Source organism: Peromyscus maniculatus, chromosome 5, assembly GCF_049852395.1.
Source record: "Peromyscus maniculatus bairdii isolate BWxNUB_F1_BW_parent chromosome 5, HU_Pman_BW_mat_3.1, whole genome shotgun sequence".
Lineage (NCBI taxonomy): Eukaryota > Metazoa > Chordata > Mammalia > Rodentia > Cricetidae > Peromyscus > Peromyscus maniculatus.
The window spans coordinates 136,917,297-137,205,654 of record NC_134856.1 but is presented as its reverse complement, the minus strand read 5'-3'; the positions used below and the strand labels follow the sequence as shown (position 1 = coordinate 137,205,654).

At 48.8% G+C, this 288,358-nt stretch overlaps 3 protein-coding genes and 1 long non-coding RNA gene across 9 annotated transcripts; 3 read left to right on the top strand and 1 right to left on the bottom strand.

Annotated features, from left to right (window-relative positions):
* The first annotated feature begins 4,354 nt into the window (after positions 1 to 4,354).
* Neurog1 (neurogenin 1) lies at positions 4,355 to 5,080 on the top strand. The gene has a single exon (XM_006976762.1). The coding sequence runs from the start codon at positions 4,355 to 4,357 to the stop codon at positions 5,078 to 5,080; it is 726 nt and encodes a 241-aa protein (XP_006976824.1).
* A 74,710-nt stretch (positions 5,081 to 79,790) lies between these two features.
* On the top strand, positions 79,791 to 87,238 carry Tifab (TIFA inhibitor). Its single transcript, XM_015995680.3, has 3 exons — positions 79,791 to 79,942; positions 81,360 to 81,523; positions 81,799 to 87,238. Exon 3 carries the CDS (start codon positions 81,809 to 81,811, stop codon positions 82,382 to 82,384), a length of 576 nt encoding a protein of 191 aa, XP_015851166.1. The 5' UTR covers positions 79,791 to 79,942; positions 81,360 to 81,523; positions 81,799 to 81,808; the 3' UTR covers positions 82,385 to 87,238.
* Positions 87,239 to 121,470: 34,232 nt separating this feature from the next.
* Positions 121,471 to 185,464, top strand: Macroh2a1 (macroH2A.1 histone). 4 transcript variants are annotated; one of them, XM_006976765.4, is made up of 9 exons: positions 121,471 to 121,643; positions 130,160 to 130,364; positions 154,285 to 154,391; positions 154,804 to 155,001; positions 161,608 to 161,718; positions 169,713 to 169,803; positions 174,043 to 174,132; positions 176,169 to 176,343; positions 184,715 to 185,464. In XM_006976765.4, the coding sequence occupies exons 2-9, from the start codon at positions 130,193 to 130,195 to the stop codon at positions 184,878 to 184,880; spliced, it is 1,110 nt and encodes a 369-aa protein (XP_006976827.1). In that variant the 5' UTR covers positions 121,471 to 121,643; positions 130,160 to 130,192; the 3' UTR covers positions 184,881 to 185,464. The 4 variants fall into 4 exon arrangements, with proteins under 4 accessions (XP_006976827.1, XP_006976828.1, XP_006976825.1 ...); XM_006976766.4 differs by having other exon boundaries at positions 121,472 to 121,643; positions 161,611 to 161,718; XM_006976763.4 differs by lacking the exon at positions 169,713 to 169,803 and adding an exon at positions 168,026 to 168,125 and having other exon boundaries at positions 121,472 to 121,643.
* Positions 159,710 to 254,458, bottom strand: LOC121829636 (uncharacterized). 3 transcript variants are annotated; one of them, XR_006072682.2, is made up of 5 exons: positions 254,360 to 254,458; positions 251,757 to 251,859; positions 244,628 to 244,784; positions 160,198 to 160,653; positions 159,710 to 159,917 (listed from the first exon to the last, which is right to left on the bottom strand). It is a non-coding gene; the product is annotated as an uncharacterized LOC121829636 (long non-coding RNA). The 3 variants fall into 3 exon arrangements; XR_006072683.2 differs by having other exon boundaries at positions 160,277 to 160,653; XR_013051672.1 differs by lacking the exon at positions 254,360 to 254,458 and adding an exon at positions 254,109 to 254,240.
* Positions 254,459 to 288,358: the final 33,900 nt, after the last annotated feature.

Sequence of the window (288,358 nt, the reverse complement as noted above, 5' to 3'; positions counted from 1 at the left end):
GCAAAAGACTATTTTGTTTATGCATGAAGCACATTCATTTTTATATATAAATGTTTATAATTTACCACCACCTACCCCCTAATCTGGTCTTTCTCCAAATAAATAAATAAATAAATAAATAAATAAATAAATAAATAAAACCAAAGCCCTCTAGAGACCCTGGAATTCTGCACCAACCTGGCAGCCCCTCCTCTCCTTCTCGGATTGTAGAAATCCTATTTCATCATCACTTGAGCTGATCCCAGGAAGGTCTTCTCCATACGGAAGTAAAACTGCCTCCCTGCCTCCCCTTGGAGCCCTGAGTCACGTGTCTAAGGATGCCTAGACTTAGGTGTTCCTGTGGTCCTCCCCTCACCTCCCACCCCAGCAACCCTGGCACAGCCCTTAGTCCTTTAAGACTTGGGCCTCACCTACTCTACCCTCTCAGCAGATTGGCAGCTGGATGCTTCACACATGAGGTAGCCTGAACACCTGGTACAGCATCGCTACCTCAACACCTGCTGTGGTTGGGCCTATTACGTGCCCAGATCACATCCTATTGTCCTCTGGGAATGGGAGTGTCCACAGATGTGCTCCTGGGTTAGCGGGCTGAGATTTAGGTGGCAGGAGAAACTGACACCTCCCTAGCAGGAATACATCCCCTCACAGCAGCAGCAAGCCCTTTAGTCCTGTGGTCACCTGTCATTCTCAGGGCCAGCTCTATCCTGGGAGGATCTTATAGGAGGGGCCCTCAAGCCTCATATACTAATAAAAAGTACCCAGTGGGCATCACTCCTGTCCAGGAAGTGGATGCTACAAGAGCAGGAAGAGCAAGCTGGAGGTGCCCACCTGGTCAAGCCACTCATGGTCAGAGAGGAAAGGTGGGCAACGGAGGGAGAAAGCCTAGATCCGCTTGTGTACATGTGAAAAGTTATCTTCTCTGGTCAGATAGAGCCCAGATCGGGCAGGGCACGTGGCTTTGTGGGTAGCAAACAGGCTGTGGCACTTACATGGCCACAATCATATTGCTCCTTGTCTCCTCTGCCAATGTCCTTGCTCAGTGAACACGGAACAAATGTAAGCATTATCCCTGCTCAGAGAGAAGACAAGAGGAGGAGACACGAAAGCCAGTATAGCCATTCAGGGTCCACCACAACTGCCTGTCATCTCTACAGTCATTCCACCCCAGTCCCTTAGACGGTCTGTTTACATCTGAGCCTTCTTTCAAGGCCTCTCAAGTCTGACTCTGCCAAGAAGCCATGCCTGACCACTGCTTTCCTTTGGGAAAGTGTTCTTTGGATCTGCTCCTTAAGGACCCCCCACCCCACACACACCATGAGATAGATGCTCACAACTGCCCTTCACAGCTATGTCTCCCCTCTCTCAAGACCATAGGCTTGACGGACACTCTTCAGAGAACTGACCCAGGCTAGCCCACAGTGGATGCTTGGAGCAGATCTGCTTGTGAACTGTGACAGAAAGCACAAGGTGGAATTGAAAAGCACTAGTCAGGCCACATGAGGTGGCCTGGGGGAAAGACCCCCTCATCTCATCATGCCTCAGTTTCCCGTGTATGAGGTACAGGGGCTGAAAGAATAATCTCCGTGGGTTCTATTAGCACTGGGCCCCCCACTGAACAATAATCAGAAGTCAGGGCCTCCCTCAGCCAGTCACCCCAATGTCCTGCACCCAGGATGATACAACACCCAACCTGGAGCAAGCCATCCACTTTGTCTCTAGGTTGCCCCCAAACGAAGTGAGCCAAGATTTCTAGGCTTTGGCAGCATGGCCCTGCTCTGTTTGCCAAGTCACAGACACTAACGTGGCAAATGGGAGCAGGGAAATCCCACAAAGAGAGTGCTTTGGACAGTCCATGGGGAGGTTGGAGAGCAAGCTTGGAAGACAAGTGGGGGAAATGCCACAGGGCAAGTCGGGCCTGGTCAGGACTCCTGCTAGCTCCTGGCCACCTCTTTTACCGCTGGCCAATGGCTCTTCCAGGTTGTTGCCATGATTCAAGTGACCTTTAAAATGTCACCAGCCCAGAGCCCAATTTCAGTTTGAGGGACTGAACTTTAAATCACATGGCCTAATTGTCAAACAGAGCAGGAAAGCACATCCTTGTGTCCTCACATCCTCCAGCAGAGCAGGAAAGTGCATTCTTGTGTCCTCACATCCTCCAGCAGAGCAGGAAAGTGCATCCTTGTGTCCTCACATCCTCCAGCAGAGCAGGAAAGTGCATCCTTGTGTCCTCACATCCTCCAGCAGGTAGGCACCTTGGCTTTGGACTTTTGGCCTTCTGAGCTCCAGAACAACCTTCTTCAGATTTAACACACTCACTTTGTGGTAATCTCCATGGAAGCCCAAAGAAACAAATGCAGGGCCCAGAAGTGTCACAAGATCAGGCTGGTGCTGGTATCCTGGGACCACCAAAAGCAGGCACAGGGACAGAAAGAGGCAAGAAGCAGGGTCTGTCCCTGGGCTATGGTTGCTTGCAAGACTCCCAGTAGCCCTTAGGCTCCTGAGATGCCCCAGGATCTGTCAACAATTACTCTTTCTCGAATAATCTGATCACAGCCACTTCCTGCCCCTTCTCACCAAACTCCTCAAGCTCTTATCTGTAACTGTGTTCTAGCCTTTTGCATTGGTTGCATCTACATTGGCTGCTACGGAGGGAAGGAGCTAGCCAGCCAGCAAAGAGACCATGCCTTCACCACCAAGGTGCTGGTGTCCCAGGCAGAGTGCCTTTGAGGACAGCAGGCCAGGAACACTGCCTGTGAGGCCACCACTCAGATATCATGGAGGAGGAGGAGGAGGAGGAGGAGGAGGAGGAGGAGGAGGAGGAGGAGGAGGAAGAGGAAGACCTTCAGAGTGTTACTTTTGTTTTTAATATCTGACACCACAATCCAGGGTTATTCCTTAGTGAATATTTCCTCTCAAGTGCAGTTGAGAGACTGCCTGGGCCTCTATCGCTCTCTGGCAAACAGGAAACTTGACCTGTAGAACGGGGACCCTCTGTTGGAATAGGCAAGTTTATAGCCGAATGGGCAGAATGTGTGGGGATGGAATTATACTGTGTGCTTCTGCTTTCTGTGGGACAGCTCTCTCCTGCCCAGAAGCTAAGTCCCTTAGCCAGCTGGTACTGGTGTGGGCCCCTGAGGCTGGCACAGTTCCAAAACGTGAGGCACAAGAGGATTCTTGGAAATGGAGAGAGCAAGGTTTCCGGAGAAGAGGAGAGACACACCCCTGTTACTTAGTGAGTCTTTGAGGGGGGAGGATGCACGGGGTGGGGGTGGGGATGGGAGGGGAGTGGGTCCGCCAAGGACCAGCCCAGCCTGGGAACCCACTGGACCTTTACTTTAGGTTTGCTTCCCGTCTTGCACTTTTCTTCACTAACTTTGGCAGAGCAGGGACACCTATCTCCCCTCCCTGAGCCTTGTGGCTCTTTGCTGGTCCTCTCTCCAGTCTGTTTGGACACAGTCACTCAGAGGGAGCTGCAGGGTTTAAAAAGCGCCCGACCAGGGACCTACTAAAATGGTCTAACATCATCGTCCAACGCTACACTTCTGTCACTCCGTTTAAATAAAGGTGTGACGTGCGACGGCTGGGAGAGGGGAAACTACTAGCTCAAATTCACGAGAGCCCTCAACAGCAGGAGAAGGGATGCGAACCCAGACTCCAGCCTCAACCCCAGTTCTCCAACACCCGCCGCGCAGCTCACGCTTTCTGCCAGGGCCCCGCCTCCCCATCCCACCCCGGCTACCAGCGCCGGCGCTGCCCTGGGAGGAGCGTGCCTCCGCCGGCCGCTAATCGCCTCCGGCCCCCGCCCGGGTTTCCCTGCCAGAGACGCCCGGGCCCCCCTCGCTTGATCTGGCTCCCGAAGCAGGCAGGGCCACCGATTGGCCCGCAGTAATTACGGGCACGCTCCAGGAGGGGGGCTGGGCGGGGGGCGGCCTCCAGCGAGCATAAATTATGCAAATAGCCGGCGCCGCACGGGGCTGACCTGCCGCCTCTCTCCATTCACCCGCGCCGCCTCGGGGGCGGAGGTGGCCAGGGAGGGGGGCGTCCATTGTTGTGCGCCGTACTTAAGGGGTCCTGAGGCCGGTCGTGTGCCACACTCGGTGCTCACACGAGCTGATCTGATCGCCGGCGACATCACTCGGGAGACCAGTCGGGCGCGTGGCCCCTGCAGGCGAGGCTAGGAGGCCAAGCCCATTTCCCCCGGAGTCCCTGCGATCTTCCCTGGCCCTCCCGCCTGCAGCAGGCACAGACTAGCCCCTGGTCCTACCGAAAGTAAGTGCGCCTCGACGGCTGTGCCATCGGCTCACACTCAAGCCTTCTAAACTTCCTCCTGTCCGTGGTCCTGCGCACTGCCAGGATGCCTGCCCCTTTGGAGACCTGCCTCTCCGACCTCGACTGTGCCAGCAGCAACAGCAACAGCGACCTGTCCAGCTTCCTTACGGACGAAGACGACTGTGCCAGGCTCCAGCCCCTAGCCTCAACCTCGGGGCTGTCCGTGCCAGCCCGCAGGAGTGCGCCCACCATCTCGAATGTTCCCAGTGCACCGGACGAAGAGCAGGAACGCCGGCGCCGGCGAGGTCGCGCGCGGGTGCGGTCCGAGGCGCTACTGCACTCCCTGAGAAGGAGCCGTCGGGTCAAGGCCAACGATCGCGAGCGCAACCGCATGCACAACCTCAATGCTGCTCTGGACGCACTGCGCAGTGTGCTGCCCTCGTTCCCCGACGACACTAAGCTCACCAAGATTGAGACGCTGCGCTTCGCCTACAACTACATCTGGGCCCTGGCTGAGACACTGCGCCTGGCAGATCAAGGGCTCCCCGGGGGCGGTGCCCGGGAGCGCCTCCTGCCTCCGCAGTGTACCCCCTGCCTGCCTGGGCCCCCAAGTCCCACCAGCGACGCGGAGTCCTGGGGCTCGGGAGCCGCTGCCTCCCCCTGCGCCACCGTAGCTTCGCCGCTCTCTGACCCCAGCAGTCCCTCTGCCTCAGAAGACTTCACCTACGGTCCCGGCGACCCCCTTTTCTCCTTCCCTGGCCTGCCCAAAGACCTACTCCACACGACGCCCTGTTTCATTCCGTACCACTAGGCCTGTGTGGGCAACGTTATTACCCTCTTCTTCCCCCAGTCAATAAGCAATAGATGGGGAACTGGCTGAGGCCTCAGGGACCACCCTCAGGACCACCCTCACCCCTCCCAGGTGGACACTGGGAACTTAAAAGAGTTGAGGATACCTGACTACTTGTTAGGTCGCTGCAGCCTTGCTGAGCCCCCCACCCCACCCCACCCCCGTCTCTAGCCCCCAGCACCGGCCCCTCCTGCTCGCCCTCAGCCGGCCCTTCGTTTTGCACTTTCTGAACTCCACAAAACCTCCTTTGTGACTGGCTCAGACCTGACCCCAGCCACCACTTCAGTGTGATTTGGAAAAGGGACAGATGAGCCCCTGAAGACGAGGTGAAAAGTCAATTTTACAATTTGTAGAACTCTAATGAAGAAAAACGAGCATGAAAATTCGGTTTGAGCCGGCTGACAATACAATGAAAAGGCTTAAAAGGGAGACACAAGGAGTGGACTTCATGCATTATGGATCCCGACCCCCACCACTGGGGGCTTGCTCCAGGAAGAACCTGCGCACTGCATAGCTATTCAGGCCCTGGGCAGGAGGGTGCTCTAATTTATTCAGGATGCTTCATTCATATGAAAATGTATTTTTGTACATAAAGAGTTTATTCTATTATTATGAGCTATCAAAGTTTACATTTTTGTACTGCAGATGCTTCATGTAAATAAAAAATAAGAAAGCAATAAGTCACCAGCTTCTTTGCCTAATATTAGTGTCTCTGGGGCTTTTTTTTTTTCCTTCCCCTTGGCGGCTCCACCTGTAAAGTGAAACATTATCCCACTCTCTCCAAACCCTCCAATCCCATTTCAAAAACAACTTAAAAATAAAAACGCACCTGACTTCCACCAAGCCTGAGACAGATCAGGGCATTTTGAGCCATCATTTCTTTTCACCTTGTAAACAAGGGGGATCTTTCAGGCACCCCATAAGCCAATTAAGACTTTTTAGTAGGGAATTAGCCCCGGATCTGCAGCTACCTGTAGAGGTAGGGGCCAAGGGAGTCTTTTAGGAACTCCACATCAGCTGGCTCTGTGTTTCAAAGGGAGGGGATTAAAGAGATCAATACAGTGTGGTCACTGGCTAGGAAGCCCCAGTGACAGGTGGGCCTGGGCCGGGCTAGCAGAAGGGTCTACTCCTGGAGCAGCCTATTTAGAAGGGGAAATTGATTTGTAAACAATGCCTTTAAAGTATTGTCTATTGAGGCTGAGGTCACCCTGGCTGTGAGGAGTGGGGTGAATTGTGCTGCTGTGAAGTCCCTGAGTGGGGTCCACAGCTGCCTTAAAATTGTGGGCGAGGGTGCCCGTAGCCCACCACACACAGGCATTTATACTCACTGTAGCTCCGAGTGTGGGGGAGGGGCTCCCACAGAGAAGGGCTTTTGCCCAGCCAGTCCTCAGGGGCCATCGCCAGGGCTTTCATTTGTTGCCAGAGAAATCCCACTGGGGACTTTTCTGGCTGCCGTGTTCGGTCTGACAATCAGCTAACAGCAGCGGCCGGCCGGCCAGAAACAACTGCTTTAGATTTCAGAACGGGGATGATTACAAGAAGCCCCTTCCTGTAGTGGCGTCGTTCCCGTAGCCCCATCTCACAAGTTGTGGGGTAGGACAACATCCCCCTACCCCACACATCAGGCAGCCCCTTTTGATGAACGCAGTTATTGGGGGAAGGGGGCTTGCAGAACTTTAAGTAAACACCTCTGATGGAAATCCTCTCTTCTCCTGCTCTGCCCTGGTGGTTTGGATCCACAAATTCATATGTCGGGCCAAGCCAGCAGTGCTAAGTCCTGCCACAGGCAAGATGCCCGTGTCAGATAAGAAGGCTACCTTCCAGAAGGGTTTGGAAAATTGGATACCTTCTCTAATTGCCCCAGAGCAGGGAACAAATACTTTAAGACATCTGAGGAAGTTGTGAAGCCTGAGAGTAGAATCAATCGTTCCTTCTAGAAGCTGCCTCTAGGATAGCCCAGCCTGGGGCCTGCTGGATGATCCTCCTCATCTATACCACCAGCTTTGAGCTTCCCAGAGCCAAATGTCTGCATCAGGTGTTAGGCTCTCCCTCACAGAGGATACTGGGAAACGACTCAGGCCTCAGGAACACAAGGTTAGTCCTTGGAGAGACTCTTCAGCTATGAAGTAGTTGCATATGAAGAAGGAAAGAGCAGAGCGGGCTTTTCAGCCTCTCGGATCTTTGGGAAGGCTGCCAGATGATGTTAGGAGGGCTGGAGTTGGCTGACGCTTGGCTGCCTTCAGCAGCAGCACAAAAAGAGGGAAACATCCTTCCCAAGACCCAAGAGCAGCAGCACCCGGTCTTCTCTATTCGGTTACCACAACAGACTTACAACGCCAAGGTGTAGGACCCAGAGCCCCTTTCCATAAGGAGCATCTTTAAAGACATCCGTAGTGGAGGGCATCGCTACCCATGACAATTTCTACAGTTCTTCCTAGGAAACACACGCCAACTAAGTACAGATACAGTAGCTCTCAAGCAAGAAAAAAAAGGGGGGGGGCAGGTAATTTAAAATGCTTCTCTCCTGCTCAGGGCCCTTGCTATTCCTACAGCAGAGCCTCATTCATCTCCTCAAATGGGGGGGGGGGGCTAACTACCCCCTCTGTCTGTCTTTGTATAACATTTTCATACACTTCTCCCCAGCCAGCTGGAAATCGGGGGAAGAAGACTAGGATGAAGGGGTAAAAAGGAGATAAAATGCAGAGGCAGCTGCATCTCCGGGAGTTCAAAGCCAGCCTGGTTTACAGAGTGAGTTCTGGGATTGTCAGGGCTCTATAGAGAGGAGGGAGAGGGGGGGCTTTACCCCCCTCTTTAACGTTCCTTTAACGACTGTTCCTCAAGTCCCTGCCGTCACTCAGCACTGAAGTGAGCATGGCAAAGGCCTTGCTCAAAGAGCCGGTAGGCAGATAAAATGAATCTATGAGTGACTGTAAAGTGCCCAGGAGGGAAAAAGAATGAAATAAGAGGAATCTGAAATGCCAGTGAGAGAAAGGGCTTTGAAAAGCATGGTCGGAAGAAGCCTTTGATGATGAGTCACTTGGGCAAAGGCCCGAAGGAAGAGCCAGTGTGATAGTTCCACTGTGAGTAGCGTGCTTCGGGTATGTGTGATCGGAGAGGGTACCTTTAGGGGTGAAGCTTTAGGGAAGGTCTCAGTCTTAGGCATCACCCTCATCAGAGGCCCAAGTCTGCGGGGCCACCCAGGGTTGGACTTGATCCTCTCGGCTTCAATACTGTGCCATGAAGCCAGCCCAGGGAGAAGACCAGCTATGCAGACATATGAGGGCAGCACCCCGGGGGAGGCGGAGAAAGTCCTGGCCAGCAACAGCATGCTTTCAGGGAACAGTAAGAAGGCTGGCATGGCTGAAGCAGAGGGCACAAGGTGAGTGGGGGAGAAGGGGCCAGGAAGGACCGTTCAGATCCTGTTGAGCCTTGGAAACTGCTATGTGGACATGAGGGTTCCCATCTAGGGCTTTGAGGGTTTGGAAGGTTTAGGTCAGAGGGGAAATGTAAAGGACTCATAGTCTTAAAAGCCACTGTGGTTATGACACAGAAAACAGCTGGAGGAGCCAGAGTGGAGTCTGGGGCTAAACTGAGCACACAGGAGTTGTTCCTAAGAGATGAAACCACCGTCTTGTTCCTAAGACGGTGGAAGTGGTGAAGACTGGTCAGAACCAGATACAGTTTGAAGGCGGGAACTCCAAGATTTGTTGCAGCACTTGAAGAGAGAGGGATCAAAGATGACTTCACAGATTTGAATCAAGAACCAGGAGACATGTAACTCTCACCCCAAACGATTCCGAAAGCTGGAGAATGCTTAACTCCGCCAGAAACAGCCCATTTTAGATTCCAAAGCGAAGACACAAACTTGGGCTACAGGGCCCATAAAATGGGGACAGGCTTGTTCCAGAAAGAATAACAATGCTGTCTAGGCTAAAGCCTAAGGCAAACACCTCAGAGAGAAAGCACAATGGGGGTGAGAGAGGGAACTTGTGAGGTCCAGGGCAATGCCTTCTTAACACCAGCAGCAGCCACCACACCATCATCGGGCCATGCTAGGTGTCTTTCGGCACACTCACTCTGGGTTCTGAACCCCACACCAAATAAATTACATATGCTGGTTACTTAATTAATTCTTATAACTGATGAAGTTGGAAATATTATGAGCCATATGTGATGGCATACATCATTAATCCCAACACCCAGGAGGCAGAGGAAGGCAAATCTCTATGAGTTCAAAGCCACTCTGGTCTACAAGTAGCAAGTTCCAGGACAGCCAGGACTTTATAAGGGACCCCTGTCTCAAAAGGAAAAAAAGAAGAAGAAAGACAATATCGTTATCAAATATCACTATCTCTATGTCACAGAGGAGGGGAGAGAGGGGTGAAGCACAGCCCAGCAAACTGCCCAACCCGCATAGCTGGTGGCTGTGAAACTGAGATTCGAACCCCAGCATTCCTGTGTTCTTAGTTTCCTAAGGAATAGAGACTGCCATCATGGGCAGTACAGCCAAACCAACCACAAGCCATTGTGAGCCACACAGTGAGCCTTCAAGACCTAGCCTGACCCATACGGCGAATGATCTATCATACTTTTGGGTTCTAATGAGTGAGTTTTTAAAGTACACAGTAAGGACAGATAGAAGAAAAAAATGACAAGAATCAGCTAGAAAGAAGCGGCAGGCAGACAGCAACACATCATCAAACTGGCTGCTCACAGCAGCTCCCAGAGACGGCTAGGGCAACCCCCTGGAGCGATCATGCTAGGACCCTGGCTGAGAGAGTTCTGGGCAGAATGTCTTCTTCGTGGATGAGCATGTAGCTTCCCATTCCCACAACAGGCATTTTCGTAGCATCGGATAAACAATAGTAACCTCTGTTGGAAACAGTGTAGCTTCTCAGCTGTTCTCTGCAATGTTTTTAATACCCTTAGCTGGTTCCTGTTCCCTTTCTCCTCATCATAAAGGGGCCCGGGGCAGGGGTGCAGCCCGAGCCCAGGAAAGGGAGTTTTGGAGGGTACTTGAGATAAATATGCTTGAGTCTGGGGAAAGAGATTCCTCTTGTCTTCCAGAATCCACTCTCAACAAGCACAAACAGCTCATTATGATTTATCAATACAGTTTATATTATACCCAGGGGTAAGCTTGGTCATAGCTAGAGGTAGGGCCACAGCTGCTGAATGGAACTTTAGGCCGAATGAGTGAAAGAGCGCCTTGGTTCCTCCAGCTGAGGGAGAAGAGAAATAGCCCACAGAGGGCTTGACAGTTAGTTCTCTAGCAAAGACCTGGGGCGGAAGCTTGCCCGAGCAGCCGAGGAAAATCAGCCTCTTTGCTATTCACAGCTGAAGGACCGCAGCCTACAGCTTACTGAGACTCGGGTGTCCTTTATAAAACAGGTCTAGGGTTACTCTGACCTCAGCCAAGTAAAGAATAAAGGCCTCACTCGATGTTAATGCTGAAGAGTCTGTCTGATAGTGAGAATTTTAGCCTAGAAGACCCATCACCTACAACGACCACAAACCAGTACTATGGTCAGGACACACCTTCACTTAGAAGCTGCTACTTCCTGGAGATTGTTTGGGATAAGCACTCTGCTCAGACACTGAATTACTTGCTATTTGCTGGGCTGATGTGACCTGGATAGGTGCTAGGTCACACGGGAGGCAGGGTGCCGTGAGGACATAGTGATTTCAGATGGCCCGGCTTATGTTATCTTTTCTAACAAGAACTGGATGCCACTACTGCTTGCCTTCTGAGGTCACTCTGTTGCCCAGGTAATGGCCCTGTGTTACTGAGAAATGTGTCTTCACCAACATGATGCATGGTGGTGCGTGCAAGGCTTATAGTCTCCAGAACCTGGAAGGTAGAGGCAAGGGGATCAGGAGTTTGGGGCTAGCATGTGCTATATGAGACCTTCCTTACCTCAAACCAGAGGAAGAGGAGGAAAAAATTTATATTTTTTTTTAAGTCTTGGGAATAAGGGACAATATACACCAACATTTTGCAAGGTGGTCTCGTCATTGAGATATAAGCAGAGGACAAGGGGCAGTATACACTGTTCATTTATCAACTCAAATTTGATGCTCACGTGTCCTAATAAGCCGTACCATTAGCCCTCAACACCATGCTACTTGGATCTATGAGACTAACCTCCCCATATAACCCGAACACCTAAAGGCTCCCAGTACATGAGCTTGGTAGATGCTTTTACTGTTCAGCTACATCAGTTCCCTCCATGCAGGACCACGGCTTTCTCTGTTAGTTGGTGGTCCTTTTCTTCTCATAAACTTTGGGTTTTTCTGTGTTTAGGATCTGTTTGCAGTGTGTTTCACAAAGGTCAAAGTGAGTGTCAGTGCAACCTTGGTGGAATCCAGCATCCTCTAGGAGACAGGCCTATGCCTGTGAGGGCTTATGTAGGCCAGGTTAGACTCTGAGCAGGCCTTATCTTGATTAGGTTGATTGAGGTTGGGAAATCCTGCCCATTATGGGTGGCACCACTTTCTGGGCTAGGATCATGAACTGTAGGAAAAGAGAAAATGAGCTAAGCATGAGCTTCCATCACTGTCCGTTCCCTGAGTGTGTGCAGAAAACAGGAGCAGCCAATCCTTTGTCCCTACATTATGTCTTCCCCACATAATGGACTGTATCTCTCTGGTACCATAAACCAAAATAAGTCCTTAAGTTTCTTTTGCAAGATATTTTCTCACTGCAAGGAGAAAGGAACTCAAATGGTGGATGGTGTGCTGTGGGATGGTCTGTATGTCAAATTACTCTGATTGTTCAATAAATAAAACACTGATTGGCCAGTGGCTAGGCAGGAAGTATAGGTGGGACAAACAGAGAGGAGAAAAGAAAGAACAGGAAAGCAGAAGGAGTCACTGCCAGCTGCTGCCATGACAAGCAGCTTGTGAAGATGCCGGTAAGCCATGAGCCATGTGGCAAGATTTATGGAAATGGATTAATTTAAGCTATAAGAACAGTTAGCAAGAAGCCTGCCACGGCCATACAGTTTGTAAGCAATATAAGTCTCTGTGTTTACTTGGTTGGGTCTGAGTGGCTGTGAGACTGGCGGGTGACAAAGATTTGTCCTGACTGTGGGCAAGGCAGGAAAACTCTAGCTACAATGGTGAGGTACCAAGAGGGAGAAACTTGATCCAAGTATAGTGTTTAGAGACGGGGACTTTAGGAAGTGATTAGTGTTGGCAAGGACATCATCGTGGAACCCCTAAGATTGAATCCTGATGGCTTTACACAAAGAAGGAAAAACAAAAGACAGAACACACACCTGTATGCCCTCTGTCACTGTCCTGTCCTCTGCTGCCTTGAGACTCGGCCAGCAAGAGGCCATTGCTGGATACTAAGCTATCAATGGATGAGAACTGTGAAACTTCATAATGAAATTGCTGACAATTAGCATTTCTCTTAAGATTATTGCATTCTATTTATTGGCGGGGATCACAAGTGTGAGAAAGCACATTTGTGCAAGTCAGCTTTGGAAGTGAGTTCTCTTCTTCCACCATCCGGAGCCCAGGATTAAACTCAGGCCATCACGCTTGGCAGCCAGCTTCTTCATCCACCGAGCCACCCCACAAATGCAGCACCACTTTTCATTAAGACTTCATTGTGAACTTAAGAACTTACAAATAAAAAGAATCACACAGCAAGATCACCACACCAAAGTCTATACATCGCAATGAACATCTATATGGTTAGAAGACATAGAACTTTACTTTGGGATTTTATGCCTTTCACTATCAATTATATTTTCATTCACTTATAAAGGATTTCTTGGTGCTAGTGAAAAGGAGACTTCCAGGCTTGGTCATGGAACTTCCTCGAATGTGAGAACACGTGAATAGCGTGTCCAGTCAAGAGCTCTCTCTACACTTGCAGACTGTCTCTCTCTCCAAAGTCTATTTCTCACGTAAGGTAGGTCACTGGGAAAGTGCCACCCCTCCAGCTTGAGTCCTCAGGTGAGAACTATTTGCTCAAATCTTAATCTCGGAGTTGCTTCTAGGATAACCCAATAAAAAAGATGGGCCATGCCGGGCGGTGGTGGCGCACGCCTTTAATCCCAGCACTTGGGAGGCAGAGACAGGCGGATCTCTGTGAGTTCGAGGCCAGCCTGGACTACCAAGTGAGTTCCAGGACAGGCGCAAAGCTACACAGAGAAACCCTGTCTCGAAAAACCAAAAAAAAAAAAAAAAAAAAAAAAAAAATGGGCCACATCTTTTAAATTTCTGTAGACACTTTTCCTCAGAGAAGTCTAGTACAATAACCAAAACCTAAAACAAAAACAACAACAAAAGCAAACAACTAGCTCTTCCTATAACTAAAAGAGATGTCTTAGGTGCTTACACCCCACCCCAAGTATCACCTAAGCTTGAAAAACAAGAATGATCTCACCATTCTACAAACCCTGCAGGGCCTTTCTCGAGTGGCCTTTCTCGTGGTATTAAGGATGTGGTCAGTAAGCCTCATTGTTGAACGGTGATTTTCAATGGCTCTATCCTCAGAATTCCTTTAGATTTCATTTAAGCTGTTTATGACAATTTTCTTCTCTTTTTCATGGGCCCATGATAGGACTACATTCCCATAATCCTTTGCAGGCGAGCATCACCACATAATGGGCTGTTTTCCCTGAGTTGTCAACGGAAATCTTAGCTTTGTTTGTTTGTTTGGCTTTTACTTTTCTGAGACTTTCACAAAAGCTACAAGAAACAACAGTCCTACCACCAGAATGAGAAAATCTACATAATTTGCAAATTCATGAGATTTCTCTAGCAAACCAGAGAACCAAGGTTACCAGGTAATTAAGTTAGAATGGAAGAAAGCTTTTCTAAGAAGACACTAGGTCCTTGACTGTTTAGCTTTGGGAGAAGCACTGGAAAGGAGAGGGAGAGGGGAGAGGGAGGGAGATAAAGTGGGAGAGAAAATTAGAGTAGACAAGAAGAAATCAGGCAATTAAAAGTATATTTGTTTATTTTTGTTTTATGTGTATGAGTGCCCACATGAACATATGTGCACTACGTGCATGCAGTGCTCACAGAAGACAGAAGAGGGAGTCAATTCCCCTGGAACTGGAGTTATAAACAGTTGTGAGCTGGGAATTGAACTCGGGTCCTCTGTAAGGAGAGTCAGTGCTCTTAACCACCGTCTCCAGTCTCTGAAGTGTTTATATTAACTTTATTCATGCTTGTAAGTGAGCTTAAGTGCCCATCAACAGAATGGATAGCTTGTTTCCAGTAAAGGGCAATTGATACATGCAAGAACATGAATTAATTCTACAAGCATTTTGCTAGGTTTAAAAAAAAAAAAAAAAAAAAGCCAGATTCAGACATCTAAATACCGTCTGATTGCACTTACACAGTACTAACAAAACACTAGGCAACAGGGCCGTAATGAGATTAGTCATTCCCAGGGGCAAGAGTGAGAGATTAATTTTAGAGAGAGTATGCGAGAACAGGGCAGGGCTTTAACTACTGTATCATTGTCTCCCCACTTTAGAAGACAAGCAGATCTCCTCTGCACGTGCTGCCTCCCTATGTGGGGCTAGAGCTTTAGCCTTGGGAAAGGTGGAACCAGATCTTCTTAAACAAAGTGCAGCCTCAAGATGTGTGGGAAAGGCAAACAGGTAGAGCATCACTTCCACGCCGCAGAGGGTGTCTTTGTTTCGGAAGACAGGAGGTGAGAGCAACCATTCTGTTTGAGCAGGTACCTTACCAGATACTGAAGGCAAAGTCATTTAAACAGCCTGCAAGTCCTTGATTTGGCTGGAGGGGATTTCATTGGCCAGTACCATAGCAACAGTCAGAGAGGAGGCTCTTGGGACTCCCATTTTCAGGACAAAGTGAGGATGGGTAACTGTCTTTTTCCTTTTCTTTCTTTTGTTTTTGTAAGGCAGGGCCTCACTATGTAGTCCTGGTTGCCCTGGAACTTACTATGTAGACCAGCTGGCCTTGAACTCATAGAGATCCACCTGCCTCTGCCAGCTGGATCAAAGGCATGTGTCATCAGAACTGGTGGGTAACTATCTTCTATTGAGGGTGCCTAGGCATCATAATCTACCAGTCCAGTTCTGTCTATTCCTGCTCATTAACTTCATCCCATATCTGTCTCTTCTAAAATTGAAGATAATGATGGTGCCCACCTGTATTTTAGGGTTTGTCAAGGTTTCATTCATTAAAAAAGCTAAAGCTAGGTGTGGGTCATTGAAAGAGCTTGATAAATGTTAGCTATTGACTGATTCAGCTGTGAACACTTTGTAATGAGATGATCTTTCTTTGGTCTCCAGATGGTCCCCTCAGTGCCCGAAGGTTGGAGGTCTCAGACAGAACCTGACTGGTGTAACTCGATTCTCATGCAGCAATTTGAGTGCAGAAGCCAATGCTATACTTTAAATGTTAACCTGACTGGTGGACAGGAGAGGGATATTAAGTTATACCTGGAGATAGGCTGGCTCAGGCCCAGACTCATGCCTCATTGCATCCAAGAATTCTTCAGGCTGAGCCTAAGTACTTGTATACAGTGCCTTCCTGTTTGCAAAGCATTGTCACATCCATCATGTGACATTAGCCTCACGGTGCCCAGTGAGGTAGAAGGGATTATTGTATCTGTGGTACAGATGAGGCAAGGGGCTTAGAGGTTAAGTGGCTCACCCAAGGTCACAGGGTTAATGAGAGGAGAAGGTGGGACCGGGAGCCGCATCTGGCTCCAAGTCCATTCCTTTTTCTCAGATGCTTTCTTGTCCCTTCAGGCTGGCCTCCTCTGACCCAGAGCACACACCTCCACAGCACAGTCACTCTGAACATCATGACTCGGAACCAAGCAAGAGACAAGAGTAGTGGATGTAACATCAGGGTGAACCGTATTAAATTGCTGATATTTCAGTTACACAAACGGCAATTCCATCTACTGCAACCTACTAGCTAACACCTCCTTGGATACTTAGCAGGGATTAGGCACCAAGCCAGGCATTCTAAATTGTACTGGCTTATGCAGTCACAACAGCCCTTGTCTCTATGTTAGGAATGAGGAAGCCAAAGCCAGGGTTGCAAAGCTAAGTGACTGGGGCAGGATTTAAATCCAGGCAGAAGGGTACAAGCACTTGCTAATTGCGTTACCTTGCCAATTCATTCCCCAGCAAGAAGACGTGAACTTCTGACGACAGAAAACCACAGTGTATTTAACCATAAGGTGCTGGGAGACAATCCTGCGTAGGTCTCAAACATTTGTACAGGTCTTGAGCAAACACTGACTCTCTTTGGTCTGAATTATCTTTTCAAAAATATCTGTATATTCAACATCTTTAGAAGCTAGAGATGGTGTCCCTTGCCAGAGTAAGGGACAGGTAGACTATGGGTATAGAATCAGAGTCCCCAAGCTCAGAGCCTGTCTCCCCGTACCTCACTAAGTGTGCGGGTATCATCTGGTTAGTTTTGGGTCTCACTGTGGAGACCAGGTCTTGGGGGATTGTTATAAAGATGCTAACTTAATACTGCCACTTCTGCTGGGTGCTAACCCACCTTCTCTGACCCAAGGGTCTCCTATCTTCTTTTAGTATGAAACTGTGCTAGACTAATTTGTTAGCTTGCAAATAGGTTAACATTTCAGACCCAAAGTTCTTAGCAGTACAATGTAAGTACTGGCCCACAACTAAAACAAACATATGCCCATTATGAGCATTCCTGTTAGCAATGTGCTGCATGCTAACCATCCTCACAGTACCCCCCTGTGGTGCTATGACTGCCACTTACAGAGAGTGATGGAAGAAAATAACCAGGAGAGTGAGTCTGGTCTCCCCGGCCTGGCCATTGCTCTGGGAGACAACCACATTGACACCAGGGTTTATTAAAACCTACTGTGTCTCTGACTTCAATTTTCTAAATTTCCCAGGTGCACTTGTAAAAGAGGTGAGTGGAAGAGGTGATCTATTAAAGTATTAAAAGATGTGTTCTGAGTGCCGGCCTTGTACCTAGCTCCTAGGATTCAGGAGAGAAAGACAAACAGGACTGAGGGAGTTATCAACTGAAGGAAACAGTCAATACCGAAGCAGCAATCTAGGGGAATAAGAGAATACCAAAGAGGAAGGAAACAACAACAACAAAGATCCTTTGCCAAGATTAAAGATGAAAGTGTGCTAATGAAATGTCCTGGTGGTCAGAAGTCAGACACCAGAGTGGTAAGAAGAGCATGCTGTAGTCAGGCCCACAGGCCGAGAGAATAAGATTGGCACGCTTGAGGAGCAGAGCGGTGGTGTGGATGGGGGCGGGGAGGTGAGGACGGAGTCTAAGTCACATGGCGCTGACCAAGTGCCAAGGCTGATGCTGTCAGAACGACAGTGGGGGTGACTTAGTGAGCTGTGCAGAACAAGAGCCCTCCCAGCAACACTGGCAGGATCGCCGTGCCGCGGGCAGCGCTCAGCTCCGCACCACAGGGCACGTGTGCATTGTCTACAGGGCAAGCACTTGCCAACAATAACTTAAGAGTGGGCACCTAACAAAATTCTCCATGTGGAATTTTTGCGTGTTTTGGCAGCCTTCCTGTGACAGACAGCTGAGTTCAGCCCGTGTGGGTTCCCATACAAATAAATCATTGAACAAAAGAAGAAGTCATTTGTGATTATGGGCTCCCCAAGGCCAATAACACATGTTGTATGGGCACCATGAGACCTCAGAAGTATGAGCTGTTCACAGAAGGGCGAGGAGCGGAGGACAGAATCCTTACAAATAGCCGGGATGCCCACAACCTCTTTAATTTGAACAGCTCTTGCCTCAAGTTTACTTGTATTTGTAAAAACAGGATAGGGCACTGGCCACCTGCAAATAGTGTGCAGGTGTGTCTGTCACAGTGGTCCGTCTGCTGTCACATTGGCAGATAGAAGCCTTCGCTATGGGGCCTTCACAGGACCCTGGGCAGAGCCTACAACCCTTGGCCACATAGCTTCTAATCTGCTTCCCAAGCGTGGGTGAGCAATGAAAACAAGATGGCTGAGCTTGTGGCTGGGGCCCTTTGCGTCTTGGGCTTAACCACCTTGGGCTTCACAAGGGCCTTGAAGGCCTCTGCATGTACATTCATTGCCTTCACATTGTTTGCCTACATCTTCTTCAGGCCTTTCCTGTGGTGTTTCTTGGCAAAGTCCATGCTCAATCCCCTCACAATCTCTTTAGATGTAGCTAAGTGAAATGTTGAGGAAGAAGGAGAAGAAGAAAGAGGAGGAAGAGGAATAAGAGAGGAGAAACAAGAGGAAGAGGAGGATGAGAGAAAGAGAGAAACAAAAGGAAAGAGACCAAAAAACAAAGACCCAGGTGGTCCTTTTATACAGACAATTCTAACACACAAACTCACGGGTGTAACCCAACAGAGAAGAACACAGTGATGCCACCAAGAAGCAGGACCCACTAAAGAGGGGCCATTAGAAAGATGTAAGGACCCAGAGCTTGAATCAAAGATGAGGGAGAAATGGATTGCATATTTCATATGCAGTTATCAGAACAGTGTAAAACTTAGCTATGTGCGAAACATCAAGAAGCGGAGTGTCAGAAATGTCAACAGTACCTCATAAATGGTGACAAGGTAAAGCAGAGGCTCTTAGAGAGTTGCTTAACCACACTCTTCAAGGGTTTCTCCTGATTTCAAACTGTAATGTAAATTATGAGAGGGAAAAAGAATGACATGTTTTTCACAATCAACACCACCAAGGTATCGGTCATCTGCATGTAGAAGCAGGACTCCTGGCTGGGCGACTCACTTGTGACCGTATTTATTAAATAAAGACTGTCCTATTAGCCCTTGGCTGTCTCTTAAATCGTAGCCTCCCTGCTATAGGCAGTACTTTTAATAAGTTCCCTGTCCAGATTCCTCTAATGATATGCTTTTTACTACATAAAAAGGGGCTTGTGAAACCTAATTCCTCTGACAGAAGCAAGCCCGGGTCTCTGAAGCAGCGGAGATTTCAGATTTCCACCAGGTTTGCTTGCACCTGCCCTTGTGAGGCATGAGGTTTTGTGTGCAGAAGCCTCCAGGGGTTGAAATTTAGCCCTGTCCATGTAGCAGGAGGTCAGCTGAAGTCACTGGGTCCCAAGACACTGGACTTCAATCTCCAATCAAAAACAAAACATCAAAACACTTCCATTCATGGGGACGTGCTCAGCGGGGCGCTGGCATTACAAATGTAAGGCAGCTAGGCTCGGAGAAGGGGTCTGCTTAGACAGTCAATTGTTCTTGGAGATCTGGCCACCTCCAGATCTGTGTCAGCCAGGCTCCCTCCCATACACTGAGAAAAAGCCAGCCTCCTTGAGGCTGGGCCCTGGCTGCCACCTGATACCTGAATGAAGAGCAGAGCCAGCAAAATCCAATCTCATTTTGGGATGTCTGCCTCTGTGAGAAACAGTTTTGGCTTTCTTAAAAATCATTAATGTGAAAGAAAATTAATTTTTGGTTGGTTTTCAAAGATGAGTGTTGCATACCCACTATTCAGACTGGCAGTCTTGAGGGAGGCCATGCTGGCCCATTTACCAGTGTCTTGCTTACTTCCCCACCTGAGGCTAGTGTCCCAATTCTATTATCATCTGGTATAAGGATGATAATTCCAGCAGCAGTCAGTGTCAAGTGAACACTTGCCAAGGGCCACGCGCTGAGCTACTGCAGTTGTATAACAAACAGGGAAACACTGATACCCACTTTCTACAAGGGGACACATGCTCAGAAGTCCAAAGGGCTTGCTAGAGTACACGGGTAGTACATGGATAGGACTTAGATTTGAAGCCAAGTTTTTAACTGTCATGCTTCAGACTCCATGCTTGGCCCAACCCTTCTACTGCTAGGAACCTATGGGGCAAGGACTGATGCAGGGTGCGATAAGACAGGATTCAAATGACTTAGCAGTGCACCAACAGGTGGGCATCTAGATCAGAAAGATCCATCAACACAAACAGAGGTACCCCTAAATCTTCCGAAGGAAAGAGGGTCTGAGAAACTTTCAAGATGAAGAGAACATTTTTGCAATGGAAGCGGCATCAAAGAAGGAAGGAAGGAAGGAAGGAAGGAAGGAAGGGAGGGAGGGAGGGAGGGAGGGAGGGAGGGAGGGAGGAAGGAAGGAAGGAAGGAAGGAAGGAAGGAAGGAAGGAAGGAAGGAAGGAAGGAAGGAAGGAAGGAAGGAAGGAGAGAGATTCTGGTAGCAAATTTAGATAACAGAGAAGAAAAAGAAATAAAAATTATCTTTATTTCTATTACTCCAAACCAACCACACTTCCCTTTTATCAAAGTAACTGTTGAAGCACAATTTATAGCCAACAAAATGCACACATTCTAAGTTTAGGTTTGTTGAATATTGACAAATAAATCTTTAGTCACCTTGCCTTCTGGTCCAGAAAATTCCTGGTGTCCCCTTCCGTTCATTCCCCAGCTCCCACTGCAGATAGATACCCACTGGTTTGCTTTCTGCTTCCTTAGTTTTATCTGTTCTAAATTTTCATCTAAATGGAATTATACTACACATACCCTTTTATAAGAGAGGTTTAGTTACTCAGCATTATTATCTTCCTAAGATCTAATCTTTACATAAGTGATAGATGATAGATAGATAGATAGATAGAGATAAATGATAGATACCCCAAACTCTTATTCACAGAGTAATATTCTATTGTATGTATGTATATATGTATGTTATGTATGTATATATGTATGTTATGTATGTATATATACATATATGTATACACATATGCCATACATATGTGTGTATATATACATATACATATACATACATACATACATACATACATACATACCATCACTTATCATCACCTGTCAGTATACAGCTGGGTTATTTATTTCTGGGTTAGTGCCGTTATGAAGAAGGCTCTTCTGCATGGACATGTTTTCTGATTTTTCTTGAGCATGTAATTACTGAACACATAATAAGAGTATGTAGCTAGAGTTTTCCTGCCTTGCCCACAGTCAGGACAAATCTTTGTCACCTGCCAGTCCCACAACCACTCAGACCCAACCAAGTAAACACAGAGACTTATATTGCTTACAAACTGTATGGCCGTGGCAGGCTTCTTGCTAACTGTTCTTATAGCTTAAATTAATCCATTTCCATAAATCTATACCTTGCCATGTGGCTTGTGGCTTACCGGCATTTTCACATGCTGCTTGTCCTGGCAGTGGCTGGCAGTGACTCCTTCTGCCTTCCTGTTCTTTTTTTTCTCCTCTCTGTTAGTCCCACCTATACTTCCTGCCTAGCCACTGGCCAATCAGTGTTTTATTTATTGACCAATCAGAGCAACACATTTGCCATACAGAACATCCCACAGCAAGAATATATTTAAATTAAACTTTATAAGAAACTTCCAAAGTAGATATACAGTTTTGCACTCTGACAGTGATGTGTGAGTGTCCCAACTACTTTGAATACTTACTCAGACTTGGTGCTCTTATTCTTTTTAATACTAGTCTTGTGAATGTGTGTGGGGAGTATCCTAGCATCCCATTATATTTTTATTTATATATCTACTGATCATGGTATGCATAAGTAGATATATAAGTTTTTTATTACATGCACCCATGGAGGTCAGAGAGCATCAGGTTTCTGGAACTGGGGTTACAGGAAGTCATGAGTCACTTGATGTGGATGCCAGGAACCAGGTCCACAGCAAGAACAGTAAGTACTCTTTTAAAAAAAATAATGTTATGGGCATTGGTGTTTTGCCTGCATGTATGTTTGTGTGAGGGTGTCAGGTCTTGGAGTCACAGACAGTTGTGAGCTGCCATGTGGGTGCTGGGAATTGAACCCAGGTCCTCTGGGAGAACAGCCAGTGCTCTTAACCTCTGAGCCATCTCTCCAGCTCCACAGTCAGCACTCTTAATTACTGATCCATCTCTTCAGGCCCCTGTGATTTTATTTTATATTCTCCTGATGACTAAGTGAAGATCTTTTGATGTAATTATTGATTATTCATATGGCTCCTCTTTGGTGAAGTGACTAAGTCCTTCCCTCATTATCATAACCTGTCATTTTATGTATAATCAGATTAATGTATCATATGTGGGTCTCAGTTATTCTCTGTGCTACTGGGAAAGGATAACAGGAGAGAATAACACCAACTAAGAGCAAAAGGCATTCCTGAAACAAAGTCCACGTTACCCACTTAAGAGCATAAACCAGAATCAAGTCCTGCACTTATCATCTGACTGTTCTCAGTTGAGTTACCTCTCTTCTTAAGCTAGGTTACAGGAAGGCTCTTCATGCCTTCTGGACAAGGGCCGTTTCCGGAGCTCTGCATCTCGGCTCTTCATGTCTTCTCTGTTGCTTCCCTTTTCATTTTCCTCAGTTTCTGTTAGAGAGCTGGTGTGGGTTTTTATGAAGTCTAATCCACCTTGTCTTCCCTCACTAAATCACAGCTTCTCAATTAAACCATGGAATGGTGTCCATCATGAGCTCCCCTATGCCGCAGTGCAGGCTCTACGGATCAGCTCTGAACGCATACATATGCATTTTGCACTGTGCATGCTGTCAAGCTGCACAGTGTCAACCAACAATGCCCCCAGGACCTCTGCCTGGATTAGAGACTACTCTTCTTTATGAGTTGCAAGGGATACATACAACTGCTCTTCTAGCCATGCAACGGTAAGCCGGGCATGATGGCACATGCCTGTGATCCCAGCACTTGGGAGGCGCAGCCACGATGACCTGGAATTCAAGCCCAGCCTTGGCTACATAGTGAAGCCGAAGCCAGATTGGGCTACGCAAGATCTTATTTCAAATTATGAGCAATAATGATAATAATGGTTTATTAAATAGTGGTTTAATTGTGGGTAACAAAGACAACATTTTCTTGGCATTGTTCCACAGTATATGCATACCAAATTAGTACATTTAGGAATGGTATTATGCTAAAATGTTTGATTTAGAAATTGGCGTTTGAGTTACTAACTTGAGTCTCCTAAAACTTACTAAATGGAATTTGGCTTGGTACAAAGTTCTAAAACTGCCATTTTATACTACATATTTATGCAAAGTAGTGTCCTTCAGTATTGACAATGATAAAATAAAAATTCAGACAAACACTGAAAGTGCTGTATCTGCAGTGTCAAGTCTTCAGCTGACTTAATTTTATGTAAAAATAAACACACATTTATGCCATTAATGTGCAAATTTGCCTCTTGCTTTTAATGTTAAAATGATATCTATACCAAACAACCATTTTGAAATAAATTTCTTATTTACTGTCAGTAAATGTTTGATTTGTGTAGTTATTGTATAGACAGACCTATGTACCTGGATTGGCACAAAAATTTCTCAGGTGATAAGGATTCCAAAGTGGACAAAGTTCAAAAAGCTTTGCCCTAAAAGACTTGCTCAAGCATCCAGGCTCTGCTTTCGCAGCTCAGACGGCTGGCAGGCTTCTGCAGCAGGGCTGCATCACGAGCAGCAGCCAGTCTATCCCGTCTCCTGTCTGGCCTCAGCCTCCCCATCAGTCAAGGGGTGTTATCGGGATTCTCGGACATACTCATATTTCCTCACCTGCAGTGATGACCCTGTGATCTAACTTTGACAGATAATGCCTTGTCTCCCCCCACACACACACACACACACTCTGCAGAGAAAGGCCCCAGAACACACCTTCCTGATACACCGGCTTTTGTGAGGGCATGGCACGTCTTCCATTCTGTTAGCTTGATATATATTATTTCAACCAATAATGGGCAATGTCTGTGGCAGTGCTCTTAGGTGAGTGGTCCTCTGTGCTTAGGGTAAGCAACTTGCTCTACTTAGTGTTGATATACAGAGGGAAACAACTCCTGGATGCATCACGCCACAATGGGCTTCATTTGGGCGTCTAGAAAACACAGCCTTCAATTGTAAGCCCATGAAATGCTATACCATAATTACAGTTTCTAGGCACCTCTAATGACCCATTAAGATGGATTTGTAGAGCAGGTAGACTATACAGCCAGAAGCAGGTGAGACTGGGGGCTCCAGGGCTCTCTCCTCTCTCCGAGGGGCAGAGACCCACTAGAAATAATCTACCATAGAGAAAAATCATAGAGGAAGGTGAGAGCTTATCACAGAGTGCCATCACCACAGAGACGATCACTCCTGAAATGTTTGCCTTTCCTGGACTAGAAAGAAAATCATTGTGAGAATAGAGAACACCACATACTTGGCTAAATCATGGCAAGCAATCTGGCATTATCTTGTAAGTGGTGGTTTGCGTATTACCTTGGTCCTGGCAACATTTATCCTAGAGAATACAACTGAGTGCACCAGGAAATAGGTATAAGAGCACTGTCTATGCCCTCAAAGTGGGGCTAGAGAGATGCCTCAGTGGTTAAGAGCACTTGTTGCTCTTGCAGAGGACCCAGGTTTGACTCCCAGCACCCACGTGGTAGCTCACAACCATCTGTAGCCCCAGTTTCAGAAGACCTTCTTCTGACTTTCAAGAGCATGATGTACATACACTCATGCAGCAAAAACATGTATATACATGCAATAAATCAATCTAAGAAAAAAATAACATCCTCAAAGTGTAAATAACTGGAATGTTTGTTTTCGGGAATATAAATACATTGTGGTACCAGCCCATGATGGGGCTTCTGGCCAAAGCTACCCGCAGCAATTAACATCGGTATGGAAGGATTTAGGAATGCAGTCTTGAGCCGGTGTAGAGCATGTCTGCAACCCCAGCACTGGAGAAGTAAACGCAGAAGGACTGCATGTTCAAGAGAGCCTGGGCTGCACAGAGAGACCCTGACTATGGGGGGGGGGGGTGAGTAAGGGGCAGGGCAGCAGAAGGATGGAGGAAGAGAAGCCAGGGAGGCTGAGAAACACTGTGACTTGGAATCAAGGGGAGGGTGGGAAGAACAGGATCATAAAGGAAGATTGTGGGGAGACCTACCAGGAAATAGTGGTCATCGTGGTTTTGTTTTATGGTGGCCCTCATTAGGTGACATCAAAGTCCTTTAGCCCAGCACTATAAACCTGACCTTGTTTGGAAATGGGATCTTTGAGAACTAAATCAAGGATCTGAGGCAGAGAGCATCCCGAATTGAGCCCTAGATCTAATGATTGGTGAAAGGTAATGAAGTAGTGGTTTGAGACACAGACATAGGGTGGTGACTGTGTGGAAACTGAGGCAGATGGTGGAGTAATGCTACCGCCCGCCAAAGATTCCCAAGGAATTCCTAGCAGCAGGGAGAATCAAGGAGGGAATCTCCCATAAGGCTTTGGGAGGAAGCTCAGTCCTGCGTACACCTTGATTCTGGACTTTCAGCCCGCAGAAGTACCAGGGAGAGAGAGACTGAAAATGGAATTTGGGCTGTCCCATGTGTGGCAACCTCTCGTGGTAGCTGTAGGAAGTGAATGATCTGGAGCTTGGGCTAAATGAACCACTTGTTTGCTTGCTTGAGACAGGGTTTCTCTGTGTAGCCCTGGCTGTCCTAGGACTCACTCTGTAGACCAGGCTGGCCTCGAACTCACAGAGATCTATCTTTCTCTGCCTCTCAAGTGCTAGGATTAAAGGTGTGTGCCACCATGCCTAGCTAAGCGATCCAATTTTGAGTGCTCATTTGATGTCAAATTTTACATATACTCTATATGTGTTCTATTACATTGTCATGGTGTACATGTGGAATATCCCTCATGGACTCATGTGTTTACATACTTGGTCCCCAGCTGGTGGTGCTGTTTGAGGGGACTGTGAAACCTTTCGGACATGGGTCCTAGTTGACAGACATAGAGGCATAGGGCAGGTCGCAGTCTACTCTCTCTGATCTGCAGAGATGTGAGGAAGGAAGCCCTGTTGCAGGTGTCATCAGCCTAGATGAGCCAGATTCCAACTGCCACACCTTCCTCACCATGATGGGCCAGACAGTGTGTAAGGATTCTGTCTTTAATTATGTCATCAGCCTGCGATGGCGTCCCAGCCTAAAAAGCAGGTGGGCCCTCTGTACATCCCTCTCTTTCCTTTCTGCTCCTTCCTTCCTTCTGTCTGTCTGTCTTCTTCTCTCCCTTTCTCTCTCTCCCCTTCCCTTCCTCCCTCTCTCTCCCTCTCTTTCTCCCCCCCATAAAGCTCTAAAAAGGTAACCATGGCCTGTGATTCCTCCTCCAGCACTCTCCTCCATCGGCATGCAGCAGCGCCGATTTAACCAACACAGTGTGCTCTCAAACCAGGGCTGTGACGGGCCAGACAGTGTGCTCTCAAACCAGAAGATACACTCTTCCTTCCATCAGTTGGTCCTGTCAGCTATGTCAAAAACAACTTAAAGAAAATATCAGAAAACATGATAAGAAAAAATTACAGCTTTAAAAACACCTTTAAAAGCAAGATTTCCTAGGCCTATTTAAGGTTCTGAACTCGGAAGAATTTTATGGTGCTGAGTGGCTTCCGTGTCCAGCGGTCATGCCAAGCATGTTCTACAGAGTGTGATATTATTCCTCAAAGGAAACTTAATTTTGCAGACAAGAAAACAGAGGTAAAGAGTATCGAAATGTTTGCCTCAGGTACTAGAGCAAATATGTGGGAAAGCAAGGGGTCGAATGAGCTTCAATAAACAAAACCCAAATTTTTCCCTCATAACAGAGACCTCAGGTCATATTTGGTTACCTCAACGTGTTAATCTCAAATGCCCCATGTCACCAGTGGCAGGCAGCTCCTGCAGCATAGTAAGCGCATACCTGTTTACCTGGTATGATAACATAAACACTTGAGTTGTGTATTAGCCAGGCCTCAAGCCTTCCAATGCCCATGCTTCCATGACCATTGTAAGTCACCGTTGGTTAACTGAAGGGCACAGTTCATCCATCCCTCACTCTTTGATACCACACAGTGCTGGCCTACACTGAATAGGAAGAAAGCTTCCTTGTCTGGTCGGCTAGAGGAGAGGCGGGGTGCCTCCAGCAAATGAAGGGCATATTGGAGCAATCAAGCCAAAAGGAACCAACCCTGTGGGTAACCTGCAGGTCCCACACCCCAAGAGTCCTCTAGGTCCTAAAGGATTAGACCTAGTTACCCTTGGGGCGTCTCCTCTTCTTCCTTGTTCAGAAGGGTTTACAAAGGGGTGGGAGAGAGAAGGCCAGACCATCTGATTCAACTTCGGGCTTGTCTTCCTTCTGGGGCTCAGCTTGAAGCCATGTTCCCTCCCCACCCCTTTTCTGCTATGAGAAAAGACATTTGTCGGGCCCTGAGGCCAAGCCAGGATGCTGGGCTTGGGGGCGGGCCACAGTCATCTCACTGCAGCAGGTGCTGGCTCCCTTCCTTCCCTCCCCCACCCCCTTCAGCAATCAGTGGCATGAAATTAATTGAGAACCAGAGGTCAGCTTCCAAAGCTGCGTCTCAGCTTCCCTGTCACCAATTCTTGTGACATAAATCTAAAAGGAAGAAAGTGGCCTTGTATGGGGAATAGGTAGGTGACTGAGAGGCAGCTCCCTGCAACCCCATGATGACATTTTGTGCAAACCCACAGCATCAGGATGGCTTGTCTTAATCTATTGCTGGCTCTCTTCAGGTCCTCCTTCCCCATCATCAACAAATGGTAGCTACAGCTCACTCTGCAGCTTACAGAGCCTTCTGTGTACGCACAAGGCCTGCCGAGTCCCCCAGTAAATGGCATGAGCATTACTTTTTGATAGACACAGACCAAAGGACAGGGTAGAAAGAGTGGTAGAGCCCTATTCGAATCCAGGCCCAGCTCCATGCCATGTACCACCTGATGATGCCACGTCCCTCTCTGAGGAGCCCAGGAGCATCCGAAGTCACCTCCATTCCCCACTCTCCCACTTCCTCTTGAATGTGTTGTGAGCCTGGAAGACACACTCAGCAGATGGTTGGTTCAGGAATAAATCCAGGGCTGCCGGATTTTCTTTACCACAAAAATCTAATATTCTCTTCTACTGCTACTACACACACAGGGTGAGAAGTGAATACCCCAATGAAGAGAGCCCAGTACCATGAAGGGGCCCAGCAACCGGGGGGCCTGCTCCTCCCTGCATGGCCAGCTGCAGGGTTCCCTTCCTTCCCTCAGAAGGAGTCAGCTGGAGAAAGACACTTGGAGGCTAGTCCAAGTCCTACCCCCAAATCCTTGGTGTAAGTGTGCCCAATGTGTCTCCCTCAAACTGAGATCTGAGTCACTTGGTTCAAAAGAAACGCTCAGGGCTCATCTTTAGCTTCTCTGGCTATAGAGGCAGGGTAGATAGGGAATGGAGTGGAAACTAATCTAGGTCCCATTCTGAAAGTCAGTGTGTGTGTGTGTGTGTGTGTGTGTGTGTGTGTGTGTGTGTGTCTGTGTGTGTGTCTGTGAGTGTGTGTCTGTGTGTGTGTGTCTGTGTGTGTGTCTGTGAGTGTGTGTCTGTGTGTGTGTGTCTGTGTGTGTCTGTCTCTGTGTGTGTGTCTGTGTGTGTGTCTGTATGTGTCTGTGTGTGTGTCTGTGTGTGAGTCTGTATGTGTGTGTCTGTATGTGTGTGTGTGTGTGTGTGTCTGTGTGTCTGTGTGTCTGTGTGTCTGTGTGTCTGTGTCTTCTTTGCAGGAAAACTTCAAATGTAGTATTTTAGTCTAATTGCCAGCACTATCTCCTCCCTGGGCCCAGTTTAAAGAGCTAGTTGTAATATGCAGAGTGGCTTTGTCCTGAACTCGGGAATCCAGGGGAACCAATCATACAGCCACTGTGTTTATCCCAGGTAAGCCAGAAATAGAGAAAACCCTAGAAGAAGCTCGTAGGCAAGTCCAGCCTGTGGCCCACGGGCTGTATCCACACTGGGACAGCTGTGAATGCTGCCCAAGGCAAAAATCAGAAACTGACTTAAAACCTTATGTTTGGAGATTTTGTTTTTGTAATTTAGTTGCGTCATTCACCAATAGAAACTTTATAGAGGACAAGTTTGTGTCGCATTGTCCGAAGGTTAGACACACCTGCAGGGCATGGTAGGATTCTCTTCTGTGACCTGTCTTTTCCTTTTCAGCAGGAGTGCAGCCGCGACATCATCAGACCAAATCTCTACTGCCTTTGTTTGTTTCTGTGGCATGAAAGCGTTGTCCCCAAGACCACTCTGTACCAGGGAGCAGCAGGCTGGCCCAAGGAAGGGATTTTACTCTCCTCTTGGGTCAGCCTGGGAGGGCCCCTGGGTCGTTCCAAATGAAACACTGAAGCCCATCAATCATTTCCACCCTGTGGGTCAGGGGTCCCTACAACAGTTCCTCTCATTCCATCCCCCTGCCTCAGGTCTTCACCTGCTCTTTGTTCTCCAAACACCACACATAGGTATTAAAATGCACATCTTTAGTATTTAAACTTTTCCACTGGCCCAAGAATAAAATTCCAGAGTCTGTCTTCCCTCTCTCGCTGTAGTCTGTCTGTTCCACCTCTGTATTAGGCTCTCAGTAACTTGGGCTTTTGCCTGAAGCCTTCCAGAGCTGGCTCTCCGGTGTTTCTAGCCAGGGGCCTGCGGGGAGAGAGCTCCCCAGCAGCTCAGGTCAGGCAAGGAAAATGCCTGCTGCTGCCCCAGCTCTCAATCCGCAGATCTGAAGCAGGCCTCCTGGGTCCCTACAGGACAGAGCAGCTGTCCCAGCCCTGCCTCCTTCAGGGCTGAGGATGAGAGGGCTGAACTAGTGCCCAGGTCAAGCACAGGGAGCTGGAGGTCAGTGACTTGTGCTCTGCTGCCCCACACAAAGGGAGTTTCCCTGCCTAATCCCCAGGGCTGCAGGGTAAACATTTAGAAAGAGAAGCTCGTCCACAGAGGACCAGCCTTTGTCTTCTTATCCCCACTAAGAGATGGTCCAATGGAGGACTGTCACAATGGGATGGAGCACAGGAAACAGCCACAGACCACTGCAGTGGCCCAAATGATGGAGGTGACCCGGCATTGTGGTGGGCTGAACCAACGGTCAGAATGAGGCGCCCCATGCAGGGACCCCTTGTCCATGGCATGTGAAGGCCTTAGTTCGGCTCTCAGGCAGGGCTGGGAATTGTGCCCAGAACAATTTCCATGCCTTTATTTCTAAAAGCAAATATCCCCCAGGCTCCAGAGGACAGAGAGGGCTCTGTGCCTGTGCCCCAGTTCTTTCCCAGCCCCCCCCCCTCAGGCCTGCTTCTCTCTCTGGTTCCCAAACAAGCTGCAGGGCCCTTCCCTCACTGTGGGCCCCAACTCTTCTCCCTCCAGAGTGCAGCATCTCAGAGTCCAGATCTGCTTCTATCTTTTAAGCTCTCTCTGGGCAGGAGACCATTACAATCTCTCCAGGGACACAGGGAGTGCTGTGGGGGGGGCTGAGGCACCACAGTCCCATGGCTCTGTGGTTAAGAGCATTGGCTGCTCTTGCAGAGGACCTGGGTTCAGGTCCCAGAACCCACGTGGTGGCTCACACTGTTTGTAACTCCAGTTCTAGGGGATTTGACACCCTCTTCCAGTCTCCTCGGGCACCTGACACACACATGGTATACATACATACATGCAGGCAAAAATACTCATACACATAAAAATAAAAATAAATAAATCTTTTAAAGGAGGTTGGATTTCCGAGACAGGGTTTCTCTGTGTAGCTTAGGAGCCTGTCCTGGAACTCCCTTTGTAGACCAGGCTGGCCTCGAACTCACAGAGATCTGCCTGCCTCTGCCTCCTCCTGAATGCTGGGATTAGAAGCATGCACCACCATTGCCAGGTGCAAGCTCTGATTTTTAACAGGCTGGCCTGACTCACCAGCAAGAAACAGGATTGCTGAGGGGTCCCCACCACCACCACCACCCACACCTCCCTGCGGACCTCCAGGCAGCAAAGGTCCTATCTGGAAAGAAGCAAGCCTGAGTCAAAGACAATTTATGTTAGAAGCATTTAGTAAAACCTCACAACACCCTTAGGCTACCTTGTTGCTGCCGTGTGAAATCTGATTTTGTGTAGTCCAAGATCTGTTTGTTGCCTGGTCTTTTTGTTTGTTTTTCTTTGCCTTAAAACTTTTTTTTTTCTTTTCTTGAGACAAGGTCTCATGGAACCCAGGCTGGCCTAGAACTTCTTAAGGATCTGAGGCTGGCCTTGAACTTCTAAGCCTCCGGTCACTCCAGACCACCACTGCAAGGGAAAGCCGCTGACTATGGCAGGTGTACTCACCAGCCCTAAACATCAGGAGCGGAGAGGACCCTTGACTCTACCTCCCAAGCGCTGGGATCTCAGGTCCCCAGGTCCAGCTTGTTTTGTTTGTTTCAGACAGGATCTCACTGTATAACCCCGGGTAGCTTCCAACTCACCCCCCACCCCCACTGTGCTGTTTCCTGATAGGTGTACCTGGCCTCCTAATTGATAAAGCAAGGACACTAACAGCATGCATAGCATTTGTGGACCACCCGACAGCCTGGAGACCTGTGCAGAGACACAAGAGCCTCGGGAGCTCCTGCACCAGACCTGTTTCCCCTCCAGAACCCACTTGTCGGCTCTCTGTAACAATCCACTGGCCCATTTGTGCGTCGTGAACTATTGGACCACCAAAACAGCCCTTCAATTTCCTTTGGCATAATTACCAAATTACCTTGTAGGTAATGTCAATATCTCCTCAGTGACGATTCAGTGTCATCTTGTAGCCTTTTGGGACCTTAGGAAGTGATGTAAGCAAGGTATACATTGTCTAGTGTCCTGTGTCCTGTCGGTCCAGACTCCACACTACCACTGCCAGGAATAGGCATTGATTGTGGTGGGTGTACTCACCGGTTCTCAGCATCAGGAGCACAGAGAACACCCAATCACCCCTCTCGGAAGTGGACTGGGAAGTGAGAATGGAGAAACCAGTGCTAGGTGAAGTGAATGCATAGGATGAAAGCTTTAGAGGGATATGTCACATCTGCAAGGCAAAGTTACCATCATGTGCTAACAACCAATGTCATAAATTAGGCAAAAACAAACACCGAGTGCAGAGAAAGGGATGACCCTGAAAGATGAGCATCCGAATGACTTTTCCCATGGTGTCAGTTGCCTTTTAAACACACCTCAGGCTGGTAATTCCTGCCTCCTCTGGGAGGGCAATGAGTCCCACTCATTGTTTCCTGAGCTCCCACTCCTGTTCGTGCACTTAGCACCATGGGATCCCTGACACACCAGGTGACTACGACAAGGCCAGAAAGGAGCATGGAGAAACCACCGCCTGGTTTTCCACAGTCTCTTGAGGTGGCTGTACTAGTGGCCTCATAGCATGCTCCTTTCACAACTATTTAGCTGCGCTAGGCTCCCCCAAGCACTGAAGAGCAGAGGGCACTTCTGAAGGCCTTTCTTGGGCTTCCCTAGGCTGCTTCCCTTAGGAAATGACTTGTTAGGGTTCCATCCATCTTTTCACTGGTTTGTGCCCTGCCCCCCCTCCCTGTCGGTGACCCTAACTGTAATGTCTCTGCCTCAGCTAAGTGGTCCCTAATTGCCACAACGAAAGACCTGGGAGGCACCTGGCCGCTGGCAAGCTCACCTGCAGCGCTCTAGGATCTGGGTGGGCGGTGGACAGCTGAGCAGCCCCCACCCAGATGAAGGAGAGGCGGGAGGCCCAGCTTCCCACCTGTCAATCACTGCCCAGCAGCTGCGCTCTGTGTAGCCACTGCGCACTGCTCCTCCAAGGGAGATAAACATCATCGGGAAATCCAATCCAGCGCGGCTTCAAAGATAAACAGATGTGCAGGGCGCCAAGGCTCAGGAGATAACGCCCCCACCCCGCCCCACGAGCCGGCCCAGCCCTGCACCTGCCCCAGGCGACAGGGATGAGCCTCCTGGGAGGCAGGCTGCATCCCTCCGAGAAAGGATCCCAAGCTCTGCGGGTGGAGCTGGAATTAGAGTAGAAAGAAGCTGGGTTTGTAACAAGCTCAGTAGACTGCACAGGGCCTTTGACATGAATAACCTAGGCTGGAATCCAGACTCTGCATGGTTGGCCGAGCGACAGCAACTCAAGGAGGCATGCTCATCACACTGTCATGGCCACTCAAAACTCCCTCTCTGGCAATAGAATCTGGATTGGTGTTGAGATCTGCCGCTTGCCTCTAATTGGGCTAGATAAAACGGGTTCAGGGCGACAAAAGCTATTGATGACACTGGAAAGTGAAACCGTTTTGGGAAAGGGAGGCAGATAACAGAAAGTGTGGGCATGAGCAGTAATATCTGGGAAGGATTCTTCCCTGCTCAAAATATCCGCCCAACACATTCATTTATTCCCTGACACCGAGAAATACTTCCTAGCAAAGTGGAAAAGGCCCCCAGTGAGGTTTGTGGAATCCCTAACCCTCCCTGGAGCCTGAACACCCTTCCTTGGGGAGACCACTGTGTTTTCCCTAGCCCCACTGAACTGAACGGACTTTTACTTAAGTGTGAAGAGTTGATGGGTCTCTGGGGCTGTGCCTTCGGTGCAGTCAGATTCCTGTCCCGAGGCCAGAAGTCTCCTTGCATGAGGCGGACTGGAAAGAAGGGCCAGGCTCTGCTCTGGAAATGCTGACCACTCGGCCATACTTGGGGCACATCAGCTGAATCTCCATCTGTTCTCGTTCTCTCTCTCTCTCTCTCTCTCTCTCTCTCTCTCTCTCTCTCTCTCTCTCTCTCTCTCTCTCTCTCTCTCTCTCTCTCTCTCTCTCCCTCTCTCTCTCTGTCCCCATCCCGTCCGTCTCCTCCCACCCCCGCCATGGCTTTCTTCTCTGCTCCGGAGTTCTGAGGTTCCCACATCGCTTTCCATAGGACCAAGACGTCAGGAGTCCCTCGTGAGTCTCCGGTGCCTTGGAGACTATGGCAGCAAGCCCCAGGATTCTCTGCTGGTGAGGTTAGAAGATGCCTGATCCTAAACAGCATTTACCCCTGGATGTACCGAGGACTCTAGCCCAGGTCTGGGTCTGCTAAGTGGCCCAGCAGGGAGCACGCTGGCCTGCTCTCCTCTCCGGAGGTTTGCAAGAGGAGCCGCTACACCTGTTGCGCTCCCCAGTTGAAAGTTTACCACCCCCTTTTCTTGCAGCAGTGTGATCCCACTTTGTTCCGGTGTGGCCGGAGCTAGCCCTTTCGGTGCTGTTGTGACCATTACATTAGCTCGGCTTTTGTGGACCTGAAAGCATCCACGGCCTCTCGGGACGCGCTTTCCCGTTGCACCAGCTTGAGTCGCGCCGCGGTCTTTGCCTGGCCAGGAGTGTGGGCCAATGAGTCATTGCACCCTCCGGCTGGTTCTCAACTCGAGGCCTTGGTACAAGCCACTGAACCAGCGCAGCCCCCAGCCCTTGCAATCTCAGGCCCTGTGTGCCTCCGCCCTCTCCCAGCCAAAGTGAAAAAATGCGTGCGGACCCTTTTCCTCCACTCGGAGGACACTGGACTGGGAATAAAGTGCTATTGAGGCCCGAAGAGGCCGCCTCTGTCTGCAGAGCTTTGTGCGGTGTTTTCGGAGACATTTGCATCTGTTTGCGCTTGGGTAAACGGCGCTGAAAGCTCTGCGGGCCGCGGAAAGCCAGAAGATTGTTCAGTGTCTCCCTCCCCCTCCGGGCGCTGGCCGGTCTGTGCCGCGCGCCACCGGCGCTGAGCGAGGCCTGCCAAACCCGTCCGGTTCAAAGATTGGGTGCCCTCGCTCTCGGCCCACTTTTAAACAATTGCCTTTAACAATGCAATTTTAAGCAGAAAATCGTCTAACTAGATTAAACCCACATGGCATGAAAGGGGGAGGGGGAGTTGGAGCAGTCCGCGTCGACGGAGGAGTGCGGTGCCTAACAGGATAGAAAGTGTGAAATGCATGCAGAGGTGGAGGGACCGGCAGGTGCCAGGCCTCCGGCCAGCCGGACCAAGCTGGCCAGCTCGCCTCGACCAAGTCCCAAGGGCCGGACGCAGCTCCCTAGGGAGAAGGCGTGTGGGGCTGGGAGCCCATCCTAGCGACTCTCGGGGGTGATGTGATCGGCTCGCTAGAGCTGCAGACCCAGCTCTCCCGGTGCTGCCGCATCCTGCCCACCCCAAATGGGGAGGGTACAGGGGAAGGCTGGTGAAGACGGAACGCCCTCTCCACTCGCGAGACTGAGCAGACGAGCTCTTTTAATGGGATCGAAATCAAAGTCAGGCCTTAGAAAGCTCTATTGCTATGGTAGCAAAGTTCCCCTGAAAGCGACAAAGCCCGGAGTCGCCCCCACCCCTTCCCAGGCCCTGCCCTCCATCCCCTCCCTACCCCCACTCCCACCCCGCGCTGCCTGGAGCCACGCTCGGGGCGCGCTTGGACGGGTTAATCACTGCAAAAACAAAGACTTGAAAGGCTCTCCAATTGGAGAGCCCTCCACTGCCTCCTCTCGGGCCAGGGGGAGGGGAAGGCCGCGCTGGTGGAGTTTCCTCAGCCAGCCCGAGAAGGCGCCGCGGCCCTCAGTCGGGTGGGAGCCCCATCCCACCATCCCCAGGCGACGCCGCCCACACAATCTGGTACCTCCCGAAGGACTGCTGGAGGTCGGCAGAGGGGGATCAGGCTGTCCCCCATCCAACCCCACCCACAGCCACAACCCCACAAAACAGAAACACAAAGCCCCAGGATTTTTCTTGGGGGCCTTAGGGAAGTATTTTGAAACTTGGAAGAAAATTTCTGGCTCTACAAACTTAAAAAAAAAAAAAAACTGCATAATTTGAATTGATGAACGTTTAAGTAAATAATTGTAATATGATTATGTAATAGACAGATGCAAACCTACCTACTTCTAGAGTGCTATATAAATTCAATTTAACGTGGAATCTAGAATATATATGTATACACATATTTTAATAGGACGTGAAATTTCAAGACTTAAATTACCTTAAAGATTTCCTTAAAATCTCCCCTGGGACTCAAGAGCCTGGCTCCAACTATGGTGGGTTTATTCTGTGACTAGTCTTGGGCTCCTGGCCTGCCTTCCATTTGTCCCCTTCCAAGCCCTCTGAGAAACCCCACAGGGCACTCTGTCCGTTTCCCTCTACTGGAGCCGGAGACTTTGATGGGAGCCGGCAAGGACTTGTCTGCTCACATACCATGAAGGGCCTGTCTTTGGCTAGTGGTCCTTCCCCTTAGTTTCTGCCTTCAGAGAGAACTGGGCAGTAGGAGGAGAAGCAGCCAAGTGGTGGTAGCTGCCGAGCACACCTTTAATCCCAGCCCTTGGGAGGCAGAAGCAGGTGGATCTCTGTGAGTTCAAGGCTAACCTGTTCTAAAGAGCAAGTTCCAGGACAGCCAGGGATACAGGAGAAACCCTGTCTCAAAAATCCAAAAAGGAGTGGGGGGAGGTGGAGAGTTCCTGAAGGTGTATATTGAAGTCTGAAGAGACTTTAGCAAGCAGGGAGAGACTGCTGGCTTCTGGTCCTTGAGTTTGGGCACAGCTTCACCAATTCACAGGGCAAGTGAACGTCGCTTTTTTTTTTTAAACTTTCTTTCATTTTTTTAAGCCTATAGGGTCAGAACCATCCTAGTATCCAGAACTATCCAAATCCAAGTTGGGCATTATCCAAGCCATTCTCTTATTGTTACTCTCCATCTCAAGCAGAGCCTCTCTCTCTCTCTCTCTCTCTCTCTCTCTCTCTCTCTCTCTCTCTCTCTCCAGATCCTTCTGAAAGTTCCTAATTTAGAGTCTAGACCCCTTACTAGGTATGGTGGCATCTTTAATTCCAACACTCAAGAGTCAGAGGCAGGCAGAACTCTGAGCTCAAGGCCAGCTTGGTCTATGGAACGAGTTCCAGGACAGTCAGGACTACACAGAGAAATCCTGTCTTGAAATTTCCCTCCCCACCCCTCACAAAAAGAATACTGGACTTGAGTCAAGGTGACTTGGGTTCTAAGGTCTCAGAGACTAGAGCCCTCAATTATTCCCATGGTCAAGAATAATAGACAGTGTGAGTGGAGAGGCGGCTCAGCAGTAAAGAGCTGTTGTTGGTCTTGTGGAGGACCCTGGTTTGATTCCAGCACCCACATGGTGGCTCACAGCCTGATTGTTTTATGTATTCATATATGCAGGCAAAACACTCATAGACAAAAAATAAATCTTTTAAATTAAAGAATTAGTTAACTCTTTTCCTTTCCAAGGCTCAGCATCCTTGCATGATATTAAGGCATTCCCGAGAAGCTCAGAGAGGGCTAAGTAGAAGGGAGACATGAGCAAGGAACCCCCTCTGCTGGCTTGGCTGATCTGGGCAAGGAACCCCCTCTGTTGGCCTGGCTGACCCCTGTTGGGTGTCCTGGGTCTGAATATGCCTGCATCGGGCACTGCCATCTGCCTTATTTCCCAGTTGGGATGCTGGCAGAGAGAGAGAGAGAGAGAGAGAGAGAGAGAGAGAGAGAGAGAGAGAGAGGGAGAGAGAGGAGAGAGAGAGAGAGAGAGAGAGAGAGAGAGAGAGAGAGAGAGAGAGAGAGAGAGAGTCTCTAGGGTCACCCAGGATAAGGCAGCCCTGCTGGGACAGTGGCATCTTCACTGGGGCCCCCAGGCTGACCTAGGAGAAAACAAAGACAAGGTCCCCAGGGACAGCACACCCATGAAGGGATCATCTCTTGGTGAGCTTTGACCCCACCTGACCCGATTCTCTTCCTATTTGCCTCCTAGGAGACTGTCATCTACTCCATCGCCACATCCATCCCTGCTATGAGAGGTAACCTCATATAGCCACACCTCCTCCCACTTAGTATCAAGTCCTCATGAAGGAGACTGTCCCACCAAGCCAAGACCCAGGCCTCTCTGTTCAGGCTGGATGAGCAGGCAAAGCATCAGCTCCTATGGCCTCCAAGGGCTTCTGTCACTTCCACATCCCTCCAGTTCTTTCTCCCCTACAAAACATAGGCACAATCTTCTGATCTCTTGTGGGTATTAGGCCCAGGCCCAAGATAAAGGTGATTCGATTCCAAGGCTCTGATTCCAAAACATGATGCAAGACCAGCCCTGCCTGCGAGCCTAGGTAGGGTTCATTTGTAAAACTGGAGTAGGAGCACCCCCGCTTTGTGAGACTATTGATAGGCTCAAATGCCGCAAATTATAAAACTTCTGACCCTTGCATTTGAGAAACTCCTCGAAAAAGTCAGGATTACTACAGTTTATCAGTAGAATCCTCATTCCCCAGGGCAGGGAGAACAGCAGAGTTCTCCATCAAACTCATGGTCAACGTTTCTTCTTGCTGATTGTACAGTATCTGTCAAGATTTTCATTTTTGAGACAAGATTTCACTATGTAGTCTAGGCTGGCCAGGGATTCACTGTATAGCACAGAATGCCTCAACTCATGGCAATCCTCCTGCCTCAACACCGTGAGTACTGAGATTACAGGCATGTGCCCCATGCCCTGCTTGTTAAGCGTTTGCCCTGTTCCAGATACTCCACTGAGTAGGTGTATCTCATTGGATGCATCCTTGTCACAGGCTTTCTCTCAACAGTGCATCATCAGTGCAAGCCCAGGGTACAAACGGAGGACCCTAGACAGGCGAAGGGACACTAAGCCACCCGCACAAGTCAGTGCTCACAGCAGAGTCTGGGACTGTTCCTTACTCCTCCCTATTCCTGAATCAGGCTTCCAGATGCCAGGGAGTCCTTGGCCATGACAGTGTGATATCTGGTATCCTTTCCTCAGCCAGCTGCCTCCCTCTGACTTTCTTAGATAGGAAAAAGCAATCCTGAGGAGCCTGTGGCCTCAAGCCAGGCACCTGGGAGAGGAGGTTTGAGTGTCCCTCTGCATGGGGACAAAGTCCCCTGATGGAGGGAGGTGGTCATCTACTTTCCTTCTCCACCAAACCTTTTTCCTCCGATGCTCATCAAAGTGCGGTCACCCACAGGTTCCATGTATCCATTCTGTGTAAGCGACACATCTAGCTAATACTGGGAAGCTGACTGGCACATGTGGGCACTGCCCTTTCCATAGGCCAAGGGCAGGGAGGCGGAAGAATGTCCTCTGTGTTAGTTTGCTTTCTATTGCTGTGATAAAGACCATGACCCAAAGCAAATTGAAGATGAGGGAAGGGTTATTGCATCTTACAGGTCACAGTCCTTCATTGAGGGAGGTCAGGCCCAGAACTCAAGGCAGGAGCAGAAGCAGAGACCATGGAGGAATTCTGCTCACTCACTTGCTTTCTTATATAGCCCAAAACTACCTGCTCAGGGGACTGGGCCCTTCCACATCAATCCTTAATCAAGAAAATGCCCCAACAGACTGTCTACAGGCCAATCTGATGGCATTTTCTCAGTTGAGATTCCTTCGTCCCAGGTGAGGCTAGCCTTTGTCAAGTTGACAAAAAACCCAACCAACATATGCTCCTGTGAATTATCTGCCACACGTTGTCAGACCCAAGCTTGTTGAAAACGAGGTGAAACTGCAGCTCTGAGAGGCAGTGAGTGCTCCAAAGCAGAGGCAGTCAGTCCACAAAGGGAGAAGCTGGGGTACGGACCTCCTCCGGTCCAGGACAGGGTGTCCTCAGAAAATGGTCGAACGTGGCTTGCAGGTGTCTCTAGCTCTCAGGATGGAGCTTATGAGATACTCGTCTTGAGGCTGACAGGTGACCTTCAGAGGTGAAAGCTTAACCCCTCTTAACCTCTGGCCTCTCACCGCTGCTCCTCTCTCGGCTTCTTCTCTGAGCAAAGTAAGTGTACAAATCCTGTCTCATTCTGCCCAGAAGGCACCGCGGCCAAGAGGCCCAGGACAGCCCTCACATGCTGATCGGTCTTGCGCAAGAGAAAGGAACCTCAGAAGAGAGCTACCAGCCACCGTCACCTCACACAGGACAGCTGCTGCAGGAGGTAAAAGCTGGGCCAGGTTGGGGCTTCCACAAGGGTCTCTTCTGTCCACAGTCTCTGGACCCACGCCATCGACTGCTAATGTACAAAATGTTCCCCAAACCAAGACACATCACCCACAGGCAAAGCGGATTCCTTCAGGGTCAGCATCACCCTGCTCTGCGGGAGCGGGCAGCCTCCTGCAGCAGCAGCTCAAAGCCAGCAAGCAGGCTCTCAGAGCTGGGGCCTTTCCCACTTGAAAGAACAACAGCTCTCAAGTGCAGAGTGGAGCAGCTACTTCAATGGACCCCTTGTTATGCTAATGAAAGAATCTTCTCTGCGATGCAGCAGGTCACTAAAAGAGCTCCTTGTCACTAGACTGTCCTCCACATGCCTTGGTATTCGAGTGTGTAAGGTCCTCATGTCTGTGTGTGTGAGTGTGTAAGGGTCAACAGGGCTCTTGGAAACAGACAGCTTGGGCCCCTGGGCTTCCTACAGGACAGGTACGCAGAATGAGACCTGCTGGGAAAGAGGATGCTGCTGACCTCTCCCTGAGTTAGACGCTCTTCCAAGGGGCACACGCCCTTTCAGAATGGCCCCGAGGAAAGGGATGCCAGCCGGGCAAAAATTGTCCCCACTTTACAGGATGTGTCGCTGGAATGGCATCGTGGACCTTGGTGAATAAAGCAAATCCCTCAAGTCAGATTCGAGATGCCAGCCTCACCCATTTGTCCGATGCAGAGAAGCAAGGAGGCCACTGTGGGGAGCACGTGGTAGAAGACCTGCCACAGAGCAAAGGACCTCTCTGCCGAAGCTGCTCGGTGCTCAGCACACGCAGGGTGGGCAGGCTTGTAACAGAGGCCTCTGGGTAGCCACTGAATGCAAAGCCAGCTGTTGGTGGTCTTATATGGCTAGGTGCCTAATGTAGACTGCCTCCTTTTGTTAGTCAGTCCTGGGGTTCTCCACCTGAGCCAAGGCCCCTCATGTCGCTCTTTCCCACTTATCACAGGTTCTTTAGTGACCTGGCTTCTCCACACTCCAGTCTCATCTGTCAAATGGACATAGCAATCTTCTTCACAGCAGCTACACAAACATCATCGGGAAGGTTAACCCAGCTCTAGGTTCCACGGTAAAGGCTCGGTCAGTGCCAACGATCACCTGCATGGCCATCCTCTGTTGCTGTTTGTCCAACCGGCTGAGAATCCCAGCAGGACTAGAGAATTAGAACCTCTCTGGCACCCTCCTGAGATAGAAGAGCATTGAGAAACCGTTCTCCCCAGTTTTTTCCCACCTCACCTCCACCCTCCCCCCCAGCCCCACAACTGCCTTCTCACAGGAGAATGGGGTGATGATGGTTCCTCTCTTAGTAGCTACACTCAGTTGAGAGGAAACCTGTGTCAGCTGGTGTTCACCTGTGGCCCCAATCCCACCGCTTACCTTTGGGGCCACACAGGGGCAGGATGCTCACACAGAGCCAAGAGATGCCTGTTGCCGTGGGGAAGAGAAAGCTCTCAAGAGCAGGCCACTGATCTCAAAGGGAAATAATGGGATTTTCTGGGATTCACACTGATCCCCAAAGGAGAAAGGCCTCTGTTTGCCTTTTTTAAGCCGCCAACAAGGAACTAAAGCCCCTTTCAGCCCAGAATCCTTTCTGAAGTCCTTATTATCCCCGGGGGCACCGGGAGAGCAGCCCTGGTGCCCGGCCCACCATGCGGAGGGCTTTCCTTCAGGCACAGGCCTCCCCGGTCTCCTAGTGACCCACAGTTCTTGACTGTGGTCTGAGAGGCCTGTGCTCTTCACCTGCCTGGAGATGTGCTTCCCAGCCACAGGCTAGACCAGGGACGATGCCTATGAGGTGACAGCAGGAACAGTAGTCACCCCGGACAGCCACAGACCACAACGCCTGCTTGTCCTGGAGCAGAACAAAGATGGAGACTCGGCTTTCCTCTCCACCAGGCCTCGGTTCTGGGGATCTGGGGATCTGGTGGCAGAATCAGGCCTGTCCCTGAAGAGCTGACCACACCTCCAGGCCCGAGTGACTGCACCTTGCCTGTCACTACTTGATCTGTCCTGCTCAGAGCCACACCACAGATCTAACTGTCATCCATTACTGCCCCACTTCCAAAATCTCTCACACACACCAGTACTCACACATGTATCTAAGCTTAGGCCCAGCCTTCCATCTGGTCCAGTTCCTCAGTCCCTTTCTGTTCCCACTGCTCTCTCCACCCCGACCAACTCCCTGACATCAGGCTGGCCCCACCCTCCCCTACCTCCCACCTCCCTCCCCACCTGTGTCTTCAGCCCAGCAACCCAAGAGGCTTCCTTCTCCTTCCCCTCCTTTCCCCACTCGCCTGTGGCTTTAGATTTAGCTTCCTAATATGTGAAGGGCTCCCCTGCCGCTGAGGATAGAGCAGAATTCTTTCCTGAGATGTACTAGGCAAAGAACTGTGACTTATGGGTCCTCCATGAAGTAGCTCAGCAGTACCCCATATAGGGCAGACACTCACATGAGTGCACACATGCAGACATGCTTCTGTACCCCACACATAGAGTAGACACTCACATGAGTGCACACATGCATGCTTCTGTACCTCACACATAGAGTAGACACTTACACGAGTGTATACACATGCAGACATGCTTCTGTACCCCACACATACAGCAGACACTCACATGAGTGCACACACATGCAGACATGCTTCTGTACCCCACACATAGAGTAGACACTCACATGAGTGCACACACACGCAGACATACTTCTGTACCCACACACACAGCAGACACTCACATGAGTGCACACACACACAGACATGCTTCTGTACCCACACATACAGCAGACACTCACATGAGTGCACACACACGCAGACATGCTTCTGTACCCACACATACAGCACTCACATGAGTGCACACACACGCAGACATGCTTCTGTACCCACACATAGAGCAGACACTCACATGAGTGCACACATGCATGCTTCTGTACTGCAGCCCTGTGTTCCCCTTACAGCCCCTCAGACTGGTCTTTCTCTTCTGTATGAATGGCCAGCTCCTACCCAGTCTTTTTAAATATATTTTTACATTTATTTAATCTATTTTATGTGTACATATGTTTTGCTTGCACATATGTATGTGTACCATGTGTGTGCCTGGTACCCAAGAAGGCCAGAAGAGGGTGTCAAATACCCTGGAACTGGAGTTATGCATAGTCGTGGGCCACCCTGTGGGTGCTGGGAACTGAACCTGGGTCCTCTGCAAGAGCAACAAGTGCTCTTAACCTTTGATCTCTCATAGCCCCATCCATCTTTTTTTTTTTTAGATTTATTCATTTTATTTTATGTGTGAGTGTTTTGCCTGCCAGCAATACGCATGGTTAGTGCCTTTGAAGGTCAGACATTGTATCCCATGGAACTGGAGTTAAGAATGCCTGTGAACCACTGTGTGGGTGCTGGGAGTTGAGTCCAGGTCCTCTTCAAGAATAGCAAGGGCTCTTGAACCACTGACCCATCTTTCCAGTCCCACCCTTCCATCTTTTAAGACATGTAGGGTAGCTGGATGTTATGGTGCACGCCTTTAATCTCAGCACTCAGGAGGCAGATGTAGGCAGATCTTTGTGAATTTGAGTCATCTTGGTTTGCATAGTGAGTTCCAAAGCCAGCCAGGGCTACACAATGAGACCCTGTCTCAAAACAAACAACCAACAAAAATTCCACAAAACCACCACCACACCATACCAATAGCACCACCACCACCAGCACCTCACCACCACCACCACACCACCATCAGCAGCACTACCACCACTCCCAGAGAGCCATATCCTCCAGGAAACTTCCCCAGTTACCACCGCGTGTTGTGAGTCTGTGGCAGAGGCTGCTGGCTGTCTCTTCTCAAGGTGACATAATTGCCAGCCAGGTAAATGGTCAAGAGAAGAAGTGCACTGCCAGCTCTCTGCTGCAGCTCCCGTCTAACCAGTGCAGTATACATAAAAGGGTCAACTTATTGCAGCCTTCCAGGATCCTCTTCAGAGGACCATAGTGTGTCCGCTGCCTCTTTCCCATCCCTTCTTCCACCAAGCCATGTGGAGTGGTGCCACCAGCTTAGTTGATGAGGAAAAAGCCACAGACTAGGGATGGGGGAAACATGGTTCCTATGGGTCTCATGAAAAAGAAAGGCCATGTTTCTCATGAAATCCTGCAGAAAACAATCAAATTTTATCCCAAACTATGCTCCTTTGGGGATCTTTGTTGTTGCTCCAAATAGTGTTGTTCTCTGGTAGTCTCTCTGTACGCTAGGTATAATTCTATGACTGAGCCTGTCTGTCACATTGTGTCATGTTACTTTTAGTGGGTCTGCTTGTCTGGGAGACTGACAGCTACCCAGGGAGTGTCTAAGTCATCACTGTATCCAAAGAGCCTGGAGAAGGGGATGTATTTAATAATGGATGGAGGAATGATGAATATATGGAGATTTTAACAGGCAAATAAAAGACTGATGTATGATGGGAATTCCGAGTACAATTCTTGGACATTAATGTACCAACCAGGACCTGCACACTGGTCTTGCTTTTTAGCATGCATAGATACTATTTCTAGTATCTTCTGTCACAAATAGCATTCCTTGCCCAAGACCATCCCACACATGCCCAGCACCTAGCTCATTCCATTAGGACTGGGGGACTTGGGCCGTTCACAGGGCACGTTGGTTCTCCCAGTATACCTTGCCTTGGTTGCAGATGCTGCTAAGGATGGCTTGGGAGCTGCTTCCTGGTGACATCTCAAGGCCAAGAGGAACTACTAAGAAGGACAGGGACATTGACACAGTGTGGGGATGACCTGCAAGCACGGAAAGACAGAGTCAGATGGTGCATTCTTCTCCTTTCCTCGTCTGGACTGTGAAGCTCTCGCAGCCTCTGCCAAAGCCTTGCAGAGTGGGCAGCCAGCTGAGCTGGTGACCATGCAGGACACTCCTGATGTCCCTTCTCCCTCCTCGCCTGTCGTCACTCTCTCCTCCATTCCTGGGACTGGACACTCAGGACAATATTAGCGCTTTCATCTCTGTACCTCTCTTTCCTAAGGACACACACAGTTATCTCACTTGGTAGGTGAGACGTCTCCTGTGGTCAGGGCACAGGGGAGTGATGGGAGGCAAGGCTGGTCAAGTCAGTCGGGGCAGGGTCCAGGAGGCAGAGCACGCATGATGGTTTGAAAAGCTACCTCCTCCCATAGGCTGATGTGTTTGAACACTTTGTCCCTGGTCAGTGGTGCTGTTTGGGAAGGTTATGGAGCCTTTGCGGGGGAGGGGGGGGGGAGGGGAGGGGAAGCCATGCTGGAGGAAGTGTCAGCTGGGTAGGATTTGAGGGTGTACAGCCTGACCTCACTTCCTCTTCTCTCTCTCTGCTTCCTGTGTTTAGATGAAACCGCTCTGCTTTCTCACTGCCAGGTGGGCTCCCCCTCCTGTTGTCGTCCTTTCTCCTCCATGATGGGCTAGATCCCCGAAAAACTGGGAACTCAGACAAAACCTTTCCTCCTCTAAGTTGGTCACAGTGTTTTATCACAGAAAAAAGGGGGGGGGGGGACTAATACACTATGCTTCCCCTTGAAGACACTTGGGCACAAGAGGAACATGAAAGCCATTGACCAAACCCAAGTAGAAACTGCGCTAGTTTTCACATCAGAAGCCAGAAACATCGGAGTTGCGCAACTACTGCTGTGGTCCTTTCTAGTTGACATAGTACGGTGACCTCACACTGAGATCTGGGAGTTGATTCTCCCTGGTTCCCTAGACGAGTGAGTCAGGCAAGCGGCTTGGCCCCTCTGTTCCCATTTCCCCACGTGTGGCTGGCATACAGTAGGTGGTCTCCAAGAGCAATGTACACTGCAAGGTTGATCAGCATTCATCACTGTTGTCACCGTAAGGAAGCATCCCAGGCGACCCAGCACACCTTTCAAAGCATGCCCTGCCAGCTCTGAACTCTCGTGGTCAGCAAGTGAGTTGTCCACCCAGGTGCCTATCAATAAACCAAGAAACAACATTTAAATAAACAGTAACAAGGAGACAATGCCAGTCGCACGCCCCTGGCACCCTCTGTGTGATGGTGTTCCCAGAGTTATTCTAGCCACCCAAGTGAACGTGCCTGTCAGGGGGCAGAAGGACCCCACAGGCTTCCATGGTACCCAGGTACTGGTAGGTAGTTGAACATACTAAAAATGAGCACTCCCGTTAGACCACCATTCTGTTCTAAGAAAATATCCTAAGGTGTGCCCTCACATGAACAGATTGGATGTATGTGTGACCTCACATACACACACACACACACACACACCACCTTTGATTCCATTCCAAGATCTTTGGGGGAATCTGTGAGAGAGCTGTACTTTCTCTTTGCTGGGGTTGTTTAGTAGATAGACTGTGAATCCAGAATAGATGGGGACTGCCATTTACACACATTCTGCTTTCAAAGATAACAACAGAGAGAGCAAAGGGCTAAGAAAGGAGGATGGAGGAAGAGCGGAAAGAAGTTTGCTGAAGTCATAGTCGGGAGGGAAAGCCTGTCTGGGGAAGGGGCCTTTAAAGCCATGGCCCAGCAGAGCAGTTCCCAGACTCAGCTGACGTGTAACACAAGTGCATGGTGCTGCTGTGACAAAGACAAGGAGCCAAGGCATTCAGGGCAGCGCCCAGGGGATGGAGCCCAGGCCAGAGACCATGACCCACAGAAGGAAGGCAGGAGGATGGGGGCAGAGTTGCTGAACACCGGGCCGCTGGCCAAAGCTGGCTCTGGGAGCCTCTGTGGAGTGGTTCGCAGGTGCCTCAGTGCGTGGGCAGGGGGCTGCCCCCACTTAGCGGACCAGGAAAATGAGGCCAGAAAGAGGAAGTCGTTTACTGAAAGTGAGTGATGAAACCAGGCTGTGAGCCCCTCTGCTCACTTGAGAGTTTCACTGGGTCAGCTTTGCCCTGTGACGGAGCTGCAAGAGGCTGATAGGGCAAGGGGTTTGAGACTAAAGACAGGATCGCTCCAGGGATGCCTGTTTCTGTCGTTTGCAGGGTCTGGCTGTCCAGCTCTGCCCTGGCGCCTGACCAGAGGCAGGGAAGGGAGGGAGCACCAGGCAGTGCTCCTGAGGACAGTTCCTGGGGGACCTGGCATATCAACCCGAGGGGCTGAACGGCCATGTCATGGTTATGGTGTGAGCAGGAGTGTCACAGGAAATAGGTGGCTCTTGATCATAAGGACGAAGAAGCAGAAGGGTCCAGAGACTGGATCAGTCGGTGTCTTGCAGGTCCGCTGGAGCAGGTGTTTCTGGTGGCTGGTGGGCAGGATGAGGCAAGCGGAGAAGCTTGGGCGCTGGCCCACCTGCCTGCCACAAAGGCAGTGCTCTGCCTGTGACCCCCCTTCCCGATTCAGTGCTAATCAGCTTAGGAAGGCTCCAGAAGGGCAAGGCTCTCACTCTCTGCAGCCGCAAATTCACACTTCAATTAAAAGACAAGCCAGCCAGACCTGACATGCACACTCTTCCACCCAGAGAGTTAATTAGGACACGGGGAAACTGAGGGGGAGGAGGTGACCTTGAGAGGTCTCACCTTGAACTGACCACCTTGGTCAACCTAGTGTGTCTGGCTCAGTCTGGAGCTCAAGACCACAGAATCTTGTGTAGCCCAGGTCTGTCTCCAGCTCACTATGTAGCCAAGGCTGGCCTTAGATTCCTGGTTCTCCTGCCCCTACCATCAGTGCTGGGATTATAGGTGTGCATCAGAACGTGTGGCCGGACTCTGCCCTTTTCCACATTCTGAGGTTGGGGCTGAGATCCAAGAGTGTTGAGAGCAACTGCTTGGTAGGCCATGAAAGCTATGCAGGGGGGAAGCCAACCAGTGCAGGGGGGAAGCTGACCAGCATTTAAACAATGTGATGTCAAGATAGGAATTATGGGAGGGCATCACAGAGGGTTAGGGGAGTAGGACTTTGTGGATCTTTTGCTTCAGTTGTGTGTGTGTGTGTGTGTGTGTGTGTGTGTGTGTGTGTGTGTCTTTGTTGGTTTGTTTGATTATTGAGGGTTTCAATTAAAATAAGAGGTTTGAGATAAGCCCTCCCTCTCCCCACTGACAACTCTTCAGGACAAAGGGCACCAGTGTCTGCTACAAAGCTCCATGCACCCAATGAGCAGATGTGTCCAGTCAAAAGCTGTTACTCCCAGCCATTGCTCCAAAGCCACGCAAACTGGAGGCCTGTGTCCCCCCAGCCCATCTACATACAGGTTAAAAGGTGTGGGCAGCAACCGCGGCGTGGAGGCTTGTATAGTGACAGGCCAACCCTTGCCTATGTGAGGGTAGGGTTTGGAAAGAGGAGACGCAGTAGAGACCCGTTGTGACTTGTGCAAGGGTGGAGTCCCCAGGCTAGCCCCCAACCAGCGTCAGAGCCTGGGAACAAAAAGCAGTCAACACCACACACCTTCCTAGGACTCGGGGGCCTGCTGGCCAGAAAGGGGAGTGGGTCAAGGAAGGGCCTTAGCCAGCAGGCGGCAGAGCAGAGGGGCATCCAGGGCAGGGCAGGGTGGGGCGGCCAGAAGGCTGCCTTCTTCGGTGCCAAATTCCCTAAGCCTTGCAAGCCAAGCCATCCCTGCCCTCGGTGTCTTGGAAATCCCTTTGAGCTGGAGAGGGCACACGGGGGTCAGTGAGTGATGAGCCCCGGCCCCAGCACCGTTTGAAATCTTGGGCCAGGGGCGAGGCCTTCGAGGTGGGGTCGCCACCTCCAGGGCAGCGGCGTCCTCCGGCCGGTTGCTAGGGCCCCTCTTCGGAGGCATCAGGTTATAGGGCCGCGTGGAGCAGCCCATCTGCCGGCTCACTTCTCACTTTCCCCCCTAAGGCTGCCTGTGACCCGGCTCCCCAGGCTCTGGCCCGGGTGTAAAAGTGGCGGGGGGCCTTTATTCCCACCGAGCCCCTTCTCAGCAGCTCGGCCGGCCAAACTGCTCTTGGATTACATTTTGATGAGTTTTCAATTTAGGCTCCACAGACAAGGGAGGGGAGGGGTGGGGGCGAGGGCGGGGGCGGGGCGGGCAGAATAAATGCAACAGATGGGCCCAATTGTACTGCCTAGGCAAATGAAGGAAGACATCTGTAGCTCCCGAATACTGGTGGTCTGAAACGCAATTAGCCCTCTGTGAAAGGGGCCCCTCGCAGCCCCTCGGCCAATCCCCTCCGAGGCACTGCTCACGTTACAATGGCCTTGACCACAATCCATTGAGCAGAAAAAGGAAAAAAGAAAAGAAAAGAAAGAAAGAAAGATTAATCCAGGAGTTGCTGGGCGGTGGGGCTGCGAGTGGGTTGCTATGTGGTAAGGGAAGGGGACTTGATTTCTGCGTTTTCACGGTTTCCCTGTGCGAGTACCTACCCTAAGTTCTTTGGGAAGGCAACGAGAGAGGGAGTGTCTGGTTTTTTTCTCTTGGCGAGTCTATGTGGTCCCACCTCTCCAGTGGTTCTTAATCTGCAAATGGTTCAGAAACCTCCACTTTCTACTGTCTTGTTTGGAAAATAATAAATGAAGACACCAGTCTCCTGCAGTTAGAAATGGAAGGCCTACCACATGTCTTCAAGGACCTGGGTCCAAAGACTGGCTGTCAGGCAGCCCTAACCTCAAAAGGGAAGGGTTGGGGGCTTCCTGTATTGACACATACTTACGACCAGTGCTTCCTAGCAGATCTCAGAGGCGACCCTGCAGAATGGCGTGGACTGTCCACCGGAGGGCAGCGTACCTTTACATTACCACCTGGCTTTGTTACCCTCCAGGCTGACCCCCTCTCTGATTTGGGAGATAAAGGAAGCCCATGTCCTGGCCACTCTTCTAGAGTTTCAGCTGCTCAAGTCCTGTCAGAGCCATCAGATGGCCCCAAAGCTCCCTGGTCTGTGTCACAGAGGTCACTCCAAGGATGTGCATTCTCTGGCCCAGGGCCTTCCTTGGGAAGAATCTCTGCCAGTTAAGAACCAAGGGGGCACCAGCCCACTGTTTATCTTAGCATGAAAGAAATATATACAGCATAACATTTATCATGTTAACTTTAAATATAATTTTAAAAAATACTTCTTCATTTTTATTTTATGTGTATGAGTGTTTCTCCTGCCAATGTGTGGATACAATCTGTGCATGAAGCCAGAAGAGAGCATTGGACCCCCTGGAACTGGAGTTACGGTCTTAAGTGTCTTTCCCTTTTATTTTCAATCACTAAATTCTGTGACTGGCTTGTTTTGCTTGGTATAATGTCCTCAAGACACATCCATGTTGTAGCATAAGCCAGAATTTTCCTCCCTTTTAAGGCCAAATAACATTTATTTGTATGTGTGAGCCACATTTTGTATCCATTCTCCTGTTGATGGACAGTTGGATTGTGCCTCCCTTCTGGCAGTTGTGAATGAAGCAGCTGTGACTGGAATGTCGTGTACACACACCTCTTCTGGTTTCCGCTTTCAGGTTTGGTTTTAATATACTCAAAAGTGACTAGCTAGATAGTACGGCAATTCTGTACTTATTTTTTATATATTTAAATGTATTTATTTTTATGTGTATGTCTGAGTGTTTTGCCTGCATCTAAATATACTACATGAATACCATTCCTGCAGAGATGAGAAGAGACCCTTGTATCCCCCAGAACTAGAGTTACAGATGGTTGTGAGCCACCACATGAGTTCTGGGACCCAAACTTAGGTCCTCTGGAAGAGCAGTCTGAATGCTGAGCAATTTTTCCTGCCCTTATTTTCTCCCTCCCTCCCTCCCTCCCTCCCATCCCTCCATCCTTCCATCCTTCCTTCCTTCCATATTTCCTTCCTTCCATCCTTCCTTCCCTTTCCCTTTTTCTCTCTGTGTCTGTCTGTCTGTCTGTCTGTCTGTCTGTCTGTCTGTCTGTCTCTCTCTCTCTCTCTCTCTCTCTCTCTCTCTCTGTCACTCTCTCTCTGTCTCTTTCTTCTTTTTTTCTTTCCTGAATGAAGCATCAATTCAATTCCAGGCAGGTGGCTCTTACAGACAATTTTGATAATGTCTACCAGTCCCAGGAAATGGATGCTTGCTCTCCTCTTGGACTCAGCTTGTGTTTTGATTGCCACTGAGTATGTTCTGAGCCCCGGCCTTCCATGATCCTGGACAGTTACTGAGGCTGGTTTGTGGCTCACATTCCATCTGGCTGGTTGTGTCTGCCTTGAGGCTTGCTCGCTCCTGACTTTCTCTCCCACAGTCAGTCTAAGGGGATTCTGACAACCAAGCTGCTTTCTTATTGCCAGTGTTTTCATGATTATTAGTTTATGTTTAAACAAAGCAGCAGACACTTGGACTTAAGTTTTTCAAGTCTCATTGGTCAAAGTTCCAAGGTCTGGGAGTGTCTTAGAAAGTCAGCCCCCAGTGCCACTTTATCAATCAAAGCCAAAATGGATTATCTGTGCTTGGAACCTGCGATGACAGAGGCCCTTTAGAAAGTGGCAGCTACCCCTGTTGTGGAATGATCTTTCTGTACATTGTGAAGATGTGTCATTCTGATTGGTTTAATAGAAAGCTGAGCAGCCAATAGTGAGACAGGATTTCCAGACACAGAGGATGCTGGGAAGAAGGGCAGAGTTGCTGGTCAGACATGAGGAAGCAGGAAAACAGGATGGGCAGTTTGTGGATGAGGCAGCACATAGAGAATAGAAATGGGTTAATTATGTTATAAGAGCTAGCAAAAAACAAGCCTAAGCTATCGGTCAAGCTTTCATAATTAATAATAAGTCTCCATGTCATGATGTGGGAGCTGGCTGGTAAGACAGAGAAAGGCTCACTACAACCCTCCCCCTTCAAATCCCGACCTGACTGGATTCCCAGCACCATGTCAGGTTGTTATCGCTCGGAGCCTCCATTGCCTCATCTAAACTACCTTTCTTGTCCTGGGGATGCAACAAACTCTGGAGCCAGGATTAGGCTGGGGTATAGAAGAGAAAGCTGTGTGCACCTCGAGAGCAAAGGAAGGCCAGAGCCGGAGGGAGGAGAAAGCACTGATGGCTCTTGGGGATCTCCCTCAAGTCTAAGAGGGTCCCTCAGGAAGGCCGTGGAAACCCCACACGTGAACATTAGCTCTGAGCATCTCGGGATGGTTGAGCAAGCCACACCTGGGCTCTGTGGTGAGCTGGCTGCCATGCCATCTCCTGGCTACCAACCTCACCTGCTCCCCTACCAGGCTAAGTTCTGAGCAGTGATGCTCCCAACTGACCATTACCAGACGTCCTGATCCAATGGCATTGGCTGATGAGACTAGCATGCTACAGAGACCAACAGGCAGCAGGCCTTGTACAGGCCATGTGTATGAGCCCATTGCTACAAAAATCTCTAGGACTGGTTTTGATTAAACCACACAGAAGCAGCATCCAGTCTTTGTCAGCAGCTGGGACTGGCTAAGAAAAAGGGACTGTGACCTGCCCATTACATCCCACCCTCCACAAATGGGGTATAGTCCATTGTAGTTGGTTGATTTTTTTTTTAACTCTTTGGGAGCCCACCACCCTGCTACATGTGTACTTATTCTTACTTATGAATGCCCAGCCTTAGCTTGGCTTGTTTCTAGCCAGCTTATATAACTTAAATTATCCCGTTTCTCTTTAACTATGTTTTGCCTCTTTTTTTTTTTAATCTTTCTTTATTCTGTATATCTTTCTTTCCTCTTTACTCCATAGCTGGCTGTGTGGCTGGGTGGCTGGCCCCTGGCGTCTTCCTCTCCTTCTCCTTTTCTTGTTCCTCACTCTTCCTAATCTCGAACCTAGATTTCTCCTCCTATTTATTCTCTCTGCCCACCAGCCCCACCTATTTCTCCTGCCTAGCTATTGGCCGTTCAGCTCTTTATTAGACCAATCAAGTGTTTTAGGCAGACAAAGTAACACAGCTTCACATATGCTACATAAAAGAATGCAACACATCTTTGCATCATTAAACAGATATTCCACAGCATAAACAAATGTAACACATCTTAAACTAATATTCTACAACAATTCATGTTCTCATTGTGTGAGTCCTTTCCTGCCTAGCTAGACCCAGGGTCCACCACTAAGCACAAACTGCATGAGCAAATTCACTGTTACCCATCACCAACATATAGACATGTGTTCATGGTACTTGAATAGAAAAACCCCATAGGCAGGCTTAGCCAATGTATAGTCTGTAGCTTAGGGTTGGGGACCACTTTTAAGCATAGCCCTTATTTGAAAATTTAGGCACCCAGACAGACCAGAAGGACAGTCAACATCTCTGCATGCCCTCATGCCCCCACCCCTTTCAGTGTCTCTCTACTTATCCCTGACTATCCTGCAACTTACTATTTACTATGTAGACCAGTCTGGCCTTGAACTCATAGAGATTCACCTGCCTCTGCCTTCCAAGTGCTGGACTTAAAGGAATGCACCACCATGCCCTGCAACCATGCTTATATTATTGAGTACGTGCTATGAGCCATACTTGAATCAAGAGCGGAGAACAGATAAAGGAAGACAAGCCAGGCTAGGCCAAGCCACTTACTTGCATACCATGCTCAGTCAGCAAACGAACACCTCATGTGACTCCAGCAATGATGCCAAGAAATGAGGAAATACACATCAGTGAGTGGCAGAGACTCCTGGTTGTCAGCCACACAATCAGCAAATACCTCATGTGGATGCCAAGAGACCAGGAAACAGAAAGCAGTGAGCAGCAGAGACTCCGGGTCCTCAGCCACTTCCATTGTCTGTGAAAACCCAGGGACCTGAGAGGCATGTTTCTTGGCTCCCTGAGCTAGGCACAGCCTAGGAACCAGTATAGGCCAACGGACTATGAGTTGAAGTGGTCTATTCATCTCATCCATCTCATTGCTGGCATGAGGCCCTCTGGCACCCCCCTTTCTTCTTTTATGATGTCCCACAATGCTCAGAAGATGCTCTTCATTCATGCTAGCTCCTGAGCAAATTCAGCTCTCCACCAACCACAGTGGACATGCCACAGGAGCAAAAAAACAGTGTGTAAACACCAGCCATCAGCATCTGGGGTACTTAGAGCCCCTCAGCCAGCCCATCTTTAGTATTATTTTTTAAAAGTCAGAATACATTTTTAAAGTCAGCATACAAAGTAACTGATTTTGTTATGATATTTTCATTTACATTTGTCATTTTACTGTGTCCTTATTTATCTCTCTTCTTGTCTCTCTTGCTTCCCTTTGGATGGTTCTCTTCCCTCGAGGGGTCCACTCCTTCCCTCTCATGTCACATGTATTTCAATACTCCCTCCCACCCTTAAGATCTCTTCCTCAGCTTTCATGGTACTCAGGAGGCTCCTCTCTGCTTCCATGACCTCATATATAGAGATAAACAGATGTAGACAGACATACAGACAGATAGACACATCTTGCCAATATCAAGATTTCATTTTTCTTTGTAGCTAAAAAAATCTATCATGCTAGATATAGTGGCATATATCTTTAATCCCAGCACTCAGGCAGAGGCAGAGGCAGAGGCAGAGGCAGAGGCAGAGGCAGAGGCTGAGACAGGCAGATCTCTGTGAGTTTGAGGCCAGCTTAATATACACAGTGAGTTCTAGGATAGCCAGGATTGCATAGTGAGACTAGCATAGTGAAAACCTGTCTTAAAAAATGTTTTTTTCCATCATGTAGACAGCTCATGTGTATGAAAGCATGCTAAGGGGATTGTCTGCTACAGTGGCTAACTCCTGCAGTTTTTTGGAGCCCAAAAGCCTATGGAGTTTGCTGCAGATAGGCTGCGACAAAAACTTAGAGAGGCTGCAACAAAAAAGACTGCAGCCCAGGCGGGGTGGAAGCTCTGGCTGCATGCAGCTTTTGCCTGAGCCAGTGGCTGAAAAGCAATCAGCTCTTTCATGAATTCATGCCCCACACTGGATGCCAAATACTGCTCGAATGCTAAATGGTCTTATAATAAAAAACCCAGAGACAGATATTGGGGTAAACACTGAAAGGTCAGAGAGACAAAGGAACAAGCCACTAGAGAAACTTCTCAGCGCTATCAAATCCTCAGGCCAAATGGAAGACAAGACCTTATTTCCACAATGCCTCTGAGTCCTCAGCCAAAAAGGGCTCCTCAGCTGAAAAGCCTTAGTTCCTTTCTCCTCATGCCTTATATACCTTTCTCCGCCCAGCCATATCACTTCCTTCCTAGCACTGGGATTAAAGGAGTGTGCCACTACTGTCTGGCTCTGTTTCTCTCCTAGACTGCATCAATCTCATGTAGTCCAGGGTGGCTTTGAACTCACAGAGATCTAGATGTATCTCTGCCTCCCGAGAGTAGTATTAAAGGTGTGTGCCACCACTGCCTGGCCTCTATTCTTAATCTAGTGGCTTGCTCTGTCCTCATCACCTCAGGCAAGCTTTATTTGATACATAATCTATCACCACAATAAGTTTTTAAGAACTTGGAAAGTTCTGTATGTGGATTACCTTTATCAATATTTGCCGTTTTAAAAGTCAAAAGGAAAATATTCCTATCTGATGAAATTGGAGAGATGGCTCAGTGGCTAAGAGCTGTAGCATGAATCCTAATTGGTCTTAATAATAAAAACCCAGAGTCAGATATGAGAGTGAAAGCTGAAAGATCAGAGTACATCTGAGTACGTGGGGCACAAATTCACACACACACACACACACACACACACACACACACACACACACACACAAAAGCTGCTTACCTGTGGCTTTGCAGCCTCTGGCATGGGCCTGAGCTGCACGTGGCCAGAGTCACTGCCTGCCAGCCGAGTTTCTGTGGCAGCCTCTCTGCAGCAAACTCCACAGGCTTTTGGGCTCCAAAAGCTGCAGGAGTTAGCACTTTCACACATTGCCCCATGATTGACTTTTGCTTCTTCTCTCCCAGAGGGTTATGGGCTCTCCCTAGAGCCCTCCTCAGGCTGCTACCATAGCTGCCTTGAAACCTGGTTGGACTTCTGCTGTGCTACGCAGAAGCAGTCAGCCTCACATCTGAATCATCATTGGCAGATTTGGTAAGACAATTGGGAAATTCTTAAGGGGGGAATTAGTTTAAAACTTCAAACACACACACACACACACACACACACACAAGAAAAAAAACTTGAAACACTTCAGAGATCTATAGAATACAACATTTAAGATGTTTTAATAACATAGGGGTCTTTTTTGTTTTTGTTTTTGTTTGTTTTTTTTTTAAAAAAAAATGAGACATATCTGCTCCTGGAAGCACCAATCTATGGCAGAGAAGATGGTGGACATTGAAGAAACTCCAGATGGAGTTTGCTTTCTTTGTGGCAAAAGTTAGCCACTGGGGAAAAAAAAAAAAAAAAGAAAGAAAAAAGAAAAAAAGATGCCCTTGCCTTGACTGCTGACGATATGCTGTCCAAATGGGACAAGGAGGACACAAAAGGAAGAAATGCTGAACTTTGACAAGGTAGGACAGCCCTTTAGAAAATCCTTTAGATAAGTCTGTCAGAAAGAGCATTGGTTGCTTTTCCAGAGGACCTGGGTTCCACTCCCGGCACATACAGGGCCGTTTACAACTGTCTGTAAGTCCAGTCCCAGGGTAGCTGATGCCCCCTTCTGGCCTCCTTGAACACTGAGTGAATATGGCACAAACATACATATAAGCAAAACACCTAGACACATAAAATAATTAGTTAAAAAAATATAAACAGTTGGAAAGATAACTCGGTGATTAAGGATACAGGCTATTCTTCCAGAGGACCTAGATTTGATTCCCAGCACCTACAGGGCAGCTTACAGTTATCTAACTCCAGTTCTAAGAGACCAGGTGTCCTTCTCTGGCCTCTGTGGGCACCAGGTGTGCCCTTGGTTCATCGACATACATGCAGGCAAAACACTTGTATACATAAAATAAGATAGTAAAAATTAATTTAAACTCCCTGAAATAAAACAAAAACACACAAACAAAAAATAACGGCTTTTTCATGGTGCCTCATAGGCAGTTGGCTGTACCAAGATTAAGCTAAATATCTCCTTCCCATCCACCAGTTGTCAGAAAGTCACTAAAGTATGTGATGCCCACAGGCTTTGTCCTTTCTACAAGCAGCACACGGCCACAGAAGTTGCTGCTGATATTCTGGGTGAAGAGTGGAAAGGTTTTGCCATCCGAACCACATACCAAAGTTTTCCCAGGAAGCAAGGTGTCTTGGCCTGCAGGAGAGTGCACCTGCTGTTGAGTAAGACCAGGAAGAACTGGAGAAGCAAGTGCAAGTCTGTTTGGGAATGCCAATCTGAATGTTTGCAGCTGGGTTATTGTAATAAACAAACAAACAAATAAACAGGACAGAGGGATGCTCCTGGACTGACAGATACTACTATGCTTTGGCGGTTGGGACCCAAAAGAGCTAGCAGAGTCTGAGATCATTTCAGTCTCTCTAAAGAAGATGGTGTTCACCAATATGCTGTCAGAAAGCCCATAACAGAGAGGGTAAGAAGCCCAGAACCGAAGCTCCCAAGATTCAGGCACTTGTTAGGCCATGTGTCCTTACAACACAAACACTGACGTATTGCTCTGAAGAAACAGTACACTAAGAAAAACAAGGAGGAAGCTGCAGACTATGTCAAACTTTGTTGTCCAAGAGAATAAAGGAAGCCAAAGAAAAACGCCAGGAACACATTGCCAAGAGACGTAGGTAGGTCTTCTTCCTGAGCCCTGCCCACTTGGGGTAATTGTCACCTTTGAACCCACTTATACCATATATCTATCGGTTTCTGATAGTCACCCTCTGGTCAGCCCAGAGCATCTGCAGAGGATGAAGCATGGAGACTGTAGCCTGTGCAAAGACATCCAAGATTCAAATCTGATGCCTTTGGAAGGAGTGGAGATGTGTGCATTGGGCCTAATACCCATCAGTGGAAGGAGCTGGGATGTGTGCATTGGGCCTAGTATCCATCAGTGTCACCGACAGACCCTGGTGCCAAAAGCAGGGCAAAAAGATAATTGCCCCTTCATTGTAAGTAACTATAACCCAGAGTAGACATGATAAATCAGAATCCATTCCCCTTACCAACTTGTAACAAAATGCCCGGCGTCTTCTTCCAAATGATTTCACTTATATTCATTTAACACACTCAGACTGCTTATGTTTTTGTTTTTATGGTTTTTTTGTTTTTTCCTTCATGCAACTTCTAATTTTAATACACTTTCAAACTCAGAGAAAAGAGTTTCAAAAGTATCCACGAATGCTCAAGTGCAGTAATCAACATTTCCTACATTTGCACTGCCGTTTTGCCGTTGTTTGCTAGACAGTTATCGGCTTTAACAAAGTGAAACCATTGGAGGGTAAATTGCACATCGCCCGATCCTCAGCCCTAAATACTCCAGTGAATATCCCTAAGAGGACAATCTCTAGCATAGCCCAAGTACAATGATCAAAATGGGGACATTCGAGGCTAATGAGTGTCCAGTCCATAGGTGGATTTCTCTAGCTGGTCCAATCTTGTCCTCGGTAGTATTTCCCCCAGACCAGCATCTCTGGACTTCTGTGACTATGGGTGTCTTTACCTCTGTTTAGGAAGACCTAGATTCTGGTGGCTCTTATGGATCCTGCATAGAGCTGACTGTTCTAGACAAGCAGCTGCTGAGGAATAAGACCCAGAAGATTCCTGGGGTCATATAGAGCCACCAACCTCAGTGCCACGAAGAAGCTATCCTGGAGGGTGAAAGGCAGTGAACACTGGAATCGGAATCAGAAGGCTGAGGTCTGGAGCAACTCTCTCAGGTCCGGAAACTTCTGCTGCCAGAAGTCAACAGTCCCTTTCAAGACACACTCTGATCCCCTCTGCCGTGCTCTGCATGGGGAAAACTATCCAGAGATTGGTTTTGTTTGTTTGTTTTTAGGAGAGGGTCTAACATAGCCCAGGCTCAGCTCAAACTCACTATATAGCTAAGGATATAACCTTGGACACCTGATCCTCCTGTCTCCAGCTTCCAAGTTCTGTAATTACAGGTGTCCACCACCATACCTGTCTCTACTAGGGAAAATTTAAAGTTGGATGTCACATATCGCCTCAGACCTTCAAGAACAGCCCCATCACAGGGTCCCATGGAACACCTTGCTTTTCTTTCTTTATTTATTGCACTGCCCTGGCTCCCAGGACTTTGGGCAAACTCTGGAGAACACTGACTCTCTCTTACCTGGGCTGTGAGGTAAGCAGTCTCCAGGTTGCTAACTGCCATCAGGGGCTCACAAGGGGCAAGGCCAGCACACGCTGAATGCCTTGTGGTCAATTCATTCATAGCTCACCTCCCTGGGTAGATGCCAGGTAGATGCCTTCTTGGGATCCAGGGTCCACAGGGCAGAGCCCCAACTTCCCTGCCAGGCCTCCCTCCCCACCACGACCCTGCCGGAACCTGCCCCTCCCTCCTGCCAACATTTCCAGGGAGAGGCAGATGCTGCGGAGTCCTGATGGACAGTTTGGCATTCAGGGCAGGCTGTTTTCAGCTTGGGAACAGTGTGTGCAAGTGTGGCACTTGTCTCCAGGACACACCTCACTCTTCATGCACTTCTAATGAGGCAACATGGACACCACACACACAAGCTGCTGAACTGCCGACTGCTGCCGCTTTGCAACAAAACTGGACTTAAAGGCGTATTTTTATAAGGAAGAAATGACATAAGCGCCCTTCTTTGTTATTTAAATTTCATGAAAATCAACTATAGAAGGTGTGTAATTGAGCACAGAATAGGGCCCAAAATATATTCTGAAATAATGGGAGCCCTTTCTAGATTATATAGGGAAAAGGTCAAAGAAAAGCAAGGTCTCTGTGCAAAATAATGAACTGTTTGAAGGAGGGGAAGGAGGGGGGGGAGGGGAGGGGGGTATGATGATCAGGCATGGCTGGAAGAGTTTTTGAGGGGTAACTGTTTTTGTTTTGTTTTGTGTGCTTTTGGTCTGTCTGTCTGTTTGTTTGTTTGTTTGTTTAAAACATTTAAGACAGTGTCTCACTCTGTAACCCAGGCTGGCCTGCAACTCAATCTGTAGCCCAAGACAGCCCTAGACTTGTAGTATTCCTCCTGTCTCAAGTTCCCAAATGCAGGAGTGATAGGCACCACACCCAGCCAGGGCCTTGTTTTCTGCAGGGTCTCCTGGAGGGGGACTTAGCGGGTGCAGTGGGTTTCAGGCCCTACAGGCTGATTTAGATTCGAACTCAAGCTGCATATAGTTCTTCAGCCAGACCCCAGGGCCAGGGAAATGAACCTGGGAGCCTTCCACAGCAGCTAGCAGACAGTCTGTGAGTGAGAACAGAAAGCTACAGGCCTAGGTGCTGCTCCACCTCACCCTAACACCGGCACTCTAAGCCCTGTCATCCCAAAGGCCATGAGCCTTAGCAGCCAGGCCTCAGAGCTGGTCTGGAGGCCTGACCCAAGCGGCCTTGGGAATCAAGGGGCCTGCAGCCAGGAGCTGTCCTGACTCACCATAGAAGTCTTCTCCGAGTCAAATGTCCCCAAAGGGCCCACAGCATGTTCCTTCCACAACACTGGGTCTGGTCTGGTGTCCCTGAAGCTCCGAGGCTCCTGTGCCAATAGCAAGCTTCTCTTGGCCAGTCACTCCATCATGAAGAAACCCCCATCTCCTGTCTGCCCAGTGGGGAGAATACCATCTCCTGAAAGAGCTGATGTGAGGGCCATCCAGACACACAGTACCCAGTAAAGTGCCAGCCCCCTTATCCGTCCTGCAGCCAAGGATACCTATTCCCTCTCTCTGTCAGTCCGGGTTCCACCGTTGCCTGCTCCAGACCCTAGCCATGACCAATGATGTCTGCTCCCCAGGAAGCCCTCATTAACTTCTTTGGTTTTGTTTTCAGATACAGGGTCTCCCTATGTAGTCTTGGCTGGCCTGGAACTCAGTGTGTGAACCAGTCTGGTCCTGAACTCATACAGCCTGCTCTGCCTCCTGAGTGTGGGATCCTAAGTGTGAACACCACACTGGGCCCACATTAGCTTCCTGAGAACCAACTGAGCACTTGGTGGTGACTGGTTCCAGACTGCAAAGGCCACTCTGCCCAAGGCTCCTCCAGTCCCCCATCCCTGGTCCCAGGCTCCTTCTGCCCTACTAACTCTTACATTACCCTGAGCAGCAATGGCCCAGTCCATCTTCTGCACTCACCTGGGGATGCTGAAGAGAAGCTCACACCTAGCCCTGGTACTCAGCACGTGAGTCTGTTCAATGAGGGGCTTCTGTGATTCAGAGCTGAGAGAAGAGCGGGAGGAGCATCAACCAGGGGACGAGGTCAGCGCGCCATCTACTGGCAATTTTGTGGACCAGCAGGAAAGGATTTGCCTAGTTACCAGTTGGGGCCCCTGTGAGGGCAATCATCATATGACTACAGGTTCTCAACCTACAGGTTGTGACCCCATGAAATAGCATATCAGATATTTACATTATGATTCATAACAGTAGCAAAATTACAGTTATGAAGTAGCGACAAAAACAATGTTATGGTTGGGGTCACTTCAGCAAAAGGAACTGTATTAACCGATTGCGGCACTAGGAAAGTAGAGAACCGCGGAGTTAGATGCTCCGTGGAAATCCACACCCCAGCCACCCCATGCACCCCCAGCCACCCCATGCACCGCCTAGAAACCACCAACAAACATTGCTCTTTTCCTTGGGAAAAGAGATATGATGTATCAATGATATGCAGGAAAAGGCTTCTTTTCTACTCCCCACTCCAGGCTGTGGATTTAAGATGATCTTGGGAGATCTGAGGAAGGATTCCAAGACCCTGGCAGTTACTACAGTACTATTGCAAACAGGCATTGGGGGCAGACAGACCGGGCGCCAATTACAGCCTTGCCACTCACTACCTGTGTGACCCAGGACAAATGTTTTCCCATCTCTTAGCTTTGACTTCCCAATCTGTACAGCAAGCCCGTGATAGTACCTAACCCACAAGAATGATAACACAGCCACTGTCTTCTGGTGTTTGCACAGCATGAGAGCCAGGCTCTCTTACCCATCCAGGATCAACTCCTTTTTTCCAGCTCCACTCCAGAGCGTCCCCGTGTGGTGATATTTTGAACAAATAAAATTTGCCTGAAGATCAGAGGACAGAACAAGCCACTAGATTAAACATAGAAGAAGGGCAGTGGTGGCACACATCTTTGATCCCAGCACTAGAGATCACACACCTTTAATCCCAGCACTAGAAAGGTTGAGACAGGAAGTGGTATGGCTGGGCAGAGAAAGGAATATAAGGTGGGAGGAGACAGGAACTGTGTAGCATGGATCTTAAAGGTACTTACTAATAAAAACAAACCTGGGACCAGATATTGGGGTGAATGCTGAAAGACCAGAGAAGCAGAACAAGCCACAGCTTCCTCACCTTGCCAATTCCTCAGCTGATCCTGTTTCCTCAGACTGAAAGCCTCTGAGTCCTCATTCAAATAGATCTCAGCTGAACTGCTTCTCGAAAGCCTGAAAGCTTAACTGGCCAAATGCTTCTAATTTCTGGTCCTCACACCTTATATACCTTTCTGCTTTCTACCATCACTCCCTGGGACTAAAGGCTCACTTTCTGGGATTAAAGGCGTGAGTCACCATGCTTGGCTGTATCCTTGAACACACAGAGATCCAGGTAGATCTGTGCCTCTGGAATGCTAGGATAAAAGGCCTGTGTGCTACCATTTTCTAGCCTCTGTATCTAGTGGCTGTTCTGTTCTCTGACCCCAGATAAATTTATTACGGTGCACAATATTTTGGGGAACACAATGCCACCATAGAACTGTCTCTTTCAGGCTGAGGAGTTGATGAGGTAAGAGGTAGTGGCTGCGGCTTGCTCTGCTTCTCTGATCTTTCAGCTTTCACCCTGACTATCTGGCTTCAGGTTTTTAGAAAAAGACCATTTAGGATTCATGCAACATCCCTGGTCTGCCAGTTGTTACCCCAGCTCTCCGATCCTGCTGTCCTCTCCTGATGACTCCTGACTCATGGTTCCCTCTCCTTTTCTCAGTCTTCTTGCCACCTCTAACAAGATTCTTCAGGCCCCCTGCTTCCAGACCTGTTCACCCCAAATACTGGCAACACCAACACCCCAAATACACACAGAGGGCCAGGTCTGACTGAAATAAGAGGGGACAGAAAAGAGCCTGATGGGTCTTCTGACCAGCTTCTGGGCACAAGCAGAGTTCACAGTCCCAGGATGTCCATCATGAGTCTCTGCATTTTCTGCTGGACAATGCAGAGAGAAGTTTCTCTGACCAAGCTTCAAGGCAGCAGTAATCTATGTGCATAAACATATATATTTAGAAGGAAACTTGACAACAAGTCTATTTGGCAACACAGTAGTAGTAAGTTCCCACCTAGCGCCCATGACCTCCTGAGCCATTGACATTTGACCAAGCTCACAGCATTAGGCATGAAATCCCTACTGTGGAGCAGGCTGTAAACCAAACTACCACGTGTTTGGTTACCCCACAGCTGTGTCGCCACCACTGCCCCGGTGGGCACAGCTCATCGGAGGTCAGTGTCGTAGCATATAGGCTACCACAGCACCCTGCACAGCCCCTCTGGCACTGTGTTATAGTTACATAACCACCACTTTCCTGAGCAGTCAAGGTTTCTCTCTGTCCTGAATACAGAGTGAGTAGTGTTTTCAGCAAGTGTCCTGTCAAACCCCCTTTTCAAAGATCAGAGACCAGCCCTACTCTCAGAGACGTCTCCAACAGAATCAATGGCAGTATTTTACTTCATATTTTCTTGTCTGACATCTTTCTTGAAGCCCTTTGCCCATTTTAAACCTTTGAATCTTCACAATAACAACACTGTCTAGAAAAGGGAAAAATTTGGAAACTCACAGGACCCCTCCGAGTCCACATAGAAGATATCTGCATACTGTAGAAGTAACTGTCTTATTAAATAAGAAACACAGAGCCAATGTAAAGATAAAAGCCCAAGAGGTCAGAGCTAAGAGCCTTACCCTTCCTGCTTCAGCGATCCTCTTCAGCCGAGAGACCTACTTCCTGTGTGTTTGTCTTTATATAGACTTTCTGTTCTGCCTTCTCATTGGTTGTAAACCCAACCACATGACCGCCTCATCACTGCCCATCTGTAAAGACCTCCAGGTCTTCTATGGTTGGTATTGAAATTAAAGATGTGTGTTCCCAATGCTGGCTGTATCCTTGACCACACAGAGATCTACCTAGCTCTGCCTACCAAATGTTGGGATTAAAGGTGTGCACCACGAATGCCCAGCTCCGCTATGGCTTACTATTAGCTCTGACCCCCAGGCAACTTTATTTATTAACATACAAATAAAATCACATTTCAGTACAAATAAAATACCACAGATTTGAACCCAGGTACCTGGCTTTTTAAAACTCAGAGTAGGAGCACTGCCCCAGAATCTTCTTGCTACCTAAAATCCAAGGTCACAGTCACAAATGTGGATATCAGGTGCTCAGTAGCATGGCTATAGAATGGGAGGTGTTCCCTTTCAGGGACAAACAGGGCCACAAGGCCAGTGTCCAGTCTATGGTGCAAGAAGAGGCTCCCGCCCCCGTCACACTGACTTCTCCAGGAGGGTTCTGAGTAGAGGACTTCTATGATCCCTCCCCGTCACACTGACTTCTCCAGGAGGGTTCTGAGTAGAGGACTTCTATGAGCCCTCCACAGCTCAACCACAGCCCTCTGGAGCTCCCACTCATTACCCCCAGAGCTCCAGCAGTCTCTGTTATGTGGGGGTAGGATCCAAAGGCTCCAGTGTAGCCTACTGGTCAAACAAGGCTTTTCCATCTTCACTTGGCTTGCTAGCCTTTGGTCACTGCTGTCCCTTGGCTGGTAGGCAGTCCCCTGATGCCCTGGGACTGCTGCTCAGGCATTTGTACTTGCAGGCATCTGCACTTGCTGCCATATATCATTGGCCACCACATGAGTGGAAGCTCCCTGGGGACATTTGACACACTACTTTCCTGGCCACATTCTCTTGTTTCCTCCCCCTGTCCTGGCTCTAGAATGCAGATGTCCTGGTTGGTTATTATTATTTTTTTGTCAACCTGACGTAAGCTAGAGTCAAGAGGGAGGAGGGGATCAGAACTGAGAAAATCCTTCACAAGATCAGCCTATGCACGCCTGCTGGGCATTTTCTTTATTAGTGATTGATGTGGGAGAGCCCAGCCCACGGTGGGTGATGCCACTCCAGGGCAGGTGGTTCTGGGTGGTATTAGAAATCAGACTGAGCAGGCCAGTAAGCAGCACTCCTCCATGGTCTCTGCTTCAGTTCCTGCCTCCAGGTTCCTGCCTCGAGTTCTGTTGTGTTCAGTCAGTCCTCTAAACCAAGGTCCGACTCCATTGGCAGTCCCAGAGTTATGGACTAGTCCTTTACACTGTGTGGATGTATGTCACTGTGATTGGTTTAATAAAGAAGCTGACTGGCCAATAACCGGACAGGTAGAGGTTAGGTGGGACTTGCAGACCAAAAGAGAACATGAAAGAGAGGAAGGGAGGAGTCTCAGAATCCCGAGGAGACACCACGAGATGCAGACCGAGCAGGATGGAAGTACCTAGATGAGGTAAATGAGCCTTGGGGCAGCACATGGATTAATAGAAATGGGTTAATTTAAGTTATAAGTGCTAAAAACAGGCCCTGAGCTATTATTATTATTATTATTATTATAATTAATAATAAGTGTGTGGTTATTTGGGAACTGGTTGGTGGGACAGAAAAATCCACCTACACAGAGTGACACAGTCAGCTGACCTGAGCAGACAGACCATAGAGTTTTCTGGTAGACTCAAAGGAAGATAGAGGGACACACAGGAGGTATAAAGAGGGGTGGAGAGAGATGCCCCAGGCCCTTTCCATCAGGGAGGTGGAGGAGAGAGCAGGTGATCATTTCTCTGTTGCTCTGTGGATCTCTCAGGTTTACTGCCTAATATTTAACTCCCAAGCTTTATTTTTTTTTTAATAAAACAATAAAAGGAGTCTCAATATCTGGTGCCCAATGTGGGGCCTTAGATCACGCCGAAGTGGTGTGGAGCCACTCCTACTGCCGGCAGCCAGCAGAGGTTCCTTTGCGCTCTCTGGCCTCTACCCTCCGAACCAAGGTCCAACTCCGTTGGCGATCTCAGAGTTCCTGTCCTGACTTCCCTCATTGATGGAGCGTGGCCTGAGAGCTGTAAGCTGAAATACTCTTTTCTCCCCTAGTTGCCTTTGGTCCTGGTATTGGTGTTTTGCCACAGGAATAGAAACTCTAAGACAGCAGGCATCTGGAAGGATGACTTCTTGACTGTAGCAGACAGACTGATGGCCCCAAAGACACATCCTCATCCAGAAACTAAGACCTGCCACCCATGGCAAAAGATGTGTTCAGACCAAGGGCCATGAGAAGTGGAGGTTATCTTGGATTACTGTAAGATGAATTGTTAAACGGTCTTATTAATAAAAAAAATCCACAGTCAGATATTGGGGTTAAAACCTGAGAGATCAGAGGAATAGGACAAGTCAAAGCCAACCTTACCTTACCAGTCCTCAGCCCAAGAGAGAGCTACTTCCTGTATACCCACCCATGCCTATATGCCTTTCTGTCTCTGCCATCTCACTTCCTCTCCCCGCCCAGCTACATCACTTTCTCTTTCTGCCCAGCTCTGTCACTTCTTGTCTGTCTGTACAGACCTCCAGCGTCAGAGGTGGGAAGAGAGTCTGCAGGGGCCACTGGGGCCTGGCTCTAGAACTAAGTCTCCAGCATTTATCCTTTGGGCACACTCTGGGCCAACAGCCACCACTGGGTGACAACGTCCCCAGGCTCAGTTGATGACTTATACAGGACAAAGAGGGAGAAACTGAGGGCCGAGCAGCAGCCCCAAGCTCTGGGAAGAGAATGGAGGCCAGCAGGAGGGCACCTGTCTGTGCTCCTTCACAGCTGGCTCCATCACTGACAAGCTGACTTCCAGCAAATGAGGGAATGCCCTGCCCTCTTGTTTCCTCTTCTGCATAAAACAGGAGGCTTCACAGGAGCTGGCACTGAGGAAGAAAGAATCGTGTTGTATCTAAAGAATCATCAGGTCCTGGCAGTTGTCAGGTAAAGATGGAAGACAAGGAGGGGAGACCCAGCCCCACTGGTATGTCTTAGGCGTCACCCCACCTGAAGCTCGGAGTTGATGGCACCAGGAGGCAGTGTGGCCTCAGAAGGAGTGAAATATATGGGGAAGGTTCTGCTTCAGCAGGAGGAGGGACTTAGCTGGGACTCCAGGGCTTTCTGGGAGTATAGAAGCTTCCCCCTTCAGCCTCTTGCTTTAAAAACTATAGGCAAACGCTTCTGAGAACACAAAAGCTGTCCCTAGCACTCAAAATTATATGCTTTCCTGTGTTAAAGTGGACCCCTGTAGCTGGAGTTTTCCTGCCTTGCCCATAGTCAGGACAAATCTTTGTCACCCTCCAGTCCCACAGCCGCTCAGACACAACCAAGTAAACACAGAGACTTATATTGCTTACAAACTGTATGGCCGTGGCAGGCTTCTTGCTAACTGTTCTTTTATCTTAAATTAATCCATTTCCATAAATCTATACCTTGCCACGTGGCTTGTGGCTTACCGGCGTCTTCACATGCTGCTGGTCATGGCGGCGGCTGCAGTGTCTCCCCGCCTCAGCCTTCCACTTCCCACAATTCTCCTCTCTCCTTGTCCCACCTACTTCCTGCCTGGCCACTGGCCAATCAGTGTTTTATTTATTGACCAATCAGAGCAATTTGACATACAGACCGTCCCACAGCACTTCCCCTTTCTTTTTTTTTTAAAAGGAAGGTTTTTAACTTTTACGCATCTCCAAAGTCAGCTTGGTATATTTGGGAATTTGGGCGTAGCTTCTCTTACTACTTCCTGCTGGAGGGGGGCGCTGTATCTTATGGGGACACAAAGAAAATTTTAGGATCATGGAGTAGTCCGTGAGACTGTATCGTCTGAGCCAGTTGCCTTGAAACGATTCTGGATGTTGGATCATCTGGGCCATGGTGTCATCGGAGACCTTTCAGGTGGTCTTGGCTGGTCAAACCTGATGTATCTTAATCTGGAACAAATCCATAGCCTCTGGCTTTCTGTGGAAACAAAAGCAGAGCCTCCTTTCCAAAGCAACATATCCTTACATCCAAATTTTGAAGTCAAGGTACCTTTAAAACACACATTTTGGCATAACTCAACAGCTTTTGCAATCAAATGTTTCTCTTCAGTTATGAATATCAAAGAGAACATAATCCAGATTCTCTGTGTGGTAGCCATCTTTATGTGGCTTATGTTTTATATCACCTTGAGCCTATTGCTTTAAACTGCAGCCTTTTAAGCCTGAAACGGCGCTGTGGCTGCTGGTTCCACCCACTTCAGCTTCCCAACATGGCGGTGGTACGTTTTCCGCCAACTCTGGGAGCCATCATGGGTCTGTGCTTTTATCCAAGCAGCGTGTAGCCCAGAAACCTCTTTTTTTTTTTTTTTTTTTTTTTTTTTTTTTTTTTTTTTTTTTTTGTACTAGCAAAGGCTAAATCCACCATGCAGCTTAATGTGCCACTTGCAGAGGCCTCATTCCCGCCATACTGCAGATCGAGCTTGCATGCTAGGAACCCGCCAGTAGCTCAAACCGGCAGGCTGCCGCTCATTTGAGAGAGACAATTAGGAAGCTGTTTTTAGTTCCGTTTTAGAATCTTTTCTCAGGTTTTAGGTAGAAACTTTTGCCAACACGTTGGGCGCCATTTGTAGCTGGAGTTTTCCTGCCTTGCCCATAGTCAGGACAAATCTTTGTCACCCTCCAGTCCCACAGCCGCTCAGACCCAACCAAGTAAACACAGAGACTTATATTGCTTACAAACTGTATGGCCGTGGCAGGCTTCTTGCTAACTGTTCTTTTATCTTAAATTAACCATTTCCATAAATCTATACCTTGCCACGTGGCTGGTGGCTTACCGGCGTCTTCACATGCTGCTGGTCATGGCGGCAGCTGCAGTGTCTCCCCGCCTCAGCCTTCCACTTCCCACAATTCTCCTCTCTCCTTGTCCCACCTACTTCCTGCCTGGCCACTGGCCAATCAGTGTTTTATTTATTGACCAATCAGAGCAATTTGACATACAGACCGTCCCACAGCAGACCCCCCTTTTTTTTTCTTGATAAACATTTCAATGACAGATGGACCACATGGTGCTAGTGGTCCTATGAAGTTTCACCATCTAGTGAAGTTAGGTCTTAGCTTGCTCCAGTACCCTCCGATGTCCACACAATACACACTACCGAACAATGTCTAACTGGATGTAAGCTTCAGAGATTGGGGGAAACTTGATTCTCCGAGATACACTTGTCCATAATATGTCTGGCTGTGTCTGGGTGAGAGGCACACAGGAAGGCGACAGGAAGGAAAGCCAAATTAAGGGTAACATTTGCCAAGTCTTAGTGTTGGTATTTTAGCTAGGGTCTCCACATTTCCAGGTGGGCCAATGGCTTGCACTAAATGCATGTGGAGGCCTGACAAGAATAGACAGCCCAGGTACTGGAGTTAAAGGTGTTGGAAGCATTCCATGGACTGGGCAAGCATGACCACAGGAAGGTCGCTTCCAGGGTGCTGAGCCACCCGATGCCCTGGGCCTCACCTAGAACCACTGCGGCTCTCCAAGATGAGTCAGTCTGCACTGCAGAGAGACCCACAGTGGAGTTTGTGCTTATGCCCTGGCCCCAGTGGCCAACAGCAGGACAGAGGAAGGCAGAGAGAGGCCAGCAGCAGTCGCTGGTTCTGAAGTAAGCCTTTAGTACTGACGCAGCAGGGGCACTTGCGGTCAATAGAAACCAAAAGAAATCAGCCATGTCACTGGGTGACAGCTTCACCAGGCTGGGTTGGTGATTTACAGCTCAGGAGGGCTGTGGTCCCACAGAGCTTCTGGAAAACCACTTGGAGATCTGGCTCAGCAGGCAGGATTTCTCATTTTCTCATCATGTCCTCATTTCAGTGATCTAGCTCTCCCCTGGGGCCCAGGGAGGAGGAAAACACTTTTTATATTATGTTACTGGCCATGTGGAAAAGACATATTTTCATGACACTGAGTTCAGAGCGAAGATGCACATTCATAAAGCATACATGAAGAGCGTCATGTTGAAGGCTGGGAGACGTTTGCTGTCACAGCGTGGGCTAGTCTTCTGAAACAGACAGTGAAAGAAAGCAAAACATTAGGGATGAGAGCCCCACTGGGGAATGAGAACTGCTGCTCTTAAAGACACTGTCACCAAGTCAGGACAATGCCCAGGGCTGAGGAGGGATGACCAGAACAGGGAACCATGTCTGCTTGGCTGTGGCTGAGCCCCTGGACAGCTGCACATGAGAGCATTCCTGCAGCTAGGACAGGTCTGAGGGACACTATTCTCTCTTGGTTTCCCTTTTCAGACGTTGTGAACTGTGGTGCTGAAGAGGTGGTTCAGCTCTTAAGAGCACTGGCTGCTCTTCCAGAGGATCTGGGTTCAATTCCCAGCATCCATATGGCAGCCCACAGCCATATTTAACTCCAGTTTCAGAGGATCAGCTGCCCTCTTATGGTGTCCACGGACAATGCATGCATGTGGTACAGACACACACACCACCAGCAAAACACCCATTCATATTAAAAAAGTAAATCTTAAAGAAAAGGGACTGAGTGTGATGCTTCTGCACACCACAGGCCTCTGGACCAGCACATTCTTGGTAGTAGGTCCTGGCTACACCCTAAGATGTAAGATCCGTAACGAGACAGCCAGGGACTGAGTGATGGTGAATATGCTGTGACAACCGGTTCAGTGAGACACCCTGTCTCAAAGAACAAAGTGGACAGTGATCAAGAAAGACATCTAGGCTGGAGAGATGGCCCAGAGGTCAAGAGCACCAGCTGCTCTTCCAGAGGTCCTGAAATTCCCAGTAACTACATGGTGGCTCACAACCATCTGTAATGAGATCTGGTGCCCTCTTCTGGCCTGCAGTCATACATGCAGACAAAACACAAATAAATAAATGTAAAGAGAGAGAGAGAGAGAGAGAGAGAGAGAGAGAGAGAGAGAGAGAGAAAGAGAGAGAGAGAGAGACTTCTAACATCAACCTCTGGCCTCCAACCACATGAGAGCACAAATCCATGCACACCCACAGGTACTTGCGTGCACACCCACAAGAACACACTCACACAAAAATTAAAAATCTTTTGTGTCCAGTAGAACATAACAATGAGAAGTCAACCTGCAGAACAGAGAACATATTTGTAAAGTACTGATAAAGCACCAGGACCCAAAGGCTATGTAAAGAGCTCCTGCAAGCCAGCCACCGTGACAGAAGCAAAAACTAAAACCTAACAAAGGACTCTGAGTTGCTGTTTCTCCAGAGATGTTTACAAAAGTGCATACATGCATAAAAAGATGATGAACATTACTCCTCACTAGAGAAACACAAATCAAAAGCATAATGCATATCACCCCTTAGCTATCAAAAATAGAAAATTTTACCAGTTATCAGTGAGGATGTAGAGAGACCCCAGTCTCAAGATGCAGTCTGGTGACGAGAAGGTGAGTTGGTTCAGGACTGAGGAGAACAACACAGCAATTCCTAAGAAATTCAGGAACAAAATATGAGCTGCAGATTCTACTTCTTCATATGCATGTGTCACTTTTACTGTTACAGTGACCAACCGACCTGAGAAAACAACTTGGAGGCTCAGGATACGTGTTGGCTGTGGTTTCTGAAGGATCGGTCCATGGTTGCTTGACCTGTGTACTCCGGGTGAACAGCAGAGTCAGGCCAAGATATCCCCAGGGACCTACTCCCTTCTAATCATCTGGAGGCTGAGTGTTCAAAAGAATATGAGCCAGTGGCAGGCCAGGGGTGGGGGTGGAGGGGAGATAGTTCATTGTCGAGCAATAACAGATGCATACCCAAATAATTAAAGGCAAGGACTCAAGCATATATGAATTTCCCTGCCCCACCATGTTCATATCAGCATGGAGCCACAATAGCCAGGATGGAAGCAAACCACACATTCACTGATGAACAAAACTGATAATTGCATACAAGGGAATATTATTCAACCATACAAAAAGAATGAAATTCTGATACAGGCTACAATATGGATACACATTAAAGACATTGTGTCAAATGAAATAAGCCAATCACAGAAAGATGAATCTGCAGGATTCCAATTCTTTGAAGTCATCTAGAGTAGTCAAACTCATAGAGAAAGAAGGAGAAAGAAATGGGAAATTTTGTTTAACAAGTTTGGAAAAAATTCTGGAGACGGTAAATACAACAGCTTAAACATACTTAGTAACTGCGCTGGTTGGTTTTAATTATCATCTTGACACAATCCAGCATCAGCAGGGGAGAGAGTCTCAGGGAGGGACTGTCCAGCTCATGTTAATTGGTGTGAGAAGATCCAGCCCACTGTGGGCGGCTCCATTCCAGAGTTTGGGTCCCTGACTGCACAGGCAGGCGCGGAGAAAACGTGTTCCTCATGCATGCATTCTTTTCTCTCTTCTGTCACTGGATGTGCTGTGCTGTGCTGTGGGATGGTCTGTATGTCAAATTGCTCTGATTGGTCAATAAATAAAACACTGATTGGCCAGTGGATAGGCAGGAAGTATAGGCGGGACTAACAGAGAGGAGAAAAGAAAAAACAGGAAGGCGGAAGAGACACTGCCAGCCACCGCTATGACAAGCAGCATGTGAAGATGCTGGTAAGCCACAAGCCACGTGGCAAGGTATAGATTTATGGAAATGGATTAATTTAAGATAAAAGAACAGTTAGCAAGAAGCCTGCCACAGCCATACAGTGTATAAGCAATATATTTCTCTGTGTTTACTTGGTTGGGTCTGAGCAGCTGTGGGACTGGCGGGTGACAAAGATTTGTCCTGACTGTGGGCAAGGCAGGAAAACTCTAGCTACAGGGCTGGTTGCTTTGAGCTGCTGCTTGGCTTCCCTCCTGTGATAAACAGTAACTTGGCACTGGGAGCTAAAATAAGCCCTTCTTCTCCAAGGCTACTGTTGTCAGGGTATTTTATTACAGTAACAAAAGTGGACAGTACCACTTCAAGATTATTGGTGAAATTATTAAGGCCACTCCACATAGTTAAAAGGAAGATTTATTTAGTGGGTAACTTACAAATGAAGGGATAGGTAGGCCGTGGGGTCTGGGGAAGGTGTATCGCAGTCCAGCGGTGTTCTCTGGAGCTCTGCTCGGTCAACCTCCACCATTCAGGGTCCAGGAACAGAGAGACTGCTGGCCCATCCCGATCTCGGATCTCCAGGCGCCTCCCTTGGCCCTGCCTTGTAGGCGTGACAGTTGCCGAAGCCTCAGTGGGCGTTGGAACTTCCAGATCAAAGCTGGAATGGTTACCCATTACACAAGATGGTTGAAATCACCATATTGTGGATAATTTGCAATATTTACAAGAGGCTGCTTTTTCCTTCTTCCTGCTTTTAGGTCAATACTGTGCTTTAAGCAGTGGAAGCCAGCTACATCTCCATAGACAGGTTTTTTGTTTGTTTGTTTGTTTTATGGCACATTAAAAATCTGCCTTTGAAGTCATGCAATTTTCAGATCCTCTTTATTCTCACATAAATATGGTTTATCATAAATTATGACATTTATGCTGGGCTTTCGTCTCACAATGAAAACAGAAAGTTCACGTGTGACCACATATCACATTGTGAGGTCATCTTTTCTGGAGAGCTTCAGCCCTTAAAGAAATCCAGAAACCCACGCTTTTAAGAGGTGTGTGTGTGTGTGTGTGTGTGTGTGTGTGTGTGTGTGTGTGTGTGTATACAACCTTGGCTGTCACTCCCCAGGTGCTTCTCTCTCTCTCTCTCTCTCTCTCTCTCTCTCTCTTTTGGAAACAAGTTTTCTCATTGGCCTGGAGTTCCCCAAGTAGGCTGCCATGGCTGGCCATCCAGCCCCAGGAATCCAACCACCTCTGCCTCCCCAGTGCTGGGATTTCAAGCATGTGCCACTAAGCCCAGCTTTTTTATGTGGTTGCTGGGGTTGAGCTCAGGCTTTTGCAGCAAGCACTTTATCAATTGAGCTGTCTCCCTCACCCCAATGTGGAATCTGTAACTGAAAAAGAAAGAGACCCCTTCCTACTCCATTAGGCCAATAGAACTAACGAAAATGCTGAGTAAAGAAGGCTGTGCGGGAGCAATTTATTTCTACTCTCAAGTTGAGGAAACTAAGACCCGAGGAGCCAAGTCCGTGGTGGTGGTGGCGGCGCTCTGTCCTCCAGGCATGGCGTGGTCCTCACCATCCTGAAAGCAGAGCAGCTGTGTTTACCCACAAGTGGTCCTCACTAGAGGGTCTTGTTAACATCTCCTGTCTGAGGTTTCAGTACACACACACACACACACACACACACACACACACACACACACACACCTCCAAACCCCAGCTCCGTAGAATCTTGCCCAGCTGACCCAGCTGCTGAGGGGTGTTTTGTTTTGTTTTGTTTTGTTTTGTTGTTTTTGAGACAGGGCTTCTCTGTGTAGTTATGGTGCCTGTCCTGGATCTCGCTGTGTAGACCAGGCTGACCTCGAACTCACAGAAATCCACCTGGCTCTGCCTCCCAAGTGCTGGGATCAAAGGCATGCACCGCTGCCGCCGCCACCGCTGCCGCCGCCACCTCCGCCGCCACCGCCGCCACCGCTGGTGGGGAAGGCACTTGTGGTCAAGTGTAAGGAACTGAAGACATGAGTCTGAATTCTCAGCACCTGTGTAAATACTGGGTGCGTGCGGTGGACCATCTGCAATCCCAGTACTTCAGGAGCAGAGACAAAGGTCCCCAGGGCAAAGTGGCTAGCTAGACCGGTCCATGTGGCAATTTCTGGGTTCAAGTGACAGGCCTGATTCAGCATACAAGGTAGAGAACAATTAAGGCATTTGACATCAACGTTTGACCTCCAAAGCATGTGCATGAATGCACACATGCGGATCTACACACGTGGATGTGCCCACCATACACATGTGCATATGCAAAAAAAAGAGTAATAAGATTATGAGCCCCCCCCCCCAGTCAGTGTTGAGCACTTGCAGCTTGGCTTGACTTAGAGTACAGGAGTTGAGGGTAAAGATTTGGAGATTAGATCTGGATTTGAGAGACAGCTCTGCTGTGTAACATGTAGAAGATCCAGAGTAGGATGCCTCCTCAGCTGTGCCTCAGTTTCTCATTTGCAACAAAGATGAATAAACAGTGGGACCTGCCTCTGCTGGGAGGATTGAGCCGAGACATGGTCGTTAGTAAGGAATCATGTGTTTTAGTGAAATTCAAATATGCCATGATAATTGTTAGGTAAGGGCAGAGGACAGGGCAAAGCAGAGTCAGTTACAGAACAGGAGCCTGCCTCTCACTGTCTTTCTACCAGGCCCACCCGACACCCAGAAATTCACCAACTCATTACCACAGGCACAGGCACATCTCCTCCAGGATACCTCCTGGTGGCTGTTCGTTTAAATATGAAGAGTCTCCCACAGGCTCATCAGTCATCGTGATCCCTAGATGATGGCAGCAGTGACAGGCGACTGGACCATGAGGGTGTAACCTCATCGATGGGTTAATGCGACTGGGTTCTCAGAAAGTGGGGCCTAGCTGGAGGAGGTGGTAGGAAGTAGGCATGCTTTGAAGAGCATATCCTATCCTTAGCTCTTCCTCCCTCCCTCTCCCACCTCCCTTATCTACCACACCCTTCCATCATGGTCCCGATGATTCTGCCTTGCCCCAGACCTAAAAGCAATGGAGCCTGATGACCACAGGCTGAAATTTAACAGAACTGCCGAAACAGACTTTCCTCTCATCCCATCTCCTTTCATGTATTTGATCACCGTGAGTCACAAGCACTTACCCTTCCCTGAGAGCTGGCAGGGGCAGGGAGTATTGTCTAAAGCCTAGAGCAGCCATGCTCAGCCCCACAGTGGGCGAGGGGTGGGGCGCAAGGGGTGGGGGGTGGTCAGGGCCAAGTCCTGGCTACATCTTCCCCCAGGTCATCTTATTCCACTGTTACCGGCCTATTCCTGTTCCCTGTTCCCTCCTGCATCTCTGACCACTGCTCCACATGGCCTTCTTCTGGGCCCTGCTTTATCTCTGTACTCGATCCCCCTTGACACCTGGAGTCAAAGAAACCAGACTCTCTCCCTGCATTGATTATTTTTTTTGTCAACTTGACAGGAACTAGAGTCATCTGGAAAGAGGGAACCCCCCAACTGAAGGATTGCCTCCCATTAGATTGGGAAGTAGGCAAGTCTGTGGGTGCAGTTTGACTTTCTTTTCAGGTCACCGGCTCACAAATAACAACATGGACTTATTAATAATGAAAGTGTGGCCTTAGCTTAGGCTTTTCCCTAACTAGTTCTTATAACTTAAATTAACCCATATTTTTTAATCTTCATCTGTCACATGCTCATTGCCTCATCCCCATACTGCACGTCCTGCTCTCCCTCTGTGTCTGTCTGGAGACTCTTCCTTTCTTCTTCCCAGAGTTCTCTCTTGGCCACCTACACCTCCTGCCTAGCTATTGGCCATTCAGCTGTTTATTACACCGATCACAGCAACGCGTCTTCACACAGTGCACAACTATCCCACAGCATGTGGGGGCATTTTCTTTACTAATGATTGATGTGGGAGGGCCCAGCCCACTGGGCCGTGCCACTCCTGGGAAGGTGGTCCTAGGTTGTTTTGGAAAGGTAGCTGAGCAAGCCATGGAGAGCAAGCCAGTCAGTGGTGTTCCTCCATTGTCCACGCTTCAGGGATGGACTGTTACCTGGGAAAGTAAGATAAGACAAAAACGTTTCCATCCCCTTTCCCTCTCACAGCCACAGAAGCCAGACGAGGACATTCGCCATCAGAGGGATGGCTCTCCTAAGCTTTTTGTCTGTTCTTCCTTTTCAGCTTTGAAAAGCAGGTCACTGGTTAAAGGTCCTCAAGACAAGAACATCAGGGGCATCCAAGTGGGCTGGGGAGCTGGAAACAGGCATCCTTAGCCGAGTGGCTAGCTGGCCAGCAGCTGAATTCCAGGGAACACCTGAGTGCAAGGAGCAGCTTGAAAAGGTCCAGGAGCCTCAGAGACCAAGCTCTAGTGTGGTCTGATGCCACCCAGGTATATGACCTTGAGCAAGTGACCTGACTGCTTCAGCCTCAGCTTCTGCATCTATAAGATGGGTAGCAGGGACCGTTTCCCAGCAAGGAGGCAGAGACTTTCTGGCATGCTGCATTTACCTCATTGTGATTAAAATGGAACCCATGTGGTGTGGGAACCAAGCTCCCACATGGTGGGTATTTAACTCCTATCTTGTTTTAATCACAAATTGGGGCTTTTTGAGAATGTAAGGTTTGCGTGTGTCAGTCTGTCCTGATAGCCCTCTTCTCGGGGTGTATTCTGGGTCTTCAAGCAAAGGTTCCGCCAAGGCTGAGTCAGCAGATCTCACTGGCCTGGCACTTTGCACGTGTTTAGCGCTCCCAACTGCAGCCAATTACCCATGGCTGAGAGAGCAGGAAACTGAGGTTCAGACAGGATCCCCGACTCCAGGTCCCACCACTGTTACATGAATGAGCATGCCTGGTCATGGGAGCCTGAGGGGAAGGCCTGAGGAAGTGGTTGCTTTGTTTCTGGGCTCCCCAACTGGCTTGTATGGGGGCATATCTCACTGAAACAACGCTCCTTAGAGTCCAACGCCAGATGCCCAACAGCCAGTCAGAGGTGTTATAGGTAGGCGTTGTAGGCAAGGCCAATCAAAGGGAACCTTCCCAGCAAGGCCAGGAGGCTGTGCCTCCATTTCCTGGCTCTCTTTTCCTGCTCACTTTGGCTCCCACCTTCCACCTAAGAAGCTGACAGTAAGCATTCTCTCCACACCAGCCCCAGAAATCCGGAGAGTTCCCGTTATGTCCAGAAGATGGAACCTGGGCGGAACTTCCTCTTGTCAGATGAATGCCCTGAGTGTTTCACTTCCCTTTCTTAATGGGAAGTGTTCTTAACCCCAGTTTCTACCCCGCAGGGACTGTCTCGTGCCCACACACTTTTCTAGACATGACTGTAGCAGGGTATGTCCATCTCCAGAGAAGAAGCTCAGGAGTGGGCGAAGGCGCATTCCAGGCCCTGGTCTGCAGATGGAAAGGCATATCTGAGCATCACTGGGGTATCATGTAAACTAGAGGGCCAGTAGACATGGAGAACTCTGAGGAGGAGGCTCTTTCATGCAGAAAGAGAGGCTTGCTTGTCTTCAAGCTCTTGAGATCTATGTAGGCAAAGACTGCAGCAGGTGAGCCTGTGTGTGGCCCAGCAGACTGGCCCTGCTGTGCGTGTGCAGCCTTTGAGGCACCTTCCCATGGCTCTTGAGCTTCTGGTCATCTATCCATCCACCAGGGACTGTGGCTGTTTTCGCTGAATGGGACACAACCCTAGCAATAAGCCTGACGTCCAATCTAGCTTTTCAACCTACACGGCTTCTCACCCTCCCCAGGCAATTAGCATGCCTGCCACATCCTCAGAGCCACTCTTGGGTTACTATTGCCACCCTAAGCTCCCTGAAGAGACAGCCAGGCAGTCACCAAGAATTGTCAGGAGAGTTTTTGCAGTGACATGAGTGTTTTACTCCTCTTTTTTCAATGCCAGGAGGACCTAGGGCACAGGAAGTTGGGGGAGGGCTGAGGAAAGGGCAGTTGAAGGTACTAAAGCTACATTCACTGGGCTTAACACCTACCAAAACGCCCTGTTTCCAGTCATCCGGTGCTCTGAGAGGCAGTCTGGTTCCTTCCCACCTATCCTGATTCACTGATGATGGAGCAGGAGCCCCACTCTTTCTGAACCCCAAAGATTGTTCCCAGAGCATGACCTAGAGGGACTCTATGGCCCAGCAAGCAAGGGATTGCACTGTGGCCTGGTCTTAGAGCCCGGGGATCATTCCCCCTGGGTCCTCACCTGGCTGTGCTGCAGATTCACTGTGTGATCCTGGAAGTCAACTCTGAGCCTTGGAGTCAGTCATTTCAGCACCGACTCTAGGGATAGGCAGGAAAGACTCAGGAGTAGCCATGGAGCTCCCCAGAGCTCCCTTGAGCAAGTCTCTGAGGCGCTGTACTGGAGGGTCCAAAGCATGTCTTCTTGCAATGAGTGAGTCTCTGCTCAGGGAGAGCGATGCATGCCAGGGGCTCTCCCATTCTCCCTACCCAACGGCAAGCCAGGATCGAGCTGTCCTGGTCCCTCCTGCATAGATGTCCTCTTATTCTACCGGCCTTTCCAAGCATATGCAAGCCTTCATTGTAACTTTTTATTCCATTCTCCATCTATTAGCTTGTCATGGAGACAGTCTTCTTCTATTACTGGTTATATAGGAAATTAGACCATGCTTCCTTAGATTATTATGTCTACGTTCAGTTCATGTCTCTGTATCTTGGACAATTGAGAGGAATTTGGAACACTGTAATTATATGTAACCCTCCCACCTATCCAGACTTTAATAATATATACATGAATATGTACATAGTTTAAGTATATAGAACATATATATGAAGCCCATTTTAAAGTGTCGTCATTCTTGTTTCATTGACCTGAACCAGCAAGTCATTCTTCAGTGACAGGGTCCTAGGAGAAAGGACCAGGGATCAGGAAATAAAGAAGGGAGGACAGTGGGCTCAGGAGGTCTTGCACAAGTTGTGTCTTCCACCAAGCAAGTTTATTAAGAAGTACAGCGTCTTAGATGTTATTCTAAAGGGGGAAATGGAACAAAATGAACAGATGGCCTTCTCCTTGTGCTGAAAGAGGCCTAGTCCCATGAGTGGGCATGCTCTCCCTTCGCCTGTGTCTCGCTCTGTCCTGAGATACCCTGGAGAGTCCTGAGATACTCCGGAGAGTCACTATTACCTACGACTTCCTTAACCAACCCCTGACCTTTGAAAGCTCCTAGATTATGAGCTCCCTGCCCAGCAGCCCTTGCCTTCAGAGGGGAGAGGAAGACGTTCAACACTGTGCTCTCCAGAGCTGGAATAAGAGAGGCTGGGCGCACTGAGACCCAGGAAACCCTGCTGTCAAGAGGCCCCTCCCAGAGGGGTACCAGTTTCACAACTCTGGCAGTGGGTTCCACTTCTGCAATGGAAAATGACATTTTCGTTTCTTTCCTGGAGGGAAAAGGAAGAGCGGTAGAACTGACGTGTGCTCGCCCAGGCCCTTCCCTGCAGAGAGAACACACAGCTGCAGAGATGTACCTCGGCGGTAAGGTAGGTGGAGGTCAGAGGGACTGGGACCCCCAGGGAGGCCTGCTGGGGCTAAGAGAAGGACTCCTGGCCAGAGCCAGCCTCTTTCTGTGTGTCAGTCATGGTAGGCATTAACAGGTCTAGGTTTCTGTTCTCCAAGGACCACCGGGATCTGACACAAACAGGTCAGCCTCTGCAGACGTGCCACTGTGGCAGAGAGCAAGCTTCTGCCAGGTTTACTGCTCAGTAGCAGCACAGACAGAAGTCTCACAGAGCCATGCTTACTGTCAATATCCTTGGGCCATGGCATTGGTCTCTAAGGGATGGGCATGCACTCTCACCAAGCCTGACAGCACTGGTGCCCAGCCCTCAATCCTGGGCTCAGCCTGCACCCTGCCTCAGGAAGAGGTGTCCTTCGGGGTCAGAAGGCAGTGGCCAGAGGTGTGTCTGTCCACCTGCTAGGGAAAGAGTATCCTCGGGGACCTAGGCCCCATTGTCAACTAGATCCCCACTGACATACTACATTCAAAAAGCAACAGGACAAGAGGTTGGCAATCTAGCCCAGGCTCCCTATCCCACAGACTTTAAGAACCAAGCTTCCATTCATAGTTGATCGAGTATCATCCATTATATGTGATGTCTCCTCTTTCCTGGCAGATGTGCTCCTAGACATTTGCTGTGGCCACGTGCTATTTGGACTATATGGTGGGTCACACTCTGCCACCGGAGGACCTTAGGGAGACAAGAGCCTGCAGAACTCTAGGGGTGGAAATGCAAATGTCGGGGAGTAGGGGTTGGCCAAGTACCCTTGTGATTGATGTTAGAGGACACAGACAAGGTCACCTTCCCCAGAGAAGAAAGCATTTGAACTGGGCCTTGAGAGATGAGCAATGTTTTCACACACAATCTAGGATGGAACAAACATTCTTAGCAGAAAAAAAAAATGCAGGCCAGTAGTTCTCTAGCCAGGTGCTAGGGAAAGTATAAAATTACTGTTGAGTCCCACTCAGCCCTTGGTTCCTGTTGAAATCAGCGGCAAATCCAGGGTCATGTGGGGTGTGTAGACGTGGCAGAGTCTGTTCTCCAAAGCCAGACAGGAACAAAGCACACCATGGGATGGGCCTTCTCATGTGTGTCCATCAGGTACCGAAGGATGAGTTCCTGGAAGAAGAGCTGTGGGACCTTATTTCAGTTCCTGGAGCCTCTGATGGTTCTCCAGTGAGCTAGCTTTTCCCTCTGCCCACTGTCTCCACCAGGACCACCTTCTGCCAGATGTTCAGGAGACATGGTGCCTGGCCCATGGGAAGCACTGAGAAGGTGTCTGCTGTGTTCAGGACCCTTTTATGTTGCTCTATACCTCCACATCTGAAAGCAGCATATTTTCCCCCTCAAGAAGGGTACCCCCAAAAATGAAGGCCTGTCTCCTTCTGCTTTACCACAGCACCTGGATTGACATCTGGCTCAGAGGAGGGCTCTGCGAGGGTTTGTTTGTTCGTGCCTGCCAGATACAAGCAAGCCTCTTGTGACTGTTTTTCTGTTCCTGTAAAGCAGAGGCAAACTGTCTCCAAATGGCCTGCAGACCATCAGGCTCTGCCCTGTAAGCTGGTAAGATTTATCCCTTGCCTAGAAGAATAGGCACACCTTTATTACAAAAAAGTACAGCTCAGAGAGGATGGGCAACATGTCCTGTCGGAGTGTGAAGAGATGGAGTTCCAATACTAATGTCAACCTCCACTCCATCCTGGCTTGGGCAGAATGACTGTATCCATTTAGACATGGTCCTCATTGACAAGATGTAGCCCCAGGGCCTCTGCAGTGAGTAGCCTATCTAGGCTTAGAAAACCACAGAAGTGTGTATATCTTTGTCACATTTTCCCCAGGATCTCATCTATGGAGAGGGCCCTCACAGTCCTGCAAGTGAGCCTGTACCACCCCACACCAGGCCTGGTCACCTTTGCCAAAGTCCCACTGCGGCTGCAGCATGATACCAGTCGGCTGCTGGTGGGACGCGGGCAGGACGCCCACATCCAGCTGCAGCTGCCCCAGCTGTCCCGACACCATCTGTCCTTGGAGCCCTACCTAGAGAAAGGCAGCAACCTGCTAGCCTTCTGCCTTCAGGTGTTGTCTCGCAAGAGCTGTGTGTGGGTCAACGGGCTGCCACTGAGGTACCTGGAGCAGGTGGCCCTCGGTGCTGTCAGCAGAATCTCCTTCTCTGGCATCCAGATGGTAGTCCGCAGAGACGGGGGCTCCTCCCTCGAGGCCTTTGTCTGCTACTTCCATTTCAGCTCGTCACCCCTGATTTACAGACCCAAGGCCCAGGAGACGGATGAATGGGAAAGCGTTCTTATGAAGGAGACTCCTCCTGTTTGTGGGGAGGCAACTCATGATCCCTCGGGGTCTCCCCAGGGCTCCTCCCAGACTCAGACAGCTGTTCCCAGCCAAGCCCTGGAGGAGCAACAGAAATAAAGCTCCAGAGGGAACCCCCAGACACTGCACCCTGCCCGCCCTGCTGGCTGAGAGCAAGTCTTGCTACAACAGGGTTTGAAATATTTGAACTATGTCATGTGAGGTTGACACACAAAGTTGACATGCAAGGCCTGCTGGCCGCCCCACTGGCAGGGAACTGATCCTGTAAACTTTGAGCCACCCAGGGGTGGAGAAGTGCCCTCCGTGGCTCTGGGTAATGGGAACTATGGGAACTTCATATACTTTTAGAGGCCCTGAGAGGTTCCGGGGAGCCTCTCCCATCATCACCCCCACCCCATTTCCTCCTTTGTCTGGCTAGGAGTCACTTTATGTTGCTCATTTCACAGGCTGCTTAAGAGCAGAAGCATGGGGTTGGGGCAGGAATGCAAGGACGCGTGGAGAAATGACATTTGTGGTAGCTCAGGGTTACCTTCAGCTTTCAAATACCCACAGGCACTCAGGGCTTAGGGAAGCCTGTGTTTAATAAACTGAAAGTATTTCATTAAGCTGGCACACCCAGTAGGATTCCCTGAGTCCCAGATGGGCCACATGTACGCCATGTTGTCATGTGGAGCTGGGGGCGGGAAACCTGGGAGAGGTGTGAGAGGAAATTGGGAAAGTCGGTAGGAGTTTTCGTTTCTAGAAAGGCTGCACGGCAGAGCTCAAGGCTTCCGGGAGGGGAGCTAGAGACTGGGACTGCTCGGATATTTCTTCTCCCCTCCCTCCTTTCCCCTCCTCTTCCTTTTCTCCCTCCTCTCTTCTCCCATCCTCTGTCACTTCTGGACCAAGGCCCTGGCTGACCAGAGGGCAAAGGTCTTCAGGAAAAGACTGTTTCCTGCAGAAGTGAGCTCTTTCAGAACTAATTACATGTTTAGAGAGCAAGGTTGTGTCAGAAGTCAACCGAGTTGTCCCACTTGGAGTAAGATGCCTGCCAGGGCTTATCTTCCCTGATCAGACATGGAGGTGAGGTTGTTAAGGAGCCAGGCAGGCAAGGATGGCAGAATTTTCTCAGGGAGAAGGGAGCAGAGGGCTAACAGCTGCTTGCCATTTAGAAATAATGTTTATTCAAGTAAGGGCAGGAGAATCCTATAAACTCAGGTAACTACCATAAGCCCAGACTCTGCACAAGGGCACCCAGACACTGAAGGCACATTACTGCTCACAAACTGACTCATGACCCTAGCATCTGTGACACCTCTGTCACGCACCGTTCCCTACCCTTTTGTGCCCAAGGAAGACAATATGAGGCTCAGGGCTGTTTCCCAGCCCCGAATATCTTCCCCCTAGGGAAAATAACACCAGACAAGACCTACTCACATCTATGCTTAGGAAGTCCCTCCTCCAACAGAATATGAACTTAGATCACAGACACAAGACAGAGGAGAGCATGGTCTACCTGGGAGGATGCTGGCCATGTGGTGAATGACTCCCAAAGTTCCTCTCTCATTTAGATGAGCTTTTACCAAACACCCACCTCATGCCAAATGTATATCAAGTCTCAGAATCCAGGAATAAACAAAGCCAATAAAATCTACCTTCCAGAAGCTTGCTTGGCCCCAGGAGAGATAAGCATTCAGGAACAAATGACTTGATTATTTTATCACAGCTGTTGGGATTATATCTTGTCCCTCCTCTGGTTGGGTTTGAGATTTACCCTGTCATTAGGTAGATTTGAAGTTGATACGTACTCTATGTGCATCCTCTGCTAAGCAAGTCACAGTGTAGTAAGCCCTTGAGCACTGGACCCAGGGGTCACCCCCATTCAATGCTCACCATTCCCCAGATAGACACTGATCTCAAGCACAGTTCACAAATAAGGAAGATAAGACTCAGAAGGTTAACTGTCTAGCCAAGGCCATGTCATGTGTGAACTGGGTGACCTTGGGCAAGGGACTTAGCCTGTCTTGCCCTCTATTTCTCCCTCTGGAAAGCCAGGTAGATAACCTAACTGCCAGAACAGTTGAGAGGATGTCAGGAGGCAGGTCATGGAAAACGCTTAGCGGCCCACAGAAGGCACTCAAGAAAGGCCAGCCACCCTGAGGCCAAAGACAGGGAAGCTAAAATATACAAATCCTGAGGCTCATCACAAACATGGAACTTGGGTTGACTTGAACCCCAGTGACCTAGCTCCAGAGCTCAAGAGCTCCAGCATTCTGTGGAGGATGGAGGAGGTGTTAAGCTGCTTTTATATCAGAAGATCTGGGTTCGTAGAACAAGGGACGCTACTGGCACTGGAGGGAGGAACTGCCTGTAGTTCAGGCTGATGCAGTCCACTGCTCAGGATTGCTTCGAAATCCCCCAACTCTAAAGCAGGCACAGATCTCTGGAGGATTCGAGCGCTGTCCAGTCTGTGATTACAGAGCAGCTGCCCACAGGTAAAGCTTGAGAAACACCTAGAGACTGCATGGCCACCCAAGGCTGGAGGCACCAGGGTCTCTGGCTGTAGCTCCTTGCACCTCTGAAGAACTTTTGGAACAGGCTGCAGCTGCCGAGTGCCTCTCTCCATCCTCTCCCCTCCAGGAAGGCGCGAACCCACCCCTGCTAAGGGTCCATGAGATAGAACAGCGCACTTCCTCCATGGGGGACTGTGTGGTTGGTGTATTTTGGGTGAAGTGTCTGTGAGGTCCTCACACTGAAAAGTAGACTAGAGGATGACAGGCCAGACACAGGAAGGGGAAGAGCCAGGAAACATCTGGCTTATTTCACAAAGTCTCCTCAGGAGCATTTCTTCCTCCTCCTCTTTCTCTTCTTCTTCTTCTTCTTCTTTTTTTAGTTTTACTGTTTTTTAGACAAAGTCTCACCGTGAGTCTCAAAGCAGCCTTGCATTCACTATTCCGAATCTGCCTATGCCGAGTGCTCAGTCACAAGTGTACACCAACCACACCTGGCTTGTTCCAGGTATTCAAGACATCACACTCTGCTAGACTTCACTTCCCTTGAAAAACAAAAATCCTGGAACTATTAGATTCACGGCCCCATGACACTCTCCTGTCACCTGGAATCTGTAGGTTAACTTCAAGACCCTGCTTGTGGATTTGCCGTCACTGTCGCTTCTCTTGCCTACACAGGGTCCCTTCTAACCATCTCTTATGAATGTCCTAAGCTCCCCCTCCCAGCAGGGCAGCCTGTGTGACCGTGGGGATGAGCACATGGAAGCTTACAGGACATACAGACACGCAAACACCCATATGCACACAACACAGGTAGTTTCAAGCTGTCTGGGCTACAATTCATGCTACTCACTTACTGCCCCATGGTCTTTGGACCTGTGACTTCTATGTGAGGGTCACTGCAGAAATAAAATGAGTCACTGAATGTAAATGTGTCTGTGGCACACAGTAGGTGTTCAGGAGGGTCAGTTAGCATTGGCCAGTTCAGTGGAAGAAGCTGAGCATATGTGGTCCTGTGGGCTCAATTGCAAGTACACGTATGCTGCAAACACACCTGCCTCCTTTATGATCAGACGGACCTCGGGCACTGCGGTCCCAGAGCCAGTGTCGGGAAACTCTGAAGTCATTCCCTGCCCTGCCTGTTGAGGCTGTTTAATCCTCACCAGCCTGTGCCTCGCTGCCGATGTGAGTCTTCCGAAGCTGACTCTCTCTATCTGCTCAAGGCTGTTGGATGCCGCAGTGGCCAGAATGGGGCTGGACAGGATGTGAGGCCAGCAGTGATAAAGGTCTGAGGCAAACCTCACAAGCAGACACCCTCAGTCAGAGGCCCACAGTGGAAGAAGCTAAGCAGCCAGTGAGGTCAAGAAGACCAGAGAGTCTGGGAGAGCAAGACATAGTTGTCACTCCCTCTCTGCCTCAAACGGAGCACGGCATGAGTGTTTCCTTTCTCTTCCCCTCAAGCCTTCGTACCCTAACTCAAGTGGAACCTGGGTCTGGGGATTTTGTATGGTGACTGGTGACTGTCATGGTGAAGGAGAGACGGCTCCCTCTCACCGGCACTTCCGGCCTCCAATAGAGGTGCAAGGGGGCCGCTCCCCCAGGAGACCCCGAGAAGGGCTCTGAGCAATGGCAGCCAGGAGTCACCCTCCAAATCTCCTCTCTCTGCCCACACCCCCAGGCACGCACCAGCAACACTCACTTTGCTGTGCCAGCCTGCCACCTAGGGTACCAGGAGGCCACCCTGCTAGAGGCCTGGACAGGACAGTCCTTAACCTGCAAGAATACTTGTGGGTAGACAAAGGAGCAGCAGTCAGTTCTGCCAGCGGGGCACAGAGGGAGCACCAGCAGGGCACCCGCCAGCGGGTTACCAAGGGAGCACCAGTGGGTCACCAAGGGAGGAGGATCAGCAGGGCATCAAGGGAGCACCAGCTGGGCATCGAGGGAGCACCAGCTGGGCATCGAGGGAGGACCAGCTGGGCACCAAGAGAGCAGTCACTCCATAAACGTGTAAAGGAAGCCTTTGTTGAGGGGTCCAGTTTCAGGCCTCCCAGTGACTGACTGGTAGGGCTGAGGACCTGGATGGAGAATCATTTCTACAACGACCCACTGCACTGCCACCAGACTGCCATCAGTCACAAGGTGTCAGAAGCAAGCAAGCCTCACTGAGTGTAGAAGGTTCCTCACTACCCCTGCTGCCCAGAAACTAGTGGGAGCTGAGACACCTGCCTCCTACTCCATCCGTGGGTTCCAGTTTCCTCTGCTCGCAGCCAAAGGCCTCTGGGTTGCAGTCACCCTGTGCTGCCCCAGGCCTTCCATCTAGCCAAGACCTGGGGGAGGAGTTAAGCCCAAGGAGGAGATGCTGATTTTAATGAACTTGGTTCACATTGCAAGGCTCTGATTCCTCTTCCCTTTAACGTGAACTCACAGGCGGATTAAAGTGAAATAAAACCTACTATTTGAGTAACATTTTCAGCTTATTGGAAACATGCATTACCTCCTCGTGACTGGGCCGTGAGAAGGAAAGTTATTATCTTTCTTTAGAGTTTGTAAACGCTTTATGGCTCAGGCATTAATCCTGCTTGTGGGGGGTGGGGGGTGATGGAGGAAAAAAAATGTTCCCATTTACCTTTGTTTTCCAATCACATGCTCCAGTGGGAACGAAGCATCCCAAGTGAGCAATGGAGAGCCAGGTGAGCCTCGGCAGAGGAGTGTAATTATTTTCTTTAAGCATGTGAACTGAAAGGGCAGTAAAGAGCTGTTTGGCAAGGGAGCTTGTTCCGTCCTCCAGAGAGGACGCAACTCACCCGCCCCAATCCCAGCCTCTCCCTGGTTCTCCTGGTGTTTGTCTCCAGGAGAAAAATGGCCTCCATCCCCCATGACGACATCTGCATCTTAGAGGGGGTGCTTGCTGCGAAGGGCACAAGACATTTGGGAACAAGAAGGAGCCAGAGAAAGGGCAGATCTGTCAGGATCACGTCCATGCAGGAATGAAGGACACACCATGTGGACCTGACTCTAGAGAAACAGGGGATTCCCTCCTGCTGATTCCCTAATCCCTCTGTATACTATCAACACAGAGCTTTCTGACTCCTGGAAGGAAGCCTGCCCAGGCTGTCTGCTCTGCTTTCTTTTAAAGCTATGGAGTGAGGGGCTGGAGAAGTCTTCAGTAAAGTGGGGGGCTGGCCCGAGAAGCCAGTGCTCAGCCAGGCAATCAGACCTGACATTTCTGGGGTTGCTTCTCTGCAAGGTCAGATGTCATGATGCTATTCTTCCAGAGAGCCTGTCTCAGACAGGTTAGAAACAGGGACACTATTAAGTATCCTTGTTTAGAGGATTTTAATCATCCAGAATCAATTCAGGCAAACAAAGACAGTCTCAAGTATTAAAAAATAAAACTGTAATTTGGGGCATTGGAGACACCAGTGAGAGAATTGCCAAGCACCTAAAGAGGGAGTGGCATTCAGAGACTGGCATGCACAGACATTATCACCACTGCCGGCCGCACCCCTGTAACTGGAGGGGTGTAAGTGACATCAGAGTGGGCCCTATCCTGAACTACCATGGCCAGCTGGGACCACAGGTGGCTCGTAAGTTGTTGGAAAGAGGCAGAGATGGTGGGGTATGTCTCCTCTTCATGACCCACCATCTCCCGGTTCACTTCCCTTTGGCAAGGGCAGCTGACAAAGGACACTGAGACTGACTGCTGGCCTGAAGGGCCCTGGAACCTTGCAGGACAGGGCAGAAGACAGAGGAGTGTGGTGGATATGTGGGCAGCCAAACTCCAAAGCAAGCTCCTTGTGTTCTGTGGCAGTGTCCCTTAGCCTTGTCTGGGCCCTAGGGTAGCCACCAAGTAGAGTATGATGTTGGGGAATGGGGGGGGGTCATTGCACAGAGGATACCACTGCCCAGGGGCTCTGTTGCCAACCTCTCTAATCTAAGCATCTGAGGAAAGAGGGTGGGTACAGCATAGTGATACACAGGAAGAGTCAGATGTGGTCTTTGTTGGCATCCTTACCAGCATGTCATACTGCCCTGCATTGGTTCCCCTTCCCAGGTGTCAGGCCACAGAGCAGAGAGAGGTGTCCAAAGCAGACCAATACCCAAACCCTCACTGTTTCCCACTGATTCTAGAAACTTTATTATTACACATGCTACCATTTCCTCATCTAAAATGAGAATACTGTGAGTACCTACCTCACCTCTGTGAAGATGAAAAAACCCAGTATATAAAAACAACTTAGTACATGGACTGTGCACTAAGTGCCAGCCATTGAATTAGCTACCAGATCCTTCCAGAAAGATCCCTGGCAGCTCCTGCTGAGAAGAGCCCTTTACCATTCAGCTCCACATTACTGCTGGGGCACTCAAAGGGACTGTAAGCAGTTATCTGTGGCACAAAAGTCCTCATCTCCACAGGAGTCAGTACCCCATTTTAGATGTCTGCTTGCTCGAATTTCCCACCAGAAGAATCCTATATGTGGCAGAAACTCTCTCAGAAATGCCTATAGCTCCCAGTAAGTCTTCAGTAAGGCCCAGGAGGCAGGAGGGTGAGCTATGAGGAAGATTTGGGTGCGGTAAGAACAGCCTTCTAAGGACAAGGATGAGCAGACCCTTGGCGAAGCCTTGATAAAGCTGTTAAAAGAGCTGTTAAAACGGACTTGGAACAGCCAGGCCCCCAGGCTGCGAAGAATGAAAATGAAACGGTCTCTGAGCTCAGCAGCCCCCAGCTGAGCCTCAGATCACAATCCCCGGGTCTGCAGGCAGGGCTGGTTCCAGACAGGCCACTCAGAAACAGGCACACAGCTCCTGAACGCCGAGATCGGCCCCAGGAGGACTGGCGGCTGACTGGAGGCTGGAGGCTGAGAACCAGCATTGGGCCTCATTACTGAGGACCACACCGCCCCCATGCACACGCATTGGAGGCCTAGGCAGAGAGCTGGTAAGGAAGGCTGCCTTTCAGTTTTCTATTCTGCTTCTCCTGGGCATGTAGGTTCTGTAGTTACCATGTAGATTTTGGGTGGAAACACCTCAGAGCTTCATATGTTCAGACTTCTTCCCCACTCCGGCCCTCTGCACAAACCCTGCCTAAACGCCTAGGTAACAGAAACCACAGGGCAATTATGAGCTATGAGTTTCTCTCCTCCGCTAAACAAAAAAAAGTATTTCCACCCAAGAATCTCAGCATGTCTTCCAAACCAGAGCTCTCAGGGGGAAAGAGAAGGTGAGGGGAGATGCTGTGTGGGGAGTAGGGGTGAGGTGAGGTGAGCTTTCGGAGGAGTCAGCGTTGTGATAAGGGAAAGCCTAGGCCACAAGTTCCTCCTGATGACAGATGCACTGGAGGAAGGGATCCCCAGATTCCCGCACCTCACTTCATCAACCTCTACACTCGGGCAGTTCCAGTGAACACCCCACACCTGGCTCTCTGGAACAGGAGCTCCCACGGCAGCGTTTGCCGATGGCTATGGTGTGATTCTTCTCACTGGGGTCAGTTTTGAGAGACCCGTCACAAGGTGACCTTGTTGAATGGAAGGGGAAAGGTGCGCAGGAGCACACACACCGTTCTGTACTCGTTTTCACCACACAGATGCAGCAGTCAGCCTCCTAAACAACAGGGCAGCACCTGGTGGGTCACCCATGCCATCTGTGTAGAGCTACCCAGCAGCCCTTGCAGGGCCCCATGACACCACCTCCCTGCAGCTGCCAGTGCTGGGTTCCTGGACCCTGTTGTGTGTGGAAAGCCGCCCTCCACAGCCTCCGGTGTACACTGTCTCCTTCTCCCACCTCCTCCTCTCTCGGTGCCATTCCTGCTTCAGCTTCTGGGCAGGAGATGCCCAGGCTCTATCCCCTCCATACTCACATAGCCTAGGGCTGGAGAGGCGGCTCAGTAGTCAAAAGCACTTGCTGTTCTTGCAAAACCCCAGTTGGGTTCCCAGCACCAATGTCGGTTGCCTCACAAGGCCTGTGATCCCTACAGCTCCAGGGATCTGATGCCTCCTCTAGCCTTGTGAGCATGGCAGACACATAGAGCACATCAAACAAGCAGGCACACACATACATATAAATAAAGATAAATTTATAAACCATAGACACTGCCAGGCAGTGACAGCGCACGCCTTTACTCCCAGCACTCGGGAGGCAGAGACAGACGGATCTCTGTGAGTTTCAAGGCCAGCCTGGTCTATAGAGAGAGTTCCAGGAAATCCAAGGCTACACAGAGAAACTCTGTCTTGAAAAAACAAAAAACAAAAATCAATCAAACAAACAAACAAACAAAAACACCAAAGACTATAGATACAACAAAATGCTTAGGAAAAATGAGTTTTGATTGTTTGCTTTGAATTAAATACAGCTTTCTTAAACTGTAAGTTCATGTAATGTAACTTTAATAATTCAACTAATAATTTAGTAATTCTTATGATTAAATATAATTTATTTACTTAACATTTTCAAGGCTTATTTATTTTATTATGTATGTGTGTATGCCTGTGCGCCAGAAGAGGGCACCAGATCTCACTACAGACGGTTATGAACCACCATGAGGTTGCTGGGAATTGAACTCAGGATCTCTGGAAGAGCAATCATTGCTCTTAACAGCTATCTCTCCAGCCCCCAAATATAGTTTATTATTAAATTAAATGGTTTGATTCTATTTAGATGTCTCATGATCTTTTTAAGTTATTATACATAAAATAACTTTATATATATATGTGAATGTGTGACTCGCATGTGTGTCTGTGCATGAAGTGCATGCCTTGTGATCCCCTGAAACTGACATTATGGATGGTGTGAGCCACCATGCGGGTGCTGGGAACCGAGCTTGGTCCTCTGTGAGGACAGCAAGTGCTGAGCCATCTCTCTAGGCTGACATCCCATAATCTTTAACACCCAGTGCTCACGAGAAAGCCTCAGCACCCTGCTACACGGGAAGCATCCCAGTCCCCTGTACTCAGGGGCTGGCTGGAGCAAGAAAACAAGCAGAGCGAAAATGCCTTTAAAAATGAAATGATTTTATCATTCAAAAGCAAACTACTATTTTTTTTTTTTATCACCACAGAGATCGGAAGTGGCCTCAGGAGAAGACTAAGCCGTTGCATGTTCTAGAAGAGGAAGTGAAGGGTCAGAGGACAGAGTGAGCCCCACCTGCTGAGCTGGCCAGTGGTGGCATTAGCAACTGCCTCGCCCTCAGACTTTGCTTACTTCCCATTCCCCCATCTGTGATAAGGGCAGCCCACGGCTAGTTCTGAGTTTGGCTGGTGGAGCCTCATTGCTGAGCTCTGCCTAGCAAGCGTGACCTGCCGTATTTCACACCGGGAGCGCATGCAAGAACTGGAGTCAGCCATTACTGAAAATGCAGCTTGGTGGAGATAAATGGCCAAAATCATGTTCTCTCTCTCTCTCTCTCTCTCTCTGAGCTTAGAGTCAGTGACAGGTTGTGTGGCACCTAAAGACCATCTTCCTTCTCACAGGGTTCTCTGAGCCTCCGAACACAGGATGTTGATGTTTCTGGAAAATGGATCAGCAGGAAGGAGAAACACTAAACAGGGCAGCACCTGGTGGGTCACCCATGCCATTCCTGCTTCAGCTTCTGGGCAGGAGATGCCCCGTTGCCCAGGCTCCATCCCCTCCATCTCTATCTCTCCCTGTTTTCTGTAGGTTTAGCATGCTCAGCTCTCTTAAACATCACGCTTTATGGCCGTTTGCAGTGCAATTTTGTTTCTATCCTGCCATTCAATTTGAATTAAATATCAAACAGATGTGAGTCATTTTTTGTGCTCTTTTTAAAGAAAAAAGTTTAATATTGGGGAGCATGCCCTCCTAAGGTCAGGAAAGCCATTCGGAGAAATAAGCCCCCTCAAATTAAAAAAGAATCACATTGGTTAGCTTGAGATGCTTTCAAGTGGTACCTTTCGAAGTGCTAAGGAACAGTGTTTCCAGCAAGCTATAAAGCATCAGGAGAAAGCAAGGCAAGATATATGGCCTGGGGCTGATGGGGAAATTGAGCTCCGAGAAGGGGTAGCCCCACCTGGGAGGAAGCCCTGAGCCTGGAGATGAGGTTTGCAGATGATGCTGGGGGAGGCCATCTTCCCTCGAGGCCCTAGGGAGGGCCTGCGCTTTGCAGCCTGTGTGGTCAGGCTGAGAAGGGAGGCAGGATGGATTCTCCATGTACTCAAAGAGCCAGCTGAACTTATGCAGCATGTCCTACCTTCACAGGTTTGTGCCACCACGGTCCTTTCCCACAGCCAGCTGTTACAGTCTGAATTGTCTTCCTAGACACGCCAATGCCTTTGTCCCTTGTCTCTGTTACAAATCTCTTAGATAGTGGGGTCTTTGGACATTGGCAGGTCATTGGAGAATAAGAGAAAATCACGCCTCCTCTTTGCAGACAAGATCACAAATAAACTCGCCCATGACCTCAGTGGCTATGGTCACTGCCCAGCATAGCCTAACAGCCGAGAGCATCTCATCACTGAAGTGTTCCACTCACAGGGCTGGGGCCCATCTCTTGATGGCTTTTCCCATGAGCAGGAATGGCTGGTCAGGCTCCAAACAACTCCCCTCACTTCTTGGCACAGCCATACCTGCCTCTCCAAATTATTGGACCTGCCGCCATTCGTGGCTTCCAGCCAGGATCTCTCCAGGGCCAGAGAGGCTGAAGTGTTTCCATGTGGCCCCTTGACTCACTACACCCAAGACACCACTCCAAACACAGTGCCGACTGCAAACAGCATTCCATGTCCAGGGCTTGGGGCCAGCTTGTTCTAGACATGTTGGATATCAATACAATGGTCTGCACACCCAAGGTTTGCCTCAGGGACAACAAGGAAACACCCAGGGACCTTGCATCGGGCCCTGCTGACGAAACAGAGCCAATAGTTCCTAGAATTCTGCAGACAGCAGACCAGGCAAGTGGAGGGATTTAAAGAAAGAAAAACCTAGACTTTGGCATCAGTTAACTGAAGTCAAGATCAGGTTCTACTCCTTCCTAGCTCTGTGACCTTAGCCAAGAACGACCTTACCCAGTCTTCTTTGTTTTTTATTTCTCCCTTCCACGTCACCCCCTTTTTGAGGTGTGTGTGTGTGTGGTGTGTGATTTTACATGTATGCTTGCATGTATGTCTGTACACTGTGTGCATGCAGTGCCCACAGAGGCCAGAAGTTACAGAAGGTTGTGAGCTACCATGTGAGTGCTGGGAATCAAATCTCTGAAAGAGCAGTCGCATTCTTAAGTTCTGAGACACTTCTCTACTCCCTCCTGCCCCCCGCCCCATGTGTTTTTTGTGTGTAACACAAGTGTCTCTCATCTCATGGATGCCAAGGAAGACGGGATGACATGTGGAGTACTCAGCACAATGGGGGACCAGTACTTTAGCACCAGTGTTAGGTAGTTTGTTTTTTTTTCACCTTACCTTAAAGGTAACAGGCACCCCCTATCTGATAGCACTTGCTGGGGTCTGGGAGGCTGGAAGTTGGGTCAGAGCCGAGTTTCTCCCAGAAGGAACTGCACTGGTGACCTCGGGAATGGGAGATGCAAAGGAGGAGTGATGAATTATGCTTCATATAACGTCCCAGGGAAGGAAGCGGTGTGGGGGAGGCTGAAGAAATACCAAGACGCTCCAGATGAGGAACTGTGAGTTGTGAGCCCGTTGCTCCAACAGTCCTGTGTCCCCAGCATGTTCAGTAAGAACGTCCCAAGGCCCGCCTCAGAGAGCCTGAGGTGACAGAGTGAGGTGGAGGGCAGCTGATAGCTGCAAGGCAAAGCTCCTGCCCTGTAGGGAGAAACAACTGTATTTGGCTTCTAACAGGACTCTCAGCTCAGACTGAAACTGGTCAGAAAAGATTTCTAGAAGAAGCTGTGCTTGGATGGTGAGCAGAGAAGAGAGGAGAGAGAGAGAGAGAGAGAGAGAGAGAGAGAGAGAGAGAGAGAGAGAGAGAGAGAGAGAGAGAGAGAGAGAGAGAGAGCTCTATCTTGCTGCTCACCAGGACGGACAGCCAGCTCTTAGAGATCTCCACCCAGCCTGCACAGCTCCCCTGCAGCCATTCACTGGGGCTTCACTGAGAGCAAGAGGTCCTTCGGAGGCGCTGGTTAGGGCCCGGCCGGCCATGGCATAGCTCACAGCTCACCACGGAAGGACTCTGCACACAGACAGACTGGGCCTCTTCTCGCAGTGTGGGGGATTTCAAGGACTCTGAAGTCCCTTTGAATCTCAGTAGGAAGAATGCCTATAGCTCAGCACAACCCCTGCCCCCAAACTAAAGAGGTCAGATGTCCTGAGGTGCAGGGGCAGAGAAAAAGCATCTTCTCTCTTAGCGCTGGTGTTAGGTGGGGCTCTCTTTTCTTGCCCCCTCCACCCCTACGGAATGTAGGGGTGCAAGACCCTAAGTTAGTAAAGAAGACCGACCATGGGCGGGGGATGGCTCAGTGAGTAAAGTGCTTGTCAATCAAGCATGCAGACCTGACTCCGGATTCCCGGCATTCGTGTAAAAAGCTGTCATGGCAGCTACACACATACCCCAGTGCTGGAAGTGTGGAGACAGGCAGGTCCCTGGAGCTCATCAGCCGACCAGTCTGGCTGATGGCAAGATCCGGGCTCAGTGAGGAAACCCTGTCTCAAACAGAGACTAGAATGGAATTGAATTAGAATAGGAGACGGAGAGTGATAGAGACACATATCAACCTGCACAAGCAAGGCAAGCACACCTACACACACACACACCACACACACACACACACACACACACACACACACACACCACACCACACACACACACACACACCACACCACACACACACACACCACACACACACACACACCACACACACACACACACCACACACACATACACACCACACACACCACACCACACACACACACACACACACCACACCACACACACACACACACCACACACACACACACACCACACCACACACCACACACACATACACACCACACACACCACACCACACACACACCACACCACACACACACACACCACATACACACCACACATACACACCACACACACCATACATATACCACACACACACACACACACACCACACCACACACACCACACACATACACACACACCACACATATACCACACATACACACCACATACACACACCACACATACACACCACACACACCATACATACACCACACACACACACACCACACATACACCACACATACACCACACATACACACCACATACACACACCACACATACACACCACACACACCATACATACACCACACACACACACACACACCACACCACACACACACCACACACACATACACACCACACACACCACACCACACACACACCACACCACACACACACATACCACACCACACACCACACACACATACACACACCACACCACACACCACACCACACACATACACACCACACATACACACACACCACACACATATACACATACCACACACACACCACACCACACACACACCACACCACACATACACACACCACACCACACACCACACACACATACACACCACACATACACACACACCACACACATATACACACACCACACACACACCACACGCATACACACACACCACACACACACACACCACACATACCACACACACCACACACACCACACACCACACATACACCACACACACCACACACCACACACACACACACACACACACCACGCCACACACATACACACCACACACACACACCACACACATACACACCACACACACACACCACACACACCGCACACACACATACACCACACACACACACCACACACACACACCCCACACACCCCACACATACACCACACACACACATACCACACATTCCACACCACACACACCCCACATACACCACACACACACACCACACACACACACCACACACACCACATACACCACACACACACACACACACACACACACACACACACACACACACACGGCTGACTGTGGTGCTGGCTCCGTCTCACACCCCCCTGTTTGTGCCTCACGCCTCACTCTGTAGCCACCACAGTCATGCTCATGGCCTGCTTCCACATCCCCCGTGGGGCCAGGGCCTTCTCCAGCGCTCCCCTGCCACATCTGAGGTCACACTAGTCTTGTCCTCTGCTGATGCCGCAGGGCTTCAGCTGACTGAAACGTCAGCATCTTATACACATTCATTCCCATCTCTGTTGCTGTGGTGCATTAACCTACTAGGTGACTTAAAACTAGTAAATGAGCAATTGTCCACACCATCATTCTGTTTTCCTCAAAGCAGAAAGGCTCGTTTTCTAGGCCCTGCGTCTGAGTCCATGCTTGTCACAGCCATCTAACTGGTTACTTTGTTTAACCATTTGACGGGCCCTTGAAATGTTTGTAATATCTTGGGCTATGTTTGAAGTTATAATCCAATGTGTCTATAAAACGTACCTTTGGAGAAATTCCTTGGGGCTGTTCCAGGGGCTGTATGACCAGGTGAGAGGTATGCAATGTATTCGCCTGGCTCTAATCCCATGCATGTACCTGACAGAAAGTTACTTCACTAGCCCACATGCCAGTTCAGCTCAGAGTGCCCTTAGGATGCCCTTTTTACAGATGGGAAACAGTGAGGTGGGTTTGGTGGGGGCATTTGCTCAGTAACCCATGTCTGCGTGTCATTTCCCAGGTTCCTCTGCTCTCAAGGTATAGTCTGGACTGCATCAGAATCCTGAGTGCCTTTGTTCATGGTAACGAAAGACTAATGGTGGAAATAGTCCCACAGCAGCACAGAGGCATGATGGGATGAGGAAGCTGCTGCTTTGACCTCTGAAACCACCTCTGCAGATGGCCATCTGAGATCATGCCCAAGGAAGGTTGCCCTTCCTGACCCCTCTGAAGATGCCCTTTTAAGTGAAGGGGGTACTTGAGGATCTCTAAGCCCCTTGGAAGATGTGAAAATGGGGGCAGGTCAGCCACATGAAGAGCAAGCTAAATGTGTAAACACACCTTGGGGATGCTAATCTCCCAGGTCAGGCTCCGGGGCCTGGCTACCCACTGCAGGAGCAGAGGCTGCGTGCTTCTGTATCAATGGCAGGTGGTCTCAAGGCTCCTGGGGTCAGGCAGGACACTGTGTGTTGGCACCAATGCCCACAGCAGCCCAAGTGTTCTGCCCAACCTTCCCCAAACACAGAGGAGCCATAGCTGCCAGGCTAGAGAGGGGCCCCAGGTTCACACAGAGACCCCTGCGGCTGGCCGTGCCCCTGGCTGTGCCCCTGGCCGAGGTGCACCGGGCTAATCAGAAACACCTGTGTACATGGAATTTCCTGCCCCGGTTCAGCCTTCATTTCCGCTGCCAGTAAAAACCCGAGGCATGCAAAGGTGAAAGAAACCAGCCAGTCAATCACCCAGACGACGGCCACCAGGGCTGCAGAGACAGGACTTGGTAAATTAAAATTTAATTCTCACCTGATGGCCCAGCCAGGACAACCATGTTCCAAACCTTGCAACCAGTAGCCACAGTCCGGCAGCTCTCCACCCTGGTTCTTGTAGGAATCAACCTCACCCCATGGCCAGAGGAGGGTGGTATCTGCCTCGGTCATCAGGCTGTCGGTCGGGCAAGCGCCTCGGAATGAAAGTGACGCCTTTCTTGTCAGCTCCATCCTGCAGCTGCAAGGGCTGTTTGAGTTATTAGGTGCTGGAGAGATCAGAGCTCACTGGTGACCTGGGGACATTTAGTAGACAACATCAAAGCCAGGGCAGCCAGGGTCCAAACTGGAGGATAATGGTCAGAGCCTGAGGGTCTGTGCTCTGTCCTAGCCCAGCAGGTTTAGGTGAGGAGAGAGTCGTAAAAATGCCTCTATTTTCTTCCAGAACATTTTTCCAGAGATTCCTGCAGGCTAGTGGAGGTGGGGCTTGGAACGAGCAGGAAGAAATGTCATGCTGCCCATTTTATGATCAAACTTTGTCTGAAGAATGACTTGACTGATTGCACAGGCTGAGGCCATCACAGGAGACTGAGACATGGGAGGGACAGGGAGTGGCCCTGAGAGGCCACATCCAGGCTAAGGACCCAGGCCTAAGGTTATTTGATGTAATGGCCTAAGGGCCGTTGTGCAAGTTGACTTTGCACAGAACAGAAATAATGGTCCTCTCTCTCCCTCTCCCTCCCTCCCTCCCTCCCTCCCTCCCTCCCTCCCTCCCTCCCTCCCTCTCTCCCTCCCTCCCTCCCTCCCTCTCTCCCTCCCTCCCTCCCTACTCTCCCTCCCTTCCTGATTTTGCTAGACTGGCTGGCCAATGAGGCCCCAGGATGCTGCTGTTTGCACCTTTCAGTGCTGGGATCAGACATATGAACCACCTGTCATGTCCTTGGCTGTGATGTGCTGTGTCACTAGGGGTCTGAACTCAGAGTAAAGCACAGCACACTCTTCCCTCTACAGACAGTAGTCATACAGGTAGCTTTCCCTGGAAATACCAAGCACAAGCCAGACACAAAATAATTCCTCTGAAGAGCGAACTGGGACGAATCGGGTTTGTTACATTAATCAGGAGAAGGGGAGCTGGAGAGACGGCTCTGTGCTGCAGACCCTGGGCTGCTCTTGCAGAGGACCTGGTTCTGGTTCCCGGCACCCGGAAGTGGCTCGTTACCTCCTGATCCAAACACAACACCCTCTACTGGCCTCTGTGAGTTCCTTCCTGCATGTATGTGGTACACATGTACTCATGAAGGCTCACACACACATAAAAATAAAAAATAAAAAAAAAACTTTTAAAAATAAGGCCGGGCAGTGGTGGCGCACGCCTTTAATCCCAGCACTTGGGAGGCAGAGGTAGGCGGATCTCTGTGAGTTCGAGGCCAGCCTGGACTACCAAGTGAGTGTCAGGAAAGGCGCAAAGCTACACAGAGAAACCCTGTCTCGAAAAACCAAAAAAAAATAAAAAATAAAAATAAAAAATAAAAATAAGAAAATGCTGGGTGGTGGTGGCACACGCCTTTAATCCCAGTACTGAAGAGGCAGAGGTAGGTGGATCTTTGTGAGTTTGAGGCCAGACTGATCTACAGAGCGAATTCCCGGACAGGCTCCAAAGCTACACAGAGAAACCCTATCTCGGAAAAAAAAATCCTGGACCCTGGACAAAGATTAAAAAACACAATAAATCAGGAAAGGGTCCTCCTTGCCTCTGGTTGTTGAGTACAGTTGCTATTGGAGGTGGGTGTGCAGTAATGACGGACTTCTTTCGACTGCTGTGTTCACTTAGTGAAAATCCACCGAGCCATACACTACACTTGCAATTTGTTTACTTTCCCATATGCATGTCATATTAAATATCATTTTCATAAAGTTGTCAGGTCCAAAGCATTGTGTATACAAATAAATAAATAAATAAATAAATAAATAAATAAATAAATAAATAGGTAATATTCATCCTAGTTGAGAAAATGTGGGTCTTATTTTGTTTTTGTTTTTTGTTTTTTTGTTTTTTTTTTTTTTTTTGGTTTTTCGAGACAGGGTTTCTCTGTGTAGCTTTGCGCCTTTCCTGGAGCTCACTTGGTAGCCCAGGCTGGCCTCGAACTCACAGAGATCTGCCTGCCTCTGCCTCCCGAGTGCTGGGATTAAAGGCGTGTGCCACCACCGCCCGGCTTATTTTGTTTTAAAGTAGAAACCTAAAAATATGTCACTCATCTCACCATCTGGAGTTAATTCCTTAAATGTTTTAGTGAATTTCCTTCCCACTTTTAAAGAATCTTTTTTAATATTTATGTATGTGTTTGTGCATGTGTACATTTATGCAGATGCCTGCAGAAGCCAGAAGAGGGTGTGAGGTCTCCTGGATCTGGAATTAAAGATGGTTGTGAGCTGCCTGTCGTGTGTGCCAAGAACTGAGCTCAGGTCCTCAGAGCAGTAAGGGCTCTGAACCACTGAGCATCTCAGCAGCCAATCCTTCTTACCTCTTTCTAGTGCATGGTGTGTGTGTGTGTGTGTGTGTGTGTGTGTGTGTGTGTGTGTGTGTCTGTCTGTCTGTCTGTCTGTCTGCCTGCCTGCCTGTCTGTCTGTCTGTTTGTGTGTTTTCTAGCTTTAGTGATATTCTCATATGTAAAAAATTATATGCACTTTAAAAATATTCCATGGTTAGTACAGTTCCATCCTTGCTTTGCTAATTACGGAGTTCAGGATTCCGTTCCTCTTTCTGGTCGATAACACTCCATTGTTTAGATGCAAGCCTTACATCTGCTTTCCCATTCGTCTGTTTTTTGCTGCCTAAGCTGCATCCATACCTTGGCCATCAGTAGGGACTGGGTATGCACGGGCATGTGGATTCCATTTCCTTGGGCCATAAGCTGGTGTGTCACTACATCACGTGGTAGAAACCTCCATACTTGTTCTCCATAGTGACCACACTGATTGATTCTCACCAAGAGCATTCACAAGTTCCTTTTCCTCTATATCCTCTCCAGGATTTTTTGTTGCTGTTGTTCTTTATTTCTTTTTTGTAATAGTCATTTTAACTGGAGTAAGTTGATACCCTGTCTTTAAAAAAAAAAAGATAGAGTTCTTCATTTACTATGGGTGTCTGTTATCTGTCAGTTGGATAGCTGGCAAGCACCTCCTCCCTTTCTGTAGTCATCTCGTTATCCTGTTCAGCGTCTTCTTTGCCAAAGTTCAGTGGGATCCCATTTAGCAATGGCAGCTTTGGTTTCCTTTGCTCTTTGGATCCTCTCCAAAGAATCCTGCCTGTGCCAGAGTCTTGCAGTGTTTCCCTTCTTGAAGTGCCAGTTTCAGATCTTCAGGTCTTTGATCCATTTTTGTAAAGAGTGAACAGGACTGGATTTCAGTTTAGGTGAGGGGATTTTCCGATACTCTTTGAATAATGAGTTTTCTACTCTCAAATAAAACAAAGCACCGGTTTCTAGTGCTGAGCTCAGTGGTGTCTCAAGAGCACATGACACTTAAGACTCTGACATGAGCCATCTGCACAAGCAGGCTTGCCTCTTACACGAGCTGACAGTGTTTGGTGATGGAGCTGCAGCAGCCTGCAGCCAGGGATCCCTCATTATGCCGTTGTCTGTGGAAAGGAATGGGTCTGAGCCTCTCCAGGATGGAAGAGTTTATGAGTTGGCTTCTGTAGCATAACTTCTTTTGGGGAGACGAAGAGATGAGAAGGCAGCGGGGAAAGTGCCAGGCAGCATCTTAATACAACAAAATAAAACACAGAACTCACGATCAAAGTACCAGGCTCTGGGCCCGTCTTGACAGGCACCCAAGTCAAAAGACCTTTCTTGTAGTGCGGGATGTTTGGAAGCATGGGGATGCCCCTTAGGAATTTCCACCAGCCTGGCCAAGAATTTGCTGCCCAGTTGCTGTCTGAGAAAACTTTAGTGGCATCCAGGGCTAATCCTGAAGGCCCCCCATGGAGGCTGCCCTCTGTCAACTGCCAAATGCAGCCAGAGAAACCCTCCTGGCTCTGGTATAATTGCTGGTATTTGGCTGCACTGGGACAAGTAGCTCAGCAGAGCTCTGTGGGTGAGAACCCTCTCCATGGGACTTGTAAGATCCATAGTTGACAGATCAAATAACCTTCTTGCTCTCAGCCCTACAGCGGACCTGGTCTCCATCAAGCAGGACATGCCAAGCCAATCAGGACATAACTTCCCTGCAGACAGCAGGGCAATGAGGCAAGCCATAAAAAGACCTAATCTCTTAAGGCAACACGAATCGTTGGCAAGAACATAAGGAGAAAGCAGCATTAGCTAAAGACTAATTTTCTTCTTGTTTTAGATACCTGCTGACTGCCTGCAGAGACCAAGGTGGGGGACGTCCTGCTGTTACTAGTGGCCAGCAAGATGCACAGGTAGCCTTATTGTGACTGTTAGTGACAGCCACTGACTGAGGGCTCTTCTGCAAAGACAGTTTTATATTTAAAAGCTTGACAAATCTTTGTAGTATTACCATCCAGTGTCATTCATATCCAGTATGAAAACCCAGAAGCCATTTGAGTATTTCCTACAAAAGATTTTTACAGAAAGAATCAATGGCTAATAAGTTGTGGTAAGGGCTAGAGAAGAATATGCATAGAGGTGACAGCTATCTTTGGAATATCAGGAAATGTCACACATCCTTATATTCAAGGATGTGGATTATATATCTCAAGTGAGGACAGCAAGCAGTTGCTGTAACTGGCACCATAACTACTGCCACAACCAATTCTGTCACTCTTGGAGCTGGTAGCCATCTTGGCTTGGCTTGGTTGCAACCAAACTCTTTAGAAGAAAGAAGACTTACTGTCTGCATCCTACCTTCCAAAAATCCCACAAGAAAGATCACTAAGAGGAATTTATTTCTACCTGGGAACCCTAGCTGCAAGAGAGCCCAGGAAGCTTTCCAGGAAAGCAGCATGGATTGAAAATAAGACTGTCTCTCATCTATGCTTTTCAGTTGAGGTTAAATCATTTGTTCAAATCATGTAGGTAAGCCAGTACTTGAGCCTAGGCTAAGGCATTCTGAAGTCTGACCTTATCCTCTGTTTTTTAGGGAATTAAGAGAAAAAGCACTCTATGTATTCTAAGTATTCTTTCTATCTACAATTACACCAATTGGGTCCTTATTGGAACTCAAACTTAGCTGCCACAAGATCATTCTGGATTTCACACAGACAACACTTCTTGGTTGTGAGAAATTGATTGTTACCATATTAGTGGAGATGGGATGAAGACAGACATAGTGAGAAGAACAGAAATCAATGTAATTGGCATGGATCAAGCTTCAGATCAAATCTGTTTTCACCTAGGTGCCCCCAAGCCATTCTCAGAGGATGACCACAGTGTGATACATATAACTAAGTCTGACAGACACTTGGGAGGGTCAGGGAGGAGTTGGGGGAGAGGAAACATGATAAAAATAGTGTGTGAAATTTTTTAAGATTTATTGATTTATTATGTATACAGCATATATGACTATAGGCCAGAAGAGGGCACCAGATCTCATTACAGATGGTTGTGAGACACCATGTGGTTGCTGGGAATTGAACTCAGGATCTCTGGAAGAGCAGTCAGTGCTCTTAACCTCTGAGCCATCTCTCCAGCCTGTGCATGAAAATTTTTAATGAGAGACAGAGAGAGGTCCCAATGGTGTGCCAACAGTTCTATCTGTCACAATACACACACACCACATACACACCACACACACACACACACACACACACACACACACACACACACACGCCACCACCAATTCCTCCACAACATCTGTAGATAGCTTGTGAAACTGGATAATGGTCCATTTCTTGAGCTGACCATATTGACACAGTGAAAATTCTCTGAGCTCAATACTTGTATTTCTATGTTTTTATATTATTTCAAGTTTCCATTTTAAGATGTACTTAAAAGCCATATTGTCTGCTGGACTGATCCCAGGACCAGGAAACTAATCCACATTGTGTTTGAAAACTCTCTTCTTTCTTTCTAGATAAAGAAGCTGAAAACCAACTCTACCCAATACAGCTACCAACTCAGCTTAAGTAAACACAGTGAGAGGCAAGAACATCTCGGGAACCTTGGCAGAAGTCACAACATTAGTTTTCCTCCCTTTAGAATGCAGGTCTCTCTCTGTCTCTGTGTGTGTGTGTGAGAGAGAGAGAGGGGAGGCAAGAGAGATGGGAGTGGGGCGAGATTCGGCTAAACAGTTTACCTCTTCTTGCAGAGCAACCAACTAAACTACATTTCCCAGCCTCCCTTGCAGGCACGTGCAACTATACAATGGATCCTGGCCAACAGAAGGCTTAAAGTGGGCACAAGTGATCAATGTGAATTCCGAGTCTGGCTTGTATCACTGTCTTGTACGGCCTCAGTTACCCTTTCTAACCTACTGGGAAACTTCTTTGAGGTGCTAGAGGAGCACAGAGACACAAAATGTAAAGAGCCTGGGCTCCCAAGAGGCCATAGGGAGGGGAGCCATACAGGAGAATAATCCGACCAGGAAAACCTACAATGAGACACTTGTACAAACAAGAAATACACTGTGTGAGGTGCACAGTGGTATGTGGTGGTATTGTGTTCACCAAAATATTGTGTACCTTAATAAACTTATCTGAGGTCAGAGAACAGAAAAGCCACTAGATACTTAAGATAGGCAATGATAGCACATGCCTTTAATCCTAGCATTCTAGAGGCAGAAATCCATGTGTTCAAGGATACAGCCAAGCATGGTGACTCACACCTTTAATCTCAGAAAGTAAGCCTTTAATCCCAGGGAGTGGTGGTAGAAAGCAGAAAGGTATATAAGGCGTGAGGACCAGAAACTGGAAACATTTGGCTGGTTAAGCAATTGGCTGGTTAAGCTTTCAGGCTTCTAGCAGCACAGTTTAGCTGATAGCCATTCTGGATGAGGACTCCAGTCTGAGGAAACAAGACCAGCTGAGGATCCAGCGAGGTGAGGCAGCTGTGGCTTGTTCTGGTTCTCTGATCTTCCAGTTCACCCCAATACCTGGCTCAGGTTTGATTTTATTAATAAGAACTTTTAAGATTCCTGCTACAGTGGTAAAGCCTCCTGAATCATACAAGGGCTAGTTCCTTACAAGGCATATCCTATTCTCTAAGCTGTTTGCATCATTTTTATTTAGAGGCAGCCCCCAGAATATTTTTAAATCTCCAAGGAAACATGGTGACTTCTTAACCTGTCACTTGTTGAATTAAAAAAAAAGACTTATTTATCTTTATTTCTTATGTGTGTGTAGGTTTTGCCTGTATGTATGTACCTGCACCACATGTGTGCCTGGTGTCCTCAGAGGCTAGAGGATGGTTTTATATAGCCAGGAACTGGGGGTTATAGAAGCTGCCATTTAGATGGATGAGAATCAAACCCAGGTCTTCAAGAGCAGCATGTGCTCTTAACCACTGAGCCATTTCTCTGCCCCAGACTTTTAAAGCAAAACAAAAACCAAACCAAATAAAACAAAACAACAAAAATCTACCAAGATTGAGTTACTGTCTGGCTCTCAGGTCACCAGACAGAGCTGTGACTCCAGAGGGAGAAATTTGCTGTCACCACACATTAAGAGCAGGATATCCTGTCCTTTATTCTTTGCATCTTTAAAAAAATTCTCCTGTCTTCCCCATCACTGACAGAGAACTCAGACCAGCAGCATTCTGGATCCACTTACTATGGGGTCTGACAGTCCTGAACCGCCAGGGGGCAATACTATATAACAGCAAACGCAGATAGTAACTGATGTGAAAGAAGTGGAGAGAATCCACTGGCAGGAACCCGGTGGAATGGCGACGTGGTCCTTGGGTAGTGGGAAGGGAATAGCTAAGAAGACTTCTCCGGCCCCTGGCTCCCTCTTCTGCCTCCTTTGTCATTATTCAAAGAGCTACTCCTTCCGGCCTGTATTTTTTCCTGCAGGTATGAAAACTCAGCAGCTGGAAGATTTAGCTGCAGGAGGTAAGGAACAGCTATGCTGAAACCACTGCTGCTGAGACATCTAAACACACAACTGTTGGGAAATGAAAACACGGGGGGGGGGGGGGGGGGGGGGGGAGGACATACATGCGGGGCAGAGCCTGGGGCGTGCAACAGTCTGCAAGACGACAGTTTCTTCCACATCACCCTGTGGTTTCCAGTAAAACCAAGGGCTGTGAGTTCTGCTTCCTGGAATGGGAGCTTGCTTCCCCTCACCACCTCCCCAATAACGAGCCCTCGCTAAAAATACCTAGAAAATTTCGGCCTGTTTAACAGCAGCAGAGAGCAACTGAAGATTTGTAGAGCAAGATGGAGGAGAAATGGTGAAGGGTTCTAGCAGGTCCCAGCAAGGCAGACGCGGCTCTGGAAGGCCTTGCCTTTCCCCTAGTTCCTCTTCCTTGCTAAAAACTGTTAGATCACATTCCTAAAGCTAGCCACCATGGTCTAGTCCCTTATTTGGCCACTTCTTCCTCCTGAGGATGACTACTAAGGTCCAGCTATCGAAGTATTAAAGTCCAGAAATCAAAAGCCCCCTTTTGGTTGCCCTAATTAATAATCAAAATTAATCACCTCATTCTAACACGGTTTCCCCTTTTACCTTTATAAACTGCCATTTGCCCATGTGCCACATCTGTCTCCTCTCTATCCCAAGGCCGTCCTCTGTCCCTCCAGGACAAATACCCCTTCCCCCCCTCCCTTGTTCCTTTTCTGTCCTCTCTCTTCTGACTTCATCTCTGGTTCCCTGCTCTTTGTCCCTTGGAGGCAAATAAATCTCCTTTGTGCAGAGAACTTGGTCTTGAGGTGTCTTGTGCCAATACCAGTCCTTTCAGATGGGGAATTCAGAGTTCAGTATATATCCCAGCTGCTAAGCAGAACCTTTGACAAGCATTCATTGGATCAGGGTCCAAGACACCCCAACCAGGAGAGTATTTAATAAGCACCTCAGGTTTTCAGTTGGGGTCTCTATGGCTCCAGAACAAGGTGATTTTAGGGCAGGTTTCCTAAAGGTAGCCCAAGGCAGAGGCTTTGACATGAGTACCAGAGATACGACCTCAAGAGAACTGTTTGGGGGAGCTCCAACTCAACCCCTGGCACCTTGGCACCCTGGCATCCCTATACCCAAAGAGTCTGGAATGTTCTGGTGGAAGATCCACCTCAACTCTCCTCCCCCATCTCTTTCCCCAAACCTGCCCCTTCAAAGCCCACCAAACACAGCTCCTCCCCCAGAGAGGCTCAAGACCACTCCCACAGGGTATATAAGCTGCATCCCCAAAAACAGACACATGGTCTCTCGTCCTGGTCTCCTCTGAGGCCCGGGAATGCTTTACCCATTAAACCCGGGCTTTTCCAATTCAGTCTGATTCGGATTAATTTGGATTTCTGCATCGGTGGAGAGTCCTTCAGGGTGCAAAGACTTATCAGGAACTACACAGAGAAAGGAGACAAGGAAGAGAAGAGGGAACATACATGAGGAGGGCTGTGTGTCTGAGCAGTCTCTCCCAGGCCTGGAGGCTGGAGATAATTACTAGTGATTCCCTTTGGGAAACACTGACTCCCCAGAGCTAACGTTCCCATTTCCATGTTGTCCCAGAATCTCTTTAGCAATGCAGAAGCTTGAGAGGGGAAATTCAATACGAAGTTTAAACAAAGAAGATGTAAAAATTCTAATATTAGACCAAATAAATTTTAAGATGCATTATTAAGAAGAAAAGTGAAAGTTTCATAATGATGTGGAACAATTCATTATGACGTCCTAGCCTGTACATAACTAATAATAGAGCATTAATATGAAAAGCATGTTATACGTAAAAAGCATGCATAGATATAGAATGCTAATGTATCTAAAGCCACAATCACAATGGACAGAACTAAAAAAGATAGACAAATCAATAACCACATACCTCACTCAATATATGATTTAAAAAAAAGACAAGAAATCAGCCAGGAAACCTGACTTAATTGATATATAAAATATATCTCCAGTGAAAATAAAATTCAAATAATTGCCAAGTGCATACACAATGTTTAATAGAAAAGAGCCATATGATGAATCAAAAAGAATCTCAACAATTTTCAATGCTCATAATGATCTGTTGATTAGTCTCTGCATATAATAGAAGTAAGCCAGAAGTAAGCATCAAAATCCTGACATGCCCAAATGTTAAATATATACTTTACAAGTAACCAAGAGCTGGGGGCTAGAAAGCAGTTAAAAGCATTCACTGCTCTTACAGAAGACCCAAGTTCAATTTCCAGCACCCGCATGGCTGCTCACAACCAACTGTAACTCCAGCTCAAGGGCAGCCTAGGCTAGAGAAACTCTATTTCCAGAAGAAAAAAGAAAAATAAATCAAAACTGGAAAAGGTACTATATTAAAATAGGAAAGCATGTAATCTTAGTACTTTAATTTGGGTAACTGAAAATTCAATCGAAATGAATTAATCCTCGGATAAGCTGACATATGAATAGATCATTTAAATAATACTTGAAAATAAACCTTATAATTCAAACCTTCCCACCAAGAGAAACTTCAGACAGCTCTGCTAATTTCCATCAAGTTAATATACAGGGAATGATCCAATACTACTGATGCAATATAAAATCTTCCAAGAAACATAAAAAGAAGAGAATAGCCATCCAAATTCTATTTTCAGCAAGTAATTTTGAGGGCACCAACAAGCTGATTCTAAAGTTTATGTGGAGACGTGAAAGCCCCAGAATGGTCAGCACAGGATGAGGAAGAGCAGAGGTGAGGACCCATGCAAGTCCAAGACCTCATGTAAAGAAGCCACACGGGCCCTTTCTCCCTTGTGTTGCTCAAGCAACAGAAAGAAACTAGGATCCCACAGCCACGAGAAGCTGGTGTTAGAGACAGAGTGGCATGTGGCTGAGTATGAGGAACAGCCAGACAGCCCAGGAACAGATCCACATGAATGTGGATTACTGGTCTATGCTGCAGGCCTATGGTATTTAATACAGAGAAGGTTTTCAACACACAGTGTTGGAACAACTGGACACACATGCAAGATAATAACCTAGTAATGCATATACAGACTTTGGACCTTTTACACTAAGATGATCACAGATCACAGAATCGAAATGTAAAACAAAACCATAACATCACTGCATGATATTATAGAAGAAAGCCTCAGTAACCTGGGCTTGGTGGCCACCCTAACAACACCAGAGGCACAATCCATGGAAGAAGTGACTTACAAGATAGATTTCATTAAAATGAATTTATTTGGGAGGTAGAGAGATGGCTCAGAGGTTATGAGCACTTACTGCTCTTGTAGAGAACCCAGGTTCGGTTTCCAGCACCCACATGGAGGCCCACAACCACCTGTAACTCCAGTTCCAGGGGAATCCAATGCCCTCTTCTGTCCCTGCTTGCACATGGTGCAGATACGTACTTAGAGTAGAAGTGGGGAGGGTAAATAGACAGAGGCAGAGACTTTTAGGCAGTAAAATCATTTGAATGAAGCTACTGTGGAAGCCACACACCATCCAGTAGACCTTTGTACAAATCCAGGCAATATGTAACACCACAGTAAACTATGGTAAACCATGGTCTTTGTGTGACCATGACATGTCAGAATGGCTTGCCATTTGTAACTCCTGATGGCTTTGGTGAGGGTTGATAATAGGGGAGGCTGTAATAGAGACATCATCAAACCATATGACATACAGGAATACAAAGTATCAATTAAAGCACTAATAACCACAAAACTCCAAACTGCAAAACTGATATAAAATAGTCTACACAGTTAATGATTATTTAAGGTACGTGTGGAAACAGTAAATGAATGGTGTAACAGGGAAAGGAGAAAGAGAGGAAAGAAGTTATGGAGAGGGAGAGAAAAGAGCAAGAGATTAGAAAACACAAATATAAAAAGAAAGAAAGAAAGAAGAAGTTCTAAATAATTTCCTGATGAGAAAACTGCCAAACAAACCTAGGGGCCAAGGACATGGCTCTGTCAGCAAAGCGCTTGCAGCAAAAGCATGAGGACCTCAGTTCAAATCCCCAGCACTGATGTAGAAACCAGGAGGGACGATGCACATCTGTAACCCCAGCACTAGGGGTATGTAAGGACAGGCAGATGCCTGAGGCTCACTGGTGAGCCAATCTAGCCGAATCAGTGAGCCCTGGTTCAATGGGAGACCCTGTCTTAAAAATCAAGGCAGAGATGACTGGGGAAGACAGCTTGCACTGACCTCTGGTCTCCACATGCGTGCACACACACACACACACACATATATACACACATCCACACGCATGTTCATGCACACACAAATTAGGTAGGTGTGAGATGGGTGGGACTAAAAATTCAAAACATAATAATTTAAAAAATAAGGTAAATTAAAATACTACTACAGTAGAGAGAAAAAAGGGAAGGAGCATGGGACAGAACAAAATAAAGAGGAGAAGCAGGATGGCTCAGTGGGCAAAGTTCTTGCATAAGCCTGACAACCCACGTGAAAGTGGAAGTGGAGAACGGACTCCACAGAGCTGTCCTCTGACCTCCACATGTGTGCCTGCCACCATAGTAAAGTGAAAATCCTAAGGAAAAAAGAAAGAAGAGAGAAGGAATATATTTCTCAGTAATGAAAATTTTATGTACGTAAAAATCACATTAGTATATGAAGGAGGATTAAAAAATAAAAACATAGTTAAAAATATGACAAAGTAAAAAATACAGTAAGAGTGTAGGGAAGGGGCTGGGGGAGAGCAAGGTTTAGTAAGGAAACAGGGTGATGTGTCATTTTTCTAGAGAGTTAGAGACTGCTCGTTATGTGCCGTGGGGTGGGAAGAGCCGCACTGGTGGATCCTGGCCTTTCACGCTAGTGGCTTCCCTTCTTTGTGTACCAGGGGCCTCTACTGGCCGCACTTAGCTTTGCAGTTGGTGGACTTGGGTTCTCTCACTCTCTTGAGACTCCTCTCCATACTCCTGGAGTAGCTAAAGCCCCAAGAGTATTCTGAGTGTTGGAAGCAAATGGCATTGAGATCTGAGCCAGCGGAGGACAGGCCTTCATACTCAAGTCCTCCTAAGCGTTAACTGTCCCGATGGAAGGATGCATTGTGCATGGGCTAGTCTTTACACACTTCTTGGCCTGAGCCAAACCTCTTGCCACGTGTGCCCTTTGGTTTGTGAGCATCTATCTGTCTGTCTTCCTCACTCTCCACAGCTGCCCCCAAATGCTGTCTCTCATCTGGGGCTGTGGCAGGTTAAGTTCAGGCTCCCTGACTTGCGGTGGTTCCATTATCTCATACCCTTGGGATATCTCAGTTTGAAATAGCAGATTCACTCCCAAGGTGGTTTCTGACCACCACACTGAGTCACAGGGAATAAAAAAATGGGACTCTGTGGCAGGTCTCTAGAGGAACCACTGTGTCACGGAAACCTGAACTTGTATTTGAAGTCTGTCAGGCTGTGCATGCGTCCTTGGGCCAGGACTGCTAGTCTGTTTTCACCAGGGCATCTGGCTCACCTTCTGGATTAGCCTTCTGCTTCGCTTTCCAGACCAGGGAGCGAGGGGCTGCCGCTGAGTTCTGCCAGGTTTACTTTTCTGGGTGTGTCTTTTTGTTTTTCTTTTCCAGTGACCTGTCATTGTTCCTTTTGTGAATTCCAGAAGCTCCTTCCCCCTTTCTTTGGAAGGGTTCGAGTTTTGCAGTTTTGACTTTCTGTACCAGATCACTTGAAGGCAGCTTCTCATTCATTGTCTCACCCAGAAGTCCACTCATTTGATTTTTGACTTTTCCCCCCATCTAAAGCCTTTGGTTTTGTTTTTAATAAGATCAAAAGAGGAGCGTTAGGATAATCTTTTCAGATAATTGTATACATTGTCTGACTCTATACCCAAATTTGACAAATGGCCAGTTCTTAACACTCTGTAGAACGTTGAGTTCTTAGATCCTGTAGAATCTAAAAACAAGTCACTAATGTCACACACTTTATGACATTAAACCCACTGAAGTATCTGGCACTTTGAATGGATCTTCTCACCTACATATAATTTTGTGACACCATACAGTCATAATTTGGAGAAGTTATGCAGATATTTAAAATGTTAGTTGACTTATTGTCATCAAGAAGTCATACTGCTGGGTGACACTGTTCTTAGGGAAACAAACAAATGTCTACTCACCTCAAATAGGAAACCAGTGACAGACCAGAGTCCAACTTGGTGAACCAATGAGTTTTATTTGGGTTACTTACAGGAGTCTGGGTGAGGGATTACTTAGAGAAACAGAAATGACTCCGCAGCAGCTGTATCACCAAAGCTGCCTCCGCTCCAATTCCTACCATAGGTAGGGTTCCTGAAAGGAGGACACCTGGATCTCACTGCACAACTGACAGGCAATCACTGTAAACTTACAGGCAGCTCAACAGGTTGGAGAGTATCTCTTTCAGCTTGCCTAAAGTGTCTCTCAGCAGCCCTTACTGCTTATATATGCTTGGAGAGGGAGAGGCCTAGTACATCTGGTCTATTTCAGGGACTTCCTGAAACCTTTGAGTTGTTCACTTGTTGAGTGGAAGGTTGCAGGATATTTGTTTATGCTGTGTGAAGATGTGCTGTTGTGATTGACTTAATAAAAAGCTAAATGGCCAATAGCTAGGCAGGAGAGAATAGGCAGATCTTCCAGGGAGAGAGATTAGAGACTTGGAACAAGTTGGACATACAGAATGGGAGAGAGGTAAAAGCCACATGGCAGAATGTAGACTAATAGAAGGAGGGTAATTTAAGTTTTAAGAGCTAGTTGGAAACAAGCCTAAGCTAAAGGCCAATCTTTCATAATTAATAATAAGTCTCCATGTCATTATTTGGGGGTTGGTGGTTCAAGAAAGTCCAACAAGAAAATCCAGTTACGCCGGGCGGTGGTGGCGCACGCCTTTAATCCCAGCACTCGGGAGGCAGAGGCAGGAGGATCTCTGTGAGTTCGAGGCCAGCCTGGGCTACCAAGAGAGTCCCAGGAAAGGCGCAAAGCTACATAGAGAAACCCTGTCTCAAAAAACAAAAAACAAAAAACAAACAAACAAACAAAAAAAAAAAAACAAAACAAAACAAAAAACAAAAAAAAAAAAAAAAGAAAATCCAGTTACATGGAAGAGCTTCCCTGCAGGATGGAGATGTCTCACCTTCCTTTAGAACAGCCTGTGGGCTGTGACCCCTTTGGGGTTGAATGACTCACGAGGGTCATCTTCGACCATCAGAAAACAGATATTTACTTAATGATCCATAACATAGCAAAATCACAGTTGTGAAATAGCCAGGAAAATAATTTTGTGGTTGGGGGGGTCACCACAACATGAGGAACTGTATTCAAGGGTTGCAGTGTTAGGAGGGTTGAGAACCACTGTTCTAAAATATCCTGTGTCTTAATGATTAACTTCCCTCCAAGGTGGAAGGCTTTATCAGGAGGAAATCGATACACAGCACATATCAACTATTACATGTCATGTCCGAACAATTTTACACTTTGGGAAGACACACAGAGTTCATGTTAGAAGATAGACGTTTTAAACTTTTCTAAACGTGTATGACTACAGACTTTGGGCTCTTATGTAAAAGTGTATGTGTGTTTAAGGGGAAGGTGGAAGAGAGAGGACAGAAAGAGAGGAAGTGAAGAAGCCCCAGGCATTAGTTCCGATTGCTTTGTGCTAAGTGCCAGGTTTACTCAAGAGGTCTTTGTATCTCACTGTAAACTGCAAAACAGGCTTCAAAAAAGGCAAATGAGGCTTTCTTATCAACATAACAGCAATTTTGAGGAATAAAGTTCATGAAAGGGCCCCAGAGTGCTCTGTGGACCACATTCTAAATAAAGCTGTTCTGATGCAGACTCTTTCAAACTGTTTGCAGCCCAGCTCTAACCTAGGGGGCAAAACCCCATTCCAATCTAGAAAAGTCTGTAAGCAACAAAAGGAACGGCAACACTGTCCTTCCTCCTTCCAGTAGACACCCCAGGCGGCCTCCTGATTCTTTGTTACTCTTCACTAAGGGTAAACATTCAGTCTCTCCTCCCTGAACTGGGAATTCATTGCTTAACAAACATAAGGAGTGGAGTCTTAGAAAACCAGGGAAGGTGTCAGATGGGGAGGGAAGTTGATGGGTAAGAGACTAAGGAGAACTAAGTGTTCCCCTGGATGGAATGGGGTACTCAGCTTGCTAGGAGGAGGGAAGAGCAGACTGAACAAGGCTGAAGATCAAGGGGTCTGTCACTCTCTCCTGGTTGTCCCACCCACTTTCTCTGAGCACATACACCTTTCTGGTGTCCTGGAGACCCACTCTTGCCTTCCACACAGAACCCAAGAGAAGTAGGTTGTTTCCTGCAGACATGAGGAATAGTTTCAAAGATGTGTTTTGTGCACATCTGAGTATTGGGGATACAGCCTTAGAAGCAGTGTCATAAGGTCAGAGATCCCACTTTTAAAGGACTTCTAGCCCAGGTGGTCAGATGGCTCATGAGAGAGGTCACGGTGTATTTAGTCAATGGGTGGGGTTACACGCCCTCAGTGTCCTCAACACTTCTTGCCCATCAAAGTGGTCAAACCTTTTTGGATGGGAGGGTCAAACTGAGGCACACCAGGAGGAGAAAGGGAGGGGAAGAGTACAGCAGATCTGTTAAGTAAACAATGGCCCCTGCCCTGGGATGCTCTCAGCACCTTCCTGGGCTCTGAAGAGTCAACACTGTTCTGAGACATGACTTGGCTTTTCATTGTTGATCTTTGTACAAAGTAGCAAAACCATGGGGTAAACACAAGTTGGTAGTCTGAACAAATATGATTCACTATTTCCCTGTCTTCACAAAGGAAAGAGCCAGTCTCCGAGTGCTCTTGATGTTACAGCAAAAAGTATTAAGTTTACTAAATCTTGACCCTTGGAGACAAATTAAAAAAAAATTCTTTGTGGATGAATGAGAAACATGCATAAGGTGCTTCTGCTGTCTGACAAACTTGGAGGATCACCCCAAGAAAGAGCGCTTACGTCAATCACTACACATTTCAAATTGGCACAATGATGCAGGACTCTGTAGTGCTTTCTTGGGACAAAGACACTTGGGCTGTGGATATCGCTCTATATAAATAAAACACTGGCCAGTGACCAGGCAGGAAGTATAAGCGGGACAAGGAGAGAAGAGAATTGAGGGAACAGGAAGAAGGAGGGAGAGAGACTGCCAGCCACTGCCAGGACAAGCAGCATGTAAAGATGCCAGTAAGCCACGAACCATGTGGCAAGGTATAGATTTATGGAAATGGGTTAATTTAAGATATAAGAACAGTTAGCAAGAAGCCTGCCACGGCCATACAGTTTATAAGTAACATAAATGTCTGAGTGATTATTTTATATGTGGGTTGTGGGACTGCGGGGCTTAGTGGGACCTGGAGAGAAGCTCTCCAGCAACACACTTGTGCCTTTGTGAACCTCATCCTTTGGGAAAAGAAAGAAGAAATTGTATTTTGTGATCTTGCTGTCATGAAGACAAATGTATTACTATTATAAGTTGCTTTCTTCGATTAAAAAAGGACCTGACCTTCAAATTCTTCTGATTTTAAAAGAAATTAACACACTTTTGTAGGTCTATAAAGACCCACAGGCCCCAGCATTATTCTTCAGGGGGGCTTAGCATCCAGACATGGCCCTTTCCATGTATGTATTCCCTGAAGGAAGTGTCCACATGCCGGAACAGTGTATCTAGGAAGTGTCCATAGACTGTAACAGTGTATCTAGGAAGTGTCCATAGGCTGTAACAGTGTATCTATCTTTTCACCAATGAAGTTTGTTTTTGTTTTGAGAGCGGATCCTAGCTAGGGGTTCACAAGTGAGATCCTCTCTCAAAACAAAAACATAGCCGGGCGGTGGTGGCTCACGCCTTTAATCCCAGCACTCGGGAGTCAGAGCCAGGCGGATCTCTGTGAGTTCGAGGCCAGCCTGTGCTACCAAGTGAGTTCCAGGAAAGGCGCAAAGGTACACAGAGAAACCCTGTCTCGAAAAACAAAAACAACAACAAAAAAAACGTACTGCATTGGTGAGAAGACAGATACACTGTTACAGCCTGGAACTTGCTGTGTAGACTAGGCTGGCCTTGAACTAACAGATCTACCTGCTTCTGCCTCCTGAGTGGATTTTTTTTTTTTTTGGATGAAGTTTTTTAAACAGAAAAGAACAAACCAGTTATTTGTGACTTTACTGTTTCCAACAATCAGGTTGAGCTTTCAAGCAAAAAATACAAATTTGAAACATTTGTTTGCCATCATGAACCTGACAACTTCCCTGTACTGAAAAAACTCTCAGATGAGATGCAGGCTTCTGCCAACTTTACCTGAAGAGTCACCAGGGAAGAAGGAACCTCAGTTGAGGAATTGCCTCTGTGGGTTTGGGACACGTCTGTGGGGCATTTTCTTAATTGCTAAATGATGAAGGAGGGCCCAGCGCCACCTTGGGCAAGGTGGTCCTGGGTTGCATAAAAAGGTTACTAAATGAGAGCCTGGGAGTCTGCTCCAAGTCCTTCTCTGACTTCCAGCAATGATGGGCTGTAACATAGATGTATAAGCCTTTAAATAAACGCTTTCCTTCCCAAGTTGCTTTGGTTATGGTATTTACCAGAGCAACAGAAAGAAAACCAGCTATGGTGAGTATGGCATGAACAGGTACAGTACCACCATGTGCAGTGAACTGTTTACAGGAAGTCAGAATGCCAACACTGCATAATTCAAGGAGTTTGCATTTTCCAAGTGGCTCAATCCTGTGCAGCTAAATGGTCCCTTCCAGACACAAGACCAGTGCATTGTAGTGTACCTAACATCAAAGGCTGACTCACTGGTTCTAGAGTCTATATTGCAATAACCTTTAAGAAACTACTACTTTTTAGAGTTAGAGATGGCTTACTGGTTAAGAGCACTTGCTGCTCTTCCAAAGGACCCAGCTTTGATTCTCAGCACCCATATTAGGCCGTTCATAACTGCCTGTAACTCCAGTTCTAGGAGCCCCAATGCCCTCTTCTGATCTCTTTGTGGTATACACACACACTCATGCACATACACACATAAAATAATAAATAAACCCTCGAAATATTATTGAATTTGAATATAGTATCAAAAAAGTATCTGAAAAGACTATTTAAACCCTCTATTCCAAATATACATCTATATGCACAAAGTTGATTCATCAAAACTGCATATAGCAACTGATTGAACATAGAAGACACCAGAATCTGGTTCTATTAAATCAGGCGTCAAAGAGGAGTTGAAAATTATAACACAATGTCACTTTTCTTGTTAGCTTTTTGGTTAATACAATTTTTTTGTAACAGTGCATTATTGTGTCATACATATGCTAACATTTTTAAATGAACATTTTGCTGAATATTTATTTTTTCTTAGTTTTAACTTAGTTTCTAATGGTACTTTTTTTTTTATTGGCAGTGCAAGGTCTTGAATGTAGAGCCATACACTTGCTAAGTAAGAACTCTATCACTGGGCTACATCTTTAGACCCTAGTAGAGAATATATGTATGTATGTATGTATGTATGTATGCATATATCTCCACATAACCAAGAACTCTTCAGGGTCTTTAGCAATTTTTAAGAGTGTCAAGGGGTTCTGAATCCACACAGTTTGAGAGCTGTGGAAAACCTCTCTGGTAAAATGCTCATGAAGGACCATTAAGTTTAAAAGCAGGTGCTGAGCACCAGAGTGGAAAGCTGAACAGGTTTAATATGAAGCAGATTTAGCAAACCCATGAAACTCAGCAAACTGCTCCTTGCTCAAAGGGGGAACATTCTTTCCCAGTGAGTGCTTACAGTGATATTTATCTTTTGAGCACTTTTATTTTCTAGTTTCCATGATGAACATACATTTATCTTGCAATTGGGAAAAAACCCCAAAGGCTTTAAAAATTAAGAGAGGCAGCTGTGTGTCTCCCTGAGCCAGGCTGAGAAGGGGGCAGATGGCTGACATAGAGGGTGGGGCCCGAGGTGAAGGGAGAGGTGGAGGGAAAGGCTTGCTGCACCCGACAGCACAGTGTGCTGCTGTACTCCTATTGTAGTCTGCGTGGGCAGGACACTGGGGACAGGGGGCAGGGGGCACAAGATGGCCTCTTGAGAAGTGCAGGCTCTAACTTGACCTGGTGGCCTCTGCAGAACTGAGGGTGCCTGTCCAAGGATTCCGAGGGGGATCAAGCGACAAAGGGGGTCAGCCCTCTGGCTTCCCTTATGTCTGCTACCTAGGCATCTTGAATGTTTTGTTTGGAATTTGACGCATCTTTATTTCCTCAGCGTTTCTCATGTCGCTTCCCATGATGGCCAATCTTGATTATATCCTGATGCCAATTGGAACAGATTAAGAAGCATCTAGATTAGTAAAGTCTATCTTTGGAAGGAATACTTAATAATAATAATTAATGAATCTGGGTAGCGCCTTACCCCAGGCTGGGAGTGCAGATGGAATAAAAGCAAGGAGCAGAGGGCCAGCGCCAGCAGCAGGTCTGTCTGCCTCGTGGGTACAATGATGTGAGCTGCTCCATCATGCACTCTCTGCCTTGACGTTCTGAGATTGTGAGTCAGGATAAACCTCCCCTAACTTGCTTCTTGCAGGTATTTGGTCAAGTATGACCAACACAGAAACATGATATATGAGAAGTACTCCGACTATGTGGTTCAGATGCCTTTAGAGCTGGATGGTGGGAGGAATTATACAGAGTTTGCAGATGTGGGCTAGACAAGCCCTAGACTTCTGTAAGCAGAATTTAATAGAAGATCCTGGTAGGAGCTCAGAAGACCAGAATGGATATTAATGTGGACGATAAAAACGGTGCTTGTGAGCTTTCAGATGACAAGAAGGACTCCATTGGAAACTGAGCCCATGTTTATCACATTTTGGCAAATAGCTGGGTCTACATTTTGCCTGTATCCTGAGACATAGGAAAATGAGTTTAAACAATCAATTAATCTGGTGGAGGAGGATGAAAGACAGCACCAAAGTGTGGCATGGGTGTTACTCGATGCCTTTAGCCAGGTTTACAGTGAGGATTGAGAGAAAACACCAAACTAGAAAGGTTTGAGAAAAGTCAGTGTCAAACAAAGATTGATGAGAGACAGTTCCTGAATAAACCAGGTCTAGCAGGGAGAAGCCAAGAGCTTTGCATCAGAACAACAGAAAAGTTACCTCAAAGCATCTCAGATACTGGCCAGACCCAGGCTTGTAGGCAGAAGGGTATAAATTTATAAACTCATTTGGAAGACTTTCCCTTGACAGGAGTGTGCTCAGATGTTCCCTGCTCACACAAAGGCACCCGGAGACATGCTGGACTGGTTTCAGCTGCCTGGGCACTCAGAAGGTTGAGAAGCACTGCTATAAGGCTCACAGTTCAGAATTTGCCTCAAGTCTTGAGATTTTAGGCTTGAACTTTTGAACAACACTGGAATATTAAGACCATGGAGACTCTTGCCTCTTGCATTTTGAGATGACCCTGAACCTTTACCCAGGGGCAGGTATTACGGGCTCCAATATGAAATGTCCATCCTTACAACAAGTTCACTGTTGAAAGCATGGTCTTTAGCTGGCTATACTATTTGAGGAAGCTTGGGAAACTTGAGGATATGAGTCCTAGTGAGAGGAACTAGGGTACAGGGGGGCTCACCACTGGAGTATATCTTGTCCTGGCTCCCTCTCTGATCCCTGTTTGCCATGACATGAGTGGCTTCTGTCATGCACTCTGCCACTCAGATGTTGTTTCACTGTATGCCCTGCTCATTACAGCCATGGACTATGGGTTGAAACCTCCGAAATTTAGTTAAAAATTAATAAATTATTTCTTCTTTAAATTGTTCCTCTCAAGTATTTGTTACAGTGACAGAAAGTCTGACTAATATGTTTCCCCGTTCATTTTCTGAATTCCATTTTCATACTCTGGTCCACAATAGTTTCAGCCATGCTCCTGCCTCAGAGCCTCATGCTTAGAACACTCCTCTCCAGTAACTACATGGTTTGCCCTCCCTCTGTTCCTTCAGGCCTTTCCTTAAAAGTTTCTTTCGTACTGAGCTATCGCTTTACTTATTGGATTCTATGTGTTTCAGTGTTTTGCCTTCATGTATGTGCACCACATGGTGCCTGGTACCCATGGATGTCAGGAGAGCACCGGATCCCCGGTTGGAGTTATAGAGACTACATGAGTGCTGGAAACAGAACCCTGGTCCTCTGCAAGCGCATAAAGCGCTGTTAAACACTGAGCCGTCTCTCCAGCCCCAAGACTGCCTCTTAAACACACCGCTGTCTCACCTTCCCTATTAATTTCCCACCCCGTTTCCTCCCAGAATTTACACCCTATAATACGTCATTTCTTTGTCTCTTGCCCTTCTTTCCCCTTCAGACTGCAAACCCTAGGAGGTCAGTGTTCTTTTTGCCTGTTTTGTTCACCATTTCATATCCACCACCCAAATTTATGCATGGTGCAAAGTACATCCTAGGTATTTACTTGAAATGAATGCGTGGATGATAGGTATTAGTGCTTTGTGTGGCTTTAAAACAATGCGCAAAAGGTGGAGAGCTGGTTCAGCTGTTAAAGTAAGGGTCACAATCCAAATACCTGCTGCTATTCTAGTGCAGCCTGGGCCCGGGGGAGAGTCTTTAGTTCTGTAGATGGATTTTGCTGTCCTTTTTTTGGCTTCCTTAATAAATGTGTAATAAAAGTGTCACTGCAAATCCCCACTTAGAGCCAATAGTCAACAAACGTTTGCTTAGTGGAGGTAGCTAACCGATTCCATGAACAAAGCTGTGAAGAACCCCACTGATCCAGGGAGTCGATGCAGGCGCTGATCTTGGGGCGGGCAGCTGCTTGAATCCTGCTTGTATTTCAAGACAGCAGGCGGGCTTGAGGCGTAGGGAGTTAGCACTGATTGGGGAGAAGATCCCTGATAACAGCGATCGTGCTATCCTCCGTCTTTGTGGACGACGTTACTGGGCTTGGGGAGGCGCAAATCACACAGTAGGTGCTCACTGAAGACACAGGCTGAGTTGCGCTCTGGACAAGCATCTTCCTGAGGCCTGACTCCTGCAGCTCCCGCGCGCGGACCGATGCTTGGGAATAGGGCGAGCCGCCAGGCCTGGGTGCACCGGAGGCTGGAGTCGTTGACGTCCAGGGCCCCGGCGCAGGACGGGGTCAAGGCCGGGGCGCCGGGTAGCGCGGGGAGGGGTGGCCGGACGCGCGAGGCCGGGAAGGGATGTGACGAGCGGCGCGCTGTGCATTGTGGGAATCCCGGGGCCGCCGCGAGTGGTTCCAGTTCACTGGTTCCAGCGGAGCCGGGCGGAGGGCGCGAGCGCGGGACGCGCGGGCGGGAAGCGAGGAGGCGTGGGCGGGCCGGCAGGAGTGCGGAGCGGAGCGGCGCGAGCGGCCGACAGGGCTCGGGCCCCACACCTTGCAGCCGCCCGGTAAGTGCCGCGCGGGCCTTGGAATCGCAGGCTGCCGGTCCGCACCGTCTGGGCCCCGCGCGCCCTCCCGCCGCCGTGCGCAGCGGCCCTGCCTGGCGTCCGGGAGAGCTCGGGCGCTTGCCCCGAGTCCTCGAGTGGCCCGGAGCCCGCCAAAGGCCTGGCCGGGCAGCGCGCGGGTCCGGGTGGTTTTGTTCGGAAAGCAAACCCGGAAACCAACTTCTCTTGGAGACGCACCCCTGCCCCCGCCGGGGCGCTTTGTGGGAACGGGGCTGATCGGGTCCCTCCTTCGGCGGTAGAGCCAGAGCTGATAGGGGCCCGAGGACACCGAGGCCCCGCGGCCCTGACCGGCCGGACCGCCCGGGCGCGGAGCGTCTGTGCTCGGAGTTGTACTTGGTCGCGCGCCGCCAGCCAGCGCGTGTCCTCCCGGGCACAATAAGTGGGGCGCGAGCCTTGGGCCGTTGTGTGGCCGGCTGGAGGGGGCCCACCGCGAGGCCTTGAGCAGGGGAGGCCCGGGGACCACTCGCGGACCGAATCCCAGGCCGGGGCAGGCTGGAGAGGAGCCACGGAAGCCCCGCTGCTTTCGCTCGCCTTTTGTTTGCTTTGTGGTGGGGAGGTGTTATTTTAAGGTGACTCCGGAAGGCCGTAGGCTCCCCGCGCGCACAGGGACAGCTGAGAAGAGTCCCTGGGGGTGGGGTGAGTGGAGATGGAAGGCGCGGGATGCTGCAGGCTGGGTCACCTGACAACAGGTGTGCAAGATGATGAGCCCTGTCCCCACGCCCGCAGAGACCGCTGATAACTCTCGTTGCTGCGCAGAAGATCGCTTGAAAGAGTCGTTTAGAAGAAATGTAGGGGACATGTTCTCTGAGTTTGAAAGTGAGTGACTTTTGAACAAGCAGTTGAGACAGACCTTAGCTCCAACAATTACAATCATTATGAAGTCTTTGTAAGGTTTTAATGATCCAATAAACAGCTTAGAAGAATAGACAATTAGAGGGGTTCTCCCGCTCGCTTTCTTCCTTGCTGACACCTCTGTGGTTTGAGGTTTTACTGTTAAAAGAGAGGAAGTGTTTTGTTTCTAGACTTTGCTGTAGGGAGCCCCAGTTTGGGGCAGTTGTATGCTGGAGCGGAAGAGCACAAATTAGGGCTAACTCTACTACCCCTCCCGTCACATTTGGGTTCCCGATGTGTAGTCTCAGTTATCATGAGTTCTGAAATGGACACTTGGTGCCTGCTGCTGGGACTAATCCACCCTGAACACAATTGGGCAAGTGAGCAACAGCGACTTGGCTCACACGCCCTTCTGAGTAGGTCAGCTTTTTCAATTTGTGGGGTTTTTTTTTTTCTTAAGGATAATGAAACTCCTGAGACTTTAGACTTTCTCTCTTTCTCTGTTTGCTGGGACTGAGGGCCATGGTTTTCACTTGTTGCTGTCAATGTTGATCCCTAGGTAAGGTGTGGGGGAGGGGTGAGTGGACATTGTTTCTAGCAGGTGCTAACATATGATGAGGCAGGAAGAGCTCACATTATAATATACCGAGAATTGTCTGGAAATTCACATGTGGTAACCTCCTCGATGGCCAGTGTCAGGGAGTGGTACAGGTCAGCCTGCCATTTCCTTGAATCCTAGAAAGAGCTATTCTTTCCTCCCCCAGTGACAAGCTTGGAGCTGATGACGCCCCAGGTTGATTAAAGACTTGTTTAAATAAATAAACTGGAAAACCCAGGCAGTCTCTGTGTGATGTTCAGAGATTTGCAGTAGCCTTTGTTCTTGGTGGGCTTTTCAGAGCCTGTTCTTGAAACATGAAATGGGCAAGGGTGAGGGTGAGTGGGACCCTTACCTGTCCTGAGCCCCTCCCTCAATCTGGATGCGTATGGACGGTGGCTCCTGCCCCAGCTCTTCTGAATGTGTGCACCTGGATGGATCAACTCTTGGTTCCAAAGAGGCCAACGCCTTGTTGCCGAGAGCACCTCTGCCTGGTTGGTGTCTTGCACTCACTGGTCCCAAGAATCTGTTCTGGGTTAGGTAATGGGAATGTAGTCATGAGCAAGAAATGCCCAGGCCTTGCCCTGGAGAACCGACAGTAGGAGATGCAAACAGGTGAGTGTCTCCAAGGAGACAGTGGAGGAGGGGCAGTTGCTTGAGAAACCACATGTGCAGATTGTAGAAGACACCAGCAGAGGACCTGTGAGGTCCAGACAAAGGTTCAGGAAAGGGGACAGGCAGGCAGAATCACAAGGAATCCTCATCTGAACCACACTTGATCCTAAGAGCAGTCAGGAGCCTCCAAGGGCTCTGAGCAAGAGGAGAACAGTGGTCAGTCTCTCACTCTTAGCTAGGACACCTGCTCAGCAAATACCCAGAAGTTTCTAGACACAGGGCTGACTGGGCTCCTGCCCTCTTAAGGTCACGTTTTCTTCTAAGGGCTTTTTGGAGGAGCTGTCTTGGAATTTAGCACAACCTTTATGGGGGAGAGAGGAAGCAAGGGGCAGCATTGCCCTTATAGTGCAGGGCTGGTCCCTCCATGCAGGCAGGAGGCACACCTTGGTGCACATTCAAGGGTGAAGATTCAGGCTCCAGCGACAAGCCATTTCCTGCTTGTGAATGACACTTGGGTTTGCTTTCCTCCACCACTGGAAGCTGGACCCATGAGCAGCATACATGTACTGGGACCTCTTCTGTCTGTAGTCCCTCCTTTGGTTGCCGATGGTTCATTTAGTGTTTGGTGAATGGAGAGATTTTTCCTGATTGACGAGTACAAAGACTGGTCTCTGTTCTGAACCAATCGCAGTGCAGCTTGGGTCATGTAGCAGCCACGTGTCTCTGGGGACAGGACAACAGTGCCAGTGTTAATATTCTGGCAGGAAAGGAATAAACAGGAGAGTGCCGCAGACAGGGTTGCCATCCTGCCCTTCAGAATGAAGTGGCTCTGATTTGCCTTCGTGACCAACGTTGACAGGAAGGTGACCTGCATGTGGATGCAGGCATCTATTCAGCTGCAGGGACTGTAGCAGGTGGCCCTCATTAATAGTGTCTTCAGCACTTATAGCTCAGATTCCTCCATGCCTGGGACTGGGACTCAGGTTCTCTGCCACATCTTCCTAGTAGTTCTAACCAATAACTTCATTCAGAGTCACTATCTTCAGAATCGATCATCCCCATGAGTTGAGTGCCCTGATTGGTTACATGTACAGCCTACAGCCTGCAGACTGTATGCATCCTAGGGCAGTGTGAATGTGGTCCACCACTTTGTAGATGCCATCTTCATGTTGTACTAGTAAAAATGTTGGTCACCCTGGTAAAGGCTGCCTCTGCTATAGCATCAGTGGGCCAGTGTGTTACAGGTGTGAAGAAGATGAACAGTTTCCTCTGGCCAGAATTAGTCAGAATCGTGCTGAGAAGAAAGGTAAACAGGGTCAAAGATTGTCACGGTCATAACCCTTTGTGTGACTTGTGTCTCAGCTATCAAGTCATGATTCCTTCCGGGAACTCCCAAAGGTGGTGCAAACTCCCTGACTTTTGAAGGTCTCCGCTTTCACAGTGACTTGACAAATGAATCTTGACAAATGCATATATGGAATAACCTCAAAGGAGGCTCCTGATGCCCCACTAGCCATGGCTCTGCATCCCTGGCCTTTGGACATGCTGCCCCGTTCTCTGTTGATGGGAGAACATTCCCTGTAATGTCAAGTAAACAGCCACAGACCAGATAGCAAGCAGGGCTACAGTGGTGAGCAGAAGAAATTGGTTTGGAGCACCATGACAGCTAAGAAAACAGGTATTGATGCAGTGTAGTGAGTGTTGAGGACCGGTTGTGTGTGTGTGTGTGTGTGCGTGTGTTAAACTCTTTTCCCTCTTTAAAGGCACCAAAGTTCAATCTTGGGGACTATTGACCTTGCCTAATCCTAATCATTTCCCAAAGGCACCACCTCTAAACTTAGTGCCAGATTACATTTTTATTCTCTGAATTCCCAGAGCTATAGGAAACCTCAGAGACACCGAAACCACAAGTGACCCCGAGTACAGGGATGTGAACCAGTCTCCTCGGATGGGTGGTAGGATCGTCATGTCCTAGGCTGGTGACAGCAGAGGAGTGGCTATTATGTAGTGGTAACTGGCCACGTTCTTAGTGTCTCCAGAGTGTTTGGGACCTTCAATGGATGGGTCCTTTTGGATGGTGTGCTGAGAAGAGGCCGAGTGCTTGGAAAGTCATCTTGTCCACACTGTAGGACTGCCCTTCCCTCAGGTCAGGCTCCATGTAGGACACAGGTTACACTTGCTACTCAGACCATGGCTTCAAAGTCAGCTTTCAAACCAGTTTGTCACATGGCCTATCACAGCCCCTCTTGTAGTTACATACAGATGCGTGGCCAAGTTCTGACTGGTGGATCATGATTAGAGGTGGTGTACCCGTTTTGAGACCTGGCCCCTAAAAATCTGTGTGTTGCCCTCCATGATGTCCCCCTTCCGTGCAGCCTTGGGAATGAGGCATTAAAGATGGCAGAGTCAGAGATAGATAGGGGTCTGGATCTAGGAGTCGTCGAGATGTGACTGCCAGTCATTGAAACCTTCTCTGGACCTAGGAGTCGTAGAGATGTGACTGCCAGTCATTGAAACCTTCTCTGGACCTAGGAGTCGTAGAGATGTGACTGCCAGTCATTGAAACCTTCTCTGGACCTGTATTTGCTTCTCTGCTCCTCTCGTGAACTATCTGAGGCTAGGTAACTTTACAAAGAAATTTGCTTAGCGCACAGTTTTGAAGGTTCGTGGGTATGGTGCCAGCCTCAGCTTAGCGCAGATGAGACCCTCCCGACACATATTACACTGCTTTTGGGGGTGGGGTGAGCATGATTATATATCATATCATATATCATCATATATCATATCATATCATGATCATATGGTAAGAGGCAGAGGAGTCTGGAGGAGCCAGTACTAGATCCCACTAGCCCCCCTTCTTAAAGTCGATACCCCTTATCACCAAAATGGAGACTAATCTAACACGTGAGTCTTTGGGGGTCATCATGTCTAAAGCATAGTAGGAATTGTTATGAGTGAGAAATAAGTTGTAGGGACTTATTTAATGGCAGCTTAGCAATTGTGCCCTGATCAGGACAGGTGTCTGTCTAAGGCCTGTCATGCAAGGAGACGCTGTTTCTTGTCTTCCGTGTCCTGTGTCTTGGGTAACAGTTGAGCAGTGGCTCACAGTGTCAGCCCCTTAACCACACACTCGACCAATTTTCCCACCAGTACTTGAAGGTCCTTTCTGCCGTCATCTCTGACATATGAAAACAAAAGGTTCAGAGGGGTTAAGTCACTTGAACAAGGCCACGTGCTCACTAGTAGTAGAGCCGTGAAGCAGGTCAGGTGTGGAACTCATTATAGATCAGGATGCTTGATCTATAGCCTCTACTCCCATGGCCACTTTCCCCACAGTAGAGCTAAGCTGGAGCTGCCCATACCCCAGAGACCTCAGAGCAGGCAGGACCTGGCACGCACACACAGGCTTCTCTGGAGACTGCAGGTAGGAAGTAACTGGGCAAAGTGTGGTTAAAGCCCACCACGCGCTGCTGGCGGTGAGGAGGCTCAGGCCTTAGAATTCTTTTATAGCTTGGGGAACTAACTGTAGATAGAAGTGCAGAAAGAACACCCGAGTGTAACAGAACCACGGCCACCCACCTGCCATGGCAGAACCAAAGGGCTGCTGCGTCAGTGAAGCCTCGGACACCATGATGAGATGTGGGCATGTGCCTCACCAGCACAGTGGCTTTGGGGATCATGATGAGCCACCTGCAGTGGTTACTTGCATTTCAGTTGAATTGTGCAGGCACATACACGAGCTGACACAAGGCTATGGAAATGTGGAACAGTGGTCTTTCTGGCTGTGGCCAGGGCTGAGAAGGGCGTGTGTGAAGAGAACAGAGGACATTCCAAGTGGGAGAAACAGGGTGATGATGGACACAGGATGTCAGAGGTAGCCCGGGGCTCCTGAGCCAGCAAGGATACCAGGAAACAGTGCTATGGAAATAGATAAAGATGCTTTCTCGGAGCTCAAGGAGATGGGGAGGAGGCAGAAGTGGCTCTGGTCTGGAGAAAGCCTGCTGTTAGCTACACTGAGAGGTAAAAGTGTAAAGCAGGTAAGGGGGCGGGGGAGTTGTGTAGATGGCTTGGGCAAAGCTGCTGTTCCTTGGGGGCTATGGAGGCTAGCAGGAAACAGGGGCCACACTTAGGCCTGCTTGGGTTGGTATGGTGTACGGTATTGCCGCTGATGGTGCCTAGAGACCCAGAGAACCTTAGGTGCCTGTAGGACTACTGATACCTTTGCCATAGGAGTCTGGTAGCCAGCTCTACACTGGCATAGGGACAGAGTGTCCTTAGCTTTTTTGTATAAAGACTCTTGGCTGCTGTCAGAGAAGGAAACAGAAGGAATATCACTCTTAAAGAGTGAGCATGTGTAGGACTTGGCAGGTCCACAGAAGCCCTGTAGGTCTTCTGGGGGAACAGCTGGTCTGTGCACATGTCATAAAGGTGCTGAGCTGCTGGCAATCGTCCCTGACCACAGGCCACTCCTGCCGAAAGAGGGGAGAGACCCTGGCAGTAAAAGCTCTGAAGATCTTGGATTGTTGGTCTGTGAGACACATTTGCTAAGCCAAAGGTTAGGAATCAGTGACAACTCTCTGCAGACAGGTACAGTGCCACCCACACTGCATGCTCAGTGAGCCCAGGTACCTGGGCATGGTGTGTCCTGGAACAGTGTTGCCACAGAGGTCAGCTCATTGCTTCTGACCCTCTTTAATTGTCCCAAGACCTTAAGCCCTTGGATCTGGCACAGTGCAGGGCTCCTGGCAGCGGCTGGAGCTGCCTTACCTCTGCTGCAATGTGGCTGCCCCAGCATGCCCAGGAATTTTGTTGTCTGTGGCCCTCACAGCTGTGTCTCTAGCAGGCAGATGTTCGTGTGGACCACAGCCTCTAAGATAAAGAATGTCAGAATAACAAGAACTCCTAGCCTTGGGGCCTTTGTGCTCACAGGCACAGTCTTTAGAACTGGAAGGCCCACACATCATGGAGCCTGACCTCAGAGTCTTAGCATCTGGGAGACCTGTTCATTTGGTTCAGTGAGCAATAGGATTGCATCAGGGAGACTCCAGAATCACCCGGTATCCCTCACAGTTAACCTTCAGCACCCCACACTGGCTTCACACTCCAGTTTTGCATTTGTTCACGTACAATTTAAGTGACTCTCGGGTTATTATTAATCATCTCTCTCGCCGCCACCTTGGGAGGGCAGGGACCACCTTTGCCCAGCAAAGTTCCAGTAGTGTACACTTCATGTAAGCCTTTGCCACCCTACAAGTGCAGTCAGGTTCGGCCCTCCATCCACTTGCAGTCTGTGAGAAGCTGGAATCAGCCATCACTGCTGTGGCCTGAAGCTCAGGGAGCTGAGATTCAGACAGCAGGTCAGGGATGATTGACAGCACAGAGAAAGGGGTCAAAGGAGGCCTGACGAGGGGGAGAACCAGTGCAGATGTGTGAAGAGGAAAAGCAGGAGGACCCTTGGGTACCCCACGAATCTCTGTGTCGGAGTTTGACTCACAGTGATGTGAAGCCAAGTGAGATTTGTGTGGCGGGCCCGGATTCCCATGGCATTGCATAGTGGTGGCCAAGGAGCATGATTTTTCTTCTCTAGGGATTTGTGGTGGTCCTAAGTGAGCTTTTAGATCAGGGCTGGGACACATTCAGGTGTGTATGTGACAAGATTGCCCGGCCTGCGGGGTGGAGAGCAGGAGGAGAGCAGGAAGCGAGGAAGAACTTTGCAGGTGCCCGTGACCACCGGGTTAGCATGGGATGAGTCGAGTCCAGCCATGGCTGAGGAACATCCTATGGGCAAGGGCTGTGTGGTGGGAGCAGACGAAGCAAAGCCGGCGACGCCTCTTCTCCAAGGCAGCGCAGTGGACTGCATGCGCTCAGAAGGCCTCTTTCAGCTGCCACCGGTGGCATCTGGCTTTCCCTCACTGCTCTTCCTGTCATAGGCCAGCGTCCTAGGAGAGAGAACACAGTTTTCATTACAGATTCCGGCCTCTTGGCTTTATGTCCTTGTTCTGGGTGAAGACCATAGTTTTCTTTCCTTTTTACTACAGATTTATTATTCCAGTCTCAAGTACATAAAAATACAGTTATTAAAGCGGTGTAGAACATAATAGGAAATCCCATCACTTTTATTATTTTTACACCATGAGGAGTAAAGGCAGGACACTTAAGAGCAGTCATTGTCAGTGTGACATTTAAATGGAAGTGACCAATAAAATGGATGTCACAGGATAAAATCCACAAAACTTATATTCTCTTTGCAAGGCTCAGACAGCTCTTTCCGAGCACATAAATGACTTGGCAGGCTAAGTGGCCTCAGCAGCTGCCTGCTGCGCCTGTCCTCTGTTCCTGTCAAGAGACCACAGTGTACCTGGAAAATGGGGAGTGAGCTGTTCCAGTGTCCCTGACTGTGTGCTTCTTACCTTCACAGTGAACTTGCTGATCTGCTTCTGGGGCCACCGCCATGTCGAGCCGTGGTGGGAAGAAGAAATCTACCAAGACCTCCCGGTCAGCCAAGGCAGGAGTCATATTCCCTGTGGGACGGATGCTGCGGTACATCAAGAAAGGCCACCCTAAATACCGGATCGGCGTGGGGGCACCTGTGTACATGGCTGCTGTCCTGGAATACCTGACAGGTTAGTTCCCAAGCTAGCTGTGGCACCGTGGGGTGGATGTGATGGGTCTGTGAGCTTGCCAAGGACTTACAGGATCTTTTCCTACTTAAAGAAGCTTCTTTAAATTTCTGGAAAGGTCACAGACTAGAACAAGAATCATTTTTACCTGGATCTGCCAGTTGCTAACATTTTACCTCGATTACTTGGTCCCCTCCCCCACATTTTTGTGCACTGACTCTTCTGTGTTTATTTTTGGCGGTTAGGTACCTCATTTTTAAGTTTTCAGAGTTACCCTAATAACGCCATCTATGACCTCGTGTTTCTTTCTTGATTCAGGATCCATTTCAGTATCTTGGATTGCACATACCCATCAGGTCTGCCTGGTCCCGTGTCATTTTGAAGGGCTCCAGGGTTAGTCTCCCATTACGCTGACATTTTAAAGCATCCATGCCACTTATCTTGCCGAGTGCTCTTCGGTCTGGGCTCCTCTCGTGATAGGAGATTTCAGCCTTGCTTTGCAGGCAAAGCAGGGGTGGCGTTGACTCTTACTCTCTGATCCTGGTGTGGGCTTGTCCTGTTCCTCATTCTTCTGAAGTGGCGGATACCAGCTTTCTGCACATCTCTTACCACGGCCATCCTTCAGCCAGTGTCTTTAGTTTCCCAGGATGATCTTAACCCTAGAGAGCCCTCAGACTGTGGTGGGTATGTTGAACAAGGAGTTGGGGGTTGGGTTATTATTTATTTATTTATTGAGACAACGTCTCAGCCCAGCCTCTCCCCCAACTCTACAGAGCTGAGGATGACCTTGGAATCCATGGTAGTTATAAAATAGAGATTTTTTTTTTTTCATTTCTTTCATTCTGTATATCCTAGGTGGCTTTCCTCTGTCAGTCAGATGTTCTCCACCCCCACCCCCTTCCCTTCTTATTTTTGTGCGATCGGGATTGGCTCATGGTTTCCTAACTTGGTGTGTAATTCTTCACTCAGGTCATACATAGCACATTTCAGTGCTCAGACTGGCCCTGGGTGGAAGAAAAGCCACTTCCTATGCTCCTGTTCCACATCCTCATTGCTTTCTGTAGGTTTTCTTGCTGTTGAGCTCAGTGGGATGCCTTAAGTCTCACTTTGAACTTTTCTTGTCCCGGTCTTGGAGTCAGCCACTGTGTGGTTGTTCGTGCAGGTCTGATTCTCCCCATTGTAGGAGACCAGCTGGGCAAGGACAGACATTGTCCCTGGTTTTAGTGAAGAGAAAACGAGGCCTCGGAACCTAAGAGGATGCACCTAGTCTGCACACACCCTTTCAGGGGCCCAGAAGGCCCAGATGCTGCTCTCTTTTGTAATGGGGTGAGCTCCCTGATTCCTGTGGCTGCCTCTCCTCTAAGAGAAGAAGAGATTGAGCCACACAGGGCACCTCTTCTGAACTGGCACAGCTAAGTAGCAGAGCTGCTGGACTGCTCCCTCATTGCCCACACCTCTCCCCATGGCAAGTCTCAGGCCCCCCTGGAGCAGACACCGTCACGAGGGAGGCGACGTTCTCATGATTATCAAGCTTTGAAAAGTAGTCATTTTGTTGGAGTTTACATGAGGCGTTTACACATATTTTGGGACTTTTGGCTTTCTGCTTGGGAAATGTGCTCACAGGTGGCAAACCTGTTAGTGTGGGCTGGGCATGGTTCTCACTCTAGATGAGGAAACAGGCCGAGAGTTTAGGTGGAGTACCCAGGGTTCTGGTTGTTTCTCGGTTCCTGTGGTAAAACATTGACTGAGAGCAATTTGGTGGAAGGAGAGAGTTTATTTAGCTTCCAGGTTATGATCCTTCATCAGGCAAAGCCAGGGCAGAAGCTTGGGGTAGGAACTGAAACGAGAGCCCGTGGGGAATACTTCCTCCTGGCCTCCTTCCAGCTGTGTACTCAGCCCAGGCCCTCCTGCCCACGGGTGGCACTGCCCACAGTGGGTGGGTCCTCCTGCATCAATTAGCAGTCAAGAACATACCCCACAGACGTACCCACAGGCCAGCCTGTTGGAGTCAGTTCCCTGGTTAAGGCTCCTCTTCCCAGGTGTGTCAGGTTGATAACTGAAGCTGACTGGGGGGAGGCGTGATGGGCAGCATCGGCGGTCAGCCAGAGGGGCGGGAGGGGTGACTGGATGACAGCAGAGAACTCCATAGTTCCACACACACTGTGACCAAGCTGGGTCACTTCACCTTCCTGGGCCCACTGCTTACAGCTCAGATGGAGACAGTTGTCCCTGCTCTCTGGGTACCATAGCAGCTTCTTGGGGGCAAGATGGGAAAGCCTCCTCAGACCACGATGCCCCCGCTGCCACAGACGCTCGCATGAGTTTCATTTCTTCCCCAGAGCTTCTCGTGTTTGGTTGGTGAGGTGTGAGGGGACAGTACCGTCGCTCCCCGTCTCGGGCAGCTGCTCCCTATTGCCCCCAGGTATCTGTAGAAGTGTCTTGTCTGCGCCTGTCTCCTTACGGCTCTGAGCTCGCTACTTAGGAGACAGAGGTCCTTGTGCATGGCTCTGGGGACCTTGACCATGGTGCGCCCACCCTGGTCCTCCTGCCATGGTCGTGTGGGGTGGTGCTCATAATGGAGAAGGTCGGCAGGGGCAACCCATGACTGGGGAAGCAGCGCGGAGGCCTTCTTTGCCCAGTGAAGTGTGAGACGTTTGTTCTGCAAAGCTCTCCCAGTAGGGCTGCTGCTAACTGAATACACACTGTATCTGCCTGTGCATGGCTTTAGTCCTTGGCGTGAACATCCCGGCACCGCCCATCACATGCCTGGCCCGTGTAATTCGGGAGAGTACAGTGGTCAGCGCTGCGCTGTCACCTATGAGGTCCCTGAATCCCGTTTCTTGCTGGAGAAGTATCAGATGGGCAGGGGCTGTGTCCAGCGAGCCCTCAGAACACTGCTGCACGCACTGTGCTCTCAGAGGTCCCAGCACTCGGTCTGTGGGGTCAGAATGTGACAGGCAGGGGTAGCTGGGAGCTTTAGGTATCTCCCTGTCCTCAGTCTTGCTTTGGGGTCCTTAGTGAAAGGAGAGGTGGACTGACTCCCCTTTCTGTCCTGCCTTTGTTTTTGTTTCACTGAAGATCTTTTCTCACTCGTCTTGCACACTTATTGAGTACCTACTGTTTGCCCGGCACTGTGCTGTGCTCTGCATGAGAACACAGTGATGGGGCAGAACAGGCTGTACTCTGTGGAGCTGTGTGCAGAGTGAGCAGAGCAAAGGGGTGCCTGATCAACCCTGGGCCTGGAGATTCACCATCAGGGAAAACTTTAGGGGGTTGGAAGGAGACGCCCCCATAGGCCTGGGGAGGGCCTTGGTGTCAGGCCGTACTGCAAGAGCTGGGGGAAGTTTCTATGGTCAGTCCCCCTGTGCTCCACACCTGCTGGGTGCTAGTCCCACACTCAGACATGAGGAAGGTACAGAAAGAAAGCAGAGATCAGCCTTCCATCATCTTGGAGTCTAGTCAAGATGAGCATCAGATACTGTGCTGTGATACAAGGCGGGTGTTGCAGGGAAGTCTCATTCACCTAGCAGATCCTCACTGTGGGCTGTGATATGTTTGGTACAGACACCAGGCCCATCCCACCCCAGAGAACTTTGTTCCAGATCAGGTACAGAAAAGTGACAGACGATGATGGGACAGGACCACCCGTGCTGGGATGCAGAAGTGGGACAGCGAGCAGGTATCAGAAACTGTCTCCTGAGGATGTTGTTAAAACTGCTCTGTATGTCTAGTTTCCTGCACCCTGCAGGGAGATTACCTTCTTCTCTGCATGGCCCAGACTCGGGGGAGTTAAACCATGGCAGGCATGGTGTCGGGGATGTCCCTTTGAAAGATGAGCTGCCTTCCTACCTTTGGAAGGGCTGCTGGAGACACAGGAGGTCTCCTCGGGGACCAGCTGTGTTGTCTTGTTTCTGGGACAAGAACCCTGACTAAATGACTTGAGGAAACCTTTATTCTGGCTCACAGTTTGAAGGTAGAGCCGCCCATAGCAGGAGGCAGTGGCAGGAGATGGTAGCTGCTCACACTGTGGTCAGTCAGGAAATGTGGGCGCTGGTTCAGCTTGCTTTCTCCTCTTCACTCTGTCTGGGATACCAGCACATAGGATGCTACTGCCTGTATTTAGGGTAGGCTTTCCTGTCTTAATTAACCCAATTAGAAGCTCCCTTTCTTACATACTTGCCCTGGTGTGTTTCTTGGGTGATTCTAGGTCCTGCCAAGCTGACAGTATTAACTGTCACTCTGACCTAGGGCTGCTTTACTATCTGTAAGATGAGCAGCCCAGCCCCTGCCCCAGTGAGCTCTAAGGCAGAGGTAGAAGCAGCTGCAGAGTCCTCGTGATGGTGTACTCCGTGTGCCAAAGGAGAACATAGAGAGGTAGGCAGTCTCCACAAGTTCTATTCTGAGGTGACTGGATTGACACTTCCCTTAAGGATGGTAAGGGGAGCTGTCCTTGCCCACTGTGACTTGTCTTTCCCACTGATCCACGGACCTGGTCTCCCCAGGCACCCACAGGATGTTTTAGAACTGTTGCTGGACTCTACTGAAAGCTTCCTTCATTGGACACCTCAAGACACATCCTTGGCAAACTCTTTCTTCTGGTGCTGAAGGTCCCCTGTGTCTTGAGTTCTGAAACATTCTTGGAAATGGAAAGGGTTTTCCAGGCTATGGAGGAGCTGAGAGGGCCCAGCTCTTGGCCAGTTACGCCAGAGCTGAGGCCAAACCAGCCTGGGAAGGTGTTGAGCTGGTGGTGCCCTGTGAACCAGAGGCTAGGAGCATGGTTAGACCCTGTGGAAATTGTATTTTCAGGATCAGCCATGCAACTTGTCTTTCCTGTTCCTCTTAAGGATGGAGGGGTGTGAGGAGGTGGTAGTGCATCTTGCTATGAAACCAAGCTGGCGTTGGTTCTGACTCTTGGGTGAGGAGCCCAGTCAGATACCTGCTGAGGCTAAAAGGAGTGAGCAGCAGCATCTGGAAGAAGCCTGGATCTAACAGCCTTCTTCCCCAAACCCCTGCACTGTGGTCAAGGCCTGGCCCAACCCTTCCCAGGCCCAGTCGTCTGCGTGTCCCTGGAGTGCCTCAGCTTTGCGGTATAGCCTCCTGGCTCTTGGTCTCCCAGCCAAGAGATCAGAGCAGCCCTACCTCTTGAGAGTGCTGTGTATACTGATACTGGTTCTAAAACACGTAGCCTGCATTTCATATTACACAATCAGCAACAGAACAAGACAGGTGTTAACATGGGGGACAGTGAGGCAGTCAAGGACAGGTTCTACCCAGCCATCATCTTTGGTCTCATAGTATTGGGGACCTTAAAAAAAAAAGGTTTATTTTCTTTTGAATCACGGATATATGTATGTGTGTAGGGTGTGGGGAGAGTATGTGAATGTGAGTGCAGTGCCTGCAGAGGCCAGAAGAGGGCACAGGATCCCCTGGAACTGGAGTTATAGGCAATTGCGAGCCGCTTGACATGGATGCTGGAACCCAAACTGGTCCTCTGCAAGAGCAGCAACCACTCTTCACTGCACTCTTTCCAGCTCACCGAGGAACTTTATGATGAATGATATTTGAAGGAAATTTGGCTCTTGCTGCAGTCCCAGAAAACCATAGAGCCTCTCCCTGAGCTCAGCACAGTGTCGACAGTGGGAAGTACGATGTAAGAAATGAGACTTGGGGGCCGGAGAGATGGCTCAGAGGTTAAGAGCACAGACTGCTTTTCCAGAGGACCTATTTTCAGTTCTCGGCACCCACATGGCAGCTCACGACTGAACTGTCTATAACTCCAGTATCAGGGATCTGGTGTCTTCAAGGGCACCAGGTATGCATGTGGTGCTCAAACTTAACAGGCAAAACACTCATACATATAAAATAAATAAATCTAAAAAAAATAGAAAAGACATGGGACATTACTTCTGCTCCCCTGGGAGTTCCTTGGTGTGGGGTGACATTTAAGTGATATTATAGTGTCTGTGGCTAAAATCAGGGGATGGCCAGATCCATACTTGAGAGAGAGAGAGAGAGAGAGAGAGAGAGAGAGAGAGAGAGAGAGAGAGCGCTTTACCATGACACAGTCAGGGACATCAAGCCCAGAAAAGGTGGCATCTGAGGAGAGCTAAGTTAGGAGACACAGAGTGTCACCTTAAAGACAGAACTTTGTTCTGGCTTGGCATTGACTCTCTAAGCTGGACCTAGGAACACCTAGGTCTCCTCCACAGAGAACCTGTAATGTAGATAGTGCTGAAATACCTGAGTTAGTTTCCTTGGGAACCTGTGTACTCATGCTGTGTGAGTCACTCTTGCACTGGGACTAGAGACAAGAGCTCTGCCTTCAAGAAGCTTGCCCTGGAAGGAAGAACCTTGTGGCATCTCAGCCAAAGCCCTGAGAGAACAGGCCTCGTTCTTTGTGATCAGACCACTTTCCTGTTTTTGTCCAGATACCCTGTCAGGTGGTCTCATCACACACCTTATTCTGTATTTAACTTTCTAGAGACTTAAGCCTGTGTACCAAAAGGAAATCCACTAGCAAAGGGTGTCGTGTAGTTAAGCAGACTGGGAAATGCTGCCTACCAGCTACCAAGATAGACCATCCCTACAGGACCATTGATTGGAGTCAAAGCTGGGCTGTTTAAAAACCTAGTGTCATAATGTTATTTGCATCTTGTAGGAGGACAAGGTGGTGGCCTGTGGCTTTCTGTCTGTCTTGCTTGGGTCAAATCTATAAATGTATAGAATGATGAAGACAGCATTTGCATATTGCTACTCCCTACTTTTCATTCCATTTCCCAAGCCCCACCCTCCATGTTTCTAATCTTGGTCTTCCTTCTCCCATCTCATCCCTGGCCAGAGCCTTTCCATGTCCTCTCATGGTCAATGCTGCAGGTCAGCACTGACTAATGGTTGTGAAGTTTCAGGACTAACTAGCTCCTAACTTGGAAAGCAGTCCCCCCAGCCGGCTGATCTGATGGCCACTCCTCAGCCTGAATGAGGTTCAGGTCTTGGGCCTGTCTGTACTACAACCCAAGAACAAGGCATGACTGCTAGATGTTTTCCTGCCAACCGGTGGTCTGCCAACAAAATGGTGGTCCTCACCCATGCACCATGTGACTTCTGGTCTCTAACTCCAGCTTAATGTCGCATATGCCACAGCTCATTCCTACCCCATCTCTTAGGGGAAGGGGAGAGAGAACTCCCTAGCAGCAGCACACCTTGCTACACAGATGTGCCTTGCAGCCAGCAGCGATCACATTGCCACTTCTGAGGAGGAAAAGCAGAGGTCGTACAGACCGAAGGTTGCCTTAGGCAGGGCCTGCGGTTAGTTCATCTGTCACTTTCCTTGAAAAGGAGGCCCACATCTCTTTTATGCTTTCCTTTCTGGGACACCCCAGTGTGTCCTGAACTAACACAGCTAAAAATATAGTGAAAGAGGACTCTATTCAGGCTGAGCTCTGTGATGCTCCACAGCCCTTGCAGTGCCTGCATCCCTCGTGTGCATGACTGCTCATGACACCGCTCCTAAAAGGCCAATGCCAACCTCACTTTCCTTAAAACAAAACAGAAACGAGAAGCCAACATTTTGAAGAAGTCGGGGTTGCAACAGAAAGAAAGGTGGGCCACTGCAGTTCCAAGTGCGCCGAGCAGAGGGCGTGCGGATCTGCTCCCTGGCTGGCTTTGCGAGTGTTTCGTGTTTGAAAGTTTCGGAACCTGAAGCACACCTGTAATCCCAGCAACCAGAGGGAGCAGCTGGCGCTGCAGCTTCTGTGTGCACGAGTGAACAGTTTTAGTCTGGTTGTCACTAATGTAAACTCTCGGTGTTCTTTTTTGCTAACCAATTACAGAATGGTGCGCAGTCTTACAGAGTGGACTGTCAAGTGACTAAGGAGATGAAGGAGCTGTGGCCACCTGAACCTCAGCCCTTCATCTCCTGAGGGGATGGGTGACTCCAGGGAACCCTTGGACAAGAATCAGTTCAGCACTGTTTCCCTAACTGAGCTGTCAGCAGTTAATGGATTCCCTTGGGTATGCTTTAGGCTAGAGGGAACAGCCGGAAGCCGAGGGTAGGCCTCACCCAGGATGTGGGGTGGAGCAGGGTCTCCTCCATTGCAAATGCACCTGTAGAGCTCCCAGGCTGGGTTCTTAGGGCCCTCCATACAGCCTTAGTCTGTTTCTTCCATATTCCTTCCTTCCTTTTACTTTTGATTTTTGAGATAATATAATTACTTTTCCCTTCCCTTCTGCCCCCCAAACCTTCCCCACACGCCTTCAAATCCATGGCCTCTTCTCTCATTGATACTGCATGCAAATATGTATATGTTATCTACATATACATTCCTAACTATAACCTGCTCAGTCCATATGTTACTTGTATGTATGTTTTCAGAGCTGACCATTTGGTACTGGAAAAACAGCTGGTGTGCTCTTCCCTGGTGAAGACTGCCTCCCCTGCTCCCAGGCCTGTGGGTTTTTCCCTTTCCACCTTGGTGTGTCCATTGGTATCGTCCTTGCTCAGCTCTCGGCTGGGCAGTCATGGTGAGACTATGAGTGTAGTTTCTGACATTACTAGGAGACACAGCAAATTCCCTATTCTCTGGCTCTTACTACAGGTTTTTTTTGTTTGTTTGTTTGTTTTTTTTTGTTTGTTTGTTTTTTTTTTTTTTGTCCCCTTTTCTGCAGGGTTTCCAGAGCCTTAGGTGCAAGAGTGCTTTGTAGATGTATCCATTCCGTCTGGACTCCACAGCTGTGCATTTTGATTGCCTGTGGTTTCTCTGTTGCAAAGGGAAGTTTCTTTGATGAGGGATGAAGATTACACTGACCTGTGGGTATGAAGACAGACATAGTTGTTGTTAGGGGTTACACCAGCTAATCAGGCTTTCCTAAAAGTCCTGGACTTGTCCAGGAGCAGATGGGACCTGGGCACTCTGAAGTAGTTGTCCCAGATCCCCATTCTCTTCCAGGGCCCAGGGTTGGATCACAACATTTATATCAGACTTTATTTATCTTATTTGTCTGTTTAGTTTGTTGTTTTGAGATAGGGTCTCATTGTGGAGCCCTGGCTTGCCTGGAACTCATTTTGTAAATGAGTTTGCCTGGAACTCACAGAGGTCTGCCTCTCCGGTGCTGGGATTAAAGGCATGAGCCGCCACCACACTCCGCACCTCCGCACTGCCACTCCCCCGGGTTTGAAGGCTGTAGGCCAGGCTGGCCTAGAAATCACTCTGTGTCTATGTCAGCGAGGGCTAGGGTGAGCTTAAACTCAGAATCCTCCTGCCTCAGCATCCCCAGTGCTGAGATTGTAGGCGAATACCACCCCACTCACCCCACTGGTCCTCCTGACGGCGTCTTTTCTTTGTTAATGTGGTTCTGGGGATTGACCCTGGGACCTCACGAGTGCTGGCAATGCTTTGCCATTGAGCTCATTTCCAGCCCTTGACGGTGTTTCGTGAGTTTTAACAAAGGCTAACCTATCAGATGCTCTTTCTTTCACAGATGGCCTGTCGAGGGTTCATCAGACCCAGACACCTAGGTTTTCTCCTGTTACCTGCTAGCAGTTTTATGGTTTTTATTCTCTACAGTTAGATCTGTGGTCTGTTTTGAGTTTTGTTTTTTGTTGTTGTTTTTTGTTTTGTTTTGTTTTTGGCCAAGAATGTAACGTCTATGTTGAGGTGAATTGTTTATATAATTATTTATTGAAGGTAAACCACAGTGCCTAAAAACTTAAGTGAGCATGAAGGCTCTCTGTGTCTCTGTGTCTCTGTCTCTGTCTGTCTGTCTCTCTCTCTCTCTCTCTAAAATATTTATTTTACATCTTGACTGCAGTTTCCCCTCCCTCTTCTCCTCCCAGTCTCTCCCGCCCCCCACCTCTCCTCTGCTCCCATCCCCCCATCTGCTCCTCCTTCATTTCTATTCAGAAAAGGACAGGTCTCCCATGGATGTCAACAAAACATGGCATACCAAGTTGTAGTAAGACTAAGCTCATTGCCTTGTATGAATGCTGGGCTAGGCAACCCAGTATGAGGAATCCAACGCAGTATGAGGGTCCCCCAGAAAGAGTCAGACAGCCCCTGCTCCCCTATTAGGAGTTCCGCAAGCAGACCAAGCTACACAACTGTCACACATATGCAGAGGGCCTAGGTCAGTCCCATGCAGGCTCCCTGGTTCTCAGTTTCATCTGTGAGCTTCTGTGAGCCCAGGTTGGTTGATTCTCTGGGTTTTCTTGTGATGTCCTTGACCCCTCTGGTTCCTACAATTCTTCCTCCCGCTCTTCAGCAGGATTCCCCAAGCTAGGCCTAATATTTGACTATGGCTCTGCATCTGTTTCCATCAGTTACTGGATAAAGCCTCTCTGATGACAGTTCCCACCAACCTATGGGAATAGCAGAATATCATTAGGCATCATTACATTGACATTTTTCCCCCAGTCCTGTTTGGTTCTATCCTAGGTCTCTGGGCCATCCAGCCTCTGGGTCCTGGCACTCCAGATATGTCAGGGGTTGGCTCACTCTCGTGGCATGGATTTCAGGCTGGACCAGTCATTGGTTGGCCACTCCCAAAATCTCTGTGCCACCCTTACCCCAGCATATCTCATAGGCAGGACAGACTGTAGGTTGAAGGTTATGTGGCTGGGTTAGTGTCCACTAGAAGGCTTGCCTGGTCACAGAAAATGGCCAGTTCAGTTTATGTATCCATTATTTCTAAGAGTCTTAGCTGGGGTCATCCTTGTAGATTCCTGGGAGTTTCTGCCTGACCCTGAAATGACCCCTTTCCAGTCGTTTCTTTCGGTTCTCCCCCAACCCCCTTCACAATCTCTCTTAAAGTGGCAATCTGACATTTTTATTTATGCCACCATTGTCTGCAGAAGAACAGACAAGTTCTACATTAAGGGTCTGTTTTGCTTGGGTCGAGAGGAGCTTATCGCATCTTGAAATGTTTTTGGTTTCACAAAGCATGGCACAACCTTAATGTGCATTTTTCCTCCTGGGATCCACATCTTCATGTTGTTTATGCACTTGACGGTATCTCAGTCTCTCTTTATAGGTTACAGATTTAACATGTATTAGTGTTTCATCCTCCTCTGCTTGTCTTATTTTTTCTCCGTCTCTTTTCTGAACGTTCTAGATAAGCACTTCTGATCTGGGTAAGTGTAGCATGAATCTTACAGGGTCTTATTAATAAAAACAAACCCAGGGCCAGTTATTGGGGTGAACGCTGGATGATCAGAGAAGCAGAACAAGCCACAGCTATCTCACCTTGACAGTTCCTCAGCTGATCCTGTTTCCTCAGACTGGAAGCCTCTGAGTCCTCATCCAAATGGATCTCAGCTGAACTGTGCTGCTCAAAGCCTAAAAAGCTTAACCAGCCAAAAGCTTCTAGTTTCTGGTCCTCACGCCTTATATACCTTTCTGCTTTCTGCCACCACTCCCTGGGAATAAAGGCTCACTTTCTGGGATTAAAGGTGTGAGTCACCATGCCTGGCTGTTTCCAATGTGGCATTGAACTCACAGAGATCCAGAGGGATTTCTGCCTCTGGAATGCTAGGATTAAAGGCCTGTGCTACCACTGCCTATCCTCTATGTTTAATATTGTGGCTGTTCTGTCTCTGACCCCAGATAAGTTTATTAGCGTGCACAATATTTTGGGGAACACAATACCACCACAGGTAAGTGCCCGCTGAGTCTTCCAGCTTATTAATTCTCTCTTCAAAGATATGTAATCTGTGGTTCTGTCAGTAAGTTTTATGTTGTAAAAGGGATGTGTGTGTGTGTGTGTGTGTGTGTGTGTGCAAGAGCCGCAGGGCACATGGAGGTCAGAGGACATTTCTGGGAGTCAGTCTTCACCATCTCTTCTTGAGGCTAGGTCTCCTTTCTGCTGTTTCCCTGTGCATTCTAGGCTTGGAAGCTTCTGGGTGATCCTAGGGTCTCTGCCCCCCATCTTGCACATCAGATTGTAGGCTTCTGTGGTTTCTGGGATTGAACATGGGCTATCAGACTGGAAAATGCTGTTGCCACAGAGTCATCCCCAGGCCAAGCCACAGCATTTACATTTCACCTGTGATACTCTGATTTCTCTAAGTTCTGCTGGAGCGCTTAAAAATATTAGCTTGTCTTTATTTAATGATTTTAATATAATTTCTTTTACTTCATTTTCAGTTGTTATATTAAAAATCTTAGTTATTTTATATTCTTTAAATAATTGTATAAAATCTTTAAAAAAGATTTATATATTTTTATTTTATGTGTGTGGGTGTTTTGCCTGTATGTATGTAAGCATACCATGTGTGTACAGTGGAGGTCAGGTCCCTTAGAATTGGAGTTACAGATGGTTCTGAGCCTCCATGTGGGTGCTGGGAACTGAACCCAGGTCCTCTACAAGAGTAGACAGTACTCCTAACGGCTGAGCCATCTCTCCAGCTCCTGATACGATGTCTTCATTAGTCCATTTCTGCTGGACTTTGAGTCACTGTTCAGAAGGACATACACACACTTTATACTTATTATAGTGTGTGTGTGTGTGTGTGTGTGTGTGTGTGTGTGTGTGTGTGTGTGTACACATGAGCGTGCTTCCATGGCACATGTGTGGAAGTCAGAAACAACTTTTGGGAGTTAGGTTCCTAAGATTGAACTCAGGTTTTATCGAGCCCATGGCAAGCGCCTCTAGCTGCTGAGTCATTGCCCCAGCCATATGTGTTATTTGACAGTTCGCACGTGCACACAGTGCATTTTCACTTTTATTACCCTTTCTCCTTCCTCACCCGATTCTGCTGAAGCTTTTTGTGTTTGCACACCACTGACTTTGATCAGGGTCACCTGTGTGAGAATGGGCGGGGAGTAGTTATTCACACCATTGGGAAATGCTGTTTTTATTGGTTTCATTTTTCATATTCTTACTTTGAAGCACTTGGAATTTATCCTGCTGTATGGTGTAAGATAAAGATCAACCTTAGGCCGGGCGGTGGTGGCACACGCCTTTAATCCCAGCACTCGGGAGGCAGAGGCAGGTGGATCTCTGTGAGTTCGAGGCCAACCTGGTCTACAGAGTGAGTTCCAGGAAAGGCGCAAAGCTACACAGAGAAACCCTGTCTCGAAAAACCAAAAAAAAAAAAAAAAAAAAAAAGAAAAAGATCAACCTTAGTTTTGTTTCATTTGGTAAAGCTGGTTACCCCAGCACAGTTAATTGAAGACCCCACCTTTCCCCTGATGGGGGGTGCTGCCTTGATCACACATAGACTTCCTAGGATGAGAAGATCCCTTCTGGACCCCCTTTTCTGTTTTATTAGCCTGTGTTGTTCCATACTTGCCCCTCATAGTGGTTTCTCATACCTAGTGGTGTGCATTGCCTTGTCTTTTGTCTAGTTTATTTTCTTTAGTAAGTAAGAGTTCCCCTGGTAAATTCACCTGACAAAGGATATTCAGTAAGGCCTGGCATCTCTCCTCACTCTTTGTCTACAGTTTCTCCCTTGCTTTATGTATATGGACTTTGTGAAGATAGTCTTTTCCTTTGGAATTCTAGAATAAATCTAGAAAATGAAATGAAAAAAAAAAATCAGTGCACCAAGGGGATAATGGACACATTTCAGACACAGGCTGATTTAGTGGGGAGGATCTGAGGTCTTTAATCAGCCCCTATCCCCCTGAACCCCCTACCCAAGCTCAGTCTTTACTTCTGGCCTTCTTTCCTCTGGGAAGGCAGTTGTGTTCCCACTGTCCTCATCCGCACTGTATCCAGAGCCTGTGTTCTAATATATGAAACCAGGCCAGGGCCTTGGAGAACAGCCCATAGATTCTCCTCTCACACATCCCGACCACACCAGTGATCAGGTCTTTCATTCAGTAATTCATCTGGAATGACCTACTTGTGAAAGATTCCCTGGGCCCTGACCACGTGCACAAGCTAAGTGTTGGAGTCAGAGGATTTGTATGGAGGGCCCCATGTGCCAACCATATCAGAGGCCACCACTGTGACTTCAGTGCAGGGGCTGTGCCTCCCTCCCCCATCTCTCGGGTAACACACTGAGCTCCTAGCACAGAGCCTGGTGTCCGCAGCATCACAGGAACACTTCTTTATTGAAAGAGTAGACTCGGCGGCCGCGGCGGCATGGTGGTGAGCTTCTGGAGGGAGCGGGGTGCTGGTCGTTCGTGATGCCGGGAAATTCGGGAGCCACTCTGGACCCTAGAGTTTTAAATGAAGCAGAATCAGGATGAACTTGAGAGCAGTGGGCCACACCTGTGAGAGGAGGCGCACTTGACAGGGCAGCATTGCTGGCAAACGGGGAATCTAGAAGGCTCACACAGACTGCTTTTTCCGGTTGCTCCTAAAATCACCAACGTCTGTCAGCTGCACCTTGAGCAGCAGAAGCTGCTAGGAGCCATCTAGCGGGTTAAAAATTAATGTCCCTAAAGACCCCAGGATCTATCTGCACATCACCACCAGGAATGCTTCTGAAAACTTACAGAAGGAGAAGGAAGTAGGTAAGAATTATGTGTTATCTCTTCCACGATTTCCCACTGAAATGACAGTGACCAGTGAGAGACATTTACAGTACTCTTGCTCTCTTGGTTCTTATGTCTAATCAACCCAGAATTAAATACCATAAAAACAAAAAAGAAAAGAATTTCTCAGAGCTATAATGAGTTGCAGCAAGACCAACAGAACGGTGTCAATCAGTCAATCACACCGACCCCCGCCCCCTTTCTGTCTTATCTCTTCCCACAGCCCCTTCCAGGTTTGCTTGCCAAGAAGGTGACACAACCCTCCTTGGATTTGCCAGGCACTCCACCCTACTGCTTTGGCCCGCGTTCCTACCTTCCATCCCTCCCTTTCTACCTTCTCTTCCGACCCCAGCCACTTCCTTATCAGGCAGTTGCATCATCCATTTAGAGGCTGGAAAGTGTGTGTTCCCAGAGCTGCCCGCTTCAGCAGCTTCCTGGGCTGTCCAGCCAGTGTCCTCTCGGTGTGATCTTACACCTGTCTGTCTGTAGGGGCTGCTCTGGATCTTTATAGGAGCCTGACTCCTCATAGGGCTCCCTTTCAGCTGGCAGGGCCATTTGGAAACCCAGGCCCTCTGCAGATAGCTAGTGACTGCCCTTCCTATGCTGTGATTGGTTTTACTTGTAGTGACTGGGAGCTGCGGTAGACGTTAGTGAGCACATATCTGCTGTCTTTATAAATCTGTGTGCTGACTGCTGAAAGTCAGCGCCTGCATTCCCCGAGAAAATGGGGACAGCCTGCCTGAGGCAGCACCATTTGCCTTAGCCTCTTGTCCCTACCTCAGGCCCCCACTGGTCTCTAGTCTAGATTCAGAGACTGGTTTGTCCTGATACTTGGTTGAGTTTCAGGCAAGTGCTTTTGATGTTTGTTGAGCTCTTAACTGTGTGCAGGCACCAGTGAAATGTTTTACACTGGGCAGCGCACTGGATCCACGGGCCGCCCAAACCTCCTCCAGAGCTGCTCAGCACAGTAACTCATCTCCCCAGAGAGCAGCTCTCCAGGCTTTTCTGGGACTGAACCCTCAGCCGTGGCGAGGACTGGGCACCAGGACCACTAGTCCACTTGGTACTTCCTTGTTTCAAGTAGCCCCGATCACCTCAGGAGGACTAGTGTATGTCCAGTCTTTGTGGTTAGTGAAGGCTAAGCCTGAGGGAGCAGGCTCTGGAGCAGTCACATGTGACTGTCAGAGTGTGCATGGGGACCTGCAGGGGATGGAGACACTTCTGTGGCCTGGTGTGGGCCAAGGGAACAGAGATCCTGCAGCAAGAAGACACTGGAGGATGACAGACAGGTACAAGGCCGAGGGTGAGGGGAGTCCAGAGCATGAGTGGGAAATGGTAGGAGCAAGGAGGGTGTGGTCCTTGGAGTGACCTGTGCAGGGGTTTCAGGAAGGACCTGGCCCATGCTGGCAGCTGCAGAGGAAGCAGGTTGCTAGGGAGCATCTGCACAGCCAACCTCAGGAGGAGCCCCACAGGCCTCAGATGGAAGGCCTGTGCAGTCGGTGTGCAAGGTTGTGTTGCTCGGGGGTGCTGGGGACACAGTGGAGGGCAAGAGACTTCTGGACCAATGTCCTTTCTCAAAGAGGGGAGGATGGAGTGCTGGGTGTATGTAGAGCATATGCAGATGTGCTAGACAGCGACCCTCAGCCTCAGGAATCCACTGCCAGGACAAAGTTGGTGCTAGTGGAGGGCGGCCCCGGGAGCTGCAGGCCCTCTTGGGTCCTTCCTTTTGTGGCACTCTGCTGCTTCTGCCACTCTTCTAGAAACACTCCGCCATGGAGAGCAACCTGAAGTTCTGTGCTTGCAGTCTTGCCGTGAGAAGGCTGTGCAGACTGGGAGGCCATGGCTAAGGTACTGGAGACGGTGAGGCGGCTGGAGCAGCGCCACTTTGCCTTCACTCTTGTTTTGATTTCTGTCTGTTTCCCCGACTTACCTCTGCTTCTGGTTGCCCATAGCCATGCTGCCCGTGTGAGTGTGCATGGAGCTGTTGCCCACGGCAACGCAGTGTGCTGCTCTGCGCCTGGGTTTCCCTTTAGAAGTCCATCTGGAAAGTGGTACCAAGTAGGGGCTTTTTAAATGAACTTCCTCTTTACATTATGCTCTAAATCATTTCATTTCAGCAGACATCTGATTGTTCACCCCTTTGGGCTGAATTAAGAACAAATGGCTGTGGTTTTCCATATTAAAACAAACATACACGTTAACCATTTCCTTGTAAATTAATTTGGAGACCTTGAAAGTAAGTGATTGGTGCTGCAGAGGCTGGGGCAGAACAGGTTTGCTTAGAGCGCCTTCTTTCCCTCCTCCTCCCAGGAGCTCTGGAGCCCAGCAGCTGGCCTGGCTTCTGCCCTGCCATGGTGCCCCCTGCTGGGGTCAGATGAAAGTCCCAGACCCCATCCCAAGGCAGAGCCCGCCCGCCCGCAGGGCTGCCTGGGGGTGCTGTGTTCTGTCAAGGCAGGTCTGGCAGGACAGAGGTTAATAGAGTTCAAGTGCATTTTTCAAACATATGTAAACTGTTAAGTGTAACAGCAAAGGGTAAAACTGCTGGGGAGGACACACCAGGTTTTCTGTTGCTTTTCTTCTCCTGCTTTTGCTTTTCATACGTGTCTGTCCCCCCAGTTATTTAGATGGAGAAACCAGGAGAAGGAAGTCAGTTTCTTGCCCTTGTAATCAAGGCTGCCTTACTGCTAGCTCCTCCCCTTCCTGCCCCACCCCACCACCCCTTCCCTCATCCCCTTCCTCTCCTTCCCCTCTTCTTCATGAGGAGATTGCAGCCTTAGTACACAGAGCTTACATTTACAGCATCTACTAAGCATTTTACTTAGTAACTCAACCCTTACAGACCTCTGAGGTAACCCCAATCCTGTTCTATAGAGTGGGAAACTGAGGCTGGGTGTTGTCTTGCCATGGCTGACAGCAGTCACAGGAGCTAAGATTCAAATCACCACATCTGACGGCAGACCTGGCCAGCCACCATGAATCATGGCTGCTGCCCTTCGCCGCAAGCCAGCTGGAGGTGGTGGAAGTCGAAGCTTCCATCTGCAAAGGTGAAGGAGGGGCTCCTGGCATTGGGGCTCCTCAAGCACGGGCCTTGACAGGCAGGTTAGAGTCAGTATTTGCCAACAATCCAAGTGTCTCTTCTGCTAATATGCATGTCTTTTCAAAACGTGCATGTGACTCTGACATATGAAGAATGAGTGTCCAGTGGAACGTACTTCAGAGACTCCCAAAGCAGGCTACAGTTCTGCCTTGTTGGTAGTCTTTGTGGGACTGGACCAGATGCCCCCTGGTTCACAGAGCCGACAGCAGGGATGAACTTGAGTGGACCTTGTGGGAAGCAGTGGGCAGTTCTCTTTAAAAAGTCCCTGTATCAACACAGACGACTGTCTACAATGCCTGCATAGCCCTTACTTTGTGGAATACCCAGTTCCTCTGAGAGCCCGGGGCCAGCTGAGGGTGGGCCCTGGGACAGGCCAACAACAGGGAGCTTCGCTGTGGCCCAGAGCTCCACCAAGGGGACGACTCTGCCGGCCTCAGTCTCTGCTGTTCCACACCTGGAAAGCAGTGGACATGTGGCGGACATGGCAGCAGACACTCCAGGTCACTGAGGGAATTGGAGAGGGCCATGGTGTGGTCAGACCACAGGAAGCTCTTAGCAGTGACCCTCCAATTGGGGTTGACTGGGGTAAGGTCTTCTGGAGTGGTGTCCCAATTGTGAACTTGGTGAAGTCAGTGGAGGGGTGAACACTCAAAAGAAATACAGTAAACAGATTCCTTGTCATGGTTTTGGCTCTTAGTAGATACCGGTATTCTCCTTGGGATTATGTGCATATTTGCTTTCTTTGATTTCTGATTGTTACTTTCAATCTTTCTTTTGTTAGACGAGATGCTTCAAACAGTTCCGTAAAAGCCCCAGATTCTTTCCTATTGCAAGGTTTGGGTTTGGAGTTTGGCTCAGCCTCACCACATCACCTGTTAGCTGTTAGAGTCTAATTCCACAAGCCATGACTTCATCTCCCTGAAGGAAGGTAGACGAAACGCTTCCATATAGCGGGGTCGGTTCAGTCGAGATGCCGTGTGGTGGGGAGAGGGAGGGGGAGGGTTAGATTCTAAACCTTTGGGCTTGGGTAAAATGGAGAGGTAGGGCTGTCGGAAACATTCTTGCTCAGCCAGCTGTCCCAGAGATGAGATGACTGCTAAGTCACGGCCTTGTCCAAGGCCGTGGGAATCTTGTCATGGGGCCCTAAAGCCATCATGTTCACCGAGGCTTGGGAGCTTTGGGCTCTGAGGAGAAAAGGCCACATCACCAGTCCTGGCCACCACAAACCAGTTGCTCTCTGGCTGTTACTGCTAGACCTGGCCAAGAGTGGGGTGCTTGGGTGTCTTTCAAGTCAGATCTTAAAACAATATTAAAAGAACCAGCTACCAAAGTACCCAGCAGCGAGCCTCACGCAGTGGTTCTGCCTGGGGAACTTTTACCATATTTACAACCCCCTCTGGACCTGACCTTATGCACTCTGGGCCCCAAACCAGGCCAGTGTTGGTCATTAGCCATAAAAGTTAGCTTGTCTCTGGCCAGGAAGAACGTTCCAGGGGTGAAGGCCTGGAGAGGGCTTCTGTTTCTTCCCTCCTAAGGCTCCCATCGCAAACCTTCCATGGTTTCTCAGAGGTTCCCTTTTATTTTATTTTATTTTATTTTGTTGGTTGTAGGCTCCAGGATGTAGCTCTAATTAGCACTCTGAGGAAGGGTCTAGGGACTGAGCCCCAGAAACCATGGAGATGCAGTCACAGGAGTTGCCCTGCCGCTCAGGCCTCCATGGTTTTGCCCTCTGTGTCACTATCAAGGAAAGGTTCCCATTCTGAAGAACAGACTCGGGCCCTTCTCCCTGCGGTGTTTACGCCGTCACAGTCTCACAACAGCCATCCTCTCCCCCTGTGTAAAGGCCAGTGTACCCTGAAGAGCAGGCAGGAGCCACCCTGTCTTGTTGAGTGGCTGGCGGTTTGTATCTCTCCTTCTCCATGCAGCAGGCAGCCCTCTCCTGGCCAGGAACCCTTGTACTTTATTGCTGTTTCTACAACTGGGCCTAGGCTGAAGGGCAGAGGGGGTCCCTGCTGCTCAGCAGGGGGCAAATGCACACTGCGGTCCCTGCCTCCTTAGCAGTCAGGATGTGTCCTTGTCTTTCTCGCTGTTGTAAAGTGCCCAGGCCCTCTGCCCAGTGCGGTGTGGAGGCAGACCGGGGCGTGGACCGTGTTTCTTGTAAAAGGTGTGTCTCGGAGGTACTCTGTCTTGTGTGTCCCCTGATGATAGTGTTCCTATGGTTACTATCCATCTGGAAAAACACGAGAGTAAACAAGCCGCAGTACTTGCCAGCGCGCCGGAGCCTCTCCGCGCCCCACCTTGCTGTTGTAATGGGTGCAGCGCCTGCTTCCTCCCTGCAGAGGCCAGGGCCCACTCCTTGGTGGCAGGAACCTGGGCTGGACATTCATCTCGGCCTGTGCGCATTGCTGGGTTTGCAGAAAGGAAGCCTTGGACTTGAGCTCATTGGTGCACAAGCAAGAGAGTGCCACCCTTACCCTGCTCCTTCTCAGGGGACCCCATTCCTAGATCTGCCGTCCACCCCACCTGTCACAGCCATTCCCGCAGGACTCCAGGCTGGCATCCCTGAATCCAGCTGAATTGGCAGCGTGCAAGGCGTCCTTGGACTTTCCCAAGGGAAAACTAAAGCCATTGACACTGGAGCCACAAATCAGACCCGGGGCAGGCTAATGGAAGCTGGTGTCCTCGGGTCTGTGGGGTGGGTCAGTGTGCCCCTTGACCTCAGGGGGCAGGCTAATAGAAGCTGGTGTCCTCGGGTCTGTGAGGTCAGTGTGCCCCTTGACCTCGGGGCAGGCTAAATGGAAGCTGGTGTCCTCAGGTCTGTGGGGTGGGTCAGTGTGCCCCTTGACCTCAGGGGGCAGGCTGATGGAAGCTGGTGTCCTTGGTTCTGTGGGGTCAGTGTGTCCCCTGACCTCTGGTGCTTGCTTCCGGAACACTCATCTGCTTTCTTTCCATTCCTCACATACTGCCTCTTCCACCTAGGCCAGCAGCCCACACCACTCACGGGTTCATCTTCAATTCTATCATTTCCCTGCCCAGAGAATCAAAACACACAAAAAAGTCAAACACCCAGAGAGACCACACCTCTCCTTCTCCCCACCTCTGCCTGGGGAGGCCTTCTGTTGGGACCCCTGCAAGAAGAGGAAACAGGCTTCTTCTCCAGAAACTGCTCCCACATGATTTGCTTGTCATGGGGTGGGCTTGAGGATTTAGGAAAACAGTCCACCACTGTAGACACCTGTATGTTCCCTGCTTTTAATAATGAGCAGGTAAGGCTTTCTTAGCACATCAGGGTCAGCAGACTGTAACCTCCCAGCCGCTTTCTGCATGCTCTGGCTCCCCATACTGAAGGCTCCTCCTCCCTCCAGCCCCACAGAAGGGGGAAAGGCTTAAGAGGGGAGTGTGCTAGTGCTAGGAAGCTTTTAAAAATGGCTCCACAGCTCCATGATGCCAGAGGCCACTCTTAAGCCTTCCTAAGTGCTGAGGTCCAGCCCTGGGACTGCTCTGGTAGGCTCTTCTCTCTGCCCTTTATTGCCAGAGTCTGCTCTTGGGGGCCTCAGGCACCTACTTTGCTAACTGTTGAGCTGTGTGTGGGTAGGATGTGCTACCTACACCACACGGACAGGAGTCTGAGGCTCCCCTGGACCACAAGCAGGCATTTCTGCATCCGTGACCCCTGTGTCTGATGCACTACAGGTCACCTCTTCGTTTGAAAGAGAGGGCCTGTGAACAGTTATAGGGAACTTCTAGGAGAATGGTTCTCGAAATCCTGAGAAACTGTGCTGGACTGAGGTAGGAGGAGAACAGCCTGTGAGGCTGAGGTGAACAGGTAAGCCTTTCTCCAGTTACTGCCTGCAGGTACTGGCCAGGCTCCCTGCCTCTCACTGGGGCTCTCGTGTGCATGAAGCCCAGCAGCCCTACTCTCTTGAGCTCTGGCCTGTGCAGCCTCGTGTTGATCTCCTTCCTGCTGGAAAGACAGGAACCTCAGTGCCTTTGCATTCCTTCTCAAACACAGCTCTTTGTCTCTGTGATGACTGAGCAAAAAACGATTTCCCGGAGTTAGGGAAGGTGACCTGTGGCTCCAGGTGTGACTGATTCCCTTTCCCCGCCCACTGTCACTATGAAAGTGTTCATGAGGAGCCAAGCACACTCATCTTTACACACAGGTAGCAAGTTTTTGTGTGGGGCTTAGTTGTTAATCTCAAAAATGTACACACCATCTCAAGTGTGGTAGTGCATGCATCCATCTAGCTGTCAAGAGACTGAGGCAGGAGAGTCACAGATTTGAGGCTAGCCTGGCTACCTAGTAAGTCTGAGACCAAAGTAAGACCGTGTCTCAAAGCAAGCACCATAGACAACCATGAGTATTCTAAGTTTCAGGCTTGGTTTCCACACAGCTGCCAGTTTATCTGCTTGTTCCAAGATGTGCCCAAGCACTGGCGTAGTTAGGGTGGTCTAGAACATACAGCATAACTGGAACATTAGACCTTGTTTAGTGCCAGCAGAAGGGCATCACAGGCAGACCCACAGCATGGGCAACAGTTGATAGATTCACGAACAGTCTGCACATTTCATGAAGACAGTGAGTCGTCTCGAGGAGATGGGCAGGTTACCAAGGGAACTGTATTGCCGAGCAGGGAGTTGGGAGGGATCCCTTGCAGAGGGCACTCCCCAGTGCCGTTGATAATGGTGGAAGATCTGTCTTTTCACCCAATGAGACTGCCTCGAAGGGCAGGAAAATAGACTTTAAAAGTATCAGACGCAGGTTATACTCAGCCTCCCCGTCCTGTTTATTCCTCGTCATGATTTTTGCTTGAAGAAATTTTAGACATACAAAATGCTGGAAAAACTCGTGTATTATTCTTACTAGATAAATAACAGTCTGTATACTGCAGGGTACGGCGCTGCTTTGGAACGAGCATACCTTAGTAGACTAAGTGGTTGATCTGGTTAACATACTTATCCCTCATGTTCCTGTGTTCAGGTTTGGAGAACATTTACAATATATGTTAGTGATTAGGGAATACATAGTATTATCAACTGTAGTCACCGTTTTGGGCACGTATTAAGACTTTCCCTAAAATATAATTGAATCTCTGTACCCTCTGACATTCTTTTTCCTTTCACTGCACCTCCACCCCAGCCTCGACTTCTAAATTAAACTTTTTTAGATCAGGTGTCTTAGTAAGCTCTTACAGCATTTATTTTTCTGTGCCTGGCCTATTTCACTTAGATATGTCACCTGAGGTCTGTAAAGTTCAGGTCCGTACATGTTACAAAGGACAGAAGTCCTTGGAAAGAGGGACTCTGACCACATGCAGCTGTAACAGCAGCTGCCACACTTTGCCATGTTCACTGTGCTCTCAAGACAACATCAAGACACTCCATTCCTGAATACCAGCATGAACTTCCTTTTTTATTTTTGTTTATTTTCATTTTATGTGTATGAGTTTTTGCCTAGATGTGTGTAAGTGCATGCAGTACAAGCAGAGGCCAGAAGATGATGTCAGATTCCAGGAACTGGAGTTACAAGTGGTTGTGAGTTGCCATGTGGGTGCTGGGAACTGAACCTAGGTCCTTTGGAAGAATAGCCAGTGCTCTTAGCTGCTGAGCTGTCTCTAGCCACAGCATAAATTCCTTAAGAACAAGACTGTTCCCTTCAGATTGGCCATGCTACTGTCCAGTTTAGGAAAGCTAATTCCTAGGGTGTGACTCGCATGTTCAGACCTCTTCCCTTGCCCCCAGAATGACTGGTTCTGCCTCTGGCTCTTTTCAGCCTGCAGTATCCCACCCTTTTGTTTTGTATTACTGTGACATTGACCTTATGAGTCTAGTCACAGCTTCCTGATTTCAAATCCAAATGTGCAGGTGTTCTTACTTGATTCAAGCATCAAAGATTTCTCAAACACTGTCTATATCAAGCCCCTTCCCCTTGAATTCTACAAATGGATGATGCATTGCCAGAGTGCAGGTATTGTGTCCTTCTGGCCACACCCACTCCAAACACCCCTCACAGGAAGCTCATTCTAGGAAATGGGAGCCAGAACTGGATTTATATCGTAGTCCCACCATGTACTTTCTCAGTGGCCTTTTACTGGTCCCCATTCCTACCAACCTCTCCATTTTGAAAACAAAAGGTGGAATCTTTAACCCTGCCCACCTTTTCTATTAAATCTCTTCCTGGTTTTCCCAGAAGTACTGCTTACAAAACATACCTGTAGCTTCTTACCTCTGGTTAGCTGTTTCCTGAACCAGCCATTTCTTGTGCCCATTCCTGCACTATGATTGGAGTATGGGGGCATGTAGTTCCCGCATGCCCTGAAATGACCACATGCTCTTCTCTGCCCTACAGCTGAGATCCTGGAGCTGGCTGGCAATGCAGCAAGAGACAACAAGAAGGGACGGGTCACTCCCCGGCACATCCTGTTAGCTGTGGCCAATGACGAGGAGCTGAACCAGGTATGGGCTCCCCACCCCGCCCCCAAGCATGCTGGCACACACTCGGACTACTCTTACTCCCCAGCCCGCCCCCAAGCATGCTGGCACACACTCGGACTACCCTTAGAGGCTGTGGTGGCTGGCAAGACCTCAAGCAGCTTCTTGTCTGTTAGGGCTTCACTGGGAGTGGGGTCGGGAGATGACAAGGGTGCTTGGCTCTCCTGGGAGAAATAGTGTAAATGGAAACCAAGTGAGGACTCAAGGAGTCTATCCCTGTGTAGTCTGAGTCTCTATGCTTGTAGCTGCCACAGAAGTAGGAGCTGAACCATCTCAGAGTGATACGTCTGAGCAGGGCTGACTTCTTGAATGAGGCAGGGCACTCCTGGAGCAGGGTGGTGTGGCTCACCACCTGTGACTTTGGTTTTCCTGCAAGCTGCTAAAAGGAGTCACCATAGCCAGTGGGGGTGTGTTGCCGAATATCCATCCTGAGTTGCTAGCGAAGAAGCGAGGATCCAAGGGAAAGTTGGAAGCCATCATCACGCCTCCACCAGCCAAAAAGGCCAAGTCTCCATCCCAGAAGAAGCCAGTGGCTAAGAAAACAGGAGGCAAAAAAGGGGCCCGGAAATCTAAGGTATGGGATCTGGCAGGGGTGTGTGGGATGGGATAAGTAAGGTCTTAGGGACCTCCCAGCCCTTTTCAGAGCTGATCCCCATCAGGAAACTGACTGAAACAGGAACATGTGGGAGTCCAACTCACTGGCTAATCAAGAGTGTCTTATGGAACCTGGCCACAGTTGGAGGACTGAAGCCCTTGGGACTTGGAGATGGATAGTGGGTATCCAGGGAGCAGTTGGAGGTGGGTGGTAGCCCAGCCCTACACCTTCTACACCTGGTCTCCCACGTAGATGCGACAGCCTTTGGAAAGGTTTTCTTGTGCCAGAGATCAGCCACCATACAGTCCTCAGAGTGGCCATCGGCCTGCAGGCTTTGATACTGAGTTGTACAATCTCTGTGTTGCCATGGCGATGTGTCCTCCTCTGGGTATGCTGTAGCAGGAGCACTCCAGACCAGCTGTCATTCGGAACACTTGCTTCAGTCAAGACAGTCCTTAGGCAGTTCCTCACAGACCTAGCTTCACTGGAAAGTAGTGTCCTAGACGCTGATCTGTGGGAGGAAAACCCTCTCATTAGCATGACCTAGAGTTATTTTGATGGGAAAGGGCAAAAAAATCCCCATCTGTTCACACTGTTTTGGAGTTTGTATTAGTTGGGGAGAAGGTGCTGTCCCTCACACACATTTGTGAGTGCAAACAACACTGCCATGAAATCAAAATCTAAATAAATACCTTTCCAAGGCCCAGAATTGTTCCACATTCCTGGAAAGAGAACCCTGACCTTGAGCAGCTAAAATTTCCAGATACTTGCATTCTACCTTGCTCCGGAGTTCTGGAGGAGGTGGGGCAGGCAGGGCAGGACTTTGCAGAATGTTCTCTGTTCATCTCTGCTAACTGTAAAGGGAGCAGGTTGGAGGCTCCCTTCCTCTTTCTGTTTGCAGTTGGGAGGAAGGGCAGGGCAGAGGAGGCAGGACAGGTGCCAGGGCGGCCCTTTGGAATGTCAGGAGAAGCACAGAGAAGCCAAGCCTCCTCTCCCTTGAAATGGCTGCCCGCAGCAAGGCCCTGGAATTAGGTGCTGGCACAGCAGGGTGGACCATGTGTTGAGCTTGGTCCTTACCCTCTTTCATGCACTCAAGTTGTGCCATCTGAACAGATCTTGAGATGCCAGGACCTACAGCAAACCTGACCGAGACTTGCTCCCCTTGACCCTAGTCTTCTGTCATAGGTTGAGTGTCTGTGGTGTGTGTGTGTGTGTGTGTGTGTGTGTGTGTGTGTGTGTGTGTGTGTGTGTGTGATGTATGTATTTGTGTGTATCTGTGATGTGTGTGGTATGTGTGAGTGTATTTGTGTGTGTGGTGTGTGTATGAGTGTATTTTTGTGTATGTGATGTGTGAGTGTATTTGTGTGAATGTATGTATTTGCAAGTGTGTGTGGTGTGAATATATTTGTGTGTGTGGTGTGTATGAGTGGATTTGTATGTGTGTGGCATGTGTATGAGTGGATTTATGTGTGTGTGAATATGAGTGTGTGTGTGTCGTTCCAGTCCCTAGTAGCTATGTTCCTAATAACCATATGTCAATAATCACTTGAACACTCAACTTCTCCTTTGATTACAAAAGCAGGGAGCCTGTGATGGTGGTCTGTTTTTCTTCCACACAATAAAACACATTGTCTGCTTACTGTACCAGTATTTGGCTGACATTAGACCCTGGGGGAGGCTGAAATTGGAACCGTGAACAGCTAATTTTCAAAACATTTGTTTAATGTAAATTGTGTCAGCTCCCAGCAACAGTGGAGGACCTGGCATCTCCATGTTGCTGTGGAACATCCTGAAAATCACCTTTCCAGGGGCATGCGCAGCGCACCTCCCCTCAGAGACATGCTAAAACACTTGCACTGAAAGGGAGTTGGTGTTTTTCAAGTGTCAGCACTTGACATCCAAATCATAATTTCCTCCCTCAGTTCTATATATTTGAAGGTTTTGAAAATCTCCAGTGTGACAGTTGAGGCAGCTACAGTGGAACAGTCAGAGGACACAGAAAACCCTGCCACTCAAGGCCAGAGCTCTGGCTATGCCTGGGCTCTTCCTACTTGGGTGGCCTCAGGAAGTCTGCTCCCTTCTCTGGCTTGGTCTGCCCTAGCCCATAAAACGACAGGGTCTGGTCCAGCCTACAAGCCAGTGACTCTGGGGATATTGCATAATATATTTTTGTATAGGTAATGTGTGTAAGTTTGGAGGCAGAAAAAAAAAGGTCTTGCTCCAATCACTGTCTATAATGAATTATTAACCCACTTTTTAGAAAGTCTGTGTATATAAAAACATATATGTATGGGAAACCCTTCTATCCTACGTGTTTAAAACGTTAAGTCACTGTTTTGGCAATTAGCATAGTGTCAAAAGTGGAAGGCCTAGGGCCTGTGACTTGGCTATATTCTAATTATGCCATTTGTGTGTTCTTGGCAAGTTCCTTATGATGCTCAGTTTCCCCATCTATGAAGTGGAACTACAACACAGGCTTAAAAGAGAATTCATGCAAAGCATGTGAAACAGTCTGTCATGGCGGGAGCTGTAGCTGCCCTGACCTGGGCCATTCTCTCATCCTGGGCATTCTCAAATCCACCCTTTTCCTGTGTGAAGACCCCACCCCCAGGGGATGAAGGTATGCTTACTGCTCACTGCCTGGCAAAAGGCCAGGCTGATTTTGGTGAGTGCCTCTTTTCTGAGGAATAAAGTGCAAATTAAGTGATTAACGGTCTGTTACAGCAGTGGTTCTCAACATGTGCGTGTGACCCCTTTGGGAGTCACATATCAGATATTTACCTTACAATTCATAGCAGTAGCAAAATTATAGTTATAAAGTAGCAATGAAATGATTTTATGGTTACAGGCCACCACAACGTGAGGAACTGTGTTAAAAGGGTCACAGCATTAGGAAGGGTGAGAACCACAGTGTTAAGGGATGTCAACAAAAAAGAGTTGATTCTTAGGAGGAATTACCACGCTGACAGTTCACTGACCTTTGACTGATGGAGAGTGAATGAGGCATAGGTGAACTTGGCTGGCAGGTCTTGCTCCATCTTATTATCAGCAGTGTAAATGTGACTCCAGACTGACTCTCACCTGATACCCTTTTTCAGAACAGCCTTCTACATGACCAATATACAGCACTTCTGCATTTATATAAAAATAAGAGTCTGAAGATATTACAGTCATTTGAGTTACATGGGATTGCTTAGATTTTCTCCCAAGTTTGATCAGAGAAGAATCTACTCCCTTGTATCCCCACTTTAGGAGAGAAGAGGCATTTTTCTTCTGTAATTGCAGGCAATGTGCTTCAGTTACACATGGTTATGATTTGAATGTGGTGGCTTCTTGCATGCAGACCGCCGGGCTAACTTGGGGCTTCTGCTGCTTCACAAAGGCCTAAGTTCTCTGCAGAGTGGATACTTCTCTGTGCAGCACTTACTGGTTGCTCTCATTCAGTCAGGAGTTCGCCAGCCTAGTTCCATTTTCCAAGTGAGTAGTCTTGAGGGAAGGCAAGCATTTTTCAGTTTGCCCAGGTCACACAGCTAGAGGAACCAGGGTTCAAATGCAGAAATTATAAGTTCAAATACTATCACTAGTGAGGCAGGAATCCTACCGTTCTGATGGTAGAAGACTGCAAAGCCACCCACTGCAGGGTAAGTGGGGCCGCCACAGTCTTAACAAATCACTGCTGAAAGCCACGAGCATCGTCACAACCTAATCTGGTTACACCAGTGGCTGCTTGCATGGTACATGGGAACTGGGAAGCCTCTCCACAGAAACACGCTCTAACCGTGGATGTCTGACACTGTCCACAGAAACACGCTCTAACAGTGGATGTCTGACACTGTCCACAGAAACACACCCTGACAGTGGATGTCTGACACCTGTCCACAAGGCCTGCTCACCACTTACAAGGCAGTGTGCTTCTCTCTATCTGCTTAACCCTCAGGGAGACACCTGCACCCCATTCCTGGCCACGGGCTGAGCAGTCCCCCTATGAATGATGCTGTGCTGACTAGAACAGTGGTGTTCAAGCTTTTTGTTTATAACCTCCTAAGAGAATTTTCAAAAAGCTTTGTATACATTTACATTTAAAGTCCAACAGATTCTTCGTAAGAAATTTAAGGTTATTTTTGGTTCTCTCTCTCTCTCTCTCTCTCTCTCTCTCTCTCTCTCTCTCTCTCTCTCTCTCTCTCTCTCTCCCCTGTTTACATGCATTCAGTAGCGTCAGCTACCCAGTACAAATTCACAACAAAGCAGTTTACTAACACTGGAAAATTTACATCTTTTTACTTACCTTTGTTTCACTTACTCTACAGAATTTAATTTTAATATTTTATTAAAGTGTGTGTGCGCGCGCATGCGTGCATGTGTGCATGTGTGTGTGTGTGTGTGTGTGTGTGTGTGTGTGTGTGTGTGTGCGCGCGCGCGTGCATGTTCCTGTGTCTGTGCCACCATTTGAGTATGAAGTCAGAAGACAACCTCTTGGGTTCAGTTCTCTCCACACCTTTACATGGGTCCTGGGGATCAAGCTCAGGTCACCAGGCTTATGTGGTTCCTGCCTTTCTCTGCTGAGCCATTTCACTGGCCTCATGTGATGTATCTTTATGCTTAGTGTTTTAGTGACGTTTGTAGCAGAACACTGTATATTTCAATTCATTTGAAATAGTTTTTGTGATCTTATACTAAATGATGTACATTTTTCAAGATAATAATATAGATTTAATCAAACCAATAAACACATTCCAGGTTTTAGAGAAAAAATGAAATTTTATTGGAAAGCATCTCGTAGCAGGATGAATGATTCCTTCCCTGCTGGTCCAAGGATCCTAAGATGTTGCCAAGATGAGGTGAAGGTCAGCATCCTGTTCTGTAGCCCGAGCTGTAAAGACTGAAAATCTTGCTCCCTAGAATGATAAAATGAGAACAGAGAAGTTAGTTATAGCAACGTTGCTCTGTCCTCTCTTTTCCTGGTACAAATGGTCAGGTGAGCAGTCTCCCACCCAGTTTACCAGCATGGTGTTCTTAAGCACCCTCCCCCACCAGGTCTCCCTGCTGTTAGCCTGCCACGCTCCCTGCTGAGTCCCAGCTGACATTGGGACATTGCCCTTGACAACTGCAGGGGCTTTTCAGTGGTCTCCAGCTGTTAACTCAGATGTTCCTTTAGTTTGGCTGAAACCAGCAGACCTGTGGATGCTTTGTCAGCCTTTCTTTCCTCGCTCTCCAAAAGTCTATCGCTGAGGCTTCCCATGCGGTTCTTGATTACCTGGCTCTCTTCCATGAGTCAGGTCAGTTGAATTCCAAGTATTAGGAAAATGAACCAGTGAGAATCTGAATATAACTCTGCTGGCTTTCTTTCTTGATAAGTGCTTTTGTCCAGTCTCAAAACCCTGGAGCTGTGGGTTTAGTTTACTTAGTTTATGGAAAGTCAGCTCTATCATTGCCAAAGCAGTCTTCACTGCTAAAGCAGTCGGCAAAAGTAGATGGTTTTTCTGATGCACGGGAGGCTGCTACGAACAAGGACATGGGCCCAAGATCACCCTTCGCCATCATCTGGGCAGGTGTCTGTCACTGAGCTCTGCCTCAGCCACATCTTGATTTTCTCCCACTGGACCTTTCTCAGGATCGGTGGACTCTGATAATCTGGGGGAAGGGAAAAGAAAAAAGATGAACTGTCTAATTAGAAGTCCCCTCATTCTCACTGTCCTCATCTTATAAAGTACCTGAGTGTCAACAACCCACACACAAGCTAAATACCCATTTCTGTTAGCTTTCACCCTAAGTATGTGTCCCCAGAGCCATGTGTCCTTTTACCGCTTACTTGGGCCGTGAAAGGAGAGGGTTTTGAAGGGGACCCAGGGCAGAAGGAAGTACATTAGAAAGCTGAGAATGGAAGGCCCTGTACCTCGTGGAAGTTCCTCAGGATCTCCGGGCACACACAGTTTAGTCTGCATGATGCTGGGAGTGTGTTAAAGTTTGGCACTATGGGGGTGGGGACACAGCAGCCCCCATGGGCTTCTCCACAGCAAGCTCTAGGGAGGAAGATGGGAAAGGGCCCCCGCTACTGTCACCTGAAACAGTTTGCTTTCTTCTTTTTTGTTTTAAGGCACCATCTCACACTGCAGTTAAAGCTTGCTAAGAACTCAACTATGTAGCCCAGGTTTCCTTAAACTAACAGCAGTCCTCCTGCCTCAGCCTTCTGAGCACTGGATTACAAGGGTGAGCCTCTAGCGATAAGTCACGTACAAACTGAGTCACGTGCACATATCTAAAAAGGGGAGATACCTACAAACCATAGTGAAGAGATATTATTCTGAATTTATGAAATGACTCTATTCTAAATAATTGGAAATTTAGGTTTGCTTTTAAGATTATTTTCAAGACTAGAAGTAATAAAGTACAATTTAAGATGTTTTCATTAAAACTCAGGGCTCTCAAAATAAGTCATAACCTCTACTGTGGGACATGCCAGTGGTTTTGTTTCCTGTGCCCTCTGAATTGGCAATGGGTGAGGCCTGGGGCTGCCTCCTTACTAGGAAGGACAGATTGTGTGGCCCCTGCCGGATGTCCATGTTCTAACTCTCCGATTTGTACAAGAAGAAGCAGGGGGAAGTCAGCAAGGCGGCCAGCGCAGACAGTACGACAGAGGGCACGCCCGCCGATGGCTTCACCGTCCTCTCCACCAAGAGCCTCTTCCTCGGCCAGAAGGTAGGCAGGCGCCGCTCAGTGTGCCCCAGGGCCCTGGGAGAGGACACAGGCTGGGATCCCTGGGTGCCACTCAGCTCAGGGTGGACAGACCAGCTTTCGGGGGAGTGGCTTGGGAAGTAGCCCCAGGGAGGGGTGAATTCTGATAGAATCACCAAGCTGGGACGGGATTCTGGCAGGTTCCAGGAAGGGGGGATGGTAGTGCAAGAAGGCAAGAGGCCCCCACTGGGGACAGGACCCTGGGGCTCAGCCTAGGTGAGGAGGTGCTCTGTGGAGGAGGCTGGTCCTCAGGTAGCATGGGTTGTGCAGGGGAGAAATCCTATCCAGAGGTTCTGGTGGGCACTGATCTGGTCCAGGGAGCTGGGTTGTTCATACCAGGGGCTTCTTCACTGACCCACCAGGCGACTCCTCGAGCCAGTTGTTTGTTTTAACCATGGGCAATAAATATATTTTCAGCCGTCCCAGTGATGCAGCTTTGCCAGGACGCCATGGTTTTGTAAAAGTTGATTCACTTTTATTGAAAATAAAAATGATGCAAAGGCTTTTAAGACCTGAAAATGAGAGCTGATTAAAAGAGGGGTGGGACTTGTCTCCATTTTTTTAAATATGTTAAAAACATCTTTAAGGCCTGAACTTGACCTTGCAGGTCCGTTTGCTTAAAGGGGGTGTAAACGGCTTAGAAGCTGCATCATTTTTAGGTCCTCACTGTCAGTTTTATTTTGCATCACAATGACACCATTTTCTTGCTCACTCATTGCCAGTTGTCCCCAGCCCTTCCCTCTTCTGTCACTAATTGCACTCAGGCTCTCATGATGCAATTCCTGCGGTGACTGTTCCGGAATCTAACCATCGCTGTTTATGTTGTATAACCATTTTCTGTATTTTGTGTGCATTTTTCTAAAGCAGCAGCTCTGGTTGTCATCTTAAGGTCTGGGGCTTTGAAAGTTTAACTTCTACTCAGCACTAAAGGCAAACACCTAGGTCTACTTCCACGCCTTTAACAGGTCCCATCACATTGCCTCAGTTGCCACTGACATATGAAATCCCTCTGCTGTTTAAGACTAGTCACTTATCTTCTCCTTCCCTAAGGAATGACTAGCCAGGGCCGGGACGCCTATTGAGCAGGGAGAACCGCTCAGTTTCTGGGGACAGCCAGCTTTTTCCTCACCCACCCTGCTCTTAGTCACCTCCACCCTGGCCTCTCCTGGTTCTGCTCCCCTCTGCTGCCATCCCAGAGGCAGCCTCAGCCAGAACTCACATTCGCCTCACTGCAAAAGACACACTTGCAAACAGTATGAAAGTACCAAGCCGTGTAAGTCCCATGTGCCAACACAGACGCCCTTCTGTTGCTCTGTTGATTCAGAAAGAGATGGGATCATGTCCACATCTGGGCTGTTGCCTGGAGCCTCGCTAAAGATACCTTGCTTGTGTCTGCAGGGCTGTATGTAACAGCTCTCTGCAGCTCTGCTCTCTGGGATCCTTCTGGTCTGATTGCAGACTGAGTACCTCAGGGTAAACATTGTGAATCTCTTTAATACTGACTGTCCCTCTCAGGGCTGGCAGGGGTTCAGAAAGCCACAGAAAAGTATCGATGCTCCAATAATTTGCAGATGGTCTGATGAGTAGAATGAAGGCATCAGGTTAGATCATGAAGCTAGTGTGCCTGTTTGAGATCCGGACTCCTGATAAAGACTTCCTGAGATAGAACCCGGAGTGGAATGGGCAGCCCTGAGAAAAGACACTGAATGCTGACCCACTTTTCTGCACATTTAAACACTTCAGTCTTTTGGATGTCATGAAACTGCCCTTCTTGCTGAATGTGTGTACAGCAGGATATGCTGACATTCACGCTCCCCAGAAGAGGTCCCCAGAATCACTGCAAACAGAAGCTGAGTAACCTGCATCTTCTCAGGTCAGCCTGGGCACCCACATGAGAAATTAGGGTGCTCTATCCTTTCAAGAACCCCCGACTCCTGTAGCCCGAGGCAGAGTAAGTTCAATCCAGGGCACGGTCCGAAGCAGCACTTCCAGGCCACTGACTGGCTTTGACTGTCAGGCAGTGTGCTAGCGTGTAGTGTTGGGGTGGGGGTCCGTGTCACACAGCCCGCTGGTGCCTGGCTCGGCATTAGTTTGGGTTTCACAGAATGTTTCCGAAAGTGTTTTTTAGAAGGAAGCATGGTTGTGGCACCCTGCTCTCTGCACCCCATGTCCCATCTGTGACAGCAAGCAGGTGGAGAAAGGGGACACGGTGCCACCCCAGCCCTGTGAGCCTGGTTGCTAAGCTGCTCACAGGAGGAACCAGCCCAGGGCTTAGGAGCCTGGACTCTAATTGTTGTCAATGATGCATTTCACAGACTGAAGTCTCAGGAGAATCCCCTCGTGACTGTGATTTCTGTGTTTACACACATTGTTGATTTTTTTTTCTTTTTTTAAGAAAACAGAGCTGTGAGCCCGAATCCCCGAATATTTTGCTGTGTGGTTCCATTGAGACCTGGCTTTTCCTTAGCCCTTTAAGAACCTCATGGTTTATTTCAAACAAAACAGCAGCAGCAACAAACCCCACCCGCAGTGCGTGTTTGGTGGTAGAGGCTGTACTCGAGGCAGTTGGGAAATCAGGCTGGGGGGGGGGGGTAATTGAGTCCCCGGTCAGACTCATGGTAGCGTGCTAGAGGCCCGGGGCGGCAGGTCCGGGAGTTCCCTTTGACCCGTGCCTCTTCTTCTGAGGGCGGGAAGTTGACCAGAGAGGGAGTTCTCACCTCCATCCCTCCATTCAGACCACCGCCCACCTCTGAGTAGAGCAGGGAATGCTGATGGCGTCATGCAGCACAGCCCACCCTGGCCTCTGGCACTTTCTGGACGACCATGTCTTTCAGGAGTACTGCTTGCCAGGAGCCCACCACATGGTGCCCCTAGGCCCAAGGCCCTGGGAAGGTTGGGGCTAGAAACATGGGTGATAAGGGACAGCACAGATGTGAAGACAGGAGTGGCCTGCTGTGGCCTCTGGGGAAGACCTTCTGTTGAAGACAACTCCCTCCCATTCCCCTTCATGGGAAAGTGGACTCGGAGGGCAGGAGTTAGGAAAGTGAGGCCAGCCCAGGCGTCCCTCTCTGTTGTTGTGAATGACACCAAAGTCTGACAGCCACAGGTCGGCCCAACACACCATTCAAAAGATCTGCAGTTATCACCCACATGTCTTCAAATTGAATTTCCAATCCGATTTTAAAAGGGATTGTACCATTTCCTTCAGCCAGCTGGGTCAGGTCAGGGTGTAGAACAGGCTGCTGGCTTCTCTCCGCCATTGGCCAACATCTCCCGACCTCTCCACCTAGGGAAGGCCAGACGGGCTTCCAGCTGCTGGAGAGCAAGCCTGGCCAAGGGCCCAGTTTCTGAGCCTGTGTTCCCTTCAGTCCTACCTTACAGGAGAGGAGATGTTCATTTCACCCCAAGAGTTACATCTGATGGTGTTTGATGTTCATTGCTAAATGGGACAGAACCACCCTAGGAGAGGCCTGGGTATAGATGTCAGGGGGAGGTACCACAGGGTTGAGAGCAGGATGATCAGTCACCTGTGGGGGAAGGGACCGTGCAGTTCTCTAGGCTAAGTCCCTTTGTCCCAGCTGTGGCCAGAAGGACACACTCCTGCTCTGTATTGACAACACCCAGTGCTCTGTCTCGGCAGCAGCCACGAGGATGCACAGCCGCACTGAAGTTCCCACGCCATGGTGTAAAAACCCAAGAGTTTAATCTTCACTTTACACAGACACTGAAACCACTCGTGATCTTTCTCCTTCCCGGGAAACCGGACTGTTGGGAATTTTCACAATTTTCTGGCAGTCTGATCTGTAATACAAGTCCCTCTCCTCTGCCATATGGTCTGGGCTCACACGCTCTTTGAGAGGAGACCTACCCCGACTGATTCTTGTTTTGGCCCAGGACATGGTGGTTCAGGTATGGATACCTAGACCCTGTGGTCCTTTCGGGGCTTATGCACACATAGCCCATATGCACTGTGTTCCTGGGTTTTCTTCTCTTATCAAGTGTCTTTTTTTCTATTGGTGGTCATCTCACTAATGACCTTTGCCACTGGTTCAGCCTGCCCAAGCCGAGGTAATTACCAGTTCTTCTTCTTTCCCTACCAGTCTCTGCCACACGCTGCAGACCAGAGGATTTTTAATCTTTTCGGGCTGGTGTACATTCTATAACAGCAGCCGAGTCTTGTAGCCCAGTGCCATGGTCTGAACATCCATGCTGTGCCCTGACACATAAGCACAGATGGACAGTCCCAACATTAACCTCATGCTTAGATGTGAGTGAGACTGTCAGCCCTCCATTAGCTGGAAATTACCAGCACTAAGCAACAGGCCTCCTGAGGTGCACTGGTCCTTACTTTCAAGAACGCTTTCCATCAGTGATGAGGCCAGAAAGGACTAGGAATTCTCCAAGGAACTGAGTTCTGTTTGCAGCTGTTTCCTACCTTCAGCAAAGGTTTCCCCAGAGAGCCCATTCCCCTGGACAGAGGTGTTGCTCCCCGGAACAGTCAAGGGCTGGCCACTGATGGTCTCAGGATGATGCTTCCTGGCCAGTAGAACCAGAGCCTGTGGAAACAGTTGCTTCTCCACTGAATATAACCCCAGATATAACCATACAATTAGCAAAAAAAAGTTTTAAGGGTTAAACCTGCATGACGTTTCAACATATCATCCAGTAGATACTTAAGTGTGTGCGCCTTCATGCCACACTGAGCAAAGGATTCCTTTCCCATTTTATCTTTTACCAACCTCTTGCCTTTTCACGGTGTGATTTGTTTGTTTGGTGGAGGCATGTAATATTGGCTTAGTTTGTTTTTATGAGTAGCATTTCCTTGGAGTCTGTGCCCACCCTGCCTTCCTCCCATCAGGAAGGAGCAGCCAGGGCCTATAGGGTTCAGTGCATCTGCCACCAGGACCAAGAGCCCCTGATAGACAACTTGATAAGGAAACCTGATGCCTTTCTTCTGCTGCTTTAGGGATATGACTAGCCCCCAAATCACCATAAGGTGCTAGGAAGAGAAAGCCCCAGTGTAGAAATTGGGCCTTTCTTCTGTCTTTGTATCTTTCTTTGGCCAAACAACCACATTCATTTCTACCATTGCTTTCTCCCAAAGGACTTTTAGACTTTGAGAATCTAGCAGCTTTTAAGGATCAGAAATTTGGGGGTGTATTTCTCTTGCATATAGTTTACCAACATTTTTTTCTTTAAAACAAAATGTTTGGCCCCAGAAGTTCAGCACCTTGGGGCTCAGTAGCCAGGAGCCACCCTGGCTTGCACTCCATCTACACCCTCCATAGTGACCTTCAGGACAGGCCTTCAGTCCTGCTGCTCCTACAGGCTCAGGCACTCCCCAAGCCTAGGGCTTGGCAGGTCTGGGGGCTGCTGAGGCTACAGTTGACGCCCCCGAAGAAGGAGCAACTTGATGACAAGACAGAGACTGTGAACGTGCGAGCTTAGCCACACCTGAACCTACAGAAAAGCGGGAGCAGGGCCAGGACAGCCAAATCCAGCACCCACTGCTCTTAGTTAGTGACCCTAAGAAAGGGTCAGTGGCCCTTCAGAAAGACCCAGTTGATGGGGCAGACACAATGCAAGGTATTTGCAAGCCAGCCTTCGGCCTCAGTGCAACCTGACCAGTGTGGTGAAATTATTTTTAAAAAGACACATTGTCTTTCTGGAGAACTACTGGGTTTCTTGCCAGGTGTCCCCAGAACTCCAACGTTGTGTGACTAATGGGTGCCTAAAATTAAATGTCCCCGAGCAACAGACCATTCTTGCTCTTTGCTATTCCTGAGCAAGATGGAAGGAGGGAGGGGCAGCTGGCGGCTACAGTGGTGAAGATAGCCTTGAAGACCCTCGAACACTTGCAGGACAATGGCACTTTATAGGCATACACACAGCCAGGTAGGGTTTCTCTGCTGCCTGAGTGCCCAAGGACAAGGACCCCTCCTCCCCCCACACTGAGCGCCCTGGCTCTGGGTCCTCATGGTTACACGTTCCTCTACAGGAAAACTGCCAGCTTTCCCCCAGGCCCATGTGGCTTGTGCTTCCCTTCCACCCTAAGCAACATCTGCAGGTTCTGAGTGCCCCGCCTAGCTTGCTTCTAGCGCCCTGTGGCACTGGAGTCTTCTGTTTGACGTAGATCCACATTGCCAGCGGCTCCTGTTTCTCTCTGTGCCCAGTGCACTGTGAGCACCACCGCCTCACCCGTGTCCAGGGGTCACTGCTCTGCAACTTGCCGGCTCTCCTGTTATTTCCCACCTCATGCTTTTCTTTTCAGCTGAACCTTATTCACAGTGAAATCAGTAATTTAGCCGGCTTTGAGGTGGAGGCCATAATCAATCCTACCAATGCTGACATTGACCTTAAAGATGACCTAGGTAATTGGGGATGGGGTTTGGCACCACCAGCTGTCAGATGAGAATTTATGGAACCCAGAATTTAGGCTTTTAATTTGCCTAGACTTAAGCATGGTCAAGGCAGATCCCCAATCCTTGATTAGCATTTGGTTGTAGACCTTAAATACTGACTCTGGGCCACTCCAAATGGAGATGGTCTCATGTCTCATAGATTGTGATTGGCTGCTTCCCCTGGATTGCAAATACATCACCATCTAAATTCTCTTCCATAATGATCAGACTGGCTGCTGGTTTCTTGGGAGGGATTTTAAATTGTGTTTTGTTTTGTTTTGTTTTGTTTTTTTTTTGGTTTGTTTTTGTTGTTCGTTTTCTTTCCTTTTTGTTTATTTTTTTAAGCTGAAAAATCTCAGGTAACTACAAAACAATAGTTTCTCCATTTCAGCTTTGGCTAGAATGACACTCAGAGTGTGTGAAGGAAAGCAAGCTAGATTTCCTGTCATGGAGCTGTCCTTTATTCAGAAGCAAATCTATCAGCTCTTGTCCTCACTCAGCCTTTGCTCCTGTGCAGTGTGTGACTGACTGCCACCTGCATTCACTGTGGCTGGAGGAGATTCCTCAGAAGGGCAGCAGACTCTGAGTTTGTCCCCATGCAAGGAGAGCGGACATTCAGCACAAGCTGAAAGGTTCCCTCAGATGTCCCCACTCTGTGGTTTCACTCAAGGCATGATCAATACCCCTCTGGGTACAGCCTTGCCAGGGCACACAGGCTTGTCGGATGCCTCCGGGGTCAGTGCCCTCCAACACCGACCACAGGCTGTTCTCCGTGCCTTCTGCTCCCAGCTGCAGCTGCTTTTGTCCTAACCTGGCGGGTTTCTCATCAAGGGCCACTCCCACCCACACAGACAGGAGCGGAAGTGCCCGGGTTGGGATTTGTTTTCCACGTGCTTCAGCAGATGCCATCTGTCAAACAAAAGGGCAGAGGCCGTAAAAGCCAGCGGTCTGTCCAAAGTATGCTGGAAGGACTCGCTGGGAAGAGAGAAGAGCCTGGAAAAATACTTCCACCCATTCAGCGGGGAAAAAAACAGGCAACCCTGTACATGTATCTGGGCTGGTTTCTTGCTGTTACTTGAAGTGAGGCAAAACTGGTAAATGCCAGAGGAAAAATCAAAGCCTCCGAGTTGACTGCTACAGAGCAATGGAGAAACTCATTGTTGTGGTTGGCCTGACAGTCCACCTTTTTTCAAAGCAGATGCCATGTTTCCGTAGCCTTCTCAGTGGGGTGCCAGCATTGGACAGGCTTCTGCAGGGTGAAGTGGGACATCCGTGGTTTTATTTCTTTTAATCTTTGGCGATGATCTCATGTGTGTTTCTCTTTTTTTTTTTTGACTTGTCATTCAAATGTTTAATTTAAACATGTCACATTTGATATTCCTCCTCCTGTCCTCACTCCCATCCACATGTGCGCACACTGCGTGGACTGATTGCCCCTTGGGCTCATATGTTGGAATCGACCAGGTAGGCCAGCCCTGCCATTGGGGCGTTAGTAAATGTGCCTGTGCGTGGGTCTCGGTCCAACACAGTTGATCTACATCTGTTTACCTGTTATAGTTGCAAGTTGTTCAGGCTGACATTGCCTCCATCGACAGTGATGCTGTCGTTCACCCGACAAACACTGACTTCTACATCGGTGGTGAAGTAGGTAATGCCGAGCTGGGTGCTGCCGAGTGTGTGTGTGCATGGGCAGTCGGCGGCCGCGCAGACAGCTTGATCCTTTGACAGCTACGCAGGCTGCATTCATTTCACACTTCCAGCCGTCCTGACCTTCCCGGGGCCTTCGTCCCTGGGCTGTGAACTGGAGAAATACAGCTGGCCTCCAGCCAGCGCATCATGCAGCTGCCCCGTGGGCACTTCTGGTTTGGAAACTGGCTCAGCAGCAGCCTTTCTTTCTCCACCTCCCGAGGTATAGCTTTGTTGGAGACTGGGTTCCCGGAGGTTTCGGTTCCAGGCAGCCAGGGCCGCTCCTGTGCCCTCGTCAGAGCAGACGGGCAGACTCCTGTGCACAGGGCTCTGTGCCCACCCTGCCCTCTTACGTCAGGAGCATGTTCATTCTTGTGAATGGCCTCACAGCCCGGACACACAGGGGTCACCCTTTCTAAAGTGTTCCCACAGGGAGGGTGTCAGGTTGGAGGTGTAGTTAGTAAGCTGTTCCTGGTCAGCACTTGAGAAGCTCTGTGCTAGACACAGACAGCACTTGGGGCTCCCCTGGCAGCCGTTCCCCGGTGTGGCTGAGGTCAGAGCAAGAGAGATGCAGACTCCCTGTGTGGGCTGAGGACTCGGCTCTGCCCTGAGGCTATGTCATGAGGAGGCATTCCCTACCCAGGAGGAGCTGGACTCCCAGCTTCAGTCTCTACCAATTTGAAGACCTGGCCAAGTCATGTAAGCCTCCATGCCTCGTTTTCTCTATTGGTAATGAGGATTATGTGAAGAATAGGCAGAGCACCTTATGTGGTGTCTTGCTCCTGGACTGTGCTTGCTGGCAGCCTCACTGTTGTGTGCATCTGTGATCTGCCATGGATGTGCAGGGCCTAAGCAGTGTTCTGAGTGTGGCCCCCAAGGCTGCTTCCAAAGAGAACAATGACAGTCCTAGTCAGCACCAAGTCCTGTGGTGTTGGAGGGTGGCATGTGGAGTCCTGGGCACTGGGTACAGAGAGATTAGGACATGCCTGCCCTGCTCGGCCCAGTGCCGCCAGCACAGTCTGCTCTCACACCTGCTTCAGACACTGCAGTTTGCGCTGATGATTCTCCTGGGAAGTTTGGATTTCAGACAGGGATGGAAAAGTGAGCAGTTGGCCAGTGTGCCATGCCAGAATGAAACCAGGCTGCAGGCAGTTAAATCCCCTCCTAAGAAGGCAGCTTAGAGAAAGAGGTTTCCTTTCTCAACTCAATAAAAACTTGATGGGAAGGAAGCACTTATTTGGAGAAAAATCAATAAATGAATGGCACAGGTCTGGTCTTATTAGCTGGGAATGCCTGAAGCCTGCTCATCCTGTCGTCCAGGGTGTTGGATTCAGTGGGGACTATGAAGACCCCGGGGAGAGTGTCTCACTCAGGCCGAGGGACGGCTGGCTCCTGGTCGGCAGAACTGGCCATAGGGGAAGAGAGAGGTTTTGAGACAGGGTTGCAGCCCACGAGGGAGTGACATGCAGGACGAGCTTGGCCTCCCCGATCTGGGGCTGGTCTTGTTGGGTAGAGACGGTGTCGACACTCCACCCCGACATACACAGAGATGGCTGACTTCTGTGGCTCGTCAGACAGCGTGAACAAGGTCATGGAACCATCACAGTCACAGCTAGGTAAACCTCAGCAGGAGGAAAGACTACCAGACGGGAATCCAGTCTTCCAAAGCCCACCACCTCTGTTCTCTGCCTAGAGATCCAGTCCAAACTAGTACTGACCTCAGAGACCTTGTACAATCCCAAAACAATAATAATCCAGATTCATGCATGGCCTCAATTGGTTCCAGCTCCCACCTTGATGTGAGAGAAGGGAAGAGAGGAAGAAGCTGGGAGGAAATGGCTGCACTTGGCGCTTTGGGTGTGAATTCCTGAGTCCTGAGACTGCTGGAAGAAGGGATTCGAGTGCAGGAATGCTTAGCCCTGTGATTAACTTGACCCATCCAAAGTTCTTTCTAACAGTGAAATAGACCACAGGCTGAGCCTGACATTTGTCCAAGCCTAAATTTTTGCTTAGGCTGTTTTGAACACTGATACTTATGCCTGCTTTCTAAGCATGAAATAATGTTCTTGTTCTCATGGGAGTAACACATGTTTATGCTTGGGGGCAAATCAGCGATTGCTTTATGATTAACCCTGAAGTGGATCCTAAAAATCAAGAGCCTCACATTAAGAGTGTTGACAATATGGTTGAAAATGGGCCTGTTTCTTGTTAAAAAGTACACGTGTGTCTACATGAACATGTGCATACATATGTGTGTGTAGGAGTCGAGTCCTGACTGGGTTGATTGCCTGTGACCTAGGGTTCAGTTTTTAAGTTTGAGAAATGCATTAAGTGTATTCCCAGCTTGCAGTTGCACTTCTAATTAAAGCAATATTTAACCATAAGTAAAAAATTTAAAGTAAACACTCTTCCTAAGATAAAACACCTTTAATTATCAGCAGCCTATTTTCTTAGGAAATGTTTTATATCTTAAAGGGAATCAGTGGTCTTCATAAGTGAAGTACTGACTTTATTTTCCACCTTGCTCAGTCCTCACCTCAGAGGAGACGTGAGGGAATGTGAGCCTTAGACAGGAACCACAGAGTATCGGTCCCTCTTCACACTCGACACGGGTCAAAAGAAAGACTAGATTAATGAGCTGATGGGCTTGGACCCCACACTCCTTTTCCTCAGCCACATGGATATTTCAGCTGACCCTCTACCGGGGTCTCCCATCTGGGCCGTATCTACTTTTGAGTGGTAGAATGGGGACATGAGGCCTGGAGTGGTCCCCTGAGACACATGGCACATTCCGTTGCCACTCTGGTGCTGAAGGTTACCATAAATGTGGAGCAGCAGCCGGTGAAAGGCTTTGGAATGACTTTGAGCCACATCAGGTTCAGGGTGCTTTCAGGAAGGTAAAGGCACGAGAGCATTCTGAGCTGTTGAGGACAGACACAGCATCTCACCCCGAGAATCTCAAGCCCCGTCCTGTCTTAGCTGAGGACTCCCGCGGGCTGTGGACTGCCCACCACTCTCGTCCACGCACCTTGACTTCTGTAGTACAGTGATGGTTCAGTCCCTGCCAGTAGCTCCGGTCTGCCTCACCCGTGATAGTGCTTCCAGACACTTCCTAGGGTTAGGAACATCCGAGGAACATGCACGTACACAAGACAGGTTTGGTTAAGACAGTTAGTTCTGTTCTGGGCTGGTACTTTCCAATAGACCTTGAGCAGACCAGGTGCACTTAGGCTTTCCAAGATAAATGGTGAATCTTAAGGGGAGTATTTCATCCTCTTCGAGGAAAAGGACTTGGAAATGCACAAAGCTGAGGAACCAGAGCTTAAGGAAGACCAGGACTCGGTGCAGGACGAACCTGACAGGCTGCTGTTGCCACAGCCGAGATTGCTGCTGGTGGCCCACAAGAGCTGTGGAGCCCAAGTTCTCACAGGCGCTGGTCATCGAGGCTTTCATAGCAAGTGTCCTGGCTTCAGAAAGACCTTTTAAAGTTGGGTCCTAAGCAGCCAAGTCATCCTTTCCCAAGCGTTGTGTAGTACCAGTTCGTCTTTAAGCTCTGCTTCTGATGTTTTCTCCTTTCCCTAAAGCAATTCTGAATCATTAATGTAATTAAGAAAATACTGTCTGAGACCATTTTTTTCTTTCTTTTTTCTATTTATTTAATTCACATATGTCACCAAAGCTGCAAAATAGGAACTAAGCATGTAGTGCTGACCCAGAGGTAGCCAAATGGGAACACTTTCTCCCTGGCCTCCTCCCGGGAGTCCTGGCTGCCTGATAGGAGGAGCATGTGCTGCTGTTTCACAGGCTGCCTCATTTGGGGCTTCTCCCCAAGATAAGCCCCTCGGCAGACCCATTGGAAGCCAGTGCCACCTGGCTTCTCATGCCAGTGGAAATCATGCAGGCCAGGCATGTTTGCCAAGTACAGATGCCGCCTTCATATCTCTGGTGTCTCCACCTCAGTCACCCCGAGAGAGGGGCAGCAAAAGAAGCCAGAAAGAACTGTAGTGCCTAGTGGCCACTGTCCAAGGACAAATCCTTTCTAGGTTTTTTCACACTCTGACCAGCCAAAGCGTAGGTCCTGTTTCGCAGCTTTGTGAAAATGTAGCTTCTCAGACCACTTAAAGTATGTAATCAAGTGACCTGTTGAGTGTGTGTGCCACAGACAGGGGTGGCACTCTGACCCTGCCCTGCCCTTGCCTAGGAAACACACTGGAGAAGAAGGGCGGCAAGGAGTTTGTAGAAGCTGTTCTGGAACTTCGGAAAAAGAACGGGCCCTTGGAAGTAGCTGGAGGTAAGGTGGGAAGGGCCCTTTGCTCATCCAGTGTGGCGTGCATAGCACCAGGGAAGAGCTGAGAGTTGAGGGTGTATAGTAGTGCCACTGTGTCTGCAAGCTGGAAGACCTGTGAGCTTGACCACTCAGAACGCAGCCGGAGCATAGTCAGCAGCTGAGGGTTCCTGAAAACCACCTTCATATTTAAAAATTATTTAGTAGCTCCTGTCTGGCGTCTCCATCTCAAACACAAAGGAATTACAGCAGCCAAGTTTGACAGATCTGAGAGCTGGGAACAATCGAGGGTGAGACTGCGCCACCTGCGAGGCTGCTAGTGAGCCATCCTCTTCGGCCAGCTGTGCTTTTAACGGGAAACATAAACACCTATTGCTCGTGTGCCGTGACCGCCATTCTTGGTTGGAGGGGGAAGAAAAGGGCTGGGGACATCCGTGGGGGATGGGCTGAAATCTGGAGTGGGGCTCGAGTTTGGGGATCTTAGAGTTAGCAGGTTTGAAGAACAGGGCTTCCTAGGTCCATCAAAAGGGGGGGGGCACCTGCTCTGCATGAAGACAGACCCTCCTCTTCCTCATTTCTTACTCCGCAATCCTGAATGCCCATTTTGCCAAGGCCTTCTGTTTCAAAGGTAAATCTTGACTAAATGTGGACATCAGTAATTGTATATAATGTCTGCAGAAGTCCTCTCAGGAGAGGCAGCCGGCCTTGCCCAGCGATGCACTGTCGCATGCATCCTGCACTAGTATCATGGTCCTGTAGCAATGAAGTAGGAACTTTGATCCGCGCCATGCCTCTTCTGTTGTCCGGTAAGGGGCACGGTGTGCAGAGCCCCAGTGAAAAGGACACAGAGGAAGGCGACTGCAGCGGGGGCTGCTGGCCGCTCCTCCCCGCACTCCCATTGCAGGCCCACCAGTGACCCTTGGCCCTTGATGCGGTCCGATGGCAGGCAGCCTGGCACAAGCAGAGCTATGGCTGTGGGAAGGCTGTTAGATTTAGAACGGTTCAGGTTACTACCCTTGCTTGTTTTAATAACATTTTTAGGTCTTGATTCTAAGCTATTAGGATTGTGTTGTTGTTATCCAAGCTGGTCTCAAATTTGGACTCAGGTGATGTTTTTATCCCAGCCTCTCAAGTGCTGGGATTATACCTGGCTTAGGAAAGTGTCAGGAGAGCAAAACCTCCCCCTGCCCGGAGCTAATCTGTTACGTGTTGTATTCTAGCCCTTTCCCACTCAGTTTAGCGCCAACTTCGAATGCTCCTAACCACAGTGCTCACGTCAGCCCCTTAGCCCAGAGCATGTGCACCTAGTGAGCACAGCCCTACAACTGTTAATGGCACCATGAGACCCTACAGTGGCCTTAGCGGTAACCCCGGGACAATGCTGATGATTCAACAAAACAGGTTTTGACACTCAAGCAAACCAAGAACTTAAGTGTCTTCCTGTAGCAGCCCCTGAAGTGCGCTGGCTCCAGAGCTGCTCCAGGAGACATCAGGCTGTTTACAGCTCATGCATGTGGCAGGACCTTGAGGCTGTGCCCTTAGATGTCACAAAGGGAGGAGACAGTCGTGGAGGTGTGTGCCTGGAAACTGGCCCCTCCTCGAGAAAGGGAAGAGTTGCATCCTAAAGAGCCAGTCTTGTTCTGTTATTGGGGCCAGGACCAGGTCATACAACAAGGCTGCTGCTGCTTCAAAGCCTCCAACCCCAGGCTGTGTGACCCGTGTGTAGGAAGTTAGAGGGCCGACACAGTTACTCACTGACATGCAGTGGAACTGATGGGTGACGCCCACACCTTGCTTCTGAGGCAGAGGGACTCACTGACATTCTTCTACAGCTCCAGGTAGCAATAAGTCAAGTGCCACTGTCCAAGTGGGGAGATGCCTGAGGAGGGTTCCCAGCTCAAGCTGGTGTTGGAGTTGGAGGAGGGAAGGGGCTGTAGTCTTCCAGGACACAGGCCCACAGAGGCAGCTGGGGGATCACTAGAGCAAGAGAGCAGGTGTGGGTTTGGCCTCCTGTGACCTGTGCTTCTTCTTGTCCCTTCCAGCTGCTGTTAGTGCAGGCCATGGCCTGCCCGCCAAGTTTGTGATTCACTGTAACAGTCCAGTCTGGGGTGCAGACAAGTGTGAAGAACTTCTGGAAAAGACAGTGAAAAACTGCTTGGCCCTAGCTGATGACAGGAAGCTGAAATCCATCGCCTTCCCATCCATTGGCAGTGGCAGGTATGGGCACAGGAGTGCACCCATGTCCGTCATGGTGTGTTTTCTGAGATCATGGCCCCTAAGCATAAACTGTCACCTGAGGCAAGGTCTGCTGAGGCCTCCTCCAAGCCTTGCTTCTGCCTGAAGCACAGTCACAAGAATGCCAAGGTAAACAGTGGTGTACTGGGGCTAGAGAGTCTGCTTGGCTCTTATAGCACTTCCTGCTCTTGCAGGGTACCGGTTCCCAGCATCCACCTGCAGTGGCTTACAACTGCCTATAACTCAAGCTTCAGAGTAACACGCTTTTGGCCTCTGCAGGCCCCTATATGCAGGTAGCATATACAGATATACATACACCTACATTTTAAAAAATCATTAAAAAATATGGTGTGCTGATGAAGACTTAGAAAGATCTAAAACTCTGTGTCAGCCAAGTATCACCACAGAGGAGTCTACAGATAGACCTCACAGGGTCTTGAGGGGCACTAAGACTCAGGTGGATTCAATCAGGAGTGGGAATGCAGAGAGAGAGAGAAGGGGCAGCAGAAACCTGTAACTATATGATAGTTCAGCTTTGGATTGCCACACAGACTTTTGGGCAAAGCCCTTTCTCAGTAAATGTTCTGCTGTTGCAAAGACACACCTTGATCACGGCAACTCATAAAGGAAAACATTTCACTGGGGCTGGCTTACAGTTCAGAGGTTCAGTCCATTGTCATGGTGGGAAGCATTGGTGGCCTGCAGGCAGACATGGTGCTGAAGAGGTAGCTGAGAGTCCTGCATCTGAATAAACAGGCAGCAGGAAGAGAGAGCCACTGGGCCTGGCTTGAGCATCTGAAACCTCCTCGAAGAAGGCCACACCTCCTAATAGTGCCATTCTTTATGAGCCTATGGGGGTCATTTTCAAACTCCCACACTCCACTCCCTGGCCCCCATAGGTCTGTAGCCATATCATAATGCAGAAATGCATTCAGTCCAACTTCAAAAGTCCCTGTAGTCTTTCAGTCTCAACCCTGTTTAAAAGTCCAAAGTCTCTTCTGGGCCTCATGGCAATCTCTTAACTGTAACCCCCTGTAAAATCAAAATCAAAGAGCAGATCACATACTTTTAACATGTAATGGCACAGGATATACATTACCATCCCAAAAGGGAGGAAAGGGACCATAGTGAGGAAATGCTAGACCAATACAAAACCAGAAACCAGCAGGGCACACTCCAAACTCTGCACCTGTGTCTGATGTCCAATCGCTCTTCAGATCTCCAGCTCCTCTCAGCTTTCTTACCACAACACGCTTCTTTCTTGGCCTGGTTCCACTCCCTGTTAGCAGCTCTCCTGGACAGGTATCCTACAACTCTGACATCTCCCACACATCGGGGTCTCCAAAGGCAGTCCAGGCTTCATTCACCTTCACAGCTTCACACAGTGGCCTCTCTAGGCCTCCGTTCATGGATACCCCTGACACATGCCTGGCCTCTTGGCTGTGGGGGGAGGTGGATACAAGATGGGGCTGAATGAAAAGATCAAAAGACAAGCACTGGGGGCTAGGCCCTGCCCCAGCTCCTGCTCATCATGCACCCCAGGTGAACTTCGGAGACCCACTCTCAAAACGAGAGGACCAGTGCTGGGACAGTCTAGGCCTTCTGCAGCTGAGTGCAGAGGCCGGACTTAGCTATACACCACTCCTCACCTGAGGTCAGGTCTTGGCTCCACCACGCACCAGCTGACTACTGGCATAGAAACAAGCCCTCACTCTGAAAAGTAGGCTTAGAAACTCCTGTTGCAGCATCTCAAGACTCCACTGTGGAGAGGGCCAGGGCTGCCCCAGGACCCCAGACATTGAATCCTCTGCTACCAGCTTGGGAAGGCAGGCACTTCGAGGCTCTAGCTGCCGGGAGCTGAGACCTCAAGAAGCCCCAGCTGGGTGTCTGCTGGCCAGTGGTGTGTCCAGATGGGGCACCTGCCTTCCCTGGGAAGCCCTTCCCAGTTTTGAGGCCCCTGTCCCTCCTCTACCCGAGGCAGGGTGGGATAAGGGCAGTGACTGGCTGGGCCCCAGATTGTGCTGTCCTTCCAGGCAGCCTCTGCCCTGCAGGTTAAACGCAGCTCTTGCCAAACGTTCCCTTCCGCCCTCACAAGAACTGTGGAGGGCAGAGGGCCCTGCTCCCCTTTTTGGGTAGCGCTGAGATCTCACACCTTAAACCCCACCATGGTCAGGCTCTGGCTGTTGCTGACCCTGTTTCTCTGGAGCCTTTGGTGCTCCCACTGTGATGGCAGACGGAGCCCATCCCAGCCACCCCTCCCAAGCCAGGAGCTGTGGCAGATTCTCCCTCTCCCCAGCCTACAGTGTTGACAGTGGTCCTTCAGTCCTCAGTGGTGTCCACACAGGCGGTCTTTCTTGGGCCTCTGGATGAAGGACCAGAACGAGGCACCTACAGTGTAGATGAGCTTGAAGGACCCCTGACAGGAGAGAATGAAAACTCAGCCCTGTGTCGGCAGCTTGCTCACACCTGCCAGCACGCTCTGCAGGTGCCACGCCAAAGAGGATCTCAGCCCAGCAGAGCTGGGAGTCCCTGGGAAGTGCAGTGGGTGGCTGGGTCCCCTGACTGCACATCCCCACTCCAGTTTCTGTCGACACCATCCGTAGATGTCATTTTAAGTCAGCACCGGAAAGCTGGGTGTGATGGCCGACCTGTAATACCCGCTCTGGGAGGACTGGAAAGGGGGGGGGATCGCTACAGGTTTACGGCCAGCCTGGCTGTAGAGTGAGCCCCTACCCTGTCTCAGAACACAACAGAGCTGAACCTTCCCAGTGGCCGCTCCATTTGCTGTGCAGGTGTCTGCAAACACAAGTGTCTATCACGTCACAGAACTTGTCACAGAACTGCATGTGCTAGAGGTGCCCACCCCTCCCAAAGTCGAGTCAAGATCTTTGTTTTTATTTTAAAAGTGCTTCTGGATCAGAGCTTAAACAGCCATGCTATTGCTTCTACCTCCCATAAAATGTCTGTTCTTTGGCATTATGTTACTGTGCTGTGTGACCTCTGGTAAATGAATCAATCTCTCTGTTCTGGGCCTTCCTTAATAAGTGAGGCCACGGGGTCTACCCTTCTTCACAGATGGCTCTGAGGCTCAGTTAATTAATGCTTCGGATGCGCTTTGATCTGCCCTGATGAAAGGTGCTTCTGAAGAGCAAGGCAATAGCAACCTTTATTGGAGGTAATAATTTCACGCTCTTTCATATGGCTATTGGGAAATTCTTAATTGAAGCATAAAAGTAATTCTCATAAAAGAACATCTGTTATTACAAACTTATTTACATTTTTCATGGAGTAAAAGTTTTTAAAAATAATCAATGGGAAGCTTTTAAAGGGCGGAGTGCCAAGGGCTGCACATGTGCCGGCTTCCCTGGCCACATCTGTCAGGCAGACCTCGTCCACAGCCACCAGACAGCTGCCCTTGCTTTCCTGGGAAGGAATGGGATTGTATCAGGCCAGCCAGTAAATCACAGGGGTTAAAAGGGGAAATAAAATGGCTTGTCTGTGGCATCCAGTGTCTCTGGCATAGAAGTCAAGGTGGAATGTAAGCACAGGGACGTGCTGGGGAGAACTTTCCCGGAGAGGCCGCTGGTAGCCCCCCACCGCCCCCCCAGGTGCTGGCCTGCTCCTGCCGCCTCCCGGCCTTGACTGGGGCCAGTGGAGATCCCATTCTTGTAACCCTGGTCTTGGTCACACCTTCCGCTGTTAGACACGTGGAAGGGACCCCTCTTGGGGCAGCACACGGGGACTCACTAGTTGGGGGTGGGGCTGCTCTACCCCTCCCTTAGATTTATGAGCATAGAAGGAAAGCTCATGCCTTTCAGACACCATTTATGGGTATTCGCAGAGCTCCAGGCGCTGCTAGCCGCTTTATCTCCACTGTTAAATCCACGCACCGGTCAAAGAGCACACTTAGAGGTTAAGGCATGCACCTGAGGTCACACAGCTCATCCTTGGCAGAGCTGGAGTTTGCTGTCAAGCAGGCTGGACCCCTTGCATGCCTTGCATGTTTTCTGCATGCCCAGGACCCCTGCCCACATGCCCACTGTGTATTGCCTGGGCTGCCAGGGCACAGCAGTGTCCGGTACCCAGGCATGGCTTTAGAAAGAAAAAACAGAGCCCACCATGAAGTTCCCTGGCCTGCTTGGAAGGCTGGGAGGGAGAGGCTCTTCCCCTGCTGGCCTCTATCTATGATAAAGGAGCTGCTACCATCCTCTGAACATCTTGGATTTCAGTGCTCTTGGCTTTTCGGCAAGAAGTAGCCTGGGGCAGCTTCATAGGCAGCCACTCAAGCCACAGAGAATGTGGGAAAGTGGGAAAGCCCTGGGAACAGCAGCATGGTGCAAGAAACCTAATCCTAGCGGAAATGGTCATGTAGGTGGCAGCCATGTCCCCACAGTGCCCAGAGCTCCCTACTTCTCCCTCCTCCAAGATACCTGTTTGGTCTCCTCTGTCTTTGAGATGTGGCTGATGACTTATATTTTGGGGGGTCTCCAATTGACCTACTCCTCACAATGGCCCTTACACCCTTGGAGGTGATGAGACTTAGTGAGGCCCTACTGAATCCAGCTTCCCATGGACCCAGTTGGGACAAGCATCCCATGTCTGCCTGACCTGATCCCTTTGCACTAGCCTAGGGAGACTGGGGCCAGATGTGAAGAAAGGGTGCTTCAGACATGGCAGCAGTGACCCACGGGGAGCTCACATGGCTAGAGTATGCCAGCAAGGCCCAAGACAGATAAAACAGGTCAGCTCTGCATGAGGAACTTGAAGTGCTATGAACACAAGCCACGGGTGAGCTCGGGGAAGTCTGGAAGGGAACCACAGGTGACCTTAGTGGCATCTCCTCATCTTCATCACACCTGAGGAAACCAGTGCCCCATCCTGCTGCTCAAGAGCAGTCGAAGCCTGAATCTACCTCCAGAGCAGAAGCCTTGAACCCTCTCAAGTCTGTGTAGCTCGCCTGAGTTAGAGAAGAAGGCAGAGACCTGGCGAGACTGGAGTGGCCATTCAGATGGGAACTCAGGCAGTACTTGTACCAAGAAGTTCATGCTGTTTGTGCCAGCAGCCAGACACACAGCCCTCAGTACAATGGGCACCATACATGAGTTGGCATCTCTCTGGCAAGCTGAGGCCAGCGTTGTTTACAGTGTTTACAGTGACTGTGATACCAACAGCGATCATCCGGTCATAGCTGTCTGAGGGTTTGGGGTAGTATTTCACCACAGGAACCTTTAGGATGATCCTGGGAGACCAGTTATCTCTAGTGGGAGCCTGGGCCACCCCCACCCCCGATGCACAACACATATTCTTGTGCTGCCCTCTGCCTTCATAGGCTGGGCAAGTCACAGAGATGGATCATTGTGCGGCCAAGAAGTCTGCAGCTCTCAGCTGCCTGCCTCTGCCCTGAGGTAGCGGCGTGTAGTCAGATCACGTGCTGACTATGTGCTATGTGCTGTTGGAGGAGCTAGCCAAGGCACTGTGGCTAAGGCTACCCTCACCTTTTCCAGGGATGGTGAGTGCAATGTCAGCATCTCACACGTCCACTTTGTCCCCTGTGCTTCCTGCTGTCTCCCCATGGCCTCAGCAGGGCTGCTACTTTAGGGTGTGGCTTCCCAGGACGCACAGGTTCACATGCACCAAGCAGCAGGAGGGTATGCTGGGGTGGATGCTGCTGGTGTAAACCTCTTCGAGTCCTGCCCTGCTCCCTGCATGTAGAGCATGCTTCCCAAAGAGTGGCCGCAGACCTGAGGGAGGGAAAGCTCCAGGTGGAACCCAGCCAGGAATACATGACAAGGTGTCCATGATGCCAGCACCAGCCACGGGTTCAGACAGGACACAGGAACAGGAAGGACCCTTCCTACAGCAGTAGTTACATGCCCCTTTCAAGGGCACAGGAGAGAACTAGAAAGCACTTGAGGGTCTGTCAGTAAACACTGAGCCAGTGAGGAGTGACCAGTAGTGCACCTAGGAGACTGACCTTGCAATCAGGTAGCGGCTGGGACCTCAACATCTTTGCATCACAGCACTTCCACTTGGCATGCACCAGGTGGAGCCAAGGTTGAGCTGGAAGCCAAGCACCCCAGCTGGCAGAGCACACACGGGTCAGCTTGTGACCCAGCTAGGGAATTGTCGTAGGCGGTTCCTAGACCCTCCTGCTCTGCTCACCTGAGCAGGTAGACAGACACAGGCAGGCAGCCTCACACGCAGAGAACATCTCCCCCCAGCTCTCAGTTCCCATCTCTCCAGGTCATGCCCATGCACTGAGGTCTGCCTGAGTTCACAGGGCCTGAGTGCAGGCTCCAACAGGACACAGGGACACACAGGAAGTTAGCCGTGGCCTGCACTGTTGGAACGGGCTCTCCACAACTGAAGGTCAAACTGGCCTCCTCCAGCGGTCCCACTCAGCATACCCTCTGCGCCCAGCTGACTCAGATCTGAGGCAGGCAGCCACCCGCCATGAGTGCCTCGCTGTAGTCCCTATTTCTGTCCTGTCCCCGCCATCCTCCACCCTAGCTAGACTACCAGGGCCACTCACCACTCAGGGAGGAAACCAGACTGTCTCTGGAGCTCTGAGCTGTGCTGTGTAGAGGGTCCCTGAGCCCTGTCACACCTCACTATTTCCAGAGGCTGGGAAGATACCCTGAGGTGACACTTTGCCCTCTGAGAATGAGCTGCATTCCTGAAGTATGTGGAACTGCCCTGGTCTCCTAGGTGACAGCAGGTCACAAGAGAGCTTTTTCCTGTGGCCATGGGACACCTTGAGCACAAACAGCTGTGGAGAATATGGCTCTCCAGGTGGGTTGGTGTCAGGGGCACACAGTGCAGAACAGGAGTGCTGTGAACATTCTCAAGTGTGCAGGGCACCCCACCTAGCAGCAGGTACCCCCCCAGAGAGGACCAGTAGACTGCGGCGAACAGAAGCATGGACATGAAAGCTGCCCTAAAGCATTAGGTTATTTCCACCAGGTCAGGCCAGCCCCCCCCCCCCCCAATCCCTGCCCCTGCCCCATGCACTGCAACTCCCATAGGTGCGTATGCAGTATTGACCAGGACAGCCTCGGGCACACGGACCCATCGGTGCTGAGCTTCCAAGTCCTGAGTTCATAGTCTAAGTTCCAAGCTCCGCATGACATTTTCAGTAGAACCACACATCAGTGGCAGGATAGTACTGACTTGGAGACTTCAGTGATGTCCTGAAGTCAAGAGGCTACTTGGCCCAGAGTTCTGCTCTGCACGATAGTGACTGCCGTGCCCTTTGCTGTGACATTAGCTGATACAGTTTGGAGATGGTCTCTGGACCATGAAACCCCCTAAGAGTGCCATACAACTGGAGGCCAGAGCTACTCCGAGAACCCCTCACCATGATGGGCTGACACTCAGCAGTGGGGCTCTAATGGTGCTTCCAGGGACAATGGAAAAAAGAAACAAGCTTATGCACCTCCACCACTTCATGCACATTCAGCTTCCTACTTCTTACTGGCCACCTTCTAGAATGTTCTCTGGGTCATGCCTCCCTATGAAAATTACATCACATTCTTCCTATGCCCACGGATGCGTGGTTATTGCCCGCTATCTTGTGAGTGGATGGTTCTGTCTGGATGATGATCTACAATAGCCATACTTTTGGTTTTGCTTGTTAAGCATGCAGCAAGCAGGAGTAGAAGACACAGCCAGCAGCAGGTAGACAGCAAACATCCAACCAGGTGCTTGCAACATCCAGCAGAAATCTACTCTAGAAGCCTCACCAAGCAAGCAAATGTAACCGAGTTCATAGCAAGCAGCACAGATATCAAAGGAGCCGACAGTGATCTGCTGAGGAGCCCACCAAAGCAGCCTGGCTGTAGCTCCCCACTGAGTCCAGAGTTCTGGGCAGTGTCCGTGGGTGAGCTTCTGGTGTCTCGTTCTCACCACAGCCATTTTTATAGCATGGGGTAACAGTAACCTCCGTCAGAAATGGTTAGGCTTCTGGTTGTGCTCAAGATCTCTGTGTTTTCAATGTCACTGGGCTGTTTGCTCTTCTTTCTCCTTGTGTCAGAGCCAGTCTTCCTCAGGACAAGGACACCTGAGATGACCATGCTCTGAGATGAGGGAGGTCACACACTGATCAAGAGTTCACTCCCAAGTGCAAACAGTACATGACAGTTCCCTATTCAGTGTATCCCACAGGGACTTTCTAACACTCCTTCATGAACACCTCCAGTGCTCAGTAAACACCATCCCAGAGTGAGGACCCTGCAGGGGAAGCCTGGGGTGCAGGGCAAGCCTGGGGTGCAGGGCAAGCCTGGGGTGCAGGGCAAACCTGAGGTGGGCTCACGGTGGATGCTCCGAGTGCTGACCACTATCTTCTCGCCTACAGGAATGGGTTCCCGAAGCAGACAGCGGCCCAGCTCATTCTGAAGGCCATCTCCAATTACTTCGTGTCCACTATGTCCTCCTCCATCAAAACCGTGTACTTTGTGCTTTTCGACAGTGAGAGTATAGGCATCTATGTGCAGGAAATGGCCAAGCTGGATGCCAACTAGGCCAGCGACCCCTAGAGCCAGCACCGACCATGTCCCCTGCCTCCAACTGGAAAGAAAAAAATCCCCTTTGCTCTCCTGGGAGGTGGGACTCCTTTCGTTTTGTTTCGCTCATCTAGGGAAAATAAGGTTTTGGTTTCCAGTTTGATTGTTTTGGGCCTTCTAAAATGTTCTCTGTTAGCACTGATAGTCAGCATTGTCCCTGTTAAGCACTGCGTTCCAGACCGTGTCTGACTTAGTTAACCTAGGGGATTTTATAGTTTGACTTTAATGAAATCCCGATTAACACAGCAGTGGGGAGGACGGTCCCTCTCCTGTGTCCCAGCAGCAGGAAGCCCATTTGTAACGTGTGTTGTGGTGCTTTACTGTATACCCAGTGGCGTTCTTTTTACTATAATGTTTTTTTTCCCTCAAGAAAAATCATAAAATTTGCAACAGACCTAACTTTTGTTTACTTTTTGTCTTAATGATAGATTTGAAAATGAAAAATGTTAAAAACAGAACTGAATCTGTTGTCCTTAATTATATTTGCAATTTGAAATTTGTGTGAATTGATTTAGTAAAATGTTAAACTGTTGTGACTGGCATGCTTTGCATTCTTGTGCCTGTGAGCCCCAGCCAGTCTCCCTAGGATGTGGGTGCCCCCAGGCAGCCCGTAGCCCAGAAGGCCCCTCCCTAGACCCTGTACCTTGGCCAGTAGGTTGGACATCTGCTGGCCCGAGGGGTGAGTAGAGAATTCATGTAGAAAGCTTCACATCTCCTGAGTGTGGTCGAGGTGTCAGCCCCATTTCACAGAAAAGGAAGGGAGTGTCCCCAAAGCCACGCAGATACAGTAAGTGGCAGCTACAGAGTTCATAGCCTCGGACTCTGGGCCAACTCCCTCCTACCCTTCTGGCCCCTTCTGTGGTTAGAACTGAAGCCTCAAGCCTTCTGCTGGGTTTGCATTTGGTCACACCTCCTGCAGGAGGGTCCCCAAAGACATTCTGCCGCTCCCAAGGTCCCAGGATGTCCCACCACTCAAGGGTCTAAAATGCCTTAGCGAAACACAAGACACTTTCTGCTTCATGGGCGCTTGTGACTTAATCTTAATTTGCCTAAAAGCACAGATGCTGTCTCACATTTCTTTTGGAAGTATCCGCCCAGAAGAGCAGGTAGAACCGTGAAGAAATATGAAGCACCCTACAGAGCGTGGATGTACATAAGACCTCTTCTGCCAGGTGTGGTGGCACATGCCTTGAATCACAGTGTGGAGGCAAGGGCTGGCAGAACGCTGTGAATAGAGGCTAGCTGGGGCTGTACAGACTATGTCTCAAGAAAAGGGGAGTCTCACAGACAGCCTGAGCAGTAGACACATCCACTTCTAACTCAAACCCGAACAATACTTTCCCAACTCTACTCTTCAGAATCTTTTTTTTAACCAGATTGTTGCTGGGTTTAGATTGTCTCATCTCTTGATTAGAATGGGACTTGGGTTGGCACTGATTTTTCAAGGGGATGTATCTTAAAATAAGAGCTTGGACTTTCCAGAAGCCTCTCCATCCTCGAGAGCGTCAATCCTACATGTAGCTGCTGCAGGGGTACAAGTAGAGACGCTGTTTGCCGGTAATTTTGGCATCTGCTGTGTGCCGGGCACTGTCCTGAGTCCTTCATGGGCAACATCGCACATGCTGCTTGCTGCCACATCAGAAGGCGGGGCCTGCTGCTGGCCACTTCCCAGCTGGGAACGCGGGCTGAGGGGCAGTGATTGGCCTGGGAGGCCGCTGTTCAGGGACAACGGGCCCTGACACCGATCACTCCGACAGTCCACCTGGCCTTGGTGCCAGCTCTAACTCAGAGAATGAAACCTCTTAGGCACTTACTGAAATGTCCAGAAGGAGCCAAGGTTTAAATGCCTACTTTGAGACTTAGGTTTCTTAACCTTGGGAGCAATACCAATGAAGCCATGCGGAGTTTTTAAAGACCCTCCACTAGATGTCGCCCAAAGGATTGGGAAGGGACCAGAGAAAAGGGCAGGCAGTTTCTGTTCTTTATGGTAACAGCACAAAAGAATCCATTGCATTTAGCAAGGTTTGCCTGAATTAACAAAATCACCTAAATGGTTCTAAACTTTGAATATCCAGTGTACAATGATTCCTGGGATTGTGTGCACTAAAGAAACCTCAGGGAAACGGGGAAGGTCTAGCCGGCCACCCGAGAGTCCCACCAGCTGTAAACCAGCTAGTTGGTTTCTAAAAATGGGTCAAAATGTGCTCTCTGCCACCAGCCTCTTGTTTGAAGGTGGGGGTGGGGGGGACTCGCTGCTTTTAAGAACTGCATCTATTGGGCTGGCTAGATGGCTCCACTGTTAAAGGCTAGGCTCACAACCAAAATACAAGAAATGTATCTACAAGGAACCTCTGAAAACACACATCTGCCTCCACTCAGAAGACCAAGCTTGAGTTAGTACAATGTACATATAAATTACTGTGGGGGAGGGGATGCGTGCGGGCACTAGATGTGACCTGCAGCCCTGGCCATCCTGCCACGAGCTACAGGTAAGTGACAGTGAATGCCACAGAACAGAATCCCCATCTCCATCCAGACTTCAGGGCCATATACTCTTGTATTCAAACATGGCCCCAGAAAATAAATTCGCCCCCTCACTTGCCCTTGGTGGTAGGAGGTCACCCTGAAAAATCCATGGATTTCTCAGCAGCCTCTTCTAGGAGCCCTCAAATGGCCCTTGGGGTCTAATAGATCCCACTGCTCCAAGTGGGACTGAACTAACCACAACAGCAGTGGACATCCCTCCACACACATCCTGCTTCTCATGGCATGCCTGTGAGGACAATAAGGGTCTCTACAGGCACAGGGAAATAGAGGTGAAACATATTCCCACAAGACCACATTAGTGAAGGGAAGTCAGATTTGAACCCAGCTCTGCCTGACTGTACCAGAGCTTCTCCAGGTGGACTCTCCATTGGTATCAGCCCATTATTTTGCTCTGCACTTAGGCATGGCTTCTTGTCTGTTCACTGGAAGGACCTGGGTGGTCGGCCTTGGGGCCGTAAACAGCCTGCTACATGGAAGATGAGTCAAATGTGTACTGAAGGAGCTGGAGAGATGCCCAGTGGTCGAGAACACTGGATGCTCTTCTAGTGGCCACTGGAAAGGACCTAGGTTTCGTCCCCAGCATCCGCATGGCAGCTCACCACTGTCCGTAACTCTAGTTCCAGAGGTACCAACACCCTACTGGCCTCTGGTACCAGGCACACATGGTTCACAGACACATGCATGCAAAGCACCCATATGTATAGAAAACTTTAAAAATGTATATTTAAGCAAGCTAGTGCTTGACATGGATTTACTGAATACTTTCTATGATGGAGGCCTCTGCTGGGTGGCCTGTCACACAGGCAAGTCGGGCAGTGCCTCTGTCCAGCAATGCATATGAAGAAATGAGCTTTGCTTTCTGATATGGGAGGCTCAAGAGAGTTTCTTGGAACATGTAACCTAGTCCTAGACTTGGTAAGAAAGGTTGGAATCTCTTGTCCAAGAGAGCAAAGTGGGACATGGGTAGCTTTCTCAGCTCCAGGCAGGAGGCACCCTGGGCCCCTCTGCTGAAGACCCAGACCTGTGCCTACTCCCAACATGGTAGCCACGCCTCCCCAACCTCTGCACCCTAGTCTCAGCATTTGGCAAATTCCTTTCCATTCAGGGTCAGATGACTGCTGGGTCACAGCTGCAGCCAGCCCTGACAGACAAATCAGCTTATATACTAAGGGGTTGGGGGGCACCATGGGTACCAATCTCCCAGCTTCACCCAGAGCCTACACCTCCTGGTCCCAGGGCTCCTAGGCTGTCTGCTCGGCCTTCCTCGGAAGGTGGGGCCCAGCAAGCTTCTCCATTCCTTGTTTGCCATCCAGGCTGCTTGGCAGCCACCCCAGGGTCCTGGAGGCAAAGCCTGCCCCATATCCTCATTAGCAACCATGATGTTTAATTTTCCCTGAGGCACCGCTGGCCAACCTTATCTTAGAAGCTGGCCTTGGGGCCACCTTGCAGGGAGGGTACGATCTGCCTGAGGGTGCTGGGGCAGGAGGGGGCCTGACACCCCCCCTCAATGAGAAGAAAGGGACATGTTCAATGGCAAAGGGTGGGACCACCTTTCCTTGGGCTTTTCTTCTATGTATAACTTGACCTGTCATGTTTGCTTCTGGGGGCCTCTCATATCAAAATCATATCACATGACCCTCCCAACAGGTGAGGCAATACACTGCTCATTAATCCCAGGCCCCGACACCCCTTGCACTCCTGGCAAAGGCATGTAAATAGACTGGCCTCTCCCTGACCCCTGGAAAGCAACCCAGCAGGGGCTGTACTGTCGGACTCAGGAACTGTTTCAGAAACACTGCTTCCCTCCACAGAAGACATGGCTCCTCTGCTGCCACTCAGCATCCCCATCCTATGCTCGTGTGTGTGGCGCCTACACATACTTGTGTACATACATACATAGGAGGTTCCGGAGCCTTCTGGTTGGTCAAGGACAGAATTGAGGGACATGCACACAACCATCTTTAGAGCAACCTCCCACCAAACAGCTACGATTTCTGAGGTGCCCTCCTGGACCTGTTTTGCTCTGTGAATGGCCACAACTGTCTGCAGATTTGCCATCAGAGTCCCTTGAAGAACTTCAAACAAGTCTCCTGAGACTCTCTGGGTCCCCAGCCCACAGCAGCCATGTGTTATGATGACTCCCATGCGTATGATGTCAACCTGGCTATATTCTAGTGTATACACAGTAGGTCCCATGTGTCCTGGCCAAGAGGTCCTCTGATTGCCTTCCTGAGCAAAGGGGGGGCTGCCCCAATGTCAGAGGTTAAAAGTCATTACTTGTCTTCAGGTTTACGTCTGTGCTGTGAGGGGGGAAAGCACTCGGAACCAGAACGACGCTCTCCAAATCTGTACTGATCACAGAATACCACGGCTCAGAACACGCAGAAAGCAGAAAGCCAGTGTGCCTTGCTGACAGGAGTCCTCTCTTCCCCTGAGCCCTTGGGCAGGTGACTTTTATCTCAGCACCATCAGATGATACGTTGTCCCACACACACACTCCCAACACACCATAAAGGCTTAAGGGGCAAGAGATCCATTTCCTTCAGCCCCTCGCTGGTGGTACACTTCCAGCTGGCCATCATGGCTTGCCCAGCCAGACCCCAGATGAGACCCTCTGGAACATGTGCCTGTGCACCCCTGCCCAAGATGCCTGGGAAACTTAATATTGCTGCACTTTGAGACAACAAGGCTTCCTAAGCTTAGGAGAATAAATTAGAGTTGAGTTAAAGTAGGCTCAGCTGTGGCAGATGGGCAAATTGATTTGCTTCTCAGCTGGGAGATTAAATTCCACTACCCAAAAACGGCCGCAGGGTAATGAGCTGTCAGTCAAACGGTCCAAGGCAAGGCCCTTCGCATAATTGAAACCGAGCAGCTCCTCATTAGGTCCCACAGAGGTCTTGGCTCTAAGGTCTCACCTTGAGGTCCTCTGGTTGCATACACTAAAGGAAACACCACAGGGACAAGTACCGTGTGGACTTAAGGACTTCCACTCAGTTCAAGTGTTTGTACTGTTTGCCCACTGTCCCTAAGAGTGCTCTAGGAGTTAATGATGGGCCAGTCCAAATGGATGAGAGGGTGCTAATGATTCTGTTAGCATCACATCCAAGGGACATCACTAACCCAAAGGCCAGCTCTGGAGCTCTCTTCTGCCTCCTCGTGTGTCTCCAGTGCACAAACCATCATGTTCACTGGGCCCCTCCCAGCACACAGCACACATGTACACACGCTGCCACTGACGTCCTCCCAGGGTCCCAAGACAGGCTCAGTGTCTTTTATAATTACATAAACCATAGAAGTAAGGAGCTGCCTTCACCTGAGGCCTACCAAGGAAAAGGGCTGCATCTCTCCCCATCTCTCTCCAGATCTCCCCCCACGTACCACCCTGTGCCTGACCTGACTCCAGAGGGGCCACATGTCTTGCTCATCCAGCCTTTTGCATGCACCAGTTCTTCAAGGAATACCATGACCTTTGCTTATTTATAGTCCTGCTCAACCCTGCATGTCTCCACTCCTTGGACACTGCCTGCATCCTCCAGGAATGCTTCCCTTTTGGAAGGATGCCTTTTCTCGGTCCACCCTACACATCCACTGGCTACCGCAGCCTGTTTGCCAGACAGCTGTCCCTTTCCTGTGCAGCTGCATCCTCCATGGACTCTCAACTATGTCCACGCACACGGTCCCTGACTTCTGTGGGCCATGCCTGATACTAGGCTTTGGGGACACAATACTGAGTAAGCAAGGAGACTCTGCCCTCCACAAAGACAGGGCCCTGCACATGACACATCCTCCGTGCCTTGTCCAAAGGGCCTGAGCATGATGGGGCTATGTGAATCACTGCCAGTATGCAAAGGCCGAGCAGTGGGCATAGAGCCTGCCTCAGAGAATGCCAGGGTAGCTTGGGTGAATGTGGACTCCCTCAGGCTTATACCTAAGGACATTCCTGACACTCCGGCCCAGTTCTGACACTCGAGCTTTAGCGAAGTCTGGTGGTGGAGGCTAGCCCCTCTGGCCATACTGCATGCTACAGCCTGGATCTCCCAGCCTCTGGTGCCTCAGCTTGATCTGGCCCCAGATTTGGAAAGGATTTGAGCACAACCCTAACAGGGAAGATGACAGGGAATGCTTGCAGAAAGGACTTGGCACCAGGGCAGCAAAGGGCCTTTGCTCATGTGCCAGTGAGCTGGGCAGATCCATTTTACAAGACAGGGCCCTGGCCTCAGAGAGCTGTCCTTGCTGGGCAACTTGCAGCCTATCCTGGTGATTGTATGCACGTTTGTGTCAGGAGGCTCTTCAGAGGTCACAGTGTGGCAGGAGGGTCCAGTCCTGCAGCTTGCTTCACAGCACCTGGCTCCTCGTATTTTTTGTTTGCTTTTGTTGTGTTCTGATTCCGTTTTTGTTTTCTCATCCAAAAGAGGGGCCTGTGGACCTCAGTATTGCACGATTGGCCAGGTAGGTCTCCACGTGCTCTTGGCAGGAAGTGTGTCCCACCTCTGCTCCCCTAACCATGGCACCACTGAGCACTGTCACCATGCAGCAGGGCCTTTGGGAGCCCACCACAGGACTCGGTTGCCACCTCTGTTCCTAGGTTGGAAACATCAGCAGCCCAGGGACATGACGATACACAGTGTGAACACTGTGTGTAGACAGAGGAGCCCACAGATAACACCACAGCCTCCTAACCAGTCTGCATGTCATTCCTTATATTTCTGTCTTCTAGGTAACGCATTTGGATCAGAGAGGTAAAACAATTTGTGCAGGCCATAGAACAGGGACCTAGCCTAACCAGGATTCAAGGCAGGAATGACAAATTCTGAAATTCGCTCTTATTTGTTCTGAGACAATACGTTCCATTGGTCTTGAGAGGCTGGGATCCCATTTTACAGATGAGGACAAGTGAGGAGAAGGTGAGCTCAGTACCATGTCCGAGGCTGCAGAGCAAGTGAATAAGCACCATGGTCTGCATGCTCTGGGTCTCCTGTGTAGAGAGAGACAGGATACTCCAGCAGAGCCCAGGCTGACAGGAACTGCCCCTGTGCTCTGCTCCTCCTCAGGTTGGGGATCTGGCTGGGGCCTTCCCGTAATTAGTAGACTCTTGTTAAGACCCAGTCGCGCCACACTTGGGCCAGCACTTGTTTTTGTTCCCATGTGGAGGCCCTCGCAGGAAGGCCAGACCCATGTGCGCAGCCCCATAAATCCAGCCGGCGTCGCTCATTACAACGTTCCGCTTCAGGACTCCGCCAGCCTCAGCCTGCGAGGGCTTCTCAGGCCATAGGGCCTCCCGGCAGCCAGGCCCAGCTCTCTGTGCTGCTCACAGGCTCAGACATGAGCTCATCCAGCACGCAGCGTGTGAGGAAGTGGCCGGGCGGCACTCTGGAAACACGGGGACAATGTGCCTATTAAGGCCTTTTCAGCTCCCGCCCCACAGAGCAGGACCACCCCACTCTGCACCCTGCCCGACTCAGGGTAGCGCTTCGGGAAGCCATTTCACGGAGATGCGCCCAGGGGTGTGGCCTGTGCTCTCAGCAAATGTCGCAGGATGTCACTGGGAGTCAGAGACGACACAGTGGCAGAGATCAGGGCCCAGAGATGGAAAGCTTCCAAAGCTGCCCTGACTCTCGGGGGCCTGGCTCACTCAGCAGGTCAGCCGCTCCTCGAAGCCACCATCGCCATGGCTACAAACAGGAAGCTCTTTCCCACCTTGGCCGCTCCTCACCAGGGGACCCTGCAATAAACAGATGACTGGACAAGGACACGTGTCTCCTCACCCGGAAGCCTGGGAAGGTGGATGGACACAGAGGAGCCCCAAGTAAGAGGGATGGTGTCCTGTGGCCTGGGACCTCCAGTTCCCGTGTCCTGCCTTTGCTGCAGGGGCGGCCTGGCTGATCTTTCCGTTTGTGTTCCAAGGAACTCCTAGGAGAGTGAAGACCTAAGCCACCACTGTGAGGTCTTGTGAAAAGTCACCTCCCCTCTTGTGTAGGGTTGGTGGTCCAGGGCTGGTCACAAATGGCCTAGAAGTAAGAACTGCTTTCATGCCTTAATCACCACATAGGGTAGAAGCTGTGTGCTGGTCAGGGCTCACACCCAGACTAGCCATGACCAGGTTTTGGGGAGCAGCTACCTCATCCATGTGGTTATTCCCACCCTGGGCTAATCAGGAGCCACCTTTATTGTACGATGCCGAAGGGTCTGAACGCTTCGGAGTCGCTCTCCATGCGGCACTGTCACGGCTCAGAGCAGCCAAGCACATCCAGCTTGAAAAGGAACATTCTAGAATAATATTGGCTGATAGGGCAGGGGCTAATCACATGTGGTTAAATTTAAACTAATTAAGATTAAATGAAGCCACTAATTCATTTCCTCCCCCACGCCAGTCACATTTCAGGCATGTGATGGCCACGCAGAGTCAGTGGGTGCCACAGCTTGATGGCACTGAGGACAGAGACTCTCTGGTATGACAATTATACTGAACAGCTCCATTCTAGAACACCAAGTCCACAGCGCCTACCAGAATAACGTCCTGCGTTTTCTGTGTCATTGGATTTAGAAAAGGGAACAAATGTCCCAGTCAGGGCATCTCCATGAGCAAATGATGCTGAGCCACTAAACGTGACACTAGTGAGAACCAGAACAGAGGAAACAGCGGTGCTCACACAGCACACGTTGCTGTGCTCCAGGAACACAGAAATGCCCGACACCCACCCTCACGCCGAGCTCCTGAAAAGGGCTTCCCTGTTAGTGACACACATCTCCTGACCAGACCCACAGGGCCACAGGGCCCAGGTGGAGTGGCCAAGCCAGGCCTGGCCGCAAAGCTGGCAGGCGTTCTGAATGGATTTGCACAGTGTGAATGTGTTCCCTTCTCTGCGTTATCCCACTCCTCTGGGAGCCAAGGTCCCCTCCAGTTCTTCGTGTAGATGTCATCCGTGCCTTGGAGCTGTGAGGGGGCACCCTGAGTCAGTCCTCACCCAGGTCACCCAGGTCCCCCGACGACCTGCCCCTCTGCAGTCCACCTGGGTCAGTCCTCATGCAGGGATGGTGGACTCAGCTCTCTGCTACAGCCCTCGTCAGGCTCGTGGAGCTGGGAGGGGCATAAAGTGTCAGGTGGTGCCCGGTGCATGTGTCTGAGGTTAGGGGCGCCTCGTGTTCCTGCTTCAAGCCACAGCCAGGGCACACAGCAGGGAAGCAGGCAGGGCAGGGGCCTGGCCAGACTCTCTAAGGACCCAGTGCCTCCATTTGTTAGCCATCTTCTGCTGTTTAGGAACCAGAGTGAGTGCTATTCACTGGCTTCAGGGCCATGTATGCCTGGTAGTCCTGAGGAGACTGTCAGCGGCCACTTCCTCTGGGCCACGGAAACCTCCTCCACTCCAGCTCCCTTCCTCTGACTTGATTGTCCAGCTCTCAGAGAAGTGACCACTCCCAAGATGACAGGTGGGGAAACTGAGGCTGGAAGAGCTCTGGCAGTTGCCAACCCTCTTTACTACCTTGGGGCTTCTCGCCTGCTCCCTCAGCTGTCAGAGAACAAGGCACCTGGTGCCCTATGGCTCCCAAAGCCAAACAAGGAGCCCTCTTCTCCATTCCAGGCCTCTCAGTGTCCCTTCTTACTGTAGGCCGCCCCGGGGATCCAAGTCACCCGGCAGGACGATTGCTGAGGACTGTCACTCTGTTAGAAGACATTTCCTCTCCCACAGACACCAGCTTGTCTAGTGACTCAAACCATTGGCCCTGTAACGGGTCCAGGAAATAGTCCTGGACCACAGAGTTCCCACTCACACCCAGGGAGTCACCAAGGACTCACCGGGAACAGCCTGCCAGCCTGGGGCAGTCTCCCAGCTGGGCTCCTCTGGCCACTGGCATGAACCCATTGTGATGGAAAGGCCCAGGCCTGCACCCAGGCTCCGGCCTGAAGCAGCACACTGGAACAGCCCACAGCTCTGCAAAGGGCAGAGGAAGGCACAGCACCTCCCCGAGGCCTCATCCTACATTTGTCTTGCGGAAGCCCTAGGACTCTGGTTTAAGAGCCTTTTTATAGACTCCTATAAAGGAGAAAGTGAACTTTTAACATGTTTGCACTCTACTAAGTCAATACACATAAAAAGGATAACAGCTGAGCTTCCTCTGCCCACTCACAGCCCAGCCAGCCAAGGGCAGTAGGTGCCATCAGTTCCTGTGGGCACCTCAAGGCAGCTCTTTGTCACCCCAGGCTGGAAGATGGCCTATGCTTTGGAAAGTAGAGGGCGGGCACTGATGAAGTTGGAGGCCCTCCCCTGGCTGGGTAAAAGTGGGGGGTTGGGTGATTCCTGCCCCCACTGAGCAAGACGGCCCCCCAGATGCATGGCTTTCATGACTTAAAGATGGAGAGGAGGGGAGAGCAGGAAGCTGTAAAGTTTTACTAGGAATTCTCCACCATCCTCCTTTGGCCCCGACACGCACGCTGCCCTTCCATTTAAAGAGAGCAGCTTCCTTTCTGCTTTGAACTTACCCCTTAAATCGAAGCAGCCCTGTGCTCGCCCTTCAGGTTGGGGGTCCGCCTCCGAAGATGCTTGCCTACCTGCCTGGGAGGGGCAGGGAGACTGCTTGGGGCACTGCTCACCTTGGGGGGAGTCCTGGAGGACGCAACCTGCCTTCCTGGCAGCCCACCGGAGTCGAGGGAATCAGGACCTGATGCCTGAGGCCTGGTGACACCTCAGGGGCGGGTTGTAGCTGTTAGTGCAGAGCCACCCACCCATCCGTCCTGGGCAGCTCCCATGTGCAAGTCACAAGAATGATGTCATCACGTCAGTGGTGGCCATGCTTGGCTTCCAGCTCTGTGCTCTACTAACTGTGATGTGGGGTATATTTCTTAGTTGCTCTGAGTCTGTAACTTACCTACACACAGAGACACACCCAGACACTGTGTAATAGCTATGGAGATTAAATCACGTGATAGATGTGCCTGGAATGAAATGAGTCCTCGATAGCTCAGAGCACCAACACCTCTCTAAGGAAGTGCCATGGTTTAGATCTTGTTCTCCAAAAGCCCACACACCGAGGGCTCCCCCAGCATGAAGGGGTTGGTAGTGGATAGTAATGTGATCGGAGGGGGGCGGGGGGCCCAGTGGGAAGTCTTCGGGTCCCTGGGGAGCAAGCTATAGTATCTTGGTCTCTTCCTCTCTTTTGCTTCCCAGTGTCCCCTGTGAGTAAGGGTTCTGCCCCACTGAGAGGTGCAGCCTCCGCGTAGGCACACAGGCAATGAGATTAGCAGACACAGACTGAAACCTCCAGAGCTGGCAGCCAAAATAAAGCCTTCTCCTCCTCAGTTAGCCGCCACAGGCATTGCTTACACCAGTGGAAAGGTTCCCGGGCTTGAGAAAGAGCCGGGCTCCTAAGCAAATGAGAAAGTGTGGGGTGATCTTAGCTTGCATCACGATTTAGTGCTGTTCTCCTGAGGAGGCAGGATCGCCGTGATGTTCTTAGGCCTCAAGGGAGTCAGTCTAATACACGACTGCTTTTTCATCTGCTCTAGAAGATCAACACCCTCTTGCCTGGGTAGTTAGCTGTACCCGCTCCCTAGAGGCCAGGCACCCAAAGCTGTCTGACTAGGGAGGGCCAGGGGTGGTGGGCATCCCAGACAGAGCCACCTAGCATCCCTCTTGCAAGCTAGCACCTCTCTGCTGTATCCCAACCTGGAAATCTCTGGGAAGTTGATAGCCCTTTTCAAATTCCAAGAATTATCTGCTAGTCATCTTTGTGAAATTCATATATCCTAAGGGAGTCTGTGAAATAGTTTCATCTTGTTTCTGAACGACGCAAAAGCCCATCAATGTCAGCCGTATAAACAAGCTGGGATAGGGACTGCAGAGACAGCCCTGTCAGTTAAGTTCTTACCCGATAAGCATAATCATCACCATCCACATAAAATGCCATGTACAGTGGCACACCTCTGCAAACCCAGTTCCCAGGGTGGGTGGAGACAGGTGAGTCACAGGAGTCCACTGGCCAGGCAGTCCAGCCAATCAGCAAACAGCAAGCAATAGAGTAAGACATCTCGTGTTGACCTATGGCCTCCACACACATGTATGCATGCGCATATGTGCACACACAAAGACAAGAAAACAAAGTTAAAGGCTGAGTCCAGTCCCAAACAGTGTACAAGTCAGACAGAAACGGAGTCACAGAGACTGTCTGGGGAAGGAGGGAAACAGAGGCAGAGGACAGAGTGATGCTCCTAAGCAGTCACCAGACTCCTGCCAATGCCAGGGAGGCCGGCGGCTTCTCAATCCCTCCACTTCTCAGTCTTTCCTCCCCCTCCTTGATAATAGCCCTGAAATTGGACTCAGTGGGTTATAAGAAAATAAGGATATGAAATTTGAAGAGTGGGAAGGATGAGGGTGGATCTGGGAAGAGTTAGAAAGAAGGCAGGGGTGAATGTGATGAAAATACATTGCACACATTTATGAAAATACCCAAAGAACTAATAAGATGATATATATATATTTAAAGGTGCCAGGGAAGATGAGCTCTGAGCTGGGCCTGGAATGAGCTCCCTCTCTAGGGCTATACATGGAGACCAATACATTGTTTATTGAAGACAGCTGCAAGGCAGGTGGCTTGGTGAGTATTATCCTATCAGAGGAAACCTTGGGGCTCCAATCTGCCCTCTCAATGACATGAGAGTCCAGGGCTCAAAGAGGAAAGGACACTTTCTGAATATATCAGCTAATTCTCTTTGCAAAAAAGACCAGATCACTTACCCCTTAGTCTGGCTTCCTACCACAGGGCCTGGTACAGATGGATTCACAGCGAGCAGGTTGCTCTTCAAGTCCATTTGACTGAGGACATGGAAGGCAAGGGAGCCTCCGGAAGTCCGGCACAGGACATGCAAGCCGAGCCTCCTAGGCTTACAACAGCTGTGCTTTGGGGAAAAAACAAAAGCTGCCACTCGGTGATGCAAGCTTGCCTCTGGGCCTCTCCTGGAAGCACAGGCCCTTGCTATCATTCCCAAGAGAACACTCAGCCTAAGCCCCAAACCAGATCCACCAAGAAAGGGCACACCTGATTCTGCCCAAGCTCCCTAACCCTCTCACTATTGGAATGGCCTTTGAAAGTAGATACAAAAAAAACTCCCCCTTTTTCCATGGCTGTCCAAGGCTTCTCTGAAGATAACGGCCAACACAAATACCACACAAAAAATGAGACAAGGAACTTAACTCTCAGCTTTAGGATGGCAAGTATCTATTTGTGGGTGGTGGGCCAAACTTCACAGAGCAACTTCCCAGACCAGGGTCATCCATCCTAAGCCCAGGGACATCACAGGGAAAGTGTTCCCCGCTGATAGTTGTTCCAGGATTTTGTCCCTCATCGCACCTTGCTCCCAGGTCCTGAGAAGGCTGGTCAGGCTAGGGTCTCATGAGGGCTGGACCCATGCACAAATGGAGAAACTCTGGCCATGTGTGACTGACCAGTGCGGAAACAGTGTGGGTCTCGGAGCTGAAGGCTGGGCCTGGAAGCAGGGCTGAGGTGATCGCTCAGCTCATCAACAAGCATGGTTTGCTAATTTCTATTCAGAGAATCATCTGGTGTCTCCCTGGATGACACCCCTTGAGTCCCCTCTTAAGTGGTTGCTTATGGACAATCTGCCTTGTAGATAGTCTAGCGTTTCCATTCGTGACCACTAAGAAGCATCAGAGCTCATGTGTGACCTAAGGATGCCAATCCTCCTGGAACCTGTAGACTGCAGTGTCGGGGAAACTGGTCTAGGAAGATACCAGACGCCCTCTGGCCGAGTGAGATCGTGGCTGGTAATGTGGGATCCAACTCTCAGGTTACCTTCCTTGTTCAGGACATTTCAGAGGACAAGATAGACCCAGGTCCTTAAAGAGCCAAGAGGTTTCACACCTGGAAAGCGCAGTTCTGCTCCTCACAGAACCCCCTCAGAGCCAGGACTGATGTCTGACAAACCATGGCCCGGACATCTGAGCCATTGCAGACAGAGGCGGTGAGTGAGACGAGGCAGGGCCAGGATAACACAGCTGACTCTGTAAAGTGCCCAGTCTCAGCCAGCAGCAGAAGCAGTGGAGGCAGAGTCACTTGAGTCCGTAGAAAGAAACCCTTCAAAAAGCAAAAATGCAGTTTTGGACCATTCAGGGCAGGGACCGACTGCCACATGAATGAGTAGGTTCTAGATTATTGCAGAGAGCAGAGGCCAGCATGCCATAACAAGCCAATACATTTTTAAACTTTCAAACTCCAACAGTTTAAATTAACTGTACTCAACTAATTACCATATCGGTTTTGAAGAGACTTTCCTCATCCGTCACTCCTTGCATGTGACCAGTCAGCATTCTGTAATAAGGAACCCTCTCCCCTACCTCCAGTTTATACAGCACGGCATGAGGGACTGACTGCTAGTTAATGGCCCTTAACCCATCACTATGACAACACGTTTTGATGCTCAGACATCCCAGGTTGGACCAGGGAGAAACTCTTCAAGTCACTCAACTCCCCTTTTTACAAGACCTCATCCATCTTTAAGCCCTTCCTTCACGCCTTCCATAACGAAATGCCTGGAACTGTTCATAATGAGGGTTCAACTTTTCCTGCCAGCCTTGCAACCGATGCTTCTCCAAAGAGCCCTGTTGCTTTTGTGGGAAATGCTCTCTCTCTCTCTCTCTCTCTCTCTCTCTCTCTCTCTCTCTCTCTCTCTCTCTCTCTCTCTCTCTCTCTCGTGTGTGTGTGTGTGTGTGTGTGTGTGTGTGTGTGTGTGTGTGTGTGTATGTGTGTGAAGGAGGAGGCCAGAGGGCAGTGGCAGGTGTCTGTCTTTATTTATGTATTGGTATTTTGAGACAGAGTCTTACTACTACACAGACCAGGTTGTCATAGAGATCAAGCTGCCTCTGCCTCCTGATTGCTGGGATCAAAGGTGAATACCAGGTCTCCAGGCAGAGTCTTTCTAAACTAGAGCTCTCTGATTCAGCAAGGCTACCTGACCAGTGAGCTCCAGGCTGCCCCTGCTCTCCATCCCCGCCCTATGATTACTCAAAAGCACTGTGCCCAGATTTTCACATGGGTGCTAATGATTCAACTTCAGGTCCCCACACTTGCATAGCAAGCACGCTACTCACAATGTCATATCCCTGCTCCTAACTAGATTGTTAAATGTACCTGGCTGCTGCCCCACACAGCCACCTACTGCCCGGCCTTATTGTGTGGTTGGATTGCTTTAAATGCAGTTTCTTAAAACAGCAGTTCTCACCCTTGCTAACGCTGTGACCCTTTAGTACAGTTCCTCATGGTGTGGTGACTCCAACCATAGAGTTATTTTCATCACTACTTCAAAACTGTAGTTTTGCTACTGTTATGAATCATAATGTAAATATCTGTGTTTTCAGATAGTCTTAGGCAACCCCTGTAAAAGAGTCATTTGATTGCCCAAAGGGGTCATGACCCACAGGTTGAAAACCAATGTTTTAAAGCTCAAGTGAATTATAAATTGCTTACTATGGTATTAACAAACATGAAAATTGTAAGTGAATGCATTGAGTTGTGTAGCCTTTATCCCAGGTTAGCTCTGGACGCCTTCTATCTCCTCCACATTGTTCCGAGTGTTCTTCCATAACCTTCTCCCCCCCCACCCCACCCCACCCCACCCCCGCGGCAGTCACAGGTCCCCTCACCGTCTCTGTAGACCAGCCTGTGTGGGAAATCCCACATGAAAGACACTGTGTGCTAGCTGTGCTTTCTCTCTGACTTAATTCATGCAGCATGTTTTCAAAGTTCATCCACATTGTGACACTTGTAAGGAGCGCCTTCGTTTTTACTGTGACATCACACTGTGCTTAATAGATGTCATGCTTCATTTATCCAGGAATCAGCTGATGGACACTTGGGTTATTGTCAGTTGGTGGCTATTTTATTTATATATATATATATATATATATATCTGCTATGAACAATCTCATACAAGCCTTCACAGGGTAAACATTCTTGTTTGTCTTGGGTAATGTGGTTGGCAAAGTAATGGGCATGTGTTGGCTGCTCATTGATTGACCTTAAGAAAGCAAGATGATCTGAATTGTTTTATAGTATGCCCATGCTTTAATCCCCAGAACCTGTGAACATCATACTGTAAGGAAAGAAGGAATTAAGATCTCCATATACTGGAGGTTACTAATCAGCGGCCTGTAAGGAAGTGAGATTATCTGGATTATCTGAGGAGGCCCAGTATAATCACAAGGATCCTTAAAGGGGGAGTGTAGAAGAGAAAGGCAGTGTGATGGGCCATAAGGAGACCTCCACCTACTGGGGCCGGCTTTGAAGTTGGAAAGGGTGGCCAGGAGCCAAAGGACTCAGGCTGGCTTCTAGAAGCTGGCAGAGAAAATGAAAAAGATCTTCCCTGAAGCCTCAGAAAGGAATGTAGCCTGCTCACTCACATTGATCCAAGAAGACCCTATAGGACCTTCCAGGTCACAACTGTAAGATAATACTTTTTTATTGCCTAAAGCCACCCTCTTGGTGGTAATTTGTAAAGAATTGAGAAAATCAACACAGGTAGGTGTCTAAGGGTGGATGTTGGATTAGACTGGAAATTTAGGTTTAACTTTTTCAGAAATAAACTTTTTAAAGTGGCTGTACCATTTCACAGTCTTACCAGAAAAGTGTGTGTTTAGCTCCTTTTAGAGCCTTGGGACAATTGTGTTTTACTGTTTTGTTAGTTTTATTATTGAGTGTCAGGGGAGAGACGTTTCCAAGCTTCTCATCCCACCGTCCCAGGGCAGAATGGCTTGTTGACTGGGTCATTGAGAAAGGAAAGACTCAAAGAGAGGCCAAATGTTTCTTACTGATTTACAGGGACTGCTGGAAGGTGAGGGAGTCTGGGGATCCATCTCCAGCTGGCGATTTGGAGTAAATTATCTCACTTTCTTCTGCTTATTCACTATAAAACAGTGTTAATTCCAGGATTTGCCTCCTAGCTGTGTGCTGGAGATAAGACAACGGTACAGGGGCCAAAGCCGTTAACTGTATACAGAGCAGTCACGAGGGGCAGGTCAGAGAGAACAAACTAACTTCTGCCGGCCCTGACCCACCTAAGGAGACAGAGGAGGGAAAACGGATGGGTTACAAAGAGCTTGGGTTCTTGAAACATTTCAACACTTGTCTTATTTGACATGTATATTATTTTGTATACTAATTTTCAAAATGAGTTTTGTTGTGACCCCATGATGCATGTATATAATGTACTTAACTCATATTTACCCCCATGACTCTCTTATTCTCCCTTTCCCAATCCTTTACCTTAAAAGTTGCCTTTTATATCCATGTTTCTCCCTTCCCTGCCACCTAGAGCTACGCGAGAGAAGCATGTGACATCTGTCTCTCTGAGTCCAGTTTATTTCATTTAATTAACATGGTACCTTTCAATTCTATCTAGTTTCATCAACAATAGGATTTTATTCTTTGTTATGGAAGAATAGTTCCCCATTGTGTAGATATCCCACATTTTTCATTGATGAACACATGGACTGGTTCCCTCAATTGGCTATTGTGCATAATGTTGCAATAAGTGTAGATGCTGCTGTATTTGGTACATGACTGTTTCCTTTAGGAATCTATCCAGGAAGAGCATAGCTGGGTTATATGGTATTTCTTTTTTCTTTCTTTTTTTTTTTTTAGGAATGTTTATACTGGTTTCCATAGTGCCTGGACTAGTAGTGTAAAAGCGGCCCTTTCCCATCATGCACCTCAACATTTGTTATTGCTTTCCTCATATCCTCCCTGGATGACACAGAATGCCAGCCTACCTCGGATACACATTTTCCTCATAGCTGAAGACACCGAACCAGTCTTTCACTTACGAATGAACCACCCACATGTGCATCTTTTGAAAATCGCATGTTCAGCCCATTTGCCCATTCATTGGCTGGCATATTCACTCACTGGGAGCTTGATGCTTGAAGTTACTTATACGTTTTAGGTGTCAATCCTCTGTCAGATGACAAGGTTTCCTCTCATTCTAAAGGCTGCCTCTCTTCTGTTGTTTCCATTTTAACTGGTTGCAATCCCACTTGACCTGTCTTGCTATTATTTCCTGAGCCACTGGAGTCTTCCTTAGGAAGTCATTATCTGTGCCTACATCTTAAAATGCAGAAACCTAAAAGCCAAGCACTGAATCCCACAAATCACACCTTGCCAGTGAAAGCCGCATGCCACCATCTTTCTTTATCGGGCTGGGACAGCAGACTTGACCACAGCCAGCACACACTTCCATAGTCTCCAACTGGCCCCCTGGGAGATGGACTGAGAATCATGCTACCTGGAAGACTGGGGAAACTGAGGCCCAAAGTTGCCAAGTGGCTGACTCGTGGCTCTACAGAAAGAAAGTGATGAAACTGCTGCTAACATTGTTTATTATGTGTGAGTGTGTGTGTACATGTTCATGTGTGTGCAGGTGTTCACCCACCTGTGTGTATGTGCATGCACGGTGGAGGCCTGAGGCAAGCTCCCCCCCCACCCTCTTGTCTCCACCCGTCCTGGGTTGCAATTACAAGCACGTGTTGCCATGCCCAGCTTCTCAGGTGGGTGCTGGGGATCTGAACTCAGATCCTCCTGCTTCCAAGCACTTAACCAACAGCCATCTCCCCAGCCCTCCAAACCCTGTTTCCTTTTACAGTGTCACTGGTTGTCACCCATAGGCATGGTTCCCACCTGTCTTCACCCACTGACCATGGAAAGGCTATGGTTCATCTAATCCGGAGATGTTCCTAAGGTGTCCAACAGCCACAAGCACATGCGGAGTTCATTACCCTACTGCTCACCTTACTGGGCACAGCCATGCATGGCTTGGTAAAGAGTTGATTCTCCATCACAGAAAGGAAGGCATGCTTAGGCTAAACTGGCATCTGTTCTGAGCCCAGTGGTGGTTTTAATACTTTTGTGAAAATGGAATGAGTCAAGGCATCCAAGGTCAATGCCCCTCTCCTTGTTTCCTGCCCCCAGCTCACAGTGAAGACTTTGCCCATGGATTCACAGTCCTGCCCAAAGCTCCTGTCCTCAGCCTTGCCAACACAAACCCTTCCTGAGGGGTGGCCTCCTCCCACATCCCCCCAAGTCAGAAGAGTCTCTAGTGGCCTCATAGCTCAAGGCCTGTCACTTTCCTCCATCACCACGAGGAAGCAGAAATGTGAGGTTGGCTGGCTTGCCTGTCATATAACTGGCAGGTAAGCCCAGGTCTTTTTAAATATTTATTTTATTTTTATTTCATTTGCATTGCTGTTTTGCCTGTATGTATGTCTGTATTAGGGCAGCAGATCCCCTGGAACTAGAGTTACAGACAGTTGTGAGCTGCCATGTGGCTTCTGGGAATTGAACCTGGGTCCTTATGAAGAACACTCAGTGCTCTTAACCACTGAGCCATCTCCAGGCCCTAAACCCAGTATACTGAGACGCAAGACTCTTTGAATGCCTCATTCCTCTGCACGGCAGCCTTTGCCATGGAGACCCCCCCTAGCTTAGCCTTGCTCTGCTCCACCTGACACAAAGTGTGCCGTGCACAGGCTAGTGCCTGTGTCGTCCAGGGGAGGGGTGTGCAGAACCAGGCAGCCTCTGCCCACAAAGACTCTGATCTAAGGCCCTCAAAACCAAGCTGATGTTGAGATGGAAGTCACTTTTACTGAAAAGCAAGGGTGGTTCACTCTGTTATAGTTTGGGGTGTTGCTACTCTGGAGAAATCTAATCCATTAAATGAGCCATACCTGTTCTCCTGAGCCACACCTCTAAACTCTGACAGGGCATGGCAGAGGGAAGGGGATGTGGAGAGAACACAGAAGCAATGCGAAATCACATCAGACCCTGTTTCAAACCCAACGTGAGTAGCCATGTCTGTCTGTCTGTCTCATGACCCCTCCTCTCCTGCCCCCAGGCCTCACAAAGTTGAGTGGAAGTACCCAGACAATGCCCTCTCAAGGACCCTCTCCCAGCAGTGGTACAAATAGTGGGAAGAACAGGCCCCTCCCCAGCTCTCTGGCCACAGTAGTACCTAAAGAAGAGAGCATGTCCCCAGGACACAAGGGAGGGCTAGGATGTGTGCCCTGCTCATGACGACTTCAGGAAACTGTCTCCTGTCATCACAGAATGAGATCTCTAGGGGTACTTGGCAATCAGGGCTGCTCCCCACATTCCTCAGGGACAGACAAGGAAGGTTGAGAAAGGGAGTAGACAAATATTGCAATCCCATTTTTGAAGAACAGCCAGCCTCATTCATTCATTCATTCATTCATTCATTTATTCCTTTGTAGCCTATTCTGTGACAGCAGCCAGGTAGGAATTGGTAACGAGCATTTGTTGTGAGATATTTAATTACAGTGTTTCAAGATATGTCACTGTGATGGGTTCAACAAAAAGCTAAATGGCCAATAGCTAGGCAGGAGGTGTGGCAGGGACTTCTGGACAGAGCTGGGAAGAAGAAAGGGGGAGTCGCCAGCCAGACACAGAGAAAGCAGGACATGCGGGGGGGGGGGGGTAAAAGCCATGGGCCAAGTGGCAGCACATAGATGAATAGAAATGGGTTAATTAAGTTTTAAGAGCTAGTTAGAAACAAGCCTAATCTAAGACCAAGCTTTCATAATTAATAATAAGTCTCTGTGTCATGATTTGGGGGCTGGTGGTACAAAGACCGGACTACAAGCATTGGCACCGCACTCTACAGTTTCCAAACTCGTTTTAGTTACTTCTCTTTGGTGACTCTCACGACATCAAAGCAGGGTTAATATTCTGCCAGTTCCTCAGATGAGCATCCTGATGTCAGGAATGATTTGCCCTGAACAAGGAAGTGGCCAAGTCATGCTAAAACCGAGAATGGAGGTACGCAGATGGACTACACATGCCATCTAGAGACCTAGATCCTCTTAGGACAAGATAAATGTGCTAAAGTGCAATGTATCAGAAATATTTCATGGCCATACCTATCTATAATCCCAGCACTCTGAAAGCTAAGGCAGGAGGATTGTGAGTTCAACATCAGCCTGACTCAGAACCACCACCAGCAGAAGCAGGTCTCTCCGACATCCGTCCTGCAGGGCGTCGGCGGTCAGGGCGTCTCCCAGCCTTACACTACGACACTACTACGGCCCCCTTCCAGCTCTGGTGCTCCGCTGTGTGCCTAACCAACCTCATTTGCACACTGGGCACAGCCAGCATCACCACGTCACCAAGAGGACTCCAGTGGCCAGACAGAGTGCATGCCCCACGGAACATTTTAGGATGTTTCTAGGCAGCTGGCCCAGCACACTGGCGGGTTCAGGACACTACACTAGATTGACCAGAGTCCCCAGGCTAGTGAACCAGTTTCCTCCCTGCCTGGCCTCCCAGGAAGAGAAGATCAAGATAGAAGGAGGAGGGGAAGGAGGAGGCGTCCGAAGGGATCTGTGGCTACCTCATGCCCATGCATTCCCAGTTCTCTCCTTTGTCTACACCCCTGTAACTGAGAGGCCTGTCTAGACTGAGCGGCTACTAGAAGTAATCCCAGGAAAATCTCCCTGAAACCTGATCGCTCTCCTTATCGAGGGGCAGGCAGATTAGCCTGACTGAACAATGGGCGAGATGTCTTAACAGGGTCTCCATGTGTCTCTGGTGCAGAAGAGGCTCCAAGAGCCCAGGACCCACCTAGTGGAGGAACCTGTCCTTTGGGGGTCAGCTCTGTGCAGGTGAGAGGTTTGGGAGAATCCACTTCCTCTAGGGTGTCAACCTAACCTAACTGCCAGGGTCGCTCCTAGGGCTTGAGGGCACCACAGTATAAGTGCACAAGTTCCTGTTACACACAGAAAGGTTACCCAGCCTGAGCAACTCACTCAAGGTCCCGTGAAGAGTAGGGTCTGGAGTCAGCTTATCCATTTGACAGAAGCCCAAGCTCCTCTCCACATTCCCATTTTGCCCTTGGTGGTCACAGAGATGGGGTCAGCTAGCCAACTGTGGGCCTTGTCTGTGGCTCAGATGACTCATTCTAACACCACCCAAAGCTGCTTCATCGCCATCGCCAATTCGAGAACCAGCCCCCACCTCTGCCTTGTTCTCTGAGGGCTTCTAAGGGTAAGATCAACCTGTGCCTGGGATGCAGATCACATTCCTCAACTACCAAAACTCAGAATTGATTTTTCTATTCAACTAAAGCAAGCGGCTAGCAGCAATACACAGGAGGATTGCTCTCTACCTGGTACTTGGGAAGATGCTTATGTACTGGGATGGGGTTTGGGGGATCACTGTTCTGAATACCTGTGAGCTGTTCTGATGCTCTGCTAGGTCTTTGGGTCACAGATGAGGAAACTGAGGCTCCAGAAGAACCCATCAAGGAAATTAGCTCTTCCCTTAGGATGCACCTGAGGGGTTTCCATGGCAACACTGTCAGCTCATTAACTAGAGTGGGTAACACTGATCTCCCCTAATACCTCTGAGAGGTTTTGCAACCTGAACACCCAGTCAGGGTCCTAATTCATTTCAGCAAGTGGCATCAAATGTGTTTCTGTCTCTGTGATCTCAAATTGGATAATCCTTGCCCTACTGGCTTTCCATTGGCCACAGTAACACCTGGCATGTCACAGCGAGCCCTTTGCTTGTGTGTGATGTGGTTCTGATAGCTTCAGCTGTCCATATGGTACCCCAGCACCCCTGCAGACTGTCCAGAGTGAACCAAATTCTCAGCTCAGGATCTAGCCCACCCCGTCTCCCAGACTGTAGTTGTTTGGGTCATCTGTTGCCTCAGTCTCCACAGTCCACTCAGCTCACAGAAGGCATAGGCAGTGCCTTCATCTCTAACCACTGGCCAGCTTCTTCATGTGGTTTTTTTTTTTTTTTTTTTTTTTTTTTTTTTTTTTTTTTTTTTTTTTTTTTTTGGTTTTTTCGAGACAGGGTTTCTCTGTGTAGCTTTGCGCCTTTCCTGGAGCTCACTTGGTAGCCCAGGCTGGCCTCGAACTCACAAAGATCCGCCTGGCTCTGCCTCCCGAGTGCTGGGATTAAAGGCGTGCGCCACCACGCCCGGCCTTCTTCATGTGGTTTTATGGCTAGGCAAGGAATAGCAACTGAGCCAGGCCCTCCCCTAGGGATGGGGACCAAGTCAGTGGGAGAGGGTCTGAGACAGTCCTGACTCTGTCATGAGGCAGGGACGGGGAGGGGACAGGAAGAATCAGTCAGTAGCTTGGCGCTAAGAGCAAAGGAGGCAAAGAGACAGATGTCTCCATGAAAGCTAGCTGCACACCCAGTTCCCCTGGGCAGTGGTGAGACAAACCCTGGTCACAAGAATGCCACTCATCAACTCAACTCAGAGGACAAAGAAAGCGTGTGGCTGGGCAGGACGTTTTAAGGGAGGTCAGATTCAGAGGATACTGCTGTGCAGCTAAGGAAAGGGAGCCGTTGATGGCACAGGGCTGAGTCCCAGGTCACTGTGGTGACAGCAGCAGGCGGACTAGGGTGGGGCAGAAAGAAGGGAGCCATCCATCCAAGAGAGCGAGCTCTTGGATCCACTCTCCTCACCCTTTATAAGCTGTGTGGCCTTGGGTAGAATACTTAACCTTTCTGAGGTTTTCGTCTGCTGAGTTGAAAAGAGACCATAACAGCAGACCTGTCGTGAGGCTTAAACTTGATAATGCATGAAAAGTATTTGGCAGGGTGCCTGTCACATAGTAAATGCTCAATAAATGTTTGCTCAGAAAAACAAAAAGGCGAAGGCTGATTGTAGGGGCCCTTCCCTCCCCCAGTCCTCTCAATCAATAAAAGCAACCCTTTTATCTAAATCCCCGGGTCTAAGCGGAAACCAAACACAGCAGCTGCAGCCCTGCCTTCTAAGACCTACACCCCCCTGCCCTGGCTGCTCCAGCTCGGCCCTGGCTGCTGTGGCCCAGGAAAGAAGGCTGGCGCTGTGACCTGGCCATGAACCTCCCGCAGCCTCACACACACAAAAGCCATTGCTTTGTCTTACAAACGCTCTGCTCACCCTAACGCCCTGCCCCCCCAGGAGCCCACGGACCTGGGCAGATCCCGACAGAGTGGTCCCCACACCTGCCTGGGGTTGCTGCCTGGCCCAAACGTTTAAGGCTAAAACAGCGTGGTCTTCATACTCATTACTTTTGGTGGTATTTTGTGTGCTTGGTGCTGACTCCTGCATGAAGAAGGGAAATTCAATCCAGTGTAAAATATGCTTCATAGAAGACAGGGTAACACAAGCTTTTCACACGCTGGGAACGTTCTGTTGGCCTTTTCACAAGAAAATTGTGGGGTCTTTCGGGTGGGCTGGGAGGCTCATATTTTGCAGAGTGTGTCCGGGCGAGGGCAGATTCACCCAGACTCTCCACGGCGGCTACAGAGAGTTACCCTGCTGACCGGATGTTGGATGTAGGTGTGGGGTTTCCCGGGCGCCCTTCAGCTGCCACATGCCAGGGTCACAGGCAGGCTGGACATCGCCTCAGATCTAAGGGAAGAAAGAGGCTGTGCTCCTGCTTGCCTCTGGATCCAGTGCATCTGCCTCGCTGTGCAGCAGAGACACCACCGGCCAGGGAGATCCCGGGCTGTAACCCCCTTTTTACCACTTAAAAATCCACAAGGCTTCCCTGGTCTGACCCTCAGCTGTAAGGTTAAACTGGGGTTCTGCCAGCTGCAAGAGGAGAACTAAATATGACAGCTGAGCCTGTGCCCAGCACGCCATAAATATCTGTCCCTTCCCTTCCACAAGTGTCGATTGCAGAAGACAGCACAGCTGAGCCACTCTCATCCCCAAAGTAGGCCAGTGAATCCATTATCTAGATAGAGCGAAATCATTTTTAAAATTACTATTACTAGATCATTAGGATAACAGGGATTTTAAAAAAAGCTTCCACGGATATTATCTAAATAAGCTTCAAGTTCCCTGTGTGTGCAATAAACAGATAAGCACGGAGCCTAGTGGCCTGGATGAGAACTTAAGCCCTGGCCTTGTTTCCAGAAGATGGAAGGGTACTCCTGATCTTGTAGTTTTTCTGTCTCACAGTAACTGTTCCTTACCGGGAAAACCACAAGGAAAAATCCATGGAAAGGTGCAAAGTTCGTGTTAAAGTGGACGGAGGCATAAATTCTTCATGAATGCTGTATCTTTCACTTTTAAAACAAGAGGTTTGGGGCTGGAAACACAGCTCAGCAGTTAAGAGCACTGGCTTCTCTTCCAGAGGACCTGGCTTTGGTTCCCAGCACCTACACGGTGGCTCACCACTACCTGTAACTCCAGTCCCATGGGATCCACATTCTCTTCTGGTCTCTGTCGGAACCAGGCACACATGGGGTATATGCATGCACACACACTGGCACACATACAACATACACACACATACATGCAAAACACACATACACATAAAGTAAATTTTTAAAAAATTTTAACTTTAAAAAAGTAAACTGAAGAGGCTTTTCAAAATTGGCTTACATTTCCAGTTTCTAGTGCAGAATATCTAAAACTATGCCAACTTCTAATAATGTACTAAAACTTCTTGCTGACGGGTCTTGGTTGGTAGAATTCTCTTTCAAATATAAAGTGAAATGTTCCCACTTTGTCTCCAGTATTTTTTTTCTTTTTTCTTTTTTTTGATAAACACAGACATACCTGGAATCCAACACAGTCAGGCAGGAGCAGGAACACTCTGTTTCCACAAATTTCCTTGAGCCCCCCCAACAACCAATTCCTTCACTCCAGACAATGGTTCTGTCTGTTCCAGAGACTCATGTGGAAGCATCCTTCTTCTGCTCAGCATGCGGGGGAGATGTACCCGGGATGCTGTGTTTGTCAGTAGTTCGTTGGTGTGTGGGCGTTTTGTTTTGTTATTTTATTGCCAAGTGGTATTTCACTGTGCAACTGTACCACAATCCATCCATTCACTGACTGATGAAACTCGGGTCATTCCAAGTTTGAGGCTCTGATGAATGAAGCTGCTATTAATATTCACGTAAAAGTCTCTCGGTGAACATATGTTTCCATTTCTCTTGAATAAATACCCGGGAATGGAATATGGCAAGCGTGTGCTTTACTCTGAAGGGAACTGCCAGCTCCTTCCCCAGAGGGGCCGCCCAATTTTACACTTCAACAAACAATGTGTGACAGTCCCAATTACTCCACCCACCAGCACTTGGAATCACTGGCTTTTGTTTTATTTTTTTTTACGTTTGAAATATATTCTCCCACAGATTTATTGAGGTATAAATCACAGGCAATAACATTTGCTGGTTTTAAGGACACAGTTTGATTAACTTCAGTACTTGTATATAGTTATGTAACCATAACCACAATTAATATACAGATACACAGTCAGCCTTTCCATTATCCCCCAAAAGTTCCCTCTGCATGCTCTCTGCAGTTAGGGAAGTCTAATGGCCTTTGACCCTGCCCCCGCTCTCCCTCCACACCCCCACCTGCACCAATCCCCTATAATCTTCCTTTCACAGAATTTCACATAAATGGGGCCATACAATGAGTGGGTTTCTCCCTCAGCGTTTTCTGAGATCCAGCCATTTTGTTGTGTGCAGGACTATTTCTTTTATCAGTCACTATTTGACAGTATAGGTCCATCGCCATTTGTTTATCTCTTTGTCATTGGGTGGGCACTGTACTATTCCCAGCTCAGAACTCTTATAACTAATGCTTGTAAGGCTATATGAGTCTTTTTCATTATCCTTGGGTAAACAAAGATTCCCAGGAGAGTCTTTGTTCCCCTCTGAGCCTCATGGTTATTTACGGTCTGTATTCCTCCCAGCATTCTGGTTTCCTGAACTCTCACCCACTGCGCTATGCTTACAGCATTCTAGAACTTCTCCAGTTTGCAGCTCCAAATGTTTCCAAACTGGCCTCATAAATCAGTTCCAAAGGCCTAGGAACCACACTGTCAGGTTCCATCCCAGCGGCAACCCCCATCCTGGTGCCACTTTAAAAATGTAAGTTGCTTTTCTTGTCAACGGGACCAAACACCTGACAGATACACCTTAAGTAGGAGAGGTGGTTTCAGAGTGTACTCCATGGCTACTCGGGCCCCATGTTGCCTGGGAAACATGGTAGGAACATTTGGTGGGGGTGCTTTTCACCCGGTGGCAGGCAGGAGATGCAGGAACGAGGCAGGAAGGTGTCCCCAAGAGCCCCGAGGGACTCACTGCCTCCAGCTAGGCTCTGTCTGTCTCTGTAGACTTCCACAACCTCCCTGAGGAGTGCCTCCTCCAGCTGGGGACGGCTTGTCCAAGCTACGAGCCTGCAGGAAACACCATTTATTCCAAACAATAATATCAACTTGAAGAAAAGGGAAAGTTTACATGGGCACATGCTTCACATGGCTGAAGGCTTGTGGCAGGCAGTGTATCCTCGAGAGAGCACAGGACAGAGGAAACGCACCATCCCATAATGACTGGGAAGTGAAGACAAAGAAAAGGGTGGCCAACCCAATATTCCCACCTAAGAGCAGACTCCAGCAACCTAAGTTTCTCTATCCACACTCCACCTCTTACAGAATACCTCCGCTGTTCTGCAAATGATACTGTCCACGTGATTAAAAATACACTGAGAGGAGATACAGTTGGCCTGCCTTCTCTGGGAAGGTTATGTTCCAAGACCCCCAGTAGATGCCAGAATTGCAACAGTGCCCAGCATTGTATGTGCTACATTTTCCTACACATACATACATACATACATGAAGTTTAATTTATAAACTAGGCACAGTAAAAGATCAACAATGGCAGCCAATAATAAAATGAAACAAGACAGTGCATTAGAATAGAGTTATAGGAATATGGCCTCCCCTTTCAAAATACGTTACTGAAGTATAGATCTTAGCAACTTCAGCATACAGTCTCAGACCAGTAGAAATGTCCCAGAGTTAAAACCATCCACTCATACCATGCCTGGCCCCTGAATGGCACCACTAACCAGTCATGCCAAAGTGCCTAGTGGAAACTTTCCAGGACGTTCACCAGTTTATGTAAGGCGCACATTCATCCATAGAGCATGTGGGGGGAGGTCACTGCCCAAGAAGATACGTCCCACAGAACCTTTTACTAGGAACCTGTCTATGCCCCAAACAGAACGAGCTGAGGTGGGAAGGAGGGAAGAGGGCTTAGTGCCTTCCTGGATGGCACTTGCCTAGATAGTGTTCTGCTAGACTGCTGACCCACACCACCAACAGGACCCAGATTCTGCCCATCCTTAGGCAGAGTCCAAAGAGAGTGGCGAGATTACCCCTCAGGACGTGGAGCCACCACCAACCAGCTGGCATTGGGCTTTTCTGGAATACAGCTAGGAGAGTGCCCTTCGTCCTGGCCATCTATGACTGAGAAACTGTGAACGGCTTCAGACACACCACGTGGTCCAGAAGCATTTGCTCTTAGAAGCATTAGCACATCTTCATCTTCTTCTTCCTCTTCCTGCCCTTCCCCTACTCCCCTTTCTCCAGTCTTCCTGTGTGGCTTTTTCTGGAGAGACACCTTAAGACATCTGTTCACTCCAAAAATGGCTCCAGCGACGGACCAAATACTTGACTCCACCTAAATTTACCTTAGTGAACCTGTGAGTTTACTGGGGTGACTTAGAGGCAGTAAGGGTAAGAAGCTACTTAGAGGAACATGGATGACTCACAGGCAGATGCATCATGGGAAAGTTGGTGACAATTGAAATGGCCACAAGAACAAAGTCAGAGTCTTCACAAAGCACTCAGCATTCCTTGTGGTCTGGGATTTTAATTAAAAAAAAAAAAATGGTTGTAGATGTTTTACGTGTGTGTGTGTGTGTGTGTGTGTGTGTGTGTGTGTGTGTGTGTGTGTGTGCCACTTGCATATACCTGGTACTCATGGAGGCCAGAAGTGAGCATCAGATCTCCTGGAACTGGAGTTACAGATGGTTGTGAGCTGCCGTGTGGGTGCTGGGAATCAAGGTCATCTAGAAGTAGAGTCAGGGCTCTCTCCAGCCTCGCAGTCTGCAACCCTCGTTATGACCTGTCTTTGTAAGCTGAACCTCACTTCCCCCACATCTGCCCTGCCTGGAAAAGAGCCCGAGTTCGTAGCCAGTGGTGTCTGGCAAGCATTGGTTTAATGTGATCATAACTTGGGTGGTCATAGAAATGAAAACATATTTTAGACCAGATTTTCGGCACATTTTAAATTCTTGCCACTGGTCCTCAGCAATGCCAAAGAGCATCTGAACCATGAGGAATGTGCCATGGAATCCCATGCCCAAGGAGGAGCATGTGCTGAGCACTGGCCAGTCCGACAGCAGCAGCAACAAGGGCACTAAAGCCCTAAAGGAACCAGTCCTTGTAGGCTGTCCTTCTCTTTCTGTGGCCACTGGAATAGGTCCCATCCTACAAGAGTATCAGTAGGTAAAACAAATGAACAAACAGAGATCAGGACGCTCCAGGTCTGAGGACCACAAAAGAGGGGGCCTTGGAAGCTGGAGCGATCAGAAAAACCAGCCCCGTATCCCATGTATAAGCAAGCCAACAAGCCCCTAAGCATGACCCATGCTACACATGCACAGAACCCACTCAGACCAAGAGCTGGACACAGAATGCAAGGCTGAACCTGAAGCTTGAACCTAACTGGTAATGGTCTGCTAAACAGTTAGCGTTACCTAGAATATTTTACAGAACCCATGGTTTCACAACTTACCATACAGTATCCCGAGTTCAAAACTGCCCAACATAGCAAATATCTAGAAAAACCTGGCAATTATCAAAGGGAAAAGACCATCAATGGGCATCAACCCCAACATGATTCAGATGCTCAATTTCTCAAAATAAGAGTTTAAATGTAGCTACAGAATCACCCACCATAAAATAAATATAAACAGTCTCAGACTGAACGGAAAACAGATGTGTAAATATATAAAAATGACAATGAAGAAGAAAATGCAGACTTCAGAACTGGTAAACTGAACATCTGAAATTACAGATCACAGGATAGGTTCAATAGCATGCAGATTATAGAAGCAGGAATGGACAAAATGAACGTGGAGTTTTAAAAGAATTATCCAAGTTAAACAATAGAAAGCTTAAGGACAGATGAACAGGATTCCAGGGGCCTGTGGTAATTTCAGAAGGTCTAGCACCCATGTTATTTCAAGTCCCTGAGAGAAAAGACAGTGGTACAAGAGGTGAAAATACTTGAAGTATTTTCAGTTTGAAACTTTGGTAAAGAATATAAAGCTATGAATAAATAAGCTAAACAGACTTCAAGTTGAGTAAAGTTAAAGAATATCACATCCAGACACACAAAAACCAAACTATTCAAAATTGGAGATATTGGAGAAAAAACAAAAGAAAAGAAAAGAAAAACAACCTAAGAGCAGGTGGACAGTACATGGTCCGTGAGAACAAGTATTAGAAGACTATTGTAAACCCGTGTGCGTCCACTCAGCTGGTTTTTGACAGCTGGGAAAAGACTGACTCTTCAATAGATGGCATTGGAAAGTTGAATGACCACATGCAGAAGAATGCAAACGGGCCCTTCTCCCACATCAGATCCAAAACCAACTCAAAATGGATTAGACTTACATGCAAAGCATGAAACTCTAAAGCAACTGTAAGAAAACTTCAGGCAGAAGCTCCACAACGGTGGTCAGGATCACCTTTTGGCTATGATCTCAAAAGCAAGGACAGAAAATCAAATAACATCGAAACAAACAAAAACCCTACACATCAAAAGAAACAATTTACAAAATGGGGGGAAATCTTTATAAACCACCTCTAATAAGGGACTAAGACACACACACACACACACACACACACACACACACACACACACACACACACACACACACACACCACAATACTGCATGCTTTTTTCCCTGGAGCCATGTAAACAAATGTCTCCACCCCAGATAGGACACTCACCACAGACCAAGGAAACAGCCCCACCCGTCCAGCCTGATGAACCAGTGACTAACTGGGTGACTGACAGGACGGAAGTGAGGAATGACAGACAGGAGCAAGGACAACTCAGGCTAGTGCCGTCTCCCCGCACCTCGAGCAGTTGTGCATCACTTACACCTCCTCAGGGAGGGGCTTGTGAGCGAGGCTTCCCCATTTCCACAGGAAATGTTAGGAGGTTCAGTTCTGAGGGTCTGATGTGGGTACTCACAGATGCCCTTGTTCAAATGGCAATAAGCACATTGTGCCTGGGACAGAGCGCTATGACAGACATTCAGGAATGCAAACTCGGTAACGAGAAGAGAACTTGAGCGGGGCAGTGGGGGTGCACGTCTTTAATCCCTGGGCTCAGGAGGCAGAGGCAGGTGGATCTCTCTCTGTGTGTTTGAGACCAGCCTGGTCTACAGAGCAAGTTCCAGGACAGACAGAGCTACACAGAGAAACCCTGTCTTGAAAACAAAAACAGAAGAGAGAGAACTTGTTTTTTTTTAAAAAAAAAAAAAAAAAATGGCAAAGACCTGAGCAGATATTTCTCAAGCAAAGGCATGCAAATGACCAATAAGTATGTGCAACCTGCTCAGCATTAAGATGGTTAGTTCTCCTCCCAACTAGGTCCTTGCCTTACCCTCTCTAAAAATGAAGTGGATAGACAGCGAAGAGTGTACAGACAGGAAGTACTTCATTGTCAGTTTGGGATTAACAACTTTAAATGATAAAAACAAACTTTAAACAGTTTAAACATCCCATGTGGGATGTGACAACGCAGCTGAACAGATTTGAACTCCAGTCAGCAGCAGGACAACAGTTGAGAGTCACTACAGCTCCAATAGTACCCTAGCTCTCAAGGGTCTCTGCAGCTGCAGGTCATGAAGACGGGAGAGTGGAAGCAGCTCTCACAGCCTCAGGTCAAATCCTGGAGCCTAGCTCAGGCCAGCTCTCTGTCCAGGGTGGAAGCCTCAGGTGCAGGGAGATGCTCATGAATCTGACCCTGGCAGGTCTTGAGGGCGGTCCTTCTACTCCTTCTCCATCAAGCTCTGTGGTGGTTCTGTGCTCTGAAGTCCACTGCATCTGAATGTATAGGGAGCCAGCTAGGCCCTGATTGGTTGAGCATGGGTATGCAAATAAGGTGAAAAAATGAGACCAATGAGGAAAGAGCTGTCAACCCAGGTTTAAAGGGAGGAGAGAGAACTCTCAGTAGGCCAGGAGTAGCCAGGAGTTCACAATCAGGTCTGGCTTTGTGCTTTCTGCCCTTGCAGTGGCAGGGAAAGAGACATTTGCTTGGTTCCCACGTGCTGGGTTGGCTCTGGGCACCTCCTTTGCCCTCACAGCTTGAACATGCTGGCTGTCAGAAAGTTCTGCATTGGAAGAGGACTCCTTTCCCTGTCAATGTTTACTAATCACCAGGGATTGATGATTCAAATTAAAACAGCAATGAGACAATTGCCAAAATATGGAGTCAACTTAAGTGTCCATCAATGGATGGATGGATAAAAAAGCGGTGTGTTATATATGCAATAGAAAATAGTCAGTTTTAAAAGGTGTAGGGGACCCTGCCATTGTGACAGCAAAGGTGAACCTAGATGACCGTGCCAAGTTAGACAAGCTAAACATAGAAAGCCAAACACTCTGTGTGTGACCCAAAGAAGCTGGTCTCTGAAAGTAGAATGATGCATACCAGAGGTTGGACCTGGGAAGGGATGGATGGAGAGAGTTTGATAAAAAGGCACAGTGCTTCAGATAAATAAGAAATAGGTTTTGAGGGGCTAGAAGATGACTGTGTTGGTAAAATGTTTGCTGTATGAACATGAGAACCTGAGTTTGCAGATCCATCACCCATGTAAAAATAAAACAAGCAAACAAAAAGCCAGGCATGGCAGCACACATCTGTAACTCCAGCACAGGAGTGTGGAGACTGGTGGACCCCTGGAGCTCATTAGCAGTCACCCTAGTCAAATTAAGGTGCACCAGGTTTCAGTGAGAGTCCTTGTCTCAAAAAACAAGGCGGAGGAGCTGGAGAGATGGCTCGGTAGTTAAGAGCATATATAATCCGTGCAGAGAACCCAATTCTATTTCCCAGCACTGCATCAGGGGCTCACAATAACCTGTAATGGCAGCTCCAGGGGGACTTACAACTCTGGGCTTTGCAGGTACCTGCACTCATGTATACATGAGTCCATGGGCGAAGAAGGAGAGAAGGAGAGAGAGAGAGAGAGAGAGAGAGAGAGAGAGAGAGAGAGAGAGAGAGAGAATGCAAGTGTGTGTACACACAAGAATTAAAATAAATCTTTAAGAAAAGGTAGAGAACTATCTAATAAGACACCCAATGTCAGTCTCTATCACAACACCAACCTGAGCATGAAGAGAGCCAGCAAGGAATACAGATTCTAAGTGATGGATGTTAATGTGTTGGAAATGAAGGCATAAGTATAATGAAGGAGACAGGCGAGAAAGGAGCTACCTCAAGTCACTAGAAAAAAAATCACATTTTAACCAAGTACTATGGAACTAAAGAAAACAAAATGAAATCAAATACTGTGCCATCATTAGCAAATTTGCATCTCCCAATTGTAAGTTTTGAAAAAATGGGCAGTTTTGAAGGAACTTTGTATACTAGAGGCGAACAAATTGTAAATATTGGAAACCAGATTCTTCACAAATGAGGAAATGAGGTGGTCAAAGTGAATACTGTGGAATGGAATTGGAATTTGAAATATCAGTATGAACCAAATATTGAAATACATTCAGTCAGACAAGCAAATAAGAAAATACAAATGCTTGTGTGCATGGGTTAGTACAGACGTGTAATTCTAAGCTCTGTGCACTGACTGGGAGACAATAATATCACGATAGCCACAAGGACATAGGTTAACCAGATCTTAGTTTGTAAATACATTCTCCAATTTAAAATAAGCAAGCATAGACAATAAACGAGGAAAGGGTTCATTCTAGGGCTAGGACAGAGCACACATTTTAAAAGGAAAAGGGATCCTGGAGCATTTTGTGGTACCAAAATGTAAAGAAGCATTAAATGACTGGGGGCTGGGGATGCAGGCCTGTGGCAGGCAGCTCAAGTGGCTGCATTTGATCCCTGGTCCAGCCTGCTCGCCACTGTGGTGATAAAATACTGGCTGAAAGCAACTTGAGGAGGAAAGTGTTTATTTCACCTCACAGCTCACAATCTATCATGAGGGAAAGTTAGGGTGTTAACGCAAGGCAGAAATCTAGAGGCAGGGACTGAAGCAGAGATCATGTGGAGGAACACTGCTTATTGGCTTGCTCCCTGTGGCCTGCTCATTATGACTTCTCCTGCCCCCCCCACACACATAATATTCTTATTGAGAGCATCACATTATGCACCCCGATCACAATCCCTTCCCAGTCCTTCTATGTATACCCCACCTTGTGATCCCCCACAAGAAGATAACGATGATGATGATGATGATGATGACAATATTAAAAGAGTCTACTTTGTGTTATCTATACACTCACTGGAGCATGGTCAAATTCTTAGTGGCCCGCTCCTCAAATAGAACAGAGTCCTTCCCCTCCCACACCTCTGCCAGAAGCCATCAATTGTGGCCAGCTACTCTTCAGTACCTCTGTCACACTTTTTAAGAGTTCTCTTTGGTGGCTTCCCGTTAGGTTGTTACTTTTGGGGGTGTTGGGGGAGGTGGTAGGGGTTGTCACAAAAGCCTTCCAAATCCCTCCCTCTCAACTGTGCGTCTGCAACCATCTCCATATCACAACAAAAGCAGCCTCCTTGCTCTTCAGAGTCAGCAGGATCATGGGCCTCCACATGGTCATTGGTGATAGCACAGATCACAGATCCCCTGTTGCAGTAAGACCACAGACCCAGACAAGGACCTTAGCAGCAGTATGGCCTATGACCATCAACATAGCTTCATGTGGCAGTGCCGGCCACTCAGATCAGTATGGCCCCCACTGCAGCATAGCCCGAGGACATCTGCATGGCCTTTGGTGGTAACTCAGACCACTGACATCAATGCAGACTCTGGATGCAGTAGGGCCTTGGGCCCAGACATGGTCCTTGGTGGCAGCAAAGACCCAGATATCACCATTGCCTCAGGTGGCAGTGCATCAATATGGCCCCCAGCAGCAGCACAGACCTCAAACATCTGCTTGGCCCTCAGTGGTAACATGTGCCACAACCATCATCCCAGCCCCTAGCAGGTAGAGGCCCAACAGGGTGAAAGCCTCAACTGCTGGCTCTTGTGCCCCACGACAACCCATTCTGATTTCTTATACCACCCAGGACCACCTGCCCAGGAATGGCATTGCTCTCAGTGGGCGGGACTTTCCCACATCAATCATTAAGAAAATGCACTACAGACTTGCCTACAGGTAATCTGATGGAGGCATCGAGGATTCTTCTTCCCAGATGACCCTAGCTTGTGTCAAGTTGACAAAACACCAATTACCACAATCTCCAACACCCCTCTCCTGCAATAAATAAATAAATAAATAAATAAATAAATAAAAGATAAATCCATTTAAGGGTCACAGGGTCACAAAAACCAACCTCAAAGATTTCTCAATGGCCAAAGCAAACACAAATTGAGCATCAAAACACATATAAACAGATAATCTATAGAATAAACATATGTGGGTCAATACTGACATAATAAAAGGAGAACATGAGAAAGTGAGGTAGAGGAACAAGTCTTCCTTACAGAGTAATTGCAATCACTACAATCAAAAGGAACAAGGTATCAGAGGCCCATCACAGTGACTGCTGCAGACACAATCCACAAGTGGGGATTTGCCTAATCTTGAAATAACTCCTCCAAGGTACTTATTACAGATGGAAACTTTCAGCAGAGAATGCTGTCAAGACCAAGCAAGTGGGTGGAGAGTGTTAAATGCTACAAGCAATGAGACTAACAGGTAGATAACTAAGAAGGGCCTAGCACTTAAAGGGAACCCTTACCCCAAATGTTCAATCTCCACCTAATCATGAGAAAACAGCCCCAGCTCAAGAGACGAACCACAGAATAGCCCATCTAATATCACGAAAGCCAAGTGAGGAACTGAAGTAGACAGGAGGAGACTAAGGAAGTGTGACAGCAAAAATTCTCCTGACTTTCCTGGGAAAGCCTGTACAGTCAGAATAAAGTCTGTTGTTAAGTTCATGGTATTGGAGCAATACTAATTTCCCAGTTCTAAGAATTGTACTATGGCCATGGGGAATGAAAGTAAGGGAGACAGTGTCAGTACCAACTCTACAACTTTTAAGTCTAAGTTACTTATTTTAAAGTTTATGTTTAATTACATGCATGTATAGGTGTGTATATGTGCACATGAGTGCAGTTCCTGCAGAGGCCAGAAGAGGGCACTTTATCCCCTGGAGATGGAGTTACAGTTACAGACTAGGTTGGCTGGTCAGTGAGCCTCTGCTTCAACAGCACTAGAGTTAGAAGCACTTGCTATCCTACTTAGGTTTTCACTTGGCTCAAACTCAGCTCTCCGTGCTCGTGCGGCAAGCACATCACTGTGTGAGCTATCTCACCCAGCCTTGGATTTGGACTCTTGATAATACTGGAATGGCTAAGACTTTGGACTATGTGGATGGGATATATTTTGCATTGAGAGAAGGACATGAATCCTGGGCAGGGTGCTATGGTTTGGACATATCTAAATGTGTCTTCCAAAGATTCATGTGTTGGAAGACTGGTCCCCAAAGGCAGCCTTGGCAGTGATGTGCCTTAAGAAGTAGCACACACTGGGAAACACTTGGGTCCTTAGGTAAGGGGAGCTCGGCGGTCTCCCTCTGGCATCCAGTTTTGAGATGTGATCTGTTCTTCACATACATGCTGCCACCATGAGGTGATGCACCAAGAGGGCTCTGGCCAGAGAGAAGCCCATGCCAGTGGGATGCCTTGGGGCTTCTGGTCTGTATGAAATTAGCTTGCCCCTGGGTATTAACTACAGTAACAAAGAATAGATGGATGCAATCGTCAAAGCTAATAAGGGCGTCAAGTCAACTCCCTGGGTGAAAAGCAGAGCTTTTTAAGAGGATGAGTGCTATATACAAAATAGTAAATTTGAATCCCTTCTTCATATTAAGCACCAAATTTAACTTGAAATGGCTCAAAAATCTAAATGTAAGACTAAAAACTACACAGCCCTTGAAAGAAACTTTCAACATATATCCCTATGACCTTTGTTTGGGTGATGGTTTCTTGTTTCTTAAATATGACTCTATAGATACAAAAAAAATGAATAAACTGGGTACCACCAAAATATTTAATTCATACTTTAAAGAATATTACCAAGAAATTAAAAGTCAACCCACAGATTTGGGAAGAAATTTTACAAATCATATATTAGAAGACACAAAGAACTATGCCAACTCGATAATAAAATAAATAACCCAATTTTAAAAATCAGGCCAAATATGTAAATAAATAACTCCAGAGAAGATAGATAGATAGATAGATAGATAGATAGATAGATAGATAGATAGAAAGATAGATGATAGATAGAAAGAAAGAAAGAAAGAAAGAAAGAAAGAAAGAAAGAAAGAAGGAAAGGAAGGAAGGAAGGAAGGAAGGAAGAGAGAGAGAGAGAGAGAGAGAGAGAGAGAGAGAGAGAGAGAAAGAAAGAAAGAAAGAAAGAAAGAAAGAAAGAAAGAAAGAAAGAAAGAAAGAAAGAAAGATAGATGGCCAACACACACATGAAAAGATGCTTACTACAATTAGGTATCAGAGAAAAGCAACTCTAAGCAATGACAAGCTTCTTAGTCCCACTGGGACAGATGCAATAATGAAGGACAGGTGGTGGCAGTGCACGCCTTTAATCCCAGCACTTGGGAGGCAGAGACAGGAGGATTTCTGTGAGTTTGAGGCCAGCCTGGTCTACAGAGTGAGTTCCAGGACAGCCAGGTCTACACAGAGAAACCCTGTTTCAAACACACACACACACACACACACACACACACACACACAAAACAAACAAACAAACACAGACAGACATAACCCATGTTAAGGTGGACGGAGACAAAGAATGAAAATGGCAGAGCACTGTGGAAACAATTCAGTAGTTACAAAGAAAGTTAAACACAAAATTATCACACAACCCAAAAATCTTACTCCCAGGCATAACTTAGGAGATGTGAATTTTATGGTATATGAACTATCTTAATAATAAAATGAAAACCACAGACCAATGTTTGTCATAAAAACATAATAGTCGCCGGGCGGTGGTGGCGCACGCCTTTAATCCCAGCACTCGGGAGGCAGAGGCAGGCGGATCTCTGTGAGTTCGAGGCCAGCCTGGTCTACCAAGTGAGTTCCAGGAAAGGCGCAAAGCTACACAGAGAAACCCTGTCTCGAAAAAAACCAAAAAAAAAAAAAAAAACAAACAAACAAAAAAAAAAAACATAATAGTCATACTTTAAAATATTAGCAAATGGAACACAATACTATGTTAAAAAGCCCATGTGAGATTTACATGAAAACCAATATAATTTACCGTATCAACAGAATAAAGGCTAGCAACTGCTTAATTATCTCAATGGACTCATATTGACAAGATTCAATGCTAGTTGCCATGAAAAAAAAAAAACTATACAACACATCTGGAAAGAAAAGAAACAAGGAACAAATATTGTCACAGTTTCCAGTCAGGAATCTGAGTGTGGCTTTAGTGGTAGATGAGACGCAAGTGTCCTGTTAGCAGTGAGTGGAAGCTGCTTGCAACCTCCTCTGAAGAGTAAAGGAGCAGTGGGCGCCATTCTGAGTCATTTCAGGATGTCATTGGATTAGCTCCCTGTAAGCGCCTGAGCGCCACTGACCACTGACAGAAGCTCTCAGTTGTCTTGCGATGTGGACAGCTTCCCACAGAGCAAGCTAGCGAAAGAGATCGAGCCCCAAGATGGAAGTCTGAATCTTTGAATAAACTGAGTTTTGACTTGATATTGATAACCCATCACTTTTGCTGTATTTTGTTCATTTGAAGCAGGACAGGAAGTCTATCCAACAGCAAAGCAAAAGAACTCATGCAGCAGCAAGCCAACAGGAAGTTAGGCCTCTGTGAGCTACCTTAGCCACTGCCTGCTACCACGGGCGCGTGCAGGAAGCTATAGCTAATGGCCCCGATGTTATGTTTAATAGCTGAATAACGAGAGCGCCCCTCCCCAAGGCAGAGAACCGCAAGAAGACACAAACTCTCCCCAGCTCCATTTTGGAGTGACTCTACAGTAAAACAGACAATTAATAAGACATGAAGGCCAGCAAGCAAAAGGTGAACTGTTTCCCTCTGCCCTGAGGACAAAATGGTTTATATGACAAATTCTAAAGAATGCATACACACCAAATACCCACCCTCCACTCCTACTACTAAGAAGGGAAATTTTCTAGTACAGAATAAAAATCAAAACGCAAAAATCTATTACATTGCTACATTCTGATAGCAAGCAATTAAAGATATTTAAAACATAATACTTCATGTTATTATGTTATCATTTACAGTACTTTATATATGTATATAACATATAGTAAACACTGAGTGGGAAAAATAATACAATTTATAACACAAAACACAAAATACCTAGAAATCTAGCAGAAGATATGAAAGGCTTGTGTATGGAAAATTAGAATTATAATGATGACAGAAACTAAAGAAGCCTTAAACAGGCAGAGTTCTACCACATTAATGTATTGTAAGAGCCAGGAGAGTGCTGTGGTCTGTTCCCTTCAAACTGAGCCAATGCCAATCACAGCATTGGCATGCTCTTTTGTGGATATTGGTAGACTGATTATATTATCTGAAAACTCAAAGGATGTGAATAGTACAAAAGCAAATATAAAGACCAAACAGACATTCCATCCATGTTCACAAGTACATACAATAAGTGTTCTCTCCATGTTCACAAGCACAGACAACAGACATTCCATCCATGTTCACAAGCACACACAATAAATATTCTACCCATGTTCACAAGCACAGACAATAAGTGTTCTATCCACATTCACTAGCACACACAATAAGTGTTCTATCCATGTTCACAAGTACACACAATAGGCATTCCATCCATGTTCACAAGCACACACAATAAGTGTTCTATCCATGTTCACAAGTACACACAATAGGCATTCCATCCATGTTCACAAGCACACATCATAACCACCTAAAGGAAACCCAGGGGAGCCACCCATTTAGGAAAGCATTGAAGCCAAACAAAGTACTTTAATAAACTCAGCCAAGAAGGTAAAAGAGCTACCTGCTGTGAACTGTGCATTTCTGGTCCAAGAAACAGAAGAATATACATATATAAAGAAAAATACTCTATATTTATAGATTAGAACATTGTTCTAAATGTTCACACTGCCAAAAGCAATATATAGATTCGTAGTGGCACCTACCAAACTTACTTTGAAATTTTTTATAGGAATAGCAACAAAAATTCTAAGTTTGTATGGAACCATAAAAGACCCTGAGTAGCCAGAATGATTTTGAGAAACAAAAACAAAGTTGGAGGCACTACATTTTCTGGCTTCAAAATATGCTACAGAGATGGCAATCAACACAGCGTGACTGATAAACAGACACAAATGCCGGCAGACTAGACCCACATAATAACCCAACCACATGGTTAACTAATCTTTTTGGCACCAAAATTAGTGACACCAAAAAGACACCATATGGGAAGTCTTTCCTCCTCAATAAAGGGTGGTGGGAAAAGTGGATGCCCACATGTGAAAGAATGAAAGGGGACTCCTGTATACCATAAAAGTCAACCCCAAAAACCAAAAGCCTAAATTAAAACGGCATTCAACGTCACTAATCATCATGGAAATGAAAAAATCAAAACCATGATGAGCTAGCACCTGCTGCCTGGTAGAATGGTTCTCATAGATAGATAAACAGTAACTAGTGCTGGCAGAGGTGTAGAGGAAAAGGAACCCTTATCTACTCTTGGTGAGGACAAACATTGGGCAGTCACTACCAATAGTATACGAATGAAGTAACCCTCCAATTAAAGCCCCCACAGTCCCATGTTCACTGTAGTATTACAATAACCATGGAGTGGAAAAAGCTAAATATCTATCAATAAATGACTGGATAAAGAAGACTATGATGTGGTGTGTGTGTGTGTGTGTGTGTGTGTGTGTGTGTGTGTGTGTGTGTGAGAGAGAGAGAGAGAGAGAGAGAGAGAGAGAGAGAGAGAGAGAGAGAGAGAGAGAGAGAGAGAGACTGAATACTATTCATCCTTTAAGAAGAGACTCCAGGGCCAGGAGTATGGCCCAGTGTGGAAAGCACTGACTCTATAATCATAATGACCTGAGCTTGGCTGCACCCATGTACAAAGGCCAGATGTGGCAACATGTGCCCATAACACCAGCACTGGGAGGTAAAGACAGGAGGATCCTAGGGACTCACAGGCTATCAAGTCTGGTAAATCAATGACCTCCAGGTCTAGTGAGAGACCCTATCTGAAAACATAAAGGGGAGAGCAATACAAGACAACACATAATGCCAATCTTTGAGTTCCACAAGTCCATGTATGGGAGAGTGTGTCCCTCCAATGCACACACAAATCTGTCGTTTGCCACAACTTGGACAAATTTGGAGAACATTGTAGGAGCTGAAATAAGGTAAGTCACATGCATGACCTTGTTTCCTTTTATGCAAAGAAGACATAATCTCATGTGAAATTTTGATAGTTTTTTGACTTACAATAATCCTTTACTATGAATAAATATATCAAACTATCATGTGGTACACCCTAGGTAATTTTTACTGTAGTAAAAATGCAACATTGCTAACATATTTAGAGAGCCTCACAACCCAGCTTTAAGATTTATTTTAAAGCTCTAATAACTAGGATGGTTCAGCACTGACAGAAATAATCAAATACACCAGCAGATTAGGACGCGCAATCCAGAAACACACTCACACAGGAAATTTTTGGTAAAAGACCCAAACCAACTCACTTAGCAGAACAAAGGCTTATTTTAAAGGATACTGTTAGGTTGTTTTTAATAGTGCTGAAATAACTGGGTATTGATATGGGAGAAATGAAATTCAAGGTTCAAAAACAAACTAATCTATGGTGGCAAAAAGAAAAATAGTTGCTGACTCGAGGTGGGAGAGGAAGAAGGCGCCAGGGGTGGTCATGGGCCTGCTGTGTTTGGTCCTGGGGTTGGTCCTGTGTGTGTTTTTCTCAAGATTCATCAGGCTACACACTTAAGAGTGTACATATTGGTAAACTTTACCTAAAACTTGTAAGAGAAACTCTCACACTGACTGCTGAGTAGAGACAAGACAGGAGCATGGCTGTGAGAAAACGTCCAGAGCTGTGGCTCTGATGCAGGGAGGAATGGACATGATGTGACCACAGCGGAGTCTGGGTCAGGGTTGAAGTAACAGTCCCTTCTGGCACATCTTCTCTTAGGGTGACATTATAAATCTCTGGGTGCTTCCGGTGTACACCATGAGCCCCATTACAATAACTGCAGCACAAAGATGGTTGGGCACCAGCCCCACACCTGCCCTGTGCCTGTACCACCCTGTGCCCATCCAGGTTGCTAATCTTCTCCTTTCAGAGGTGTTTTTAATAAGATAGAATCCAGCCTATATTCTAAGCTGCCTTCTTCCATGTCTTAGTTATATCTACATATGTATCTGTATCTATCTCCTGAGTTTTTTTTTATGAGGACTCCATACGGATGAAATACTGTTTTTTCCTAGTTTTAAATAGGATACTACCTGCTATGCTGCAGGTACTAACAAAATACCATCTTCCTTTGGGGTCAAAAATGCCACGAAGCCAAATGCTGTTCATAGAAGGTTGTGGTGTGTGCAAGTCTGCTCAGCTGGGAAACACCAACAGAGCTCACAGGATTTTAGATAGTGTAAGTCTGGCTTCATTAGAACACACAAATGCCAAAGCTTCTAATTAAATTCAGATTGTGGAGGGTTAGTTCAACTTTGTGTTAAAAACAAAAAACAAAAAACAGAAAAAGTACTTCTAAATAAAATCTCAGGAAAAGACTTGTGCAGGAGAAAAGCTAATAAAAACTGATTTAAACAGTATATCGTGAAGCAAAATTATGATCTATCAAAAGCAGCAGAGGAAGACTGATAGAGTTAGGCTCTGGCCTACTGACAATATATTAGGGTTTTAAATGTAGAGAAAGTGTGCTTAGCAAAGGGAGAAGGTTCTTTGTTCGCCTCAAAGCATGATCCACTGTAGGAGTTCACCAAGAGGTCAGTGTCCTTGTGATGGGCCCTGGGTGAGCTGCCATCTTTAGGTCAAATGGTAGCAGACCACTTGTCCCCAGAAGCCAAGCAGAGCAACAGTATTACACACACACACACACACACACACACACACACACACACACACACGGCAGAGCATGCTGTGGAATGCCAGGTTGAAGGGAGCAATGGCTTCCAGTTAGAGGGAAATGAGCAAACATGTACAAAGCTCCGCTCCACCCAAAGCCACTGGTCAACCACAGTCCCAGGGACAGAGAGAATTCAACAGTAAAACTATGAGAAGCTGGACAATCGCTAACAGACGAAGCAGACCTGAAAAACCAAGTCCTAAACCAACAGTAATGAAGGGAGAGAATCAGGGGTCCGCACCTGCAACATCTCTGTGGTGTGCATCTACAAAGAAGAGGGCTGTTTTAGACTCGTGAAGACTGATGAACTGTCAAACGTCCTTGTCCCCTAAGGCCACCACAACGGTAGGAGACTCAAAGAATAGGTTCTGGAGAATCTGAGGAAGTCTTGGGATCACCAAGTCCAGCAGAAGGTAGAAGAACAGAACAATACAGAAAGATTATGAGAAACAAAACTATTGTCCTGGAATTAACTGTGTCCCCTCCCCTCCCCCAAACATATCAAAGCCCTACCCTGGGTAGGATTATATGTGGAGATAGATAGAGCCTTCAAAGGGGTGGTTAAGATGAAAGGACACAATGAAGGAGGAGCCCTCTGCAATGAGATTTATCTCCTTATAGGAGAAGGTAACCGCAGAAGTGACGGCTCTGTCCACGTGTGCATGGAGCAAGGCCACGGGCGACACCATTATCATCTGCTCTCTTCAGGGCAGGAAGAGAGACTTCACCTCGGATCCGTTACACTGGTGCTCCATCTTGGACTTCCAGCCACCAGAATGTCAAGATGTAGATGGGCTCAGCAGAGATCGTAGTGGAGAATGGTCTCCAAACAGTTGAGTGACAGACCTAGGAAGCACCAGGCAGCCTGAGAAGGTCCTAGGAAGGAGTGTTCGGGAAGACCAAGCCGATAGAACAAAGACTGTAAATACAAGTTTGAGATGAATTTAATTCTACTGGGAGTTGGGTGTTGAATTAGTGACACACACATAATCTGTGCAGAGTTGCAAAGGTCCAAATCCTGGGAGGAAATGTGGGTCAGGATCGATGTCATTACGGCTCCACTGGGAACAGTGTTTTGAAGATCAATGCAGTGTAATTACTGGCCTAAGTACTGACCTGAGAGACGGACACTGTAGCTGTTTAAGAATGAGATGGGAAGTGTGGTGTTGACAGGCAGGGAGGAGGAGCAGCTAATTCTAACTCCATCTTCCCCAGTGAGAAGTCAGCAGACGATGTGAGGATGAAAAGTTTAGATAGATAAATAACATATGTGTGTTATTGACACCGGGAAAAGTATTTAAAAGGCTAAACTAGTAAAGCAGGTGCCTCTGGGAAGCTGGAAAGAGAGAAAGCCAGGAGATGTACAGTGTGTGTGTGTGTGTGTGTGTGTGTGTGTGTGTGTGTGTGTGGTATAAGTGTGTGTGGTATAAGGGTATGTGTGAACGTGTGGCGTGTATGTGTGTAGGATGTGTATGTAAGAGTGTAAGTGTGTGGTATGTGGGTGTAGTGTAGGTGTGAGTGTAGGTGTTATGTGAGTGTGTGTATGGTATGTGAGTGTATGTAAGTGTGTATACATGTGTGTACGTGAGAGTGTGTGTGGTGAGTGTGTTTAAGTGTGAGTGTGTATGGTTTGTGGGTATGTCTGAGTATGTGTTTTCTGTGTGTGTGTGCATGTATGTGGCATGTGGTGTACATATGTGTGGGGGCAGGAGAGAAGAAGGAGAAGAGGGAGAGAACTAATTGAACTATTAGACTCTTTAGGTATAAAGGTAACTTATTTTTAAAATAAAATCCAAGATAAAAAACACTAAGAGAAGAAGAGGAAGAGCTGAATGACCCCAGCTTTGAAGCCTCTGAAGCTCGGTTACTGGAGTCTCGGGCAGGTCGGTCTGCTGCACGTGCTGCTTGTTCTGAAGGCCCCCACCTCTAGGACTCCGGCCCTGACAGGAGGCCCTGTCCCTCTGAAGAGGCAGGGTCTGAGGAATAGATTGCATGTGAAAACCCTCTGGGTCCTCTCACTGAATCTGTAGGCCTGCTCATCTGCTTATAGGGCTTGTTTTAGGCAAACTTACCCCAGGAGAACCTGACCCCTTCCCAGGACACCCGCTACTCAGCACTGGAGTAAGTTTGGTTCTGCAGGTACATTGTGACCCTCAGCCCTCGCCCTGTGGGTCATGCATTATGATTCTACAGGGGAATCAGGAACACAGAGCCAAGTGTCTATTCTGCTAGCTCTTGGACGACAAGGCCCTCTGACTCGCTGGATGGCTCAGACCAAACCTCTTGATTCTAGTTCAAGTTAATCAAAGCACAGTAAGGCTCCAGTTACTGCTGGGACCATCTAAAGGCATGGTTCTGAACCTTCCTAATGCTGGGACCATCTAAAGGTGTGGTTCTAAACCTTCCTAATGCTGGGACCATCTAAAGGCATGGTTCTGAACCTTCCTAATGCTGGAATCATCTAAAGGCATGGTTCTGAACCTTCCTAATGCTGGGACCATCTAAAGGTGTGGTTCTAAACCTTCCTAATGCTGGGACCATCTAAAGGCATGGTTCTGAACCTTCCTAATGCTGGAATCATCTAAAGGCATGGTTATGAACCTTCCCAGCACTGGGACCATCTAAAGGCATGGTTCTGAACCTTCCCAGCACTGGGACCATCTAAAGGCGTGGTTCTGAACCTTCCCAATGCTGCAACCCCTTAATACAGCTCCTCGTGCTGTGCTTACCCCAACTGTAAAATTATTTTTGTTGTTACTTCATAACTGTAACTTGGCTACTGCTATGAATCATAATATAAATATCTGATACGCCACCCCTGTGAGGGTCGTGACCATGGGTTGATATCTGCTGGTCTAAAATAATGCTATTTATTATTATTTATTTTACTTGTTGCTGTGATAAAAAGCAATTTTAAGGGAGGAAGGGCATATATTGACTCACACTTTGAGGGTAACATTCATCTTGTCAGGGAGGAAGGGTGGGGACTGAGCCAGGGTGGCTAGAGCCTGATCACATTGCATTCACAAGCAGAAAGCAGAAAGCAATGAATGCTTGAGTTCACTCACTTTCTCCTAGATCCCAGCCCAGGGAATTGCACTACCCATAGTGGGAGGTCTTCCCACTTCAGTTAGTCTACTCAACTCCCCCCCCCCCCAGGCAATGCCCAGAGGCCCATCTCCCAGGCACTTCTAGATTTTATCATGTTGACACTTGAAATGAATTATCACGATTTGTAAATAAAAAGCCATTTCTTAAAGATTAAAACTTGCAGATGTTTTTTGGGTATTTAGAAGTGGTGAAGTGGCTGGAGGGGGACCCACATATCACTGAGACTCAGGCACAACCCAGCTTCAAAGTGGCTTCAATCCAAGATTTACTTCATCACAATGCTCTTTAGTTTTTTTCTTTTCCTACTTAAATTTGCAACCCACTTCTCAGTTTCCTCACTATTTAAAGCCTTGAGGGACTAATCTCACCTCATGACAGCAAGTTCAAGTGTTTTGTCACCTGAGTAGGCCACCTGCTGGGGTGCTTTGGTCACATTGGTCAGGTCGGTCACTGCGATGGCTCCGCTCCCCCAGTGTAGTTCTCCTTCGGAAACTCATGCATGCGCTTGGCAGCCGCTCTATGGCATTTCCAGCCACATATGTGCCTGAGGGGTTGGTCTGATTCTGGGGGTGCCATCAAAGTCAAAACCCACAGTGAACACGAGAGTCCCACACGGTCTGAGCCCATTGCTTTGTGTTATGGCTGCTTCAGACTCATGATGTAATGGTGATGCACTCCACAGTGGCTTTGTCATGCCACATGGGTCCTATGGGTGACCACCTACAGGTCAGTGCTGAGATGCACAAAGGTCATGTAGATGATGTCACCCAAAGCACAAGTCTGCACTGTGCTTTCATCCTGTGGTCTAAGGACTGCTTTTCCCACGCCAAGAACAACAGTGGTCCACGCTCTTGGTATGACTGTGCTTGGACTCAGATAAAAATGCATCATTAAATTTAAAAATATTCATCAGCCTGCACAGCAAAACCTGTATCTTCCCATGTTAACAGAAACTTTTTGAAAATATAGATTTGAGCTGCTTCTTGTCTGTTCATTAGCTGCTCATTTTCTTGGAAAAACTTCTTTGAGATACAGACCCAGGCTCATCTGATTTCAGAGTCCCAGAAATACGTGTGACTGGCAAGTAGGGAATGAAGGACAGGTTGCTCACTCCAAATTGAATGTGTCTTGATGATACTCTAGTAACTCAAACCTGCAGCCTAGCATTCCGGCCCTGAGGGCAGGAGCTAAATGTCCTGTTAGGCCATGTCTGCTCTGCTCCCAGTACCTAGGAAGGTCCCTGGCACAAAGCAGATGTTCAATAAATGGGGCTGTGTGAAGGGATGAATGAATGGTCAACTGTCTTCCACTGGCCCGTGAGCATCCTCAAAGGAGAGGACCACACCTGGCTTCACCTTCCAGAGCCAACTCAGGTTACCCAGAGGGAAAAGGCGTCAGTGCTGTGTGTTGGGTACAGTCTGTCCCTCCCCAGTCAAATTCTTCCCCACCAGCTTCAGCCCAGTCAAGTGGAGAAAGTCTACGGACCCTGGGAAAAGTTCTGCTCAGTGCTTGGCACATGACCCTGAGGAAAGCCAGCTAAAGACTGGAGCTCATTCATCTGCTTCCCAAGACAGCTGTATGCCATATGCACAGTTAATGTCTCCACAGATGATGAAAGGCACAGAGGGGTTAAGAAGCCATTCAAGGACACGTTAGCAGAGGTAAGATTTTAGCCCAAACAGGTCACTGGACTCTTATGGCCAGAACACAACCTTTCTGTGTGTATGGCTGAATGGAACCCGTTCCCTCTCAGACCCTACCCTGCCCACAGCTCTCAGAAAGTCCTCCCCAGGTCCTGGTTCTCGGACCTTCTGCTGAACCTGCTTTTGCTCCTGTTCTGTTTGCCACAACAGGGATGGTGTGGCCTTGTTGTTCGGCTACTTGACATAGAGCCTGCCTTCCAAGCTCTGTCCCCAGCAACCTATACCCGCTTCAGGCCCTTCTGGGCACCTCCCCTGGTTCTGTGCAGACGTGAGCTCAAACACACTGTCTGTGTGACCTTAGATCAGTTGGTTAACCTTTCTTGCCTCTAAGGCAGAGACAATAAGAGGATCTTCCTCACATCCAAAGGTTTGGCTGAGAATACATTGTTTTTCCAAACCTATACTTCTGCCAGTAGGCACGTATTCCCCCAGGTGCCGACCCTATGAGGACTGTGCTAAGGAAGCCCAGGAACCTGTCTGTGCAGTTCCTCTATGCTTGCTCCCATCCATGGCTGCCTCTTCACCTCACTGTAAGCCCACAGGCCTTTACCAGATGAGTGCCAGTTCCCAGCCAAGCCCTAAGTTCAAGGGCCACACAAGTCGGTCCCTGCCCCCACGCCCAGTTGACTGTTGAGAAGGGGAGCCATGAGAGAGAAATTGTGTGAAGGTGCCCCCCACACACACCCCAAGAACCTTCCCTGCTATCCATCCTGCTGGTCCCCAGTGAGCCTCACCTGTCAGGAGTGACAACAGCAGCTTCCCCGCAGCCACTCTGGGCATCCCTCACCCACTCTCACCCCATCCTCTTTCCAGAGCTCCACCGAGCTCGCTCCTAATTAGCCTGGCCAAGCTCAGTCATCACAGGGAAGTCCTTGAAGTTGGAGATTTCCACAAAGCTAAACCACTAAATCCCAGGGCCGCCAGCCTGTCTTCACAGCTTCCCCAGTCTGCCAGAAATCCCGCCCACTCCCACACAGAAACCGCAGTCCTGGGGTTCAGTGTCACCCCATCTCAGGCCACCTTATCAAGGCGGGTCCAGCCAGCCTTTATCTGCCTGCCTCTCTAAGTGCCTCCATCATCCTGATAGGCCTCATAAAAGCTGGTAAAAGACACAGCTGCCTAGCTTTGACATCACTGACTTCAAAGGCCTCAAATTAGGTGGGGCCGGTCTGGCTGCTGTGGCCGAGTTCAGAGCAATGTTTGGTGCTCCTGGAACGACCCCCTTGGCCTGGGGATCAGTGCAGGAGCCCCCGAGCTTATCAATAAATACACAGAAATGGTTATGAGCATGGGCCCTGGAGCCAAGCACGCACACCACCCCCATTACCACCCCCCCCACCCCCCTGCTCATGTCCTAGTCTGCCACTTGATCACAGCTGCTAACCTCTGGCCATCCAGAGGCCATCGGGGTTCAGCCTCCAAACCCCTCTTCTACAGTGGCAGGAGTCTGCCCCAGGGGAGTGGGCTTCTACTATTCAGCAGGCATGGGTTTGTGTTGGGCAGATGAGAGGGGTCTGGAGTTGGAGATCCTGGCTGCAGAGCCATGCATATTTTCACACAAATGTGCTTTATATATTTAAAACGTTGAAAATGGTAAGTTTACATTAGGAATAATTTATCTCCGTGTTCTTCTGAAGTCAGATTCCACTTCCACCCAGAACAGAATGTCAAGGGTAAGGAAACAAGGCACTCGGGCCCTTCCCAGGCTCTGGCTGAAATGCCAAGCAAACCAAGAGCTGGTCACCTCCTGCCACCAGCCCAATCCAGTCCTGGGACCCAACAGCCCACTGTCTAGACACTGACTACACTGGGTACGGGCATCTGTCACACTCACTGTCCTGTCCCACGGACACCCTGGAGTCAAGTAGTGCCTGACTCCTGACTACCAGGAGCAGCTCCTCAGGCCCCACTCCCTCTGTCTCTGGTAGCCCTGGACAAAACAGTAAGTGCAGAAAGGTGGACAAGGAAGGGGACATTAGGTCATCCTTAGCTTTTCTCCTGAGTTTCACAGAGCAGAATTAAGATGCCTTTTGGGCTCACTGCCCAGAGATAAAATAGGGGATGAAAATATTTATTTGTTTCTAAGGCTCTTGCAATCCCAGATGAAAAGCCCACCTTGGTTGTAACTTACTGTGATTCGAGCTGTTCTGAGGCAGGCTCTCCTCCCCACAACCCCACAACCTGCTCAAGTTTTGGGCAAGAGGTTCCACAGTCACCCTGGGGGAAAAAGTGGGACCCCTGTCCCAACAGAAACCGAATACACTAACCGAGAATTATCCCCTATTGGCATCAGGGAGTCATAAATAACCCAGTGGTCCCAGCTGACTCACCGGAGCTAGTGCTGTGTCAGCATTTCTAAATAAACCAGGGTTTGCTAGGGGATTAGCTCACAGCCATAAAAAATTCTGCTGTAGGCTAAAGCTTGGCCTAAGGGAAATCTCAGCCCAGGAATAGATATGAAAAGCAAGCCAGGTGCCACAGCTCCCAAGCCTCCCAGGACAAGGGTGCCTGTCACCGGGGTCTCTTAAGGAGGGCTCCGCAGTCCTTGGCAGAAGTCATTTATGTGATTTAGGACATTGTCTGTAGGTGTCATAATACAAATTTGGTTCTTCAGTTGTTGTTGTTGTTTTAAGCTAGAAGATATTTGCTGCTTTGAGAATGTGGAAAAGGTCTGAGCTGGGATCCAAAGCCTTTCCCCTTCCCTGGTGAATGGCAAGAGAAGAAATGCTGAGCTGGGCAGGGACCAGGGCTCATGCCGCTGATGCCTGGCACCTGTTGGGACAGTAGCTCTGCCTATCTCACAGGTAACATTGTAAGAGCCAGGGCCAGGAACCTAGTCATGTGTAACACCGGCAGACAGGGCAGAAAGGACACCATCGAGTAGATAAAACCAGGTCCTTCTGCACACTGCATAAAATAATTATATGACAATTATACTCTCTATATAATATAAATGTATTTACTGATAATATACAAATATAACCATTTTACATTCATACAAAACATTAGGAGAAAATTAAGAGAATGTGTATATAAGCATGGAGAGAGGCTTTCTGAATCATAAAAACTAGAAGTCCTCAAAAGAAAGGGGCTTGAATATTTTAAAATTTAATTGGTCCTAAGTTTTTAAGAAGCTGTATTTGTCACGCTCAAAGTCAAACAATATATGGGAGAAAGTATATGTCATACATACACATGCCAGAGGTTTTGCATTCTGCTGTGATAAAGGATTTGCTCCATCCCCCTCCCCAAATCACCAAGAAAAAATGGAAGAAATAGACAAGGGCATTGAGGGCAGTTTAAAGATGAGGAAATGGACATTGACAAGAATGAAAATATACAGAACACTACCAGTATCCAGGGGAAGAGGAAGCAGAACAACAAAATTGAACCAGCAGACTAACAGTGTTAAAACAGATGAGTCCCCAGCTCCATTGAGGATGTGGGCGAAAGAGCTCTCATTGGTTGCTAAGGAGTGATAAGAATATAGCTAATGGCATCTGTTAAAAGATCAAATCCTGGAGTGGCTGGGGAGGTGCAGGCTGCTGTGAGGCAGAGTATGCTCCGTGGACCATGTGCCGCCATGGAGGCCTGAAGTACTTGAACTGCAGGTTGGGAAGACAGGAAATGCTGGGCTGGATTAAGTGCCTCATGAGGATGGTGGTTCAGTTGGAGTCAGCATGCAGTTGGTACCTTGGTCTGGAAAACTACATAGCTCATCTCAAAGTATCATAAGGAAAATTGGTATCAATTTATCTCTGACTTAGTGTTCAAGAGTTCAATTTCAGCTTACCAGCCAGGCAACAGAATGGAGCCCCATCCACCCACCCGGCAGAGGATGTGGTGGCATCTTTTGCTGATGTTGAATGGGTAGCCATAGAAGGAGAGTGCTCAATTGACTCAGGGCAGAAGTCAGGTCTAAGCCCCCCACTGCTCAAGGATGGCCTTCCTTGCTTTGAGAAGCCCCAAGCAGACTCATTTCCTTTCCAAACTTGTCTCAAGACAACCCTGGCCAGTGAGGAGGCCTTTCAGAAGAATGAGCTTGCTGCCCTACAGAGCCCCAGTGCAGGCCACTTAGGTTTTTCCATATCAGCACCACCACCTCCTCCACCTGCCCCTGCCTGCCACCCCATTAACCCTCTACTGAAGTATGTCTGTTCCCGCCCGCCACCCCCATTGATGCTCCACTGAAGTATGTCTGTCTGTTCTCGATCTGATTAAAGAACAAAGAGAGCAAAAACTCAATGCTGGAAAGACTTTGACCAAGAGCCACCCAAAGACGCTGACATGCCATGAATGGTGTGAAGCTACGGTCAGTCCACAGGTCAGAGGAGGATGTGGATATTACCGACCCTGCTGCCCTTGGAGCAGAGGTCTTGAAGAAGAAGTTTGCTTATCAGCATCAACACTACAGCCAAGGTGAAGTGGAAAGAGGAAATCCGAAGCCAGAGTCAGAGGCCGCCTCAGGGCCGGCCCGGTTTGGCCCGCATATATTGAAGTTTACAGGGGAAAAAAAAGCCTTTCATTGAAAATGTCCCCAACTCCTAACGGACAGTGTGCCCAGCCAGGACGACATCTTCGTTTGTATTTCTACTTTCCTCACTCTAAGTTAGTTATTTCTTTGGAAACCCCAAACTTACAGAGAAGCCTAGGTAAGAAAGCAAATCTAACCCTGGATTTCACTGCAGAGCAGTTTCTAATGTTAACTTTTCCCTGCAGGCTTTTATTTATATTTAAATATAGCCAAGTAAAACTCAATCTAATAAAATTTTCATTATGACAATGAAAAAAAAAGATAAAATCCATGCAGTGTCCCATTTAGTCATATGTTCCATACACAGGAGAAGAGGAAAACACTAAAATCAAATCAGATCCATCAATTGATGTGTAAACGGCATTGTTCTTGTGCCACTGGATATACATTAGGAAGCAGTCAGGAAGGAGGAATGAATGGCAGTTTATACTGGCTAATATAAAACGCCATGGTGGACTTTCCCCCTTGAGATCACCCTATATTAGAGTGCATTCTTCTTGAACATGTCCTGTTAGACATTATTATATCATTATTATATACCAGAGCAGCATTGCTATGGTCCTGAGGTTGGAATTCACCCACAGCCCCAATGGAGGTTTTCTTTAGAAACTCTTCCTCATTTCATCCTATGACAGTGTTAAAGAGAAGTGTCAAGACCAGAAGGATGTGCCTGAGAGCAGCATCACAAAAAGAGGGGGGAGGGGGAGGGAGGGGAGGGGAAGGAGAGGGGAGGGGGAGGGGAGGGAGGAGAGGGGTAGGCATAGAGAAGGGGAGGGGGAGGAAGGGAAGGGAGGAGAGGGGTAGGCAGAGGCAAGGGGAGGGGGAGGGAGGGGAGGGGAGGGGAGGGGGAGGGGAACACATGGGCAAACACCTGCCCCACCCCCCACATATACATTTTTAAGTTTGTTCATGACTTCCTGAAGAAAGCTACAGGTGAAATAACTTTATGTTGACTGATTCTGGCAGTCTTGGGGGTGGGAAGAGAAGTGGATGGAGGGATTCACTTACAAACTATTCCTTCCTTCTTTCCTTCTTTCCTTCCTGTTTTCTTTCTTAAGGCAGGGTCTCAACTATGTAGCCTTGGCTGGCCTAGAACTCTTTGTGTAGACCAGCCTGGCCTCCTGCCTCTGCCTCCAAAGCACCGGGATTAAAAGCATGTGCCACCATGCTAGTGACCTTTTCTTTATAGATTTCTATGCTGCTTGCTTCTTAAAATATAAAACATTATTTTATAACATTTTATAAGCAGAAAAATCTTTAATTACCCCAAAATATAAAGTTTATTGGAAGAGGGAAAGTGGTTATAGACACTCAGGACATGCTTAACCACTAAACAGACTAATCAATGACCACTGTGATGTGGTTCAGGAATAGCACAGCCCTTTTCCCAGGAGCTTACAGTTGAGTGGGGGTGAAACAAAATACCCAACATCCTTAGAGACCAGAGAGGAAATCCGCACAGGTGTCAGGCAGATAAGATCTGAACATTCGGGGGACTTCCTCATGAGACCTCCCAGGAGGACTAGGGCAGTGCCAGGGGAGACCGCAGCATGAACAGGGTGCTCGATGTGAAGACACCTGGAAGGAGCGAGGAAGACCGAGAAAGGAGGCGTTGGCAGCAGTTCACAGCAACGCTTCAGCCTGCGGAAGCTTCTGGTCTTCCGAGGGTGGGAGGCGAAAGGGGAGTTAGCTCGTCTCTTGCTCTCTACTTTGACCCTGGGGCTGAGCAGCAGGCAGAGCTCACTGCCAGATCTTGAGAGGCAAAGCTTGGGATATGGGCATTACCAGACTGATAACAATGGTTTGCCTTGAGAGTCCAGGAGAATACAGCACCCGTACAATCCTTCCCAGGCAGCATTTGGACCAAGAGGGCAGTGAACATGTCCATTTCCACGGGGAAGAAAGCAACTGACTTGCACATTTCTGTCATCAGAGGCACAGAAAGCCATCTGTATCACCTGTGGTGTCTGCGGGACTGAGGACTGTGGGTTTCCCACAGAGCCTCCCTTAGTCAAGGGTGACTGGATGTCTACAGCTCAGACAAGTCTTGATAAGGCTCACATTCTAGACACATGGGCACAGTAGAGCCAGCTCTGAAAAGAGACACACCCTTGCCTTCAAGTCCCCTCTCCCAGCCCTCAGAATGTTCATTCTTGTTGAGAAAGTGGACAGGCCTGCTCGGTGTCGGCTCACAAGAACTCCCAGGAGACTCATGTCCCTGCTCCTGCCCACTTTCAGTCCATACCTACAAGGATTCACTTTGTTCTGCTCAGCTTACAGACCGTCCTATAAGGATGTGTAAAGGCAGACCTCGCAGACATAACAGGGCCCTTACAATCCAACCCTCAATCTAGCTGCACACCTGACTCAGCCCTCAGCCCTTAAAGCAGGTGTGACCTCTTTCATGGCCTCACAGCTGCCTCCCAACCTTCCTTCTCCCAAAGAACCCACAAATAACCACAGCTTCTTCTAGAACAAAGCCCAAAGGGCCTAGCTTTCTTCCTTAGCATTAACATCCTTAGTTTTATGAAATCTTTGCTTTCTGCTCACAAGACCCCCCCCTTTATTTGTCCCACAGACCTTCAGTGAACACCCCTTTATAAGCCAGGGTTGGGGTGCAGCAGCGAGGGAAACAGACATAGCCCGGCCCTGGTGGGATTCAATTTTTAGCATAACAGACAAAATCAAGTTCATTCATAAATATCTAGTTTAAGTGCTGTAAGACCTAGCAAGGCTGTGGTGGGCCAGGATGGGTAGCTGTGGGGTTGTCAGGGTGTTCTGTGAGGTTCCTTCCTGTGGGATGGTTATGGCTCTTAAATGTTGGGGACTAGAGTAAAGGGTTAATCTGTAATGGTGTTATTTCTCACCCTGTTCGCTTTTATTACAGTTCCATTCTCTCTGCACATGAGACTCTAACTTCAACAAAAGCGTATTTGGGTAATCCGATATAAACTAAATTTAAACTTTGACCTCCAACAATAAAATTGCTACTTTCCCCTCTCTGAAGACCCAAAAGGCAGATGAAGGGCCTGCTAGCTTCACTTTCTGGGTTTCTGACTTCTAACGTGATTCTAAACATCGCTCAGACCTATCTGGGGACAGGTTGGGCCTGTGGTGGGCAGCTAGCCCAGGGCCCTTCTCATTCTGGAGAGAAATCACACACTTTGGTCCTCGCAGCCTAGCTTCTGCTGTGTGATACTGCTGCTTAGGGCCAGGTTTCAGCTGAAAACACAAAATCCAACAACCGCCTTCCACTGTACAAAAATCTGTGCTGACGACTCCCATTTTGCAAGAACTGCTTTAATCCCCTCTGTGGGTCAAGGTTAAGTGTGAGCTTACTCCAATCTGCCCCACGTCATGTTCTAATTCCTATAGGTTATCTGACTTGGAAACAAAGGCAGGCAATTGCAGGTCCATGTGGGGCTGTGTCTGCAACCAAGACCACTGCCTTCCCCTGCGCCTCCAGCCGCCGCCTCGCCTGCTACTGCTCATCTGCCATTTCCTGGATTCTGAGCACGGCCTTCACGTTGCTCAGGTTTTCTATCTACAAAATTAAAGCCTTGCTTTGACTATTTTTTTTTTAAAGAGAGAAATTAAATGTCACAGTCTGGACCAGAATAAGCAACCAAGCGTTCAGATTCAGGGGTGCCCTGCATTAATAACCGTTCACCGAGGAAGCATTTCCTGTTTATACACGGAGCTAATGAGAATCCATCATGCCTGTCAAATACACTGAACACCAAATTCAAATGTCAAAGCAAATGTAAGAGGTCACACATTTCCTTTGCTAACTAAAAGTGTAATTCATAAATATTATTGCTACCAAACTCTCCATCTACATCATTTGTTTAGAAATATGCACATGTAATATAAATTGTGATTAAGTTAAATGGGTATATTATTTCCTGTTTTAAGGGCTAACAGCAGCATGAATTATGCTTTACTGCAAAGAAGGCTTGAGTCATCAGCAGCTCTGCCTGAGCGCAGCCCCACGTTTTACACCCCCGGGTTGGGTTTTGCACATCCATTCATAAATACTTTACATTACCCGGCTCTGCTGGTAACTTTCACTGCTTCAGCTGCCTTATAAAATAGCTCTTACTGTTGCAGAGGTCAGCTAAATGGACATAAGCTTTGGACCTCACTACATTTAAAAATAAAAGTGAAAACCAAAACAGCTTTACAAAAGCTAGGGTCTTCAATTCCATCTGTAAGCCCAACTCCAGGGTCCAAATCAGACTGAAGTTTCGCATCTGCGCATGAGTAGTGAGTCATGGCAGTGAGAAGCAACCACATGCACACCAGGACGGAGCCATGGCATCAGGGAGCGGCATTTCATTCCGTTCTGTCTACCATTAATTCATCTACTGCGCTCAGTTTTTTTTTAAAGTGTGTACACGTCACTATTCACACTGTTTTAGAATGTAATGCTTTCCAGGGGACACAGGAAAGCAGAACAAACAGTGGGTTTTCATCTAAAACCCAAGAGTGACAAGGAGGGCATACCGGAAAATGGACGGGGACATGGAAGACCAGCATCAAAGCTGACTGTTGCTGGTAATGCTCTGGCAGTTCAAGAAAGGAGTGCAGACTCACTCCCCAGTCAATGAAAATTCCCACCAGTGACCCAAATAAATATAAACACATGGGTAAGCCCTGCTCTCCCAGGCCGAGCCTAATGGAGCTGCTCCCACCGGCAGGCTGGGAGCTTAGCCCCGAGTCTCAGCACAGCAGAGCCAAGCCAGGCCCACAGCCAGGCAAGCCAGAGACCTCTTGCCACTATATCCAGGGACTCTTGAGCTGAGCCTGGGGGAGGAGGAGAGAGGGTGGGCAAGAGGGTCCCGAGTAAGTCTGACTCATCATTGGTTCTGATTCCTTGCAAACCTTCCAAAGGGAGCCTGCTGGACACCATCATGGCAGATGATTGTGCAATGCAAGCGACTTTGATGTCACAGAGAAGGCTAAGCTGGGTTTCTTCGAGAGATAACCAAGACAACTCCCAGCTTTTGAAGTCTGGTGATGATCATCTCAGGGACTCCAGCTTCAGAAGAGACAGTTGATAGTCAACAGCGGTGCTTATGTTTGTGGACATCACTATGACAACTGCCGCCAAGCCCAGGACAGGGGTGGCCCACGTCTCTCTCGCCCAGTGACTTCCCTGAAGGCTTATCCTAAGGAGCTGGTGTCTGCTTGTGAACAGGTGCTGCTGCAGCATGAAGCCCCCACTGAATGTTTTCAGTTTGGTTTTCTTCCAATAGATTTTTCATGGCATTTCCCCCACTGTAAGATAATTTGGGGGAGGGAGAGATGGCTCCTCAGTTAAGAGTACTTGTTCTTGCAGAAATCTGGGGTTCAGTTCCCAGCTCCCACATGGCGATTCACAACCACCTTTAACTCCAGTTCCAGGGGATTGGATGCCCTTTCTGGCCTCCACAGGCACCATGCACACCAGATGCACACATGTACATAGATGTAGGCAAACACTCGTACACGCAAAATAAACTTCAGTCATTTTTTAAAAGCTAATATTCCATCATTGAGTAGTCTGAAATAATATACTATCACATTTGTTACCTGTGATTTGAAGGTCAGTGAAAGAAAATGACCTTTACACCACAATTTTTTATTATGAGAATTTACATAAGATGAATGCACTGGTTTTGACTGTGTGCTTGCTTTTGCGGTGTTGGGGACAGGGCACATGGCCTTGTATATGCTAGGCAAGGGCTCTGTCACTGGCCTGTGTCTCTGGTCCTCTGCTCAGTTTTAATGAACACATGAAAACACAAGACAACATCCCACACCGGCTTCCCAATCTCCCTAAGAATCAGTCTTGATTTGATTTCTGCCACCACACATTTCCCTGTTTTAGCCTTTCTTAGGTAACCTAACAATGCACTCTTTGAAATTCAGCTTCGTTTACTCACATGCTTGGCATGCATCCATGGCATTGCATATCTCACATATTCTGCCATATTTGTTGGCACACTGCTCCCCGATTGTGCCTTAGCAAGTTTATGCAGTCTTCACTGATGGACACCCGACTTTTGCTTTTTTGTTCTATTGTTGATTTGGGAGGGGTTTTACTTGTGCTGGAGATCAAACCCAAAGCCTTGGCTACACTAGGCAACTGCTCTATTGCTGAATTACAACCCCAGCCCCATGAGCTTTGAAGGTAAGGGGTTTTTGTTTTGTTATGTTGTGTTGTGTAGCCCAGGCTAGCCTAGAAGTTACTGTGCAGCCCCAGGTTGGCCTTAAACTCTCAATTCCTCTTCTTTCTGCCTTCCAAGTGCTGGATGATAAGCACGTAGCACCATGCTTGACCCACTTTCAGAATGTTGTGAATATTTTTATTCAAGGATTTTTATGGAAACTGACTTTTATTTCTCCGATGTTAATATCCAGGATTAGAATTTCTGGGTCACAGGAGATGTATATTTTTAACTTTTAAGAAAATGCCAGTTTCCCTGGGTTGTCATACCACTTTACACTCCAACCAGTAATGCACTGGCATTCAGTTCTTCCAAACCCTGCCCCGCCTCCAGCATCATCTCCTCACCTCAGCCAAGGTCATGCCAGTGTCCAGTGGTGACTCACTGTAATTGGGCTTCCTGTTTCCTGCTCTAACGATGTCAAACGCCTTTTCATGTGCTGCTGTGTTTATGCTTGTTCTGAAGGGTCCCTGTGTCGGAAGCCTGGTCTTCAGATGGTAGAACCTATAAGAAGTAGATCCAAGTGGGATATAGTTAAATCCCCCGGAGCCTTGTCCTCAGATGGGTTCCATACTGGCCTCACTGAGTGAGTGGGCTGTGCTCTGGGAGTGAATTTTTGTAAAGGACCAAGTCTGACCTCCTCTCCGACTTCCTGTCTTATCATATGCACTCTCCCCTGCATACGTTCCTGCCGTGATGATTCTCTCTCGTTATCTGACATCACCTCAGGGGCCCTCACCAGACACTGCATCAGTGGGACTTCCCATTGCGTCTTCCAGCCTCCCAGACTGTGAGCTGCCAAGGTCTCCCTTCCTCAGAAGGACCTGGCTTCAGAAGCACGCTGACCAGCCATTTGTACATCTTCTTTGACGGAGTTTTTATTCGAGTCATTTCACTCACTTTTAATGGGATGTTTGTCATTTGTTTAACTTTTAAAATCCGTCCTATATTCTAAAGGGAGTCTTTTGTCAGACATACCTGTTGGTAAGTTTGTGACTTAGCTATGAACGTTCTTAACAGAGTCCCACGAGCAGGGATGTCTAATTGTGACCGTTTATCCAGCTGTTTCAGCTGGCTAGAACTTCCCGTAACCTCTCCAGGAAGTCTTCTCCATTCCAAGGTCAAAATTATCCTGTCTTCCCTAATAATTTTATTATCTTAGGTCAGTGCAATGACTCACACTAAACTGACTTTATATATGGTCAGAAGTGGGAACATATATTAATTAATACTCAATTGTTTAATAGAGATTCAGCTGTATTTATACCATTTATTAAAGTTATTCTTTCACTATTGAGTTCACTAGGTACCCTTGTCAAAGTCACATGACCGTATATTTGTGAGTGTATGTGTAAAGTGTTTTATTCCTTTATCTATTTATGTGCCCTGTCACCAGCACCACACTATCTTGACGGCTGCAGCAGTACAGTCCTTCTGGACAGGTCTTCTGTGTTTGTCCTACTGCTTTCAATACCGCTTTAACTACTCCAGTTTCTTTGCCTTAAGAGAACAATATTTAAAATCATTGTCAAAGAAAATACCTTGGAGTATCATTTAAGATTGATCAGTTTGCAAGAACTGACATCTGACCTAGTTGGCTTTCTGTTGCTATGATAAAACACTGACCAAGCCAGGTGGCAGTGGCGCACGCCTTTAATCCCAGCACTCGGGAGGCAGAGCCAGGCGGATCTCTGTGAGTTCCAGGCCAGCCTGCTCTACAGAGCGAGGCCCAGGACAGGCACCAAAACTACACAGAGAAACCCTGTCTCGAAACAAACAAACAAACAAACAAAGACAAAAAAAGTGACCAAAACACAACATGGGGAGGAAAGGGTTTACACTTTCAAGTTCAAGTCACAGGTCCATCACTGAGGGAAGCCAAGGCAGAACTAAGCATGGTAGGAGCTGAAGCAGAAACCACGGAGCAACACTGCTCACCGGCTTGCTCCCCACGGTTGCCCAGCCTGCTTTCTTAAACCACTCAGGACCTGCTGCCCAGGGACAGCTCCTTGTCTAGAGGGCTGGGCCCTCCCATACCAATCATCAATCAAGAAAACAATCCGGAGACTTGCTCACAGGACAGTCTGATGGAGACAACTCTTCAACTGGGATCCCCTCCCCCTCCTGGATGTGCCTAGGTTTACATCAAGGAGACAAAATCCAACAGTGTAATTAAGTTGCGCCTTCCAATTCAAGAACACTGTGCGGCTCTTTTATTTGTCTGGTTTTCTCTCAGAAATAATTTATAGTTACAGTCACACATCTTTTACTATATTTGATCCCTAAGCACTTTAAATTTTATCTTTTTTTTTTTTTTTTTTTTTTTTTTTTTGGTTTTTCGAGACAGGGTTTCTCTGTGTAGCTTTGCGCCTTTCCTGGAACTCACTTGGTAGCCCAGGCTGGCCTCGAACTCACAGAGATCCGCCTGCCTCTGCCTCCCGAGTGCTGGGACTAAAGGCGTGCGCCACCACCGCCCGGCTTAAATTTTATCTTTTAATAAATGTTATTTTAAAGCTCACATTTAATGTTCATTGCTAATATACTGAATTATAGCTGATATGTCATCTTTTAATATCATTGAATTTAAAGCATTTTCTAATTTCTTCTGTGACTTCTTCTTTGACCCATGATGTTACCTTTGGTGTGTGTTATTAAATTTCCAAACATTAGAATAATTTCCTAGGCATTTCATCACCACTCGTTTCTACCTTAATTCCATTGTGTTCAGAAAAATATATTTATGCATTCAGTCTTTAAAAATGCTGAGATTTATTTATGGGTTACTCCATGTTTTGTCTTCAGTAACGCTGGAAAAACGTGTGCTCTTTATTGAGTGGTGTGGCTTCTAACGGTCAAATAGCTCAAGTTATTGGCAGTGTTGTTTAAACATTACCAAGTCAGCATCAGTTTTTAGTGCCACAACAAACACCTGAGAGAAACAGTTTAAAATAAGAACAATGTATTTCGGCTCGTGGTCTCAGAGACCTCAATCTGAGGCTGACTGGGATCCACTGTTTCAGGTCTAAAGCCAGGAAGAATGTCATGGACATCACAGTATGGTGGCCACAGGAGAGGGAGAAGGGAGGGGAGAGAGGGAGGGGAGAGAGGGAGAGGAGAGAAGGAGGGGAGAGAGGGAGAGGAGAGAGGGAGAGGAGAGAGGGAGGGGCAAGGGACTAGGAAACCCTTCAAAGGCACATGCCCATGACCTACTTCCTACAACTAGGTCCCAACTACCCTACTTCCACCACCTCCCAAGCCATTCAAAGATTGAATCCACTGTGGATTAAACCATGATTAAGTGAGAGCCCTTGTGAGCTACAGTCTCTGGAGATGCCCTCAGATGTACCCGGAAGTTTCCTTACTAACCCCATGGGTGGCTCTCAATCCAATCAGGTTGACACACAGTCCCTTCAGTTCTGCACATTTTTGCTTTATTTTGGTTCTTAGGTATAGATTTTTTGATTGATTAAACCTTAAATATAATCATAAAATGCTCCCTTTTTATCATCTTGAAGTCTACACTTTAGAGTTTGCACTATAGCTCTATCCATTTCCTTGTGCACAGTATTTGCTATGTATTTTTTAAATCTTCTACTTTCTACTCTGTATCTTTATGTTTGAAGTATTATTTCTTATAAAGCATATATAGTTGGGTCTTGCATCTTTAGTCTCTGCTTTTAATTGGGATGGTTAATCTATTTACTATTGATAAATTTACTTGTATATTTTATTTTATATATACCAAATTTGAGATCTATCTTTTTATGTTCCTTTTTTTTTTTTTACTGTTTAAGAATTCCATGTATGCAACTGATGAATTCCCTCCCCTCCTCCTCCCCTGTTCTTCATGCTCTTTGATTTCTTGTTCCATACATCTGGTATCTTGGAGAAGAATTTTGTTTCATTGCCTCTATTAACATTTTACTTCTACCTCTCTGAAGTATATTTCTAGAAATTTCTCGAGACTATATTCTTTATCTTTAATTCATCACAACTTATATAGAAATATATATCAAAATCAAAAGTATTCTATTTCAACACTAGCCATTCAGAAACTTTATGAAAGTAAATGTTGTCATATCTATTTATATCACCTAATCACTTTTCTCACCTCTGTCGCCAAACTCCTGACAAGAAGCAACTTAAGGAAGGCTAGCTCTTAGTTTGAAAAGATGCAGCCCATCATGGCTGGAAAGGCGTGGTGGAGGCAGCTCCATGTCAGCTGCTTGCTCACAGCTCAGCATTCCAGAAAGAGAGAGATGACAGAAATTGGCACCAGGGTATAAGCCATAAGGCCCATCCCACTGATCCGCTTCCTCCAGCTAGACAGCACCAAAGACTCCAGTGCTCACAAACAGCGCCACCTGCTGGGGACCAAGTGCTCAAACACATGTGCCTGTGTGGGATACTTTATATCCAAACGTGACATTGATGGTCCTCATTCCTGGAACTACTTCCTAGCCAACCAAGTCTCCCTCTGAAATCACTTCTGGCCTGCTCCTAGAAGTCCTCATATCATGTCCTGATCATGATCATTAGAGACATTTCTGTAACTTTGTCTTCTTAAAATGTATTCTATTTTCATTTCTTAGTATCTTCAGTGGATACCAAGTATCAGCTTGCCAGGGTTGTCCATCTGTTTGTCTTTCTTACCATGCTAAAGGTGGTGTGTCATTGTCTGCTAACTTCTGCTGTATCTGATGAGAAGTTACTTTTATTCTTATAATTGTTCACCTCTGATTTTTCTGCCCTTTCTGGCTAATTTAAAGATTTTTTTTTTAATTTAAAAAAAAATAAGGACTTTCTCTCCTCGGTTTTTGTTTTCATCTATTTGGTCATGATCCTGTTAGGGATTCTCTATGCTCCTTGAGCTGAGTTTTTGTTTTTTTTCCTTAGTTTTACATTTTTTTCCTTATCACTTATTTCTTCTGCCTTTTTCTCTCACCTTCTTCTAGAACTCTGAATACATGTTTGTTAGGCCAATTGCTATTACCTTTCTTGCTTGTGTCCTATTTTGCTTCCTACTGCTATGATAAACACCATGATCCAAAGCAAAAGATTTAGTTTATTTTACAACTCCCTGGTCATAATCCATCATTGGAGGAGTTCAAGACAAGACCTCCAGGCAGGAACCTGGTGGCAAGGACTGAAATAGAGACCGTGGAGGAATATTGTTCATTGGCTTGCTCAGATAACTTTTTCATACAGCCCAGACCCACACACCTAGAGAATGTTACCACCCATAGTAGGTTGGACCTTACGTATCAATTAGCAATTAAGAAAATACCCTACAGATATGTCCAAAGGCCAATCTGATGAATCCAATTCCTCAGGTGAGGTTCCCTCTTCCCACAAGTGTCAGATGGACAACCAATACTTGCCATTAAAGTTTGGTTTTACTTTTTGTTTTGGCTTGAATCATTTCCACCAATACTTTCAACCATCAAGTCCCAGTCTCCCAAGTCCACCAACAAAATTTTCATGTTTGTTATTCTGTCTTGTAGTCCCAGTGTTCCTACTTAGCATTTCGTCTAGTTCTCACAACTCTGCTGTTCATATTTGTTACCTGTCTTTTCATTAGGTTTAGATAAATGCCAAAAGACCTAATGGACAGGGACTGTGTATGGTCTCATAATGTCTGACAATTCCAGTATTTAGACCAATTTTCATGTGATTATTTTACATCTTAACAATCATATCATTCTTTGTTTGAGATGCATGTGCTTAGTAAGTTTATACTGAATGTCACATATTACTTTATAAAACATAGTAGAGAGGAAGCAAAATGCATACTAAAATGGAGAGCTCTATCAGCCTGCTCATGCATGAAGATAAATTACTGTCTGGTTTCTATTGATCGGGATTTGGACTTTTTTGTTTTAGCTACACTCAGTGGTGATCACAACCCCACATTCACTGTTAAGCCAAGTATGACAGTTTCCCTCCATTTTCCTAACCACTGTGTAGCTTGAATGAGAAATGGCCCCACAGGCTTTTATGTTTCAACATTTGGTCCCCAGTTGATAGCACTATTGGGGACCGTTAGGAAACCTCTGGGAGGTGGAGCCTTGTTGGCGGAAGTGTGTCACCAGGCGGTGGGCTTTGAGATTTCACAGTCTAACCTTGCTTCCTTGGCTCTCCTTCATCCATTGCATCTGCAGCTGCTTGCTCTTCAACTCCTCCCCCTCCCTCTTCCTCCTCTACCCTTCCTCCTCTCTCCTCCTCCTCTACCCTTCCTCCTCTTTCCTCCTCCGGCTGCTCTACCCAAGATGAAACAACCGTGGTTCTTGGGAGAGCCAACTGTTCAGTTTTAACTAAGTTGCCTGGTATCTTCAAGGCTGCTCTGTGAGAGACTGTACATGATTTTGTAAACTGTCTGACTTCTTTAATTTTTAGTTATTAGGGTAGGAGCATCATTATCTTACAGATTTCACATTCTTGGAGTTCCTCACTAAGTATGGATATCAATAAGTAATAATTTGTCTTTCCGTTTGTAGTCACAGGATTGTTAATGTTTGTCTTTCACACGTTCTTTCTTTACTAATGAACTCTTTCCCTTCCCTGAGAGACTCACAGCGGTTGGCACAGGGAGCTGTTCACAGGACGGAAGGAGTCCGTGCACTAGCAACAAAGGAGTAAGCTCAGAACATGACTCCGAAGCAGAAGCCACTGCGGGCTGGACACATGGCAGACAGAGAAAGTGGTGGTTTATACGTGTGTGATTTTCCCACACTCAGCGAACCACATGCTGGCTATGAGGTGAGGAAATCCGTGCTTGGAGAGGTGAAATGATTGCCTAAGCCACAGGGCTACCACCTGGGGAATGGAAAACTTGACCCCAAGCAGTCTTGAAACTGGAGGGAGGTGGGTGGGCATTTCAATTTCCTTAATGTGAGTTGTCTTCCAGTGATGATCAGGCATCCAAATTTGGACTGGCTTATGTGTCTCTCCATGTACTCAAGGCCTGAGTAATGCATGCACCCCCATCCCCACACACCCCATTCCCACCCCCACATGCTTCCTTCGTGAGGAATGTCACCTCCCATATTTTGTGTCCCCAGGTGTCCTGACATTATTTTGTACTTAAGAAGAAGCCTCTCCCCAGGGTATCCACCAGACTCAGGACCAAGGCTGGATAAGGGTACACAGTGGGAAGCCATGATGTGTCTGTAAGCAGGGCCAGGATGAAGGCAAGAAGAAGGCTGACTTTCCAGAGAAGCCCCACACGTGCCCTGTCTGCAGGAGAGCTGCTATACACTATGGCTCATCAGCTAACAGATCTGAAGAACAAGCCTGTGGTCTTGAGAGGAACGTCACCCTGCTCCACTTGGAATTCAGCGGCAGTTCTTCCCAGATGCGTGGCCTCAAATGGAGCTTGGCCTTCTTAAAACAACCCTAATCGTTCAAAGCAAGATTCTCCTCAATCATTTGTAAAAAGACAAACATTGCTGGTCGGGGACCAGAGATCAAACGCACCTAAACCTCGGCTATCAGTGGGCAGCTTCTTCCTGAGTCTGGGAATGCGCCTGGTGCTGCTTCCTGGTAGGCCTGGCCATCCCTTCCCCGTGTACCTGGGATCCTGGAAGAGAAGAAATGTGTTCTTACTTACACACGTCTCTATCTCGGGCAGATGTATGGGATGATAACCAGCAGTCCAATCAGCTCCTGCTCCGATGGCTGCCACAGGCTATTTCAGAATTCATCCCTGGGATGGCTGCGGTTGCTTTCTTTAAAGAGGGATCAAACATTGAAACGCATCCAAGAGCTCTGCTGTGTAACCCGAGAGCAGATGATGTTCATTAATAGGAAAGGCACAAGGCTCTTCCCTTATGTTCTTAGGGTTCCCTCAACATTCCTCAGGGAGAAGTGGGCCTCTTGGAGGCAAGCACTCCTTTTACAGGATGGCTTGTGCCATAGGCTAGCCCTTCCAGGATTACAAATTTAGGTCACATGAATAGAAGTTCACCTCTAGGAACAACAACAACAAAAAAAACCGAGGCTTTTCTTGCTTCCATTTGGGTAACCTGCAAAGGAACAGTGTGTTCTGGGCTCTTACGGTTAAGGTGGGCTTGTAACATTTAGAGAAAGGCCGTTGTTGAGTGCTGAAGATGAAGGGGCGGGGTCCGGGACACTTGACATGGCACAGGGCCATGTGTGCGTACCGCTCGTGTCCTTATCTTTGCTGCTGCTAACAGGCACTTCTACCCTCATGCTTCCCTCACGGAATTCTCATGTCACATGTTGATATCTCAGCTACACTAGTAGTCTCCTGAGGTCAGACTAGAGGTTACCATATGGCACCCAACATGCCCAGGAAACATTTGTTGAATGAATCAATAAATAAGTAGACAATCAAAAGGGCAACCCTGGGAGGGGGAGGGGACCCCAGATGCCAGTGTCCGCCCACCCTGTCTCCACAGGGTGAAGGGACCATCCCACCCCTTCACTGATGTAAGCAATGAAATTTCAACTCCCAGTGGGCTGCCGGGGCTGGGGGATCAACCACTTTATGGGCCTGCTAGCAAGGCAGGTTCACAAGCAGAAGTCGTAATAACAAGGCAGAAACAGTGGGCTGTGACCCTGAGGGGTGTGGATGAACCGCTCAGCGGCCTCTACCTCTGCTTCCTTTGCCTGCCACATGCCTGTTCTTGCTTCCTGTCTTTTACTGTGGTAAAGCACTCTGTCAAAAAGCAACTGGTGGAGGAGGAAAGGATTTATTTGGCTCATTTCAAGCCACAGTTTGTCACTGAGGGGAGTCAGGGTGGAAACTCAAGCAGGAGCAAAGTAGAAACCATGGAGGAACAGTGCTGGCTGGTTAGGTCTGACTTCTCACAGGCTTATCCTTGGAGAGCTTTTATATGCTTCCCAGGACCACCTGCCAGGGAATGGTGCTGCCAGCAGTGGGCTGAGCCATCCTATGCCAACTATCCATCAAGACAGTCCCCACAGACACGCCCACAGGTCTAGGTTAAGCAGCCTTCCCATTAGGACTCCCTTCTAAGGTGACTCCAGCCTGCGACGTGGACGGTTAACACTAACTGGGACATTGGCTAAGCTGTGACAAGTCACAGTGTGGCTGGAAACGTCAAATGAGATGCCGTTGTGAAGAGCTCATTACGTAGGCCCAGGGCTCTGACAGGGAGGTGGAGGGGCAAACAGCAATGGAAAGAAACTGCATTCTAGGTGCTGGGAACACCCTAGGCTAACCCACAAGGTGTGTGGGCCTGAGGAGCTGGCTAGACCAAAGGGGCTGAAGCTCTCCCAATAAGGCAGCCAGCCTGGATCTCTGGGTCAGCACCATGTCCTCAGCCAAGAGACTAGTCCTGGAAATGAGGCTGGGGAGGACTGGGGAAGCCTGTGCAGGGTCTGTCCACTGGAACAGCAGGACAAGGCCACTGTCACTATGTTACTAATACAGCGTCGTCGTCGACACACCTAGCCGCTCGCAATTGCACTTCCTCTTGCTGGCTGCTAGGAGGCTCAGAGTCTGACTACAGCCGTACTCTGCCAGGTGCCTGGACTCACAGCCCTCATTGCACAGCAAGGCAGAAGCATGGCTGCCTGACACTGTCATTCCCCACTGTGCCCACAGACCTACCAACGGACACGTGTGGACTACTCCCCTGACAGGCAGCCCTTGACTTTTCCCTTGCCCCGGTGTTCTCTTATTTAATGTCGGTCCTACTCCAGTGTGCACAGTTCTAAAAGCACTTCTGATCCTCTTTTGTGCAAAATGGGGCAGAAATTTAAAGAGAAAGAGGGCACCACTGAAGAAGGAGCCACGGGAGCGGCATTCCCACGCTTCAGAAGCAGAACCGCTCTGCTGACCTTTCCTGCCCCATCCACCTCCAGGAAGACGCTGGTGAAGTTCAGGTTTGTCCTTAGGAGGCCTTGCTACCAGGCTGCTCCCCAGATTGTGCTACCTCAGGCCCCATGGAGAGGTTGCCTAGCAACACCTACCGGCTCCATGCCTCTAAATCCCTCATTTATGTCTGACATGCAAGCAGCGCACTGTTCCCTGACCCTGGTCAGCAGTCTGCCCTCCCACACTCTCCTGAGAACAGGGCTGAGCTTCCCACCTGGGCAGGTGGAGGCAGGGGCCCGGACCTTGCTTTTCTCCTGACCGAGAGTACAGGCTGTTGAGCATGCGCAGAGACAGGCGAGCAGAAAGTTTCCAGAGCTGCTCGATATGTGCCGGGGGAGACGGCGGAGAAGAAAAGGGAGAAAAGGAAGCGAGGGTAGCTGAAGCTTAAACCCAAACAGCCATTCCAGCACATGCTTCCTTAGAGACTTTAGCTCTTGTCAGGTGATGTTTCATCCAGACGGGTCAAAAACATGCCAGCAGATAAATAAACGAAGTTGTACTTAAGATGGTGTCTAAACAGTAGGGAAAATAAACATGGTGCTCTAAAACAAGACAGTGTTAGCCTCTCCATGGAAGCAAAGAGACTAGATGCTGTGGGAGCGAGGACAGCTTTGTCATAACGCAGATTTCATCTGAACTTCAGGAAGCGCTAGAAGGATGGAGGGGTGGGGAGGGCTGAGGGGAGCGGGGCTGGGGGTGGAGGGGGGTTAGGGGTAGGGTCGGAAGTGGAGGGGGCCTGGGGGCAGAGGGGGAGAGGGGCTGGGGGTGGAGGGGGGCTGGGTGAGGGAACCCCAATCACATAGAGCAGCCCCAGGGGTAGACAAACTCCTGCTCCTTTCTTCTGGTATAAGAACTTTGCCAGGCTACCACCTTGCTGCCAGGACCCCAGATTCACCCTGCCCCATCGGGTGCTCTCCAGCTCAACGTAGACATCCTCAGAGGCATCAAAAGGAAATTGTCCCTCCTCCTGTCACCTGGAAAGCAGGACGTTCTTTCTTGTGCTGAGCCTAAAAGCTAGCCAACGCCATCTGGCCGCTGTCTCCAAGCCAAAAGTTCAGACTCTAAACATCACATACATAGAAAGCGAGAGTCATTTTAGCTCTTTATGACGAAATCTATTTTCAATAATTAAATGAAGAACAGACCAGGAGAAAAGGTCAAATCAAACTCTGGAGCTTTGCTGTCCAACAGAGCTGCCACTAGTCACTTAGGTCTGATTACATTAAAATTTAATTAAACTTAAGTGGAATTTTAAAATTAGGCCCTGTAGTTCACCAGCTACATAGTGACTATTTCAAAAACTGAAGCGACGGATGTGGCTAGTGGTTATCATGCCAGACACTTAAAAGTTTCTGCTGGCTGGACAATACAATGCTGGAACATTCCATGAATGGGCTGGGGTCACAGTGTTCTGCTCCCAGATGATAAAGTCTAGTGGCAGGCCCTGCTGCTGCCTATGTGTCCCCAACCATCATTCTAACCTGGCCAAGTCGCCAGTCTGAGAATAACTGTATTGCCAAGGCACAAGCTGGACTTGTCCCAGTATTAGTTTCCTCACTCTGAAGTGAGAAGGAACATTATGACCCATCTCCCTGAAGAAAACATACCCCATGCTGCTTTGGGGCATAGCGAATGGACTGCCCCATCTCCTCCAACAAAAGGTATACTTACCCAGGGCTTGTGAATGTGAACTTATTTAGAAACAATTCTTTACAGAAGTAGTTCAGTGAAAGCTCATGAGATCCAGACCATGCTGATGTATACAGTTGTCCCAGGTCTTGAGATCCAGACCATGCTGATGTATACAGTTGTCCCAGGTCTTGAGATCCAGACCATGCTGATGTATACAGTTGTCCCAGGTCTTGAGATCCAGACCATGCTGATCTATACAGTTGTCCCAGGTCTTGAGAGTTAGACCATGCTGATGTATACAGTTGTCCCAGGTCTTGAGATCCAGACCATGCTGATCTATACAGTTGTCCCAGGTCTTGAGAGTTAGACCATGCTATTTATTGTACACAGGTGCCCTTAGGTCCAACGACAAGTGTCTTCATAAGAGGGAAAGGCATAGCACAGGATGCTACAACATGGAAGCAGAGCTGGAGCCCTGTAGCTAGGAGCCAAGGATGGCCAGGAGCCACAGTGAGCCTGGGGCGGATGCTTGCCTGGAGCCTCCATGAACCTTACCCTGCCAACACCTCAATTTTGACTTCTGGCTCCCAGACAAGGGAAGAAGAAATCTTTGTTGTCCTTGTGGCAAATCCTAGGAACCCCCTATAAGATGTTAATGGTAAAGGAGGACTGAATGAGTTTCCTCTCCCCACACAGATGTGTTCAGCATCTTGCCCATCCCTGGCCCTAGGTTCCACTGAAGATGAGCACAGGGACAGCAGATGAGTTTTGTGCCCACAGCTACCGTATCTGCGTGTGCCAAGAGGAAGCACCTGTGAGGATGACCGAGTGGGTAGTTTGGGTACCATGACTAGTAGTTTCTCTGTGCTCCTCCAGCTCCGCTATAGAGGAGGCCGTAGTAACCCACCCAGGCTCCCCAAAGCCCTTGTCTCCTGGTGACTCCCTCCTCCACACCATCCTCACAAGCATGTACACACCATCTCTCCTCCCTCTCCTGCTGGCCTCTTTCCAATTCTTACTCCAAGATTTACCTCAAAACCCACCTCCTTCAGGAATCTCCTGTGGGACAGCTTTATGCAGGGCAATGATCTTGAGTTCTAGACTTGTTCCAACCATGCTCTCACTGTGAGACACCCCCAGAACCTCTCCCTCTCTTAGGCCTCAGTATCCCTACCTGTAGCATGGCAAATGAAGCTGTGATCCAGCTCTTATGAAGTAAGTTCACTAATCTGCACTGTTCACCCTTTTCTCCTGACATTGTAAGTGATATCATTAATAATAATGGCAATAATAAAAACTGGTAATTGCAAAGCTGCTCATTATGTTAACTGCTTTACAAGCACAATCACACCAAGCTGATGTTAAAGGAAAGACAAGAAAGGTTGCCTTCTAGCCAAGTGCCAGACCCCTGGAAGCGCATCTTCTTGGCCATACCCCACTCTGACCTTAGCCTGTCTCCACTGCTTGGTAAATATGCAGAGCGGACATCAAAGAACTGACCAAAGGAGACCATATTTAGCAGGTCTTTAGATTTGAATGGGACCCTCCTAGGCCCAGAACTTTTGAAAGGGATCAGTGTTCCAAATCTAAGGGCCGCCAGCCACAGGCAGACCCAGGTACAGATGCCAATCCACCATGCCAGGGCACCTGATTTCCTCTCCTGCTTTCCTGCCTGAGTGCTCTGGAGCCAAGGTATATGGTAAAGTCACGAGCCACAGAACTAACAGGACTAGCCCCAGTGTCAACACTGGCTGGGTGTGAGGGAGCCACTGGGTCCCTTGTGAGTCTTCTGGAATGACCACTCCCTTCTACCGTGGTCTGCTACCTAGGTGGCTGAATTTCATTGTCACTGATTTCTTCAGTAGCCTGAAGAAGGCACATAAGAAGAGCACACCTAGCTGGAGAGAACAGGATGGCTGTGGCTGGCCCTGTCCTTCACACCATGCAAACAAGGGTCCTTTATTCACACCACCCTACCATTCTGGCACTGCGGCTCAGCTCTAGAAGGTTCGGTCACTCTGGTCACAGGAAACCTCTAGAACTTGTTGGATGGAAGGCCGTCACCTGCTTCTTCCCACACAAGATAGTGAACCTCTAGAGTGCCCAGAGTGGCAAAAGGAAGACGCTTCACACATTAGCTCAAATAAAAACAATGCCAGGAGACTAAATGTTTTTGCATAATTGTTGAGCTTGGTGATTTCTGATCACAAGGTTCTGGCAGCCATGGGCAGGTGATCTGCCAGCTAGTGATCCATCTGTCACTCTCGAGAATACACACGACTTTATGAAGCAGCATGATTCACTCTCTTGTCTTCCTCCTTAGCAGTAGCATGACTCAGATCAAGGAAACCCGTGAAAATCATGGCTCAATCATTTCTTCAGGGCCTATAGGAGCTGGAGAACTAACGAAGAGTTCTGTCAACTAACAAGACACCTGGGCAAGGCCAGGGGCTACCGTGAAGCAGAAAGGACATGTCCAGTGGACATTAGAGATTCAGGTGCTGCTGGTGCCAGGCATCTGCACCCAAACCAAGGAAGTCACGAGAGGGGGTAGCGAAAGTCATTCACACCTCAGCACACAGGTCTTTCTCTGGTCTTCTAGAAGTCTGTGAAGTGACTCTTACCTCTGTATTTCTTCCCTAGATGGGAAGTTTGGAGCAACTGATTTACCTAACTGGGCCTGGGGTTTCCTCTACTCTGAGGTCTACTCGGGGGGCTGCTGTAAATGTTAAATGACAAAGCTGCTGAGTGTGACATCCTCGGAAGAGCCCAGCACTTTGTAACTGCTCAAAATATGATTGGTGATGCCCTCCCTGTGAGCCAGGGAGCGCTCCATCTGTCCTCAACCAGACACTGTGATTGGTGATGCCCTCCCTGTGAGCCAGGGAGTGCTCCATCTATCCTCAACCAGACACTGTGATTGGTGATGCCCTCCCTGTGAGCCAGGGAGCTCTCCATCAGTCCTCAACCAGACACTGTGATTGGTGATGCCCTCCCTGTGAGCCAGGGAGCTCTCTGTCTGTCCTCAACCAGACACTGTGATTGGTGATGCCCTCCCTGTGAGCCAGGGAGCGCTCCATCTATCCTCAACCAGACACTGTGATTGGTGATGCCCTCCCTGTGAGCCAGGGAGCACTCCATCAGTCTTCAACCAGACACTGGAACGTGAACATCCCTATGCTACATCAGAAGGCAACTTGATCCCAGGCCTCCATCCTGGGCCTTCCAGCCCCAGCTTCAGGTCTTCTCTCTGGATGTTCCCAGCAATGTCGTTTCTCTAGAGCCGTTCTGCTCAGGGGCTTTGACCTATAGGTCCTGAACATACTTTCAACCTCTGGCCCGTCTCTCTCCAAAGAGATAAGGATTGGTAGAAATAGCTTCTTTCCAGTGGCCTGTATTGCCCCACCTCCTCCTCCTCCCACATCACCTCCAGAGGACGAGGTCTTTGCCTTTAAAGTCCCCTGCTAGACTCTAATTCCCTAACAGACTTCCCTCCTGGACTGTCATCCTTCAGAGAAGTCACCTGCAGAGTCAAAGCTGAGCACTGCTCCGTGGAGGCAGGAAAAGGTCACATACACTAGAACCTGTGGGCCCTCTGGTGGGATGGAGCAATGAGACGGCCGTGCCCATTACATGCATCAGATCTGCATTGTTAAACACTTACTGAAAGCCTGGGCATGCCAGGTCATCTTTTCCCATCTGTGTCACAATCCTGTTGGCGAACCCCACCTCCTCCTCAGGGCAGACAGGGGTCAAGGTGTAGTGGAGAGAAGGGCCTGAGGGAGGGAATGAGGTCCCCTGCTGAGGCTTGGAAGGAGCTGGGTGTGAGGGACAGAACAGAGCCCGAGGCTGCCCCAGAGCAGGGACTGGAGTTCAGTCTTCCCTCATTCCAAGCTCCCCTACCCCACTTCCCAGTCTCATCCCTGATGCTGGAAGCCAGCTAATGAGTACAAGCCCAAGGGACGAGGGCACCGCTGGACGCTATACGCCAGCATGTGAGAGCAGCGCTCCCTAACTGCAGGAGTGTCCTTTCCAGGGACTCCAAGCCCAGACAGGACACTTCCACCTGGAGGAAATGGCACAAACGAGCTGCAGTGGCAGAGTTTGGGCAACTAGACCATACATAACTTATTTTCCCCTGTTATCTGTTAAATGTAATTTAAATTTAAAATGGCACAAGATAGCAAATATCGAAAGTGGGAGAAAATTTTGTTTTGTTTACTTGTTTGTTTGTTTGTTTTGATAAAGAGGAGGCAAAGGGAGAAAATTAGGTGGTAGAGAAGCTGAGGGCTAGAAAGAAGGCTTACCAGGCTGTAAGGATGCTCACTTTCCGAAGGGAGCTTCCAGGCCACATTCTCCACGAAAGGGATGGTGACCTTATTGGCCCATAGGGTCTGAAGCACATGAGGCCTCACTACCATCTAAGCCAGAGATCAGCTTGGGGACAGACCCCTCTAGCAAAAGCTACTACTCAGAGCAAGGAAAGTCTGGCCAAAAATGGACAGCAAGCCACCTGGCCACACTTCAATGTCCCAGACCCCAGCTGGCACGCTGAGCTGAAGCTCTAGGGTCCCCTTTGATAACCCTTGCTTCTAGAGTACCTTCTGATAACAGATGTCCCCCAAATCCTGACCCTCCTCTGAGAACAGAACTGTGACCTGGCCCTTCTCAGGGCCACTCTGATTCTGACCTTGACCACCTTTGTAACAGAGTACCCTTTTCAGGTGACAAATCCCATGCCCTTGTCTCATGGACACTAAGAAAAGCTCCTGCCACTCAGTCCCCCTGGCCCTCTATGCCCCCAAGTTTCACATGCTGTGACGTGGTCCCAGACAGACTCGCAACTACAAAGAGGGATGGATGGTGGATGACTTTGCACAGCTCCAGTCAGTGATGTCTGCCCAGGCCCTCCCTCTAACGCCAGACCAAGAGGGGCCCAGGAAGTAACAAATGGGTCATGGTGGGGGCCAATTACACATGCTAATAACAAGTCCGTGCTGGGCCAGGAGTCACCCAGATGGAAGAGGGGATTTATGGCCCAAACCTGATTTCTCAGAATCCAGGGAACTCAGGGACAGAGAAGCAAAACCTGACAGAATACTCCCCAGGTCTCCTGGGGAACCTGTGTATGTTTGAGGGTTTTGCCTCGCCTGCTTGCCGTACTTTATTGCTGGCAGAGAGATGGGAAATTTATTGCTTTACAAATCATACCATCCGCAGCATAAATGAACTGTCTGGCTGCGGCACGCTCGAACCCAGATGATTTGCAAAATGTCTAATGGTAAGCGGAGTTATGCTATCTGCTTACGGCCTCTGAGACAAAAGCAAACCGTGACGTGGAGTATCTGCGCAGTGTAACTTGAGGTCAGCAAATTGGCTGTGACTCATAAATGTTGGCTCAGCAGCATTACATAACTCAGTACGCTCCATCAGGGACTCAGAGGAACACAAAGCTGGGCCTGACAAGGTTGTGGATGACAAGCAGGGCACCACCAGCAGGTTTGGGGGCCTGAGGTCATGGCCAGGCCGAGTTCCACAGCCTGGTTAGTCCCAGGGTCTGCTAGCCATCAGGAGGCTGGGCATACCCCAAGGACTGCCAGGAATAGCCTTTCTGCTCCAAATTCCCCAAACCTAGGGTGGGAGAGAAGGTGTTGAAATTCTTGACAGGAGTTAGTCAGGGGTCACAGCCCATGGGGTGGCAACCCTTTGCTGGCTGGCCCAGCTGGTGACAGGCTCAGCTCAGTGCCTGGAACTTTGGGTATCACCAGAAAGGAAGCGAAAGCACATATAGTTTACAAAGGAAACTGAGCAAGTCGCTCAGCTTCAGGCTCACAGGACCCAAACGCAGTCTCGCTCTCCTGCATCTATGACACACTAACAGTTAACAGTCACCATGGTCACAAAGCCCTCAGAGCAACCTGGGAGATATGGATGTTCACTCCTGTTTTAAAATGAGCAAACTGAAGCTCAGAAGTTCATACAGTAAGAAGCAGCTTAGCCTAGACACAAGCTCGGAAGATTTTGTTGTGAGGTCCCCAACTTTCCCCCCTTGGTACCTCCTTAATCCAGGCGTTATTTTAGGGCCCGTCACCACCTCTCACTACACTGTTTGAGGCAGTACCATCAAGAACTGTCAGTGAGTGTTCTCTGGATGTTCAGCGATGGGTTAGGGAAAGGCTCCTTAAGAGGAGGCTCTGTGCCTGGTCCCTGGGAGCTCACTGTCAATAATGCCAGAGAAGCATGAGGTGGCGCCTCTCCAGGAGGCCAGGAGAGTCTGCAGGGAAGGCAGATAGGCTAGGCTATTCCTTAAGCCAGGCTTGGAAAGACACACTAAGGTCTCAAGGCAAGTTCTGCCAAGACCCAGACATGTAGCAGAGACCTTGCTTTGAAAACACAGTACCCATGGCAATTCTAGGACTCAGGTAATTTTCCCAAGGCAGGAGAGGGAGTCAGCAGAACTGGCCATTTACAGGTGGGCCACAGGACCCAGCCTGATATAAAGTTCAGGCACTGAATATAAAGTATAGCACTGCATTGATTTTTAACCCGGTGAAGTCTTTAGCTAAAAAGCAAAAACAAAGATTTCTGAACATCAATTTCAACATGGGGAATGATTTGAAGACACTTGAATCTACAAAAGTAAAAAAACTGCTTTGATGATATTCACAATAGTGAATATGGACCGTGCTACTGGCATTAGAAATAAAGCTATTTACTGAATACTCATAAACACACACAAGTAAATAAACACCAGTCTCCCTTATTTTGTGAACCATACACTTGGTCCTAGATAGCCTTCTCTCCCTCCCTCCCTCACCTCATACATTCATTCACCCACCTGCCTGTTCCACAGAGCTTACCGCTCCAATACCAGTTTGGGTCCAACAGAAAGAGTCCATGGGATTTTTCAAGCCCATGTGTCAAATGCCAGATGCAGATTAAGCCTCATGATCTCTGGAGAAGCTTAAATTCAGCTAATGGACTTTTTATAGCATGTAAATGTCCCCCAGTAAGGAAGCCTATTAGACACATAAATAGCACACACATGCCTGCAGACAGCAGGAGAGAGACAGCACCCATGGTCAGTACCAGAGCTGCCACCCGGAGATGGCATTCCCACCAGGAGCTCTGGTATGTCCCTGTCAAAGCCTCCCAGCCTATAACTGATATGGCAGCTGCTGCGGATGCACTCACTGACAGCCTGGTCTCTTAAGAGGAATTCTCAAAACCCTAAAAGCTTGGCTTTGACCTAAACAGGAACCCACAAACAGAACACTATGGCTGCAAACCCAAGTGGCCTGGAGTCAAGATCTCTAAGCTCCCACCCCTGCAGAGAGCCAAGACACTGGGGAGAGCCTTATCTCCCCAGAGTATGCAGGTACACACTGCAGAGGGCTATAGACTCCCGGACACAGTGGGGTCTCTTGTGGAATGATGGGAAGAGGAAGGCAAAACACATTTCTAAGTCAGGGTCTGGCACAGCAGATACACAAGGGACTCAATACACACAGGAAACACAGTCCCTGTCTCACATCTCACACTCCACTTCATGGAGCAACCTTACTAGGCTCTAGTTACAGCAGCCACCACCAGGAACACGACAAGAAAAGCCAGGCTCTGAAGAGCTTCCATGTTCCTTTAATGAGCGAAGCGGTCCCTTCTGCTCCACAAGTCTCCCCATAGTGGAGAGCACACGAAACTGCTTTAATGGAGCAGCTCAGTGAAGGGACAGCGGGGAACGGAGCAGAGGAATGGAACCCTCCCCGTGGAAAGACTCAGAACACACTGCTTCTCATTCAGTGTCAAAGGATCCATAACTATCAGAAGCCTCAAATGTCTGCTATCAAGGACTGGGGTGTAACTCAGTGTTAGAGTACATGCCTAGCATGTGCAAGGCCCGCGTCTTCTCCAGCGTGTGTGTGCATCTGTCAACAGAATTCCTTAAAAGAAAATGACCAATGCAGCCAGCCATTACCCATCCTCTGTGACTCACTAAGAAGGACTCACATCGATGGCCACAGGAAAGTTGGAGACTCCCTCTCCACCTCCTTACTGCTGGTTAAGTCCAGGATGAGGAGTCCGGCTGCTGTTTTACAAAGCACCCAGGTGACCAGGAGGCTGAGCCAGGATTAGGAGCTACTAGTTTGGGCCATGTACTTTTGCCTCCCAAGAGTCTTCTCCAATGGTGCTTTCTAGAAGTTCTCTATCAGTGTGCAAAACAAAACAAAAAACAACAAAAACCTGTTCTCTCTCTCTCTCTCTCTCTCTCTCTCTCTCTCTCTCTCTCTCTCTCTCTCTCCTTTTGATACATCATTTAACACTATATCCTTAACTGGCCTAGAACTCACTATGTAGATCATTATGTTCTATAGAACTCACTATATAGGTCTTGATCTTACAGCAATCAATCCTCCTGCCTCTGACTCCCCGGTGAGATTACAGGCCCCCTCATTCAAGCCTTTCTTAGGCAAAGTCAGTAAGAAGGGTAGGTTTGGGCCACTGCAGGAGAGAACAAGAGCAGGGTGGAACTGGGCTGAAACTCCTCCCAACCCAAGCTTTCCCAAGCCTCGGCTCCACCGCCAGGCACTGCCCCACACGCCACAGTTCCTATCAATCCAGGATGGCTGACACATCACAGACATGGAGAAGGCCTACCATGCAAAAGGCTGAAAACACACTGCAACCTGAGTTCTCCCGACCTCTTGAATTTCTGTAAAAGAGCCCTGAACTCCTCACTCAACGTCAACCTCAGGTCTGGGAAAAAATGAGTTTGTTAATTCAAGCAATTCCCCAGTGGTCAGTAGTTGATACCACATGCTTTGAAACAATGTGGCCCAAGTCAGGGGAGAAGCTGCATCGCTTCCTAAGGGAGAGCCAAGGACTATCCTTAGCCTTGACAGGCTCTGCAGCCTCCTTTGCAGGCTAGCCAGGCCCCCTTCCCCCCCAAGTCTGGGGGGAGGCTCTGGCTCTCACACACACACCCCTGGAGTAGCTAGTCAGCGGACAGTAGCTTCCCCAGCACCCCCACACAGAAGGCTGGTGTCTGCCCCCACCCTTCTCTGAAGAAACCCTTGTCTCCAGCTTGGAACTGGGGTACACAGGAAGTAGGACATCGTGACCAAGCAGACCCAGGGAAAGCGTGCTGAACAGGCTCCCTGCTTACAGGTTAGTCTCGGGCAGGAAGTTGTGGGAAGGATCCTTTTAAGAGAAGATTAATGGCTGTAGGAGGCTTCTAAGCCACCTGGTAAATTCCAGTCCTTCACCCTGCTAATATTTATTGGGCATCCATTACCTGCCAGTTTCACCATAATAACCTCACAGCCCCAACCTCACGTATGGCAATGTGTGGAGCAGAGAGAATGTGTGGAGGAAGCTACGGCAATAACAATCACATATGGATGGTCTCTTCCTGGCCTTTCAAGAAGACTCACCCGCCCAAGAAAGGCACAGCTGCCACCCCATCGCACAGGTTAGAAAATGAATGTGTTCGTCCAAGCTGCCCAAGTATTACGGGGATTTGGACTCAGGCAATCTGGCTCCAGAGCCTTGACCCTTCGTCACCACCACCATTTCCGTCTTTATCATTATCATGATGAAAGCTTGTGAGGGTACCCGAGCATGACACCCAGGTCATGGTACTCAGTGCAGGGCCAGGTCTGTCTTGGCTGCCCCAGCCCAGTGACCCTCAAACAAGATCTTACAGCACTTCCGGTCTCACTGGGTCTTCCGCTTCCCTCCCGTCCAAGTGGCAATAACTGCTATCACTGGGGTTTGTGTAACACGAAGCCCACAAGCTCACAGCTTCATCCAGCAATGGTGTTGAGCTGCAGGGCCTTTGAGAGATCCCTAGTCACTAGGCATCATGTCTTTATCACGAGAGTGGGTCGGTGCTGGTTTGAGCGAGATGTCCGTCTTAAGTCTCAGGCATTTGAATACTTGGCCCCCAGCTGGTGGCTGTTTAGAGAGGATGGGGAGTTGTGGCCTTGACTGAGGAACTATATATCACTGAGGTCAGGCTTTTAGATTTCAAAGCCTCCAGTCACCCCATGTATTCTTTCTCCTTCCTGTTTATAGATCAAGATGAGAACTCTTAGCTCTGCTCCAGAGCCATGTCTGCCTGCTGCCGTGCTCCCCGCCATGGTGGTGATGGACTCCTATCCCTCTGGAACTGTAAGCCCAAATAAATCCACCCTCCTATAAACTGCCTTGGTCATGGTGTTTCATCACTGCAGTGGAAAAGTAACCAAGATAGGCTCTGTTGTTCTCTCAAGGTGTGATGGCTTTTGTCACATTGGAACACAGCATGAACGTCCATCTTCACCAGATATGGCATCTTGAGCTTGGACTTGCCAGCCTGCAGAACTGTGTCAAATGAATCACTACCCAACAGGAATCACCCAATCTGCGATGACATCTACCATCAGAAACAGAGTAAGCCAGTCACCCATAAACACATGAAGTAAGCGATGTTCAAATGCTAAGTGTATTGTCTGCACAGAAGAATCAGTTACCTGCTCTTTAATAATTATACCTACTCATGGCATTATGACAGGCACAGATTCTTATGAGACTGCGGTGCGTACAAGCCCTACAGATCATGGCCCATAACAATCACCATCATCATTTCCGTGTGACACCTAAGGAGAGAATCTTTCATTGCATCTTGATACACTGTTCAGTGCTGCCTTCTCTTCCACCTTCCTCCTTTCCCATGTTTCCAGTGCAGCCCCCAGCTCAGGCCCCTGGGGCCCCAGGAATGAGAAACAGACCCTGCCACTACACAAGAGCAGGAAAAAGAAATGTTTCATCCTTTGGCAAGTTGTTCTCCTATTGATCCTTCCAGTAGGTTGGGCAGATGGAAACGTTCAAGAGATACAAGGCAACTCTGCTCAGGAAAGGGCCCCCGGTAGACCACATCATCAAATACCACCATGAAAGGTGATCCACTTACACATTCCAAACCTCAGCACCATTGGCCCAATTGCCTCAGACTCCTTCTGGATCAATTCCTTCCTCTACAGACAGGCACTTCAAGCAGGTCTCCCTGGGTCTTTGGGGCAGCCCATCAAGAAAATAAGGAGCAGAATGGTGAGCAGAGAGAGGTAAAAGGCATGCCTGGGACAGCTTGTACATAGAACAGGGTGGACCAAGGGTGGTGATGGCCGTAGTGATCCCACACTGCATGTCTCCATAGACCACACTTCTCCCCATGCATGGTTAGGCTGCAAAGTCCGCCTAGGCTTGGGAACTGCTGCTATATGGCTTCCCTCTTAGCTGCAGGAATCTTAGCTCCCATGAGCCTGAAGTCCATTTTCCATGTGCTGGGGGAAGATGTTAAAGGCTGGCTGGTTCCCAGATGAGGCCTGTCCGGTGCTCCAGGGAATGGCTATGCTTGGCCCCATCCATCTATCTGACTGTGGTCTCTCTATCAGTCAATATTATCACCTGCTGAGAGACTAGACAGCCATGGAAAGGCTGAGCTCTAAAAGGCCCCCAGCCTCGCCCTGGCTGTGTCCCAGATCTTAAGACCCACGGCTACATCTCTGAATAAACGTTTTAGTCCCAGCTCAGCTACCACCTCTCCTGACCGTTGCAGTGGCCCTGAAGGGCAGTGCCAGGCAAACAGCAGCTGAACACTAAGGGTAATCAGAGGCAGATGGAACCCTGTCCCCTCCTTCTAGCACGGGGGTGGGGGACAAGAAGGTTTGATAGCCCCAGGCCACTCTGCCTGTGAGAACCACCCAGTGAACACAGACTGTAGAGATGAGAGATGGATACTGGTTCCATCCCCACCACTGGTTCCATTCAGGATGGCCACTGAAGCTTCTTTATGGGCCAGGATTTAAATTCTGAGTGTACAGAACCATTGGCTTAGCTTCCTACATGCATCCATTCTTTCTCCTGTGCCTTTCTTTCTCTTCCCTCGAGGTACAAAACCCACACGCAGTGGTGTACCACCAGGAAGGGCCTAGGGCCCACAGTCGGGAAAATCAGGCCAAGCCACAGGACATCATCTTCAGTGACAGCTCGTATTTCTAGAATACTAAGTCATTTGGTTAAAAGCCCTCACAAGGGCTCCTGAAAGATGCAAGGCTAAAGGTGAGTTCAGAGGATGAGAAAGGAGGGGACGGAAGAACCCCAGATTCTCAGGGCACAGATATGAACCTTTAGGTTGTAGTATCGAGGCCACTGCTCATCAGGATCAACCTATACAGGCTAAACACTGGCTGCCTGGGGCTGTGTGACAGAGCTATGTCCCAATCCACAGTCCACAATGAGCTGCGGGGTCCTCCTGACCTTGAGACTTCTGATAACAGTGACCACAGCAGCTGGCAGGGACTCCCTGATGCATGAACAGCATCTGCCACACACATTTGGTCTTGTGCTTCGTGAAGCCTCCAAATCATAGCTGTGACTCTCCAGACAGACAACCGTCTTCAGGTGACCTAAGGTCCTCCAGCCAAGGCCTCCCTGCCTCACCATCTCTGGGGTCCCTAAAGACAGAGTCTCATGTGCTGTGTGTAGTTTGTTCTGTAGCAGTGGTTCTCAAGGTGTGGCCCTGGACCAGCACCATGGGCATCACCTGGGAACTTCGGGGAGCTTCGTTCTCAGGCCCCACCCACCTCCTGAATCAGAAGCCCTGGGAGTGGAGCTGGGTGGAGTACACGTTCACATCCCCATTGATTGTAAGGCAGTCATGTTGACACCACTTCTCTACAGAGTCTCGTAGGAGAGACAAGACTTTAGGGCAGGGAGGGTCCCATCCGGCTTCTCTGCTACCCCTCAACCCTTGGTCCCGCCTGGTAAGCTTCAGGGACCTTTTCCCCCAGGCTTGTCTGCTGGTTGCTGCTGGGATCTGCTTTATGCTGCAAGTCCCCCAGTCACAAGTGGATAATCTTGCTATGTATTGGATACCAAATTTTATTTACCACATAATTTAAATATGAGACCACACACAGAGGTCATATCCCTGTCTCAGGCTTCAGACTTGGTTGTCTCCAGATGTAGAACTCTTCACCCAAACAACATGTTTTGCTGCCCTGCATCCTAGGCTGTCTGTGCAAATGTTATCTATCCCTCAGACAGGCCTGCCTGGACGTCCTACTTAAACCAAACACATAATCCTCTCACCCAGCTACCTGATCTGTCCTCTCTACCAGATTCTGTACTATAGATTCCTCAAGTGAGAGGGTGAGCGTGTGTGTGTGTGTGTGTGTGTGTGTGTGTGTGTGTGTGTGTGTGTGTGTGGTGATTGTTGCTTTGGTGTGAGGTTAAAGGCTTCAATCCACTTTGGTGTATAGATTACAAACTCTACAAAGGATGAAGGTTTTGCAGTCTTTATTTGTGCTGTATTTACCAGTCACCTAGCAAGAATTCAATAAAGATACCGGGTGAAGAAATTTGTGAAATATAGAAACAAAAATTAGAGCTAGCCTAATATAGTTCCTCATATTTATCACCCTGGAACATTTTTTAAAGGGCAAAATTGAAAATTAAATACAAATAAAAACTAAGAACAAAATCAGATGATGTGTTTTGATAAAGCCAAATTGCCAAGCATGGGTTTAATAACAAAGATGCCGCCTCGGGTCACTTCTCTTTCTGTATTTTAATTTAATTAATACTAACACAGGGAGCAAATGGCTGCAAACAGATGTATGCAAATACACAGTGGTATTAGTAACTTGAAGTCTTTGTTTTCAAGTTCAGGATAACCATCCTTGGTACGAAACCAAAACCCTGCACATAATAACCCCGAGGCACTCATGTTAATAAGGAATTACTTGACAACTGTAAAACTGTCTTGTTCGCCTCACGGTGGTACTAAAATCTGCCTTCCGTAGACAGTCCATTTCTTCCTTACCCTAATGCCAGCAGCCTGTTCCCTAGCACTCTGCCACAGGCAGATCCAGGATCCATTTGCTGTATTAACATAACCCAGGCCACCAGGAAACAACATCTTGACTCCTGCATTGCACACTCGAATACACTTGGGTCTACCTTTGCTTCTCTATCAGAAACGATGCAACCAAATTGAACTTCCTTTGTTCAGTAGGTTGGGGTCACCTGGGAACAAGCAAGGCAACTGGCTACACAAATACCTTCACGAAGACCTGGAAGGAGTTTGTCTACAATTCAAATTACAGGGTGGGTTCCCAGATCACCCTGCAATTACACAAATTTCCATAGATAGTTATCAAAATGGAAGTGCAAAGCAGGGCCACCAGTCCCCCTGCCTGTCTGGGCCTGGGCACTTGTTACCAAAGCAAAGCAGTGACATGCCAAAAATATTGCATGGACCAGGCACAGCCCTGCCAGCCAAACACAACTGTGAAGCCACCACAGAGTCATTAAAGTGCCAGTTGCCGCCATGGCCACATGGGTTTGTGGATCATCTCACTAGTTCACACATTTCAAATGGCCCTGTAATTCTGCCATCTACCCTGGCTTTCCAGGCAGAATGGATGCCAAAGGTTTAATTAAAAATTTATGGGTGAAAAACTTACACTTAAGAACATTATATCCACTCTCTTCGGTTTGGGGTTTATTTCCTTGCAAATATAGACAAGAGTACCATGATTTCTGTTTTATGGGGAACTTCTAAATCTTGGGCCACTCAGCTGGGTGGCAGCCAGAGGGTAGAGAGCTCTGCAGCTGGGCTGGCCTGGGCACCCTGCCCAGACGCTCATCCTGCAGTGGCCCCATGTTAAGGGTGATGGCAAAATCATCCGCTGGGAGGCCAATGCCTCATTTTGATTGGCAAAGGTTTTGGTTGGTCATCTTCTCCAATCACCTACCTACAAGTAGATCTCCAGCAAAACCATGGGGCTTAATGGAATCTCTAAGATCAGTTCTCCAGCCTAGAGTCCACACAGCTGTCCCTACCCTTGTCTCCCTCAACCTTTCCAGCATGTCCCTAGCACAGTGGCAGTTGAGGGGATGAAGAACCCCCCTTGCCTGCTCTACATGCTGAGGAGGACATCCCTGTGTGTTAAGGAAGCACTGTCTGTGCTACCTCCATCCAGTGCTACCTCTATCCAATGTTATCTCCATCCAGTGCTACCTCCATCTAGTGCTACCTCCATCCAGTGCTACCTCTATCCAGTGTTATCTCCATCCTGTGTTATCTCCATCCAGTAATACCTCCATCCAGTGCTACCTCCATCCAGTGCTACCTCCATCCAGTGCTATCTCCATCCAGCTTGCATGGAAAGGGATCCAGAACAACATATGGACACTTAAGAAAACTGGGGGCAGCAGACAGGTCAGCCCCGGCGATGGCCGAAGAGGGAGAAACAGCCTGGGACTTGTTCACAAGCCAGTTGTAGAGCTATCTACTTCCTGGGGGGTGGGAGTAGGTAGAGTGGGCTCCTTTCCACAGACCTCCAGGATGTGGCTCCAGGCATGCATGCAGACACCTTGCCAGAGCCCAAGGAATCTTCTGTGTTGCATGTGCCCCTTGTCCAGTAGCAGGCCTAGCTTCTTGCTCTAGGATGAATACAAAAAGAGCCTGGGTCCCAAGGGGAAGAGGAACTTCTCTACAGCCTCCCCAGCCTGGGCCCACGCCTGACAGGAGAGAAGCCAGGCCAACATTCATATACATCTTGGTTAATTGCCATTTTCTTTTAACATCTCTTTCCTAAAAGTCTTTTCTCTGAGAAACAGACTAGCAATTACTATCACTAACAAGAAGGAGTTTTAGAAGTAGCAGGTGTGAGCAGGCTGATTAGGCTACCCGCCCTGTGTTCCCAAGACCCTAGGCCAGAAGGCTGAGAAAGAAGACATCTGGTCCAGCCCTGTGGCCAGTGGGTAGGACCCCTGGTCTCTCAGTTAGCCAGTGACTGAAAACACCAGGCTAGATCTTGCCTTACCACCTCACCTCACTCAGTTACTGTGTGCACAGTAAGAAGGTAACCCCGAAAGTCACCCCTGACTCTGTGGGGCCTTGGGGAGGTGACAGCTGAGGCTTTGGCATAGAGGCTGTAGGGGAAGGTTAGAGATTGGATGTGGGATGGGGGGGCTCACTGGTGGGAGAGCAAGGGGCCTCAATTCTGCATCCGTCATCAAGTGCTGTAGTGCCAGCCTTCCTCACTCAGTCCCTCCCCTGACAGCACCATCAATTATAAGATACTATTCCCAAGTGGCAGATAGGCAGCCATGAGTCTCAGAGGGAGGCCAGGGCACTTGCCTCCACAGTCTGCAGGGCGATCCACATTCCTGAGCCAATCCCTCTGCAGTGAGGAAGGCGTTTCCCTTTCGATCTGAGGAACCAATAAAGGGACACTGGCTAAGCCCGGCTGTCCTTCCTGGGGCCCCTGTCCCAAGCCACCCTTTCCAGGACTTAGAAACCGTGTCACCTCACCATACGCAATCGGACCTTGCCCTGCCTCCTCTCTGGCTCTAGCTGTGTACGCGTGCTCTGGCCACTCTTTCTCCACCTCCCATGAGGACCTCAGCTAGTGTGGCACACACAGCCTCCCCCTGGCCCGGGGCTGCCATCTTGGCCCTCCTTGGCAGCTCTTCCTGCTGAGTCACACTCCGTCATGAAGTGTGGACTCGATGAAGAATAACACCACACAACCACAGCCACATGGCTCCTGTACAACTTGGCACCAGGGCTGGAGTGGACTCAGGATTTTCCTGTGAGCCCCACCCAGGGCAGGTCTCCACTCTGTGCACGTCTTGTACCTCAAGATTGGTGGCTGTGTGTAGTGGGGTGCTCCTGAAAGGGACATGGGTCTGACGGTAAGATGGCGTGGCTTGTATCTGCTACCCATCTGTCCTATCCACAGTCCTCTGTCTGGCCCATGCAGTCCTAGGACCTGGACACACTGGCTGGGAGACCAAAGACTGACTTTCCTCCCTGCCACTGTCTCACTGTGACTTCGGGCAAGTCCCTGCTCTTCTCTGGCTTTGGTGTCAATACACAAGAGTTGAAATGGTGACTTCCCAACTTTGTTCTTTCAAACTGAGTTTTTCGATTTTCTCAGGGACCCTTCATAACCATGTTCCTTAGCAAAAATTTGCCTGTGGCTGTTACTCAGGGCTGGAAGTCTATGGGGACTGGGCAAGGGTCCCCTTCCTAAGATAGAATCCAGGCCTCGCCCTTTCTTCCCACTCAGGGCCTTCCAGGAAGTTTCAGAATGTGAGACCTTGCCCAAATCGGTGAGCCCTCTCCCTGGGCAGGGCAGGGTGAGGCAAGCGAGGCCAGACAAGTGCGAAAGCCACCAATCAACCTGTGGGCGCTGGCAGAGACTCGGAGCAGGCCCTGCCCTACAGGGAAGGAATTGCATTCTAGGTGATCTCGGGCCTCTAGTCAAGTGCCTGGATGCCACAAATCAGTCCTGCTGGGAGGGGCAGGCAGGGGCTCAGAATCTGTTTTAAAAGTCACCAAAGCCTCAGAGGCCTAGGGCCCAGGCAGGCTGAGGCTGAACATAAGGCCAGGAGGCACATGGTTTAGCTTAAGAGAAGGGAGCAGCCTGCCTGTTCCTTGTCCATTCTCAGCCAGGATCCAGGTAGGAAAACAGCCCGGAGCCTTGTAAGTTAACATGGTGCGCCAAATGCAAGGTCCAAAGAACTACAAGACAATGACATGCCAAGCCTCAATGGCATTCAAATCCAGTAAAGGAGCGGAAGGAGCTAAATTCACCCACAGTGTCCTCGGCGTGGCCAGCTGAGCCCGTGGCGCCAGACGGATGGCAGCTGGGAGTGCAAAGGGGCAAATGGTAGCCATTCAGCACTCAGACCATCCCTTCACCATGCTCCAGAGGCTGGAAAGCCTTGGGGACTGAGCATGCTGATCTGGGCCACCCCAACCCATCTCTCAAGCCACTAGCCATGGCCTGCCATGTGGGGCAGGGCAGGAAGCCCAGGCTGCTTCCCCGATGGTCCCAAAGCTGTCCCGGAAGTGCAGACAAACACACTGATACGCTCTGATAAGCCACTTTGTCCTGAATTACCAATCACATTTCTTTCCAAGAAAAAAAATTTTTTTTCAACTAACTATTCCAAGGTCATTTCTTAGGGGAATAAATGTTGTTTTTAACTCTTGGACTGGACACACAAAAGGAAGCCAAGTACTCCCATCGGAAACCAATCTTGGTCCAGCTTGACCTCACAGGGGAAAGTAGGCCAGGAGTGCCGAGGTCTTCACTTCCAGAAGCTTCTCGCTGGGAAATGTACTTTTCGAGATCACAGACAGAAAGATGTCATGTTGCTGAGTACACTGTGCCCTGGCCCAAGAGTCAACTGTACCCTCTCTAATTTTGTCCTCCAGCCTTGTTCCCTAAGATTGGCCACACCCTAGCAACATCACCTCCCTCCAGCCACACCTCCCTGCTGTCAAGAATCCACCCTGCAGACCAGAGTCTGGGCAGCAGGACCAGGGGCCGTCTGAAGGCTGTACCACAGCTCCCAACACCTGGCAATCAGGGCCCTCTCACTTCAAGCAGACTTCACATCAGCTATGGTGTGAATATTAACATCACAGGAGGAAAAGCAAGTGCTTCAAATTGGGGTGTTGTGATGTTTTGCCCTGTTTTGTTTGCTCTCTTGTGGGAGGCCAGCTCCCACCTTTCCCAGGGTTCCTATGAGGAGGCGAGAGGGATAAGGAAACATTAAATAGAAAGATAGCAAGGAGGAGAAAGACAGAAACACAGGAGAGCTTCGGGAGGACCTGGATCAAAACCCAATGGCCCATAACTTTATTCAAAGGGCTTTTTATAACAATGCCACGGGGTGACAAAAGACCTCCCCCTTGCTAAATACAGTCAAGTACAGACCCTTCCAAACACCTGGTACCCAGGCCCGTGGTCCAATCATCCTCTTACACAGCTCTGCTGGTAAAGCAAACTCAGATTCTCGGACCCTGAGTGATTTGGGCCTCCACACCTTCTCCTGTTTTTCTCTGGATGAGGTCTTTGACACACTGGACACGGACTGGCTACCATTACTCCCAGCCTTCTGCCTGGCCACTCCCTTCTCAACTTCTTACCACATGCCCAAGTCCTTCCAGTCTCCTGCCTCATCTCTTCCTCCCCAGGCACCAGGGTGCAAGTGTGTGCCAGTTCTCTGTTTAGATCCAGCTGTGTGACCCCGGTCAGTTACCTACCCTCTCTGTTTCCTCACTATAACCAAACAGTGGCACTGGTCATCAGGAATATAAAACCTCAGCACAGTGCTCGCCCCAAGGCTGACCTCCAATGACACCGTCTCCCTCAGGGGAACCCACCCTACTGAGAGGCAGTCCTGGTGACTGGGGTTTGGTAACTTAAGACCGGAGTCCCCTCCGCAGGTGTGCAAGACGAGCCCTGCGTGTTCTCCCTCCCAGGCCAGTGGACCACACCCCTCCTCCTTCCTGCTCCAGGAGGCCCTGCCCTAGCTGCCCGGTAGCAACAGGAACGGACTTGCCACGTGGGGTAGGTGACGTGCCTCCAACCACTCGCCCCCCTGCTGAACCACATGGCCTCCTAGACTGGAGGCCACCTGCCACTGTCACACAGGAGCAGTCCTCACTGAGAAATGAAGTGAGTGCCACACTTCCACCTGCCTCCCGCCAGCCTGGAAGTGTAAAGATGGATGGGGTCAAGCTGGAAAGAGTGGATGGTCACAACCATGGCTGAACTGGGCCATACCGACTGCCTGGTAGAACCCAGGGAGGTCGAGGGGTAATTAACTCCAGCTCCCGAGACTGCCTCGGCAGGTGCCAGAAACGGGCAGGTGGCATTACTCATCTGTGGCTTGCTGCGTTGCCTAAGTTAACCTCCCACGGCCTCGGTATCCTCTCTGAGAAATGGGGAGAACAATGGGCCTTCACACTTAAAAGTTATGAAAAAAATAAATCAACACTTCAAGCGGTGCCCAGCACACAATAAGCGCCTAGAAAGTGCTAGCTATTATTATTTATTGCCCTCGTTTTACACAGGAAGAATTAATTTTAAAAGGCAAACCAGACAGGCATAATTTGGAGTTTCTACGGCATGTCCTTGAAAGGTCAAACCTCAACAGGGATCTTCTTGGCTAAGCATAACCCCAGGAGCTCCCAAAGGGAACAGGCATCCTCTCCCTCACCCCTGCAAGGCTAGCACACAACCGACAACCACGAAGACAGACTTGTCTCCCACCAAAGGCATCCCTGTAGGGAGGGGCTGTAGTGCCCGCTGGGACTCCACTTGTGAATGGTCCCCTGCAGAATCTCAGGTCCATGCACAGCTTGGAGGAGAATCCCCCCAAAGCCTGCAAGGGCAGTCTGTGAACATGTGCAGAAGTGGGGAGCAGAGCACTGGGGGGCCGCACACACACCCACGCACCTGAAAATGGCAGAAGAAAGAGAAACCAAGGCCACGTTTGCCCACTTCTCAGCTGAGCCTGCCCCACAGAAGAGGGCCTGTTCACGCCGGGAAACCTGGAGAAGGCAGGCTTGGCAGGGAGATGCGGAAGCCGCCGAGCCACAAACCAACGGGTCCCATACCAGTAGGCAGCAGGAGAGAAGAAAGCCATGGTTGCGGGGAGATCAAAACGTCCAGATAATGAGCCAAATTCTTCTCCCAGAGACACCAGCTAATGAAGGGAATGTGGGAGTCCCATGTCACAGGCCCAAACTGTTTACACAAGTGTTAAAAATGCATTTCAAAAGAAAGCAAGGAAGCCTGAGGAAAACCCTCCATCGTCTTTGGAAAATGCTCTCTGAAAACCACATTAATTTGTTTTCCAAAAAGGTGTTTGAAGTCTTTCAGAGTACCCTTGGGCGACTTTAATTCCACCTCCTAATCCTCTATTAAATGTGATGTTCACTAACACAGCCTGCCTTGGGGATGCTGATTTTTATTCTTAATTATACAGATACATATTTGGGGCCATGTGAGCTTCTATGTAAATTAAAAGGTCACGCTGTCAGCCACACTTCTCCAAAGTGCCCGAAATAGCCTGCGCTTCATTAAGGCTCGAGGGGGATTTGAAATAAAGTTTAAAGGGTCAGAGAGCATAATTTTAAAAATTAATTTCCAACGCCTTATACCCTTACAGCCTGAGATGAAGGGTTCATGGGGAAGTTGAGAAGCAATCCAAAAAGAGGAGGGGCAGGGATCACTTTTGCTACACATGGCAGAGGAAGAGACAGCCAGCCTTATGATCCTGACCATCACAGGCCAGGGTTTGGCAGAACAGATGAAATGTCTGGGAATAACTGTCGTCACTGGTGTCATTAGCAGCAATTTCTGTTTCTTGAACACCTACTATGTGCCAGCAGTTATATTTAACTCTTTACACTCCTCAACTCATTAAACTCTCTAGGAGAGATGCTGCTCTTAGCCCCGTGCGTCACTAGGAGGCAGGAAAGCACTGCCGGCCCGTGCCATCTCAGTGAGGAAATGCTCCAATGCCACAACAGGTGCAAACAGCCCACCATCTGTCCTTTGCCCGTCTCTGAGCCACGTGAAGAGATCTCACATTAGTTCATGACAAGATGACGTTACAATGCCAACGTCCACGAACACTGCTGTCACACCCCGAACCCTCCCGTGCAGCAAGGCAGGTGATGCCGTCCTTCTGACATTGTGGCACTGGGAGGGTGGCTGGGTGGGTGTGAAAGCCAGCATTCTGGGCACCACTCCTGCACACAGAGCAAGATCTGGACACGGGGATGGTGGACACAGGGCCCCGAGAAGAGATGTTATCCTAGACCACAAGAGCAAATGTCGCACCCAGCCTTGCCTCAGGGCTCCTTCTGACATGTGGCTAGTAAAGGTTCCTCATGTCATCAGGTGGGCCCAGCCCCAGATGCCATGGGTCTACACACCATAATCAGAACATAGAGCCATACTGACCCCTGAAAACTATGTGAATTCCAGCCACACTGACATTGGTCCACCCAGCCCCCACCCAGCTAAGGAGTTAGGGACCAACTCCCATAGACAGGTCACCTGCAGGGTGATCCTGGGCCACAGGAAAATGCGCAGCCCAGATAGTGTGCAAGGCACACAGAGTTATCATGACCAGAACAGCCTTCCTAGAGCCAACAGCATCACTGCCAGCCCAGCCTGTTCCACGGTGCTTCCCCACCTGCCTGCGTACTTGCTCACACCCCTTCTAGCATTTGGGCAGCCCCAGGAGGAAGGCAGCGTGGGAACTCTGGTTCCTGTTTATAGCTGATGATCCCGAGACCCAGAGACAGGCAGAACTTGCCGATGACCACGTGTCGTGGTAAGTAGAAGGCAGGTGGGAAGCCAGTACCGTGTCTCCCAATGTCATGCTAGCCCAGGCTCCACGACCTTCAAGTGAACGCAAAATTCCATCCCACAGCCCTGTAGAGACATAGCTCCTCAGCTCACGGTCCTGTAGGTATCGTCTACGCCCTTGGCCACGAGGCCTCTGGATGAGAGGCCTCCCATGAGAGTGAATATGCCTGTCAAATAGCACCATAATCAGACCACCTTTCCTGCTTTATATAGCGCACAGCCACTGGTACCTCTCAACTATGGGTCGGTAACTACAACCCAAGGTCCTGAGGAGGGAACGTGTTACCCAGAAGTTGCCACACAAAACACACAGATACTAACTCAGGGTTTGCGTAAATCAACATTATCCATTCTTCCATCAACAGCATCTGACAGCCCCCCCCACCCATCTCTGCAGAGGCCTCTCCAGACCCAAGCTCTCCCCGGGGGTGCAGTTTATCCTCTGCCCCACAAGGAGGCTCACCTTGATCCTCAGTCTAGGGCAGGCCACTGACATCCTCCCTTTCGCCTTGCAGCATCCAACAAGCAAACCCAGAGCTCCAAGCAGAATGCCCGGCTAGTGATCAATGGGCCTACGGCTTAGGATACGAACACCGAGGGCATTTAAGCCTGATGAAACAGAGGGTGGGGTTGGAAGTTCTCAACAGAGAGGGGGTTCCCCAAAGAGGACATGAGCCAACACTGGCCGAGTAGACAGGGCTAGATACTCAGAGTTGATAAGTACCGGGAAGACAGAAGTGCCTATCGGGGACAGAAGCACCTTGCCAGGCAGGAGAATTTCAAAAGCATCCACAAAAGCTCAGTCATCATCTACTTCCCGTGCCCACATGCAGGTCTCACTGTGGACAGAGGAGAAGGTTAGACACCAGGCCCACTCTGGCAGTAGGGAGGGGACGTGAGAGTATCAACCTGCTGATGCCACTCTGCGGGGCTTTCGAGAACGGAGACAGTAAAGAAGACCTGCATCACCCTGTGCTGGCTGTCTAGGACATGAGGGGAGTTCTCTGCATAGCCCAATAGCAGGAGTGTATACTGTAACAGAACCTTCTAGGGGGGAGGCGAACCCCCATAGCACTTGAGTACCCTAAATGTTCAAGCTCCTCCTCGTATAGACAGGGAAAGCAAGGCTCAGAGAAGGCAGAAACAGCATGGCCCCGAGAGCCTGGAACAGTCAGACACAGGCCTCAACCCCCCTCCTCCCCCCCACCCGCTGCCCCCCCCCGCCCCCTCCCCCCGCCCCGGTCCATCCAGAGTAGCCCCTTGTACTGTTTTTCCTGAGCCTTTCCCGAGGCTGTTGACCTATGATGTGATGTCTGACAGGTGGCCTCAAGGATTGTGCCTGGAGCCCTCTGCTCATCAACACAGTCGCCTGGCAAAGGGTCTTCACTTGCATAAATATGGTCTCTAGAGTGGATCGCACAGCGCTGAGCACGCACCCCAAGAAAGGACAAGAAAATGGGCATCACATTACATGACAATGTCTGAGGCACACGGAGAAAAACCACAAGGAACGTTCTCTCCACGTGGAGACCCACTGGGAAAAGGCAAGGCAAGATGACCAAGGCTTGATGGGGCTTTCAAAGCTTTGTTCAGTTGTAATGTTTGCTCTGATTTTAAAACTTTCTCAGTCGCAGATAAAATCGTTCTCTAATTCGGTCATACATTTGGATTTCATTATTTTCAGAATGTATTCCAGACATCTAAAATTAAACAGATGTCATCAACCCCGTTTAGACCTAACAGACTTGTAACCAAACAGTGACTTCAACCCCAATACAAGAGCGACTTGGAACATCGTGCTTCAGTCATTAAAAGTTTTAAAACTCTGCCCCATTTTTCTCATTTCCTATAATGAGATCTGTCCCCCTCCTTAAAATACTCCAGTTCTTCAAGGGTCAATGGAAAGTCAAACCAGAGAGTCAAGCAAATTTAAATATGAAAACTGCAAGAGTGAGATCTGAAATCCTTATCCCCCAGCCCTCTCTGAGATGAAGCCGGGCTTGGCGGCAAGGCAAGCAGCTTCAGCGGTGAGGGAGATCTGAGGGAGAGCGCGCAAACCCAGCGAGCAGGAAGGGGATTTGGTTCTAAAGCCCATGCTGCACTGCCTTTCCCTTTCTGACAGGGATTAGATTAGTGAGAATCCTCCTCGGAGCCCAGCGGTGTCCTGGGGACACTTAAGAAGAAAAGGCAGTGGTCTCTCTCCTCCAGTCTTCGCCTCCACACTTGTCCCAAATGGATTTGTTAAGTGGCGTAACCAGGGCAGAGGGAAGAGCCTGTTTGAGATGCTGAGAATTCGGTCGGGGCACTTGACCTCTTAGGAAAGGCTTGGGGCGGGGGCCTGGGTTTGGATTTGCTCACATTTGGGGTCTGGTCTGTTTGGCTATACAATGTCTTCATTAAATTGTCTCATTTATGACAATTTATGACAAGCAAAATGTAAAGAAAAAAGGAAAGGGGGTGGGAGAGGTGCAAACAAAGGGCCGTCACTGACCTCCTTGGACCTCTGACCATGCAAGGGAGCAGGCCCTGCCCTCAAACCCAGCCCGACTCCACAGAACCTGATGCTGGGGTGGCGACCTGCAGCACAGCCCACCCAAATCCTCCCACCCCTCACGGTGCCCCTTGTACCCTTACTATACTCTCCTGAGATCCCCAGGGCAGTAGCTACCGCTCCCTTCTGCACACTAAGGAACTCTCTTTACCCAGCCCTCTCCCAAGGCATCTTTCACCTAAAAAAGTGAGAAGCCAGCTCGATTTCAAATATAGTACATGCCAGGAGCCCAGGGCCAAACAGGACCCATCAACTCCAGGATGACTATGGATCCGTGGGAACTAGAAAAATTCCTCAGGAGGGCAGAGACTTCTATTAAAGGCCCCACCAACTTTGGAGTACACAGGAAAAGACCAAATAGAAATGCCCAATTGGGCTCTGAGTTGGATTTGGTCACTATTGACCCAAATGTGAGAATCCATCTAAACCACCCACCTAAAGTGTATCAGGCAACATGTCTACCCATCCCCCAACGGAGGCCAAGTCCAGCTCTCTGGGGCCTGGTCCTCTCAGCTCTGCCTGCCTTCCAGATCATTTGTGAGCATCAGCTCTTGCCCCAGGATGCAGGTCTGCACAGATGAGCACTGGCTGGCCAGCCGGGTTCTCTGCTGAAAACGATTCTTGGGAGTTTTCTTGTGGTGGCTGCCTTAATTGTAGTAAGAGAGAACAGTACCATTTGCCAACCCACAAGTGACCACAGGTGGGGAGGCTGAGGCAAGGGAAGTAAAGAGAACCAGGTAAGGCACACCTTAGAAAAGGACACCAATAGCTCAGCAGTTAAGAGCACTGGCTGCTCTTCCAAAGGACCCAGGTTCAAGTCCCAGCACCCACATGGCAGCTCACAGCTGTCTGTAACTTCTGATCCAGGGGATCTGACACCCTCATATAGTCATACATGTAGGCAAAACACCAATGTACATAAAAATAAATTATTAGAAAAAAAAAGATAAAAAGAAAAGGACGCCAAGCTTTAAATAAAATGTCCTACACTGGGAAGCCAGCCATTTGTCAACTGGTCGATTTAGTCCTTGGGGAATCTCTGGATTTAAGTCATGATGCACTTTTCAAAGCTCTTGATCTGTATACCCTTAGAGCAGCCCTACCCATGCATGCTGGGGGAGAGAGGAATCGACACTCTAGCTCACACACTAAGCCAGGGACAACGCCTGGAGGAGATGTGGGGAGCCTCTCCGACCTTATCAGTCACATTAGTGTCAGTTCCCAGGAGGCTGGAGCTGGGGGTACATTGTATCTCAGATGGGAGGGGATGCAGAGGAAAGAGCGAGCCAGAGAGGGAGCTGGAGACAGAACGGGGTATTTGTGGGCTCTATCACATAGTGGTTACCTCACTGCTGAGACTTGGAAGGGAGAGCAGTGGACAGTAAGATACCAGCTGCTGAGCCTGCTTCCAGGAAGATTTCCAGCCAGTCCATGTCGCCCTGTTCTACAGGCAAAGCTCTTTTAGTACCTGCAATCAACTCAGTCACAAAACGGACGAATTAGCTGCTGTTTACTGCACAGTATTTGCTTCACGGACAGACTGTTTGTCTTTACCCCAGAGTCCTTATAAATAGCAGAAGCCCTTCTGGGATCTGGGAATAATCCCATTTACAAAGACTAGAACACACCCGGCCTCTCGGAGGCAAGAAGCTGCTGGCTGCGGTGGAACCTGACGGCTCTCCTGGGCAAAGCATCCATGGATAGAGTAGGATGCTGGTCTGAGTCCTGAGGGAGCCTGGATGAGGACCACAGAAATGATGCCTGAGGAAAACAGGCCTAGACTCCAAGATAATCCCGAGAGGAGAAGCTGGGACAGCTCCTGGACCTTGCTGAACCTCAGACATAAATACTCATTATGCAGGCGTGGATGGGGTGCCTACTGCATAGTGGTGGCTGTGCCAGGTACAGAGTGTAAGTGACAGGCAAGGCAAAGATAGGCAGCAAGTGCTCCAGGGAGAGACTAGAGCATGTGCCAAGGCACTGAACTGGGAGAGAGAGGGGGGGGAGAGGAGGGAGGGGGGGGAGAGAGGGAGGAGGGAGAGGGGAAAAGGAGGGGGAGAGGGGAAAAGGAGGGGGAGAGGGGGAGAGGGGGAGAGGGGGAGAGGGGGAGGGGAGGGAGAGGGGGGAAAGGGGAAGGAGAGAGGGGGAGAGAAGGGGGAGAGAGAGGGAGGGGTAAGAGAAAGGGGGAAGAGAAGGGGGGAGGGAGAGAGAGAGAGAGAGAGAGAGAGAGAGAGAGAGAGAGAGAGAGAGAGAGAGAGAGAGAGAAAGAGAGAGAGAGAGAAGAATGTCTAAGGAACTGGCCTGGGGCGGGGGCAGGGGGGCGGGGGTGTCCAAGTGGCTAAGGAGCAGGCAGCAGGAAGGGCTCCCTGTCAAGCCCTGTGTCAGGGCTTTATGCAGAGGACAAGAGAAAGCCGCTGGGGGTGGGAAGGGGTCAGTGCATGAGCCGTACCAGTCTCGGGTTTAAAGGGCGGTTCTGGGTCTTAAGAAGGGACCACAGGGCCAAGGTGGGGGTGAGCAGCCATCTTGCTCTTCAAGTGAGATTTGGAGACAACTGGACCTGGGTAAGAACAGAGAAAGGAGACAGAGGCGAAGAGGGAAGAGGCAGGATGTTCAAGACTGACAGACCTCGGGGCGGGCTGGAAGTGGGACTGAAGTCGGAACACCACCTCGCAGCCAGCTGTGGGAGTGGAGGAGGCAGACATCAGGGTGGAAGGGTTAGAGTCCAGCCTTAGACGGGGCTGAGGGTTCAGTTCCAGGAGGCAGTCTGTGGGGAGGACACCGAGAGTCCCCCAAGAGACCCTGGGGTTCCTCCTTCAAGAGTGGCTCACCAGAAAGTGACATGGCTCTCTATTCTATTCTCACCGACATCCTCCTCTGGAATCTGCTTCCTAGGTGATTTCACAGGATGACTACAGAACCGCTGGCCGCAGAGGTCGGATACCTCTGCACACAGGAAATCCTCACTATCTTCCCCCAAGAGAACAGCAAGGGGAATGCACTCCACATCTGCCACCAGGGATTAGGCTAGACACTCAGAAGAACTTCCTGCTCTGAGGGTGTAGCACCAAATGCGTTATTAGCAAACATCAGTTTGTGCTTTCCTCGCCCTGAGCTCTCAGACAGGCTGTCCTTTAGGAATGCCTGGAACACAGTCAGGGCTTCGCACAGGCAAATAGGGCTCCCAAGGCCCAGGGGACTACGCCCTCGCCACAGGAATTCTACAACACTCAGTGATAGCAGCTCCCTTCATCAAGTGCTCTCAGTGCGTAGGCAGGACAGAACCACATGCCTTTATCTGTTCCTCTTTGGGAGCGTTAGCCCTGTGAGAAGGTGCAGACACAGAGGCTGGAAGGAGGGCACAGGTAACTGACCTGAACCCACACAGAGCAATGCATTACTGCGGCAGACCCATCCCAATGCCTACGCTCTCTCTGCTCCCTTCTCCCCATCCCTTCTCTATGCTGACGTTTAATTCAGAGAAGAGGCCGACATCAACATGTTCTAAATATCACAGACTCCAGGCAGCAGAGAAACAACCTGTAAATTGCCTCTCAGTGCAAATCCCTAACATAAATACAATAAAATTTATAACAAATAAGCCATGCAAGTATCTCCTGCAGCAGGAAAATCTGAATGCTTCTACCCAAAGGAAAAAAGAATGATGGATAAAGTCGATAAGGAAGCAAGCTTTCCAGATACTGACACCAAAATGAAGTGTGTGTGTGTGTGTGTGTGTGTGTGTGTGTGTGTGTGTGTGTGTTTTCAAGTGCCTCCTAGAAATATTATGAGCACTTTCACCCAGTGATAGCTGAGGTTCCAACTCTTCCTGACCTCACCACAAAAAATTCACGATGTCTAGTGAGGTATTATTATGTGTTCTTCATCTATCACATGACTCAAGTGTAACTTCTATCCATTCTTTATTATTCTTTACAATCTTTTCTAGAAGCTCTAATAACCTAGTGTACAAAGTTATTTCAATTTACCATCTAGAGAAAAGATCAAAGGTGGCATCATCTGTGAAGACAGCTCTCTGAGGGCAGGGTCTTAGCTCCATTCCAGATGGGTGAGGATGCTGCAGTATCTGGTGATTTTCATGAGAGCATCATCTAAGGACAACAGTCCTGCCTCAGGCCCTGGGGCTCACCCAGCGTGGCAGCTGCTAGCTGCTAGGCATGGGCTACAGTTAAGTCAGAGAGGGTCAATGGGCAGTGAGTTCCAGTGCCCTAGAGTGTCACCTGCTCAGGACAAGGCTGGAACAATCTCACCCTGCGGCCTCTCTGCAAACCAAGGCCCAGTCGTCCCTGGAAGCAGGGCTTCCAAAGGCTCCTTTGCCTCTGCAGCTTTCCGACTTCTCTTCCCATGTTGCCCAGTTATGCAAACAAAGGCATGTCTGGGAGAAGGGTGCTCATATTTAATAACCCTCAAATCTGGCTCCACATATGGCTATTGTTAGGCGTATTTAAACAGCAATTACAAAGGGACCTCCTTCCTCCTCAGCAACAATCGAGGCCTTTAATCCAGCTAAGACCGGGAGAGTTTAAGGCTCAGCTCACAGAGATGAAGATACCAGCTTAGGCAGAGCCTGCCCTGGACTGGGGGCTGGAACATAAGATCTCTCCCCAAATGTGTTCTTCTTGCCAGCAAGTGTGTGTGTGTGGGGGGGGGGGGGCGGGGGTCTGCTACAGATGCCATAGTAAACAGGCTTTCTGAGGACTCACATGGGAAGCTTGCAGGGTTGGGTCTTGTGGTGTTGGGACTGAGAAGTCAGGCACAAAGCCAGTTTGGCCCCATCAGAACCCAAGCCCAGGTAGAGACGGAGTGAGGACCGCTCCTTTCAGAACACTTGGCATTCAGTGTTACCCATGATGTGACCTGAGCAGAAGATAAAGTTCCTTAGGGAAGTGTGGTCAGAGGCAGGAGTCAACTGATGGCCCTCAAGCACGCACATCCTCTACATCCCCACCTCCCCAAAGTGCCCCAACCATCCCTTTGCCTGCCTGTCCCTTCCCTTCCTGTCAGGTCCAGTTGGTCCGGGCATGTTCCTGGAGCTGGTCTCCGTATGAAATGCTTGTGTGTGGACAGGCCTGCAGGGTCGCAGGGCACTCTCTCCTCTGGGCTCTGGATCTCCCACTAGGTAGGGACCCCCCCTCTGCTGCCTCCTAGGTTAGCACTTTAAAAATAAAATCCTTTTCCATTTTTTGTATTTCCAGCTGACTCAATAGTACATACTCATAGTATACATCCATATATAACGTGTAATGATTCAGGGCTGCTTTCTACGCTTACCATTTCTCTGTGTTGAAAACACTAGAAATCCTCCCTACCGGGCAAGAGGGTGTGAAGGGGAAAAGGAAGTTAGAAGGGGGGATGATGGGGATGAAGAGGGGGAGGGAGTCCTTTCTCTTTGTCCCAGCATCAGAGGCTGCCACTGGATCTGCTAAGGTCCCAAGACCCCTTACTGGGGTCATCACAGGACACCCGAAAGGGCCTCAGACTGCAGTCCCCCCAACCTCAGACCTAGAACAGTCTGATGAATCAGCAGTTCTTCAGCTTCCAGCCTTCGGCCTGGATTTCCTCACTCCATTCTTCAGAGGGTCATTTGGTTCTGTTTAGCTACAAAAAAGTAACAAAACATATGGCATCAACCATAATCTTGGACAAAAGTCGATTTGGATCTAAAAGCCCACAGACACAGCGGCCGGCAGGTCTTAGGCACCAGTGGGAACCCGCAGTGGAAACACCTGCCTAGGATGACCCAGCCTGAATTGGAATTGCTGCCTCACCACCTAATGGCTGACTGTTCTACCCTGAACAAGTGCTCTAACCCTCAAAGGCTACAGTCCTCATCCACAATGCGACAGAGACAACACCAAGTCTGTGGAACAGCGTGGTGACCAGATTATGTGAAGTCACACAGCAACTACCAAAGTGGGTACCATGGCCAGCCACATCCTCATCTCCTAGGAATTTGTGAGAGAAGAGCATTCTTCCCCTAGACCCACTATGGGGGTCTCTGGGATAGACTCTGGATGGTGTACCCTGTCCCCCTTCCAGCCAGGAACCTCAACAAACCCCGCAAGTATGAAAAATCACTGCCCTGAGGTGGTAGACATCAAGGAACAAAGGATGAATGTCCCGTAAGCAGTCACATGATAAGAACTGCTCTCTGACCCTTTCTCTACTTCCTGTTGGGCCCCAAGCTCAAAATAGCCAAACCCCTTACCCAAATCCAAAAAGGCCCAGTCATGTGACATGAACCCAGAGACACAGCCTTCCCTCTGAGCAGAGTTATCTGCCTTTGCGGTTCCGATCTGTACAGACCTTCCCATGAGGCTAAGCGGGAGTTCTAATTGTCCCGTGTGGTCTATTGAGAGGCAAAGAGGCTGGGGACGGCCGCTAGCCCTCCAAATACTTACGGTTTGGCACCTCTGGTGCAGCAAGAGGCTCCTGAGGAGCAAAGGCCACCGTGGGGCACACTGTCAGGAGCAGCCAGGAGTCTCAGCCCTCACAGGAATCTTTGAACGGTGCCAATAAAGGCATTGATTCTACTGAGAACTTCCCCAACATGAGATGCTCAGCTAGTTAAGAAACTCCACTGTATTCTCTCTGGCCGCAGCAGCTTCTCCATCTGCTGATGGGCGGGGGGGGGGGGGGGGGGGGGAGCACCTATAAGCCAGGGCTTTCCTCCCTTCCCCAGCTACACCAGGGCACACACACACAGACACACACACATAGACAGACAGACACACACACACACACAAAGACACACAGAGAGAGACACACACACAGACACACACACACACACACACACACACACACACACACACACACACACTTGCAGCAAGAGCCCAGGAAGCCCTGGCCACAGGCTGCCCTGAGTAAAGAATACAGGCGTGTGCAGACATTTCACGCGAACTCAAAGCCAGTATGAATATTGTTCTGCCTATGCCTTGTTGTGTCCTCTAAAGCCAAAGTCCTCAGGGCTAAGTTGAATCTGTCTCAGGCTTCCTTCTGGCAAGAACCAGGTTCCAAAGAACTAGCTACATAACAAGACACACAATACAGCAAGCTCAGCTTGCCGTAGCCTGACTTAAAACATGACCTCATCAGAGCCATGCCAGGCTGCCCATGGCCTGCAGCCCTGGTTTGCCTACACTCAGCACATGCCAGCCATGTTGATGATTTTAATTGCCCAGGAAAAAGTGTTCTGTGTGGTGGTTTGGGTGAGAATGGCATCTACAGGTTCATAGGTTTGAATATTTGGTCCCTAGTTGGTGGAACTGCTTGGTAAGGATCAGCAGGTGTGGCCTTGTTGGAGGTGGCACAGCACTAGGGGAGGCTTTTGAAAGTCCACACCCTCCCTGGTGAGCTCTCTCAGCCTCATGCTTTAGCCTACTTGCCTGATGTCATGCTCCCCACCTTGCCGGTCCTAGAACCATGAGCCCCAAATTAAAAGCTTTCTTTTATGAGTTGGCTCAGTTGTGGTATTCTCTCATGGCAAAAGAAAAGTAACTAAGATACTCTGCCTTGGTTTACCTCAGGGACTTTGCTTATGCTTCCCCTCCAGGCATGTTCTTCTCCTCAGTGAGTTCCTCCTCCGTCTAAAGGTCTCAGCTCAAAACCAGCTCCTCAGAGGAGCCCTTTCCCCGAGCCACGTCCTTCTGCCCGCTCACCCGACAACCCGCTCTACCCTGTGTTTTCACTTGTGGTTCATCCAAGCATTCTCCCCACATCCAGTGAAAGGTCAGCTCCAAGAGGGTAGGGACCACATCTTTCCCTTCCCTCACTTATT

Excerpts from the sequence above, each read along its gene's own strand:
- Neurog1 (XM_006976762.1), top strand. The coding sequence starts at position 4,355 with ATGCCTGCCCCTTTGGAGACCTGCCTCTCCGACCTCGACTGTGCCAGC.
- Tifab (XM_015995680.3), top strand. The coding sequence starts at position 81,809 with ATGGAGAGGGCCCTCACAGTCCTGCAAGTGAGCCTGTACCACCCCACA.
- Macroh2a1 (XM_006976763.4), top strand. The coding sequence starts at position 130,193 with ATGTCGAGCCGTGGTGGGAAGAAGAAATCTACCAAGACCTCCCGGTCA. Across the intron at positions 155,002-161,607 it reads AAGGGGCCCGGAAATCTAAG|AAGAAGCAGGGGGAAGTCAG; the intron begins GTATGGGATCTG and ends GATTTGTACAAG. Across the intron at positions 161,719-168,025 it reads GCCTCTTCCTCGGCCAGAAG|CTGAACCTTATTCACAGTGA; the intron begins GTAGGCAGGCGC and ends TTTTCTTTTCAG.